General features: G+C 35.0%; 2 protein-coding genes across 3 annotated transcripts; one reads left to right on the forward strand and one right to left on the reverse strand.

Moving 5' to 3' along the window:
- The first annotated feature begins 29,717 nt into the window (after positions 1 to 29,717).
- Positions 29,718 to 158,913, forward strand: LOC145668778 (polypeptide N-acetylgalactosaminyltransferase 1-like). Of its 2 annotated transcripts, none has more exons than XM_081736942.1 (12): positions 29,718 to 29,873; positions 118,971 to 119,136; positions 133,715 to 133,824; positions 138,311 to 138,491; positions 140,862 to 141,031; positions 141,872 to 142,039; positions 143,727 to 143,937; positions 146,099 to 146,216; positions 146,732 to 146,918; positions 153,147 to 153,289; positions 154,647 to 154,913; positions 156,171 to 158,913. In XM_081736942.1, exons 2-12 carry the CDS (start codon positions 118,994 to 118,996, stop codon positions 156,309 to 156,311), a joined length of 1,839 nt encoding a protein of 612 aa, XP_081593068.1. In that variant the 5' UTR covers positions 29,718 to 29,873; positions 118,971 to 118,993; the 3' UTR covers positions 156,312 to 158,913. The 2 variants fall into 2 exon arrangements, with proteins under 2 accessions (XP_081593068.1, XP_081593069.1); XM_081736943.1 differs by lacking the exon at positions 29,718 to 29,873 and adding an exon at positions 87,064 to 87,246.
- A 4,858-nt stretch (positions 158,914 to 163,771) lies between these two features.
- On the reverse strand, positions 163,772 to 221,146 carry LOC145668780 (activating signal cointegrator 1 complex subunit 2). Its single transcript, XM_081736944.1, has 15 exons — positions 220,940 to 221,146; positions 209,848 to 209,925; positions 205,009 to 205,169; positions 202,702 to 202,888; positions 198,434 to 198,631; positions 197,166 to 197,341; positions 189,702 to 189,890; positions 186,381 to 186,533; positions 183,247 to 183,382; positions 181,917 to 182,063; positions 181,430 to 181,549; positions 178,876 to 178,985; positions 168,246 to 168,449; positions 166,182 to 166,387; positions 163,772 to 164,208 (listed from the first exon to the last, which is right to left on the reverse strand). The coding sequence occupies exons 1-15, from the start codon at positions 220,958 to 220,960 to the stop codon at positions 164,069 to 164,071; spliced, it is 2,226 nt and encodes a 741-aa protein (XP_081593070.1). The 5' UTR covers positions 220,961 to 221,146; the 3' UTR covers positions 163,772 to 164,068.
- Between the last annotated feature and the right edge of the window lie 16,412 nt (positions 221,147 to 237,558).

Raw genomic sequence — 237,558 nt, forward strand, 5'->3', positions numbered from 1 at the left:
AATACCTGAATCCTGCGTTGTCACATTTCCTTGTAAAAAGTAATATTAATGAACTATAAGAGCTAGATTAAAAACAAAAAAGTGAACATGTAGTATTGGGGTAGGTTAACATCTGGAGAAAGTTTGAACGACATAAGTCAAATAGTTTTCATAATATTTTAGAAGAAAAAGCACCATGTTATTATATAGGGACTGATGATCTCAGCTCAAAACGTTAGACACTGCCTTAATGACAATCACGTTTCGATATTGAACAACAGACTAACCAAGAAGATTATTCTTTATTGACGTTGTAATTTCGTAGCAGAAAATTAAATATGGAGTGTGGCAAATTTTATTTGCTAATTTCTTTCGGTATTTCACTATAGTGAGTTTCTTTCTTTTTTCTTTTTTTTTTAAAAAAAACAAAACACAATAATAACTGGATGACAATGAGAGTATGAAATCAAAAACATGTAATCTGTAAGAAAACAAAAGCAAACCAATAGAGAAATTAAAATGGAACGAAACGAGCAAATCAAATTCTCAACTGTGTCCAACTTGAGTGATTTTGACGACAAGCAATTGTGATTTGATTATTCATTAGCAGGGCCCGGATCTTGTTGACCTAAAACTTTCTATAATGTGACCTATAAAATGACACTAAAATTCCTGTAAAATGACCCTAAAATTCTCAAAAATTGACCTTAAAACTTGTGCTTTTTTTTAAAACGATTATTTCGTTAAACATTTATATATATTTTTCCTGATAATTTTGTTTTCATATACAGTTTGTATTTCATTTGTATTTCTTTATGTCATATAGGTCCATAAGCTTCTCATGTATTCTGGTTTGAAATTTACTCAGTTTGATTGTTAAAAAAAAAAAACAAAAAAACAATGTAAGTCCAGAATGTATGCGGGATGCTTTCATATATATATATATATATATATATATATATATATATATATATATATATATATATATATATATATATATATAATTGGATTTTAATTAACGTTTCTCACTCATATTCAAGAAGTTTTGTTTCAGTTAGTGGCAGACCGTTTATCAGTCTATTGTACGACATTGTACGTACTGAAAACGTTAATTCACTCCCGAATTGAAACTAGGAAGCACACTTGAAGAATAGATGTTTGCAAGTGTAGACTGTATACATGAGAATAATAGATGAAAACCCTGTTTAAAATCTGTGTACGCCTTTCAATCTATTTTTAGTTATTCACGTGATCACATCTTTTGTGATCAACAACCCAAAACTATCTGTTGGCCACCTACCAACCCCCACCTCTCGTTAACCAGCTTAGTTTTCATTACCTTGTTAAGAATGCAGTTTTTCCATCCAATAGTCAGGAAACAAGAAATGAGATCATTTAACTTCGTTTTTTACATTCATAAACTATTCATTTTGAAATTTCCTTATGCAGAAGAAAAAGAATAAAAAGACCATAAGTGACATAAAAGTTACCTTAAAATATTAAAAAATGACCTGAAACTTCAAAACGGCAAAATGTTACCAAAAGTTGATCCTAAAAAAATATATTTTTAAAACCTAGAATTGATAGATAACATTTTTATTTGAAGTTGCCTTGTCCTAAGCGTAACAGAAAATAGTTGACTTGTCACCAAGATCCGGGCCCTGTTCATTAGTATGCGTATTTAATGTGGACTAACAAAATCTGCCGAAACTGAAAAACATTGTTAGGAGTGAACTTTAACACCATGACACACAAAGTCACAAGATATTTCTGTATAGTGATGATTTGAATATCTGACAATTGTAACCTATGACAATTACGATTTTGTGAAGATCCGAGACAGTTGCAATCACTTGGGAGACAATTGCGAGCATGTTGTTCATCATCTTAGAAATCTGCATCAAATTTAGGATTAATTATTTGATATCGAGGATAAATACACTGTAAAAAATCGTTGTGTTATTTCAACGACATGCTTATGTGTTAACACGATTATCTTAAAATATAACACAAACAGGCGGTTAGAACAACTCACTTGTCATTTGGAGTTGTGTGACAAATGCCAGTAGTTGAAATGACACACAGCCTGTGTGTTAAATTAACACAAGTGTAGAATCTTCGGTGTTGTTTTCTGCGTGATTGCCAAATATGTTGGGCATCTAATTATAAAGGATTATGAATTGAAGCTACAGACAAACACAGTAGAAAGAAATACTTAAACAAATCCGGGTATACGCAAAATTTCAACATGCAAACCGCGCGATGTGTTTTCAATTGTTTTACATAATGTTTCTAAAGAAATGTGTCAACAGCGAGAAACAACATCGTATTACTGTGTCACTTCTACACTGCACTAGAGCTGACGAGTCAGCACCGGGAACTGTGCTTCAAAAATGGCGGAAAACAAGTAGAATCACGATTAAGAGGCAAACATGTTATAAGGATATAGGTAAGAGTTTCCTATCATTCTTGAACAAGATGATGGTGAAGGTTGTGTTTCGCATCATCAAGAAATACTTCACAATAAATGTTGGGGAGGACGACAATTTTTTAAATAAAGATTTTCTATATGAAGTGTTCTGTAGTTTACTATTCTTATTTTAAAATTAGAATATTCGGTAAGCGTAAGCATGCACACCACATGGTTTTCCAACACAAAAATGGTTACATCAACACTACACACAGAGTTATTTCAACACCGATATAGGTGACGTAGTAACACAGAAGTGGAGTCGAACTAACACCAAAAGTGGTGTTAATCTGGTGGTGTGACCTTGAATTTTAACACAGGGAGTGTTGAATTAACACCAAAACGGTGTTACTTACACGGCTTTGACCTTGAATTATGACATAGATTGTGTGTTGAAATAATAAGAAAATGATGTTGAAGTAACACAGAGACTGTGTTATATTGATACTTGACATGATGTAATATTAACACAAAATAATTAACACACTACACACTGTGATACTTTCTACATTTTGGTGCAACACCACCACAAGTAACACTCAACACTTTTCTCCACACTACCGACCCTGACATGGTGTCGAATCAACACCGAAAATACTAACACAGATCCGAATTTAACACCACTCAACACCGGTTGTGTGTTAAAGACGTAACATACCCTCTGTGTTGAACGCCAACACCGCGGGGTGTGTGTTGAACTAACACTGCATAGTGCTAGTCACGCTGGAACCACTGCTCTGTGTTAAAATTGAGTTGAATTAACATAACCATTTTTTACTGGATAGTTTTACAGGACTTGTGACTTTTATGAAGTTTGGTTCTTGATATTTCAGTTTACTATCCATTTTTCCTCGCAATTTCTGCTACTTTTGTATACTAAAAAGTTTTCAGGATGTCTCAAAACATGGAGAAAATACAGTAAATATTGGTATACATAGTGTTTAGTTTAATACATATAATTTAATAAATTAAACAAATGGGGCGTTTAACCACTCATAGTATTCTTCTCCAGGGAACTGTTTATTAAGACTACCAATCTTTCGATAAACAGGAACTCTTACTCCATTCATATGGGAACGCATTGACACAGCGGCAGAGCGCTTGGCTCTGATGCGTGGAGACCCTGGTTTGATCCCAGCTCACGCCAAGTGGACTTTGTGGTGGACAAACACCGTCATTTCCTTTAATTTTCTTCATTCCAGCAATTCATTCATTGTCAACATCGCCTGTTTCCCTTAGCTCCGATGGATAATCGTGGAACGTAAAAGCAGAAACTCACCTCTTCATGCACTTCATTTCTTGACTCTAATCACGTCAATAGATGCGTTTGCTCAACAAACTCAACAATCTAATACATGCGACGTTCACGCCAATCAATGTATAAACAGTGGAACTTGAAAAAACAAGATAACACTTGCATCATTACAAATAACTACCTACCTTACTTTTCGGACGAAGTCACCTGGTATCTTCGTGAAATTTCATAATCGTACAGACAATAACATCAATGTCTATTAATAAAGGGGAAATAAAACCGATCGCCACTTTCCAAAGCACTAAATTAGAAACAGAACAAATTCGAAACAAATTATAGCAGGCACGCACACACACACTTATATATATACACACACACACTTCTTTTTCTTTTTGAAAAATAATAAAAAAAATTGGAAGAAATGCGACGGTAGTTCTTTGACTGGTGTCCAACTCCTTAGTGAGGGGAAGTCTTCGCAGTGCAATGAGAGAGTCTACCCAGCCGTTAAAAAAGCTATATCTTGATAACAGCGACTTCCTAATGCTTGTTTGTGATCGTAAAAATGTGTTTCCCTCTCACGCTCTGATTTTCTGCCATTGTATTCGTGTCAGTATAAAGGAAACGAAAGAAAATAGAAAACCGAATAAAGTCTTCACAGGTGTATGACGTGATCAAGATTTATTTGCAGGATGAGTTAATCTGTGATTGTTCCGATGAATCGGCCTGGAAACACAGACATTGCCAACTAACACTTGTTGGTGACAGAAATGTGGGGATTATTTTTTTAAAAAAGTAAAACCTTTTTTCTTCTTTTGTTTTTAAGGTGAGTTACATAAGAGAGAATAATTTGCATCTCACAAGAGAAGATTTTGCAATTCTTTTTATCTATCCAAAAAGGATGAAGCGTTTCCTTTTGAGATGAGATTATTCCGGTCATTTGCTACCGCTTCTGCATATTTTCTTTCCAAGGAGGTTGCGAGGTACACAATAGCTCGACTAAATGTCACATTTACCACTCACAGGCAGAGAAATTCTGACTGTGTGAGCCATCTGTGAGGATAATTGGGAACTAAATACAATATTTATATTTATGAAGAGAGGTGAGGTGAGGTGACTTTAGTTTAGCGTCCCGTTCAGCAGCGAGGCTATATGAGACGTGGACCTACTGATTAACGTGGACTCCGAACTACATGAGCTCCCGCCGGGAATCGAACCCGGGTCTCCCACGCCAAAGGCGCGTACGCTAACCGCTTAGCCACGAGGGAGCTCTTTATGAAGACAGATATTTATGTAGACAGTGTTTGTTTTATTTATGCTATCCTTTTACTAACTGTCCGTGAAACATTGGCGGCTTCAGTGGGTAAAATTTTGAAAAATATATAAACGATAAAAGATACAATAAAGAGTAAATATGTTTTCCACTATTTATATTAGTGGTAGATAATTATTTGACAATAGCATCAATCACTATTGTAAAAGTAATTTCCTACTGTCATTAATCAATCAAATGTGTTTATGTAACCATAAGCGAGGGAGCGGGCCTACCCAAAATGAAAATCCTAAAGCCGCTTCTGCCGTGAAAGTTGAAATTGTTTACTAGTTGAAAGTATCTTTTTTAACAATTGTTGTTGGAATGATTTCAAATATTTTCTCCATATTCTTCTCAGAAGCGTAAATTCTGCTTATACCCAAGGCGAGGGGGACAAGATTGTCCACTGACAAGAAAGTGTGATTTTTTTTTATTAGTATACAATTATATTAAAAAGTAGATGTTTCTCAAACCCGGGGAGGGAAACTGTCTCCCTGCCCTCCCTAGATGACGATCCTGATCTTTCTGTGTTCAAGAAACTTCTGAAGAAACCTTTAGAGCATAGGCGTAACTAAAAAAAGGGGGGCAGGTGATAGACCCAAATCTTACCCCCTAGAATGCAGCTGGACCATAAAGTAAGTTGCCAGAAATAAGAGGCCATGTGTTCTAGAAAAATATGGTAGTTACCTTAATAGTTTACACCCGTGACAAATGGATTCGTACCTTGGTAACACAATAGTAAATAAAGGAACAGTACCTAATTAGTAGAATTGTTCTCTGTTATATATAATTAGAATTAAACCTGCAAATTAATATATACAAACTATAAAAAATATCAAAACTTGCCGCAATTGATAAACATCCATTTTCCACGCTCTCCCGCTCTCTTCTGCACGTACAATTTTTCTGCTCTGATATTGTCCATGACTTGTAGCCTCCTTCGCCCCGTCCCTCTCTTTCCTGCCACAATACCCCCTAACATGATACAGCTCCTTTTTAGCCAATGCCCCTATCAGTTTCTCTTCTTCCTCTTAATAATATTAAACATTGTTCTTTTTTCTCCCAGTATTTTTAACACTCTCGCATTCATTTTCCGCTCGATCCAACTATTTCCCTTCATTCTTCTCCACACCTACATTGCGAAAGCTTCCACTAGTTTTTCATATTTCTTACCTAATGTCCATGTTTCTGATCCATACAGCACAATACTGCACACGAAGCATTTTATAAGTTTTTTTCCTCAACTCTTTATTCCAGGTCCCACAAAATAGTATTTTCTTAAGGGAATGAACACTTCTGACCAGAGTATGTACATTTATTTATTAAAACTAAAATCAGGGTTTCTTTAAGAAAATAAATGTTCCAGGGAGGGACACTTCAGGAGGGTCATTTCAGATTTTGCTTGGGGGGCAAGACCCCTTGATATAAGTAAAATTTCGCGTTTTTCACTGATTTACTACTATTCTATTGATAATATCTATATACATCTCAAACTCAAGGGGGGGGGGCAAATTCCCCTCCCTGCCCCCCTAAATGACGCCCCTGGGTCACTTAGTATTCAGAGGACAACTATTCTATTTATACAGAGTGGCCCCCAAAATAGGTATACAGTAGGCCTACCTACTGATCAGCTCATTGTATTTAATATAATTTCTTACTGTTATCCATCAGGGAGATTTAGTTTCTTTACTATTTGTTCTTAATGTGTTTTTACTTATATCTTAAGCTCGGAAGAGCCGAAGCAAATAAACCCATGAACTAGGATGTTATACTTGATCAATGCAAGGATGTATACCAATTTTTGGGCCACCCTGTACTATAGACGTAAGTATTACTTTGGTATTCTCTGGGAGCACTCTGGGAGCACTCTCAGAGCTCGAGGGGGCAGTGCCCCCCAAAAAATGTCTGGAAGAAACACTGACTAAAATACAGTGTTTCAAAACTTAACATTATCTTCATCAGACACTAACTCAGACTCTCTCTTAGCCCCGGTGCATAATCATGAGAAATTGAACTAAAGTTAAAAATTACTTTAAAAAAAAATGACCACAAGAAATCCGTGAAGCCCCATAAGCGTTTCGTCGGACACACTTTCCTGCACCATTGAACTCGCTTATATTTCGATTTCTCGAAAGAAGAAAATACACAATATACTGCCTGCAGTTGATTCGAATGGTAGTATGTGTGTGTACCCGTCCGTCCGTTCGACAGACACACACACACACACACACACACAAAAAAAAAAAAACAAGAAGTTTGATGATCTCCATCTACAGGGTGGCGCACCAAATGATCCACCATTTTCTTTTTAAATGAAAACTTTATTCACAATCAGAACAGAAAGAAATGCACATCACAAGAAACAGTGTACTGTGGAGAAATGTTCTAATTCAAAACATGTTCAATGTGGTCGCCAGTGTTGATCTGAACTGCATTTAATCGAACACTGAAGTTACTCACTACTCGGCGCCACATGTTTTCATCAATTTCACTGCAAGCCTGAACAAGAAGTCGTCTGAGCTCTACCAAATTGTTGGGACGTTTCGAAATTTTTTTTTTACTTCAAACCCCCACAGAAAGTAATCGCATGTATTGAGATCAGGACTATGAGGTGGCCAAGATTGTCCAGCATGAAACCGGTCTGGAAACCGATTAGAAATAACGCGCATGTGAAAAATTTCGTGTAAGAAATACAAGACAACATTCGTAGTGTCAACATTCGTAGTGTGCAGTTTGGCTCCATCTTGCATGAACCACTGCGTGTTGATGGGCAAAGCAGTATAGCAAGCAACTGGGGGACAAAGTTATTCCGAAGCATAGTCAAGTACCGCTCACTGTTTACTGTATCTTCGAAAAAGAATGCCCCAATCAGTAAATGGCTGGAAATTGCAACCCGCACTGTAATCCTGGGAGCGTGGTCTTGTTTTTCATAAAGCAACCGTGGATTTTCATTGGTCCAAAAACGCACATTTTGTTTGTTGACCACTCCGTCCAAATGGAAATGCGCCTCGTCAGAAAACCAAACGTTATGAAGGATTCTTGCTTAACTTCTGCCCATTGCACGAACACTAATCTCTGCTGTTTGTGATTATTTGTGAGTCGTTGCACAACGGTCATCTTGTATGGATAAAAATGGAGGTCACTCTTCAGAATTCGTTGAGCCGAACATCTTGATATGCCAAGTTGCACTGCTTCCTTTCTTGTCGACTTTCCAGGACTCCTCTGCATTGCAATTCTAACAGCTTCAATATTCTGAGGCGAACACACACAGGCTTCTGTCGAGGACGCTTCGGCTCCAATATTGTTCCTTCCCTCTGAAAGTTTTCATACAGTCTGTGGATGATTTTGTTGGAGGGAGCCCATCGGGTATTAAACCTCTCTTGAAACCATCTTTGAGCAACAATAACACTTTTTGATTCATGGAACAAAAGCACGATTGTTGAGCGCTGCTCTGTGGTTAGTCTGCTCTTGTCAGCCATCTTGAAAAGTAGCCCTCTAGCGGCAGCAGGGTAAGTTAGGTGTCAATTTCTTCTTCAACTGTTTCTCCAAACTGCACTGCTACTGCTGTAAAAGTGTACATTGCGATTTCTTGTTCCCCTGAAACGACTTTTAAAAAAGTGGATAATTTCGTGGGCCAGCCTGTATTTCAGCCATAATGTAGAGAGTCTAAAGTTGGAAATCGAGTTCCTTGGTTGAGGTGATACTTAAACCGGAAGTGATAAAAAATAAACCATTTCCGGTTTTAAAAATTGATTACTATAGAACAAAAACGGTAATAGATAACGAGAAGCTGTTTCCTGCGATCTATTAAGCCTTCCAAAACTATATTTCATATTCATCTTCAACTCTCTATTAAAGCCGGAAGTGGCAGAAACATCCAAAACTTCCGGTCTCAATATTGATCTACATAGAGCAAAAACGATAAGAGAGAGCGAGGAGCGATTTCTCGGAGTAGATTTAGCGTTCTAAGAATAGGTACCATTATCTCTTTTAACTCTATATTCAGACTAGAAGTGGTAAAATCAACCACTTCCGGTTTTAACGTTGATCACTATAGAGTGAGAACAGTAATAGATAGTGAGGAACAGTTTTCTGCAATCAGTTAATCGTCCCAAGAATATATTTAATCTTCACTGTAATCTTTCTACTAAAACTTGAACCAGTTGCAATATTTAACTGAGAAAGTGTCACATCGTACTAACCAAACTCCTTCACGTGGTGAACATGAGACATTCCTACTTGTTTGCTTTACAAAACAATTTTATTTTTTTTAAAAAAATAACGCTATTTTGAAGATTATTATTTGTTTTTCTAATTTTTCCACTTTCTTTCTTGACGCATTTTTTCTTTACTTTTTTTTTTAATATTCTACTTCTTTCGTTATCATTTATAAGTTTTTGGTTCCGCTTTCATCTTTCTAAGCTACTTTTCTCTAGCTGAGCAGGTTATATTTCCGAAGTTCAAAATTGCACACTTGTCATATTCCCACATCGCAGCGGAAACACGCAAAAAAGGAAAATAAATTAAAAAAACAAAGTAAATGAATTTTGATATTATTGTGCTTTATTTACTACTGTATCAGATATCAACTCTAAATATTGGAACTGAATTTTGAATATATATCAAATTACATAAGGTTGTTTTTCACTGTGAAAGGTTTAGTCTTTATCTTCGCATAAGAGTAAAAAAGAAAAAAAAAGGAAAGAAAGGGAGACAGAAATTATGAGTTCAACTACAGTATACAGTAGTTCCGACTAGCTGGCCTGATATAGCGGAAGGTCAGGCGAAATAATATTAGCTTTTAAGAAAGCCGTATAGGCCAGGGTTTTATAACTAACTTTCTCACTTCTTGCCGCACTCATTTCATTATGCCAAAACCCGCTAGACTCAGTATTTTCTAACTTCTTATAGTACAGATCAGTGCTTTATAAAAGTTTGTTTTATATACTGTACGTTTAAAAAAATGTTTTAAAAAATGAAAGAGGAAGTTAACCCATGGACACAATATTATCCACCACAAACTTACCTGGCCGGAGATCGAACCAGGGGCCCCACGCACCAGATGTAAGCGCTCATCATTGAGCCACCGTGCCCCCACGACAATAGATAGAGATACATACGATATATCACTTGGTGGAAGAAAGTTCAAAGTTTCATTTTTATCAGTGGTGCCCACCCCCCCTCATGTCCATGACGCACCCCCCTCAATTGTCTATCCGTAGGTGTTCTTCCATGAAAAAAAAATCTTTTCGATTAATTTTTACACCCCCTCAAACATATTTATATAGATTTTTACCCCCCCAAATGTTTCAATGACGCAGTTTGCGTCATAGCCCCCCCTTGTGGGCACTCCTGTTTTTATGCATTCAACATGAATACCATTTGTTATGCGACAAACGTCGAATTGGCAGTGCTTTTTTTTTTTTTTCGAAACGACCAGCCCTTTTCCCTTTTCATACTATGCAACCATCTTCTACGAATTTGAGCTCCTTCGTGGCTAAGCAGTTAACGTACGCACCTTTCACGTGGGAGAACCGAGTTCGATTATTGGCAGGAGCACATGTGGTTCGGATTCCATGTTAATCAGTAGGTCCCGTCTCATATAGTCTCGATGCTGAAAAGGACGTTAAACTCAAAATCAACTCATCTTCTACGAAATTTCTTGTGCCAGTTGTAAACTTATTTATGAGGCAGCTCTTCGTTGAACTTACTACGAAATGAACGCTAATTACAACAATGGACTCACTTTCGCCATTTTCTCGTAAACTACAGCGTCAGTGTAGGCATTGAATGAAACTAATCGATGAGGATTTAAAACTTTGAACTTTCCTCTTGTCGCTTTGTCGATCATTAGAAATAAATATTTTAAATCTGCTACTTCTTCTTGAATAACCTAGTATTATATATAATTTTCTTTTTTATAATTTGTCCTACAAGAGTCATCTTAGCCTAGTGATGTGAGGTAGAAAATTTTCCGCGGAAAATTTTCCGTTCTAAAAAATATCAGTAATCAAGTAACAATTCCTCAGCAATCATAAAATTGGTTGAATTCATGTACAAAAATGTGAAAAAGTGAAAGATCGTTTAAAGAATCTGAAAATTTTCATGGCTTAGACAATTTTCAGTAGAATGTAGGAAAAAGTTAAACTATTTTTCATGAATCGAAGTATTTTCTCATATGGAAAAATTGAAGAACTTTTCATGAGTCGGAAAATTTTCGTCATTTTGATGCAAAAAGTAAAACAACTTCTTGTGAATCGGAAAGTTTTATTGCTCTGTAGAAACGAGTGAAAGGAATTTTTATAGATCGGAAAATTTTTATCACGATGTAGAAACAAGCGGAAAAAACTTTTCATAAGCCGGACAATTTTGGATATTATGTATAGTGATGTTAGGGGGAAAATTTTCCACTATATTTAACTGCACATTCAGCTACAAAATTGAATTTCTGTAGAAGACAGTTAATCAGCAACAAATTATAATTTTCCAATTAGGTTTCGGGAACCGGAAAATTTTCTAATATTTCAAGTTGGGAAATAAACTTTTACACAGTGTTTCTCTCTCTCTCTTCATCTGCGAGCTCCTTCGGTGCTAAGCAGTTATCATACGCGCCTTTGGCATGGAAGACCTGGCTTCGATTTCCAGCGGGACTTCATGTAGTTCGGATTTCACGTTAATCAGTTGGTCCCGTCTTATATAGTCTCGCTGCTGAAAGGGACGTTCAACTCAAAATTAACTCAATTCAACTCTTGTGTGTGTGTGTATGCAAAGTGCAGAGAACATGAGTTCGTAGAGTACAAATATCCAATTCTATTATTTAAAACTAGCAGCGTTCACCCCGCTTCGCTGCGGTCACCCCGGAACGCAATAAACTTTGTTACTTAGATAATTTTTACTTTTTCGCTTTCAAGTGATATGATAAAAACCATAGAAGATTGCATTAAACATTAACATTATATCGCCTGTCATTTATGTTAACCCGCCCCGCTTCGCTGCGGTCACCCCGGAAGTTTTCGCTTTCAAGTGATATGATAAAAACCATAGTAGATTGCAGTAAATGTTAACATTATATCGCCTGTCATTTATGTTAACCCGCCGAGTGACACGGTCATGCGGGTTGCATATAAATACGTTTATTTTTACCTATGATGAACTAACAAAGGATTTGTACGTTATGGACACTTGAATGGTCAATTATCTCAAGACACTGGTAATTAAAAATTAAAGTGATATGATAAAAACCATCTAGGGTCCAAATCCTAATAACCCCCCAAAAATAAAAGAAATTGGTTCAGCCGTATTAGCGTGATGAGGTAACAAAGGATTTGTGCGTTCTCTTTTATATATATAGATTTCAATTTATTAAAAGTCATGAATGTTTTCCGATTCATAAAAACATACTCCACTTATTCCTACATCGTTGTTTAGCCGTATAATTTATTGGTAATAAGTATTGTCTTACATAGTTTCATGAAGTGAAAATCTAACCATTCATTTCAAGAATGTTTCAAAAACTTCAATGCGTTCTTCCCTCAGAATCCACCTTTGATCTTACAATATTAGATTTCGTCAGTTTAATACGGATAAGTCGGTTTTCTCATAGCTTTACTACTTTTATAGATTTACATTCTGCAACATTTATAAATAAGTAGATATAATAAAGAGAGAGAGAGAAACACTATGTAAATTTTTACTTCACAACTTGAAATATTAGAAAATTTTCTGGTTCCCGAAATCTAATTGGAAAATTATAATTTGTTGCTGTCTAATTTTCCTCTACAGGAATCGAATTTTATAGCTGAATGTGCAGTTAAATATAGTGGAAAATTTTCTACCTAACATCACTATACATAATATCCAAAACTGTCCGGATTATGAAAAGTGTTTTTACTTGTTTCTACAACGTGATAAAAATTTTCCGATTCGTGAAAATTCCTTACATTTGTTTCTACAGAGCAATAAAACTTTCCGATTCACAAAAAGTTGTTTTACTTTTTGCTTCAAAATTATGAAAATTTTCCGACTCATAAAAAGTTCTTCAATTTTTCCATACAAGACACAAAATATTTCGATTTATGAAACATTGTTTGACTTGTTCCTACATAATACTGAAAATTGTGTGAGGCGTGAAAATTTCAGATTCTTTAAACGATCTTTCCCTTTTTAACATTTCTATACATAAATTCAATCAATTGTATGAATACTGAGGAATTGTTACTTGATCACTGATATTTGAGAACGGAAAATTTTCCGGAAAAATATGGAAGAAAATTTTTCATATCACATCGCGGCTGAACAACGATGCAGGAATAAGTGGAGTATGTTGTTTTGTATTCGAAAATTTTCCGTTTCAACATTTTCCGGAAAATTTTCATCAGTGTACAGGACAGACAATTCTTCGGTTCATGAAAAATTGTTTCACTTGTTCCTACATAGTACTGAAAATTGTCTGAGCCATGAAAATTTTCAGATTCTTTAAACGATCTTTCACTTTTTAACATTTCTATACATGATTTCAATCAATTTTATGAATACTGAAGAACTGCTACTTGATCACTGACATTTGTTAAGAACGGAAAATTTTCCGGAAAAATATAGAAGAAAATTTTCCACCTCACATCACGGCTAAACAACGATGAAGGAATAAGTGATGTTTTATGAATCGGAAAATTTTCCGTTTCAAAATTTTCCGGGAAATTGTTATCAGTGTACAGGATAGATAATTCTTCGATTCATGAAAAATTGCTTCACTTGTTCCTACATAGTACTGAAAATTGTCTGAGCCATGAACATTTTCAGATTCTTTAAACAATCTTTCACTTTTTTACATTTCTATACATGAATTTAATCAATTTATGAATACTGAGGAATTGTTACTTGATCACTGATATATGTTAAGAACGGAAAATTTACCGGAAAAGTATAGAAGAAAATTTTCCACCTCACATCACGGCTATACAACGATGTAGGAATAAGTGGAGTATATTTTTATGAATCGGAAAATTTTCCCGGAAAATTTTCATCACTGTCTTAGCCGTCTTTTTTTCTTTTTTATAATTTGTCCTACAAGAGTCATGTTAGCCGTCTTTTTTTTCTTTTTTCCATATATTTCTTCTCTTTTATCTAACGCTCCCTATCTAGTCTATTGCTATTTTTTTTTGTTAGAGTGCTTCTTGGCGGGGTGTTAATGTCCACGTTGAGAATCATTTCTATAATCGGTAGATGAGATTAAGTTGAATAAAACTGAAGATTGATAGGTGGTGCTTTAGATTAAGCTCTTATATGTAGGCAGTGGCGCATTTACACTGAGAAAAAAAGGACTAGGATTTCCGTGTGGATACATCGTATTTACGCGGGTGCGCTCCTTAAGTAATGTAATTTCATGTATAAAAGTACAGCAGGTGGAAACACCATGCCAAGTCTGGAGTTCGGCCTCGAACTAGACTCGCTGTGATTGGATAATTTCATTCACATGATTGATTTCGTGTTAAAATTTATTACTCTCGTAATGTAGGGAGTCACAGATTTAGAAAGAACCAAGAGGGGACACTCGTAGGAAGGTAGTAACAACATTACATACGTAAGTTACCACCGTCGGAATGGGTATGGCGTTAATTCTAGATTTGAAATGGTGGTCCCACAATACAAAATTTTCGTTGGACGGTGGTGTAGATCGTACTACTGACGAAACAACATTACTTAATGTGGTGACGCGCGTAATCTGGTAAAAACAGCATTTACATGCCGACTGGATTATGCATTTTTCTCCGTGTAGGATTTTGTTTCGGGGGCCCATGCACAAAACTGGGAAGCAGGGGAGGGCAATTGCCCACCTGAGCTTCAAAATTAAATATATTTTAATTTATGCATAAATTAAATATTTAATGACAAGAATTGAATATTTAATTACAGACTGGTAAATCTTATGATACAAAAAATTAACAGTAAATCTAACCTCTTATCCTATTCATAGAAGGAAAAATGAAAAAAAATAAATGAAATCTTTGAGTTTTATGTCCCACACTTATGCCGGTTAGGCTAGCGGAGACTGTGATGATGAGTAATGAATGAAATGTTGGAATGAAGAAAGTGGGAAGAAACGGGAGAACCCCGAGAAAACCCACGCACACGGCGTTTGTCCACAACAAAGTTCACTTGGCGGGGGCTGGGATCGAACCCGGGACCCCCAGCTCAAGAGGTGAACGCTCTATCACTGAGCCACTGCGGCTCCTAAGGAAAAGTAAGCACCCCCTTGCCCTACCTAATTTCCAAGGCTACTTATTCCTCTTGATTTTCTTTAATTCAAACATTTATCTTTCTTTCTAACTAAACGATGTAAATATTCCTTTGCTATAACAACTAAAGTCTCATTATGTTGATATCCGTGCAACTTGGAGTGGAATACCAGTTTCGCTTATCAGCTCCTCTTACTTAGTTTTCGCGTTACTGACGGCGGCTCACGGCCGACTTGAATCACAACTAACAACGGTCGAATGTTTGATAGGAGAAACGAAAGAAAGTAACAAAACTAAGAAAAAGAAACAAAGGAGTAGACTGGACGAAAGGAAGAAAAAACGCATTTTTACATGGAATGAAATTTGACAAATACAGTATTATTTCTGAACAAAGAGCATAAGAAAATGGAAAGTCAATTAAATTCTTACAAATGGTAAGAAAGATTATTGTTGTATCTGGAATGCGAAAAACTAACAAATTTATTTCGGGGGGGGGGGGGAATTGAGCCCGATAACTCCTTAAATACGCCACTGTGTGTAGGTTTCAAGAAAATCGAACTTTTATGGTACTTATAGTATGTACTCATAACAGTGATGCCCATACTGCTAGTAAGGGTTTTAGAATTAAGACTGTGGACCAAGTTTAAGAAAGTATTCTCCTCGTTTGCAATCTACATAAACTCTATTAAGTTTATTTTCCTTCTTTAAAAAACAATGCAATATTTATTTTTCAAGTTTAATTTAAAATCAAGGCCATATAATAAATTGCTTTAAAATCATTGTATAGACTTACGAACAAGAAACAATTTAAAAAAAAATGACTCAAGCAATTTTATAACAAAACATAAAATGTACAAAAGAGATTGTACACTTGATTCGTCTTAATTATTTTTGTTTTAAATTCTAAATTGTTTCCTTCTTTTCGCTAAGTCATAAAATTTTGTTTATATCTTTATTCCACGCTTATGTAAATACTATTATTTGAGTAGAACAATTTATACTATATAAAACAATAACAACAACTTGCCAATGTTTACTCGTACTGTAGCTAGAACTCACTTTAAGATGAGACTGGTAAAAATATAAAATAACATTTCATTAATGTAGAAAAATCGCTTTATCCGCTCGCATCCTCACATGATTAACGTTAAAAATTTTAATCAATATAAGTTCCTTAGTTATTTCTCGCCAAAGGATCTATATATTAAAATGTTAGGTTTATATGTTTGTGGTCAAGAAAAGTTTATGTGTTTGTGGCCAATCCTTTCCACAATGAGTTTGCGGAACCATAGGCTCTAGAAAGATGCCGTTTTCACTGATCGATTGCAAATTTTATGTAGGTTGTTCAGTTCTAATTGAATATTTTTTAAAATGGCCGTTACTTGTTTATTAAATTTTTTAGGGGTACACTGGAAGTGGTGACATTTAAAAAAAGTAAAGCATCATATCCTACGAGTTATACATTCCAACACCACACATTTGTATACGAGGTTAGTATATCTCTCCGGTGTTTGTTTCATGACCAAATGATAATGAAAAACGAAGGATAACCATTTCTTCAGTCTAAGATGAATCTTTATTGTTTGGAGTGTTTTTGCCCAATGAACACCATATATCACTGACATTATAATTAATTGTGTGTGTAATGTATTTGCTTATTGTTTACTGCATGCAAGAAGAAAGTAAACACTGATCATACATATATTAGAAACTCCAACTAGAAGCTGGCTCAAATCTTGCAAACGGTGCGAGATATTGAAGAAAATAATCAAAGAAAATCTTCCCTTTATGGTATCCCATGGATTTTTATCATGACGTCTTTCACTTGTGTCTGTAAAAGGACATACAGATGTTGTGAGGAATAATAAAGAGATTCATGCTCGTATGTGAATGATGCGCTGTATAGAGAGCGCAGGTTCAGCTGCTAGTCTATATTAAAATGCTAGGTTTATATGTTTGTTGTGAAGAAAAGTTTGTATATTGTGGCCAATCCTTTCGACAATGAGATTTCGAAAAACCACAAGTACAAGAAACGCCGGTTTTGCTCGCGATTCCAAATTTTGTGTACATTTGCCAGTTCTTTTTCAAATTTTTAAAAGCTCGTCTTTATTTTTCTATCCCACATTTTAGGCGTCGTTTTGATCCTATTAGTTTAACTCTTTTAGGATCTTTGGTAACTTTTGTTACTATGGCGTAGTATCGTTTCTGATCGCTTGTTTAGGTTCTATAACAAGTATTTAAGTCGGTTTTTTATTGGTCAAGTCAAGGATGGACCAAAGAAGACCCCAGATGCATTTTGGAACCGGCTGGTCAACTTGGCGGCGCCAAATAGGGCATGACTTTTTTTCTTAAGGCAAATTTCAATTTTTTTTACGCCTCCAGTTTTCAAGATATCAAATTGAAACTTCGCATACTAATTCTGTATACCTTTGGATATTTATTGCATTTTTGAAATCCCTACTCGAGGTCGGAACTGGGCCCGAGGGGCGCAAGTTTTCCGAGGAGATGATTTGTTTCAGAAAAATTTTCGGTTTCTCCCGAGTTCTCAGGTTCAGGTTTATGATACGGACAGAATGTGATACCGTTAGAAAAGGCTTGTTATACTGAAGAAAATGACGTTTGAACCATGACTCTAGGCTAAATAGTAATGTCGCAGTAAATTTTTATATTATGTATATAAGCGTGTATATATATGCATATAGGGACTTTCAACAATTCTTCTGCCCTTTGTTTTCAAGATACAAGATTAAAATTTTGCACACGTATTATGCACATAACAATGTATTATTGTGAAAAAAATCAGATCCCTACATGAACCCAGGTCTGGGCCAGAGGGGCAAAGTGTTTTGGCTTGATTTTCAAAAAAGGTTCCGGGTTTTTCTCGAATTTTTCAATTCAGGTATATTTTACGGACATGTGAGTGATACCATTGAAAAGGGCTCATTATACTGAAGAAAACGGCGTTTGAACCATGACTCTAGGTCAAATGGTAATGACGCAGTACATTTTGAAGTATCTTTATATATATGTATGTATATATGTATGAAAAAATGGATCACTTTTAGACTTTCAAAAATTTCTCCCGACCTTAGTTTTCAAGATACGAGAATGAAATTTTGCACACGTATTATGTACATAACAATGTGTTCTATCAACAAAAAACTCAGATTCTTTCGTAATCCCAGGCCTAAGCCAGAAGGGCGTAAAAATTTTGAATTTTTTTTCGAAAAATCTTCCGGTTTTATTCGATTTCCCCATTTCTGGTGTATAACACGGACAAGCGAGTGGTACCTTTGGAAAGTACCTATTTATGGTGTATCCTGAAAAAAACGAGGTATGAACCATGATACTACGATAAATAGAAGAAAGCTGTAGCTGTTTGAGTGAAATTCTAAAATTTATCTCAAAAAATGGAAATCCTAAAAGGGTTAATATTGCTTCTAGGTTGTTAACGTTGATATCCTTGTGAAAGGCAACCAGTAGAGGAGCTATGTATGGCAGGTTGATGGACATTTCAGGCGCTTTCCTTTAATCTGAATGACAAAACCTCTTGCAAGCTGGCAACTTTGAAGACATCTGGACCGACAATGAGGCGTACTCAGATATATTTTCATTTGGTATCATCTATCACTTATACAAGTTGGCCACAAACTCACCCCAACATTCTATATATTAAAATACTACATTTGAATGTTTGTCTATAGCAATTCACTCCCTTTGAGAGTCTTCTTGTTCTTTACTTGTGTCCATAAAGAGACTTGCACGGATATAGTGAGAAGTGGGAAGGAGATTCGCACTCATATTAGAACTGTGCGCTGTGTAAATAACGCAACATCAGTTTGTAATAAAGTAAAGTACAATTTCTAAAAAATACAGGAATTAAAAATTTAACATAAGAACTTCTATTTTTCGAATTGGTTAATTAATACACAGGGTGTGCATTAATTCCTTTTCAATAATTTAAGATAAATACTATGCATCTGATATGTTTGCGCAGACGACAGGATTGTGAACTAATTTTAGTAGTTATAAGTGACATCAGATATATGTCAGTGTTGTCAAAGATACAGCTTTTACGTGAAATTTCTTACGTGTGCATGAGTTTTCAAGAAAACAGAAAGGTTAAGTTAAACTTAATCTAATGTGAGAACAGTGGTATACGTACTATAGGTTATACATGTGTAATGTGTAAAATTATTTGACATCACTGGCGCAAATCCCGAAGAGAATGAAGGGAGCATGTCCACCTCAATCTTGAAATTTGGGGGACTTCCCCCCCCCCAATAGTCCGATTTGAAATGTGTTTTTTTGGGGAGAAAAGTGATGATTTGTGTCCGACTGCCACTTTATCTACATCGCCTGATATATAATATACAACAGGTTCACCTCAAATATCAGTTTCACCTTCCGTAAATATGAGTCTCATCTCCCCCCCTCCCCCAGAATAAGCCTCAAATCTGCCCACCTTCCAATGTTGAAGACAACTCTCCTCCCCAGATCATCCACAGCATTGATTTTCTACTTCATGAATATTTTGAAAATCGCTTAAAAAAAAAAAAAGGAACGGTCTTACCTCCCCCCATGTTGAAGACACATTTACTCCGCTGTTCGACATATAATCAAATATCCAAATGGCTGCTAATTTACGAGGGTCATCCCAAAAGTAATGTCCTCCAGCTTTTTAAAAAGAAATTCAAAGAAATGTTTATTTTCAATAATGCTTACATCACTTTCAAGCTTGCATATTTATCTATATTTCTATATTTCTGTCGATGCATTTTTGTAGGTGCTGCGGCAGTTTTTATATCCCCATGTTATACCAGTTCGCCGCCATGTGTTTAAGGAAGCGTTGAAACGCCTCATCGTCGTTGCTTGAGAGCGGTTCGGCTAGGCCCGTAGCTAGGCGATCCAGGAGGACTGAGCCCTTCTGTGACCATCTTCAACCCCTCTGAAACTTTCGGTCATTGTTCGTAAGTATGTATCAATGTAAAAGCAAGTTAGTTCCTCCAAAAACAGTGTCAGCCCCTCCTGTTGTAGTGTTCTGGGCGGATTTGATTCCTGTTTGCCAACTTAGGAAGCAGGCGCTAGTCATCAGTTTGCTTAACTTTCGTGACTGTTTTGTAGGAAATTGAGACTGACTTATGATCGTGCCACTATTGTTGCACAAGGTCGTAAACCACTCAGAGAAACATTCGCGAATTATCCAGCGTTGCAAAACTGTCTTCAACATCGAAATCGTTTTCTTCTTCTTCTTTTTTTTTAAAGCAATGTTCAAATATTCATGAAGTTAAAAAACAATGCTGTGGGCTATCATGGGAAAAGAGTTGTCTTCAACATTGGGAGGCGGGTAGATTTCATGTAACTTTCCTTTGTGGCAGTCGGACACAAATCATGACATTTCTCCCCAAAAAACACATTCCAAATCGGATTATTGAAGGGGACAGTCCCTCCTGGTTCCAAGATTAGAGGAGATATACCCCCCTCATCCCCCTAGGATCTGTGCCAGTGGAAGTACTTAATGAGTATTTGTGTCATCTCATGTAAATTGGGATAAATTAGTTACTAGGTGTCAGGAACACAAGTTTTAGCTGTCCCTATACTGACTCTCGTGCTGCTGATAAGCAGTTCAAGGTAGTTCAGTCATCTAAGCTATTGCGTCTAACTCCATAGTATTTATTAGTTTAAGTTCATGCGTGTATATTATATGTGATTAATGACTCCTTTAGAATTTGCATTTTGTCTTTCTATCTAGTAAAATGAAAATTCGCTATCATCAACCCTCATGCGTTTATCCATATAATCACTTCAGCGCCCCCATTTTCAATAACATGATTAGCCATACTTAGAAGAACGCTACTTCACCAATTGGAAGGAAGTCCCCAATGCAAGTAGATTTTCAGTTTTTTTTTCATAAGTAGGTTATAGTATGATTTTATTGATTAGTACATATATAAACTCAAGGGGAAGAATTTGTTCCCCTGGAATCACTCCCAACTGCATAAATGCATCACTGATCAAATGTGCTTATTGCCAATTAGATGTGTGCTAATAATGATTTCTACATCAAGAATGATACACATGTTTAAATTAGGGATGGGCAAAACCGGTTTTCATAAAAGACCAGAAACCGGTTTCTAGAAAAACCGAAATCCGAAAAACCGACATTTCGGTTTTCTCCAAAACTGGTTTGGTTTTCACCGTTCGGTGAAAAGTGTTTTGGAAAACACACAAAACTGTTTCTGTGGAAACGGAATTGGTTTCCGGAGAACAACGAAGCACTATTCTGGTCTGAAGTAGAACCAGATTTGGAAAAATTGAAACCGGTTTTGAAGGAAACCAAACCTGTTTTGGAGAAAACCGATAACCGGGTTTGGAAAAACCGAAACCGGTTTTTGTGCGAAAAACCTTTTTCTTTGAAAAATTTTCAAAAACGATTCGGTTTTTCTAAAAGCCGTGTACCGAAAAACCGGTTTTTGTACCCACCACTAGTTTAAATATATATATGTAAGGGCAGTCTTTGAGATCTATGACTTGGGTGGACTATGTCCACGAACGTAATGAAATTTCTTGTATCTAAAATGACACGAGAATGGTCATGTTGTTCATCTCATCACGAACTTAAAAAGCTACTTCTTGTCTTATTTTCGAGACAAGAATTGAGACGAGACGGGAAATTTCACTAAATTAATTTAGCAATTGAAGGATGAATGTTCCTCACATCAACTTCAACGACAGATTGATCTGAATCAAGCTAGAAATGATCTAATGAATTAAATAGATTACCACTTCATACACTGTATTTGTACATTAACAAAAAAGCAACTAAAGAAACATGTTTTTCAAGTTCTTTTTTATATTTTTATATTTTTATTTATTTATTTTATTATTCAACTGTTGCCCGCACTTGATTACAAGAAGTATTCCTCACAGCAACATTTAGTTATAAAATCCGCTTATCTTTACGTCGCTAATTAGTTCCATCTGAGAGTTGGTTTATTCAAACGTGAAACGCTACTCTTGAATAGTTTATTTTGACTTGGAAGGCGAAAAGAAATTACAGCAAACTGTGTTACGCCAGAACTGCAAATTCAAATCCAAATATTTACTAGTTTCTACATGCCGTAAGACTTTTTTAATGAGTGTTTTATGGTTAAATACAGATAAACATTTAAGAAGTTATAGTGTTTTTGGAGGAGGTTCAAAGAACTACTCATTTACTTTTTGTGTATACACATTACAAACTAAGTCATTTTTCTACATATTACGTCACCTAGGAAGAAATTTCCATTTTTCTTTCTTACTTTTATTTATATTGCTAAAGTACAATCTCGCACTGTGATCCTTTCAGTAAAATTACAAAGATCAATATTAAATTACAATGTAACGTAGAAAAATAAATTATACACGTAAATGTTTTTAAAGATGGATGTACAGACTACCATGTAAAATCAGCTTTCAGAGTACAGGCCGTTACCCACCACTACTTCATCTTCAAAACCTGGATTACAGGACCATGCCACTGGTCCTGATTTAATTTATTGAAATTTTAGTGAAAACTTGTATCTAAGCCTATTGACATAGAATCTATACACGTCAATTCTCACTACGTTTCATCAAATACACACTGTCCTTTGATTTCTCAGACCTAATAAATGTAATCATCTGATGACCTCTCAAAGTATGTGAGAGTGAAGTCGAAGTCATGAAAAAACTTGTCTACCTCAGGATATATATAAAAAAAAACAAAAAAACTGAAAATTAATATGAATTATTCTGATCGAAAGATCAGAAATTGATTGATAAAGACGAGTACACTATGCATAATGAATATAAATCATCGTAGCTTATATTCTTTTTCATCTGGATTAATATCAAACATACGATGTTATTTACAACGTTATTTTGTAAAGTACAATTTTATATGACACCTTGCTACCCTACATATTAGTAACAGCTCAATAGCCAGCAATACCACCTCTCTCCTTTCTTGTATTTCAGCAGCTGATCTTTTGGTTAATGATCGTCAGATTAAGAAGAAATATAATGTTAAGCATTTTAGAAAATTACACTATAGTTGAGGAATTACACAGTTCGGAAATAATCCTTTTTTTCAAAAATACACATGAGGATTTAGAATTTCTTGTATCATTTCGTTCAGCTTAATAAGATCTATTGGTATGCCCAGTGGCGTATTTAGGATTTTGTTTCGGGGGGCTATGCGCATTCTCTTAAGTGGGTATATATATACTGAGTCTATGTAGGTATACAGTTATTATATTCATATAATATATATAAATTTACCTATTTCGGGAGGGGCTTGAGTCCGATAGCCACCCCCTAAATACGCTACTGGGTATGCCTCATCTTTGGGTATTTTCTTTTCACGATGGTATATCCTAATAACATAGTACGCCTAGAATTTCAATCTTTTTCTTCTTTGAAACCAGAAGTTATTGTATAATAGTACCATACTAGGCTTATATTATGTCTGCGCTCTGTGAAATGCAGGTTTACATTGAGAACTAATTTAATAGGATCTATGCAAAGGAAGAAGCACTGGCATCAATTTTTGATCAGAAGACTTTCTGGTAGTTATCTGGTTCCAGTTTAACGTGGAACTAATAATGGTGTGTATTGAATAGCGCTATTTATTGACGAGTTGATGCATTGTGACATTAAATCGTCTTGCTGCCAACGGCGGAACCGAATTGTTCTACAAAATCCCTTTCAGTTTTCGTCACATACCCTTGTTCTTTGTCTTCCCTTAATGTCTCTTTAAGTAATATGTTAACCACGCAGACGCTACTGCAGATTAAAAAAAATAATCTTTAACTTTTTAAAAAAATCTTTCCATTAAATTGTCGGCTTGATCCAAGAAGGTATTTTTTTATTTCTTCTAACACGCTTCTTAAAGCCGTGAATTCAAAACAATGGTATTTTATTTTTCACTGTCCCAAGGAAAAATCATATCGTGATTCTTTGTTGTAATTTTCCTCATAGGAAATCGGCATACAATAAAGAATATTTTCACACAATAGCTTTCGGAGTCTTTATGAGTTTTTTTTTTTTTTTTTTTGCCATTTTATTTTTTAAATAGATATCTTCGTATAAAAATAAGTAGAAAGCAGCAAAATATAAATAAAATAAAGAGTTTTAGAATAAAGTGATTTAGAACTAGCCTCAGTTCCACCTGAGTACCTTTACCTATTATGTGAAGAAATTTATTTGAAGATTATTTGGGACGCCTGGCTTTCAAGTGGTCTAAGTCCAACATTGATTTACCAGGAAAGAAATTTAAAGTTCAACAGCTCATGAAAAATTCATATTTCTCCTATGTTGGTAACGAAATCCAAAATTATGTAGTTTAAGATCTAATAATGACTGTTTACAAAAATATTTACAGAAGTACCCATGTATAAAAGTGAGTCATGGCACTAGTTCATTTTTCCGTTTTCTGGACTTGGGCGACTTGGCATCAAAGGGGCCTGTTTGATATAGAAGATGATAGTAAAAATATGATTAATAAGGTTTGCTTTTAAATATACGAACTACTACACTAAGTTTGAGCAGTCATTTCTTAGAATCTTTATCAAATGTTGCTTTTGTTTCATAATCATTTTTGGTATAAAACTATTGTGCTGCCAAAATGTCTTGAGCCGTGGAAAAATGCGAACTAAAGCTCACACTCCGACACACCCACGCGTTGAGCCAATAAGGGCTCAGCAGTTGCTAAGCGAGAGAGTCTTAGCGAAAGAGAGTGGAATTCCTTCAGCCGATAGCAGCCTGAAACGGAAGACTAGATGTCAAGTCAATGTGGTGCATATATCTATAGCCTTGGTAGGATTCAATACGTACTTTCCGACATACACAGAGAAAAATCCGCTCTCCGGACAGCGGTATATTGTACAAATATACGGTATCCTCTTGCTTACTATAGAAATCAGTACGGACCGTACGTTATCCGTATGCTACATAGGCACTGTCCTTAGATATTACATCATGCCGTTGTAGGATGCCTGACATCTAACAGTTTTCCGTATATCACATGCATATACTTTTGTTACCTTCGTCAGCTATATGTTATATACGTCCATTTGTATGTGAGATCCGGACCGCCTATACGGAAAGTACGTACAGATGGAACACTTATACGGAAAGTATTATAAAACGTGTTTTCAGTTATACGGCTGCTGTACGTTAAGTCCAAAAACTACAGGAATTAAACATGTAACCTATCTTTTTAAGTACACCTCCTACAATTTTTTCTCATTGTACGCTTAGAAACTGATCTATTAATCCATTTACACAGAATGATAGGAAAGGAATTTTTGTTTTGTATTGTGATGGACAAAAATAAAGTCGATCATTTAGTTCCCATTAGGGCTGCCTATGAGACAAGAGATGAGGCTGTCGCGACTCGGAAAGTACTTCTGTTTCTGCTGGAAGGATTCTGTCTCGCTTCGTCTCAAAAGTTCTGTAAACCGTAGCTCCTACTATTCGTAAAGAACTACGGAAGAATGCTCAACGTATTCTACTTACTAACACTGAAGAGTAGAGAAAAGTTCTTACCCTTTGACAAAAAAGCTTTTCAGCATCCGGATTATTTTATTGAACTCCTAGTATTGAAACATTACTCATCCCCCTCGTAGTTACTCTCCATGGCTACCCTGATGTCCACTTGTAACTCAATTTTAGCATACATACTGATGTGGTAATATCACAAGTCAACTGAAATATGGCTTCAGGAGCATACTAGATTTGTCACATCGGGTGAATGGTCAGCTGGAAACCTCGACTTCAACCTCCTGGATTATTTTCTGTGGTCCAAGTTGCAGTCCAAAGTCAACTGTAGGTGAAACCCTGAAACGTCTCCTGGAGAAAACAGTTAAAGTTTTTTCTTTTTCTTTCTTTCTTTCTTTCTTTCTTTCTTTTTTTCTTTCTTTTTTTTTTTTGTTAATACTTTCCAGTTGCTATTGATGACTAACATTAGTGTTTTTGTTGTTGGTGGTTTGAGATTTTAACATTCCTTTCAGCACCAAGGCTAAATGAATCTACAGATTAACATAGGATCCGAACTACATGAAATCCCACCGGGAATCGAACCTGAATCCCTCGTGTCAAAAGTGCATATGCTAATCAAGGAGTTCAACTGACTATTAGCGCTTGGAGGCCTCCGTGACTGTACAAGGTAAACAATTTGAAAACTAAGTACGTTGTTCTTGATGTAGTCTGAGCCAAGTAAATGCACATTTCTATTCTCTGTCTTCTTTTTAAGGCTTGCCAACAAACATTTCCATCAGAACTTTTGTATGTACTACGAAAAATGACAAAGATTTCTCCGCCAAGACCATAGACAGTATTTAGAGTCCAATTTTCGTTAGTGTATAACCTAATTTTTGGTGTTGAAGCAATTAGAACTCTACTAGTTTTGAGAAGTACGTTTAATGGTAATTTACTATACAGTGGGCCCACAGGAACCCCAATGTCGACCGGGGCACAGCAACAGAGGATCTCATTAAAGTTTCGAAGATTAACTTTATGATATTACGATGTTAAAATGCCCTTTTCACATTTCATATTAATCCATACTTTTTTCCTCAATAGTACTCTGTAGTCTTCTAATATTATCAGATTCGTGCCTAAAAAAAGCAATTTAATTTAACGGGGAACATATACAGACTGCAATAACACACAAAAAGGATTTGACAATCTTATGTATATACAAAAATGAATGTTTATATTGTCTGTTTGTTTGAAATCTTTAAGTTTTACGTCCCACACTTATGCCGACTAGGCTAAAGAAGACGGTGATGAGAAATGAATGAAATGGTGGAATGAATAAAGTGGGTGGAAACGGGAGAACCCCGAGCAAACCCACGTACGCGTTGTTTGTCCACCACAAAGCTCACTTGGCGCGAGCTGGTATCGAACCAAGGGGCCCCACGCACTAGAGGTGAACGCTCTACCACTGAGCCACCGCGACCCCTGTCCGTTTGTTTCTCCGGTATACAAATGCACATCGTTTACTTATGGTATTTCAAAGTAACTTTAAACATTGATATATGCTCTTCATTATGTTCGTATAATTACTTCATCAATTTATAGTTTTATACTATAAGAGTAAAACAATGCTTGAGATCTAAGACTTGTGCGAATTATAGTGTTCCCTTCGAGACTCGTGAAATGTCTAGTCTCGTCTCGAATTTCAAAAGGTATTTCTCATCTCGAGTTTCGTTTGGCGCGAGATACGTAAAAAAATTATATCTGAAATAAATTCTCTATAAATTATTTTCGATATTGTCTGAAGAAGGATATGTTAGATATCCGAAACCGTTATTATATTTTATTTTTTTAAAAAAAGTGTGTTTTAAGCTTTGGTCAGTGTTTCTTTTGTTAAAAATAATCAATCCAAAGCCATGGATAGTCTTATTATACACTTTTATGTATTATCAAATTATTATTTTTTTTTTATTTTAACGACATTTCTTATATTTTTAAAACCATGGCAATGTGTTTTTCCATCTCAGTTCTTTTCACATAATGATGATAGAAATTTCAAAAGAACCACTACCGAAATATGTCTTCCGAGTAACGAAAGTACAATAAACCGGACGTCTTTTATTTTAGCCGTACAACATTTAAAAGTAATATTACCTCAGTAAATTGCCTCTCGCAATACATTAGCTATCATTTTAACTCAGACGTATAGTACTTCTGTGCCAAATGCAAAGTTTATGTGTATGTAACCCTTTATTTCTGCTATGCAAGTTTATCAATTTTTGCAGTATCAATGTGTTCAAGTGGCCTATAGTTATATTGTATTGACCATCTTCATTTGTTTTATTACATATAGTTAGGTTTTGTAGACTCTCGGAGACACCAATAATTTTTCATTTCAAGCATATCGGAATCATTTTCTTCTTGACATCAGTGAGTAATATCATAAATAAAAGATAATGTGGATAACAATTTCTGGTTTTGTTTTTTATTCTATTTTCTTTTTCTCCTTCTCCACTTAACACTTCAATATATTTCCTGAATCGAGTATTATATATATATATATATATATATATATATATATATATATATATATATATATATATATATATATATATATATATATATATATATATATATATATATTCGTAGTCATAAGAAAAGTGAAGTTGAAGAGTTCTTTAGAAATGGAAGAAAGTTCTTAACATTTACAGTAGATGGAGTTACTCGTCGACAAGGACACTTGGAATTGTTTTTTGGAAATAAGTTAAAATCTCTCATCTTGAAGGAAATTCTGGAATATTCCATGGCTTATGAGTACAATAAGGCACTTTAGCTAGTTACTGTAACAGTGGCGTCATTTAGGGGGGACAGGGAGGGGCAATTGCCCCCCCCTGAGTTTGAGATCTATATAGATTTTATCAATAGAGTAGTAGTAAATAAGTGAAAAATGCAAAATTTTACTTATATCAAGCGGTTTTGCCCTCCCCAAGCAAAATCTGAAATGACGCTCCTGTACTGTAACCATTAAGTACACTACAGCCTGCCTCACTACAAATAACACAATTTAAAATTTTTGTTTTGCTTGTTTTTCATAAGTGAAAGGTGATAATGAAACGCAACTTACCACAATCATAGATAATGTTATTCTACAACAGAAATTTGTCATCCAAAGAAATTACAGTGTTGCCAGAATAACATTTCTCCCAAAATCTAAGGTAAGGCACCGACTAGAGGAACGAACTGAATTGCATTTCATTACGTATTATATTGTCTTGGTATTCTATGCACTGTGAACTATTTTTTTAAAATTAATAGTTATATTTAGATTCTAATAAATAAAACAGTTTTAACATTGAGTTATTAAAATTAAATAATAATATTATTTAAAAAGTAGTTCACAGAATATCACATTTCATTATCTCCTTTTACTTATGAAAAACAAGCAAAAGAAAAATTGTAATTTGGTGTTCTTTTTACTTGCATCTGACATACAATGTATTCCATAGCTTCAAATTTCCTAGAATACGAGATAAATTGAGCCATCAATCCTTTTCAAAATAGAAATATATATATAATTATTCGAGAGGCCTTTGAAATAAGATGTGCATCTTGTCAAATGTACGTAAAAAATCTTTAATCTTATTTTAGGAACTGCAGTTGTTCAAGAAAGGGAACTTATTAATTAAGAATCCACGAGACCTTTTATTTTTTGACAGCTGTATGTGCATCAAAAGCCTTGGATTTACAAGGCTACAACATGATTTTTATCCATCAACATCCAGAGGTTGTACCTTGGAGATCATCAAACAAAACAGCAGGAGAACCAAAAGATTGAAGACAACGTAAGTTTGGTTGGAAGCAGCAGCGATGGAACTTGTAAAACCCACAAATCAAAAAACACTTTCTCTTTCAGCAAGTAGAGGACAATGCACTGGCAGTTGTTGATGCCGCTTCCCCCTCTGTTCATTTTTTAGCCCCTCCGTTTCCTCCTCCAGCTAATGTCCGACACACCTGAGTTGGCCGTGGAACACCAAACAGCAAAGGTGCCTCTTACCTGTGAGACACAACTCTGTGCTTTGTGATCTTTCGAAGCCATGCAACCAGCAGCGTGACACAAAAGGCCAGGTAAGTCCAGTATCAATAGTATAAACAACAGTAGTTGATCAATAACCATAGCTTCCTTGGTTACTGTAATAAATTCAGAAGGACTATAAATATTATCTTTTATTGAATGCTCTTTCTAGAGGCTTATTTGGAACCTGGTAACGCCTCTCTGTGCTTCTCTTCTTGTACAGTAGGTTCGTGCTTAGGTTATGTGACTTGTTCAAATAAAATTCTCACGCACACTTTAAATATGACGTCACTTGATGTTCATTCGTTCTCTTCCTTCTGATGGTGGATTCTTTGATCTGGAAGTGGTTCAATAACTGCAGAATTCATCTCGTGATGAATTCAAAATGAGATTGTATGGCCTTTTATACTAATATAATGAACTTAAAAAGGAAGATTACTTACTTCGTTGTGTGCTGTTACATTGGTACATGCAGAAGTGTAATATTTTTATTTATAGATAGGTAACGCCCGTTTCAGGGACTATATTTCCTTCCCAGTAGGGTTTCTTGTTTATGGCAATGTTTGATTACTGGGAGTAGAGCATGGGCGTATCCAAAGAAAGAATTTTGGAGGGGGTAGTATCCTTCAGTTCCTTCTTCGTATTATTGCTTCAACAAAAAGAAAAGTATTAAAAATAATTTTTAACATCTACTTCAGCAAAACTTAATACGATCAGTCTTTAGCAAAAACCTTTGGATAATAGAAATGCGTATTACCGTCCCGTGATTTTCTTTTACGTAATTCCAAATACATTAGCACTCAGAAGTGTTTAGTAAAGTTGATATTGACAATTTATATTGTTTCCCGCTTCCCACGTATTTTTACGTTTTAGTAAAGAACTGAAAGATAATAAAAAGTACTAAAATAAATAGGTAATAGCCCAGATAATGTCTATGAAATGTTAATTAAATTAATCACTTTTTCCAGAGATTTTATTAAATATCAGCCAACGTGAATAGACTGTTACCTAACGCAAAATTTGCGCTACTGACATTTTATCATTAATTCACAAAATCAATACGTAACACCGATTATCACAAACTGAAACGCAGATTTTACTTTGTGTTTACGCAAACCGATATGTATATGACTCATTATGCCTCTTCTTATAGAAATATGAGGACGCAGTTTAAGACGCTATTTGTCAATAGCACAAATATCAAGATTATGTGAAAAGTCTTCAAAGTAACAATAGCTTTTGCAGGTGTTAAATGGTCTGGGTCAAAAATTTGTCGTATTAATCAAAACTTTAATTTGGGAAGGAACCACGGACGCATCCACTGGGGTCCACTGTGTCTGGACCCCCCAAAAAACTTCGGAACTCTTTTTCAAATAATATGTTTCCTCTTCACCAGAGGCGCACTCACACGACATGCAGCGGTTTCAGACCTCCTCCAATCTTTCGACTTTGAAGTTCCTTAGCAAAAAAATCTGGGTGCACGCCAGGAAGGAACGAAACCCATGTTTACCTCAAGTGCTACTCCAGTGTCTATTAAAGGTTGTGAAAAGACAGTTGTAATACATATACTTCTCAATATATATAATTTGTTACACAAGCTGCTTATATCGTCTAGCTCTATAGCCTGTTATTTAGTAATTATAAAAATACTTGAGAATATTGATTGGTAACATTAGAAGCAATAATAGTAAAACCAAACTACATTATTTTCCACTTTTCGTGATCTAATGGAATATGGATGACTATATTGTTTCATGTCATACATAACTTTGTTCTATAAAAATATCTGCCATCTATAAATTATTTTGACACTAATTTAGCTTATTAAAGGTAATAAATAATCTACCATTAGCATTCGAATAACAATATCGACCATCATGTTTTGTATCCTATCCAAACTATTTAGGGTTCATACAATCATTTGCAACAAAAATTAGTTTCTATTAAAGTTATATCGACGTAAATGGACATCATAGTTTTATGTATAAATTGGTTATTATTTTTTTTTAGTTATTCGTATTAAGGGAATTATACTTACTGAAGGCAAGTAGTTTTGATCCTGCCTTTTCAAGTTTTCGAAACTTCTTTAAAATATAGAAAACAGCAGGAATACTTGAATATTGTTTGGTTCTTTATTTCAGATGTTACTGTTTGTTTATTTTTTCAACGCTCATATTGTAAAATTACTGCAGCTGGAAATGTTAACAGCAGAGGCGGATCTAGAAGGTAAAAATTGGGGAAGGGGGGCAGCCAGAACCCAGACTATGATAGGTATATTATGAATTTACAATAAACTTGTAATCAACCGAAGTCCGTGGTCCATGTTCGGGCTGTCATTTATTTGTAACCGGTCCTGAGTTCGTGGTCCTACCAATAAGTATCTTCCTGATACTTTAACTTACCTGGACAGGACGATGAAGGACCTCTCCAAGAAAAGGTTACAAACTGTTTTCAAATTGCCCGTCGGTCTCAATAATATGAGCATTAGGCGCCGAGAGGTTCGGGTGTCTCGTCTCGAAAACCTCACGGACGATCAGACGGTCATCCAGACCATAACGTACACAAACATCACTCATACAAACAACGAAAACACACTGGGTTAAATGACACTATACTTATTTATTAGAACACTATTTTGAAAAAAAAACAACGAAGAGAAATGAATACAACACTGGACACTAATAAATTTTGCCGCTGAAATTACGCTTTGCCCTTTTCGGGAAATATAGCCCTTTATATATATATGATTATAATTCAGATATCACTATAAATACTTCGCTCACACCCTTGACACACTTGGGGGGTTAGCACTGGGGGAAAGTTGTCTGGATCGTCCCACGATGAATCCAATTGTTACGCTGAACAGTCCTGCAGCGTAAAAGTGAATCTTCAGTAAAGTAACGAAAAGAAGATCTCCACAGTGGAATACTGATATTGGAGGGCGCGTATATAACTTTTTAAACGCACAAGGTCAGCGGACCTGGGATTTCACTAGTTGGGGCTAGCCGTAAGAAATCGTCCTTCACCGGCTAAATAGCTTGTGCCCTTTCACAAAACTTAACCAACGCAAAGTGCGTGGTGGCTGCGTACAACACCGGAGTCGAACTCCCTGAGCATCCAAGCTCAAGCTACGGGTTGCAATGGTCAACAGAAAAGTGTTGGCAGTTCATTTCAAAAATCACTCAGTTACTCACCTGTATGCACATACAAACAGAATATAGAAAACAATTTCTGTTAATTTTAGTCAACTGCCCATAATGCACTAGACACGGCGATAACACTGGCGTGAGAAAGTACAGATAATCGAACTACGAAAACTGTGAGGCTGGTGCCACTTTGGCTACTAGGACATCTGGTCAGCCCGTATTTCTCTAATCTATTGTAATGTTTCCATAAGCGATTGAAGAAAGCACTTAATTCAGTTCCAAATAACTGCAGAATATATACTGTGCATATAATGAGTCAGGGAGAAACACTGAAATGGTTAGTCACTAACTGAAATGTTCTCACTAAAAGCAACGTTTTAAATATATATATGAAAAAACGATGAAAGACTTCTTTGTCCAATTGTGTGGGAAATAAGCAATTCCCACCAAAGAAAGAACTTATGTGCGTTGCAGAATAAAGTATAAATCGAAAATAATAATCACAGTCTTTACGAAATATACAGAGTGTCCACAAAAAATCCTTCTATAACCTGGTAGCGGTTATAAACTTTCAAAAAATATATAAATAATAGCTGAAATTATTTTTGTCACTCGAAAAACTGGTGGGTCTAGACCCCTCCCGCCCAGGGCTAGATCCACCACTGGTTAACAAATAATTTACATGGTTGTGTTAAGAGTTTTATCCAATATATTTTGAAAATTTTTAAGGCAACAATGATTGCTTGAATATAAACCTAAGCTATTAGGATCTTTTAAAGTTGAGTCTTGCATTAATGGAATACAAATTTTGTTCTATAGAATCGAATTATCTTTGATATAGAACAGTTGATTTGTGCTCTCTTGCATCATATCCACAAAATATTTATGTCAAGACAAAATGATTAGCAAACATCGGATAAGTCCACGAAAACTTCTCAATATTTCTACAAGTAGTGCTCTCAACGGGTCGGGTCGGGTCGGGTTGAAGACCGACCCGACCCGACCCGTGACCCGAATTGACTGACCCGACCCGATGACCCGACCCGACCCGACTGACCCGAACCGTGATCCGATCTGATTGACCTGACCCGATAACCCGACCCGAGCTGACCCGGTTGACCCGACCCGACAACCCGACCCGAATAACCCGACCCGAGTTGACCCGATTGACCCGACCCGACAACCCGACCCGAATAACCCGACCCGACAACCCGACCCGAGTTGACCCGATTGACCCGACCCGACAACCCGACCCGAGCTGACCCGACTGACCCGACCCGACAACCCGACCCGAACTGACCCGGCTGACCCGACCCGACAACCCGACCCGAACTGACCCGATCCGAGTCGGGTCCGGTCGGGTCAACCCGACCCGTTTGAGAGCACTATGGTCACGACACTGGGTGAACGCCAAAATGCACTCACATTGGGAAACTAGTTTTAAAAGCATAATTTTAGAAAATAAAGCATAAAGCATAATTTAAAATATATAGCACAATTCTTGGAAAATTCTCTTTAACTGAAAGTTTAACATACTGTGTTAATATTTTTTAAAGCCGATATTTGCAATGCAAAATCATTGAGAACATGCCAATGCAACAATGAAGAGCTTATTTTCATTTCTGTAAACTTTCCGGTGCAATCCTTTGATGTGGAGAAAAGAAAAGAAGAATTTTTTCCGCCAACAATAAATAGTATGCAAGAACTCCATACTATATTGTTACAGTGACGACGCCAGCTTTAAGTTCTTAGGAGGGCAAAGGAGGGGTAGATACATTTTCGGGGGGCGGCTATTTGCCATACCAAAAATGACATGTTTATTACGTTTGACTTATTTTACATTACATTGTGTATTTCGTTGCTGTTTTTATGTTAGATCTATAAAATTATAAATTAAACTTATTTCAAATAAAATTTGTAACTAACAAATAAGTAACGTCTGCACATGAAATATTTTTCAATGAAACTTTTGAAGCCTAAACATAAATTGAATTACTTTCGCGTATGCTACAAGTAACACATTCGTCTATATGCTACGTATCTCTCGCTCTCTCCCTCTCTCTCTCTCTCTCTCTCTCTCTCTCTCTATATATATATATATATATATATATATATATATATATATATATATATATATATATATATATATATATATATATATATATGTAGAGAGAGAGAGAGCCAGAGAGAGAATTTACGAGGAACTGCTGAAAATGTCGTAGTCCAATCCAGAAGGAGTGTAGGTACTAGGTAGAAAAATGAAACCGTACTTTAGAAAAACATATCTCTGTATGTACAAATATAAATTTTCATATTAATAATGAAATTCTTATTGTTTCTCAGGCCTCTGAAGTGATTGTGTGTGCCCAAACAGATAATTTCACGAACATCCAGATCCTTACTGTTATAACATTTTTGTTCCACCAAGGAAAGTCACCGAAGTAAATTAATTAGGAAATCAGTGAAACACCGCGGGACTCTCCTCCGTTATATATAGTGTTGAAGAAGTAATTGGCTTAGTATAAACGTAGCAATTTCTCAACAAATTATGCTTTACATACAGGATGATTAAAAGCAATGGCTCTTCCTGGAATCATGGATGCAATTTGTGACATTATTCTTGAAAATTGCAGCATTTCAGCCAGTGGTGGATATAGCCCGGGGCCGGAGGGCCTAGGCCACCCCAGTTTTTGTGTGACAAAAATAATTTAAGCTATTTATATTTATTATAGTCTGAGGTCTGCACCCCACTTTCTCAGTTTTTACCTTCTCAGCAAAACTTGTGTCAGGGATTCTGGGCATTTCTTTGGAACTCGTCGGTAGCATAATTCAGAATGGCTTGGGTATGCGCAAGTTCTCGGCATAATGGATTCCCAAAATATATGTCAGAAGAATAAAAGGGTAACGGCATTAAGAGAAGTATTCTTCCAATTTGACCGTAATGCTGATCAATTTCGCTGACGAATAGTAACTATAGATGAAATATGGTTGTACCACTATGATCCTGAATCGGAACAACAGTCAATGGAGTAGTAGCACTCATTTCTCCATCGCCCCAAGAAGTTCAAGACACAGAAGTAGGTTGAGAAACTGTTTGGAACATTCTTCTGGTATAAGTATGGAGTGGCAGACTACCTCCTCAATGGTCAGATATTTAATCCAGAATCTCTACATTACTTACAAAACTGAAAGAAAAATTCAAAGTTCAACGCTGCGGAAAATGAAAAGAAAGGAATTGTGTTCCTTCAGGAGAATACACCTGTCCATCAAGCCCCTGCGAACATAACTGACATTGCATAATCTAGGATTTCAATGTCTAGATCATCATTCTTATTCCGCAGATTTAGCTCCGTCTAACTATTACGTGTACTTATTTCCCAAACTTAAATAACACTTGAAAGATGCCATTTTAGATCTGATAGGGGTAGTGCTACGAACAATGATGCGAGGAAATCTAGATTTTTTTTAACTTTTCTGCAAAAGCTGGAGCACTGTACAAGGTAGTATATTGACTCTCGGGGGAAGAGAAGAAGAAGTAAAACTTCACCAATCCACGTGCACTCCTTCTGGGTTGGGCTACGAATTTTTCAGCAGTTCCTAGTCAATATGGTAGACGTCACGTCAGTACTTTGAAACAAAATAAGTAAAGGAGCACTAGTATAAACCAATTACTAACTAAAGATCAGCACTCTGACAATACATTTTATTGGGAATCAATTTCATTCCATAATTTTATTATTATCATTTGCAGGAAGGGAAAACACAACTCTTTTTATCTCCTTCAAAAAATTAAGCCCTAGTAGTTGCAAACTAAGCTGTTATAAGCACAGCCTCTGAATATTGGAAGCCGAGAATAATGTTTCAGAAAAAAGAAGTTTTAAATAAAACAAAATATGAAACTGAAAACTTCAAACCTGGACAAATACAAACAAGTTACGTAACTGGTTTTACCTTTCTTTTGTTTCCAATCGAAGTTGATCCAATGAGAAGAAAACAAGTCGACCAACTCTACTATTGTTCGCTAGGCACAATTATTAAAAATCATAAGAAAGAAGTATAACTAAAATTTACCTCAAAAGGGGCTAAATTAGAAAACAGAAATATGCGTGCATACCCAGACGCTCAAAGAAGAAAGCTTGAGGATTAATCTGCCACATAGTAAATTCATGGAAAGTAGACTACAATTTGTCAATGAGATTGGTTATGATACTGATATATAATACTACATGAAGAATGTTTAAAGATTGTACGAGTCTGGGGGGGGGGGCAGTCTAGGCGGCAGTCAGGGGGGCAGAAGTAGCTACTAGGGGGCGCTCGCCCCCCTTGCCCCCCTCTGGCGTCATCACTGTATTGTTATGTTTACTTTTTGTACTTAAGCACTTTCTGTACTTCGGTGGCATCTTTTACTTTCCCTTTCTGCATATATGTACCTGTAAGGCGCACACAAATGATAGAAAAAATTTATTCGAGCAAAGCACATCTCTTTAAAATGAATTAAGTAGAAAGTTCATTAAATATGAGAGAAACTAGTTGCAAAAAAATATCAATAAATAGATCAAGATATTTAGAATATTTGATGTATAATAAATATACATTATACACGATTAATGTAAAATAATCATTGAAATTAACAATAAAGCATAATTTAAAAAAAGCATAATTAAACAAGAAATAAAGCATAATGTGGGTTGCTCTAACAATTAAGTTGTATGAAGACGAGAAGAAAACGAAAGCTGATTCCTTAACGAATTTCGTTGATCATCTTTGTGTCTACAAAAACGCATTCCTAGAAACCTACAAGCTAGGTATCATCTCTGTGATTATATCAGTTTCTAGTGCTACATGTGAAAGGTCATTCTCTTCTTTGAAAAGATTAAAGACTTGTATACGCAAGTCAATGACTCATGATAGGTTGAAAAACTTAGTGTTACTTTATATTGAGAAGAAAATTGCTAAATCGTTAGATCTTTAACAAGTTGTGGATATGTTTGCTGCTGCCAACACGAATAGAAAGGTCCTCTTCCAGTAGAGGCATGAACCTATAAGTTATTTTCTTTACCTGTAAAAGTGTATTTGCTTCCACTTAAGTCAACCAGCTACACATATTTTAAACGCCATGATTAAATAACTATTTACTTATATTAGAAATCAATTGCATTAATGAATCCTAGTTGTTTGAGGTACTAAATTCTTATATTTTCACTGTTTTCCAAAGAGTAAAATAATGAACAATAAAGATGGAAACATTCACCTTGAATACACACACACACACACACACACACACACACACATATATATATATATATATATATTGGAGATGTCCCCCTCAAAATCCTCTTGGGCCCTTCATTGCCCCCCCCTGAAAAAACTCTAGCTACGCTACTGGACACCATGCACCAGAGATGAATTCTCTACCACTGAGCCACCGCGGCCCTGCTTGGGCTTGATCGTCCATATCCAATCTCTCTTTTGGCGTTGCTTAAACAACTTCTAGTTTTGTTCTAAATCCAGACTCCATATTGGCGTAGATATTAATATTACAGTCAATTGGTAAAATCAATCTTCCACATTTAAAAATTAAAGTACACACAAGTAGAAAAATAAGCTTTTATCATAAAAACACTAACTGCAAGTGTTCAAAATAGATTTATGGTTTCTATAAAATCAATTGAAAATTGCTATTTTTAATTAGGCAGCTAGTGAAAAACAGCAGCTTTCGACTCCAGCCGAGTTTAAACTCAACCTAAAGTCAGTTGACCAAAGTGAACTGACCTGACTGACCCGACCCGACAACCCGACCCGATAACCCGACTGACCCGACCCGACAACCCGACCCGATAACCCGACCCGAGTGACCCGACCCGATAACCCGACCCGAGCTGACCCGATTGACCCGACCCGACAACCCGACCCGAATAACCCGACCCGACAACCCGACCCGAGTTGACCCGATTGACCCGACCCGACAACCCGACCCGAATAACCCGACCCGACAACCCGACCCGAGCTGACCCGACTGACCCGACCCGACAACCCGACCCGATTAGCCTGACCCGACAACCCGACCCGAGCTGACCCGACTGACCCGACCCGAGTTGACCTGACCCGACCCGACCCGTAACCCGACCCGAGCTGACCCGACCCGACTCGGGTCGGGTCGGGTTACGGGTCGGGTCGGGTCAACCCGACCCGTTTGAGAGCACTATCTACAAGTTATGACAGAATTATAGTGCTGCTGAAAATATATTGCTATTTTAAACAAAAATCGGGAAAAGAGAAGATAAATAACTTACTTGAACTTATAATGTGCTAATGATTGTCTGTTGATTGAAGTTTAGTGTCCCTTTTCAGTATAGAGGCTAATTGAGACGGTGGATCTATAGTTTACAAGGTAGAATCCGAAACACCGTAAACGTATTTAAGTTTTTTATTGCTCTTCCATCAGGAATCGAATCCGACACCCACCAAAGCCATCAAAAACTTGGCTAGCGACTAGACCAGGGGTGGGGAACCTGCTGCTTACAGAGTCATTAAGTGCTGCCTTCTGGGCCTGTTGTGTAAAATGCTAAATTATGTAAGAAATATGAAATATACGAAATATAAAATTCTGATCAAATTATATATTATTATAATTTAGTTTCATACATTTTATGTACATTTATCAATTTATAGTTTTCATACTATGAATCATGTATGAGATCTAAATCTTGGATCTATGTGTTTGAGATCTAATCTTGGATGGACTAGTGTTGCTCTCGAGATTGTCGAGAAATTTCTTATCTCGTGGGCAGCACGGTATAGGGGACTCAAACCCTAGTTTCATTGTTTCGACGTCGCGTGGAGACTACTAGTATACAAGTAGGATGTCCACCGTCTGTGAAAAGAATACTTTTTGCATCTAGGCATACTGACCATGAAATAAATAAATAAACTTTGTTTTGTCACCTGAAGAGTTATTTCGATATATTTTTTTTTTTTAAAAAATAAGTAATAACTTTTCTATTCTTGTAGATTTACAACACACCTGCCAGTCATCATAATATTGCGTGTTCGTTTATACATGCGAACAGAACAATCACCAAGTGAATCCGAAATATAAACTAAATTCTTTACTTGCACGTCTCACAATTGTGATCCGTAGAGTAAAATAATAATAATAATAATAATAATAATAATAATAATAATAATAATAATAATAATAATAATAATAATAATAATAATAAAATAAATAAATAAATAAATAAATAAAATGCAAGAGGATGATGATAAAAGAACTTGCAGAGTAAAAACGTGAGAGAAAACGACAAAACATACAAACAAGGTGTCGTCTCTCACACAAAACTGGCATTTACTGTACTAACGTCCAGCGAGGAAATCTTCGCACCAAACGCTCTACTAGTGACTCAATAGTCCAATCCAAATGTTCAATACAGAGTTTCTACTTTTCAACAAGCATTCTATTCCATAGTAGCAAAGCGTAAATCAGTTTTAGTTATTGCTATGGTTTAGGATTTTTAGATGCACTTGCTTCTTTTCGAACAAAAACGAACTCTCCAAAAGTACTGGATGTGTCAAATGTTACTTGCAGTTTGGAATAATAGACCCTTTATCCTCTTAATCTGCTAACCAGTTCACGTTCTCACCCGTTTCTCTTCATTTACTGCTATTTTAATAAAATTTTACTCCGAATTTCCCAGACGTCGTGAATTGAGTGTGTTGTTCCTTGTGCTAGAATTTTGGCAAAATCGAGCAATCTGTGTTCTTTGTGGATCGAAATGACGCAGGCGCAAGTTCCAAGGCTCACAAATTTCTCCAACCATAGAAAATTCATATGCAGACATGATTGTTTTGGTTTACGGCTACAAATAACGTATGTGACGCCTGCCATTTAAAACTTCAGTCAACAACTCTTAGGAAAAGAACAGGGGGGCTGAGGCAACAGCTACAATGGGTTTGTCAATGAAGAGCTCGAAGTTGATATTCAGAACAATCCGAATGTTGTCGAATATGCTCTACAGAGTTGTTATTCCGAGTGAATACGTTTGAATCACTGGCTTCTATGGATGTGGAAAGAACCTTTGGCTCTGTGGATGTGGAATGAAGCTTAAAAACATTCTGTCCCTAAATAGGAACACGTTTTCATTTTAAAACTTAGAGAAACTTAATGTTGATAAATATAATTGAAATATATGTAGTTTATACGTATAGTTTTCAATTAAATAAAAGTGTAGTTATCAAAACAGTTGAGGAAAATAGCATTTAAATAAATAAAAAAAGTTTTCGCTTTATTTTAGCACATTATCTCCTCTCTTTTTTCTATAAAATTTGCTCCTGAAAATTCTAATTCTGGTCATCAGGTCATTCAGAACAACTCTCTTTTGAAATCATGAGAAATAAATTAATAATATAGTTTTTCTTTTGTGATACTAGGTACATCATCGGCTGATTGACATAACGACGTTGTTCCTTGTCATTATCCCATGGAAGGTTAATAGGAATTCAAAAAAATAGTACAATGTATAAATATAGCGCATTTAAATAAATATTATATGCTGTATATATGTGTCAAAACTAATTTCGAATCTCCAATAAAAGTCGTACAATCGAGATATGTCACAACAATCAGCCAAATTGCCTGTTATATACATTCTGCATTTGTGGTAGGCTATTTGTGTGAATATTTTTGTTTATTTTTATATGCTTTGCGCTAAATTTGCAATCAATTTTTACACAAAATTTTACTATTTGATAAAAATAAAAATTAATGTTTCTGTTTAAAAATATAATAAGAAAAAAATCTATCAATAAGCTCTTTTAATTTTAACGTAAAAGCCGTATTTTTAAAAAAATACTGATACATGTATTTTTATTAATACTTCATCTTGAAAATAGAAGCTAGGCATAGGAGGCTACAAGAGCTTGAATTGCTTCTTAACCCAATAAATTTTGGAGACAAATTTCAGATTTGTATCTTCGACACACCAATTAGCCTCACTAGCTCTCTTCTCTGCACGTTTTCAGAGGAAAATATTACGGTTAGTACAATCAACTAACATGTTAAAACTACATTCATATACCTTTAAATGGCCTTCTATTCCCATCCATTACTGGAATGCTTTAATAAATTCAAGGACTATAAATGGTGGGAAGATATAGAGGGTAAAGGTACTACTAAGATCTGTTTACAATAAGCGGTTAGCGTACGTGCCTTAGGTGTGGTTCGATTTCCGGAGGGAGCTCATGTGATTCAGATTCCACGTTAATCAGTAGATCCCGTCTCATATAGCTTCGCTGCTTAAAGGGATGTTAAACTCAAAATTAACTCAACTCAACTCAGCTTCAAAATCAAAAAGTTATCCTGCAGATTTTGAACCGCAACATCGATACACACGACACACTTAAACGTTTCATTCAGATGCATTTGAGTGTACATACAATCCCTTGATTATATACAGTTTAACGTGTCGTAAGAAGAATGTAGTGAATTGCGTACATTGTTTCTGTGATTTCACAGCAATTTCAAAGAATGAAAATAAAGAGAGTGAAAAACGTTGAAATGAGATCGGTAAGGTCTTTTACCAACTGCATAATGCACAGACCAAAGAAGGGAGTTTATTGATTTTTGTTTACACATTCAGCCTTTTCCATAAATCTTTCATTTTCTAAATATTTCCAACGGCAGTTGAAACCAGTGTTGTTGAGTTATTTTCCCGCTGGTGTTAACGTTTTCTAAACACCTTTCCTGTTAACGATCACAGAGGGAGTTATGTAATTTTGAAGCATACATTTTTACGATCAGTTTAACGAGTGCATATATCGTTATTTTTTGCGTTTCTTTCTTTAGGGCTACAAAGTAAACACTTTTTTCTCTGGTTGACTTTTTATTGATTTCCTTGTTCGAATATTACATAGCCGTATCATTTTTATTATACTATTGACAAAAAAAAGTGGTGCAGATTCTGTTGTAACATTTCTGTATCTCCTTTTCGAAATACGCCAATTTAATATTTATTAGTTGTATAGCTTGTTAGTGTATTTTGTCTTATTTGAACACTTCATAACTCTTCTAAAATATTCTATTAATTACTCGAGCAACTATTTGCATAATTTCAAAAAAAAAAAAAAAAAAAAAAAAAGGAACAAGTAGTGTTGCTTACCAGACGAGCATTACATTCCAAATTCGAGACGAGACGAGGCATTTCCCGAGTCTTGTGAGAAACGCATCTTAGTTCTCAAACTCTGTTCAAACGTTACATGAATCATTGTTTAGAAAATATAAATTGATAAAGTGATTTCAGAACATAATGGTAAGCATTTATCAACGTTTAAGGATACTAAAGTCATTACCGGTACACAATGTACTTCAACGATAAATCTATAGGCCTATAAATAAAAACGAAAGTGACAGTGGTTATGACTTAAGAACTCTTGAACTATCTGACCGATCTCGATCAAATTTTCAACGTAGATGAGGTTCAGGCCTGGGAGTGTTTTTGTCATTTTAGTTTGAGGGTAGGGTAGGGGGAGATATATAAAAATGATCGAAAAATGACTGATATTAGTGTCAAATCCATAGTTTTCGACGTCGCTGGTATGAATAGTGACACTTCCAATCCCATTTAAGTCCAAATTCAGTCCCGCAACTTGGGGGAGGGAAAGTGGGGAGATATATATATAAATGATCGAAAACGACTTATATTAGTGCCGAATCCATAGTTTTTGAGGTCGCTGATATGAATAGTGACACTTCCAATGCCGTTTAAATCCAAGCACTTCATTGATATCAGAGAGCACTTCATTAATAGTAAAAAGTGACTGATTAACAGAACATATTAGCATTTTCTTATTTTAACTCATCGAAACGGGTAAAATTGACGCTAGTATGGTTTAAACGGTATTACATCACATCCTTTTATGGACCTCTTGTGAAGCAAAAGGACTCTGATAAATTCTGTAGATGAAATTTTAAAAAATCAGGGTACAAAAATTTTGTACGTAGATTTACAAAACAAGACAAGTAGAGGTTTCCGATACTCGAGACAAAACGAAAAAGAAATTTTCTAGAATCGAGACGAGACGAGAGTTCTGCAAACTTTTACGAGACGAGACGAGAAATCCTTATTACTCGTCTTGTACGCATTAGTAAATATAAACAACATAGTTTTGACCTAGTATTGTATGGATGTGAAAGTTAGTGCTTTACGCGTAGAGAACAGACTCAAATTTTTTATTACAAAGTTTTAAGAAATAGAAAATATATGGCGCGTAAAGATATAAATAAACTACGGAATTTAGAAAGTCATGCAAAGCTCAATTTTACAGTAGCTATGATATGAATATTATCCATGTAATGTTCGTCGAATATTACATGGATAATAAAATCAGGGCTAGTACTGTTGAAATTCGAGTAATATTTGTTTCAAATATTTGATTTTTTAAAAGAATATTGATAATTAATATTCGAATAATTGTTCGAGTATTGAAAACGAATACTGGAGTATTCGAATCATGTTCGAATATTGAATATGAATATTTGAATATTCGAATAATTGATAGAGTATTGAAAACGAATACGCGAGTATTAGAACAATTGTTCGAGTATTGAATATGGATATTTGGATATTCGAATAATTGTTCTGATATTGAAAGGGATAATTTGGATATTCGAATAATTATTCAAGTATTAGAAACGAATATTCGAGCATTTGAATAATTGTTTCAGTCTTGAAAACTAATATGCGGATATTTGAATGATTGCTCTGAGTATTGAAAACGAATAATAAGATAATTGAATAATTATTGGAGTATGGAAAACAAATATTCTGATATTAGAATAATTATTCGAGTATTGAAAACGAATATTCGGAGAATTGTTCGAGTATTGAACACGAATGTTAAGATAATCGAATAGTTGTTCAAGTATTGAAAACGAATATTAAGACAATCGAATGATTATTCGAGTATTGAAAGCGAATATTAAGATATCGAATAATTGTTCGAGTATTGAAAACAAATATTCGAATAAGTGTTCAGAGTATTAAAAACTAATATTCTAACAGTAACAGCAGAAATATATTTCAGTAATTTTAACAAGGCTAATCAAAACATCTATGATGGGCGGGATGGTCCATGAAACACATGTATAATACACACGTTAGGAAACTTAGGGGAAAATAGATCTTTAGGTAGACTAAAAAGATTTTCTAGTATTTTTTTCAGGGTGGCACGTTCGTGATGCTAGAGTAAAAGTTAGGAAAATTAGGGGAAAAGAGATCTTTAGGTAGACTACAATGATCTTTTTATTACCGGTATCTCTTTTCAGGGTGACACGTTTAAGCGCAGGAAGGGATATTATATTAGTGATGCTGCTGTGTATTGTAGAAGTGAGCGATAGTTTTTTTTTTTTTTTTCGTTAATTTTATTTTAAAATTTGTGATTTTCATCACCTTATCCTTCACCAATTTCAATCCAGGGAAACATAACTAATTATTTGCTGACTTACTCCCTTGGACATTACTGAGAAGTTTCACAAAAAATATACGCAATATTGCACAATACTTTTTGAATTCCAGTAGTGGTCATAATTGAAAAGTTTTAAAGAACATACATACTGCATTGTTTCAAAATCGAATATTTTTTTAAAATGGAACTTATCATAGAATACGTTTGTTAAAATCGGAAGAGGGGGATTATTAAAATTAATTCCTCATTTTTTACTGCTTTTAACCAAGCAATGGGAATGCTTGGGAAGCCTCAAACAAAGAACATATAGGCCTACACACACACATCAAAAGCGAATAACTTTGACGAAAATTATCGGGTAAAATTATTTTTCTTATCGTATTTAAATAAATAAATTTTGAACTTGGATATCGATACAAGAGTTATCGTGGGACACACAGAGACAAATAAACGTTGGTTGTCAAATTTACATAGTGTTTGTTAACCTGAAACTGCAAGATATCGTAAGAAATCAGGATCGGACAACCAAAATATTCGAAATAATAAAATAAAAAAAAATATTTTAGAGGGAGAAATTCACTTGTGCTATAAAATTAGCTCCCCGTTAACCTTTTTCTACGTTGGGGCGGGGGCCACTTTGAAAAATTTAATAGGATCTCCAGAAATAGTACATTAATTAAATGGAATTAGTCAAATAAATTTCCCTCTGGCTCTACCTCAAGGTCTCCCCAATTAATGAAACGCGACAGGTAACTTCAAACTTTATAAATATTTCAGAAAATAAAATTGTCTTCAAACAAGTTTCACTGTCGCTTTGCTCGCGGCACGTACCTGTATATGCAAATTGTGATCTGTGATAATTTGCTAGTCATGTTTACCTTTTCAAATGCGCTTTCATTACCTAACAAAGGATATTTTTTTCTCTGGTCATAGAAGACAATGTGTATACATTCAGTACATACATTTTCCTGTATGAATGAAAGTGTGTCTGTATGTGTATTGGGGCTTTCTCTTTCAAAGCAACACAGCAAGAGGTGCTGGAGATGATGATGTCGAGTGAAGCTAGCATAATATGTCACATGCATAGGTTTGCTTTCTCCTCATTTCAGCTTCAATGGTATAGGATTTTGTTTCTGAGAGTTTATGCTGCAATCTCTGTACATAGAAATAAAAAGCTGTTAAAAATGTACAGTTAATATGAATTTCACTTGAAATGTAATACACCACGTGTTAATTTTTTTTCTACTTAAGCAGAGTAAATTTTATTTATATGATATTGGCATCCGAATCCGAATTTTCAATCAACTATGCACAAAACACAAAATGAAACTTTGATGCACTAACGGATAGTTTTTTTTTTTTTTTTTTGTCGAGATTAGGTCATATGTTTATTTATGAAAGTCATCTTTTATTTTCAGCACCGAGGCAACATGAAACATGGACCTAGCCACCGTAATGCATTCAATGTTGTTCTACTGGGAATCGAACACAGGACTACTTGTATCAAAAGCGTACATGCTGGCTTCTAGGCCAGCGGAAAGAGCTTAGAGGTCCTTATATGCAGAAGTGTCAGCATCAAGAGATTATTACACAGATAGTGCAAAGCGATTGGGAAGTTCCTGGATAGATCCAAGAATAAGTGGATTTTGTAATAGACGAGCCAATAGGTTTATATGGAATTCTTCCACTCTCTTATTTGCAATCTCTATTCGTAAGTGAGAAGATTATGCTACTGCCCAGGAAAAAGGGTTACACTAGGGGAAATAGTTTTAAGATAGCATCCCTCATTTGTCTCGTTTGGTCAAAGTAAATTTATTACTTGTCAGTAGGAAGATTCGAACAAATACCCTTCTCAAGAGCTCCCTTGAGGCTGTAGGGTTAACTTATATGTCTTTGTCGTGGGGCTGCCATGATTGATTCCTGGTGAAAGCTCATGTAGTTTGAATCCCGTGTTAAACTGTAGATTCAGGCCTTGTTAAAAAGCGATGTTAAACACCAAATCAATCAAAATCAAACATACTCGATTCAATATCCATTGCACAGCAAACATAGGGCAATGTACTAGGTTGATATTATGATGACGGATCAATCGAAAATTTGAATCTTTATTTGAAATCATCTACGTCAATGTATTATTAAAATATTTATATCCAGAACTATTTGGATACTCGAAGTATATCTAACAATAAAAACAATAAAAAATCATTATGTAATATAAATATAATAAAGAGTGTGTGTGTGTGTGTGTTTGTGGCATGGGGACCAGACGAGTGGACCGATAGATATCAAATTTGTTTCACGCTACCTTGGTCCAGACCCCAGAACAAGACGAAGCGTTTTTTTTTTTTAATTCGAACCAGCGGGGTCTCAGGGAAGCGTTTACCAGGACCGGCTTGGGGACCAGACAAGTTGATCGAGAGTTACAAATTTTGATCACGATACCTTGATCCAGGCCCCAGACCAAGGCGAAGCGGTTTTTTTTTTTTAATTCGAACCAGGGGATCTCAGGGGGGCGTCTACCTGGACATGTAAAAGTAGTAGAAAATGACCGATATTAGTGTCGAATTCATAATTTTCGCGGTCGCTGAGATCAATGGTGAAACTCTGATCGCATTAACTTCCAAATTCACCTTATTCCGCTGCGGGCCGGAAATCACCGGGGGGATACAGAGACATGTAAAAATAGCCCAAAATGAACGATATTAGTGTCAAATCCATAGTTTTTGCGGTCGCTGAAATGAATAGTGATACTCCCACAGGTGTTGACTTTCAAATACAGTCCCCATGCGGAAAATGGGTATACTCAGCTAGTTACTAATAATACAGAAGTCCTGTTGCGATAATATTTGGTTACTGTGCATGGATTGCATATTTCAGAATTAATTCAAGTAACATTTTCACCTACTCATCTGTTACATTAACCCACATAAATATTTAATTGAATGTTAAATGGGTTGTGTCATGTCACTCCTTTCCCGGAAAATTGTTCTACCAGCTGGTATTGATTACAACTCATGAATAATTGTATGATATAATAGCACGTTGCATGTAATAAAAGGTTATAAAACATTGTGCATATTATTTCTAAGTGCAGAATCAGGAATACTAACATAACATTAGCCTCTTGTTAGAGGAGACATTTCAAGGAGAAAATATCTATTTCTTTCTTTCTTTCTTGTTTCTTTTTCATGATTGCAACCTTACAATATTAGCATCAGGATTTGCATAAGAACTCCCAAAATAAACATACTTTTTCGTAAACATTGATCACTGTACGACCGCATCCACAGGGAAGATCGACCGTGCCTTGACCCTCCAGAACTTCGTGACTCTTTTCAAGTCATACACGTGTGTTTTGCCTGCATCAGAGATGGACTCACGAAGGATCTACTTGGAATGTATTTTCGAATTTGGATCCACCACCAAAAATTTCTTGGTACGCGCATGGATCACTTATTTGTTTTTCTTTATACGCATCACTTTTAACAAATAACCTAGATTTTACTTATGTGTAACCGTATAAATATGTATTTTCTATTAAATTTTATGTATGAGAATGAAGCTTTAAAGCATATCAATGTCACTTTATGATATTTAGCATAGAACAAGTGACAGTGATATATGTTGTTTTCATTGAATACAACAAACAAACTTAAAAAAAAATTAAGTGACCATATTAATAGATCATCTGTTTCTCGTGATACAAATGAATCTTATATTCCTGTCGTAATAACTGCCACTAAACGTCAAGGTATTTAGAGTGAGAAAGTACATAAACATCAAGTGAAAAACAGATAAATAAAACAGCTGAAGTGCAGTACTACTGCACTAATTTTATTGTTCAACTTCTTATTGCTGTTTCTGATTAATCTACCTAACACAAAGAGCGTAATAAGCACTGATACGTATCATAATAATATAATAATATTTCCTACGGATTTTAATTTTTACGCAAAGTGATATCAACGAAAGGAGATAGAGCGTGGTCTAGTCTTTAGAGCCTTCGATTCATGTCCGCGGTTCGATTCCCGGCTGGTGCTTCCTCAATTTTCGGTTTCCACCTAGCGTCGTGAAGCAAACTGGGGAGTCACGTGAAAAAAGACGTGACTGCCACTAAGTGTAGAAAGCTCCCAATACACCGGTTAGCGATAGGGCTGGGCGACGTGTTCGACTCTAGGCTGGACTTAGTTTCACTAGTCGCTAACAGATGGCGTTGAACGGCTCAGGCCCACAAATCGGGCCGTTACACAAAGTGGTTTGGTTTAGATATCATTAGTGGTGGGCACAAAACCGGTTTTTCGGTTTTTAGAAAACCGAAACCGTTTTTTTTTTGAAAATTTTCTCCGAAACCGGTTATCGGTTTTCTCCGAAACCGGTTTGGTTTTTCACCTGATCCGGTTTCGGTTTTCTTCAAAACTGATTCCGTTTTTTTTTTTTTCAAAATTTGTTCTATTTCTGACCAGAATAGTGTTTCGTTGTTCTCCGGAAACCGAATCCATTTCCACAGAGATAGTTTTGTGTGTTTTCGAAAAGTTTTCACCGAAACCAGTTTCGGTGAAAACGGAACCGGTTTTGGAGAAAACCGAAATGTCGGTTTTTCGGGTTTCGGTTTTTATAGAAACCGGTTTTCGGTTTTTATAAAAACCGGTTTTGCCCTTCCCTAGATATCATAGAAGTTGTAAATGTTCTATGTATACTTTATTCGAATTTTCAGGAGACACGGTGGCTCAGTGGTAGAGCGTTCACTTGTGGTGTATGGGATCCCTGGTTCGATTCAGCTCGCACCAAGCGGGCTTTGTGGTGGACAAATACCATGTTCGTAGGTTTTCTCAGGATTCTTCCACTTTATTCATTCCACCATTGCACTCATCCTCAACGTCTCCTTTAGCCTTGCCGGCATAACCATGGGTCCTAAAACTGAAAGATTTCTTTGTTTTTTCGGATTTGTACATCTATATTTTCGGTTCATTTGCATTGGGGTGACCAAGATATTTTCCTAGTGTGTCTCTCTCTGAGAACTAAAAGGGCCATACTTGTGGTCCAACAGTATTCTGTAAGGGCAAAAATGTTCTAGGGGCTGACTCTCTTCTAGTTATGCCTATGATCATTTTTTTTACATAATGATTTATGAAATATAACTAAAATTGCAATCTGAAAATCACAATTTTCTATTTACATCCATTCATCAAAATCATAGTATATTGGTATCGCGAGGAAGTGTTTTGACGCAAATTAAAAAAAAAATCCAAAGTAGTCCTGCTAAAATTCAAATAATACATTGTTCAAATATCGAATTATGTATTCCTTGAATATTTGAACGAAATTCATAATTCGAATAATTATTCGGAACAATTATTAGGATGATACTTATTCAAACAATTATTTGGATAACGAATAATTATTCGAACAATTATTTAGATAATGAATAATTATTCGAACAAATGTTAGAATATTAGAAACAAATATTTAAATATTCTAATTAGAACATTAAAAGTATTCGAATATTTGTTCCAATAATTTTAACAGCACTATTCCAAACGCTACGACGCCGTACTGATCTCTTTCTTGTCATATCTGATTGGAGTTTAACATCTCTTTTCAGCACCGAGACTACTGCTCTGTATCATGATGCGTAGATTTAGCTTATTCTTAGCGTGGGGAACCTGCCAAACCTTTAGCTCCGAACCATGCTAAACGACATTTCATTCACACTAGTCGAAAACGCTCAATATTTCATTCACACTAGTAGCTTATTATCTTATTCTCCTTCTTACCATTAAGTCTATTGGATTCCTTATGAGATGCTTTCTTCTTAAAAAGTTCTAACCAGTTTCTTTTCCTCTAATTAATTGTCTCCATTTTCCAGTATTATTATATTTCATCCTTCTCATTCAGTTTTCGTACAGGAGTAAGCTGATATTATTTGACGTTCCGTCTTGCTTTCTCATATACAGTATATAAGGTAACTGCAGCTATATACGTCGGTGCAGCTAAATACGTCAAGTGTTCAGTGCTGGGACGTTTCGGACGAAATCCGCTAAATTGCGCCTCTAAAATGTGCTACGGTCGTGGACAAATTCGATTTGACGAATCCGTCGGGAGACAGCGCTGAAACCGCCACGCCGTGCAGTTTTGTTTGCTTCGGTAAGGTTCAGTGGAAGGATGTTGTTATTTCAATAGACGGAAGAATCCGTTATTAGTACCATGCTAACTCAGAAAATTGCCGATTGTTTACAGCAATGTACGCCTTATTTCGTGTCCGTCTAGGAACATTTCGTTTTGTAAGTGTAATTTCAGTATTTGTGATTCCATGGATACTAAATCAATACCAAGCATGGTGGAGCGAAATACGCCAGGACTTGTGCATTACTGACTGCAGAAGACAAAGATGTTTTCACTTGTTCCACATGTTCCATATGATATCGATGTACGTTTTTTTTTTTTTTTTTTTTTTTTTTTTTTTTTTTTTTTTAAGTCACAGTACAGTACCACTGTTTGTTTATCTTCTTATGGACTAAAACTTTTCAGTTTGGAACTTCATTTCAACTTTGGAGATTATTGATTTTACGTTTTATCTTTTTATCTTCATCTTGTACTTTGGTTATTCGATTTTTTTTTGTTTTAGCCATGTTGTGTAGTAATATTTGAGTTCGTATAATACAGACGATATAAGCAGTTGCAGGATTTATTATAGGTTTCTAGTAGTATCCTATACTTGGCGTAATTACCTGCATGTATTGGTAAATACGCCACTTTGTAACACTTTTTTTTTCTTTTACCTTGGTACAAAATAGAAGTGAGTCACATCATTGCCACATTTTTTTTTTCTACACGCGGAAAAGGGTACTCTGTAACGCACATGTCTTGTTCTCTGTGTTTTATGAAAATTAAGGCAAAAAAAAGTCCAACATCCTTAACATGGCGTATTTACCTTATAGCCTGAAAGTCTGAAAGCAGTTTCTAATGCTATCATCTGACCTGACGATGCTATCATCGTTTTACCTAAACAGTTATCCCATACAGTTATGATAGAAGAATGATAAGATTTGTATTCATCATTTTAGATAAAATAAGGATTCTTACTTTGCCTAATCCTCATTTCGCCTAAAACGGCGAACAATAAACAAAATCGTAAGATTGGAAGAATAGTTTTTTTTTTTTTTTGTTTTTTTGTTCAGTTTAGCTGATAAAAGTTAACATTCCCTTTAAACTGAACCTAACCGAATAGAAGTAGAAATAGCTATAAAGAAATTACAGAAACACAAATCGCCGGCTGTAGATAAAATTCCGGCTGAGTATACAAGAACTGAATAATGATTTCATTACACAGATATTCACTTAGATGTGTCAACTAATATTCTTTCGATGTTTCCTGTGAGTTCCTATAGTATAAAGAAAGCAAATGCTTAACAGTATTTTATTTGAGAAGGAAGAAAAAATAAATTATCTCTTCCCCTCTAAAAAAAAATCACTTTAAAGATTCCCTCGAACAACGTGGAAGTCAAATATAAGGATAAACAAATGTTCTTGCCATTAAAAAAATCTTACTAGCACTATAAATGTCAAGACAACGCTAAACTGAACGTAATCATTCGTAAAGGATACAGTTCACTAATTCCTGCATACTTCTGTTTGAATCGACAAGGAAGGTTGAGCTCCAGTTGGGATTAAAGTTCGTTGTCACCATTCCTTTCCAACTTGACATTTTCCAATGGATTTTTCTGTATGAGCAAATTGGCAGAAACAATAGAATCTGTATAGTTGTGGACGTTATGTTATTTACTTTCATCTTTATACGTCGACAAAATATCAAAATGGAGAAAGTAAACCTTTTTGGTTTCCAGTTATTTGTTTTTTATAATAAAAATTAGTGGTGATACACTCGCATACATATAGGGTGGCCCAAAAGTAGGTATACAGTACCGTACAGATCAGCTCATTGCATTTTATATAATTTTTTATTGTTATCCTTCAGGTAGACTTAGTTTCTTTATTATTTATTCTTAATGTGTTTTTACTTACATCTTAAGCTCGGAATAGCCGAAGCAAATAAACCCATAAGCTAGAATGTTATACTTGGTCAATGCAGGGGTGTATACTTACTTTTGGGCCAGCCTTTTATACATACACTGGGGACAGGTTGGCTCAGTGGTATAGCGTTCACTTCTGATGTATGGAGTCTCTGGTTTGATTTCAACTCGCAACAAGTGTACTTTGCGGTGGACAAACATCGTGTTCGTTGGTTTTCTCGAGGTTCTCCCGTTTCCTCTCACTTTCTTCATTCTACCATTGCATTCATTTCTCATCATCACCGGTTATCCTAGCCGCCATAACCGAGGGGCGTAAAACTTAAAGATTTCATATATATATATATATATATACAGTATATATACAGTATATATATACAGTATAGGATGGTATGTGGAAAATCTAAAACAGTATTCGAATGACGATAAATAAACAGTAGAGGTATTGCTGTGCAATCGATGTGAACAAAATGTCGAAACATGGAAAGTTTTCGATGTATCGATCAGTAAAATTTTTTGATATCGTTATTTGAAAATATCGATCGAACAATCGAAATATTGAAATATCACGCAGCATCAAATGTAGGCGCTAGGCGCTGTACATATAGGGGTATTTGAACGAACGGACGGATAGATATACAAAAAATAACTTTTTCGAAATATAGAGGGCATGAAACATACGAATCAATTTGAATTTCAAATTAGATAAAAGAACTTATGCATTTCTCATGGAGCTGCTTTCCTTTTCTCTCCTAGCTCGTGTCGCATCCTTTTCCCTAATTAATTCTTGCTTCACCATGCTTTCTTTTCTCCTATCACCGCCTTGCTCCAATATAAAAAGGGTCCAGCAAGCTAGCTCAAGTACTGTTCAAGTATTCAATCACTGAGAGACTCAACTATTGGTTCTTGTATAGTGCATCATCAAATATACACTAACTAAGTTCTTATTTTAAAAATGGAAAATATCCAAATATTTCAATTTCGACAAAATAGCTATCAGTAATTAATTCGATATCAGTAATTATTTTCGAATGTTTTAATTTTTACAACTTTTAGCTGCTAGTAGAAAAGACAGTAAAATAATTTAGACTTTTAAAAATCATTATACCCTAATTGAAGTGACCCATCTTATTATTATTATTATTATTATTATTATTATTATTATTATTATTATTATTATTATTATTATTATTATTATTATTATTATTATTATTATTATTAAATAAATATCTGAAAAAATGCCTTCCAAATTCTACGATACGCAACTGATGGTACCTTTAAATGCAAGTCGTTGTGATTTCCGAATTCTCCTTTCCATTTCCAGTTATTAATTTCCAGAGTAAATGTCACGTGCGTATATCTGGAACTCTCTCAAACGCATAAGTTATTCCGAGAGAAACAGAGTTGTAAACATTAAAAGCAAAAGGCTTGTAAATTTAATTTTAAGAGAGGGGATAACCCACTACGATGTTAAAACTAGAGTGTAACTCTAAGCTGAAGCGAGTTTCTGTATTATACGTTCTTATACAAATACGACATTAAGGTTATGAAAGAGAGGACCTAGTATTCAAAACCCCCCGGAGATTTAATCCAGTGAAGTTGGCTGATGCACACATCATCGTGTATGATCTTAAATGGTACAGCGTTGTCTTCGTATTCGGGAGGTCGTAGGTTCGATTCCAGCTGCTGACTGGGGTTTTCCTCAGACCTACCAGACAAATGCTGGGATCATACCTACTAAACAGGCCCTGGATGATACCTTCCCAAATCCTTTCCATTGTTATTGTTGTTGTTAGATATCCAGTATAAAATGGCCTCTGAGCTGTATCTGGTGATTGTTAAAATAATAATAAATAATAAAAGTATAGGCCGTTTCTCACCATGTTATCTCACCTTCAAGACTTCATGATAACGCCAGTAGTCCCGGTCACATTTTCTGTTTGTGATTCTTTCGTACATCGCAGCAATGGGAAACTCAGAGAAATGCCATACTGCTCTTTGTTTAGTTTGTGAGATTTTACTTTTTGTTTTCTAATAAATATGATAATAGCAAAAAATGTTCAGCATGGAAAAGTAGTTGTACGAGTAATTAAACTTTGGAAGCTACAGAACGTGAACATTAACATATGCTCATAAACACATGCATAGCAGGAACGTACCTATATTTTAACTTTTCTCATTTTAAGAAGTTCGAGAAAAGCATAATCGCCATATGAATAACTCACGTCTTTTCACGCTCTGTTGTCTTTTGTTTTCTCTTCTTTTTCCGTTGTTTACCGTTCTTTAGATTTCCCTTTCATTATCATCGAATTTAGTTAACATAAACAGAAGATGTGTCAGACCCGTAACCAGAATACTAAGATAGTTTTTTGGAGAGGGCGACGGCGGGGTAACTTGAGTTCACCTTACGTTCTTGATTGCTGGTTATTTTCTGAACATATACAGGGTGTTCAGAACCACATCAAAAAGAAAGAAAAAAAAAGTAAAGTGAAATCTGACATAAAAACAGGTAGATCAACATGGGTGAAGAAATACATCATTTGAAGTTATACCACTTCCGAAATTTGACATTCACATATTCTTTACTATATATATATATATATATATATATATATATATATATATATATATATATATATATATATATATATATATATATATATATATATGTGTGTGTGTGTGTGTGTGTGTGTGTGTGTGATGTAGTTAGAAAAAAATTACAAACACATTCTTTCTTTCAAATGCATAGTGAATTCATGCTGACTCTAGCCGGGTTACTAATATAGCTAGTGGGATCATTAAGTCAGTAGAGCATAGGTAGGATCCTATGGTTCATAAATAGTATGAAAAGTTGGAATTTTAGTGCCAACGGAATTGGCTTTATGTCCTCTCCCCCGCAGGACTAAAGAATAAGCCCTATTCAAATTGATTTTAATAACCTGACAATCGTCAAATTTCTTTCTCCTCCGCATCGCGGGCCTGGGGACCGTTATCGCCGCCACTGCCTTGATGAACGAGTAGAATGAGCTTTGAAGAATTAAGACAATCGTGTATACAAAAACTGATTAACTATTGCACAGATATTCATACTAATAAGACTCTCCTTATAGTATCCAGAAGCCAGTTCCTTCACAGAAGTGAACAATGGAATAAGGTTTCAGAAACAGAGGTGTAAATCCAAATGTTTTGCACATGACTGTAAGGTTTTTTATATTTTTAAACCTGTGTGCTTCCGAGGCACACTGTACATTCATGTTGTACTTCAAAGCTGTCAAGGCTGCCAAAGCAAAACATGTCTCTTAAGTTTCTATTCAAGCATAAACTGTTCCGTGTTGACGGTTTTGGAAATTTCTATTGTATTACAGAATAAATAAATTGATCGACTGTTGTAGCAAGAATTCCGTGACGTTGAACATTGTCACATAAACAATATAGTGACATTTCAACTCTCTAGGTCATTATCACATTTCCACAATGAAACGGACAATTTAAAACTTCAAAAACACTATTTCCGGAATAGGTAAAAAAAAAAGTATCTATCTTTTAATCAGGTATTATCCTTGTATTCACCTTGAAATTAAGAATTACTTTACACACAAACCGGAAGCCTACTCATGACAGTATATCCCTCGTAGTTGCATGCTATCGCTCAGTTGCACGCCCCCAGCATCCCGTTTGCCTCTAAACAAAGTATTTATTAAGTATCCAGAAGTTGGAAACGGTTTGATTTAAGGCTATTTATTGTTTGTTTCCATACTTTACCGTGTTTTTTAACAGCTTGAACAGAGTTTAAGATACGTTTTATTAAGAATACTAGAGATCTACGAAGCCGAATTATTATCATTTACTCAGGTTGGCTCACATAACGATAGCCCTGGTAATACCAGAGTTTCAGGAACACGTGTAGTGGGTCAATTGTTCTTTGAATCAACAATGAAGTTTATCGTGGCTTTTTGCAACAATTTTACAACCAACTGACGTCAGAAGCAAGATTATCCCCTAACAACATGGAGCCACATGCCACACTAAAACGAATCCCTTGCGTTGGTGCATGAACTGATTACAGAAGGGCACACAGTAAGCAATGAATTGTGGCTTCCTCGTTCCCAGGATTCATTCTGTGATTTTTATCTCCGGGGATGCTTAAAACACAAGGTGTATGGAAATAACCCCCATACCCTCTGAACTGCAGCAAAACATAACGTCAGACAATATGCCGCTACGTGCGCAGAAGTGCCTCGACATTGACGGGGACCATTTTCAGCATCTTTTGTAACATGTAGTGTTATATTTTATGCCATTTATAGTGTTATATGCCAGTGTTATATTTTCCTACACTTTCAGCCGTTATCCGTTTATTACCACGCCAGGCTGCTTTTATGTAGGGCACTATGTACTGCAGCTAATATTCGAAAATCAATTTTGACTTCAGTATTATGTCAAAGAATGGAATCTTTTCTCTGCGAATATATATATTCAGTAATCGAATATATATATAAATAATTTATCACTTTCGGACTAGGTCCTCGTTCCGTATTGGTTTGAGTCAACGCAATGCAAAATTTACGTTTTAGTTTGAGATATTCATCATAGCAGCTATAATTGTTTGTTACATTTTGTATGTTGCATTGTGATCCGGAAATTTTGTGAAGATCGATATGGAGTGAGACCACCGATCAACGGTCAGAAGTCATAACGCCCAACTGTCAAAGCGATCTGAACGCCTAATAGCAGAAGCATTCAAGCCTGAAGTTTTTTTGTGAGAAATATGACCGTTTCGAAAATTAAGCTTCTTTCAGACTGTTGGTGATCTGACTTAGACCCAACACTTCAGGTGTTTAGAATCGATCGTAAATAAAAGAGGAAATATAGAAGTCAGTAATCGAATGGAAACAGACTGAAAATTTGGAACTAAATGATAGAATTTGTTTGCAGTTAGATCTCATTAAGCTAGAGGACAAACATAAAACATGTCAAGCCGGTAGTGATGTATGGAGGAGAAAGAGTGCACCTGGATACAACAAACTTCAATACAGTAGAGTGGGAGTGACTGAGATGGTAATCTAAAAGGAATAAGTAGAGTAACCAAAGAGCATAGACTCAGCGATAGGGGCTACAGTGGAAGTAGAAGAACTGGCGGGAAAGATACAAGGTGGTTTGGTCTTCAGTACATAAAAAAGAGTGACACTAATGGAAATCAATATAGGTAAAAGCCTAAAAGAGGTGGAAGGAGGTGCTTGCCGGTAATACCAGGGCAAGAGTCTGGATATAAAACGGATGAACGAAAAACCATAAGAAAGCTCATTGCAAGTGACAAATCCATAAACAAATGTAGGAAAATCTAATAGAAGAATAAGTATTTGACCCAGCTGAAATAATGAAAAATCATACTGAAATGTAAAGTGCATAAAACTATTACATTGGGTTCTTGCCAAAATATGCAGGATTTTGAACTGTAGGTTTAAGCTACCATAAACTTTCCTGAAACTGAACGCATTAATTGAAACAAAAACCTAACATAACTCTGCTGGCTAAAAAAGTTATTTATTCCAGAAGCATAAAGGTCCGCGGCTCTGGAACGAGTCCTTTCTTCGAAGGGACTTGGTTTTAAAAGATGTATCTTCACGGAAATCTGTCTAGGTGCTGGAAAAGGCGGAAGTTAATGACAGAGAGATCTGGTATATAAGACCGACTTCGTATCGCATGTATGTAAATTCCGCATCGTCGTTTGTTCATAGCATTGTCGAGCACTTTGATTGGATTTCACTGTTAATTAATGTTGGACATAGACGTTGCAATTTTAGGGGCATTTTGTCAATTTGCTGACAGTACATCGTAATTACTATGGGTATATGTTGATCAAGGAAGCTGCAGTGGAAGAGTGAGGCTACGGATCATCTTACAATCGCCTTAAATTTTGAGCGTAACGTCGAATTTGGAGAAGTTTCAGAAGGAGAAGTACAAGAATCGCAGAATGTCACCAGTTGTCGTACAAGACCCATTTCTTGACACATATGTTAGTGTGGTCGAGAAAATTATGTTCCCTCCGTACTCTCTGAAAAGCAGTCTATAGCATAACGTTGATTTCTTTCGGGAATTCGTGTGGCATTTGCTTGCCCATCTTTCTCAGCTATTCCACTTCTTGCAAACGCTTGTTGCACAATCAAATGATGAACCATCAGTTCGTCCGGAATCTTTTGTGTCTTTTTCTGCGGACCTACTTCACTTTTTTTTTCTGTGGATCTGCGGATATATATTCACATTCGCTCAGTCTTCACTGCTTAGGCCTACTTCATTAAAGTTTAGATCTTTTTGTGCGTCTTTGTGGCTAAGAAGTAGGGTGGATTTGACGACAATGATCTCTTAGCATTATATCTTCTCAAGCCTGGAAAGAGGCAAAAGTTCAAATATATCCTCTAGTGTATATAGCCAGAAGGCGTAAACTTTCGTATGACAGGGGTATAACAAGGCCTACAGAGAACGACATTTATATAGCCATAGTTAGTTACTCGTGAAATTGAATGTACTTAAAATCCTTCATTAATTTCGCAATAACCCAATATAATAAAATGAAATATCTATTATTCTAACACTATCACTTGACACAATTCCGAATTGCGAAGAGCATCTTCTACTTGTTACATATAAAACAATTTTAGTTAATATTTTAATGAATTTTGCGTCATTGGTGTAATTAAGGGGCAGGAAATTATCTCATTAATTTTTCATCGCTGAACAAATATTAGTTATCAGATTTAAATTACGCTCTAAACATTTTCCGCCTTATGCAGAGTCGTTTTGAAGTATGTTTAGCGTCATACTAAAAGCCTGACTACTGCAGGAAACATATGTTAGTCGAACACTTTAGTATAATACTAATAACTCGTCAGAACGACTCTGCATAAGGCCCTATGCATCTAGTTAGTATAATGATTTTTCAACAAGTGTATTTTTATTAAAAAGAAATAAATGTAGTAAAGGCAGTGGTAGAAGTTTTAAGGTTCACAAGGAAAATAATAATATATAATAATGAGAAGATCTCCCCCCCACAACAGCATGCTCTTCTCTATTTACAAGTTAGTATATAGATAGTTTCTGCGGGAATATCACCATCCCTACTTTCTTGCTCGTGGGAGTCTTGTGGAGCTCGTATTTCCGCTGCTGAGGGTAAGGGAAACGGAAGATAAGTGTGTGATAAAGGAAAAATTCGCAGAATTAACATAATGGAGGATCTTGACTACTCCAAGAAAGAAAGAAAGAAAGAAAGAAAAGATACAGATCGATGTTGCTCATCACAAGTTCATATGGTTTGGGATCAAACAATAACCCTTTTATGTGGAGAGGAAAGATCTTATACTATTTTTAGTCTCGCAGCTCCTTCCCCAGATTATCGTTTTATATATTTTAAGCTTCAAATTCCTCAACAGAATTCGCGACGACAACATATTTTGAACTGAATAATAACACGAATTTCCTGCTTTTAGTCGACATTTAATTTCTTCATGATTATGGTTTTCGTCTGTTAATATTGCTCCGAGATATTTGAAAGTACCCACTTTATCAAAAATATCATTTGATATTTTAACGCGTCCATAATTTACTGTATTATGATCCCGACGAACTTCCATGTATTTAATTTTCTCTGCATTTACTTCTAAATCCATGTCCATACAAGAGTTTAATAAGACCTCTGCATTTCTTTCTATTGTTCTCCTATCATCTGCTATTAAATTTGCATCATCAGCATACACCATAACCTGGTGAATACCATTCAACTCTAGGACCTGGTTGCTATCTTTGATTTTTCTTATAGCTTACTTCAGGACAAAGTTGAATAATATCTTAATTAGTCTAATTAACTTTTTCAGTATTTCAAATTCTGTAAGAATGTTGTACAATGTTTCTCTCCTAACCGAGTCGTAAGCCTTTCTAAAATCAATACCAGGGTATTGTTGACAGAAGGAAAATTCCTCGAAAATTATTACAATCTGTTTTGTCACCTTTCTTGTGAATTGGAACATTGATTGATGTTGTATATATATATATATATATATATATATATATATATATATATATATATATATATATATATATATATATATATATATATATATATATATACATACTACTAGACCACTGAGAGGAGGACCCTGATGGAGTTGAAATAGTACGAGGATGTGTCAAAATTTAAAACAACTAGGGTAACACAGAGACATTATGTTGAATTACCATAACAATTTTTTTTTACTTGTGTATGGCCTCGGAGCTGAAAAGAAAGATTAACGTTAAATTAATCCAAAATGAAAACCTACCTCGTGTACAGAATACTGTGTTAAAACTATCGAAGACTTTTCTTTCTTAAATAAGTACCGTAATCTATCTATTAAAATGCTAGATTTATATGTTTGTCTCTAAGCAAAAGTTTTATGTTTGTCTCCAATCCTTTCGACAATAAGATCTCGAAAACCACAAGCGCTAGAAACGTGCCGTTTTCACTGGTCGATTCCAAATTTTGTGTGGATTGTCCAGTTGTAATTGAATATTTTTAAAAAGACGTGACCGTTATTTCTTTATTACATTTTTAGGGGTACACTGGAAGTGTTGAAATTAAAAAAAAACATCGTATCCTACGAGTTATACATTTTAACATCACATTGTTGTATACAGGGTTGTATACCTCTCAGGTGTTTGTTTCGTGGCCAAATGATAATAAAAAACGAAGGATAACTATTTCTCCAGTCTAAGATGAATCTTTATTGTTTGGAGTGTTTTGCCCAATGAACATCATATATCACTGACATTATAAATAATTGTGTTTGTAATGTATTTGCTTATTACATACTGAATACAAGAAGAAAGACAATACTGGTCATACATGAATTAGAAACTCCAATCGGAAGTAGGCTCAAATCTTGCAAACGGTGCGATATTGAAAAAAAAAACCGAAAAAAATCTACTCTTTATGGTACCCCTTGCCGATTTTTATCAAGATGTCTTTCACTTGTCTGTAAAGGGACATGCACAGATGTTGTGAGGAATGACAAGGAGATTCATGCTCACAGGTAAATGGTGCGCTATGTAGAGAGCGCAGGTTCATCTAGTAGGAATTAAAATAAAAAAATACTCGAAAAACATAACAAAAATGAAATAAAAATTCATTATTTAAATTAAAGAAAACTAAGATTGAACTCGTAAAGAAGAGATAAGCGAAGAATAAAATGAAATTCTTTAATACAAACATCAAAGGTAAAAGAAGACTACTTGATACAACACGAAAAGTAAAATATTTAAAAAACGTTGATGAGAATGTATGAAAACGAGTAGTAACCTTGGGTAGCCCTATTTCGTATCTGTAAATTTTAAATTCATGTCCAATATATAACTTTGAGCAGGTGGATCTCTTATAATTTTATTTGAGTAGAGGTAGTTTTTATTTTGAGTATGCAAGTTAACAAAATTAAATTAAATGAATTTTCTAGCTTTAAGACCCACGACTATGCCCTCTAGACTAAAATATATGGATAATATAAAAAGTAATTGAATTGATGAGATGAGAATGTGGAAGGAAATGGGAAAACCTCGAGAAAACACACGAGGTTGACTACGACAAACTCACATATCCTGAGAGTTGATAGATTTTATTCTCTGAATTAGATTGTTTCTTTCATTTATTTACAGTATATGAAAACTATACACAATTAACTACCAGATAGTATCTATTATTGTTTGATTTGTACTAACAGTGACACAGATACACCTAAGAGTGACACAGATACTCCTAAGAGTGATACATATACTCCTAAGAATAAGGCAGATACTCATAACAGTGACATATGCACTCCTAACAGTGACACAGATACCCCTAAAAGTGGCACAGATACTCCTAGGAGTGATACATATACTCCTAAGAATAAGGCAGATACTAATAACAGTGACATATACACTCCTAACAGTGACACAGATACCCCTAAGAGTGACACATATACTCCTAAGAATGATGCAGATACTCCTAACAGTGACACATACACTCCTAACAGTGACATTTTTTACCCCCAAGCGTGACACATACATTCCTAACAGTGACAAAGATGCTCCTAACAGTGACACAGATACTCCTAAGAGTGGCACATTTACTGCTAAGAGTGACACAGATACTCCCAACAGTGACACAAATACTCCTAACAGTGACAGACTCTTAACAGTGACCAGATACGCCTAAGAGTAACACATTTACTCCTAAGAATGGAGCAGATATTCCTAACAGTGACGTACATATTCCTAACAGTGACACAGAAACTCCTAACAGGGACACAGATACTTCTAACAGTGACGTATATACTCCTAACTGTGACACATACTCCTAAAATGACACGGATACTTATAACAGTGACACAGATACTTCTAACAGTGACGTATATGCTCCTAACTGTAACACATACTCCTAAAATGACACGGATACTTATAACAGTGACACAGAAACTCCTAACAGTGACACAGATACTCCTAACTGTGGCACACATAATCCTAAAGTGACGCATTTCCTACTTTTAAGTTCAGTTTGTATTTTGCTTCACACTTGGTGTCAAATATAACAAGCAATGTGTCAGACCTGATTATTATAAATGACTTAGAACTTGAAAAACATGTTCTATAATCTTTTGTTGAAGGAAAGTTTTTAATTATGTCAAACGCACTTACATGTGTTGAGACATGTGGGCAATTCATTTGCAGACATATCATTTAGATAATATGTACATGAGAATTCTTGTCGCAGGTGGCTGGAACAGCTGTTAAAGCTTCTGTTGTCTTGAATTGTCAGCGAGGTTTGCACTAGAGATAAATATGTCTTTAAACATAAACACTATTCGTATTTCTGATTACTTCCTGTGGCACGCGAAATTGAGAAAGGAATTTAGCAGTTGTGGTGGTTACAGAAAGGATTTTGTCGTAAATTCTGAAGACGACCATAAACGTAGCGGAAAGTTACCTTTTGTAAAAATAGAAGAAAGTTGTGTTATGTTCTGTTATGTTCTTAAGATAATAAACATGGTTGTGTGTGTGTGTGTGCACAGACAAACGATATATCGTTTGTCTGTGTGTGTGTGTGTGTTTCTAAATAATAAGCAGTGCTCTTATAGCCTACTCACGGACATTAAGTTAGATTATCTAAGGTGCAACATTCATAATTTTTAGTTTGATGTTTTTTCATGTAATACGTTGCATATTTTCTTCGAAACTTAACCTAGAAGCTCAGTTTAAATTTCCATTAACGTTTTATTTCGCAATTAGGTTGCAATAACGAAAACTTACTTTGTGAGCGAGAAATTATCGTATGTCGGTTATTGTCTCTAGGCTAAGGATATGGCTAACAAGAATGCGTTTCGGATTCCTTACCCCCCCCCCCCCCCGCAGCGAACGCGACCTAGGTGGTTACTCCGTAATTTTACTTTCGCCAGAGTTTTAAATCATACTGTGAGCCAATCATGGTTTCCACGCCTTACTTCCACACTCTTATTCTCATTCATGCCAATCACGAGAAACAACCCTATTTTGTTACATAGATTTTTCTGTGATTAGTTAATTTTTCGGAATTTCCTTGTATATTTGTGAATTTTCTTTTGTTACATACGCACATACTTTGTAATAGCAGAGTTTCAATACTCTGCACAAAGCATCGTCCAAACATCTGTCTCTTGCTGAAATCTCCTTGCCTGGCAACACCTCTATCCTTTTTTTTCTTCCTTTACACATCTTTTACTGATTCCGGAACAGCAGATGGTCTATTGTTTCGAAACGTACAAAAAATACGCTCGAGCCGACGTATTCTTCGCGTTTTTATTGCTTTCATTTTTACAGCGCATTTTGATTAGCCATCCACATTTAAATACATGGTCAGCATATTCCAAGCGTACACATGAGATATAAAAACGAGTTGCGAACGCATCGAATAGCCGTGCACTAAGGGAGTCGAATGGTGAATTATAAAGGAGAGTTTCTCAATCTGGGGGTCAGGAAATGAGATGAAAAAGATAAATGTTCTCGTAACATAAAAATATTTTTTGAAGATTATTTTGGATATCTCATTTTTATATTTATTTTTCTTTCGATACTTATTTTCAAATACAGCTAAGAATAATAAATAAAAAAAGAATTATGTGAAATATATATTTTTTTTAAAAAAAAAGAACAACTAAATAAAAGAGAAATGAAACGTAAAAAAGAACTGCATATTAAAATACAACAAACATTATATGTTGAAATACAGTTCGAAATTAAGGCTGAGCCTGTTGTGATTTTACTAAACTTCACAAGCGATAAGCAACAACAACAATAATAATAATAATAATAATAATAATAATAATAATAATAATAATAATAATAATAATAATAATAATAATAATAATAATAATAATAATAATAATAATAATAATAATAATCATTATTACAAACCGGAAATTACTTGTAGGGATAACTGGCAAGAGGATTTGATAAAAGGGTGTTGAGAAAAGATTGAGAAAACCTGTTCTAGAGAATTGCAATGAAACAAATGGTAAAATGATGGCAATGTTTAACATCAGTGACGACGCCAGAGGGAAGAAAGGGAAGTGGACGCCCACTCGTTTCTCCCGACATGTAATGTAGACCAAGTAATATAAAATTATCCTTTTTGGTATACAAAAAAATGCTGTCTCTCCATAATTTTCTCTGCTCCTCTGTTTGCTCCGTCAAGAAATTAAAGATGACGTCGTGACTGTTTAGCCGTTAATACCAAACTTCATACTGGCCAGTTAAATACAAAACTTCGGTTGTACAAGTGCTCACAACCTCAAAATCTAAATCTTCCGATTTTTACAATAAAAGTCTTTCTCTTTGTTATATCAGTAAATTGACAGAAACACGTTCTGGAACTTTCCATGTTCAGAGTATTCTTTCAACTTTACTGTACCTTTTGATAGAGTGATAATCTCAACAAAAAAATCTGTACCCAATTATATATAAGAGATCTAGTGTAAAATGATTTGCTTTCTTATGCAATGCTTTCAATAATTCTTCATTAAGTACCATTTTCAGCGTCAAGAGAGCAATTTCAAACAGCGTTTATACAGTTGTACATATTTCTTAACTATATCAGACAAGAACTGTAAGCATTGTTTCCGAACAGAGTTACTGACAGTTTGGGTACTGTTCACATAATAACACCGTTTCATTATTTGTATCTGACCTTCCATGAGAAGGTGGAATATCGCGGTGACTACTATATTAAGAATGTTTTCATTCCCACTGCAATGTCTTAACCCTTCTTTTGATTCTATCACGCAACGTGAGATGTGGTACTAACGGATTCATAATTACTTCTTTCTCAAGACATTTTTCAATAGCTCTCTGGTGAAGGGTGTTCAGTATTCCGTTATAATTGCTATACAGATGATCACATAGGGGAATGTTCCCACACTTTAACAAACAAGGTAACAATTGTGAGGCATGTTTAGAGTTTGTACCCTATCGTATACAGAGTTTGAAAAGTTTTGATTGCAGCGATGTAGCCGTATATTATTTCTACAAGTTAGGAGTAATAAACTGAATTCTAAAGAAAATAATAAACATTTCACTTGATAATAAGTACACAAGACTACACCTGAAAGGAAATAGACATGGAATTAAGGTTCTCAGCATCGAAGTTCGTCATAGCATACTAAATATTTCGTTGTTTAAATAGATATCGAGGGAACCTTGATACAAGGTAAGTGGTTTTATATCGAAATCAGGAGATTCTGAATTTAAATATGCTCTCGTAATCCTCATAGATTTTTTTTTCATGTTTCCCTCATTTCAACTAGGAATACCATAATGGTGTCTTTGAGGGTCTGGCTTGCTTCTTCCACCTTGTTTCTTATTGTTACTGGTCTTTAGTTTTTTCAGTATAGAGTTGCATGCTGTATCAGAAAGTTTATTACATAAACACACAAATACATAAATAAAAGGGTAATTCAACAGTTACAAATGTCCTGTATATAGGATATATTTCCTTTTCACCCGTAAGTTGTTCTCAGCTGTAAGTTCGGTCGTTTTCGTATCGCTCCGACTTCTTGATCGAGATTTTCATAGCCATTGGGAAGTAGAGTTTCTTTCATGAAATCCTTTGCGAAGACCCTTATTTTTTCTTAGTGTTGTCCATGAGACAGATTTGGGGCTTTCTTGTCTCGAAAAGATGTTCTGAAAGTGTAGTCTCGTCTCGAAAAGTTTATCTGTTTCTATTGGTAAAGATTTTATTCCATCTCGCATTTCGGCATGAAAATTTAGTCTCGTCTCGTCTCATCGGCAACAGTACTGTTCCTAGTAGGGTAAGGAATGATCCATGGTGAGTCGTCTGTTGTGACAGGTTTAATGTTGACCCACAATCCTCTGACCCATATTTAAAATTGACCCACTCATCTCTGCATTCCAGCATTTGCTGGTGGAACTGAGCTAAAATCTTTGAAAACTTGTCATAATAACCATCAACGGGATTCAAACCTGCTACTTCTTAACTAGCAAGCAATAACATTAAGTATTAAGTTATCCTTCTTACACCCGTTCGGTTAAATGCTTATTCATAAATAAATTATATTAAAAAATAAATTTCCAGAAGTGAAAATACAGTTCTTATTTTATAACTGTCCTTATTTTTGGATTTGAAGGAAAATAAGAATCACTTTTCCTTATGAATTTCATAAAAAAACTTCAAGAACTTTAAAATTTTGTTTCAATACTTTGAACGATGTGTCCTGTAGACTTTCTGCATGGGTGAATGAAGACGCTGAATGGATATCGAACTACTACTTTGATGCGTAGGAGATACAAAATGTTTCAAATCCATTAAAATCTCGAGTTCGATTTTTTCTTTTTTAACAATTATAAAATTGTCTTCACATGTCGTTTTCTCGAAAGTTTTTTTTGAAGAGTGATAGACATACTGAAAGAAAACCTAAATGGTTTGTAACGTTGTTTCATATAATTAGAATTGTGTACAAGATCCTTGGAATAAAAGTGAAATTATGTAGGAAGTACATTATTTCAAGGGAAAAATAAAATGAACTTCCGTTGTAAGCATCTCAACGCTTTCCTGTCTTCCTTTTTAAACAATAAGTTGTATTTCGACGTAACGCTACCTACTGCAAGGCTGTTAATTTCTTTCTCTGCAAGGAGACTCTTTTAAATCAATATAGACTATTCCAAATTTTGTGTAGATTTGCTAATTCTCATTCAAATTTTCAAAAAAAGAAAAGAAAAAGTTATTTATCTATTCAATATTTTAGGACAGTTATGAGTCCATAAAATATACATCACTACGGCGTTGCTAACTATAAGGTTGATATCTTCGTGTTAGGCAACCAGTAGAACAACTACATATAGCGGGTTGCAGAACATTGCAGGTGCTTTGCTTTTATCTAAAGTGCAAAACCTATTGCATACTGGCAACTTCAAGGACTTGTAGAGCTGCAATGAGGCGTACTTGGATATGGATTCATCCCAATATCTATATGTCTCTAGCAATTCAGACCCTTTGTGAATCCTCGTGTTCTTCACTCGTGTCTATATACCCATATTAAAACAATGCAATATGAAAACAAGGGAGGTTCAGCTAATAGCTATTAATTTTGCTTTAATTACTTATTAGACCCTATATGTTTGTACCTAGATATATAATGTTATTAAATAATGTAAATAATTTATATGGTACTACCGTATACTTTCAAATAGTAAGTAAATTACATTTTCTTTTGTCGTCTTATTGCAAGGACAAGTTATACAGAGCTGTATTTTCACTTCTCTAACCATACATACACCTGCCTACAGAGCTATTAAATTTAAAAAAGCAAATATGAATGTGCCTAGCTCATAGTTACGAAATATTCTGTACTTGAATATATACAGTCTAACACAGTTAATACATTGTATACCATATATTAAAAATGTTCCACATTAGATGAAAAGGTGTATTGGTGGTATTTGTCAAACTTAAAAATGCATCAACTTAATGGCTTGTCTAATTTATCTTTGTCAGTCATTATTTCTATTGCATTGGGAAAGAATCAGATTTACTCATTTCAAGTTTCAGTTTATCTTTTGTTCAAAAATCATAATTTTTCACAGTAATAAAGTCAACGAAGACAAATAGAATTTTTCGGCGGGAGCTCATATGGTTCGGATTCCACGTTAATCAGTAGGTCCCGTCTCATATAGCTTCGCTGCTGAAAGGGATGTTAAAATTAACTCAACTCAATAATTAAAATTTTTATATTAATATAAAAGAGTACGTGAAATGATATAGCTGTAATATACTTCAATTTTCAATTGACACACACTGTTCTTGCTGTTATTTTCTTTTGCCGTAAAACCGAATGAATCGCAAATGCTCGGTGGAATAAGGAATTAACATTTCTAAGAAAACCTATTAATATTATGTTTGCACAACTTATTGATTTTGTTCCGTCAGTATTTAATAAGTTAATTACTTACTTACCATATATTGATATTCCGTTACTCGTCAACATTCTCCCATCGTTATGACACAACACATACATACGCACACACTAAAGCACAGCCCACAAAGAGTGTTCTCTACGATCCCCGCACTGAATTCCAATTAGCACTCCGTTACAAATTATCACCTTGCATTTTTGAATAGATCGTTCCATGGTAAACAGCCCCAACCATCATTTTCTTTGTAACTCTCGTGTTCTGCTTGTCTGGAGTTAACAGTGCATATCCATTCTTGTCACACCTCCCATAACAAACGAAGGCGGTAACAACTCTTACATGGTTAGCACCTCGCCCTCGTTTCTTCATAAAACTTTTTAGTTTAGTTGAAATTAATTGGAAAAAAGAATATGAAGTGAAGTTGTAAATTCTCATGGGAAACATTGTATTATAATGTTTTCATAAACACAACGCATTATGTTTTACTTCTAGGTAATAATTTTATCCTCCTCGCTGGTAAAATGACTAGTGGGTACACTTTTGATGCGCGTGGTTTCGGGTTTGATTTCCGGTGGGGAGTATTAAAACGTAAATGCATTACGGTTGTTCGAATTTCACCTTAAACGGTAGGCCCATGTCTCATATAGCCTCGGTGCTTGAAAGGAATACTAAACCTAAACAAACAATTTCATAATTTTATACTAAAATATTTTTTTACAGAGGATTTTACAGCACAATATAGTTCATAAGTTTCAGCAAAGTATAAGTCCAAGGGTACAACATTAGGATTAGGACTAGGAATTGTATTTCTGCACTTTCGGCACCTATGATCATGTTAGTCCGTCACGTGTGAGGGATGACGTTCCATGTTGATCACACTATCCGGGGACACGGAAGGAAAAAAGGATTGGGGAAGGAAGGAAGCGACTTGGGTCCTGTATGTTAGTTACAATCCCGGCATTTGCCTAATGTGAATGGCGAAAACCCAGTAAAACCTCACTCAGAATTGCTGGCCTGAAAAAGCAGTTACACTTCTTCGACCGAGTGTTCCCACCGGGAATCGAATCTGAGACCTCTCGCACCGAAGACGAGTGCGTTAGCGACTACGCTATGCGGAGTGTACAACATTAATTTGTATATTTATTTATTTATTTGTTAACAATATTCCAAATATAGCCACAAGGACATTTTTTTTATACACGAAACATTATGAATGGAAGATCCAAATGAATTTCTTTTGGTAGGAAGGTAACACAGAACACTAAACTACCTCCGTGTTTGCTTACTGCAACAGAGAATTTATTGTCATAAGATCAGCCCCGCAACCAGAGAAGGCTAGGGGTAGCCTGGCCCCCTAAACTTTTCGTGGCTTCTCCAGACCTCAATACAAAATTCACAATTTAGGTATTTGTAAGAGAATTTTTAATTATTTGGCCCTCCTCTAACATATTCATGTTCTCCCCCCCCAAACCTCTGTGACTGGATTCGTTCCTGCGTAAGATTATAAAAGACAGGATCCCGAGCAAGCGAGATAACTCGGATAACATTATAATTCACACTGTTATATAGTATGTCAAAGTCTAAAATGAAGCCAAGTTTGATACAAATCGTATGAGTTCAGTTCATGATTTGTTTCCTTTTGTTTTTCTTTTTTCTTTTCTTTTTTTTTTTGTACTAAAAAATTACTTAAAATTTGATCGTCCATAACTCGGGAAATGAAAGCCTGGATACAACAGGATTTCATACGCTTATGTAGCATGTCAGGGCCTACTCCGTTGAGTTCGGACTATGTTTTTTAAGATCTGGAAAATTTGACTTAAAATTTGACCATTCATAGCTCGGGAACCGAAAGCCTGCAAATTATACGGGTTCACACTTTCAAGGGCGGATCCAAGGGGGGCTAAGGGGCTATAGCCCCCCTTGACGCTCAGGTTTACACTGGATAAAATGGGCTTCAATTCTGCTTTACTCTGGATAAAACGGCAAATTATGGTTTAGCCCCTCCCTTGATCATATCCTGGATCCGCCACTGTATATATATATATATATGTGTGTAATCTTTGATTTTTGAGGGAAGAATCAAATTAAGATCGGAAAGAGATACTTGATAAACCTACAGAACCTTAAATATTAAATTACCTAGGGACGTTAAACTCAAAATCAAAGTTGTCTTCAGCCCTGGAGGGGGAACATGGTGGCTCAGTGGTAGAGTGCTTACCTCTGGTGCGTGTGGTCCCTGGTTCGATCCTCGGACAACATCGTGCTTGTGAGTTCTCTCGGGGTACTCCCGTTTCCTCCCGCTTTCTCATTCCACCAATTCCTCCATTATTATTCACTTGCTTTAATCATCTCCCTTAGCCTAAAGGGTATAACCGTGGGATGTTAAAATGAAAGATTTCATTTCATTTTCATTTTCCGTAAGGAAGTAACGCAAAAATCACATTTCGAATATTATAAAATAAATAAAGAATAAGCCTACTGCAATCTTCTGTACAGCAGTCACTTTTACGTTAAACTTTAGCGGTAATAATGTGGTAAATTATTTCAAATTTATTGTGCTATAAAGAAGATAATCATGCCTGTTGTTCTGTATGGTTGTGAAACATGGTCGCTTACTCTAAGGGAAGAACATAGACTGAAAGTATTTGAGAACAAGATCCTGAGATGAATATTCGGACCCAAGAGGAACGGGAATGGGGAATGCGGAAACTTCATAACGAGGAACTACATAATTTATTCGGTTTACCAAACATTGTTAGGGCCATCAAGTCTAGGAGGCTTAGGTGGGCAGGTCATGTAGTCAGGATGGAAGAAAGTAGGAATGCTTTCAAAATCTTTAACTGAAAGACCAATCGGAAAACGACCATTAGGAAGACCTACGCGCAGATGGGAGGACAATATTAAGATGAATCTCGTAGAAATAGGAATACAAAGTAGAAACTGGATCCAGTTGGCTAAGAATAGAAGTCAGGGGAGAGCTTTTATGAACGCGGTATTGAACCTCCGGGTTCCATAGGCCTTAGAGTTAGTTAGTTAGTACTATAAAGCAAAACAGAAAATTATATTATATGTAGGCCCCTATTATTCGTTTGAGCAATGTTAAACTTAGTGATGTGTTCATTTTGTCTCTTTTTCTATCAAAAATGAAAAAAAAAAAGGATAAAGAAAAGCTGTTGCAATAATTCGAGTTTGCATTGAGAACGGAAGGAAATTTTAATGAAATTGCGGATAACCATACACGAATTTCGTCTAACGTATATAAAAACGTTATTTATTTTCTCTCTTTCTAACTTTGGAAATAGTTTGCATCATAGATTTAAAGCCAGCGTTCCTTGATTCGCTTTTCTTCCTCGCGTAGGTTGGATTCATTATGCATAAGCCACAACTTTTCGTGTGTGTGTGTGTGAATGATTGTGTGCCATACCATCCGTACGGTACGGAAATGACGCAAATAATAACAAGCGAAAGTAGATTCAAAGATATGATACGCGAAAGTCTGTTTATTTTTCCATCATTCCACGCTAAATCTGCGATATTCTTTTGTTTGACTGTGTTGGTTCCGGATGAAGAAACTACACCAGCCTGCTAAAGCGTGCGCTCAAGCAGAAATGTGAAACAGTCGATAGAGAGGCATTGTTAAAAAGAAAAAAATAGGTGGCAATATGTTTGATAATCCATCGTGATCAGTTCAAGGACTTTTAATTTTTTTTTTCAGTGAAATCCGGAAAAACTAATAATTTAACTAAAGATAAAATTTCATTCTAATCTAATTGTCTAATTATTATACAGGTGTACCAAAAAACTTTACAACTTTGAAAACTCATATTGATTTATTTATTTAGCTTAGAATTGTTTTGCTGTCAATTTGTAGCAGAATACAAGGGCGCCCATCAGGGGGGCAAGGTGGGGCGCTCGTTCCCCCTAGAGGAAATTGTATTTCAGAATATCGAAAATCCAATAGAATTTTTACATTAGTTACAGCAAAATTTGAAACTATTTTTAAAACGTCGCTTATACTTGCCCCCTTGGAAACCACAACATGGGCGCCCTTGGCAGAAAATAAATAAATATATATATATATATATATATATATATATATATATATATATATATATATATATATATATATATATATATATATATATATATATATATATATATATATAACCTTATACGTAAAAAGGTTCAATGTGGCTTCCATTGGACATCCCATCTGAAGTCTCACTTGCTCTATAACGTCTTCAGACGTACGGGGACGACTTGAAGAATTGTTGTGTCTTACCGAACATCCAGTTTCAATAAAACACGTATACCACTGATAAATATTAGGCCTACTGGGAGAATCTTTACCATACTTTGTACGAAAATTAACAGTTATCGCACACTTGGATTCTTCAAACAAAAACACACAGCTAGCATGCTCGAGACCAGTAAAGGCGGCCATCTTTGCTGCAACTGCCACTAGCGCTGGCGGTGGTTTGTTTCTGAACTAGTGTACTACATGAGTCAAAACTTGATGTATTTTGCTACAAAATGAAACCAAACCATGTCTATAAGATAAAAAGAATAAACCAATATGAGTTTTCAAAGTTGTAAGGTCATTTTTGATTCACCCTGTATTATCGGCGTATCTGCTTAAATTAAACTGAAAACCGAACACTAGGTCCGAATGAACTTTTTTTGGGAGGGGAGCAAGGGCGCCGATTTCTCTGTAAATTTGGAGGGCCTCAGGCCGGTAGCCAGCCCAAAACTGTAGGGGGGCCCGGTAGAAGTTAGACGGGGCAGTTTCAACCATATTAAAGTTTTGCAAGCCTACTGTGAAAATTTTATGAAGGCAGAAAAAATTTAGGTGGGACGGTCCCCTAAACGGCCCTGGATACGAGCCTCGGGGGCTAATCCAGGTGTAAAAGGGATATATGAGGATTTTAAGACAAATTACATTCAAATTATGCCAAATACTGTATATTCATAAATACAATGTGAGAGTCCCACATGAGCTTTGGGGGACCCGGTTCGGCCAGGATCGGTGCCCTTGGGAGGAGAGACGTAATGAAAAATTTGGAGATGCAGAAACCAATAGGACTTAAAGAATATGCAATATACAAACGAGGTTGTATTGTAGGTTGCATAAGTAATATACAACTACAATTTAACGTAAGATTCGTGCTTCTGTCAGTAGTATTCCTCCTCATGAGCTGGTAGAAATTTCCCGTCTCGGCTCTAAAACGAAAGGAGACTCGAAACTAGTAGTACAATTTCAAATTCGAGACGAGACAAACAATTCTTGAGTCTCGTGAGCAGTACTATTTCACCCAAGCTTTAGATTGCAAACACTGTCTCAGTCTTAATTGATTTACAGTATATGTATAAAAAAAGGCATAAATCTACGAAATGACCCAAACATTTTTCGAGACGAGATGAGAAGAGTTTTGTGAAAATCGAGATGAGACTAGAAATCATTCTTTGAGGATCGAGACGAGATGAGATATCTACAGAGAAATAAAATACCGGTACCCTGTCTTCGACAGCCGTAGTATTGAAAAATGATATAAACTTCCAATCGGCGAATCAACAAATTTCGTACTACTGAAAAGTACGTTTTCATAACAACTATGATAATGGCGTTGGAGCGGCTCAGGCCCATAAGAGCTGTCATGCCAGTTTTTTTTTTTTTTTTTTTAATGATGATTACGTTTACAAAACAGGGTGTTTAGCCTAAAAAAGAAAAAAGTATCAGAATCATATTTCTGCAAATTATAGGATAACTAGGATCAATATCAAAGTAATTAACTCCCAAGAATCTTTAAAATTAGACAAACAGTATTTATTTGTTTCTTTAATTGAGGCAGGTTTTTATTTTCTCACATTCTGCTACGTGTTACTTACGAGACGAGAAATAATATTAATTTCTCGTATGTTTCATAAATTTTGTATAAGTAGCGTATTAAAAAAAAACGTTCCGTCTTATAAATATATGTACAAAATTTATGCCTTGTTCTTTCTCTTAATTTCGTTTCGAAGTTATCAAAATACTCCCACGTTACGAGAAGTTGTTATATGTATGTGATATAACAACGTAACTAACTAATAATATGGCATATGGAACACAGAGCTTCGATATTGCGTTCCCAAAAGTTTTCCAGTGACTTCTGTCCTTAGCCAACTGGATCCATTTTCTATTTTCTATTCTTATTTCTGCGAAATTCATCTTAATATTATCCTCCCATCTGCGCCTGGATCTTCCTAATGGTCGTTTTCCGATTGGATTTCCAGTTAAAACTTTAAAACTGTTCCTACTTTCTTTCATTCTGGCTACATGACCTGCCTACCTGAGCCTCCTAGACTTAATGACTCTAACAATGTTAAGTAAATGGCATAAATTATGCAGTACCTCATTATGAAGGTTCCACCATTCCTAAGCATCGTCTCTCTTGGATCGGAATATTTATCAGAGGATTTTATTCTCAAATACTTGTAGTTTGCGTTTGTCCTCCAATGTAAGCGACCATATTTCAGAACCGTACAGTGCAACAGGCATAATTATCGTTCTATATGTTTAAGTTCCACATTCTTAGACAGAATTGGCGAAACAAAAAGTTTGAACTGATTAATAACACGAGTTCCTTGCTTTCAGTCGATATTTAAATTCTTCCTCTATATAGTGTTGTCCTATTTACATTGATCCTATATGTTTGAAAGTACCTACTCTGTTGAAAGTATTATTTGATATTTTAACGTTTTCATAATATACAGTTTAATGGTCATGGTGAATTTACATGTATTCAGCTTTCTCTTAGTTTACTTCCAAACCTACGTCCCTGCAGACATTTAATAAAATCTCTATATTTCCCTCTAATAATCCCATACCATCCCCTATCAGATTTACATCATCAGCGTACGCCATAACCATGTTAGTACCGTTCAGGTCTAAGCCCTGGTTGCTATCTTTAATCTTCCTTATAGTGTATTCTAGAACAAAACTGAATACTAAGCAACAACGCATCTCCTTTTTTCAAGGCATTCTTGAGTGAAATCTTAAGTGTACAAGGATTTTCTTTTCCTACTCGAGGGGGACGGTGGCTCAGTCGCAGAGCTCTTACCTGGCTCTATTCCAAGTAAGTTTCTGCTGGAGTATTGTCCGTGGGATTTCTCGAAGTACACCCGTTTCCTCCCACATTCATATTCCACCTGTTCATCCATCATCATTCACTTGACTTAATCATCCTTTTCTCTTTGCCTAATTGTGGGTCGTTAAACTGAAAGATTTCATTTCATAACAAGTTTTACCTTACATCGAATTCGGTATGAATACTGTACAATGTTTCCCTCCTCGCCGAGATGTAAGGCTTTCTGAAATTAATAAATAACTGGTATACCAGGATATTGTATTCCCATTTCTTTTCGATTATTTGACGAGTGGTAAATATCTGGTCGATAGTTAATCGATTTCGCCGCCTAAATCCACACGGATGATCTCTAATAATTTCATTTGCATATGGGGTCAATCTTGCTAACAGAATGTTTGAGAGAATTTTATTGTATGTTGAGAAAAGAGATGTGCTTCAATCAGTTTTGTTGCTTTTCTTGTAAATTGGAAGAATGATTGATCATTTCAACTCTTGTGACAATTCCTCCTTGTTCCAGATGAGCAGAATGGGTTTGTGTAACTCGTTCCGCAATTTTTCTCCTCCATCTAAAATTAACTCAGCAGAAATTTCGTTTACACCCGTAGATTTATGTTCCTTTAATTTCTTTATAACAATTTTTATGTCTGTTCAGTTAGACTCTGGAAATACGATTCTTCTGTATTCATTTCAGTTTCTCCTCGAACATTATTTATTTTGTCTTCTGTTAATCAAATTGTCGAATATTTTTTCCATTTATTCAAAATATTATCCGTATCTGTAAAATATGTTCCGTCTGCTTTCTTTAATATATAAGCACAAGGTTGATAGCCTTTCTAAAATTCGTTGATGCCCTTTGTACAAGTCCTGAATGTTTTTGTCTTGAAAGTTTAATAATTTTATCTTTCAAAAAATTTCGTTTGTTCTAAAAGTTTTGGAGGTTTGGCTTCTTATGTCAGCGAAAATTTTTGCAGCGATGTCGTTCGGATTTTATACCAACACAATTCTGCCTGTTTTCTCTTCTCTGTTAATTAAGTGCATTTCTGGTCGAATCATGGTTTATTCTATGTATTTCTGCATGCTCCGACTTTTATTTTATTGAAATTTTAATGCTATCCCTAATTTTAACACAAATGTCCTGAAGACTAGTGCATTCCGATTCTTCTAAAGCCGAGAATCTAATTGACACTTTAATCTGGAGTTCCCCTCTCGCCTAAGTCTCCTCTAATTTCTTTAATTTAAATTTCTTCGTTTTTCAGATGTTGAGTATTTCCTTTTTCTCAACAATATTCTCTTATAATCACTGCTACAGGTAGTGATTAGTGTCATACTCACGTCATCTAAACGACCGAATATCATTTATGCTAGACTGTCTTCTATCTACTAAAATGTGATTAATTTTATTATGTGTTTTTCAATCGTATGAAATCAAGTATATTGTAAGGTTCCGCGTGTCTTCACACTAGGCTGTAGCCATGTGCTTATTACACTTGTTTGCAATAAATAAATACAGCGCAGAGACAGTACCGAAGAGTCGCCCACCATCGCCAACAGTCGGCAAGACGGAGATCAACGAAGGTAGCCGACATTTTAGGATAAAAGACAGCAGCACACCTCAAGAATCATCAATCTTTCCAGGTTGATCAAACCACCAAAGACCTAAGGCGCCTGGCCATTTGGAACACGTTACCCTCTCACGACAGTTGGTCAATTGAGAGATACCTTACCTAAAAAGCCCCACGACGCCTGGTCATTGGGTTCCTTTTCTCTCTCACGACACCCTGTCACCGAGAGACACCTAATGACACAAACTCTCACTTCCTCTCACGACGCTTGGTCAAAGAGAGTAGCCTCACCTACAAAAAGCCCTACGACGCCTGGTCATTGGGTTCCTTACTTTGCCTATATATTACAGAAAACTACCTATTTTAATATACTTTTTGTACTCAAGAAGATCTTTTATAATAAAAGGTGATGGGAAAATCCAATCTCCCGTGTACGATAATTGCTCTACCCTACATAAATAAAGAGAATTTTACAATATTTATGAATGTCATGATATGAGATCTTGTGTTATTTATAAGATTTTTGGATGTAGCAAAGTTTACGAGTCTAACGCCGTTGTCCTTACTTCCTTACGCAGACGTTCGTTATAATCGGTTTGAAAATATCCTCTCGTCCTACCTTCATATTGAAATTCCCTAGTAGAATTTTCATATGATTTCGCGGAATTGGTCAAATATACATTCTATTTCTTCGTAAAAATTTCCTTTAGGTAATCATCTTTATCTTCTGTGGGATATGTGTATCTAGAAGAATAACATAGCATCACAGATCGTTAGCAACAGACCAATATAATATTTAAATAATATTTTTCATTGGAGTGTATTGTATAATGACTTAAGTATTTAAATATTGATAAATTCTCTTTATTGTGTTCATACTACCACTTTATCAAATTTATAGCTTTTATATATGAATAAAGAACACCAAAACAGCGCTTGAGATTTAAGACTCGAGTAAACTCATGTTTCAAACGAGATTCGTGAAATTTCTCGTCTGGTTTCGATTCTCGTCTCCAAAACGAGACGAGAATCTCTAATCAAATTTAAAATTCTAATGGTAGTCTCGTTTTCGAACCATTTAAATACATATACATACGCTATGTGGAAGAAAACTCAATACAATAATGTAAATAAATACATTTTCTTTAAAACTACGTTCGGGTCGCGGTGGCTCAATGGTGGAGCATTCAACTCTGGCGCATGAGGTCCTTGGTTCGATTCCAGCTCACGCCAAGTAAACTTTGTGGCGGACAAACACCGTGGGTTTTCTCGGTGTTCTCCCGTTTCCTCTCCCTTTCTTCATTCAACCATTTCATTCATTCATTTCACCAGCACCGTCTCCTTTAGCCTAGTCGGCAAAATCGTGGGACGTAAAACTTAAAAGATTTCATTTCATTTAAAACTAGGTCCTATTTATATATCGAGAACAGTGAGTCGTTGCCAATTCAGTCTCAGAGCTTGTGATACTTTCTTTCTAATTGGTGTATCTATCCTGAAAATATACTTCATGCAGAGATTTGTAATACAAAGAACATCTTATACTGAACATAAACTAACATTATGAAATCTTAGAACTCTCTTTAAAGCATTTTTCTTTAAGAATTCTATTATGATATTATTATTTTTTGTTTGTTATTTACAAAGGCAATTCAAAGAAGAGAAAAATACAAAGAAACATAATTAGTGTGAATACATTAACTAGTCATTAAATTCAGGGCATACCTAATTAAATTAGTTTTGCATTGCATAATGTCGTACTTAAATCTCTTCCATTTGAGATAACATGCTTTGTTCGGTATATTAAAAAAAAAAATCAATTGTATCTAACGACAGAGAAAAAGAGAATTTGAAATGAATACCTACTCCCGTCTTTGGCTCGGAAGGTCCAAGTGCTATTCCTGATAGAGCTCTCATGAGCTACCGTTTAGAGCTCATGTTAAGTAGTGTTAGGTACAAGTGACGTACAGCCTCCATGCCTGAAAGAGTAAAACAGAGGAATCCACAAGGGAGTACAGTGAAACTTTAGGGGCAAGTCTAAATTCTACGATATTAAAATCGTTTAACGGGGGGAGATGGGGAGATCTGAAGATGATACTTATAAGAATTGATAGAACTTGTTAACATGAACAAAATGTTATACATTAGTGTAAAAGCTCATGATTGTTTTCGAGAAAATGGATTTTCGCGAAAATGAATTTCGTTTTAAATCTAAATATTGATGATGCGCTAAATCCATGCTACTTACTTAAGATGAAACTGATATAAAAAAAAAATATATACAGAATGTTTGAAAATGAATATTGGAGGTTTAAGGCTTTGTAGTATTTATTATATTCAACGTACAATTATAAGTAATACAGCAAATGAAATAGCAACTCAAACAGTTTTTGATACAGGTATTCAATGTGACTACCATTCATTGTCACACGGCACAAACCAAGTCGGTAGACAAAAAAAGGCCCATGAATTTCCCACCGGGATATGGCACAAAACACATTCATTTTAGTCCTGCCTTGTTGTTACTGTACCATGTCATGAGGATTTGCTGACCCCTAGATGCGAACATTATGAGTGTTCACATCGCTACTTAGGTGAAATTTCGATTCATCACTGAAGCCAATAAAAAGCATTCAGACTAAGCATATTTTTTTCGCACTCGACCCTAGCCATAGGAACTAAATACTTTCTGATTGGTTGAAGTTATCTGTTAGCCCGCCAGTACACAAACTAATCACCACCCGAGTGTGACGTAATGTTACATGGTATTATCATGGTGGCAAAGGTGGAATAAAACGAGCCCTGCGAGGCTTCTAGACCCCTTCGCTCGTTGACGCTTGCTTAGCTATGTTTTGTAACGTAAGTAAATCACTTTTTTTTTTTTTTTATCAATAAAGTTGTGTGTGGAAACTGGAATAATTACCACGTGACATTACGTCACGACCGGATGGTGCAACTTCAATATAAATTTAATTTCGTCCCAAGGAAGGCAAGGATGCATATGCCTGCCTTTCCCCCCTGGTGACTCTGGCACCTTCCCCTCTAATTCCTCACTACCTCTACACACCCACGCTTCGCGAGGGCCCTACTTCATACTCTCCTGTTGGTTTATAAGGATAGTTTTAGACGGAAGCATTTATCGTAGCATTTCTCGTAGCAAAAATCGTATCATCTACATCCTATCGTGTAAAGTAGCAAATGCTATAGCATCTCCCATGCCATGGCATATCCTATAGCATTTCTTGTAGATAGAACCTGCTCTATTTCGTAGCATTTTCCCCAGCATTTCTGATCCGATTGCAGCGCCGTGGTGTGTTAAAAAGAAGCGAAATATTTTGTTTTAAATATCCATGCTCTTGTGTGGGAAATTGAATTGTAGTAAAGAAAAATGAGTTGGAGTAGGGATGCTCCTTGCCCACATACTTCTTTGTGATTTTCGTGTCTTAATATGACCGGCGAGAACTGTTGTTACAATAACTATAGCTTTAGCTACCTCACGCTTAATTTCGGAGCCATAATTGTGCTCTTCTGCAGTGATTTGTTTGCTACGTCACGACAGATGCTTATCCAAATGCTTCCGTTTAAAAACACCATATACTTTTGATGCCATAGAATATTATATGAATTTTTTGGCAGCACATCTGCTACGAGAAATGCTACGATAAATGCTTCCGTCTAAAACTAGCCTAACGTCATTGTTTATAGTGGCTATCACATGGCGAGAAACTGATAACTGCAACCAATCAGAACCATCTATTTAGCTCCTGTGGCTAGTGTTGAGCGTGATTAAAATATATGCTCAACTGACTAGTCGCTGTCTTTGCTACTAGCGCTTTCTAACGTCACACAGAGGAAATAGTGCATGCGTACATACAAAACTGTTTTGAGTTGCTCTTTCATTTGGTGTATTGCTTATAAATGTAGGTTCATTGTAATGCATACTACAAAGCCTTAAAATCCCAATATTGATTTTGAAACACGTGTACTTTGATTAAGCTCTTCATTACTTCACTAGCACGATGACAGTGTATTACACTTGAGACATAGCCTTAAATTATCATTTATCTTAAATTTTAATATCTGTTTAACTAAGATATTATATTATCCAAAAGAATGATATATATATCTGTCAATAGACCACGTAGAGCCGAATAAGATAACATGCTTTGCTAGAAAATTCTTTTGCGTACTTTTCGAGAAACTAATTTTTTGGAAGAAACTCGTTTTTGACGTGCCAAACAGAATGTTGTTGGTTCTCAATGATAATTCAAAAGTCATTTAATTTGCTACAAGAAATTATTTATGTCTTGTATATTTCGCAAAATATCCTATTAACAAACAAAAAATATATTTTATTGTTTATCTGTTTCTAAAACATACTGTTTGTGATTATCTGAAACATTTAAGGCAATCAGGAACTTAAAAAAAAAAAAAAACACTAGAATTTTAGGAATGTTCTAAAAAATGAAACAAAAGATTGTGATCTTGGGCAAGAATTTTAGGAATATATCAAGATGCAAAAAATTGCGATCTTGACCAAGAATTAGTTTTTGGATCAGGAGCCACAGAATTTTTGAGCGGGCCCTAAACCGAGCTTTCGAACTTTTCATGAAATAAGCACATCATACTTAGTTAAGTGATATTTTATGTTTGACTACACTATATGTAGTTCTCCAGGTACAAGGCCTAAGGCCTACATTTTTTTTTTTGCCTGTAATATATTGGATCTTTTGATGTAATAAGCAAAAACAAATACACGAACATTAAATGAAATATTTGTTTTGGTAAAAATTCTACCTTACTTAAGTATGTTACATTATATAAGGAGGGTTGTCGTGAGATTTTTTAGTGTGCAATTTCTGAACTTGACACTGAAAAATGATATGTGCCACTGAAAATATTCTTCCGACGTCACATGACGTTAGAAGGCATGTGAAAATAACGACATAGTTCTTCGGTAAATTCCTCTTTAATATCTGTTTTGTAATCAAGGTTTTTTAGTATTACCTGACTTAAGTTTGTCGAATGCAATTTAGCAAAACTATTAGGCTCTAGGATAACGCAATGTTCTATCACAAAAAAATAAACGTTGTAAGGAATTATTTCGATTCCATTTTTTTTTTTTTAATAAAATCAGCTAGTTTAGATAGGTGGTTATGGATGTACTTTTGAAAATATTGAGTCAATGTTAACGGCATTGAGTAGCTAAGAATGCAGTATGCACTTTTAATTTGATTTTTGGATAAAAAGATCCAATATATTTCAATCAAATATTTTCTTTTAGGCCTTATATCTGAAGAACTACATACAGTGTAGCCAAACCGACACTATCACTTGTGCTTACTCTGTAGAAAATACGAAAACTTGATTTAGGGCCCGTTCAAAAATTTTGTGGTCCTTGATCCATTTTCAATGCATTTCAATCAAAAATTTTCATGTAGACCTTCTCGATTTAGGGGCCGTTCAAAAATTTTGTGGGCCATGATTCAAAAATTAATTATTGGCCAAGATCGCAATCTTTTGATCCAGTTTTTTGATCATTCCTAAAATTTTTGTTAAAATAAAGTATGCAATTTTAATTGAAAACCGTAAAAAGGGTAAGCAAAGTATTTGTGTTTAATCATAATGAGCATTTTAAGCACTACAACTCGGTTAAAATTATTTAGCAGTGTGTATACTATGAAATACATTATTATGTATACTTTTAGAAGTGTGGAAAGAAATAAGTCATCCAAAGCTTATACATCCGGTCTTTAATGATCATTGATAGGGATATTTCAAATCTAGTAATTAAATATTATATACAAGGTAAGAAAAAGAAAAAGAAAACAAATGTGTTAAGTAAAAATCGAAGATTCATTTAGAAATAAAGATTAATCGTTATTTAATTAATATCTGTTTACATAAGGAGAAACAAATATCCGCAGGCATAGGAGGAGACGGCATTAGAGAAGAACGAAGCACTATCTGGAGTGTGAAGATTCGAACTAAATGTAATTCTGATTGTAAATGTAGTAGGCTACATTTTGCTACCGTGGCAATTCGAATTTTGGGATGGAATAATTGGATTTTTTGTATCAAATTTTAAACGGCGATAAATCGAGATTGACGATTATCTATATACCATAATAATTGGAGTGTTTCTTCCTATATTCTAATTGTATAATCCGTCTCCTTTAGCCTACCCGGCATAACCGTGGGACGTAAAACTCAAACATTTCATTTTATTTCATTTTGAATTATATAATTTAATGGCTATATCAATATTGGACGGAGATGATTGAAAGTCTGAACCATTAGCTGTGTTTTAAATTGGAGTTGTTTTTATTGGGCGGGGTCGGGGAAGAGCAGGCCGACATCCGAGAAGGTGGAGGCGCGAGGTGGAGCATTGAGTGATACACACCCTGATTGAACAAATCTAAAAGTTTTCACATAGGTAAAGGAACAAATATTTATACATATTTATCCTTTATGAAAAACTCAGTACACGTGGGCGTTTATAAAGTTCGACTAGCACGGTTATGCAATTTACCATTACGTAAAGTAGTAATCCGAGTAACGTATCAGTACTATTACTTGCAAGTTTTTAAATGCATCTCTCAATCCTTATATTTTAGTCCCTATCTTGCGAGTAAGACTCATAAAAAAATAAACAGTGACGTCAGATCCAAGAGAAGAGTGGAAGCAGACGAACATTTGTTTTTTATCACTATTTAGTGAGGTTATTTTTTTCTTTCAGGTTTTTAAAATTTACAATTAAATACAAAATTTATATACAAACAAAATTTACATACGATATATATAGAATACTAACCAAACCTTGTTAGAAGGAATTTGTTGGAGAAATTATTCCCATTTTCCCGTTGAAACTTCAATTAGGAGCATCGAGGATGCTAAAAATTCGTAAATGATGGCTGATTTGACACAGATAATGGTTTTTGGGTTTCAAAAATTTGAACTAATGATACTTTGAATATGTTTTAGTTTCTGTCATCCTGACCGAAATGAGGATTAGGAATTAGATTTCTGGGCTTTCGGCATCTATGGTCGTGTTAGCCCGTCATTTATGAGGGATGACGTTCCTCGGCAATCATATTATCCGAGGAAAGGGAAGGAAGAAAGGATTGGGGAAGGCAGGAAGCAGCCTGGGACCTGTATGTTTGGTACCATCCTGGCCTTTGCCTGTTGTTAATAAAAAATAAAAAAAAAAAACAGGAAAACCCCACTCAGGATGGCTGACGTGAAAAAGTTTTACAATTTTTCGATCGAGTGTCCCCACCGGGAATCCAACCCGTGACCTCTCGTGCCAAGAATGAGAGCGTTAGCGACTACCCTACGTGGGGCCACATCCTGACCGAAACCTTCCTAGTATTTGTATTAATTGGGAGTTAGCAAAAGGAAATTGTTAACCAGTGCTGTACACCGAATTTCATCAAGGAGGATTGGGGCGGGGGAGTTAAAGCAGCCAAACTCATATATTTTCATGACAAGAGCGATTTTGTCTTAATATGGTACATTTTTTATTTTCCGAAATATTTTATTAAAGAGGGTTAAAACCAGGAACTTTCCTTTGCATACCCTACTGTTATAATCTATTTTGTACCCCATTTTGCCCCCTAAATATACTCGTACCCAGTGATGATTTTAGGGGGTGGCCCAAGGAAAATGTCTCTTCGAGGTTGCAAAATACCCCTCCCCAACAGACCATATTCCCCATTGTGGCCAATGTGGATTATCAGTTTTGGGGGTACTACTTTTCACCCCCTATATTGAAAGTACCCCCGGGGAAAATGTAAAATCGTCACTTCTTCTACCACCAAACGAACATCATATTCTGAGCTGTGGCAAGCTAATGATTTAGAATGATGTAGACCACAAAATGTTAATTAATTTAAACTAATTAGTCAGTTACCGGTAGTCGAACCCGGAACTCAGATGTAGCTAATTTATTGCTTGCTTTTTTGATGTTCATAGCAATAAAGAAGATATTAATCCATATCTTAAACTGGTGGATAAACTCATTAAAGAACGCTGCATTTGTTCCGTAATGCGATATTTTATTTCTGGTATTTGGGCCACAGATTGAGGAATGCTTCCGTTGGTTGCCCTTAGTTTAGTACATGACCTTTAAAAAAAACTAAATACGTCATTTAGCAAATAAGTTTAAAAAAAAATATTTTTACAACTGCTTTTGTCTGAACTTTGCAAAAACCAAGTTATGTTTTAACACCACAAGTGAAAAATATCTTAACAAAGTTCCATTGTGTGACCCCTAGATGTTACATTTGCGGTTCGCTGTTTTCGTTTTTTTTTTTTTTTTTCTTCCTTTCTTTTAACTCTCCTCTGATCGCGAACGAAAACCTGCTTTGGTCGCAATTCGTCTCTTAAAGCTAAGCAAGAACGTCGACCTGGATCTTAGCCAAGTGTTTCGCGATACGATATTATCTTTAAAGAAGTTTTTCAGAAACAACAACATATGTGGAAAGTGATTTTGAACTTCAGTAATCAGTACGTTGGCATGGCGTCGACTTTTGTGAGTGTCTTTTCCTTATGACTCACGTGTGACCAAAATCCTACTACCACGCACGATATTACAAAGTGACTAGTGAAAGCGGACATAAACAGTGTAAGGATTAACTGCCTGGTAAGAAATTTCTTTCTTTCTTTTAATAACTATGTTTTAAGGAGCACGTATAGCTATTTTAAAATAAACATATTTTATATAACAGGAAGATGTGCTTGATTTCTGCAGTGTGTATTTAAACTAACTGCTTCTTATACTTCAACTTTTTAGAACTAAATAGTGATTACTATGAGACGAGACAGTCTGTCTCATCTCGAAATTTTTCGGTTCGTTTTGTAAATTTATGTACAAAATCCTTTCGCATCACCAGAGGTCTAATCAGGTTGTGATAATAACGACATTTAAACCATATTTATTAGTGGAGTATATTGTGTAATGACCTTGTATCCAGTGGTATTATTCTATTTTTTTAACAACCTGTTCTGTATATATATATATATATATATATATATATATATATATATATATATATATATATATATATATATATATATATATATAGTGGCGGATCCAGGATACGATCAAAGGAGGTGCTAAACCATAATTTGCCGCTTTATCCAGTGTAAAGCAGAATTGAAGCCCATTTTATTCAGTGTATACCTGAGCGTCAAGGGGGCGCTATAGCCCCCCTTGGATCTGCGCCTATATATATGACAAACAGGAGAACCTACACAGTATCCTAATACAAGGTGATACGACGAAATTAGGTAGCTCTGCGAATATCTTGGAAACGAATTATCCGAGATAGATGGTTTGTGAAACAGTATTGGAAAGACCTTAATCCAGCAATGGATCGACAATTGTTGATAATTGTATTATGCATTTGAAATATAAATAACCCTCACCATTACACGCATGTGATCGCAGTTCTCATTCTTGGTATCTGAGGATTTAAAGTTTAAGAAATAAACGCTTATATCTAGTTCAGTTTAATCTGTAGCTGTAAGAATTTCTGAAAACAAAGATAGTTAAACTTAACGTTACTGTTCCTTGGTATAACTGAGTAAAATTTACTGCTATGTCCAGTATAATAAACGGGCCTGCGACTCGAAATATTTTAACGACCGGTTCTAGCGAACCGGCTGAATACCACCAATTTTTGTATCTTTAAACGCTGATTTTTTTTCATTATATTTCTAAAATCACTTCATCAACTTATAGTTTTATATTATGCATTATATAACAATAAAAGAGTTGAACTAATGTAGCCCACGAGACCAGTGAAATTTCTTGTCTTGTCTCGATTTTTTCTTCTTGAAAACGAGACGAGAAAGCACTTTCATTACACCTTTCAGAGATGAGACAACAGCCCCAAATCTAGTTTCGTGGACAACGCTAATGTTTTAGAATATGGGCAAAATTGTTTGGTTATTTTTGAGTTTTATTCTCCATTGTCGTATCCTTTACGTTAAAGGTGACGGTAAGAGATTACTGATGTTAATGAAGGAAGGAATCGTGAAAGGACAAGACATAACATGATTCGAACCCACGATCAGGGGTAAAAGTGGATCTGAAAAGGTAGGGGGAAGTCATACCGTCCCCCGTGTCTATCTTTACCCATTGTAGTTTTTTTTTAAGGAAGTGGAGGGATGCCATAGATAAATTTTGGAAGTGAGGGAACAACGTCCGCCTTCTTTTCCCCACTTTTATCCCTACCTACGACATACAGGTCTTGCAACTCCCTTAAACCAAAAATGAAAATGAAAATGAAATGAAATATTTAAGTGTTACGTCCCACGATTATGCCGGCTAGGCTAAAGGAGACGGTGATGATGAGAAATGAATGAAATGGTGCAATGAAGAAAGTGAGAGGAAACGGAAGAACGCCGAGGAAATCCACGCACACGGCGTTTGTCCACTACAAAGTTCATTTGGAGCGAGCTGGAATCGAATCCAGGATCCATGACCAGAGGTGAACGCTCTACCATTACCCTTAAACCATTTGCTAAATATTAGACACTTTTTTCTTAAAATTCAACTTTTAATACGGCAATACATAAGTGTGTTGAATAAACACAAAGCTTTCTTTCCAAGCCTCACCATTATATATATATAAGAGAATAATATTCCTCACGGGTGATGGGATTTAATTAAATGACTACGTGCAAGTTAAGTTATATTTCTGTTTAATCATTTAGTCGTAAAATAAGCAATTTAAAATATTTGATTATAATAAATCTCTATTGTCTACTTTATTGCATATTTAAATTGAAGCTATAACAAACAACTTTCATTAACTGAAGAAACTTTTCTCAAAACAAACAAAACAGGAGCATTTTTAAATATCAAAAATTAGAATAGTCTTGTGAGGCAACAAGTAAAATTCTAAATATTGACCATTAAACTTTTATTTGATATATTAAGTAAGTGTGTTATTAATGAACATCTAACGTCCTCAACATTTATTTATTTATTTGTAATTTCTTGAAGAAAAATATTATTAGAAAGCATCTGCACCAAGATGAATTGTAAGAATTTCTCTGCAAATAATTATATTTTAAAAATTTCCTATATTTAGTATTTAGTTTTAGATGTCTAAACTCCGTCTTATCTGTATTTATTATAAAAATGAAATTAACATTGTTTGTTACTTCATAACGGGAAAATGGTTGAACCATTTTAAATGAATTTTTGAACAGTTAGCAGCCACCTTGATCTGGGTTTTTATAGTGCCACTCTTTTATTGAAATATGTATCCTAAAGGTGGGGAAATAGGGGTTTAATATTAAGCCTCTTATGTGAGAGACATGAAATTCCTTATTAAAAAATAAGTGTTCTCATACCCCAGCGCTTTAGACACCTTCTAAAATATGTATGTTAATTTTTCATTTTGTATTCATAAATTGTCCAGATTAAAGAAACGTTTGAATCATTTAAAATGAGGTTTCTGAATATATATTGCTCAGTCAGCACTTGGGTCGTCTTCAGATTTTATTATTTTCTTTCCATTGAAATGCCCATCATAAGTGGGGAGGCGATATAATTTTGTCAAAGAATTTGAAACCTATTGTTTTAAATGAATTGTTGAACTTAGTCAGCGCTTAAGTTGAACTGAGTTTTCTTCATTTCTCTTGAATTGAAAAATACGCATCGTAAAAGGAAGAAGAAAAAGTGGATTCAAAAATATCTTTAAAATATTTTGCATCAACTTATTCTTTCTGTGGCATAAAAACAATAAAATGCTATAAAAAGTCTGCGATAGCATTTCAACTAGTGTACGATAAAATTGTAGACAATCATACCTAAATATAGATTCGAACAAACGCCCAGCATATCTAGGGTTGACGCTTTTTGTATATGAGGAGTTTATTTTGAAAAGGGAGCATTTCCAGGATTGTTAATTTTACAGTAGAAGGAAATAAAGTTTGACTTAAAAGGGCCGTTTTGAAAAGAAAAAAAAACCGAAAGAAAGAAAGAACCTTTCGCAAATATAACATTTGCTTTGTTATGTTCCCTTTTGAATGAAAATATCGAACTAAATAAGCGAGAAGGAAACGGATAACTTTACATTGTGATTTGGGCCGCGGTGGCTCGGTGGTAGAGCGTTCACCTCTGGTGCTTGGGGTTCCGGGTTCGATACCAGCCCCCGCCAAGTGAACTTTGTGGTGGACAAACACCATGTGCGTGGGTTTTCTCGGGGTTCTCCCGTTTCCTCCCACTTTCTTCATTCCACCATTTCATTCATTACTCATCATCACCGTCTCCTTTAGCCTAACCGGCATAACCGTGGGACGTAAAACTCAAATATTTCATTTCATTTTTTTTACATTGTGATTTCTATGAAAATCATTCCCATTTGCACATACCCTGTTGCCAGGGGTAAAAGTGGATTTGAAAATGTAAGGGGACGCATGATGTCACACCGTTTCTCGTGCCAATCTTTGCCCAGTGTATTTTTTTTTTAGGAAGTGGAGGGACGCCATATATATTTTTGGAAGTGGGGAACGATGTCCTCTCACGTTCCCCCTCACTTTTGCTCCAGCCTGTTGCATAATCCAACAGAGCTCACCTTAAAGATTCAAAAACCGTTGAAAAGTTAGTTTCGCGAGGAAAGAAAATGTTCCTTAAAAAAAAAAAAAAAAAAAAAAAAAAAAGCTCTTCATATGTTAATCTAATAAAGTATGTATGTTAAGAACTAAAACAGTGGATAATCCTGTAGTTAAGCATTACAGAAACTGATCATTGAGACGATGTTACAGGTTTCATTTAAAAGCAATTGAATATAGCCGAAACTTTTTCTAAATCATAAATTTTCCTTCCCCTGTCATCCATTAAAAAGAAAGATAATTAAAAACCTCATTAGTAATTGTGAATTCGAGAGTGCTCTCACCTATTTTGCATAAACTTCATTCATTGACACCTGCTTCCGGAAGGCGGAAACCACTAAGTCTGTTGTTTTGTTCAGGGGTAAATGTGAGTTTCCTGTAAAAGGCTCCCATTTCATTTAATGCTGCTTTGTTTGGAAAATATATTCATTATCTATTCAAAAGAGACATGTATGTAAAACATCGAAATATACATTTTTTTGTTCTTAAAACAAGCTTCTATTAGTGAAATACAGTAGATCTGCGTACGATATCCACCCGGAAGTGATTACAAAAAATTCGTTTTCAAACATTGAAACATTTTTCCGATAGGTGTAGCTACGTTCAAAATATCTGCATTTTCAATTTCAGTAACACTGAGTTTTATTCAGTAAGATTGTGCTGAGTAAGGCATTATGCGAGTTTATCGCTTGAGATGTCTCACTCAAAAAAAAAAAAAAAAGTTTTTTTGAGAACAGCGTCGCTATTTTTTTTTTTTTTAAAATTTAAAATGATATAATACCCTTAGGTGCAACATATATTTTCTTCAGGGTCTGAAATTGATGTCAACATTGTCAAAAAAAAAAAAAAAAGTTAAAACTACAAAAAATTGTTCCGTCACAGTTTTTTTATTACAATTTTAAGACCGTCAATGTCAAAACTTTGAATTCGACTTCATATTTAAAAAGAGTACTTTGAAACGCTCCTTGTAGCATATTTTTGGGTACCGAACCTCTTTTTTCAATCTCCCCCCCTCAAGTTCGCCTGTTATTTATTATAATGCTGCTTTAACAAAAAAATCAATTTGAAATCTATTTTATACCCAATTGCAATTGTTTTTTTTTTCAATTCTCAATTTAGGATGCAATCGAATCATAATTTTAAGAATCACGAAATTAAAGTTTTAAAGTAGATACAAAAATAAAGCTTAAGAGTTGAAAAACAAAAACAAAAACGCATTTAACTTAAGAGAAAAACAGGACAAAACGATATTTGGATTATAGCTATATCAAGGAGTTTTCATTTTACATATTCAGGGTGTCTCAAAAGTCCCCTGACATAGGATGGCACTGTTATTATCAGAGTTACAACAAAATGTAAGAGGGGAAACCTTCTCCAAAGATGATGTTTTTAATCTAAAGTGAAGGAATTTTTTTTTAAAATCGGACGAGCCAATTGGGCTTTACACTCTTTATGCGCCCAATGTTGATTGAAAATGCAACGTTGCCATTTACCTGGGTCCACAACATAAGTGAATGAACTCACTGTTTGAAATGGGGCTGGCTATCGACACATTAACGTAAAAGACAGCAACTTCATTCACTTATGTTGTGGGTGTAGGTAAATGGCAACGTTGCATTTTCATTTAACATTGGGCGCATAGAGAGTGTCCGGTCCAAATAGCTTGTCTGATTTTAAAAATTCCTTCACTTTAAATTGAAAATATCATATTTGGAGACTGTTATCCCTCTTACATTTTGTTGTAGCTCTGATAATAACAGTTACCCTATGTCAGCGGACTTTTGAGACATCTTGTATATATTTGAGTAAACTTATTTACTATACATATTTTAACATACAAGCAATAAGGTACGTATAAATATTCTCTGATAATGAGAACAAATAAAAAAAACGAACACCATATATTGCTAATTTGCAATAATTCATTCAATCTTTGTCGGTGTCTTCGTTGATTTTAATATTTTTAACTTGGGACCTGTTTTAAATAAATTAGTGACGAAAGAGAAAGGAAAGTCGTTACTTTGGCAAAGAAATCTTCGAAGTTTTGACCTTGAGGTTTCTAAAATGGTGAAAAACTGTAAAAAAATAACTTTTTTCAGTTTTATTATTATTATTATTATTATTATTATTATTATTATTATTATTATTATTATTATTATTATTATTATTATTATTATTATTATTTTTTTGACAATGTTGCCATCACTTTCAGAGCCTGAAAAAATATATAATGTACCTTAGAACATTACAACATTTTTAACAAAAATCAGCGATGTGTCCCTCTCAAAATTTTTTCTACGATTTTTTAAAGCAGAAAAAAAAAACAGAAAATACGCATCGATTTTTTTTTAAAAAAACTTCACACTTACACCTACATTGTATCTATAATCTGTGAAACTTTCAAATTATTTGGATCACTCCACTAGAATTTTTAAAAAATATGAAATTTTGAGCATGTATGATACGGCATCTCGGTAAGGGGTGGGGGTAGGGGATCGAAACTTTTTCTGGTGGCTTTAGGTCAAAACTAATATTTTGGGTCAATAACGACCCAATTTGGATCAAGGGCTGATTTCACCATCTTACTAGGAAAGAACATTTAATAGATTTAAATTAAAGAAAAAACATCATAAAGAAAAAAAAAACGATTGATTAAATCAAATAGTGTCAGTAAAATGTAACAGTTACAATTAAAATTATTTTTTGATTAAAATTGAAATAAAAATGGCAATATTCTCTGTGATGCAATGAAAATTGTTTTGAATTGTGAAAATTAATGTGAAATTTAATGTTTAAAATTAACGCCATATAAAAATTAATTGATTATGACAAATTATTCTTTTAAAAAAACTGATAATTAATGAAAATAAGATAAAAATGTAATAAAGCTGAGAAAAAGTATGACTGAAAACAATTTATTTTTAACATATTTTTTGTGTATCTTTTAGTTCTTTGAGTAATAAAATTTCTACATTGTGTATAGACCTATACAATTTATTAAAATGTAGTAATAATAAGAGTATATCATATCAATGTCATGTCAAAACCAAACACCAGGCACATGTAGTAATCTACAACAATGATGATTTCATCGTTACAAAGGGCATGAGTCAATGATTCAGATATCAACGGAAATTGGAGCTACTTTGAGAAAAGGGATTCCCATTAATCCACTTCTGTAGTAAAATCGTCCGTTAAGTTATTGAAATAATTAAAAAAAAAAAAACTTGCAGAATATCCACTTCACACAATTCTCGAGAAAAATTGTTACTATATTTTAACAGTTCATCAATTAAAAATTAACACCTGCAAGATGTAAATGATTAAATTTAGAAAAAAAGTAACATAATTCTTAACTGATTGATATAATCCTTACTTTGTTAATGGAGTAATAACAAGCCTGCTTAGTTCAAATAACTCCTCAACGGTGCTGAGTTCACACCGAAAATTTTCTGTCTGTCACAAAAAATCAAATTCAGGACTAGAAGCACCAGAGAAGCGTACTAGAGTAAAATTATATCATTCATTAGGATTGGTTTAAAAGCTAACCAAGGTCGTCAATCCCACCGGGGACGTGTCCTCTCCAATATTTGTAAAACGCGGTTTTCGTTCCCCCAATATTTCAAGTAACTTAGGTCGACTATGACTCAAAGGAGGTTCAACCATGTAGCAGTTTGCTACGTTCACAAAACAGTGTAGACAAAGTGAATGTGAAAAAACTAGTACAAAAGTTTGTTTCCAATTGTGGGAAAAAAGGCAGAGTCAGTTTTTGGCCCTACGAAGCTGAAGATGGAGTAAACTGTAAAGTAACAAACTGTTTTTGTTTAGATAGCGCGCAGTAAAGCGAGTATAGTTTAGCTTAACAACATAATTTTCAAATAATGTTTTAACTATACACTGTTGAGTCTCATTTACATTAGTTATAGGCTTGTTGGTCTAAAATCTGTTTTCGAAACTTTATTGTTTCTGAGTACTCACTTCACACAACTTTTTATCATTATTTTATTTTTGACATACAAGGTGTCGTTTAAGTTTAACTAAAATTGTAAAACAAGGTTGAATGTTACTGTTTATTAATAAACAAACAAACTGTAAAGTGTGTGTATGATTTTTTAATACCACATTTTAAAAAATCTGTACTATCAAAGGTAAAAATACCAAAATAAATAAATAAATAAATAAATAAGTTTCTGTTTTCTTTTTAAGTCAAAAATGCTTTAAAATGCAATGTACGAAAACTTTTTTTTTTTTAAGTATTCCGAGGGAGGACCCCCGAATTCCTCGCATTCCTGGGAGATATTCCATATAGCATAGTCCCGCTGGGTAGTTTGTCCCCCCAAAACTTTATGTGCTGATGATGGCAATGAAGCTAACAGTATGTGTAAAATCCAACAGCAAGAAATAACTCAGAAACGTAACTTGTTTTATTTCTAATGGCAATTTTAAGAGAGAAATCACTTCCTTTTTCTAAGAACTACTACCTATCGATTGTATCAAGAGAAATAAAAGTTGAACATTTTTCCCGTCAGAAGAGAATAGCCTATACAAACACATAAACACCAATACTTTCTTCCTTAATACAAAGAGCTATATTTTAAAATTATCAATGTTAAAGTCAGAATAAAATTTAGAAACATAACTACTACGTTTAAATCTAAGTTCGCACATTAAACAAGGTGTTAATAGTTTGGAATATTACACATAGATAAAGAATGATAAAAGTTTTATTATGTTTCGTTCAATACTATTTTATTTGACATTCATACACATACTATACAGTTATAGCTTTTGATCGTAAGTGCGAATTCGGATAATAATAATAATGTTGCTGTTTGCTGTAAAAGTTTTTCGTTTTTATTTTTCTTATTGCATCGCAATCTTCAGATTGTTATTCGTAATACTTTGTGTTTATGTGAAATACAATTCAGAATATATACACACACAATAGGAAGTCGAAAATCCGAACTAATTGGGACCACAGGTAGTTCGGATTTTCAAACTGTTCGGATTTTCGAAAATAACCAAGAAAATGCCATTTAGGCTCTCATATACTGTACGGTATGTTCTTCTATCGATACAGTGGCTATTCAGTACATACAATAATTACAATACCGTACGTAAAGCTACTTACATTTAATGTTTCTGAAGAATCTGCTCGTACTCTAAATAACACTGATCTTGTAAGTCACACTTAAACTTATAGGCCTAAGAAAAAATAAATATAAAAATATGTATGACAAACAATTACATATGAATGAACCTTTGTAAAAACACTGATTTCACACAACGTCGACGGACACACTATTGTTTGTTTATCGCTAGCGTTAAGACAGAATGTGAAAAGCTTCTAACCATGGTTGACTGGCTTAACGGAAGCTAGTTTAAAAATCAAATCTCTTTTTGTTAAAAATATTTTTTTAAAAAAAATCAACAAGGAGAATTTGCTTACAGTTTTGAATTAAATTTGTTGTTTTTGTTTTTGTTTACTTGAAATATTGGTAAACAAATTCCTGGTGGTTTTATTAGTAAACTGTTACCAATTGTCTGTATCCAAACTACCTTTGCAGATCATATTGTAAATTAAATTAAAACCATATAGTTTTATGTCCCACCGTTATGTTCTGTAGGCTAAATGAAACGGATGACTAATGAATGTGAATGATTATGAAAAATTGCTGGAATGAGACTGTGGGAGGAAACGGAACCTCGAGAGAACACAGATAAAACGATGTTCTCCATCATAGACTCACATGACCTGTGATCGAACTAGAAACCTCTTGCACTTGAAATGAACCCTCTACCATTGTGCTCACATACACAGCAGGATAACAAGTGCATCAACGTCCTTGGTTCTTATGTGAAAATATAAAGTAAGTCTTTATCTTTATTTTCGCAGCATATTATTTGCCTTGTATAAATATCTCTGTCCGTAGCCACCAGGCGAAACTTATTTTCCAGTTTCTCTGGTAGTTGTTATTAATTTCATTAAATTATAGGCTCAGAATTCACAGCTATGGATCACTGAATACCACACAATTAATAAGATCAAAACACCTAGATTGAGAAGGATATCACTTGCATTAAGCATTAAAAGGATAATTCATCGATATTTATTTGAGCAACCTTGAAAAGAGATGTTTAGGAGCACCAAGAATAACGGGGATTGATAATATGAATATAAACCGAGTTGTTTCCAAGGTGGCGTACACAATAGACAAACAAGGGGGGTGTTTCAAGAACACTCAAATTCATATCGCTCATACTTTTAATAATAATAATAATAATAATAATAATAATAATAAACTACATTAACGTGCTGAGAACAGCTACAGGTAAAAGCAAAAATACAACATCTGGTTGTATAATTCAGTGATACGAATATAAAACTATACAATATAATAAAGTTAGAAAACGATAAAAAAAAAAAAAAAAATACTATGCCAATTAAATATGAAATGAGTGAATTAAAAAATATTTATACATTAAAGTCTGCGTCTATTGTTAAAATTCATTCTTAAGTCATGAGAAAATATAGTTTTAAGATATACAATGATTATATATATATATATATATATATATATATATATATATATATATATATATATATATATATATATATATATATATATATATATATATATATATATATATATATATATATATTTAAGAAGCCTTGAGATTAAAACATATTTCCTGCTGCTTGATTGAAATACTGTTTTAACCTTGTTCCGTATATTTGGATTTTTAACTCCATTCCTTTTTTATTTTAAATATTATTTTAATATAGCTTGAGTAACAGACCAAGTCAAGTATCTTTTCCACAAACTTCGCAATCGAGCAATTTTCTGTCTTCAAGTGATTTAAATTTAGAATAATATTCTGCAGTAGTCTAATATCTTGCAATAGTAATCTAAACCTTACTTAAAACAAAGCTTTGTAATGAAACATTTTTGTACAATGTCAATATTATTTATGGTTGTCTGTGTTAAAGTGTTCCAAATAATTAATACGTATTCCAAATAATTAATACGTAATCTAACCAACAGTTTGAATAAAAGTATATAGCATCTAGTTGACAAAAAGCAGGCCATTGATTTAACAGATAACCGATCATTTCCTTTGCTTCGTTACATAGTTATATTCGGTATCGTATGTGTGCATCAAAACATAAGAAACTATCAAACTTTACTTGTAGATCTCTTATAGTAACAACTTTTTGCAAAATTTTACCTTCGATCTCACATTGACAACAAAGTATTGACATTTATTGTTGTATATCATATACTGAGTTTTTAAACAATTGATGTTCATTCCGTTATCTTTACACTATACAACAATTTTATTTATGTCTCTATATACTAATTCTGTTTATGTCTTCTTGTAACTTATTATTATTCTGAGTATTATTTACTATTCTAAAAGCCTTGATGTCGTTAGCATAGAGTAAAATATTACAATGGTGTTTGATCCAATTTGATTTCATTTTACTTTAGCGTCTCTTTCAGCAGCGAGACTATATGAGATGTGGACCTACAATTAACGTGGGATCCAAACAATATGAGCTCCTGTCGAGAGTCAAATCCTGGTCCCCCACGGCAAAAGACGCATATGTTAACCACTTAGCCACGAGGGAACTCTACAATAGTGTCAAACTGTTGGTAAATCATTAATAAAAATTGCTAAAAATAGTGGTACCAGTGAAGAACCTTGAGGAATTCCGTTGCTAATAGTGGATGAGTCTGACAAGTCGGTTCTAATTGTAATTTGATACGTTCTACCAATCAAATAACTTTCAAGAAAAATAAATAAAAATAAAAATAATAAAACGAATAGGTACAAGGATGATACTCCCATATTTGATGGTTTCTTTAAAAGTATGGCTACCGAGTCAAAGGCTTTACTCATATCAACGTATATAATAATAATAATACTTAATATGTTGATAATATTCTCAATGCTTTCGGAAGATGTAGCTCAGGACATACTCGATTTCTGTATTCATATCTTCATATGGTAAATTTTTATTTGGTTGAGGACACGGTTGGTCAGTGCTAGAGCTCTTACCTCTGGAGTTTCTGGTTTGAGTCCCGGCTAAGTAAGTTTGTGTGAGCAACCTCATGTCCATGCGTTTTCTCGGTTTACTGCCGTTTCCTCTCACATTTCTATTCCACCAATTCTTCCATCATTATTCGCTTTCCTTAATCATTCGTTTCTCTTAGCCTAAAAGGGCTTAATCGTGGGACGTTAAACTGAAAGATTTCTAATAAAACTCCAACTGACCAAAGCAGTATTATATATATATATATATATATATATATATATATATATATATATATATATATATATATATATATATATATATATATATATATTAAGATTATATATTTGTGTTACAGTTTCGGCTATGTAACACAAATATATAATTTTAAAATATATATACTGCTTTGGTCAGTTGGAGTTTTATTAGTAATCTTGAATTTTCCAAAGCTACAATGAATAATTTACAAGATAAAAGATTTCATTTTTTACTTTGTCCAAGAAATATGGTTAAACCCATGACTCCTCCTTGTGTACTTCTCCATTAAGAACAATCGCTTCTGGATGGACTTGGCGCAGAGTAAGTTCCAATGACAAGCTTGGTTTCTGCATCAATAAACTTTCTGGCCACTTAAATCATAGTGTTGCTACTTAATTATGGGGTCACTATCAGAGGTAATGAAGTAATGTGTGGGAAAGTTTCAGTGATGCTGCCTAAAGATTCCATTAAAACGGGATTGGTAACGAGGAAAGTTCTACGCTGCTATGAAAAAGAAAAAGAAAACAAAAATATTTTTACGTAAGAAGGAACTCACTTGGTATTACAGTTTATCGCTTAAGTAACTTTATTGCTTTTGCAAATTAACAAGAAGAACTCGTTGGTGTAACGGAACTTCGGAGCATGTACTGCTTTTAGGCTGTTTATGATTCTTTTTATCTTTTATTGTCTTTGTTCCTGTTATACTTCGAGAACCAGATACAGACGTATGAAAGTTGCATCTCTATGACTAAGGTTACACCCTTTTCTGTTCTTCTGCATCATAAATGTATTAGCCGAGCAAATTCTCAAACTTGTTTTTTCTACTGAGATCACTTTTATTCGTCAGAACCGCACTACTCTTGTCTTTTTTGAAAGTATATTTAAAAAATAGTTCTCATAGACCATTATACCAGTATATTTATATTTAAGAAAGGCATTAATCCAGGGGGTCTAGGGGGGCCGCCCCCCTAAATTTTTGTTGGCCCCCTCTAAAATTTTCACGGTAGGCTTGCAAATGAAATATAATATGGTGATGAACTATAAAATTGTTGGATCGGGCCCCCCTAACTTCAGCCGGCCCCCCCCCCCTAAATTTTTGGGCTGGCTACCGGCCTGGTATTAATTAAAATTCTTTTAATTTACTTATTATAAAAGCAAAACATGTCAGTCTATGTGTAACGTTCATAGTTACTAGTCATGCTAATAGGTGTCACTACCTTTGCTGCATGTCTGATGCCAATAGAGGACACTAGCTGCAGCGACCCGAATGGTTGGGCGGGGAGACAACTATTTGGCATTAATAGAAAATAATACATATTAATTTTCTTTTTTTTCTTTCTTTTTTTTTATCAAGTGAGTTTCGTTTCACAGTGTGAAACTACGGTAGACTTCCAAAGTATGCAAATTCAATACTCAAACTTCAAGTAGTACATCTATAATAACTTGAATAGAGGAATAGCATCAAAAATAGAACCTGTTCCTCTGACGCTGAATCCCTATTAAAACAACTTACGTACTCCCTGTCTCTTGCTGATTTTGTTTTATGGACATTAATATTTAAAACCAAAGTGCCAGTTGAGGTCTTATCACCTTCAATTGCAATAGAGGAATAAAATTACATATGAAACATGTTCTTGCAGTAGTAAATCCACACACACACACACACACACACACACATATATATATATAGTTTTTGTACTTAATGTACAGCAAACGTATAACTGAAAACACATGTGTTTAATACTTTCTGTACTTATGTGTTCCATCTGTACGTATTTTCCGTATGAAACAATAATATAGCTGACGAAGATGACATACATATATGTATGTAATATAAGGAAGACTGTGAGGTATCAGACATTCTGCAACGACAGGATGTAACACCTAAAGGCAGTGCCTATGTAGCATACGGATAACGTATGCTCCGTACTGATTTCTGTAGTAAGCAAGAGGATTCCGTATCCGTATAACGGATTTTTCACAGTGTATATATATATATATATGTGTGTGTGTGTGTGTGCTATGTATTTCCATTTTGTCCATTATGTGACCAATGTTGTAACTGGAAATCGTAAATTTTCACACATTCAGCTTGAACAGTTGGATAAAAGTAGGGACAAAACTCATTCTTTCGACGCCGAATCTGTCCTATTTCGATATCTCTTACCGTTTTTTGCTGTATGAAAATCAATATTGAAATCGCAAGTACTATAAATTTCGACCATTTCTTCATTTCGTAAGGTATTATGGGTGTAATATGTTTTCTTGAGACGCTGAATAGATTTAAGAAAAAAAAAAAAAACGCTTGTCGTCATCAATTACCGGTTTTGTTCTATGCTGACCAACGTTAAAATTAGAAACAGCTGATTTTTACCACTTCAAGTTTGAAAGAGGGTTAACGATTGAAGTAGAACCTATTCTTCGAATCTTCTATCGATTACACACACACACAAAGCTTCTTGGTATCTTTTACAGTTTTTGTCCTATGGAAATCAGTATTGAAACCGGAAGTAATACGAAATTTTAACTACTTCCTGTTTTCAGAGTGTTGCGGATAGTCGTGATATGTTGTCTGGAGATGCTGAATTGTTTGAAAAACTACTCTTCTCTACCTGTTACCGTATTCGTATCGTACTATAGCGATAAATGTTAAAACCGAAAATGGTTAATTTAAACCACTTCCGGTTTGAGCAGAGAGTTAATTGAGAAGATGGAACATATTCTTTGGACTCTGATTCGACTGTAAAAATCCTTTCTTGATATGTTATACGGTTTTTCCTGTACCGGAAGTAATATTAAATTTGAACCACTTCTGTTTTTGGTAGGGTGTTGCGGATAATCATAATGTATTGTCTTGAGACGCTGAATCGTTTGCAAAAGGAAACGCTTCTCACTATCTGTTCCGTTTTCGTTCTATAGCGATAAACGTTGAAACAGGAATGACTAAACCACTTCCGGTTTGAATAGAAGGTTAACGAAGGAAATGGAAAACTACTCTTAGGACGTTGAATCGATTGAAAAAAAAAAGTTTCTTGATATCTCCGACAGCGTTAGTTCTGATACCTGTCGACAAATGAATGGACGGACATAGCCGTTTTACTCTGAATAAGATTTTCGGCATTTATGTATAACATAGTTCGAAACTCTAATAACATAAAGGTATCAAAAACATTTTATAGTACATCTATTTAAGTTTTGAGAGTTCGATAGTCTGTACCGTATTAAATTGCAAAGTCTGTTATTTATATAGTATTCGTATATATGTGTTTGAAATTCTTAGCTGTAGTGTGTAATAATAGCCATTTCAATTGAATTTTAATTTTTCCGTCAGTCTTGGACTAATATTCAATCTAAGGGAGCCATAAGAGCACGCTTTCTTCTAGATTTTTTTTCGGAGAGTCAAAATCAAAATGTGAAGGGGCTACACCGGGTCGCTTTGCTAAAGGACGCACATTACACAAGAGTGACAAATTGTCATGATTTAATTATCTTGGCTCGGAGGGGGAGCAGGATGCGGTTGGCCGCTTTCTGAGTGCAAAGCTCATTTCTTCGTTTTAATTATTTGCTACTTTTCAGTAACAAATAACTTATTATATCGTTATTGTGTTAATAAACTTAACTCCAGAGTCTTACTGTAAACGAAGAATTAACAGCCAATCAATGGACTTAAATAGGCCAGTTGGGTGAAGTCTGATGTGTTAAAATCGACTTCCATAAAAGTTTTTCTTGCTTTTTAGACAGGAATTCGCTTATAAGTTAATTATTACTTAAGTAGCGCCTTAATTAACCTTCCTTTCCGTTGTTTAGTTATGCCTATACTTTTACACCATTTAGGCTAAAAATGACGGATAATTAATGAAAGTGAATGATTGTAAAATTAAATATTTTGTGCTTTTCCACGGGAAATCGAACTCTGGTCTTAATTAACTAATGGTACTGAGTTAACATCAAAGAGTTTTGGCCTATTTATTATTCGGAATCGAACCGAGAACTACGCGTACCAGTGGCACTAGCACTAATCGTTTCTGCTGTAGAACTCGGAAGCTTTCGTAACTCTCTTGTGTCCACTTTGGCATTCTCTCTCTTTAATAATAATAATAATAATAATAATAATAATAATAATAATAATAATAATAATAATAATAATAATAATAATAATAATAATAATAATAATAAAATAAATTCCAGTGGCGACTTTTGAGGAAAGCCATATCAGTAAAAAAGTAGTTTTATGACTTGTAATTATCTAAAGGAAGAAAACATATCAAATGTATTATTTTTTTTATTTACAGCATTACAGCATTAGGTAGATTTGTCTGCTTAATTGTCGCCAAGTGAACTTTGTGGTAGACAAACACCGTGTGCGTGGGTTTTCTCGGGGCTCTCCACTTTCCTCCCACTTTCTTCATTCCACCATTTCATTCATTACTCATCATCACCGTCTCCTTTAGCCTAACCGGCATAACCATTGGACGTAAAACTCAAAAATTTCATTTCATTTCATTTTTCTCTGCTTAATTGAAAGCAATAGCACTTTTATTATTATTATTATTATTATTATTACCAGACGAGCATGGTGCTGAGTGATAGAGCGCTTACCGCTGGTGTGTGGGGTCTGTGGTTCGGTCTTCGGCCGAGTAAGTTTGTACTGGACAACATCGTGTCTGTGAGATTTCTTGGGTATTCCCGTTTTCTGCCACATTCTCATTCCACAAATTCATTCATCATCATTCATTTGCCTTAAACAACTGTCTCCCTTAGAATAAAGAGCATAATCGTGAAACGTTAAACAGAAAGATTTCATCTCATTTTTTTTACTAATATGCCTTTCCTCAAGAGCCGCCACTGGTAATAACAAAAAAAACCACTCAAAATCACATTCTAATCTAGTGGTCCCCAAACGGTGTGTCGCGACACACTTGCGATGTCGTCGGTGTTCAGTAAAGTGTTTCGGCAGCCAAAAAACATTAAGAACAACTGTTCTAATCATATATTCGTAATAAAATTTTCTGATTGTGATATGCATATACTGTATATGTAAAAAAAAAAAACTGTTAATTACTAGATTGTATCTATGATTGCTTGTCGTCTAACGATGACACACATACTTCTAATCAGGGGTAAAAGTGAATCTGAAAAAGTAGGGGGACGCATAACGTAACGCCGTCCCCCGTACCTACCTTTGCCCATTGTATTTAGAAAGTGGGGGACGCTATCGATAGTTTTGGAAGTAGGGAAAGGAGTTCGCTCGTGTCCCCCCCACTTTTACCGCTGCTCCTAATCAATATCATATTCTAATTGTACTTTTATTTTCAGCGAACTTTAAAAGTTCGTTACTGAATTCTCTATGTCTGTGTATGGGCGTGTCTGTTATTTGGGAATTTTTCAATTTTGAGCCCCCCATTCAATAGAGCATCAAAAACTATCTCAAAGAAGTGATGGAATTTTTCACGTCACTTTTACCGTTTCCGAGATATTGGCCAAAAAATAGTTCCGATTTCGAGTGATTTAAGGAGTCATATCTCGTGAACCGTAAGTCATAGAGAGATCATATTGGTGTTGATCAATACCTAAGAGGATGGTAAACATATTGGTTCCAAATAGTGACCGGTGGACACTAGTTTGGCCAGTGGCCACCAGTTACTATATGTACCGAAATGTTTACCGTCCTCTTAGGTATTGACCAACACCAATGCCATCTCTCTATGATCTACCGTTCCCGAGATATTGGACAAAATGTTCCGATTTCGGGAGATTTAAGGAGCCATATCTTGGGAAGCATAAGTCATAGAGAGATGATTTGCGAATTTTTCAATTTTGAGCCCTCCATTTTGAGCACTATAATGATTGATTTCATATTCTTTAAACAGCCGTTTTAGGCTACATGTTGATTATAAAATTCACCACCTAAATCTGTTTATATGTTAAACACGGGCAATTTAATTTTTATTTTTAAAAAATATTTTTATTACTTTTTCAATTTCAGGACCTTTGTTTGTTTTTAACGGAACACAATATGCATATCGTGAAAATTATCAATACAACATAATATGTATTAGTAATTGTTATTATTATACTTTGTAATATTTTGCATATCTTCTAAATCTGTTTGTAATGCTTGTTGTTTTCGTAAAACAACATATTGTAGAACGTTTCAACAGAACTCTTAAACAAAACATGTGAAAAAAACTTAGTACTCAAGGAAATCGTAAATGGATAGATATATTACAAGAATTCTTTAATGAGTATAATAATAAAGTATATAGAATAATTGGTATAAAGCCTGTATAAGTTATTAAGAAAAAATATTTTTTTAAAGTTCTTCTGGCAATGCTCGTGGAGCATTCTCTCTCAACTGGTTTAATTTAATGAATTTCTTTTATCTAAAATATTTATGATAAGCGCAGAATTCTAACAGAGACCTAACGTCACTTCTTCTTCTTCTTTTTTAACATTTTCAAATATATAAGCTTTCTGTCTGCTAAGCAAATGGATTCGTTTATATCCATTTTGTAGACGCCGAAAACAGTGATTCTTTTGATTTCGGAGATACAGGCAGATACCGTCTCCCAATTTTCTCTTGAGCCGCCAAGAAACCATCTTGCTACAGATGTTTCAACATACAAGCCCTGCTAATTTGGGGACAGCCGATAAATGCTATACAGGAAGCTGGAGTCGTCTCTAGACAACGGTTTCTATTGTTTCTCTTTATTATTATTTATACAACAAAATCTGATTGAAATCATCTTAATGTGAGAATGTTTTTGAGAATAATATTCGTTCATTTTCCGTTGATAATTTTCATTGGCGAACGGCAATGTAAACGAGTAGTCTTGTAAAAGTGAAACAATAATAACGGAAAATTTAACGAATCTCCGTTTCATGATTCTATATTTTCTTCCATAGATACTCTCGGTGTTATTCTTCCCTCATGAAATTAGTCAACTGCTCAACCCCTCCCTAAACAGTATATATATATATATATATATATATATATATATATATATATATATATATATATATATATATATATATAATCTTTAGCCATGACCTCAAAAATCATTTGAACACACACTCTTAGGATTCTTTATTCTCGATGAGGAAATTGAAATTTCAGTAGTTTTTTTCTTTTTCTTTTTCTTTTCTTTCTTTCTTTCTTTTTTTAAGGCAACTGGGAAAACTATCTTAGCCAAGCAAGCGATTTACTAGCACTGTTTACTTCTTGCCAAGAGAAGGGTTCATCTTCTATTCTTGCAACGACTTAGACATGTTCTCTGAATTCTTTATTTTATTTGCGTACGTACAAGTCTATATAAATAATCCACATGTGCAAGTTTTACGAAGGAAGATAGGCTTTTAATTATTATTGTTTTAATTCACTGTAGTTCCAAACAATTGCAACAAGGATTTTAATCTTCAAATGAAATCGAGACGAGAACAATATAGCATCCAGCAATATTATCTACCACATTTAACACAATATAAAATCAAATATCTCTCTCTTATATATTTATATCTCTCTTATATATATTTATTATAGAGAAATAGCAGTTTTACAATTACTGGAATGGCCTACAATATTAATGCAGGAATACTTACTAAGCGGCGTGACAAACATCTTGGCATTTGAAGACGGCGCTGCAAGTTCCCTTTAAATGCTGCTAGCAAATGAGAGGCCAGCGGTATTGCCACGTTTATTTGGTACACATCCACGTCTGTCCCCTGCCACCTGATCGCGCTGTACTTCATCTGGTTAGTCATAGCCACACCCCTTTACTACTCGGCAACGTCGCGTCAGAGCTTGCATTTTATTCGTTTAGCTGAAATGCCAAGGTGTTTGTCACAGGCTTTAGTACTTTATAGTTAGGGAGATATTTACGTTTAAACTTTGAAAAATGTATTCAAAGAGTGATCTTTTTGCCAGTTTATATGAAAATATTTCAAAGGAAACGTTGGATTTAAATGTAATAGTTTATTACACAAAATTTGCTGTCCACCCTCTTTATTTTGTCATAAAAACGAACTGTTTGGTTTCATTATGTGAAATATTATCCCCGTTGAAAGATTTCACTATGAATTTTGAGGGGTATGTAAGCTGTAGGTCCATGGCTCATATTGCCTCGCTGCTGAAAGGAACGCTGAACTCTAAATCTCCCCTCTTCTATTAGACATTATATTGTTTTAAATATTACAACATGTAAATTAAGATATCGTATCATTTTTAAAAATCTTGATCTATGACATTAAGGATCATTTTTAAAATGTACTAAAAACAGAAAATAAATTAAAAAAAAAACAGTATTAACACTCTTCAATGACAGAAATGAAAAGCAAAATAAATAAATAAATAAAAATAAAATAAAAGTTAAAAACAGATAATAATAATAATAATAATAATAATAATAATAATAATAATAATAATAATAATAATAATAATAATAATAATAATAATAATAATAATAATAATAAAGTACATAAAAGCAGAAAATAACTCATTGCTATTACCTACCTAGGTATAACATATTTTTGAAGAATATGCCAAGTCAAATTAATGCCTTATAAAATTATCACAGTAACAAATTTTATATTAAGCATGAATTTGTTTGACTTGGCACAGACTTAACAAATATTCACTGTTCAATAAATTTTGATCGAAGATATATGCAAATTCTTTAATTTTACAATTTTTACATTCATTTGAGCATGATATGACAGGATTGGATAATAAGAAAATATATATTTGTTTCTACTTTTGCAAGAATTGCCCTTGTATGTACAATAGTATATTTAGTTCTAGTTTTGTAAAAAAAAAATCATGTACAAAAATATCAGAATTTTTCCCAATATAATTAGAATGAGAAACTTGTGAAAACATTGAATCAAAATCCTTGTAGCTATTGTTAAGCTTAAGCATGGTTATGGTTAAACTTAAGTATTGTTAATCATTAAAAATAGGTTTGTGTTTCAAAACGACATACATATAATAATATAATTAATGTAAACTAGAAATAGAAAAAAGCATGGAAAAGAGGATTGCCAATCTAATTTGGTGACAGATCTACTTTTTTTTGTTTAGGTAAAGGGCCTTTACTGAAACAAAAACAAAAAAAAAAAAAAAATACCCTCCAGTACTCTGATGATTTGAACATTAGTTAATATCATTTCGATTTTAGGGTCGCGGTGGCTCAGTGCTAGAGCGTTCACCTCTGGTGCATGGGCTCCTTGGTTTGATCCCAGTTCACTCCAAGTGAACTTTGTGGTGGACAAACACACCGTGTGCGTAGGTCTTCTTCGTGTTCTCCCGTTTCGTCCTACTTTCTTCATTTCTCATATTTACATTTAGCTTAGCCGGCATATCCGAGGGACGTAAAATTTAAAAAGATTTCATTTCAGTTCAGTTCGATTTTAATCAAGTATGCGGTGAAGCTTGCCACCATTGATGATAGCTTGATTTAATGCTTTTACATAGCTAGTTGTAATAATTGTTCACCCTATTAATGTTACGAACTCCGCAAAATACATAAAATGAATATGAAAAATCATCCACCGAGCTGCCTCAGAGCGGCTGCTTGTGCCTAGTTAGCCTACGTAGACTCTGTGTTGGCCTATCCCAAATTCATGGCATACCTTTAAATACATATAAAGAATTTAAAGTTCTATCAGCTACAGAATACTGGGAGTATACTTCATGTATACTTCATGCTAAGAATTCCGAAAGTGAAACAGATTGATATGAGGAAATGTTAACTACTCGTGCGACCTTCACCCTTTGAAGTACATTATTGCTCTAGCAAAACGGGAGTACATGTTGCCAGCTAACTACTGGCAGAGTGTGAGCAAATAGGTTAATCATCTTCTATGGCCTTTATAAACAGATGAACAGACGGAAATCCTTTTCAAACAAACAAAACAAAACGAAATGAAACAAACAAACACAAAAGACAACTTGTCTGCTGCCCAGGCACAAGGTCAAAATTTTATAAAGTTCTGTGATCGAGGTAAATGAACGCGGTGTCTGTGATTCCTGCAGTGTAGCCAGCTTTCTGGAGCTATAACATTGTACGTTTTGAATACAGTGTGTTATTATCTTCTTATGCAGTGTAAGAAGCTATCAGAACATCTTGAAATTATTCCAGAGATCACCCAAAGCTCTTGTTGCAGCATCATGATGACCATTTATAAACATCATAAAAGGACTATTAAATAAAAAGGGAACGTTTGTTTGTTGACAAAATTACGGTATTACACAAAGATTACTTTGTTGATTACATTGATTTTTGGTATGATGACTGTCTGCTACTTACGACGCGTTATTATCCTAATTGTTTCCATTCGATTCCCGGCGGGAGCTCATGTGGTTCGGATTCCACGTTAATCAGTAGGTCCACGTCTCATATAGCCTCGCTGCTGAAAGGGACGCTAAACTGAAATTCAACTCAACTCCTAATTGTTTCCAGTGGTCGAAAAAAAAATCGGATAGAGAGTTTGTATAGAGAGCTAAGTGATGAGCGCAAGAGTCTTGCATGCAGACCAAGACCAAGTCCATACCTGCAAGACTAAGACCAAGACCAAGACTTTTGCGCAAGAGTCTTGCACAAGTACCGGCTCAGTAGTAGAGCGTTCACCTCTGGTGCATGGGGTTCCTAGTTCAATCCCAGCTTGCGCAATTTGGGATTCTTTGGTGGACAAACACTGTGTGTGGGGGTTTTATCGGGGTTTTAATGTTTCCTCCTACTTTCTTCGTTCCATCATTTCATTCATTTCTCATCATCACCGTCTCCCCTAGCCTCGGTGCATAATTGTGGAACGTTAAACTGGATATTTCGTTTCATTTCAGAACATATTAGTTGAGTTCTTCTTCCAAAACTAAAGAGAAATGTAAGGAACATAAGTAATTCCGTACATCATAAGTGCCGATTACGTGGATATGGACTTGGGTAGACTCAAACATCCGTTGCAAATTTTTAATGTGTGCTCATAAAATTAATATCGAAATAACATTTTCATGATATTAACAAAAACTTAGTGCATGTGACCGCAAGCTTGATTTCATGGCCGGATGCTTATACGTTGAATAATTGTTTATCAATATAACTTTTAGCCTCCTTAGCTATACGACACATGAGGATTGAGCAATATAACATTATACAACAATAAATAATCCATATTCACAAGTGAGAGTGAGTTTATAGAGTTATTTAAAATAAATTGGAGTTTGATGCCGTTATTTTGTATTTCTAATATAGACCAAAAGTTTTTATATAAGTTGAATTTACACAAAAGACATACAAAGTAGAGTCGTTTTTAGTTTACACTCAAATTATTCTAAAATATTAAGAGGTTTGATTATAATCATTATTATTTTAATTTTTTCACTCTCGTTCACTCTCGCAATATTGCTAAACATATCATCATCATCATAGCTATTCTGCTATTGGTCTTGCGTTTGCTCATCACTAATCTCAGTTTAAGGTATACAGGGGTGCCCACAAGGGGGGGCTATGACGCAAACTGCGTCATTGAAATATTTGGGGGGGGGTAAAAATCTATATAAATATGTTTGAGGGGGTGTAAAAATTAATCGAAAATATTTTTTTCATGGAAGAACACCTACGGATAGACACTTGAGGGGGGGTGGGCACCACTGAGGTATAGATCCAGTTTTTCTTAACGTCAGTGTTGAAAAAGGTGTTAACCTCAAGCAAATCAATTATAGGGTCCAACTAATTTTTGAAAATTAAATCTCTAGTAACGAAGAACGGGGCACGGAGCCTGACTGGTAGAATGCTCACCTGTAGTAAGAGGGGTCACTGGTATGGTCCCAGACTAGACTATGTGAGTTAGTGGTGGATAACATTCCGCCCCTGGATTTTCTCGAGACTCATTCGTTTTCTCCCACATTCTCAATTTGCCAGTTATTCTTATTTCATGGACATAACGGTCAATGCTAAATATTTATTTTTTTTCTGATAGGGATGGATAACAAATCTAATTACGTATTATTACTGATTTTTTTTGAAGCGCTTTCTGCGAAGGGTTCAGGTCACTTTGTCAAAAACTAAAAACTGTCACATCGTCAAAATTAACAGTCATTTCGTCAAAAGAATTGAGAGATTATCTTTGTCGAACTGAAAACGAATGAGAAGGTGCTAAAAAAAATAGTGGGGAGAAAAGAACAATTTTAGATGTAATGAGAAAGAGAGAGATAAACTGATTACGGCATTGACTGAGAAGGAACTGCATTATAAGGAACGTGCTAGATGGTACGGTGGAAGGAAAAAGAGGGAGGGCGAAAGAAACACCAGTTGATGGAAGGTATTAAAACAGCTTTTTCTTTTCTTTTTTTTTTTTTTACGAGACGAAGAGGTTAGCGTAAGACCGTGGAGCATGGAAACTTCTCAGTTGCGGCAAATGATCTGCCAATAATGGCAGATCACTTATAACGACAATGATGATGTATTGTAGTGTTATTGAGAACAAGTATGCATGCAAATTTTAAAAGATAATTACATTGGTCAAACACACATAGAGAGAAGACAAGTTAAATAAAATCGTATAGCAGGGGCGAATGTAGAAGATGAAACTGAGGAGGACAGCCAGAACCCTGACTATGATAGGTATATCATGAGTTTAACATAAACTTTCAAAAAGATATAAACAATAGCTTAAATTATTTTTGTCACTTGAAAAACTGGGGGGCCCTAGGCCGTCCAGCTCTGGACTAGATCCGCCACTGTCTGTAGACTCTTAAATATGTATTTCATCCAATATGCAAAATATTGGAAGTAGTTGGCAACACTGGAACCATGAAGAAGGCAGAAAGCGGAAGGAACGAAGGTGTAATAAAAAGCATAAATAACAACAGTGTGGGAGAATGGCGAGAATAAATACCGGAACAACGAGACGAAATGGTTTGAGAGCTCAGCGCATGGAGAGTCAAGCGATGTGTTTCTCAATTATTGTAAGTCTATGGACATAATAAGTATTTTGCGAAAGGTGTGTCTCACGTGTTGTTTTTTGTACTTCAGAGAATCTACGCAAGCTCTACACCATTATGATTCTAGCCAGCCGTGATGCTTCTCCCTACATATTTTTATTTTAAATAACAGCAACAACACAACTCTACTACGTATAATCAAGTAATAAAACGAAAACTAAGGAACAGCTGTATGTTCAGTTTCCAGAAGGATACCGTTAAAGAAAGAAATTAAGAAAATTTCATCATCTCATGCAGAATAAATGCGGTGAAACCTTTATATAACGAAACCTGCCCACGGTAACTTGTAGTGGATTTTTCGTATAATCTTAACCAATATGTGAAAGAATGCGTTTGCGTTTGTGTGTGTGTCATCGAATTTTCACATGCAAAGGAATCATCTACAGACTCAAATTTTGTAAACAGTTAAATCTTGACCAGATTTAATCGTGTACGAAAACGTTTTCCGATTTTCGACTCGAGAAGGGGATTAGTAGATTACGTGTTCTGGAGGTTTAAAAAGCAAACAATATCTCAAAAGCCCTTTAAGTTGACAACCCAAATTACTGTACTATATTTCAGGATGCTAACTATTCAGTTCGTAAGTGAAAGGTCTTTCTTTTTCTTTTCTTTTCTTCATTTTTAAATCGCCATATCGAGAAACTAGGTGATGTTCAAAAGGAAGTGCTTCAATTTCGTCTTAAAATTTCCATATCTCTATATAGCTATATATATATCTACTATACCTATATATCTATATCTATATCTATATCTATATCTATATCTATATCTATATCTATATCTATATCTATATCTATATCTATATCTATATCTGTATCTATATCTATATCTATATCTATACATATATATCTATATATAATTTAATATATATAATATACTGAATTCACATGTCGAGATGCCATGTTGAATAGATGCAGATGCATATGTTGCAGATCTTCGTATGTTAGTTTGTGAACATGTTCTCACAGATTTTTTCTCCATTATTTGTTTGTCAAGGTTCGGGTATTAGGCTATTTATTGTTATTGAAATTTCTCCCCCTTTAAGAATTATACGACTAAAAGGAATAAACAATAATTTATCTGACATTATTGTTATTACGAAAAATTACAGTGACTTAGATATATTTTGTACTAAGGTAGTCCAGAGTTTTCTATTCGGTGCACTTCTTTCAAAGCTAAATTATATGGATTTTGAGGTGAATTTTATTGAAAGTGGTTGTTTTCAATAGCATTCAATAATAATCAATAATAATAATAATAAGTGTTTCTGGTAACAGTGTAAATTAATGATTACAATTTTCGTAATATATAAATATAACATCCAAAATTTACAATATTGTGAATGTTGTCTGGAATCCTTTTCAAACATGGCGTTTACAGCATGTTCCACTTGCCATCCGTAATTATGGCTTTGTAGATTTGAAGAAAAAAAAACAAAAACGAAAAAGAAGCAAACGAAAAACAATATTTTGGAGTCGAGGAATAGCTCGAAACAACGAAAAACAAATGAGTGAAGTGGCTTTTAGAACAAGAGTTGTGTAGAAGATCTTAGCGTCAAGGAATGTTTATGTCCTGCGTTGAATGTAGCAAGAGACAAGGCTCTGGTATTAAATACAGTATCTCACAATGTTATCTTTTGGAATGGAACTATTGTTCACTTTCATCCTTTTGTTCGATTGATATTCCTTTGTTTCTTTGGAAGTAACAGTCTGTGTCCGAATTGTCGTTGCTACTAGTGGAAAAGGAGAAGCTTATTAAAGCCAATCTTTATAAAAATCGGAATTTGTTCAATCTTATTATTTTATGATCTTGATTGAAGATAAAATAGAGGAGAATGAAAGGGGGTTCGATCCCAGATAGCAGTAATAAACATTAATAAATAGAGCTTCTTGAATTGGTACAGTAAATAAATATAATATAATATAATATAATATACAATGATGGAAAACTAGAGCCTTTTTATTTAAAGTGCGCCACTGGAAAATATGTGAAACATACTTCTTCGCCATTCTCTTACAGAGGAAATCCTTCATTTGCTTACGTTAGAGGAAAGAAGTGAATAACTTTGGCTGTGTTGTCAATTTGTCCCTCAGTCGTTTGGTCTTGATGAGTAAAGATCGTAGGCTACTTAATCTGATTTTCACGATGCTTTGCACCCCTTGTAAACAATGCAGACTGCAGTGCACAAATGTTGCCAACTAATTAAACAAAAAATGTTATATGTAATTTTGTGCTAAGAAACGAACAAACTGAATGGGGAAAAACAATGAGAATAAAAATGAAATAGCATGGGCTTCTGATAGGAAAATCAGGAACCATTTTCTCTCGTTTGCAGTGGCGTACGCACTGCTCTCCTGAATCTTTGAACTACTATGTAAACGCAGACACGCACCAGGAGAAAGAAGGGCAGAACGTTAAATTCCTTCTAGCAGTGTAAATTTCAACTAAAAATTGCTATCCCCACTCCTAACGTTTCCTCTAGCTGAGAATCTACCTAAAATGTTAGGATTCAGAGCCACTATTACATGATGACTTAGTGTTCCTACTACCAGATCTATGGTTGGATGGATGGATTAAAGTTTATAGTCCCCTTCAACAACAAGGTTCTATGAGCTTTGGACTTACAACCGAACGAGTGATCCGAACTACATGAACTTCCTCCGGAAATCGAACGCGGGTCTCCCGCCCGACGACGAGTACGCGGATCATATAGCCACAAAGGAGTTAATTATCAGATCTAAAAACATGTGCAGTTGTACTCACGACTTCTATTCAAAATTGAGCTCTTGGGGAGCCGCGGTGGCTCAGTGGTAGAGCGTTCACCTCTGGCACATGGGGTTCCTGGTTTGATCCCAGTTAGCGCCAAGTGAGCCTTGTGGTAGACAAACACCGTGTGTGTGAGTTTTTTCTGGGTCCTTCAGTTTCCTCCCACTTTCTTCATTCCAACATTTTATTCATGTTTTCATCATCACCGTCTCCTTTAGCCTAGCCTGCATAATCGTGGGACGTAAAACTCGAAACATTTCATTTCATTTCATTTCAAAATTGAGCTCCTTGTACGTTTCCATTATAGGCGAGCGAGTGTTTGGATCAAGCAATTGTTCATTCTGCAAGAACTTGAAAACTACTGAGTTTACTTATTTATTGAATAGAGAGTTTATTATTTTATTTCCTTTGTTATATGTAATAAAATACCTATAAAATATATTTTGAATCCTCGTGACTTATCCTTTCATTTGATATCTGAAAAACGTCACAACTGTTTGAAAAACTGAAAAATAACTATGAGTTAGCAACATTGAAAATAAGACAAATAACAGTTTATTCTTCCATGAGCAAATAGTACACAACAAATGCAATGTATTATGGTATTTCATGTATTGTCAAGGCACAGTAAGAACATTTAGGTTTCGACTCAAAGATGTATCTATATGGGGTCGAAATCTTGAACCAAAATCGAATTTGTAAGGGAAAACTGTTACAACAAATGACAAAACACAAAAAGTGCGCGCCACAATTTAAAGATGTCGCCCAAGGAAGCTAGCAGATTACCTGCTGCTCCGAGTTATTCTGTTAAACATAAACAAGGCAAACCCGTAAGTGCAGAAGAAAAGCAAATACTTTATCAAACGATATCAATGTTGCTCAATTCACTTGAAGAAAATTAAGACCTATAATAGCTAATTTTCATGTTCCCATAGAATATTTATTTACTTGCTTTGTAGTACTGAAGTTAGTCTTTGTACATTCGCATGCTAAGAAAGCACATCAGTAAATTGAACTAAAGGGGGAAAAGTACTATCTTTTTTTCATTGATATGCTTAATGATTTAGGTAATAGATGAAAAAGAAATAATCTCCCATAATAAATATGCTTGCTGTTACATACCAGCGCCATCTCTTTATCGTTCATTTGATAATTTGACATAACTCATTGTAATTTCATCTATAATTACAATTTGGAGAAAAATAACAATGTTCAGTTGCTCTTAAAGGAGGAAAGGATTATATAGTATTGGGTATTTTGCCCTATATCACGGCAATGGAGTGAGAGTGAGACGAGTAATGCACATCGCAGTAGCAGAAATACATGCACGTGCTGCAACAGAAATATTGCGGGAAACAGACGAAACAATTTCCTCTTCACCAATCAGCAAATAGTCGTGCGCGCAGTGATACAACATCAAGTTACGCGGTTTGTTTTTGAAAGGTGCAAAGGACTGTGAAAAACGCTTTAGTGTACCATAAGTTAAAAAAATAAAATATTAAAGAAAATAAAGATCAAATTTAATTAGATTAATAACTAAAAGTAATTAGGAATTTTTACCCCAAATAAAGAGTGAAATTAAAGGAATGGTTGCAATTTCTTTTTGTCATAAATGACAATATATTATGGATGACTTAATTAGCTTACAATGGTAGTATAGTGTATAATGGATATTTTTGTAACAATATAATTATTTATTTGTGAACATTTAAGGAGTATTGAGTTTATAACCAGACATAGTATGTTAGCTTAACTGTATAACAAATAATTTTTACATTTACTCAATGCTAAGCCAACTAACTATAACAGAAATAAGCTGAGTACTTAAACATTTAGATTTTTGCCTGTTACTTTTAGAGACCTCCTAATATCATGTTACATGCAAAATAGACAGTTAAAGTTTTCTGTAGTCATACTTAACCTTAGTGTATATTTCGCTTGGTTTTGACCAAACAATGGTCTGTCTTGCGGTATGTGTAATTTCATATGGATTTTTCCATTTCGATGCTGGATGCATGCAAAATGCGGAATGATTTTTTAAATTGCAAACTTGGTCATTTTATATGGATTATTGTTTTTGTTTGCCGTAATTATTTTTCCTTTTTACTTTGCTAAAAGCCAATATAAAAATTTACAAAATCTTAGAAAAGTCCTAATTACATTTTTTAACAAAATATTGTTGTTATCTAATAATGTAAAATTATTTTTAAATTTTAATTTACCTTGAGGTTTGCTTTTTAAAATTTTTTATTCAAATATTCATTACTATTAAAAACATTGTCATTTAACTACAGGTTATTTTTAACTATTTTGCTTTTGCTTCCAACGATTTTTTAATTACAAATACTGTCCTTGTGATTTTTTAGAAATAATGTTATGCACGTATCCAACAGTTAAAATATTACAAAAAACTTTGTTCCATTTTCACCTACGAAATTGCCAATTTTATGAATAAAAATGATGATTTTTTAAATTCTTAGTTTATGGTTTCATTACATTAGAATGGCTAACAAGACAGAGTACAGCGAAGTCCGTGAAATAATTCATCGTGGCAAAGCTTCCGCATCCAACAATTGAAAGATCTCGGCCACAGCAACTCGTCCCTCGTCTTTCGAGAGAGATACAAGGAAACACACATCGACGGCAGCGCCAGCCGGGGCATACTTCAAATAGAAAGGCTCTGCCATCTTCTGTTTCAAATCATACATTATATTTCCTGGGGTTATGTGATGCTTCCAGTTTTTAAAATATTGTGACTAGGGGCGGTGCTACGAGAAACTATAAGGTAGAACTTTCCCTCCTATAAGTTTGTTTTCGTTTTTTCGGTGTTGCCTCTTCAGATTATTATATATACAATTTTTCTCAAATTAATTTTCGTTTTTTGTTTCTTACCAGATTGTGTATCTTGCCATTTAGTTGGTACTTTAAACTTATTTTTCTGGCGCTATCACTGCTTGTGGCATGCCAATGGGCAAAACTTTATACCTCTAATCTGGGTGGTCAGTAACTCGGAATCTTTGCAAATTTGAGTATATTTTTGGAAGTTATAGGGAGTTAACAGTCCCTGGCGTCAAAGAGAATTGTAAACAAGTTCCAAGCTATATTCACGTTCAATCTAATAGTTATTACGTATGACTTTAATTATGTAACTCAAGATTCGATTTCTGCCGGAGTCTCAAAAATTTCTATTTTCTGATCCAGTACTGTGAGACAAAGTTGGAGATAATTGAATTAATAGGGGGGGGGCGAATCCTGTTTTGAAAGCCAGAAATGTTGCGATTGAAATTGATGTGCTAACCATACGTCTCTTACTTAGAAAGTAACTTTCCAATCACTAAAGGTTTTAATTACAATAAAGTTTTGGTTTAAGTTCCTGGCAGTAACTGCTCTAGACTGAAGCCATATTGGTAAAAGTTTAAATTTTATTACATAATATACTAATTTTTGTATATAGCTTTCTGATGGTGTATGAAGCTTTCTTTATAGCCATAAAATTTATTTTTTTTCTTTACCGATGTGCCTTCCCTCAAAAGCCTCCACTGACTCCGAGGTATTGACGAAAGAACATGTAAGCAGTAGGCATGCAGTTTTGCAATCGACTATAAAATACCAGATTTTATTTATTAATATATAAGACATGATGCGAGAAATAATATTCGTACTTCTTTTTCTGTTCTAGGTCCCTGTTTATATGCATTCCCAATGCTCTTCCCATGCCGTCGCCTAGTGCGGCTTTGGCCAGCGCTGCTGTCCACGGGGCTCCTCTCTGTCCTCGTCCTCTGGAGAGGTCGTTCGGGGGAAGTTACTCCATCAGAAGAGGACAGGGATGACTGGATACCCGTCAGGTAAGTGCTTTAAGAATTTTTTCTATTAAGAGACTTGGCAAGTTCCATTGATGGATTCCTCTGGATTACTTGCTAAAAAATATCCTTGATATTTCAGTTTAATTCGACAATTAGAGCTTAATTGATGGCAATACGATATACAATATCTGTCCGGGAAGTACTATCACCAAGGCTACAAGTATGAAAAAAAAAGTTTTTTTACATAATAATAATAATAATAATAATAATAATAATAATAATAATAATAATAATAATAATAATAATAATAATAATAATAATAATACCTGATCAGTAAAATTCTTCAAAATATTGCCCTCCTGGGTCTATACATCTTTGCTAGCGGGATTTCCAATCAGCAAAAGCATCCTGGAAGGCCTGTTAACGAGGTGCGTTTAAAGTCATTTTACAAGCTGTTTTCATGTCGTCAATTCTTCTGTAACGATATCCTTTCAGGGAGATTTCAAACAGTGAAACAAAAAAGAAGTCTACAGGAGCCAAGTCGGGACTGTAGGGTGGGTGGGGCAGCGTTGCCACGTAGCTGATTTGGATCTGTTTGTACAAGAGACGAAACAGAGGTTTACGAAATTGCCCATCCTTCACCTCCGAGAGCTCGGAGACAACCGAGCAAGCACTCGCTCAGTAGTTGACTTACACCGCCATCGATCCCGGCGAAGAAAGCGAGTTCAATGTACAGTCGCTTCAGAATAAAATGTATGCCATTACCTTTCGGACAGACCTTGTATAGACGATATCTTAAAATGTCTTCCATGTTGCCCTTTATTAGGATTACGTTAGTAGCCCTTATAGTATAAGATGTTCTGTTAGGACATCTGTCCGTTAGTAAGTGGCTCGCCTGAGTTTGTAATGGAGTCAACCTGTTAATGTCTTCACTGACAATTCTGACTTTAGCAGTGACTGTCCATATCCCATTCATTCATGCGTGATCCTCTTTACTGCCTTTAACAGAGTTTATTTATTAAGACCTGAGTCAATTTTGTACACAAATATAATTATTCTAAGTCTTAAACAAGATAAAATGCTTCTTATCATGAAATATCATTTAATTAATTTCCCTTATTGAGCATTTTTTTGTTTGTTTTTGTAAACATGGGTCTTATGACTGATAAATCTACTTGCAGATTTCAAATAAGGTAGGTGCAGGGTGTTCTATTTTTTAATGACTTAATTTTCGTGAAACAAAGAACAAGACATGTGCGTTGCGGAGTACGCTTTTCCGCATGTATAAAAAAATGTGACAATGATGCAACTCACTTCTATTTTGTATCCAAGCTAAAAGAAATGAATGTTACAAAGTGGCGTATTTACCAGCACGTGCAGGTAATTACGCCAAGTCCAGGATACTGTTATAAACCTGTAATAAATCTTGCAACTGCTTACATCGTCTATATTATACAAACTCAAATGTTACTTCATAATATGGCTGAAGCAAAAAAATAGAATAACCAAAGTGCAAGACGAAGATAAAAAGATAAAATGTAAGAACAATAATCTCCAAAGTTGAAATGAAGTTCCAAACTGAGAAGTTTTAGTCCATAAGAAGATAAACAAACAGCGTCACTGTACTGTGAATTAAAAAAAAAAAAAAAAAAAAAACCTAGATCGATATCACATGAAACACCGTGAGACAAATGAAGACATGTTTGTCTTCTGCAGTCAGTACTGCACAAACCCTGGAGTATTTCGCTGCATTATACTGTGTATTGATTTAGTAGCCATGGAATCAGAAATACTGAAATTACACCTACAAAACAAAGTGTTCCTGGACGGACACGAAATAAGGAGTACATTGCTATAAACAATCGGCAATATTCTTGAGGCTACTAATAACGGATTCTTATCTCAATTGAAATAATAACGTCCTTCCACGGAACCTTCCCGAAGCAAACAACATTGCACAGCGTGGCGGTTTCAGCGCTGTCTCCCGGAGTATTCGTCAAATCGGACTTGTCCAAGACCGTGGTACATATTGGAGGCGCGTTTTAGCGGATTTCGTCGGAAATGTCCCAGCACTGAACACTTGGCGTATTTAGCTGCACTGGCGTATATACCTGCAGTTATCTTATTTATTTTAACATTACAACGCTTATGTCCTTCAAGCTAGAAAAGACATATTAATTGAAAATTAATGATTATGGAAGAATTGGTGGAATGAACATGTAGGAGAAACGGATGAACTTCGAAAAAATTAACGGACACAGTGTTATACTCACTTCGTCTAGGATCGCATCAAGGATCCGTCGCATCAGAAGTGATTACTCTGCCACTTAGTCAGTACGCTCTCCTATAAAGTTTAGAAAAAGTAGTTGAGAATAATTGAGCCCCATTGTAGTCCGCAAGAGGAAGCGAAAGAGAGCAGTGAATCTTCCCTGGAATTCAAATGAATAAATAATTTAATTAAAGTTTTCGGGCACAAGCAATGTATGTATTCTGAAATTTGATACTTTAATATTTTCTTTATTTCTTTATGTTTCCAACTTCTGTTGTAAAAATAATGTTATATAATAGTGTGTGGTCAGTAAAGTATAAAAGCACTTGCCATTGTGTTGAAAATGATGTTACGAATACCAGGATGATACCAAATAAAACGGTCCTTAACCGATTCCTCTTCACGTTCTTTTCCTTCCCCTATTCCGGGCTGAGTCTTTGTATGTCAATAGGCCTTTAATATTTGTATTTAAAAAGTCAAAAGACTACGAACTTCCCCTTTCTGCGAAAAATCCTGCGGACGCCCGTATTTGGGTCCTTACTTAAATAAAGGCTGATATTGTTCGCAAACTTAAGATTATTGCTCTAAAATATACATTAATACATATATTAAAAGGACTTCTACTCTAGGAAAGAGTTTGGCTGCAAAACTCATTTATTTTTAACATTTTAGTATGATATTGGTGGTCAGACAAGTACGCAGGAATTTATTTCGAGGAGTTCAAATTCAATATGATCATAAATTACATTAAAATTTATAAAACCATAAACAGTTAAGTTAAAACATAATCGACCAAAGTTAACTATCATTTGGAGGTGAAAACTAAACTGTTTAGAAATTTCAAAGTTGATTTACAGACGTGTTCAAATAATTAGACTCACGCTCGAAAAATGCAAAATTGATGTAGGAGTCCTAATTTCAGAGTTCTAGAACATTTAATTTAACGGTTAAACCACCAATATAGAATCTTTTATTTGTTTACTGTACAGCGGGGGACACTTCTAAATGGTACAGCCATATGAAGATTTACGGCTAAGGTGTACCATTTAGAAGTGTTCCTCGCTGTACAATTGAAGTGGTGATATCACCGTTGAACAGCAGATGGTATTAGTGAGGGGGAGAGGGGGGAATTCTGAAAGTGGTGTTTCAATTGTAGATAGCGATTGTGGTTCCTATCAACTAGTTACAGTCTGAAGTGTTGTGGTTGCTGTCGTAAGAAGTTAACAACATTCAAAGCGTTCAACAGTTCGAATGGGCGGGTTTAAAATGATCGTGACGTATTTCGTGTATTAATCTTTTATTCTGTATAGTCCTGTAATTGCAGCATAATGGGAAAAGCAAAAGACCTTTCTCCGAGTAAAATGGAAGTAAACAAAATACTTCTGGTGGAAATAAGATCTATACGGCAATACATTGCTAGTAGAGTTGGGATAGAACAAAAATCTGTGAGTAGAATCTCTGTTGAAATGAACAAGAGCCAAAATAGGGTTGGGAAGTGTGGGCGAAAAACAAAGCTATTGCTAAGAGGTATCAGAAAACTAAAATGATTGGCTATGGCTGAGTATGGCGCAGACATTTGGCCTGAAAGTGTTCGAAGGAATCTTTGTGCCGAGGGAATAAAAGCACACGGTCAAGAAAGAAAACAAAAATTAGAATCTACTCCAATCATGGCAAAGAAGCGCCTCGAATGGGCACGAGATCTAGAATATTGGACTGCTGACGATTGGAGAATTGTGTGTTTCATTGATAAATCATGTATTTTTGTGTCTGATGCATATTCACAATATATGCGACATTGACCTGGGAGGAATTCAAGTTGGAATGTCTTCAATAAACCGTGAAGCATCCTACTTCAGTCATGGTCTGGGCTGTGATCTCTGTCTTCGGGCCTGGAAGACTGATAGTAGAGAGGAAAATGAAGCACGACCAATACCTACAAGGTCTTCAAGAAGAACTGCTTTCCCAGACTGCACTCTGGTTTGATGACGCACAATTCATCTTTATGCATGATGGAGCCCAATGTCACCAGTCCAAAGCTGTGACAAAATTCCACTGGCGTCTCTGGCATGTAAATTTTTTTTTTTGGGGGGGGATATCAAAGAAAGTGATTTAAATGGTACTACCTAGCTCAACCTGTGTATTAAGTTTTTTATTCCATTTGTTACCTTTTTGCTTACCCTCACGGGCTCCCCAAGGTATATCAAGAACTCGATTACAATCGTTTCACAGCCTGAATATTATATTATTATTATTATTAATAATAATAATAATAATAATAATAATTATTATTATTATTATTATTATTATTATTATTATTATTATTATTATTATTATTTATATGATATTCTGTCGTTAGTTAATAAAATACTGAATATTTTGTATTTCAAAATGTTGGGGGGACGCGTCCTCCTCGCCCCCCCGCCAGAGACGCCCATGCAAAATTCTTCCAGGACAACGAAACTAGTGTTCTTCCGTGGCCAGACACTAGTCCTGATATGAAACCGATTGAAAACTTTTAGAGCTTCATGAAAGAAAAGCTAGAGAAGAAGCACATTAGAACTAAACTTTAATAGAACAAGGAGATCAACAATTTGTGGTATATCGATGTTGAATTGAAGGCAAAATGTGCTAAACTCGTACATTGGATGCCACAAAGGATAAAAAAAAACTTAATAAAGGGATTTCATAAGAAATATTAATCTTTGTGTCAGTGGTGGGAGAGTGGTTTGGTTTGGTTGGTCAGGGGGCACTGATGCGAGTTCTTGCCCCGGGCGACAACTAGTGTATTTACGTCGCTGAGTGTATGTCTTTGGTGGACGAGGCCCGGGTTCAATTCCAGGTGGGAGAGCATCAAACACATTACAGTGCTCTTTTAAAACCGTTATCTTGTCTTATATAGCGTAACCTCTAACAGAGAACGTAAATAGAAAATAAACAGGCATGGAGTGTCTTGAGACAGCAATGTAAAAGTACTTGGGCAAAGCGTTCGTAATTAAAGGTGCTTCTGCAACTATCATAATTATTTGATACATTGCATGTTTCGTGCATACTGTTAACAGTTCACAAAACAATATACCTGGCATTTGACATATACAAAATAGCAGACGTTTGCAGTCTAATGGAGATTCCATTTAGTATATTGTCGTGAAATTGGTGGTGAGTCTGTAGAAAGAGAATGGCATACAACAAAATTAATGAAAATCATAGTAAATAATACGACGTTGACTTCAGAAACTGAAAGTTGTTTTTACCATATTAAATAATATAAAAGTATTTAAAGGAGTGCTGTAGCTCAAAATAGTCTCAGTGCATTAGCTATAGTATCAATAGAGAAAACATGTAAAGATTAAACTTCAGAAGAGTTATTGACAAGTTGATTGCCCAAAACAACATCGGAACTGATTTCATATACGAGTGAAATGGATCATTTGTTTAGAATATAAATGAGTACTTCATATTATATATATATAACAATAGACATAACAATTATATATATATATATATATATATATATATATATATATATATATATATATATATATATATATATATATAATTTTCCTTATTTAGAATACTGAAAGAACTCTCGAATTATATATAATTTTCTATCGGCTGTGAATTACAAAAAAATTATGTCACGAGACGCCACTGCTATATGCGTAATGAAAATGACTTCATTCTCATATTACATAGAGGTAGAAAAGAACAGTTCGCTTCAGCCGTGATATTTTACCTTTCTTAATTTGGCAAGGACGATTTTTCCCATTTGTTTCAACCGAGCCATCGCATCGTTGCTGCCTACAAAAGTGAAGAAATTTATCTAGAGGGCACTGCATTAGTAAATCAGAGGGGGAGATGGAATTAGGATGGATTATCTTCTACTTTATATAAACATACGTGAGAATTAAATTTAAAATTCATGAATTAAAGTCACATAATCAGTAATTTTTTTCTCATTGTATAATACAATACTAACGGTATTGTGCGTGTGTTTGTGTTTATGTGTGTGTGTGTGTGTGTGCTGCAGAATATTTATCTCCTTCCGGAAGTTGCATTTATTTTACATCTTGCCGGAAGTCGCACTTGGTTGAATTGAAACTTGCTTTTTTAAAAAAAAGTCTTTTTTTCTTTCCTTCCCTTTGGCAAGGGAATATAATGCAGGGCTTTTTAGCATGCCAAATATGACCACAGTGTAGTATTGGTTCAATTGACAAAGGTCTTGCTGCAATCAGGAGCGGATCTAGAAGATAAAAACTGAGGGGGAAGTAGAACCCAGACTATGATAGGTATATTATGAGTTTACTATAAACTTTCAAAAATATATAAATATAAGCTTAAATTATGTTTGGAGTGACCTAGGCTGGTTGCAATTTAGAGTATGAATTGTTAATCGTTATTATTATTATTAATCAATATTTTAATATCAACAATATTAAGTGTCAGTCATATTGCTTTATGTTGCGCATCACTATAATTTAACAGAGAAGGAGAGACTGAATATTTATCAATAATTTGTTGTAATTTTACTGACAAATATTATGATTCAGGGCTCACTAGAATTTGGAAAGTTGAGAGTATTGCCAGATCTGAGTGTTTTCCTTAAGTTTATATCCTTCCGGCACATCTTAATTAAATCTTTTTGTTAAAGAAATTATACTCCTGGGGCCTTATTCTGTAACGATTGCATCAACGCAACTCAAAATCTGCATTTTTGTTTACGACAATAAACATAACAATTATAATTTATTTGTGTTTAATTTGCGTTGCGGTACGCTCTGCAATTTTTGTGAAGGCTGATTCGGAATAGGGCACCTCGAAATTTTTAAAATGATTGTATAAATTAGTGAAAAAAAAAGTTGTTTTGTTTCTCACTGTAGAACTACGATAAATTTCCAAACTATGAGAACTTAATATTGAAACTAGATGTAGTGACCAGTGGCGTATTTAGAGGGGGCTTCTGGGCTTAAGCCCCCCCCGAAATCTTACTTACTATAGTAAAAGTATATGAAATATCTTACAGAATTTTCACATTTTCAGGCAAAGCCCCCTCCCCGAAAATTAGCAAAGCCCCTCCCGAAACAACATCGTAAATACGCCACTGGTAGTGACCTATAACTTCCAGTTGTAATAAGGAGATACGGTCAGAAATTGAACTTATTCCTGAGACGCGGAACCGTTAAAAAAAAAAGTTTCTTAATATCTCTTACTATCTTTGCTATATGAAGGTTAATATTCAAACCGGAAGTGATAATAGATTTTCTACAACTTCCGGTTGCACTAGAGGAATAAAGTGAGAGATAAAATATATTCTTGCGGTAATGAATCCATTCAAGAACTGTTTGTTGCTATTTATTACCATTTTTCCCTTATGGCAATCAAAGTTGGAACCAGAAATTATTGATTTCTACTACTTCCGGTTTGAATTGAGGGTTAAAGGAGATGACAGAACACACATTTGGGACGAAAAAAATTGTTTTAAAAAACGTTTTTCACGATCTCTTATACTGTTTTTGCTCTACAAAAATTAATGTTGAATCAGAAGTAATAAACTTCTATTACTTCCGGTTTTAGTAGAAATAATAGGATGGAAATCAAATATACTTTTGAAACATTTAATCGATGATTGGAACTCCGAATCGATTCCAGAAAAATCGCATATCGGTATCTCGTACCATTTTCGCTCTCTGGAGATCTACAGGGTGTTTCAGAACAACACCGACAACATTTGTGAGGTGATTCCTGACACCAAAGTAAGACAAAAAGTATAGATCAACTTAGGTTCACAAATACTTTCTTTCGGAGTTATAGGCTGCCGAAAACATGAAAAAACGAATTTTAAAGGTCCAAAACTGTGGGGACCTACCGTAGTCGGGTCAAGACTTCACTTAGGAACTAATGTGTACCCTATCAAAAAATCATTGTTTCAGAAACCTAAAGTACTCGCGCAACAATTTTTATCCTTGAGTCCCATTTGGACAGGTCAAGAACAAAAGAATAAGCCCCGTCCTCGCAGGTAATCACACATGGGCTAAGCAGGTTTTCTTCCAGAAATTTGTGTTCATGTGTGTGTGGTGTGTGTGTGTGTGTGTGTCAGAGTATGAGGGCTCCACTGGGACATTATTTGCCAAAGTAAGTAATCTGGAAATAGTGATGTGTAATTGCAATTTTATAGGGATGCGTTCGAGTCGAGTCGAGACAGAATTTTCTTGACAAAATTCGAGTCGAGACACAGCTCTTCCAATAGAAAAATATATATTTTTCGAGTCGAGACGTCACTTTTATAGCACATTTTCGAGTCGAGACAGTTTCAAATCTTGTCTCGTGCGCAATTTAACTTATTTAGTTCAGGAGGGTCGGTAGGCTAACTCCTGGGATCCAAAGATTAAATGTGACACTGGGCTTTAGACACCTTACCAATTACACCACCACTACTCTAGGTAATCAAATAATTCTGCCAAAATATAGACAAATTTTCTTTTACTTGTTTATATTTATATTCGAACAATGTCTAAAATGGAAGAAGGTTGGAATTCTTTTTTTTTTTTAAATAATGTTTAAAAACTAATACAATGACTGCAACATTGGCCTAAACAAAATAATGCTTTATTCCTATTATAACATCCTAAAACACGTCGCTGCAACAAAGTTTCAAGGGGTCATGAAATAAGATGAGAGTATAAATGAAATTCATGGTTTCATTGCACATAAACATAAAGAAGAAACAATAAAATGCAATATCATCAAAATAACGACGGCAGAAGTCATTGCCAACGACAACAACGAAAAAGAATGCTGAAAACAACTACCATAATATGTTTTATAGTGATGCATCCAGAAACGAGCGCGTGCTTTCTTCTAAACAAATCATTGCATCAAGTGGAAGACACCAAAGAAGAGATTGATAAACAATTTTCTTTGAAGGTTACGAAGTTTGCTAGCAACGAATCCAATTGAGAAATCTTTAGGTCGTGTGCCTACAACATTCGTGACAAAAAGTGATAAATACTGCTTGTAGATACTACATTTGGAAGAATGTCAAAGTTAATAATAAGGAATTTATGTGCTTACGAGAATGAAAGACTGTCAGCATGTCAGTTAAAGCAGAATTCGGAATATACAGTGATTTGCATTTTGGCTGATTATCCAGAAGGACTTCTACGCGTAGACATACTACGCAGAAAAACATACTTTCAATTTAAAAGTCATTAAATAAGTAGGATATACATCTCATTGGACGAATCTCGGGAATTTCTAAAGTGACAGGATCAAGATGACCAAAACTTAAACAGCTTCAAGTAAAATGTGACAAATTGATCATCCTATACGTATCACATAAAATTGTATATCAGTTATTGCGATGTTGTATCTGTGTATGTAACATTACTATTATTATTATTTAAAGGAAAATTAGATTAAGTATAACCTTTGATAGCTTACTTAGTATCTAATAAATTATATTAGGAAACAGTTTCTTCTTTTATGAATTAATAATAAACCATTAAATGCTCAAACTCTAGACTCCAAACATACTAGGTTGCCGCGATGACTCAGTGCTAGAGTGTTCACCTCTCTTGCATGGAGTCTTTGATTCGATCCCAGCCCGTTCCAAGTGAGCTTTGTGGTGGACAAACACTGTGTTCGTGGGTTTTCTCGGGGTTCTCCCATTTCCTCCCACCTTCTTCATTCCACCATTTTCATTCATTTCTCATCATCACCGTCTCCTTTAGCCCACACAGCATAACCGTGGGACGTAAAACTTAACGATTTCATTTTTTTTAAAATATACTATTTTAATTTTTTTCCGTGTTGCGGCCATTAATGCCACCATTACGGCTTCAATCACGTTGACAGTGAGCGATTATAGGCTGGAAACCTGCCTCTTATGGCGTAGAATATGTTTTGAATATTCATCATGTTCACTGACTATCAGGGTTTGAAAGTAGCACAGTGCAGTGATTTTTCCTCTGTAAGGTGCTTTATGGCCAGTTGTGAAAAAGTTAGCCAGTAAAATTCTACTGTTAGATCTTATAATTTCTGAATTAATTGTCCAAATGTCTTCTAAAGATGTGTCATATAATTTTAAAAGAAGAGTTTTTAACTGTAATTTTGGGGAGTACCTTGGGTAATCGTCCAACTAAAATAGATTTTATTTTTAAAAGAAGAAGAAGAAAGAGGACAAATAATCTTCATTTTATAGATAAAATGAAGTAATGAGCTTTGTAATTTGTAGTGCCTGGCAACTATGGATTCAATTTGTACTCACACTAACAGGTCGATTCGATTCATTTCCGTTTTCTTCTTCCTTTTCTGTGATTAATTTCGTTGTTCTGCATAGAGAACAAGCGTAACTGCCTACAAGCCCTAATCGTTATCATGATTTTGTAATAAAGAATAAAGAATGAGCACTTCCGATTGCTTTTTTCCTGATCAATCACTTACACAATGCAAGACTGATCAGATACATGGTGCATGGACAATAAGCAACGCTATTGCGGTCATTGGAAGAAATGAAAAGATACAAATTGCACTCAATCAGGTGAACAGAGCTGGAATGTGGATGGCGTTCGTATGGAACACGCTCTCCACAATGGCAATGCATTCACAAAGTATTTAATACGTAAACATTGATACAGGGTTAGCAATTAGTGATCTGTGGCAGTGATGAATTTATAATGTATTGCGGGGCCAGGATAAAATAAGAACTATGTTTGGGGGGGGCCATTTTCCATGCTTCTCCCTTCCTGAAGCAATGAATGTGCATAAATCATGCATTTTGTGAATCATTGTTCTATTCCGTGTATCCTGATACTTATTTCATCTGTCTAGGACATTAAGGATCTGAGCTGCAAATATTTAATATGAAATCTCCAGTTTTCTAAAAATTGATGCTGCACCAACAGATTTACTTCGTAGAATGGGCTTGGTAATCAATAAATTGAAGAATATATATATATATATATATATATATATATATATATATATATATATATATATATATATATATATATATATATATATATATATATATATATGTATTGTTTAAAGTCAAGTGGATGGAACACCGTATTCTAATGGTTAGAACGTTGGACTCATGTCCCGTGGTTCCAGGTTCGATTCCTGGCCGACGCTTCCTAATTTTCGGCTTATACCTAACGTCGTGAGGCAAACTGGGAAGTCACGTGAATGAAAGACGTGACAGCTACTAGGTCTAGAAAGCTTCCGATACGCCGGTTAGCGATAGAGTGACGCAGCGTGCTGACCACGCGTTCGTCGCTAGGTTGGACGTAGTTCTACCAATCGCTAACAGATGGCGTTGAAGCAGCTTAGGTCCTCAAATGGGTTGTTACGCCAAGTGGTTTGGCTTGATTTGTTTAAAATCAAGTCTTTATCGGATACACGATTAAGTATCAAATTAAGTATGATAACCAGCTAAACTTGGCTACACACACACGGATTTTTCATTTTTATTTGTGGGCGAAATGAAACATTCGCGGGAAGCAATTTGGCCATCATTTGATGTAAAGTATATTCTCTTTACAAGAAATGAGTTGATTTTGAGTTTAACGTCCCGTTCAGCATCGAGGCTATATGAGACGTGGACCTACTGATTAACGTGGAATCCGAACCACATGAGCTCCCACCGGGAATCGAACTTTACAAGAAATGCTTGCCCCTGATATTATATTAAGTCGTTAATGAGGACACCATTGTCTCCGACTTCTAAGGAGATAAGTGTCCACCACATTTATCAGATAAATCTAATATTTATCCTAATTCCTACATTATTGACCATAGAGCAAGCATAACTTTCCTTGATCCCGCCCATTTTCGATAGAACTGTGTCTTAAGGTGGATCACTAGGTGTTCTCGGTGCTATGCTAAACGCTGCTTGAAGAGTCCAGCGTTGTCAGATAGTGTCGAGTGTTTACTGATGCCAAATAATAAAGGAAGTAATCATGGAATACTGCTTGGGTACTTACTGGAGAAATTAGTTTTCGACTCTTACCGCAATTCACAGTTAAGTTCCGCTCTACAACGCTAGAATTCAGGAATTTTCTTATTGTGACTACCACAGTAAACGTACAAATTTGGCAACAACGCATTATGGCGTTCTGCGCAAGTTTCTTCTTAAAATCTATTTCCTTAAATATAGATTAACATTCAAATAAAATGTGAAACATAACATGAAAAATGGTCAAACAATATATCTCTTTCATAATGAGAACGTTATTTTAAAATATTTTACACATACAAATAAACATTTCATAAAACTGAGCACTTCTTATAAGATCTAAAAGCAAGTGCCATCTTGTGTGCTCATTGTAAAACAAATATTTTCTTTTATTCGTCACCTTTTTTCGATATCAGAAGACACAACCAAATGAATCAGTGTCTTGTGTTCTAGCTGAAACATAACTCTATCTTATAATACAATATTTATAATATGTAACGTTTCATTAACCAGTAATTAAGGGAATGAGTTAAAAATAAGTATTGACTTCCGGGTGGTGATCCGGGAGAAGAACGTAAGGGAACCATAATAATGGTATTTCCATAGCAGAACAAACATTAGACTAGTTTTTGATTGAATGATACAGCAGAATAGACATTAGGCTTCCTTACTTTTTCTTCTTCTTCTTCTAAACTTTTCCCCCAGTTACCCGGGATTGGCTTTTTGGATCGCTGTCCTCCATCTCTTTCTATCTTGTGTCGTATCGACTGTAACACCACACTGCAGCACATCGCTTTTTACAAATCTCCTCTTCTTTGGTCGGCCTTGCGCTCATTTCCTATTCAATTATATAGGATCCACTCTCTAAATTACATATTCCGAAGGTTTTCTTACATGTCCAAACCATCGACGTCTACTTTCTTACAGTTTTTTTTTAACTACTAATCTCGGATTACTTCAATCTTAATTTTGTCCTGCGTCCTCCACACATCCAACGCAACATCTTCATTTACGCAAGATGCAACTTCTTCCTCTCTTCTTCGTCGTCCAACATTCTGCTCCGTATAATATAGCAAGTCTCACTTCTGTTTTGCAATATTTTCCTTTAAGGCGTGAGCTCCCTCGTGGCTAAGTGGTAAGCGTACGCACTTTTGACGTGGGAGACTCAAGTTCGATTCCCAGAATGAGCTCGTGTGTTCGGATCCCATGTTAAGCTGCAGGTTCACGTCTCATATAAATCGTCCAGTTCCAAGATGGTTCTTGTCCATTTACAGCAAATCGCATAAAACTTAGGAAAAATGTAAGATCTGCATATTTAGTAGAACTGGGAATACTTCAGTGTGTTCATGTGAAAAACTTGAACATCCTCAAATATTTCCAGTTCTACAAAACAAATCGATCCTACAGTTTGTCTCGGTTTTCTGGGATTTGATGTAAATGGACAAGAAGCGTTTTGGAATTGGACGACTCATATAGCCTCGCTGCTGAAAAGGACGCTAAACCCAAAATCAATCAAAAATGAAATCTTTAAGTTTTACGTCCCACGGTTATGCCGGTTAGGCTAAAGGAGACGGTGATGATGAGTAATGAATGAAATGGTGGAATGAAGAAAGTGGGAGGAAACGGGAGAACCCCGAGAAAACCCACGCACACGGTGTTTGTCCACCACAAAGTTCACTTGGCGGGGGCTGGGATCGAACCCGGGACCCCAAGCACCAGAGGTGAACGCTCTACCACTGAGCCACCGCGGCCCCCAAAATCAATCAAATAGGATTTAATTGGTTGACTATTGCCAATATTAAGACGTATTGGTTGTCTACGATTTTACAGCATTCCTGCCAGTTCTCTCCATTTTGTCCAACCCTTGCTAATTATGCTGCTTATATATTCTATTTCTGCATTTTCCTGTAGTATTAATTCCAAGTACTTGAATTTCTTTATCATTAGCACCTCTTCTTCGTCCAGTTGTTTTCTTGTATTTTCTATTGTATTTTTGTTACATAAGCTATGTAAATATTCTGTCTTGTTTTTACTAATTCCAAGTCCTTTGCTCTCCAGTGCTCCTCTCCAGGCAGGCAAAAATGAGTCGGAACTGATTAGCATCCTTAGGCCAGCTACACATTGATTAGAGGATAGGAAACCTCCAGTCGAGGTCCTGTGAGCAATTCAACAAAACCTCATCCGCATATTCGCTCGATCAGTGCTCCAGTCAATCCACTCGGGGCTCGGTCTCCGTATCCACTCTTTCCTTCCTCTGCTGCGGCCTAGCTGTCCTGCCTCTGGTCAATATATGGCCAACCTTAAAGAACTAAACGCAGTTCTTTTGGAACTAACGAATTCTACTACTATATAGGTCTACATATAATTAATACTTTCCTGTATTATTCATGTCTTTGCAGGCTTCTGAAGGACCAGAGAGAGTACATCGACAGACGAGGAGTGCATGTAGTTGTTGGGCATTACATGGGAGAGGACAATCAACAAACTAGCTCAGTTAATCTAACGAATGGTAAGTTACTACTGTTAATTTACCATATCAACCTGGAAAAAGCGTACCCCCTTAGATTGTATTCAAAATCGGCCATAATTTCATTAAATCGCTTGTTGATTAATTGATTTGGATTTTAGCATCTCGTTCAGCACCGAATAGTGTCTACTGTGAGCAATGCAACAAAATCTACAGCTCAACGTGAGATGCAAAGCAAATGAACTCCCACTCTTCTGCGCCGGAAATCGCTTATGTCAGACTCGTCATGTACAGTGGATTTGTACAAGTGAATGATGTGTATAGTGTAAATGAATATGAACCTAAATTTTTGTATGTACCATAAATAACATGAAGTAATTGAAGAACTGCCTCAAAGAACGCTGTATGACACATTTTAGTGACGAGAAAATGAAAACTGTAATATGCTTGCATATGCAACAATGCTCCGCGTAGAGTTTGCCATTATACTAGAACCATATTTTGGGAAATACAGAAACGAGTCGTTTTTGCTCGGCACAGCACGGCAAGAACCTGTGCTAAGATCGAGAAATGTTCGTGCGAGAAAATTCCGCACCAAACATTTTCGCCAGTTTTTTCACGAACAGACTGTTGTCATTTTCACAGTCTGCAAAACTACCTTTGTTGAAAAACACTCCAAGATGAGGATGATTTGCAAAGAACGGTGACCCAATTCTTTGCCTCAAAAACCGGTTACTTCTTTTAGCGGGGGATTCAATAGGCGGAGGCGGGTGGAAGAGTATTGTGGAATCCGATGTTAGACTATTTTCCTGACTAAACGTAGTGTCCCAGGTAAGTTATCATTCTTTTCCTCACGGTATAAGAATGGACGTCACTTTTGGGATGACCCTGAATATTCTACTGTACCGTTTGGGCTGTACACTCTTTATGCGCCCAATGTTAAATGAAAATGCAACGTTGTCATTTACCTGGACCCACAACATAAAGTGAATGGGGGCATGTTTGAAATGGGGGCTGGCCATCGACACGTTAGCGTAAAAGACAGTGACTTCATTCATTTATGTTGTGGGTTCAGGTAAATGGCAACGTTGTATTTTCATTTAACATTGGGCGCATGAAGAGTGTACAGCCCAAACGGCTCGTGAGATTAAAAAAAAAAAAAATCCTTCACTTTAGATTAAAAACATCATATTTGGAGCCGATTTCCCCTCTTACATTTTGTTGTAACTCTGATAATAACAGAGTTACCCTATATCAGGGGTCTTTTGAGACACCCTGTATTTTGTTATGTATTTCAAAGAACCGAATACCTTTCGAAAATCCACGGGCAATTGCTCCCCTCTTTCCCGCACTGCGGACGTCCATGTCTTCACGTGATCAGTTTTGAGAACACTGGAACATATTTATTATAACATATCTACTACTTTTTATATGCAAGGTAGAGAAAACTGTTTCCTGATTTTTTGATAATTGAAAAAGTTATATATCATTAATGTTTATAGGCCATTGATCTCTGTAACTGTTCATTCACTTCCCCATTCTATTTGTTCAGGTAGGAAGTTCAAAATGTCAGTACGTGTGCGTATGTTGATAAATGTGAATTGTATCTCGTACACAGGATGAAACAATTTACCCTTACATTGATACCAGTTTGTGCGTAAGCTTGCGTGAGTTTGTATAATGTTTGTGTGAATGTAAATACTACTTTGAATTAGAATATCTAACTTACTCAACCGTTTAAGAGACAAAGAAAATCCGCTGGATGCATCTCAATGAGTCTTTTAGAAAATCATGGTAACTTCGCACTAATAGGTTATACGTCCTATATTGTTAACAACTCTTACCGAAAGAAAAACCAAATTTTAGCATGAGTTGAACTATTCTCAATAATTTACTTTAATTTAATTAATATTTAAAGTGCTAAGAATTACATTTTATGGATAGTGCAAGGATTGCATGATTGCAACATAATTGCGGAAGTGTGTCCAGAAAAAGCTAATGTATTTAAAATCATTAGTTTGTCAGCAAACACTGTGACTCGAAGAGTATATGATATTGCAGAAAACATATTAACTGTCTGATAAAAATCGACACTTAGAGTGGTTTTCTTTGGCCGTGGATGAGTAAACAGGTCTCTCAGATACTCCTCAGGTGTTACTTTTTATTCGAGGGATAGATGAAATTTATAAAGTATATATGAAGAGCTTCTTGATCTTCATAGCTTTCCGTGCACGACCACTGGAGAAGATATTTTTACAGGGGTTGAAAATGCTTTCAGAAAAAAATCTTCAATGGAAAAAATTAAAGCGTATCACTAATGGTGGTGCAAAAACATAGGTGGTAAAAATAAAGATATCGTTGATCTCGTATCAAAGGCCATAGAAAATGATGGTGGTTCAAAAACATTAATCGTGCATTGCATCATTCTTAAACAACATTTGTGCAGAAAATGCTTGGATGTATCAGAAGTTTTAGAGCCAGTCATGTTAACTGTTAATTATATCAGATCACATGCGTTGAATTAGCGTCGATTCCGCGAGTTTATTGAAGAGATTAGAGAAAATTACTTACCATATGTATTATACTGTAGTATGTTGGCTTTAATTGCGAAAAAGTTCTACGCGATTTTTTTAAAGCTCCGAACAACAATCAAAATTCGCTTGCACGAAAAGAATCATCCTTTGGCCAAGCTACACAACAACAAGTGGTTTTGGAAGTTAGCATTTTATACTGATTTAACTAAACATATGAATGACCCTAATTTAAAACTGCAAGGAAAAAAACAGCTTCTGCGTGATTTACACTTAACATTAAGTCCTTTTGACAAAAAAATTCAATCCCAATTTTTTAAAAAAATGTTTAACGCATTTTAATAGAAGCCAAACATTCAATGAGCAAACTAAGACTCCATCAGGGGCGGATCCAGGACGGACTTATGGGGGGGGGGGTTGTAATGCTACTACTTACAGCTACTTTTAAGAGCTCCAAACTCTGGGATTAGTTTTTTATTTATATATAAAATAAGAAAGTTTCCCCTTCTGGGATATATACAAAAGAAAAAACATCTAAATTTGTCATTACTAGAATTTTACAAGACTCTTCTAGTCACAAGTTTAATCAGTTGCATAAAATTTCTCGTGATATTCTTTCCAGTTTCGGAACTACTTATTTCTGTGAAAAATCATTTTCCAAAATGAAATATACAAAAATGCTTACAGGTCAAAGTTAACTGGTGAGTATTTGAAGTCGCTGCTGGTGATTTCCACTAGTAGATTTGATGTAAAACTGCAAACAATTGTCAGTGGGAAGTTACAACTACATAAATCTCGTTAATCATAACTATAATGTTTAATTTAATTGTGAATTAGTTATGTATATCACTTATTGTAGGTTTTTTCAGTAAATCTCATATCTTTAAAATTATAGTTAAAATGTACGATTTCATTATGTATGTCGGATAGTGTGTTCGTTAATTGGTCTTATGAAAACATACGATTATTATTTTGAATGACTTACTTAGTAAATCTTACAATTTAATCAAAATAAACTAGTTTGAAGACCCCTGTTTAACGTATCCATAATTTGCAGTATTACGTTCGCGGTAAATTTCCGTGCATTTAATTTTCTCTGCATTTATTTTTAAACTCATGTTCGTGTAAGCATTTAATAACATCTGCATTTCTTTCTGTTGTCCTCATATCATGCGCGCCGACTACGTGGGTGCTCCGGGGCTCCGGCACCTATACAAATAATCTTGTGGGTGCGTTAACCTGTTTCTCTTGCGTTTGTCAGCCGTGGACAGGCCTAACTTATCCTTATAGTACCAGTATATTTTACTTTATCACAGCACAGCCCTTTATGACAGTGTTCATTAAAGATTTTAACTAAAATTAAGTCAATCAAATATCAAGACTTTCCTGAAAACATAGGCTAACACGTCCCGCCATTGATATGCACCCATATAAATTTTGGAAAGCCGGCGCCGTTGTCTATATTATTTCCTATCAATTGATACCCTCAACATAACATCAGCATGTATGCACTGTATATGTAAAAGTGACACTGTTAATAAGCAGATCATTGCTACCTATTGTTTCTTTGTCAGTTCCTAACGGTGACACGCAGACACCTGTTTACACACATACTACTTGTAATTTAGAGCTAAAACACATTCAGGTTATTTAGTACAATTGGTATGTTATTATAAAATCTTTCATCATTCTTTAAAAATAATTTACCATGATATTAGTACTCTAACACTTTCTTTTATTATAGCCACAGTAATTGCAATTGTATTTTTTTATCGATCCAACAATTTTGATACTTTTCTTTATGTTTTACTGCAATACATGTAATTGCGGTAAGTTTTCTCAATAGTGCAATAATCCACTGTATTCTTTTGGTTATATATATATATATATATATATATATATATATATATATATATATATATATATATATATATATATATATATATATATATATATATATATATATATATATATAGTTTCGCGATTTTTATTTTCAGAAATATTAAACACCAACGCTTACGATCCAAACCCTAGTGCAGGGAAAGATGGCCAACCAGTGGTTATCCCTCCTCATGAACTACGCAAAATGCAACAACTGTACCAAATCAACAGGTTTAATTTACTTGCGAGTGATCGAATTCCTCTCAACAGATCTCTTCCAGATGTTCGAAAGAAAAGGTAAGATGACATTTATTTTAAGATGCTTTCTGAGGCAGCTTGTTTCTTAAAAATAATATTTACAGAGAACATTATAATTTTATGTTACTCGGATTTGCCGAACACTCCTGGTTTCCCTAGCTACCCGGTGTCCAAAGTGTATTTTTCGGGACATCTAAATGTTTTAATTTTAAAACTTTTATATTACGTAACCAGACGTTTAGTTCTATATTATATATTAATATTTGGGTGGGTTAGTTATTTTTTAGACGGTGGAGGGGACGGTGGCTCAATGATAGAGCGCCTGGGGTCTCTGGTTCGATCCCCGGCCAAGGAAGTTTGTGGTGGACAATATCGTGTCCTTGGGGTACTCCCGTTTCTTCCCCCATTCTTATTCAATCAATCCTCCCATCATCATCATCGTTCACTTACCTTAATTATCCGTCTCCCTTAACCTAAAGGGCATAACTAGTTTCTCTTCTTCTTAATAATAATTTATAAAATTGTTATTTTCTCCCCTACCATTTATAACACCCTCTCATTCGTTTTCCGTTCGACCCAGCCAATACTCTTCATTCTTCTTCACACCCACATTTCGAAAGCTTCTATTCGTTTTTCATCACTTTTGCATATTGTCCATGTTTCTTTCTTATACAGTACAACACTCCACATGAAACATATTATTAGTCTTTTTCTCAATTCTTTATTCACCGTGTTCGTGGGCGGGAGTTCTTCTGTTACCTCCCACTTTCTTCATTCCACCATTTCACTCATCTCTCATCATCACCGTCTCCTTTAGCCCAACCGGCATAACCGTGGGACGTAAAACTTAAAGATTTCATTTCATTTTTTACAATTCTTTATTCAAGGTCCCACAAAATAGAATGTTCTTTCTCCTAAAGGGTTCTTTTCCCATTCCTTTCCTTGTTTTTATTTCACGTTTGCAATTCATATAATCACTAATAATACTACCAGATATCGAAAACTAGTCACCTGTTGTATTTTATCTTTGTAATATTTAATTTCATCCCATATTCTTCACAGCCCTTCCTTAGCTTTTCTAATATCTTATTGATTTTCTTTCTACATCGTGCAACACGCGCCATATCATCTGCAAACCGTATACTTATAATCATTCTTCCTTCTACCTAAATAACGTCTTCTTTATGTAGGCTCTTTTTCACTATCTCTTCTAGATAGATATTAAATAATATTGTCGAGATATACAACATTCCTGTCGAACTTCACTTCCTTTCCAATTGCACTCTCCTATGTCGTTTATTTTCATATTCTAACATTTATTTGTTGGTTCATATGTAAGAATCTTATGAGTCTTCGATCCTTCCATTACAACCCAACATTCTTTAGAACTCCCAACACTAATTCTCAGTTCAAGTGGTCAAAAGTATTTTCTAGATCAATAAATTCAAAATACACCTCTTTCTCTCTTTCTATAAACTTTTCACGATTATCCTTAATAATCCAATTGCATCTTTTGTGCCCTTACCTCTCCTAAACTTGAACTGTTCTTCCATAAAACCTTCTCTTCAGTATTCGAAGCATAGTTTTTGCTGCATGCAACATGAGACTAATAGTTCTATAGTCCTCATATCTCTCTGCGTTCTTAGCCAACGGTATCATGATCATCTTCAGGAAATTTTTTGGCCACTCTCCTGTTTTATATATTTCATTGCAGAGTCGGAACAATTCTTTCTTGTCCTTATCTCCCATATTCTTAATGATTTCGATTGGTATATTATCTACCCTGGTATGGGTCGGATTAAGGGGGGCTGTAGCCCCAGACCTCAAGGTGGACAGGGGCTTCCACTCTGATCAAAATCTCAACTGGCTACCTAAAAATAATCATAAAGATATAACCTCATCATAAAACAAAATATGGCCAAAAATATTAACCATATTCCCTTAACTTTCCCGCTGTACTTTCACAGAAATGTATTAGGCGAAGTCAGCAGGGGCCACATATTTTTTCTATCCTCAGGTCTCCAGATGGATTAATCCGGCCCTGACCTAGGTTGCCTTTCTATTCCTAATATTGGATATAGTTTATTCAAAATCTACTCGAAGAATATTAAACCGTTTATCATCCTTGTATACTTAATTTTCTACTTCAACGTCCATCCCTACTCTCATACAAGTCCTCAACATATCCCTTCTATCTTCCTAAGACTTCACTCCTCTCGCTGACTACCTTCCAATTCTTATTTTGCAGAGAACTTGAAAACAAGGTTGGTCCGACTAACCCTAAAGAAGAATGACACACGAACTTTGCTAGTTTGTAGTTCTCTGTTCTTTAAATAGGAGATAAAAACAATGGGGATTTTTCTCTTGATGTAATTCTTCCAGAATTACCTCGTATTCTATTCTTTGTAGGTGTGTAAGCAAGTACAAGAATTTAGAAGGCTTACCAACCACCAGCATTATTATTGTATTTCACAATGAAGCATGGTCCACCCTTCTAAGGACAGTTTACAGCGTGATCAATAGGTCACCGAGACAACTGTTGGAGGAAATTCTTCTCGTAGACGACGCCAGTGAGAGAGGTACGTGCAAAATTTAAACAATATGTTATAAAATTTATAGATACTCCTTGATCACATCCACACTTTACTTACGTTGGTTTCAAATACTTAAGAAACAGAAAGAAACAGTTTCTAGAAAGTTTATTATTACTTTCAAAATATTATTTAGTAGATATACCAAAATATCATTTGGTTATTGTTTTTAATGATCGTTCTACTCGGAAATCAAACATGATTACTAGTGGCTTTAAGGAATTGTGATAGCTCAAAGATAGTGTTAACTTCTGGCGCATATGGGGGGGGGGGGGGAGCGGTAACTTAATGATACAGTCCTCATCTCTGGTGCGAAGGGTCCTTGGTTTTATCCCAGGTTATGTATGTTTGTGGCGAATAATTTCGTGTCCGTGGGTTTTCTCGAGATTTTTCCGTTGCCTGCTACACATTCATCCCACTAATTCATTCATATCGTTCACTTTCATTGATTATCCATCTTATTTAGTTTTAAAAAATCTCCTTTAGGTAAAGCTATCAAATTTGCACTGACATGTAAATTTTCTAGATAGGGTGGTGCAGGTATAGTTACTACAAGATTTAATTTAAGTATGTGTACTTGAAATATTTCGGTAAATCATTCCTTTCTGGACATGCGAATTATGTCCTATAATCGTATATTTTATGTTCTTAATACTAGTAAGTCCAATGGTTTCCAATGTGAAGAATAAGAATACAATGAATTATAGCTTAGAATGCTTTTAGTTTTCATTGTAATTGGCATACTGTAACGTAGCTACTGTGTTGATAACTGTAAAATATGGCAATAGAACTGATTTTTTTTATTGTTGTTTTCTGCTTTAAATACAGAATTTTTGAAGAAACTTCTTGACGACTATGTCGCCCAACTGCCAGTTCCTACTCGAGTATTACGTTCTCCAGAAAGAATAGGACTAGTCAAAGCACGTCTTCTTGGAGCCAAGGAGGCAAAAGGGAAAGTTCTTACTTTTCTTGATGCACATTGCGAATGCACAATAGGTAAGATAATAATAAAATAATCTACACTGTGATATTCTTTCACGTACTTGGTTCACTTTCGAACAGAAGGTGGATTTAGGGTTGTCAGACGTCCCTTATATACAAAATTGTCCTGTATTTTAAAATCTAATTTTCTATCCTGCATTAAGATTGTACAAGATTCACATTTGTCTTGTATTTGCTTACTAGTACCTGGTGTTCAAATGTTTTAAGACATAACTATACGTTACAAAAGGAGCAGTTGCTGAGAAACTCCAAATCTGCAGTTAAATAGGCTTATGAAGACCGTTTTTAAATATCAATTGGTATTAGGAAGGGCCTTATGAAGTTCATGAAGTACTTATTAATCAAAACAGTCAAGTAATTAAATGAATGACACCAGACAAGAAACAAAAAGAGACTTGTTGAAAATTTCCTTCCCCAAATTACTGTAGTTGATTCTTACTAATTGTGAGATAATAAAAACGAATTGGACCTCACAAATCTTTTGTTAGCTACTACTTTTTTTGAGAAACAAGTATTATGATGTAGCATTGAATGTCAGTACTTTGTATTATATATTTCCTTGGTACATTTCTCCAGTGCAGCAATAGAATTCTACTACTAAATGATTGTATTGCAGTAAAAACTTACCTAACTATTACAAATGCACATGTCATGACTATAAACTGAAAAAAAAGTACATGAAAGTACTATGGAGCAAAAGCGTTGAGTTTAATTCACGTGAGAGTCTTCCCTTGGACTTCTTCAGTGTGGAAACAGAATACTACCAAACGTTTGTATAGCACTAAATACATTACGAAATAAAGGATGGCATACCTAACTATTACAAATGTACGTTTTATGAATATAAAATGAAAAATATTTGCATAAGAAAAATCTGTAATATGATTATCTTTTCTTCTAATTTTTGTAGCTAGTCCGTATTTATCTACTTCATTGTCTTCCTCTATTTTTTCCCCATCATTGAAGCCTTCCAATATAATTCTCCTGCCTCTGTTTTCTCACTTACTATCAGTTATTTCTATTTTATCATAATTGTTTTTACTTCAGTTGTTTACATTGTGTTCAGTGCTCATGTCTATGTCAGAAGCATATTATTCTCTTTTCCCATACCATCACAACCCTGTCACTGATAAACTCTACTTTAGTTGCCTTCAGGTACTTATTCAGAAATAATCCCACACAACTACGACGTCTTTATTATTGAATAACTAAAACATCCTTATTCCACTTCAAAATTTCCTATCATCTTTTCAAGCAAGTTCACAAATTTCTATCAGTTCTAGGTTAGTTTTCTCGTCTTTTCTTTTGATATATTTCAAAATTTCTTCCTATATTAAAAAGTAGGGAGAATATTTCATTCAATTTCAATAATATTTTATGTAACATTTCATCTTCGCACAGCGGAAAATATATCTTCTAATTTGTAAACTTTAAGTGATTTTTCTAATGTTTTCAACAATGCTATCTGACAACAGTTCTGAAGAAAAACCATGTAATCATCGAATTGAAACTAAGCAACATTTCTCGAATTTTCAGTGCATTATACATCTCTTATATGTTTTTTCCAGATTGTGTTAATGGTAATAACAGATTGAAATATATTATATCTCGAATTGCTATTTGAGATTATAGTTGTTAACGAGAAAACGAGATAAAGTAGACAGTTTTGGTTTTCTTACAGGTTGGCTGGAGGGCCTTCTGACGCGTATAGCTGAAGACAGAACAAAGGTTGTGTGTCCAGTAATTGATATTATTAGTGATGATACATTTGCATATATTAGAAGCTTCGAACTTCACTGGGGTGCTTTCAATTGGGAACTACATTTTAGATGGTATACACTTGGGAGTACGGAGATGAAGAGAAGAAAACAGGATATTACGGAACCCTTTAGGTATATTTTCTTTAATTCAGAATAACAAATCATGATTTGGTTGTGAGTTTCTGCTTGAAAATCATCTTGAACTATTTCATAAATTTCTTTTCAATATTCCTCTTTCTTTACGATAAATAGGAATGGGAACAAAGAGCAACGAGTCTACAGTTGCTTTAAAATTATGTATGTACTTCGGTATCTATACAAAGGGCGCCCAAAAGGTTTTGCACGATAGGCCATGACTTTTTAAATAATAGCACTAGGACCATGAAATTTTGTATGCATGTTTTTGTGTTCTTTGTGTACATACCCATTTATTCAATTTATCTTCCATCTGTTGTGACACATTTAGACTGCCGTTCTTTCCATGCCATAAATGCATTTCGGTAAAACCCCGAACGCTGACTATTACACCTGTTTCACATACGCAATGAGTTCTTAGTCACTGGCAAACTGCCTACCGCAAAGATAGGCCTACAGATGACCAAACAGAGAGAAATTAGATGGGGCCAGGCCCGAACTATATAGGGATTGTGGGACCACTTCCCATTTCATACTTCTGATTTTCTGTTGTGAGATTGGCGGAGTGAGTTTGCTTCCTGTTCACTTGTGAGCAGTTGTGACACTCAGCGGGCACAAAATGTTCTGTAAGACTGTATTAATGTTAGAATTACCCACAGATAACCCAGTCGCTTCAACAATCGGACGTGTCTTTACACATTTGCCATTCCTTGTGAGTTGATTAATGTGATCACTGAACTTGATGGGCCGGACCGTGGTTGGTCCAGTAGACTGACATCAGCACTATGAAACCTTTGTACCCATCGATGGATTTTGCTGTGATCCAATGTCTCATTTTCATACACAGGAAACAATTTGCGTCCAATACTACTAAGTGAATGTGGCTACGTAATCGCTGGTCTTGTACAGGAATTCAGTAACCAAACGTTGGCGAGAGCGACTGTTTACCTCCTTCTTCTTTGTGGGCACATAAGGATGAAAATTTGTTATACAGCTTCAGCATAAAGAATACAAGGACATGCACAAAAAAATTATAGTGCTATAGGGGAGCCAGCAAGAGAAGGTCTCTGACAGCTCGCAGTGACGTTGCCACTACTCACGTGTCAATGCTTTTTACGGTGCATCTATCATGGCAATTTAATTAATGGTGTAAGACAGAGTGACCGTGATTGGTAACACTAGTACCAAAGTAGAGCCTGCATTGTCCGTCGCGTGTGGTAAGGAATGTCAGAGACCATCTCTTGTTGGCTATGCTATAGTGCTAATCATTAAAAAAAAAAGTTATGTCTCATTGTGCAAAACTATTTGAGCGCTCTGTATGTACGTATATATATACTAAAGTCAGGTTCTATCACAATTTGACAGAGCCTTGTAAGTTGGAAAATGTATTCACAACTTAATTTTGTAACTTGTTACTACTTTTGTTAACATTGTAACAATGATGCAAACTTAACTTCCTAAGGTGGTAACTTGTTTAAGATTAAACTTTATTATTTTTAATTTTTATTATTTTTATGGAATGTTAAGATGCATGTAGGATGTTACTTTAATTAGTGAGCTTTTGTAGAAATTGTTATGTATGAAAGCAATAATACGAACATAGTTTGCATGAGTATTGAAATGAAATGAAATATTGCAGTTTAATATCCCACGATTATGCCTATTAAGCTCAGGGAGATGATAATTAAGGCAAGTGAATGATGACGGAAGAATTCATGGAATGAGAATGCAGAAGGAAATGGGAGTACTCCGACAAAACTCACGGACACTATGTTGTCCACCACAACTTACGTGGCCGTGGATCGAACCAGAGACTCTACGCACCAAAGCTAAGCGCTCTACCACTGAGCAACCGTGGCCCCTATTTTCATGACTATTGTATAAAGAAAATACATTATGCATATAAACACATAAGTATATGATATATGTAGGTAGAGAGATCCATCGTAGAGGCACTGTAAAACTTTACAATCAGTATATAGTAGATAGATAGATCAAATAATTTAGAGAATAGATTCTATAGAGTGTCGATAAAATATATTTAATGTGCAAATACAAAACAAACAAGTAGTAGGACAATTTATTTTCGTTAAATGCAGTTTGTACTTTGTTCTTTGTTCTATACTGTGTGCAATAAATTAACTGTTATCCCTTGCAGGACCCCTGTCATGGCTGGAGGATTATTTTCCATCGATAAAGATTACTTCTACGAACTTGGGAGTTACGATGAACAAATGGACATCTGGGGTGGCGAAAATTTAGAAATTTCGTTTAGGGTGAGTAGTATCATGAAAAAAGATCCCTGTTCCAACACGGGTTTGTTTTATTGCGAATCCAATAATGCAAATGTTACTGTTCAATTGGTTTAAGTCTATATGCCAAGGCATACGCATTGAAAATCTTTTAAAAACACTACAAAATAGACTAAAAATTAGACAAAACGGTTCTTACCTATTAAAATGTTATTTATATTAGTGTGTTGTTACAGTGAATATGACACAACATAAGGACAGCAATAAAAAAACTGATCCCAGCTAACGATTAACGAAGGAAACGGCTTGAGAGAAGAAGAAAAAGCTATTTTACAAAAGGACTACATCAGTTTCGCTCACTGAATACGACAAAATTTACATCCAAACATTCAATGCTTTTAATGTAGGATAAACATTTTTTTCTTCAGTAAAACATTACTTCCGTAAATATATTTCATAATACGTGTAAATATGCATTTTTTTAAACAAGCCAGTTGAATATCCTATGTACTTGTATATTTTTTTCTCTTACATTGAAGGTTTGGCAATGTGGAGGCAGCATTGAGATTGTACCTTGTTCACATGTAGGACATCTGTTCCGCAAATCTTCACCATACTCGTTTCCTCGACCAGGTGGAGTAGGAGAAGTGCTGTACGCTAATCTTGCACGAGTTGCTCTTACGTGGATGGATGACTGGAAAGAATTCTTCTTCAAATTTAATCCTGGTCAGTTACGAGTTGTTTTGCATTTAATATAACGTAATCTGTATTTAACTATATGTAATAATCATTATATTAATAATAAGTTACCATGAATATGTGAAATATTAAAAGCTTACACTTCTTTTATTTCAAAAGATGACTACTGGAAACCATCACATCACAAATATATGTCAAATATATTTCTTCGTGACATCAACTATATATCTTCACGACAACCACCCTTATGAATAATAATCTTTTTTCTTGACAACCTAATCAACAAACTTTTTCTTTTTCAATATACATATTTCTGCTCAATTATTGCGCTTCTGATCATATTCATAAAACAGGTACAGATTGATAATATTATTACATCATTATGATCGTATATCGTTATACAGTATTGGCTCTTTTCTACTTTCCCGTGCCATTACCTCTGTACGGATATTCATATTATGTCAATATTGTATGTTTTATGTACAAAAGTGTGATTGCAATAAAAGTGAGGGAAGGAGTTTAGGTTTTAGTATACATGAATTAGCACGAGATAATGAACTAGGATGGTCTGAATGGAGATCATGAATTGGCATGAGATAATGAACTAGGATGGCCTGAATGGAGATCATGAATTGGCATGAGATAATGAACTAGGATGATCTGAATGGAGACCATGAATTAGCATGAGATAATGAACTAGGATGATCTGAATGGAGACCATGAATTAGCATTAGATAATGAACTAGGATGATCTGAATGGAGACCATGAATTAGCATGACATAATGAACTAGGATGATCCGAATGGAGATCACTCATAATAGATATGTGTAGACTGTATTCAGCGTTCTTTTGATTTAAATAAGAATAATTAACTTTTATTTGTTAGTATTATATACAAATAAAATATGTGATGTGCTGAATACGAGTAGGGTAAATGCGTCATAGTCATTCATCTCCCAGTAGTCTGTCATTTAGCACTTAGAAGTATATAAAGCAAGCAAATCGTATCTTCTCAAGAATTGCTGACAAAAAACTAAAATCGAGTTCCTTTAGTCATCTTCAGAAGTTCTGTTTTGATATACCTAAATACCTATATGTACTATCTGGTGGAATAAGAATGTATTTTCGCGAATGAGACTTGTATTACATCAGTGTAAAGTGCATAAGTTTTAACTACTAGCTCTAATAAACTGCTTTTTCTAGTTCACGTATATATATATATATATATATATATATATATATATATATATATATTATATATATATATATATATATATATATATATATATATATATATATATATATATATATATATATATATATATAGGTATACACTAGATAAAATGGGCTTCAATCCTGCTTTACACTGGATAAAACGGCAAAATATGGTTTATCCCCTCCCTTGATCATATCCTGGATCTGCCCCTATATATATATATATATATATATATATATATATATATATATATTTGGTCTAGGAATTAATTCGTGCGGTTGGTACGCACACATTGAAGCTGTAGTACAAACACAAAATACATAAATACCTTAAGAAAAATATTGTCCATCGCTAGCCACCACTTTTGCCCATCTGTCAGGCAATGTACGGATTCCGTGGCGAAAGAAGTCCTCATCCTTGGAAGCGATCCAGTCAGAGACCCATGTTTCGATATCTTCGGAAGAAGTAAACCGCTGTCCAATCAAATCGTTGTTCATGCAATCGAACAAGTAATAGTCCGAAGGAGCAACGTCTGGTGAATACGGCGGGTGGGGTAAAACTTCCCATCCGACATTTTCTAAATAGGTTTTGACCGGTTTTGCGACATGTGGGCGAGCGTTATCATGTTGAACAATAAGTTTATCATGTCTGTTCTCCCATTCTGGTCGTGTTCTGGCCAGAGCTTGCTTCAAACGCATTAATTGTCGTCGATAACGTTCTCCATTCATAGTTTCACCCGGTTGCAGCAGCTCATAGTACACCACACCTTTCATATCCCACCATATGCACAGCATAACCTTTGCACAGTGAATATCTCGTTTTGGTTGTGATGGACCTGGTTCACCTGGTTTCACCCAGGCCTTTTTTTCGTTTAGGGTTCTCGTAATGGATCCACTTCTCATCACCCGTAATAATTCGATGCAGAAACCCCTTTGTGCTCTGTCGTTGAAGCAGCAATTCGCAAATGGTTTTTCGTCTTTCAACGTCTCTGTCTTTCAATTCATGTGGAACCCAATGTGACATCTTTTGAATCATTCCCATGGCTTTCAAGCGTTTGGAGACTGTTGTTTGATCAACGTTTAATGCTGCTGCAAGTTGTTCCTGCGTTTGACACGAATCCTGCTCGAGCAATGCTGTCAATTCTTCGTCTTGAAATTTTTTTGGCTGTCCAGCTCGCTCTTGGTCTGCCAAGCCGAAATCACCACTTCTAAACCGTGCAAACCACTTCTGACACGTTCGCTCAGCTAGAGCATGGTCACCATACACTTCCACCAAAATACGATGACTTTCAGTCGCACTTTTCTGCATGTTAAAGTAATGCAGCAGTACACCCCGCAAAAACACTTTATCAGGCACAAATTGCGCCATGTTCACTTAACTACAAACTGGTGTTGTTGACGCTTTAATCCACTGCCCTATACTACGAACGATACGCGATGACAAGGGTTTGCAACACATGTGTGGATACACGGAACTGTGGGACGCTCCGTTCGTTGCGCCATCTCTTGTCCACCCGCACGAATTAATTCCTAGACCAAATATATATATATATATATATATATATATATATATATATATATATATATATATATAGGTATACACTAGATAAAATGGGCTTCAATCCTGCTTTACACTGGATAAAACGGCAAAATATGGTTTATCCCCTCCCTTGATCATATCCTGGATCTGCCCCTATATATATATATATATGTATATATATATATGTATGTATATATATACGTAACGGCATTCCATTAATATATATAAGTTATTGTTAAATGTACATGACATAATATATTACTAAGCAATAAGGGACTCCGACTACTGGGTTTGTACCTTTTCGTAATGGTGAAATATTCTTCATGAGTGAGTGAATAACTAAATCTCGCAGCTAGAGATGTTACATAGTTACATTAGAATTTTTCTTCCTTCTAAATACACACTGTAATTAGATGTTATATATATATTAACTTTATAATAAATAAATAAATAAATAGCTTGCTACTGGCGCATTTACGTTATCATTACTTATTCAATTTTTTTTATTACTATATTTAATGTGTAGTATATAGGTAACTTTAAAAAATACATCGTAAAAAGTATAATTTTTATACAAAATGTATGCATATAATTCAAAGAACCAGCATCTTCATAAACGCAAAAGAATCATAACTTAGGAAAATCAGCTTGAGTAATTCATTAATTGATAGAATTATCAGTCTGAATGATCAAAAATTATTAATTTTTCTTATTTTAACGTTTGCATGTAATTTTATTTAATTTTAACACTATATATATCGAAAATATATTTATATAAGTAATAATGAACGTTTGTCAGTCAATTCCTCATAAACCATTACATCGAGTTTGTTGATTTTTGATACATAAGTGCACCATGGCTTAACTTAGGACTTTATAATAATAGTCTTCCTCAAGGAAGGAAACGCACCTAGCAACGACATTCCAATTGTAACATATGGGATAAAATTTAACGACAATGGGTTCATTTTGTTTATTTGAATAGCATAGCAACCAGTTTTCTTTTAATTTTTAAACACATTTAAACTTTATTTCTAAAATCTTAACGCCACTGATTATAACTGTCTGCAATGATGATTCTTTTATATACGCAACTACAAGAAAAAGTAAGAAAGTAATAGTGTTGGGAGTTTGTACTGGCGAGTTCAAGCGGAAAGTGCTGTAAAATTATTACTAATAAGAGTTTATACTGGCGAGTTCAAGCGGAAAGTACTGTAAAAATATTACTAATAAGAGTTTGTACTGGCGAGTTCAAGCGGAAAGTGCTGTAAAAATATTACTAATAAGAGTTTGTACTGGCGAGTTCAAGTGGAAAGTGCTGTAAAAATGGCAAGAGAACAATCATTGAAATACGTACCCTAGGTGGGAAATGAAGTTCAAATATTGTGCACAAGTCAATGTTTTCTTTCTTTCTTTCTTTTCTTTTCTTTTTTCTTTTTTTTTTTTTTTTTGATCAATTAAGTAAGACTCATACCTTTATAAGATATCTTGCATGGATTTTCTGTTTATTTCTGCTAAAATCGTCGAAATTTCGCATTTGAATTAAACTGCGGTTACCTGTTGTACGTTTTTCCTATATTCTTTTCTTTCTCAAACACACCCTTCTTTCTCTACTTCTTCTTCCCTCGAACTCTTATTAGTAATATTTTACAGAGAATCTTTTTCTCTTTACTTTATGCCCCTCTTCATTGAGAGAGTTCTAATTACCAGAAATTTATGGAAACACTGTCGTCCTGGGTGTCTACACTGGTGGTAGTTGACTGAGCTATAGCGCTTTTTGCCACGTTTTACTACCAAGATTGGTCAACAAGAAACAAACAAGCCACAGTAGCTCGGTAATGGTACGCACTAGAGAAATAACATTCCATAGATTCCTTTGATCCTTTGGAAATGTCACTCATATGATCGACTTACTTCCCTGCACTGCAGCCATTTTTGTTTCCGTGACTCATAGCCTTCCGTGAATCTACGTTTGTAAAACTTTTGAGTGTGGTCATCGTATCACTTTTTCACACATGCAATAAGCTCGTTGCCGTCTCAAAACTGTTTTCCATGCAGACGAGTCTTAAGTTGTCCAAACAGATAGAAATCCGATAGTGCTAGGTCGGGGCTGTATGGAGGTTGTGGCACTAATATCCATCGCAGTTTGACAATCTTCTGAGCACATTCTTCCTGATTTGCATCATCTCCTTGGACAGAAGCTGTGAAACCAAGTGATTAATTTTTTTCTGTATCCCAATCGTTGAATTAGTGCTAATACAAACTCTTTTTCGATATCTGCGTGCTCTGTAGTATGTCTCGTGGTGATACATTTGTCTTTGGATGGGTTCCTCAATGACTGGTGCATTTTCATCGGTGGTGACGGTTGACGCTGTACTTGATCGTGGCTAGTTCTGACTTCTGCAATCACAGCGCCGAAACCTTTGAAGCCATCAACACACACATTGCAACTTCGAATCATTGCATTTTTCCTCCACAGCTTACCGTGAATCGATGTTGCTGAGTTATGCCCAGATTTATAGAGGAATCCCATCATCGGATGTTGGCGTAGTAGGGTGCCATATTTCATTCATGGTGTCTTATCTGCAAGAACATGAACTAAAAATTAGGATGCTTCTACCTACAAATTTTCATTTCTCTAGTGATTACCATTATCGAGCTACGGTGGATTGTGTTACTTTTTTAACCAACCTTCGTAATTATTTTGTTACGGAAGTGGATTCACACAAGTGAAATTACAGGTTATTACATTATTCTTCATAAGTAATATTTGCAACTAGTTGCTGGTGGCTAAACTAGTTTTTATTTTTATTATTATTATTATTATTATTATTATTATTATTGAACAGATTTTGTATCATGTTCTAGTACTCGTATTTTTTAAAAAGTCCTTTCTTTCACGTAAGAATATTTTTAAAAATAAATATATTAAGGTTGGTGTAAAGGGACAAGTTTCGCCGATAGATGTCACTACGGTCTTCGTATCTCTCTTATGTATTTTTTACCTTTCACGAAAATTCACGATTTCTCTTACAAATTTCAAGCAAGAGACATCAGATTTGTAGAGAAGGAACTTTATAACCTATCGAAGGCAACAATCCGTGCCGACTTTTTTTTTTTATTTAGAACTTTCTTCATTGTTGAAACAGGTCCACTGTTAAAGGTTTAGATATCCATTTCAATAATCAATCTATTTTAACAATGAAGAAAAATCTAAATAAAAAATCGGCACAGATTTTTGCCTTTGATAGGTTACGAAGTTCCTCCTCTAAAAATTTGATGTCTCTTGGTTGAAATTTGTAAGAGAAATCGTGAATTGTCGTGAAAGGTAAAAAATACATAAGAGAGGTACGAAGACTGTAGTGAAATCTATCGACAAAACTTGTCCCTTTAAACGAACCTTAATTCAAAATTATTCATGAAAATGGTTAACAATAGGTTTAATATTTTAATTTATACTGAAATGTATAAATTGTATTTCCTGCTTTTCTATTAACAGAAGCTGCTAGATTACGGGACAAACAAGCAATACGTTCTCGATTAGAGTTGAGACAAAGGCTACAATGTAAATCATTTGAATGGTACTTGGATAATATATGGCCTGAACATTTCCTACCCAAGGATGATAGATTCTTCGGACGGGTAATTATTATATTTTCATTGATAGGAACTTGTCATCAATGGAACTAGTTTAAGGAAAGTAAACTGATAATTGTAAACGTCATTACTATAAATATATTTTGTTTGGATTTTTGATGTGTGCATAGTGAAGGGCAAGCTTAACAAATATATTTTTAATCATATATCAAATTTATATATGTAACCTAAATATTATATTAGTGTAATTACAATGTATTTAATTCGTATAGTTATTTTTTAAACATTAGATATCAAGTTAATTATTCTGATATTGTTATATTTCAATTTTGTGAAATTTTAGTTGCAAAACTGAATACTGCTTCATTTTAGGTATATTTTCTTGCAATCTGGTATAAGATTTTAGACACTTGAGTGAAGATAAAGGTTAGTGACCTACAGCATCAAAGATTGCCATCGTATAATATCTAGGAAGTACTATAAACAAGATATTTCCAGTGCATTGTAGATATTCTAGCAATAGATTCTAAGAGTAAGAAAATAAATATTAAGAATGAACCGACAGAAAGTCGCTGAGTAAACTTTTGTTTAACTCTCACACTTCGATACGAAATTTAAGATATAATAAGTGTGAAATGTTTCCTTCGATCAGGATTTTCACACTTCTACAGGAACCGTTACCTCTATATTGTGTGTGGTCCAACGACTTAAGCTGGCTAGTCTGGCACAGTATTATCCAATACTATCAGGGAATATTTCAGTAGAGTTGTTCAGTATAGTTTTATATGAGAAGGTGCCAACCTGAAGGGTACGTGTCACCAAAAGTTTCAACTTGAGATTTCACTTGGAGATTATTTTTAGTTTGGATATCTATCGAAAAAATACACAGTTTTAATCCGAAAAATACTTATTCCTGTATTTTACGGTGTGAAAAATTGTAGTTTGTATATAATCCTATCATGGACATAGATATTTTCTTCGTGAATGTCGTTCATCTTAGTTTTGGATCTGATTGCCTTACATAAAAGTACAATTTAACGAAAGTAAATCACTTTTAATGAGTAACAATGAGACAATTTCGACAATGGCCGAAACTGTTATATTATTATTCATTAAAAATGATTTGCTTTGGCCAAGATTTTACTTTTATTTTTTTCGTATATTGCCAGAAACTCTCTTGAACGCAGCTCCTCATATGTAATAGTAATTTTCCTTCTTTATTTGCTCTTGCAATTTTGTTGATATTTCATTATGTACAATGTCAAAATTTAGACCTCGTAAACTGAAAGACATGTCTCCTCATACAACCTCAAAAAGTATATGAGTTTGAATAAAAAATGACAAATTCTACTCATCATACGTAACCAATCTCTAATATAGTAAATGCTTTATTTATTTTTAGGTTAAAAATAAGAAATCTGGGAAATGTCTCCAAAAACCAGGAGGCAAAGGTAGCTTGAACCAACCAATGGGTCCTGCTTCGTTGTCCGGTTGCACGTTTGAGCCAATACTTGCTCAAATGTTTGTGCACACTCCTAAAGGGTACCTGATGACAGACGAGTCAGTCTGTTTAGACGCACCAGAAAATGACGTCACTTCTAAACAACCGAAAGTTCGAATTATGGCATGCCATGACATTGACAGACAGCGATGGGTTTATAATAATCAGGTAACAAACCTAGTCTTTAAATATTCGCAATATAAATCAATATGATAGGAAATAATCAGGTTGTTCAAACACAAATTTGTTTTAAATTCATCTCATTTTGTTTTGTTGAAAAGATAACAATAGTTTTATAGAGCTTCATGAGAGTATTTTTTATTTTTTCGTTTTCTAACATTAATTTGTCTTATATTTTCTTGAATGATCAAGTTTTCCGTTGATTTACAAATGTCATAATGAAAGAGTGGATTGTAATTTTTATTTAAATTTCTGAAAGAAGAAACCTTAAATGAGAAACGAATGGAACGAAATAATCACGTAAGGAAACAGATCTGCATTAAATGTGGAATCTATTTTGGCTTATATAGATTTAAAGTTAGTAGTAGACATGCATTTGAGACCTTAAGTAGAGATTTTGAAACCTCACTTTTCTTGATAAGGGAAGCTGTGAAATTATCTAACTCATCAATTAAAACAATATGGCCAATCAATTTACGACCACGTATGGGTGTAATATTGATATTCCTTATATCCAATTATCGTTCTAATGTTGTTGCAATTAACGTTCGGAACATCCACTCTATGCCTATAAACATTATGGACTTAAATCGGACATCCCTGGATATCCACCGAAAGTTTTGTCCTGTGAGAATATTATATATTTCAATTAATAGTATTGGTAATAAACCCGTCAAGAATATCTGCTATTTTAATTTTTCATGTGTGGATTTATTTAAATTTTTATTGCGTACTGGAATAAATTGTACGAAACCAATTAAAAATTATTGTAGATATAACACATGATAGATGATGACTTCTCCTTAAGTGCGTACCAATAAGTTTTTAAAGAAAGAACATATGGTAGCAAAGTCAATATGAAAAAAAGTTGTTAGGCTATATCGTCCTCCTCGTGACCAAAAAGCGTATCTCAAAAATTACCAAACGTGAGAAGACAGACAGACATATCTCAAAATATACCCCTTTGTTGCAAGACAATTTAGTTATTCCTGAAACACGCCCATCACTAAATAAGCTATATCTCAGCTAATAAACTTTCCTGAGTCACGTAGCACGTTATAGCGATGATCTTATCTCACTTTTAGTAATTTTTGAGATATTTCGCTTTGTCGCGAAAGAGACATATTAAGAAAACCAAATAAAGCGTTACTATTAGTATTATTAAATTCAGATATTTATATGTGGCAAATTAATTTTATTCAGCTAAATTCTTATTATTACTATCTATTTTCTATGCTACTTCAGACGAAGACTTTAGTGCACTTTTCAACTGGTATGTGCCTTGACCTCCCGCAAAGTTCTTCCGATTCGGAGGGTCTGGTAATAAGTTCATGTTCCGGAAACCCAAGCCAACAATGGGATATGGATCGTATTCCTTGGAAGTGAGCTGTAAATTATTCTACAGGGTGAAAAGAAAATCGTCTATATTTTGTAGGTTTGAGAAGTGCCAATACGCAGCGAGCTGGTCTCAGCATTTGATGTAAGACTACCGGTAATTTGTGATGATGCGCGCGGTTTCAAATATGTTTACAAATTCCTGTGAATTAAAGACATTGTATATTGATTGCTGTGATAATATACGGTTAAGACAAGATGTACAAATTTACATGTTATTTTTAATTAAAAAAACGTGGTTTACAATAACTAATAACGAGCTTGCAGTTTTATTGTGTATATATATAAAACGCTCTTACATTTTATACTGAAACCAAGATAGGATAAAGTTGAAAACACTTTTAAACTGATTCAACAGAAGAGTCCAAGGAAAGAACGTATTAAGTTTAATTTTTCATATTTTGAAGTATAAAATGCTAATTATACATGTATGAGAATGTAATTTTACGTTTTTTTTTAAATATAATTATAAACGAAAAATGTTAATACGGTAATCATAAAAAAGTTGGATCAAGAAAAACATACAGTGCAGAACATGTCAAGCGCTAATTTTACATGGAAGTATTGTTATCTTTAAGTAAAAATAAAATTTATATATCAGCATTTAAGTTGTGCAATGTTTAAGAAGATATTACTATGACTAAGTCTACTTAATATATCAAGAAGAGTATTTGATAATTTTGTTCTTTTTCATTTAATAGAATCTTTATAGCATTGATAATAATTTGTTAAATCTATAGTAATCATCATTGCAAACAATGCCGACAGAAAGTCGAATATTTTGTAGCACGGTATTAAAGTATTTATTTAATAAACATGTCAGTCATATAATTTCTTTTCTAGTACTTTTACGTACAAAGTGCAATAGTACTACAAGATATACGTATGAGAACGCTTAAATGAGGAGAACTGACTATGATTTTCATTTTCTAGTGATGAAAGGACTGAAAGAAATCTTGCATCGTTAAAAAAATCGAATTTGAAATTTTCATGATTTTATACATTCCATAATTCCTATATGCCAAAACAATTTTTGGATGTCTCGTCATATATTTGTCCGTCCTTATATGCTGAACTGTAGAGGCTCTACCGTTCAATATATCGAGACTAAATTTCAAACTTATTTAGTACAGGATACGAAGTGAAAGTTGATTTTTATTAGAAAGCGACATTAATGATTTTATTCATATTTCATAAATAAATATTTGATTAGTACGTTTACACAATGAATGCATCATGATTCAATTAAACAAAAATGGGAGAAAAAAGTGCGATGGTCCGCACTTTTTATTGCTAAGCATGCATTTGCAATCTACGGAGAATATGTTTACAACAACTATAACACAAGAAATTATTGTTTTTATTTTCAATCAGATTTTAACATTTGAATAGCAAACTTGGAGACAGTTGTAACTATTTCTGTAAGTCATGACTTGTTTTTCTTGATATTGAAATCTCACATCGAATAACGCTGTAACTGTCAAAACTAAACTATAATAATTTCTAGAAAGGAACAATTAGCATAGCTTTGTTACTACAATAAAAAGACATATTATAAGGATAATATCAAACTTTTAATATTGTTGTATTCATTATTTAAATTAATACGCGAAAAACATGTCTCTATAATTCCTTCAAAGTTACAAATTTCATAAAATATCAACTAGCTAGTAAGAGATTTTTTTTTTCGATCGAATATGATTTTAGCAAATATTTAAAGGAATATAACGGAAACAAACCCAACTTTTTGTTGTGAATTGTGTGTTCACTCTTTCCTGACTATATGGAGTAGGAAGGAGCAATTGGTCATAAAGACAAGAGGTTTTTACTTTTCTATGCTTTGTAGAATTTATTTTCTATATATCAATTGCCTAATGAAGTGATTTTCTTTAGGAAAGTGTGAAAGATAAGACCGTACAATACTGTATGAATTATGCAATTGTAGCATAAAATCGAAGTATCAATGCTGAAGAGGTACTTACGTTTAAAATGTGTACGTCATCGAAAAATATCATTGATAACGCTATATTTAAAATCTGGCCTATCTTTTTAAATAGTGAATAAGTCCTGATAGCTCTTTAAAAAACCGTGAGCTAAGATTCTAGCGTATGTTTGCTTAATGATTCAAGTTTTGAAGAATGTGTTTGATTTTGTTAATTTGCTTCAAAAGTGTATTTTAGGTGAAATATTTAAAGCATTTATTGTAGTAAAAAGGATTATGATCAATTATGTGAAGCCTTGCTTTTTTTTATCAGGCTATTCCCAAGATGGGTCCTACTACCGTCCTTTTCTTCACGGTATTGAAATGTTCGTATATTTCTGATTTACATGAAGTGTTTACATTTAGGCTCTGTTTCAGACAATGATGCAGATGTTATAAATAATTAAAACATATATGGGCCATCAAAAGAGAAGTAGTAGTGCATTTTAGTAAGATTATGGAAAAAGAAATGGTATTAGATTCAGAAAGGTTTGGTGCTATTACTGTTTGTGTATAGAAAAAAAAATCATTTTTAGTAACTGTGAAGCCGATTTAAAAAGTGTTATTTGTAATTTTTATTTAGAAATAAACCATTTGTCTTTTTCAACGATATTTCTTTTTTTCAGTTTTTGTATTACGTAACATATTTATGTAATATCCCCTCGTACTATTCCAGCATAAAGGGATTATGTTAATGTGAACAGTGTACTTAAGATTAACAAAGGAAATTGTTAGTTACCAATATATCCTCCCGTGGGAAAATTAAATATTCTCCAAACGTATCGGAACAAGCTAGTACCGTCTTCAGTAACAAGATAACAAGATTAAAAATGGATGAGAGAAATTGGTATGGGAAAAGGAATACCAAAATAAATATAACATAAGAGATGGGTACTAGGAATGATGAGCACTGCACAGTGAACGAAGGAAAAAAAAAAAAAAGAGTTGGAAGATGCGCGATGTCTATGCTACGTCACTGTTGGCAGATCCAAAGTAAACATCAAAGGTAGATAACCAGATTTTATCAATGTTGCCAGAATTCAGATTTAAAGCCTGTTTATATTTATGAATAATGAATGCTTCTTTAATTTCCCGATGTTTTTCTGAACTATCACAACCTGTTTTATATTATGTGTATGTTGTTTTAGGTGAAGTGACAATCCCGACATACCCTCCTCTTGTGACTTTTTTATTGTCTAATATGTACTCTAATTTGGGTGCTAATATTGCTTTTGGTGACCTATATATGAAGAGTCACATTCACACTGAGCACGATGAATACTTGACTGACTTAATGGATCAACAAAATAACTTTTGAAGCCGATGAGACGTTTCTCTAAACTTCTCGGGGGGATATTAGAAGCAGATATGTTATGCTTGGCAAGAATACGTTGAATTTTTGTCGTTAATTGTTGAAAGTAAGGAATTCCTACTCAAGTTTTTGTTTCTTTGGTAATAACTTCTTTTGGGGGTTTGCACCGATCTACATGTTCGATTAAACCATTTTTGTAAGGTACACAACTTATAACCATTCTTTTGTCCTATCTGATATAAAAACTGTATTTCATCATTGAGATCACTTGGACAATCACAAATTAATAAGGCCGTACAAACGAAATTCTTCCGAATATTGGCCTTGTACAGTGGTGGATGGGCTGACCGTTGATGTATGTTAAGTAGTATTGACTGCAGTGGGTTTTCGGTATACTTTTGTTATAAATTTATTGTTCGATCAGGTAAATTAGATTCACGCTCGAGAGTGAACTTGACCTAAGATGCTGATTATTGAACTGTTCAAATATTTGTAAAAGAACATTTTCATCACGTACTAATAGTAAAATGTCATCGGCATAACGATAATATCTAATATACTTAAATGTATCCTCTTTTAAAATAGACGTTTCTCTCTGATTTAAAACTATGTTGGACAGTATTGTAGATAGTGTTTTCCCCATTGCTAGACCGTCATTCTGGGAAAAGTTATGGGTTTCAAATTGAAATATTGGTTATTAAACAGATCTGAAGCAGTTGTAATAGAAAATGAGTTTCGTAGGTAGGTGTACCAGTTTGCAATAACCAAGATCGTGTGCTATTGATAGTAAGTTCCAACGGTATGGGCGGATCCTTTACAGCGTCTATGGATGCAAGCAAAATATCATTAGCATTTACAAGTGATGATAACTGATGTTAACATCAAGACAATTTTTTACAACATATTTGAAACCACTGTTGTACTGATGAAAGTTTTTTGTGTAGCCATTTGGATAGTAAGCTGCATGGCTGAAACCTGATATGATCGGACGAAGGCTAATGTCAGGCTTTGCACTTTTGGAAGGGCATAAATAATGAGGCAAGGTGCATGTATTTTTATCTTTTTTTTCAGAGTCAGTCAACAGTCAATTATCGACTGGACCGTTTTTATAAACCTGTAGCAATGGACTGCGCGAATGTGGAACAAAATTACATTTCTCAGCTATTTTTAAAATGCCGAAGCGTATCTCTGTTTTGACATAATTACATGTTGGGTTCCTTCGTCAGCCTTTAGACACCAAATTTCATGTTTGTTAAGAAATTTTCTAAATTCTATAATAAGCCCTTGTACATAACCTGATTTTTAATATGGACCTATTTTTCTGTGTGAATATAAGAATGAGTTGATATTCGTTAACATTCATTTCTAATAGACTACACAGAATTAATATCGGGTACAAGGTCAACAGCTTTTTCAACGGAACAGATTATCTTTTCTAATGGAATGGAAAGCAGAAGATAGCTGAATTTTAAGCCTAATCTAAAAATCTGATAAAATTTCTTCGGAATGTCAATATCAGTAAGATTAACGAACTGGATTTAGGATTTAGATTTCTGGGCTTTCGGCATCTATGGCTATTTATCCCGTCACGTTTGAGGGATGACGTCCCTCGACGAGTACACTATCCAGGGAAAGGGAAGGAAGGAAGTGGCCTGGGACCTATGAGTTAGGTTCCACCCTGGAAAACCTCATTCCGGGTAGCTGTCTGAAAAAAGCGTTTTACAGTTTTTCGACCTAGTGCCCCCACCGGGAATCGAACCCGGGACCGCTCGCACCGAAAGCGAGAGAGTTAGCGACTACGCTACACGGGGCCACTGGGATTAACAAACAATTCTACGGGAAGGCCTGAGTCTGGTTTTGTCGGTTTGCGTTTATTAGTAACAAGAACACCACCCAAATGAGTGATTTTTCTTTCCAGGTGTGCAAATTTAATTTTGTACTTCATTCGTAACGAAGAATGCAGTCTGTTTTGTAAAATCTATACGTATAACGGATCAGTATGAAAGGTTAAGGACAACCACATCTGATAGCACTATTAAGCCTGTTTACTAAAAAATATTTTAATCTAATTATCTGATTTAGTGTTGTACTCTAAATTTAAGGTTATCGGAATTAAATTATTTACCCATCTTTTGCTGGTGAATATGTTTAGCAAGTTCCTTTTTAGAAAGCTTAGAACAAACATTTGAACTGATTTCGACATTAAGGAAATTTACTCCTCAGCTAAACTTCGTCCAAAATCTAATTTATCTCTTGGATGTTTTGCGGGAGACGCATTTTAGGTAAAAAGTCTTCAAATTCTAAATTTTACGATCCTAAGTCATGTTTTCGAAGTTCTCGTGTCATATTTTTTCTCACACTCGACTCTAGCCATAGGAACTAAATACGCGGTTCTGATTGGTTGAAGTTATACGTTTCTCGCCACGTAGCATACATATAGCAGAAATCAAACGTGCTGCTGTCGGTTCTCGTGGCCTAGTATTCTAGCACAACGGATTAGTGATAATAATCGCTTTTGGCGTGGGTTCAAACTCCGCCCAAGGAAAGTTATTTTTTTTTTTTTTTTTTTTTTAATTTTCATTAAAATAAGATGAAAATAATAATCAAAAAAGTGAATTAGTTACGTTATGCGTGCAGTTTTGCTATACGAATCTGTAGTAGTAGTAATGGGAACGGGTTAGAAGCCCCGCAGGACTCGTTTTGTTCCACCTTGACCCCCATGATATAAATTTAGAAGCTTAAAACAGATTGTATTTTCTATTTTCCATTCTTCTAAATTGTAAATCCAGAGAGATTACGTTAGAACTGAACTCATCGCAAATCATTTCGATCCAGTTAGAACAACCAAATTGCTGTTTAGTGGCTATTGCGGAATCATCATCAGATATAACTGAAGAGTCTCTATATTGCCCTTCAGCTACGAAGGAGGAAATTCAGGACTTTGTCTTGAAAACGACGGATCTTAATTTGGACTGGCAGAATAAATTATTTTCTTCATTAGTGAAGTATCGTTCTCTCTTCACAGAAAATTCAAGAGTCATGGAAGTTCCTCTGTAGTCTGTCTCTGTTATTCCACCATACGTCTATTGGGGCATGTTACTCCACCAACTGAATAACTACACCACGCTGATTACCAGTACCACTATACGGGTTACATTTGCAAGAAAAGATGGTGATTATTTATTACTAAATTTACTTTCACTGATTACTTTGTTGTAAAAACTGTATCTTATTTCAACTATCAAATGCCGGAATTTATTCAAATAAAACCATACTTACTCTTAGAAACTTGATTTAAGCATTTCAAGAGAAAATATCCCGGCTTACTCTGTTTACTCTTAGTTGGATGATTCTGAAAAGCAATTGCTTTATAATGGAGTTTAATACCTATCATTTTATAGCTCATCAGAAATCGAATTTGGAATCGTGCACGCCAATGCTAAACGTGTGTACCAATCAGCTACACCGAAAGCACATCTTAACATGAATACATTTTGCAAATAATAATAATAATAATAATAATAATAATAATAATAATAATAATAATAATAATAATAATAATAATAATAATAATAATAATAATAATAATAATACACTCCAAGTAATTGCTTTTAACTTTCTAAGTCGTGACTTCCCACACACACACTTTTAAAATTCCAAAAAGATATGATTCGGCAACACTCAGTTTGCAGTGTTTGTAGACATCAACGTCATACATCCCTGGGGCAGCTTGTTATTTTATACAGCTTCACCAACAGATTTGAGTATATGGTTTTCGAAGAGGAAGATATATATCAAATTTTCTTAAACAAAAATGTAAGCCTGTAAACAGAGATTATGCTCAAATTTTGAAAATTTTTATATTTTTAATTTTTTTTTTTCAAATACTGAAAGAAGTGATTTCAGCGTTTTATAACTATTTTCATCAAATACACTTTCACTTTTATTTATTTAATAAGAAGTTTGTTAGAGCTGAACTCTATGTTGTGAGAACAAAATAATAAGACAGTTTAGCTCGTATTTTTACAAAGTATAATAAAAAAATTTAGCAAAATATGATTTATTTCCATTTTCCTAACAAAGAAGCTAGCAAAACTTAAAAACAATATATATGTATGTACGTCTACAAGGTAATAATGCTTCATTCAAATTACACACTTTCTAATAAACGTAAATAATTTATTTTCTTTCTTTCCTCACAAAATAAACATTTCGCAGGTTTCTTCCGTTTCTCTCATTGTATACTTCGTTATATCAAATGCAGAACGTATAATATATATTTGTTTCACCAAGTACAGCCGTCTTTTCGCAAAATACACGGCACTTTTCGATTTAGTCAGTCTCTTTAACACAGGCTATACGAACGTTTACCGTTCCCCATCCTTTTCCACTTCTATCTGTGGACGTATTTCTTGAGTATACTTCCCTTCACTTTCAGTTCGGTGTGATCTTTCGCTACGATGGTATCATTCCTTGCGCTCGCTTTCTATTGTAAAATGTTTTGCGACCGTGGTTGGCTCGTGAAGACTTCTGGGCTTCTTTCCGTTGTCGGTTGATCTGTACATTCTTCTCTTGGCCCTGGCCTTTTGGTTTTCCTGTTGGAAGATACAAAACTGTCATAAGAATTGATCAGGCATAATTAAATTCCACACTTATTTTTATACTATGGCTCACCTTACATTAGGCTGTTTGATTGCCTCAAAATGACTGGCCAAAAATAGCAGAGATAATGTAACCTACATTGCATTACAGAGCAAAAAAATTTGTTATGAAGATCATTTCAAAATCGTTTGCAAGTTTACATGCAATAGATGTCAGTAACTTGTATACTTTTATCTTCATGGTTATTCCCATGTGAACAACCATCTTGAAAATTTCTTCAAAAATTGGCTGGAGTTAACCTAATCTAGTCACGCGTTTTTCACGTTCAAGAAACTAGGTGTTTCTATGAACTGGATGCGCAATGATAGATGTTAGATACAGAGGAAACCAAGATCTACGATAATGCTACAGACCTGAGTTTGATCCCTTAGATCATTAGAGAAATTCTAACAAATTTCGACACACTGAATGCAACTAATTAATTTTACCATCCTTCTATATAGACTTGATATTTTTCAGTTAATATTCACAAATATCTTATTCTCGACCTCCCGCTCTTTCTTTCATACTGAAAATGAAATTTCCAGTTCTAAGATAATACCCTGTAGGCTAAAGAAGACTGTAATAATGATGGTGGAATACGGATATTAGAGGAAACTCTGAATGTCCCCTAACTCCTCCAGAATGGCGTTGTTCATATTATATGGGAATTAATCAGTGATTCTTTTACCACCGATCTCTGTGATTTTCTCCTTTTTTATAATTACTGTGTATTACATTATATATATATATATATATATATATATATATATATATATATATATATATATATATATATATATATATAAAATTCGCCTGCTTATTTCAAGAGTGGCATAACTCAAAAATCGCCCTTATTCACTTATGGGCAGAAAATGAAAGCTAATCTTGATGTATATCTCTGGTAAAAATTTCACAGATGTGCTTCCAAAACTGGGCGCTAGAGAGCACTTTGTGTCGTTTTTGCGTCCATTTGTTTTCATTGCGTTTCGAAACTTCCAAACGCTTCTTCTGAAAAGTTAGGAATTTTGAGTTATGTCACTCTTATAATAAAAAGGTGATATATATGCAAACATTGTGCACTGTTTTCTTAAAGAATGCATACATATATAAACACTATGAAGAGTGTGGGTTTCTTGAAGTCTATAAATTCTCATCAAATACGAAAAGTAAATGTAATAATAATAATAATAATAATAATAATAATAATAATAATAATAATAATAATAATAATAATAATAATAATAATAATAATAATAATAATAATAAAGGAGCTTCTATCCTATCGCAACTCTCCTCTTTCCCTGAAAACAACTAAAAAATATTTGGGATTTGTTTTGTGGCTGCTTTTATGCATATTACCTCATAGATACACTTTACGTATCATATTGCTTTGACAGTCACTGTAAACTTTAAAAGTCAAGGTAAGTTATCTGATACATCATTAAAAAGATCACGGGAAAAACAAAACTTGTGCGGCATCGTTTACGAAATGCCTATCATTTAACTATGTAGTGCTTGCATAATCAGATAAAACGTTCAATATTATAAGTCATTAACGGGCGGGCATAAAAAGAATGAAATGAGATAGGAAAATGTCACAAAATGTATCGAATAGAGCGTTCTCCTTGCCACACAGCCAATCAAGGGCTTCTGGGAGGTCACTTGAAAATTTAATTGAAAAGTATGCAACCTGACACATCACTGAAAAGATAAAAAGATAATGGAGAATAAACCAGTTCTGCAGGAAAAACAATAATAATAATTATTTAAAACCCGACATAAATAAATCTCGAATAATGCAGTTTTGCTTAGCGCAGAAGCATTTTCGAACCAACTAACCGTATTACGCTATATATATATATATATATGTCTAGCAGTTCATATAGGTACTCAAGAAACTGAAAAAGCTATCACATTAACTTACCAGCAACATCTTTCGGTGGGAAATTGGGTCTCCGTCTGTTTTGTGACTCCCACTTCTGTTGCCTTCTTTGTTCCGCTCTTTCGCGAAGAACGGCTGGGTTTTGTACAAATTCATCTTTCGGCTTCGAGTCTTCCGTTCTCTCTTCTTCTTCCTCTTCGTCTTCAGCACTCTCCTCCTCTTTTTCCGCAACATCACGTTCTTTGTTCCTGCAATATCAGACATAAAACTAGTAAAACCAGACAGAACGGTTCAGGAATTCTCTCTCAATATACGGTACTGCATTAACTGATTTCTTTATTTTGCTGTACTGTCTTACAAATGAATTTAATATAATGTCTAAGTCAATTCCGTAAATTACTGAACAATTTACATATAAAAAATCATCAATCGAATTTACAGTGTGTTTGAAAACAACACCGACAATGTTTGGGAGGTAATTCCTAACACCAAAATAAGACAAAAGGTATAGACAAACCTGAGTGTAGAAATGTTTCCTATCGGCGCAATGACCAGCCGAAAATTTGTTTCGAAAAAATGTAAAACCAGCCATAACTCGAGAAGAAAATGTCTGGTTAAAGGGAATGTATGTAATTTTTAGTCATAGATTCCATTAATGCACAAATTGGATATGGTGCAGGAACGGCGCAAGAGTGACCCGAAAGAAACTATAGAATTCCTTGGGTATTTTATCAAAAATTGATCAAGGAAAATAAGTGACATTCAAGTACAATGTTTTAATGAGCAATATCATTGTATAGGATGGACACAAAGTCCCGTCATTCCCTTAAGTATAAAATAAACTATTTAAACTGTAATTATATAAACTGTGAACGGAATTATAGTGTATTTCTTTCATATTTCAGGTATAAACAACGACTGATACAAGTGACTATCCACTGAAGAACGCATCGTCACAAGCACTTTGGTTCACGAGAGGACCAGAACAAGGAAAACGTTGGAGCAGGTGCGTATGGATTTCCAGATAAAATTGGACGAGAGCCATTTCTAAAGAGAACACTTCTGCATTGGGAATAGAAATTGTTTTCTACCGGTTAAGGATAAACCACAAAGTGGCAGACCATCAACAAGAGAGGAACAATGCAAAAAAACTCGCAAGTTAGTGGAAAGGTCACCAACTCGCAAACGGTCCCGGAACTTGGTATACCCTGGTCAACTCTACGCAAACCTATGAAACATGACTCAATTATAACCATATCGACCGAAATTTCAAGAATTGGCTGAAAATCATTTAAACGAAGGAAGGAAATATGTAACGCACTCTGCAGGTGTCTGACACGTGGAACGTGGAAAAGATATTTTCAGTGATGAATGTGCCACATACCAAAGTTTCCGAGCAAGAAATGTTGTCTTCTGGTCACAGGTAAACCATTATTTCTATGAGGAGACTTAGAAGAACTCTCCCCATGTCACAATATGGACTGGTGTGGACAGCAAATTTAAGGTTCAGATTTTTTTGATGAACCTGTTAATCAACACCGATATCTTGACATGCTAAGAAGCTGGTTCATTTCCCTTCTGGAAAGCCAAGGGGACATGTTGGTTTCAACAAGATGAAGCACCTCTTCATTTTGCCACTCGAGAATATTTCAATGAGGTGTTTTCACGACACTGGATTGGCCACGAATTGCCTTCATTATCTGCTTCACTTGACCGAACCTCTCGAAGTCCAGATTCACGACCTGTGACAATTCACTCTGGAGATTCATCAAGAATATTGTTGAAGCACAGTGTTATGCTACCATACATAAATTGAAAGAAACTGTGAGACTTGCTTTCAGACTAGTTACTCCAGCAATGCTGAGAAGAATGTCCTACAGAACCTGGCAACGTATTATTTTGTGTTCAGAGCACGATGGAACCAAACTGATCTGTTAGACATTTAGACATTAAAGCAACAGGTATTTGTCACACATAAAACTCAATCAATAACGTGAACATCTATAGTAATAATTAAGGTTTGCATAGTTCGAATATTTAATACTTCAAAGGGGGTGAGGAATCTTATCCCGAAACTTACTGTCTCGCTTCGTTATTGCATCTTACCTGCGGAAGAGCTGTTCTTCGCTAGGTTCCGTAACACATACGCCAATATCTTCATATGTGTCATCGAGTTCATCATCATATTCCCATTTATCATACATGCTGCCATCAGTATCTATGATGCCAAACCGTGAATACATATCCCTAAACTCTTCTAATCCTGACTTGTCATTTAACAAATCCGTCATTGTTTTATGCTTCGGTTTCCTAGAATGAAAAATTATTTCACTGCAATGCAACCAGAAATATCACTGAAATACAATATATATTCAGAACCATTTCAGCTATTATATATGAAGGACTGATTTGGATAAGGGACTTCGTACCATTTTCTTAAAAATTCATTTTTTTCCCATTTATTTGTATAGTGAATAATGACTATGATGAATTCACATTTAGATACAGCTTATCACAGAATACAACATGATGATATAAACTTATATTCACATAAACCAATCACGTGGTTCGGATTCCACGTTAATCAGTAGGTCCATGTCTCATATAGCCTCGCTGCTGAACGGGTCGTTAAACTCAAAATGAACTCAACTCACATAGACCTAGTAAGAACAAAATCTGTAAAAGATGGAACAAAAACTAAAGAAATTGATTATTTTAATAAAACTCTCCTATAATATTTCAAATTTTTCATATGAGTCCTTATTAAAATCAACCCTTCACATACCCTTATTGATTCATTGATTGCGGTTTCACAACTCATTTCAACACTATGACTATGTAAAACGTGTAGATCCAATTTAATAAGGGATCCGAATTACTGAAATCGAATCCGTGACTCCAATATTAAATGGGAGAATATTAACCATTTAGCCATGACATACTGAAATAATTAGTGGATAGACTAAAGACAGTTTTCTTGGAAGTTCATGAATCAGAAAACTGTTTCGAAGGAGATCGGCTAATCTAGTTAAGTAACTATCACTAGTAAATTAAGAAGCAAACCTTCCTGAAATTACACAAGAAAATATAATGGAGTTTAGATAATCACTCCTTTTTAGAGACTAAGGTTAAATACTGCGCTAACGCCAAAATGCTATACACCATAAAACTCGAAGATAACGAGAAATATTGGTGCAACGAAGAGACAGGGACTCGCAAATACCTTATACATTCAATGTAAATTATTTAATAGAAAACGTCTGGAACTTCTAAAACCATCAACTTTTGGTTGATTTTTATTTTAGCGCCCCTTTCAGCAGCGAGGCTATATGTGACATGAACCTACAGCTTAACGTGGAATCTGAACGATGAGCTCCCGCCGGGAATCAAATCCGGGTCTCCCACGCCAAAGGCGCGTACGTTAAAGGCTTGGCCACGAGAGAGTTTTGCATCAATTTTTGAATATGGAACATATAGCATGAAAAAAATTCTAGCCTCTAATAAATGGGAAATTGTACATCTGACATTTTTAAAAATGAATGGCTTGTATTCCACTAGAAAGAAAGAGACGAGTATTTTTATTAACATTATCCTTAAACGTTATATCTAATGTTAAAATAATCCAATTTAATTGATTTCAATTTTATCCTTTTCAAAAATGTTTATTTTAGTAAAGAAATATTTTGGTTCATCACAAAGGTTTTTATCATAGTCGATTATACGAAACCCGTAAGTTTACAAGGAAAAACATGAAGGACAATACTAGAACATAGGCGAATTAGATTATTAAGTCTAAACTTATAAATAATTAAAGTATCTATTGAAGCTTTTTTGGCGACTTATTGTGAACAGTACAACGAGATACTTTGTATAAATTGATAATTACTTGTATTTTTGGGCAGAAAGTGCTTCTACATAAGCACTATACCAGATATAATGTTAATTTAATAATAACAAAAGAAGAATGTTTTTAATATATGTAAGAAACATACATTATAGTATAATTAGTTGCTATGTTGTTGTTGATAGATACCTAACAAACATGTACGATTGCAATACAGTCTATGTACATATTCGTTCAAAGAGAATCAACGAATAAAATTGTTTAAAACGTATCATCGTTTTGTAATTTCAATATAAAAGGTGAGAATACTAGTAAATGTAATCACGGAAGATATTTTAATGTGTAAACAAATACTACCACTCAAGATCTACTTATATTATTAGCCGAACCAGGTTGATGACTACCTTTGGTGAGTCGTTGTAAAAATTTTGGTTTACCTCACCCGGGACCTCTTGTAAATTCATATCCCGAAGTAAAGTAAGGGTGAATTTACTTCTGTACTAAGGTTAATGACTACAAACTTGACAAGACTTAGAAGTGGTAGAATAATCACAAGAAAAATGAACGGTGAGGCAATGGAGAAAGGAACCAGTGATAGTGATAACGGTGAACGAAGTGTAGTACCAGGAATGACATTAGAAGATCGAATTTTATTAGTCTTACAGCGGCAAGAACAAAGCCGAAAAGACGATATGGAAGCCATGAAGCAGGAATTAAAACAGACGATGGAGCAGAAGTCCGAGGAATCCAACAGACAATATGAAGAATTAAAGCAGACGATGGAGCAGAAGTCCGAGGAATCCAACAAACAATATGAGGAATTAAGTAGACGAATGGAGCAGAAGTCAGAAGAGACGAAACAATTTATTATTCAGGCAATGAATGACATCACCTCGCAGTTTGATGAAAAGTTAAAAAGAATATCTGAGGATTGCCAGGATAATCAAAACCATCTAATCCAAGAAGTCAGTGGTGTAAAAAGGGATTTGGAAGTAATAGAATCTTCTGTACAGCAACAAAAGATACAGGTCACGGATAACTCCAACCAGATACGTGTGAATACACAGTTGATAGCTACCTTACAAGAGAAAATCAGGACACTACAGATTAAGGACAACACATACCACAACAACATGGATAATGATCGTGTAGAATTCCCTTGTTCACAAGAGATGACTTCGCCTTCACCCGTAACTGATGAGGACATTATTTTGGAAGAAATTCATCCGAGGAGTACAGACGGGCGGAAAAAAGATGGTGCAACTACACATCACGCCATAGGTAGGAATTGTCACTCAACAAGAACACGGAATGATAAAAGGAAGGTAAAGTTAAGCGTAAAGATGAGTGAAATACGTGCTATGAGTAAGTTCAGTGGTAAATGTAATGAGAATGCTACTTCTTTCCTAGAAAAATTTCAGGACGAGTGCAATATAATGTGTATAGATAGATCACAATATATGAAACTAATCCCTCATTTATTACTCCCACCATGTTCTTTATGGTTTAAAGCAGTACGAGATCACGTTAGTACGTATGAGGAATTCAAAGCAGCGCTAATCGCAAATTACGAAAATGACTTTTTGCTTGCAAATAGAGATGCCACGATTAGAAACCAACATTTCAATCCTCGTTTGCACAAATCTATTGTCGAGTTTGTTGTAAATACATACAACGAATTAAAAGTCGTAAATCCATTGCAATCGGAATCTAGAATCATAGCATCAATTCGAAATTTGTTACCGTTTAAGTTACAACAGATCCTGTTTTCTACCCAGTGTATGAGTTTTAACCATTTATTAATGCTTGTTCAATGTTATGAAACTCAATACCATGCTCTGAATCAACAAGCAGGAATAGGCAAAAGTAAAAATAATTCAGATCATTTTGTACCTGTTCGGAATCTAAATATCCGTAGTGTGAACGATACGGAACACAACCTAAACCGAGTAAATTCAAGCAATCAGAACGAGCAAAATAGGCAGAGCTATGTAGGGAATCCGCCTAACCTAATTAGTCGTGGCAATCCTTATGTAAGACCATATACCCAAAATAGGTTCAGAAATAGACGAAATACATGGCGAAATTCCAGGAATACAGTAAACTACGTGGATAGACGTAATCGGGGGTTAAGAGATGGCACTTCGCATCAAAATCCAGATATTGATGCAATTCCTGTACAGAACAGTAATACGGGACATAATCATGATTGTGATGTACAATGTACTTTATTGGAACCATACACGAGTATGAATTTAAACTAATTGCAGCTGATGTGGTAGGGGTTAAACCCATATCAGCTATAGATTCTCATGAACATTTATCTTCAAATTTATGCGATAACGTCAAACTCATGTCAGCTATTGATTCTTATGAACATTTATCTTCCAACTTACATGTTCATGTTAATGATGAAAACGACCTTTTACATGACGTATCTGTAAATAATTATTCGGAAATAGCAGTTAATAGATGTCAGTACCAATTTATGCCTGTAGTAAATCGTTATTGGTCCAAAGATGATACTGTCAATGATGGTTTTGATGTTGAAGAAAATTTTGTATTTTTAAAATCATACAGTACAGCTAAAATACCTGTCAAAATCAATGGGTTAAACACAGAAGCTTTACTTGACACAGGAGCAAACGCCTCTTTATTATCATATTCGCTATGGAAAGCAATTACTAGCAATTATTCGAATCCTAAGTTACAAAAGGCTGAGAATCTTATTATAGTTGATTTTACCGGTAAACATAAAAAGAGAGTAGCTGGAATTACTCGTGTGACAATAGCTATTCAAGGTTTTGAAATATCAATCCCTATTCTAGTAATAAAGGAACTGAATGAAAAATTAATTATGGGTTTAGATTTATTATCTCAATTGCGTGTCATGCTCGATTTTAGAAACCAAACGTTGACTATACCTGGCATACCTCAGGAAATCGTTCAGAAACTGCTTCCAAAATTAGATGATATTGCTTGTCAATATAATAATGTTCCTTATGTATTGAATAATGTTTCTGTTAGTTCAGAAAGTGGTAAATTAAATGATCAACGAACGAAAGACACACAAAATTTGATGGATTCAAAAGACGATGTATTGTTTTCTGAGCGTGTTAAGTCACTCGAAAGTAGTCTTGATTTTACAGATAATACAGTAAAAGCTGACTTTAAGGATATCCTATACAAACATAAAAATGTCTTTTCAGAACGTCCTGGGCGTTGCAAGGATTTTGTTTATTCTTTTAAGGTTAAAACAGACAAACCCATTGTAACCAAGCCTTATATAATTCCATATAGATACAGGGAAAATGTACATAACGGTTCTGATTTGATTTTCCCTGTGGAACGACATTTTGATGTCAAGTTAGAAGATTCAACAATCGTAGATTCTTCCAATTTAGTGAATATGGTAAAAATCCGAAGACATAACAAATTTTTGAAACGTAATTCTCAAGTAGAGTCTTTGCAAGAAGGAAAATATCGGATCAAGGTCAATGACTTAGTTTTTGTTAAACAACATCCACAAAGTAATATGTTGTTAAAGAAGATTTACAAATTTTGTGACATTTTCTCAGGTCCTTATTTATGTTTTAAGGAAATAAACCCTAAAGTTTTTGAATTGTTGAACGCTAAAACGGGTACGTCAATTGGACTTCGTAATATAGATGAGTTGAAGGTTTGGAAACCTACCCAGTATACAAAAGAAAAATGGATGCGTCTAGTGAAAAAGTTAGTCGCGCCTGACATTCTTGCTCAAATACATAAGAATGAAGGAGACTAAGAAAAAAAAATAAAAAATAAAAGGGTATCTTCTGTTTGTGTAGAAATAGATTTATTTTCTTCCTTTTGTTCGCTCGAACGTAGGTTGCGTTTAATTCTTGATTTTTATTCAATTTAATTTTCTTTGATTTTCATTAACCAACGATAATTTTCCAATGATTTTAATTCTTTCTTATTAATGTGAAGGATTATAATTTAATTCATGATTGATTAAACACAAAAATTGTTTACATTATATTAATTTGTGTTGAAACTTTATTGTCAAAAATAAGTGTTAATGGAATAAAAGATTTAGTATAAATGTATTCATGTAAAGGAAACTAAATAATGTTATATATACATACGAGGGTCGATCAAAATGTATAGGACATAATTAATGGAATATTGTTCTTATGAAGGGACCAGTGGTTCTTAAATATAAAAACCAAGCTCCCTTGTAACTTTTATATTCAGTCCCATCGTCGGGCGACATTTTTATACAACGAGATACTTTGTATAAATTGATAATTACTTGCATTTTTGGGCAGAAAGTGCTTCTACATAAGCACTATACCAGATATAATGTTAATTTAATAATAACAAAAGAAGAATGTTTTTAATATATGTAAGAAACATACATTATAGTATAATTAGTTGCTATGTTGTTGTTGATAGATACCTAACAAACATGTACGATTGCAATACAGTCTATGTACATATTCGTTCAAAGAGAATCAACGAATAAAATTGTTTAAAACGTATCATCGTTTTGTAATTTCAATATAAAAGGTGAGAATACTAGTAAATGTAATCACGGAAGATATTTTAATGTGTAAACAAATACTACCACTCAAGATCTACTTATATTATTAGCCGAACCAGGTTGATGACTACCTTTGGTGAGTCGTTGTAACAGGTCTTCTCGGGCTAGCAGCCAGGTAAATACTGTTATATCTTGCGACGTTTCGAGGGCTGACATCGTCCTCATCTTCAGGCGAATATGATGGTGCAATAGAGTGTATGGAATATATATATACTTTATGTATGTGTGATTGGACTCTTCTGATTGGTGGTTGAAATGGCGGGATATGATTGGTGTCCATGTTTGACTCAGTTGGAATCCTGTTTCTGTTAAGGTTTGTTTTTCTTGTGTGATTGCAACAGCTTCTTTTATCCTTCTGTCCCAAACTCTTCAGCATTTTGGTATTATTTTGGTATCTGTGAATAAAATCTTGTGTTTGTTGCTATGTTCAGCCAGTCCGGATTTTTCTGGTTGGTTTAGTCTGATGTAACTGCTGTGTTCTTTGCATCTGGCTTCAATGGTTCGTCCCATTTGTTCAATATATAACTTACCACATTGCGGTAAGCTCCAGGAGTTCGGGGGCCCAGGTCGTCTTTGGTTGGTCGTATTCAGTTTTTTTTTTTTTTTTTTTAAATTTTTGCTGGAGGTTTGTGTATTGTCCTGATGTTGTACCTGGCGAATAGTCTGCTGAGCTTTCCAGAAGTGTTCCCGGTGTATGAGAGGCAGATTGTGTTCTTCCGTTCTTCATTCATAGTTCCTTCTGTACTTTTGTCCTTGTTGTTAGTGTCCTTCGTTCTGGTTCTTTTCAGGGCCATATTTATATCTCTCAATGAGTATGCATTCTGAAACATGGTGGTGCGAAGGTGATTAAGTTCCTCTGTTAAACAATCCTTGTCGGAGATGGAGAATGCTCCAAGGTGTTGAGAACTCCAAGCCGTTGAGCTTTGTGATGGAAACTGTTTGCGTTCAGATACAAATCTCTACGTGTTGGTTTCCTGTATACCCTATGGCCTAGGCTGCCATCCGGTCGTCTGTATATCATGATGTCAAGAAATAGTAGACGTCCTTCTTGTTCAACTTCCATCGTGAATTTAATATTCGGATGCTGGTTATTGAGATGTTGCAGGAATTCCTGTAAGGAGTTGCGCCCATGTGGCCAGATGGTGAAGGTGTCATCAACATATCTATAGAAATATGTGGGTGCAAGTGGTGCTTTCTTCAGTGTTTCATGTTTAAAGTGCTCTATATAAAAATTGGCTACTGCAGGTAAGAGTGGAGAACCCATGAAGGTTCTCATTATAAATATTTACTTCTCAATGAGGTATTGAAGAATATAATTTATAATTTTCTTCAACTTAAGGTGATAGCTATTACTATAAAAAAAATCAACAGACTCATCATCACAAAAAGCGAAATCTAGTCACTGAATTTTATCCATCCAACTCAACACTGTTTGATTTCCCACTATTACCCACTTCTTTACATTTATTATCTTGGTGTACCATACCGTCCCACTCTGAACGTTTTCCCCATTAGAACTCTCGTGTAAAGAACTATCATTTCACGTATTTTTTTTTTATTATTCTCTCGAAATACTGACCATATTATGAATAGTTTTTTTTTTTCTACTTTGGAAATACGATCAAAAATACTATTTTTGAGATGATCCTCATTACTAAGTAATATCTCTGCATGTTAATTCTCACGTTACAAAATTTGAGAATATTGTTTAATAATGTTCAACAACACAGACTATTTTAGGCACTAGGATATATTTAAATTCTATATACAGGGTGGCCCATTTTAATCTTTCCACGAAGATATCTCGAGAACGTTTGAACGTAAATGAACCAAACAAAAACTCAAAGAGAAAATGTTATGGGGCACATCGAACGATGTTATCGTAGTGCCCACAGGACCGCCCTTCATTGGGGCCCACTTTAAAATTTTAAATGGAAACATGGGGCAAGTGATACATCGTTCGATAAATCTTTAAAAACTTAACAGCGTTGTGGTAAAAGATTTTTCATATGGGCTACCGTATTCAAAATGGCCGCCAAGACATGTGCATGTATCAGATAAAACGTTCAGTACCATTAATATGAAAACAGTTGAAAATAAATGAACCAAACAAAAACTCAAATAGGAAATGTTATGGGGCACATCGAATGATGATATTGTGGTTCCCCCCAGGGCCGCCCTTCATGAGGGCCCAGGGTCCAACTTTAAAATTTTAAATAGAAACATGGGGCGATTGATATCTCGTTTGATAGATTTTTAAAAACTAAACAGTGTTGTGGCAAAAGATTTTTCATATGGGTCACCATATTCAAAATGGCTACCAAGACATGGTGCTTGTACCAGATAAAGCGTCCAGTAACTACTAATATGAAAACGGTTGAACATAAATGAACCGAACAAAAACTGAAATAAGAAATGCCATGAGATACATTGAGTGATATTGTCACGATGTCCCCCAGGGCCGACCTTCATGGGGGCTCAAAGCTCAACTTCAAAATTTTAAATGGAAATATGGGGCGAGTGATACCTGCATCATTCTCGAGTTATGGAATGGTAAATACCCTCTATGATTTCCTATACAAGTTTTATTCTGTTCATTTATCTCCAACCGTTTTCATATTAGTGGTACTGGACGTTTTATCTGATACAAGCACAACGTCTTGGCGGCTATTTTCAATATGGTGACCCATATGAAAAATATTTTACAACAACGCTGTTTAGTTTTGAAAGATCTATCGAACGAGGTATCACACGCCCCATGTTTCCATTTAAAATTTTAAAGTTGGGCTCTGGGTTCCCATGAAGGGCGACCCTGGGAGGCACCACAACAACACCATTCGATGTGCTCCGTGGCATTTCCTATTAGAGTTTTTGTTTGGTTCATTTATGTTCAACCGTTTCTGAGATATTTCCGTGAAAAGATTACAATGGGTCACTCTGTATATATATTAAAGCTCTCTGAAAAATTGGACTTACATATACATTATAATGAAAACAACTTTAAGAACAGTTCTATGAAAAAAAAATACAAAATATCCAAACACCGTAACAAGTAATAAAAAATCATATTGAGACGTCCTCGAAATACTGAGGAAGCTGCGCCACACAGAAAATATACGGAAGATTCAAAGGTTCCGACGCGTACGGCGGAGAAGAACCGCACCCCTAATCATAACTTCGTTTGTTGTGTTTACATCTTTCTTTAGTATTTTGCTAATGTGTGAGAAATTACCTACCATAATTTAAAGGTTGTTTAGTCAATACTGTATGCGTATTCAACATATGGTTAAGTACCACAGCTTCATGAAAAAGAGTATTACAGGACAAGTAACCATGAAAAGGATTGGAACATTAGGACACTTCGTGCTTCCCTGAATGAAGAGTTTCCAAATCACTACACGAGTTGTTGTACTTCAACATTCTATCCTCATGTCTCTCAGGATGTCAAGACCTTATTACACTCGTCAATTATCTGTCGGGAAATATCAAACAGACAAAAATGTTTCGTTCCACGTTACCGAAAGGAATGGAGACATTTTGCTTATAAGGAATACGATAATACATATGTACTCTTAGACGAATCACTGGACCAATGACTGTCAGGAATACAGTGACTTATATCCTATCTCGTATCTTTAATGCTTGCACTTATATATTGGGTGTTCTAAAAATGGCGTCCACGGACCACAGAACACGGCCAAAATAAAGCGAAAATGTAATATGATGGTTTGCCCTGCAGGGTCTCCTTCAGCCGCTATGAAGAATAAAAATTTCACAATGTGGCAACTTTGCAGATTAACTTGAAGCCATTAACATTACTCTACGGATACAACAAGTAGTTAAATCGATTGCTATGCTAGAAAGTGATACTAGTGTCAATCAATATTGACTTTAGCTGCCATCTGGAAAGAATTGATGTAACTATTTGATAGATTGGTAGATCTCATCTGTGGTTTTTTTTATTTGCCACATAGTGCAATTTGAGTCTCCAGACGAGGACTCGTAAGGTATGCAAAAATATCTATTTTTTGCTTTATTTTGACTTGTAGAATAATGTTCTGTGGTCCGTGGGCACCATTTTTAGAACATGCGATATATGTTAACAAACAACATCCAAAAAAGCATTTTAAAGCATCTACCAATTCTTTTCAAACGCTCTTCTTCATTCACTCATATCCACAGAATAAAACTTACATCCTACCTTTGAGTCTTCTGAATGTATCAATATCATCGCAACCCACGATATTAAAACCCTTTACACATTCACTCACAGAACATTTACTTACACTGGCAGAACATTTACTTACTTCTTTCCTTTGTGTATTCTGGATGTATCAATATCATCGCGACTCATGATATCAAATTCATCACCATCGAACACGTTCAGTCTTGGTGGAATGTATCCATTTTCTAGTTCCTAAAATCACAGAAAAAATATTTTGAAGTGTGACTATTTTACATATACAGATCCTAACCAATTTAATGGAAATATCTGCAAAAAGTACAATCTACTACATGAATATGGCATTAAACTACTTATTGCCCTCAGAATAATTCTGATAATGAGACGTAGAATGAAGTCATAGAGGTCGCAAATGGTAGAAAGTGGAATACTATTCTAATTCGCGTGCAGTGTAACATTACTCAGTTCCATGAGAGAGGATGGGGGCGGAAACCCAAGAGGGATTCGTGTTTCCAAAACTGATCACAGATGTTTAATTATGGTCAGGTTTGGGGATTAGGACGCCAGGGCAGGTGTTTAACTTTATCTCAACGTTCCTCAAACCACGCTGCAAGAGCTCCAGTTGTGAATGGGTGCATTATCACCCTGAAATACAGCATCTCTCTTCGGAACAAATATCAGGACCTTACGTTCCCCTAAAATGGCGACCTAACCACGGGCAGTGACGCGATCGGTAAGATCAAGCACGAGACTCACTGAAAACTAGGATATTGTGTCCCTCAAGGCAACAAAGCAGTTGCCAAGTTTCACAGTTGGGCGAAAATATTGCGGATCTGTGGGTTTGCAATAAGGTGAATAATGACTCATCCGACCATATCACACGTTTCCAGTTATCGGAAGTCCATGCTGCACATTCGCGGCACCATTGGCATCGTGCTAAAGCGTGATATTACATCAGCAGTTTCATCTGCACAATCCAACCTTGTATATGTATGTCATGTAACTCGCGGAGGATTGTGATTGTCGGCACAGGTTGTTCCAGTTCCTCTGTCACTTGCACCTCAAATGTACAACAGTTCTAAGTGACAATTCCCTTTAAGGCTCGGCAGGTCCTGTCAATGAGGGTTTTTATTCTAAGAATTAACCCCTTGCGTTCCAGTAAGATCCATGTGGATATCATGAAAATGTATCCTTTTATTAAAGGTCGTATTAATCCTGGAGATGATGAAATATTTTAGTGGATGCAAGGCACGAGTTAATTCTACTATTTCTTCTTAGGTGACAGCACTCTACTGACAGAAAAGAAAAAATGTTTTGTTTCAGTAGATGGCAGACCTAAGGGAGCCATTATTATTATTATTATTATTATTATTATTATTATTATTATTTGACGATAAACAATTGGCAACTTCGATATCGTATTTTAAGATCGGAAAAAAGAAACAAACAAAAAAAAAAAAAAAAAAAAAAAACTTTGTCTTTGATCTCCGATCAGAGGTCAACCTGAAGCAGCATAAAATCCCTTCAGAATCAAAATTTCAATTTTTCAGTCCAAATGTTCCACAATGCTTTTTTTTTTTTTTAAATCAGTAATGTGAATGCCATCCTCGCGCTTGCACAATAACTATGTCCTATATAACGGTCCAGACTGTCTTTTAACAGTAAATAAACCTGGTATTACAGCACGCACATAGGAAAATGACAACTGGAATGCAAGGGGTTAAGAATAAATTGATTTTAAAACCTTTATTATTATTATTTATAATACTTTTCTGTTCTTCACCGAGGCCATCATCACCTTCCACACCGTCCCTTGTGAGACACCCAACACACTTGCAACTTTCGTCACGCTTGCACTATAAAATGGAGGGCTAGCAATTTTTCCCCTTTTAAATCAGAGAGGTCAACTATTTTACACTCAGTTCACTGCACACTGCCGTTCAAATGCTCCTCAAGTAGACGTAGTTTGCTCTAACACACCACTACCAATACCCTAGCGCTTCGGTCGCCGTCTAACTGTTGTCTACCCAGACATTTGACGTGTTCCCATTAAATTATTATTTAATTAAAGTATTCATACATCACATTACCAATAGAATAACAGAACTTATTATAGGATGCGGAAATTAATTATACTTATTTGTTTTGTTCTGTGAAGATAAAAACGTAGAACTTTGTTATTACCTTCAAATGTTTTTATTGACTTAAGCATTTTAGAATAAAGAAACGATATTCGAAAACAGAAGAAAATCAGAAGAAATCATATTCCATTTACATTTTTACTTTCTAATTTTGACTTATTTTTGAAGTTTTCTTAATTTCGTCTACACCCTGAGGATGCGCCGCTTTTCTGTTTGAGAAGCTTCGATGAAACAAGAATACTTTTACGGAACAAAACAGATTAGTGTCATTATAAAGATCAAATTTGCCTATTGAAGTAAAGCGTACACAATGAGAGTAACTTACAAATTTAAAATTAAGCTAACACAGTATAATCTTTCTTACTCTCGACTTTAATATTCGTTCATTTTTCTTCCGCTTTAAATCCAATCACTACTACCAAGTACTCTAATTTTCTTATTTTAAAGTAAAAATTTCAATTCAATTTATTACACAAGCACGTCAGTAGTGTCTTAAAAGTGGTGTCTTAAAATTGATAAACTAAGTACAGTTATTACCTTTTCCTTTTTGGTCCTCGGCATGTTTCTGTCCAATGAATTTAACTTTTCTGGTAGTGTACTTTCCAAAATGGCGTTTATTACGCTCTCTCCTTGATAATTATAGTATTCTAAGCATTGCTATAAAAGAGAACAAATAAGGACGATTCAAAACACAAATATTAAGTCTGTTACACAATGATACAACTAAATATGGCTAAATCAAAATCCTGTCTCCAATTTCTGTTAAGGCTGTATCCCGCCTCACGTTCTATTCTATTGTTATTTTTTCTTTTAAGAAAAAGGGCATATAAAAGACTTCTTAAAAACAAGAGCACCTCTTTCTTTCTGTGTAGCCATCTTAATGGTGTTTTCTTTATGTCAGCACGAAATAAGACACTTTGCTGGATTAAGTAAAGCAAAAATAAACACACTATACATGTCATCTACAAGTAATGTTAACAACTGTTAATATTTCATTTTAAATATGGAACTGTTAATTTAGTACCTCTATAAAGCCATCTCCCAACTCCGGAAATATATCCTTCACTTCCGTGATAAGAGATTCCAAATGGATTCCAGTAACTTTGGCACTTGCGGCGGCTCCTTCGGTATCATATTCATCTTCAGGTTGCGGCTTCGAAGAGTTTGTATTCTGTTTCGAAATAAAAATATTTAAGATGAAAGGAATGCACTCGAACGATCTATGTACAAACTTGGTTACTTTTGTTTTAATTGTTTTATATTTTTGTTTCTATATAGTTTTTCATTAAATATGGGGGATACTGTTTACCATTTTCAAAATGAACAATTTAAGTATTTATTTTAACATCCTGAGATTAAACAAACAAATTAACCGAATGAAACAGTTAACACCAAAATTATCGGAATAATAAACAACCCTACAAGTTTTACCTTCTCGCTATTATCTATAAAATATTGTCAATCACAATCTAGTACATCAACATTCTACTCTTACAAGTAAGTTTCGCCCGTATTAAAAGACTACGTAACTTCACACTACCAGAGCACTTGACTTTAGGCGTTTTGGAACTCAATAATGCCACGTTCTATGACAAAAATCTCTCCAACGTTTGTCGAATATCCCTCATATTGAAAGAAATATATATATATATATATATATATATATATATATATATATATATATATATATATATATATCCGTGTGTTCAGTGTAAAGGGGAAAAAATGACATCATATTTAATACTGGTGATGACTTTAGGAGGAGGCCAGGAGTCATATTCCCGATTGTGCTCAATGTGGATTACTAGTATTTTTGCAGTACTACTTTTACCTCCCTTGTATTTAAAGTCTTCCTTGGTTGTGGACTAAAATACTTTCTACCAATATGCAACCAAAAAATTGGAATTCAGGTATCTTTGCTGGCGTGGAGAAAAACAGAGACAGACAGAAGAAGTTGAGGTGGCGATTTCTCTTTTCGAAGTGATTGATGATATGTTAAACACTACTTTGACTCCTTTACACTGATTCCTTCAAATTCTGCTACACAAGACTAGGTACTTCTAAGAAATTCTGCGTAATATGTGAAATTCCCCTAAAATATGACCAAACATGTGCTTTTATATCACTTTGGGCCCAAATATAATCTGCAACTAAAATATGGCTCGAATATGCATTCATGTGACAAATAAAACCCACATTTTCGTGTTGATAATGTCGCAAATGTGTTTATATTTAATTAGACGTGTATCAAAAATGTCATGTCATGAAAATCTACTTATAACAAATACGAAAAAAAAAAAAAAAAAAAAAAGCAGCAACCTGCTCAATCATTTTAAAAATATTTATAATCTTACCTTAAGCTGTAGTGCTTCTATGCTTGAGGAACTGGGTTTATTTTGCTTTCTATGGATCTTTGGTTTATGCGTATCATTTAAATCATTATAATATGACAATACTGCTTGAAGGATGAACTCACATTTTTCGGTGTATCTAACGAGGATTAAGGAAAACATTAGTGAAAGGTTACTTCCGAAGAAAATGGTCACAGGTGTCACATGATATACAAGTCATATTACAAAATCGGGCAAAAAAGCCACTGGACACACACGCCACTGGTTACAGGCCAAGACCAATAGTACAGACACTGGGGGCACATTTGCGCAGTGGCAACACACATACCGTACCTATTAGTTTTTAAGTCTTTCTAATCATTGGGAAGTATTCTGTGATTGAGGTTTTATTATTAGACTAGTAAAAGTGAAGGGGAGGGACCAGTTTACATTAGCATTTCCACTTGGTGTCGTTCCGCTGCATAAAGAAATGCATTTGTATTAGCTGGTCACTTAACGACAGAACGAAACTGGAGGGCAAGCACTATAGTGCGGGAGTGCATCAATAAAAGAAGCCGCATTGGCCACAATTGGTATTTGCAATGTGTCTGCGTAGGAATACGATTTAGCAATACTAATTTAAACGTGGCTCAATGTAGGAAGTTGCTAACAAGCTTTTATGACATTTTTAGATTTCTATAGAACAGTGAGTTGTTGTTATACGGAGGCACCCGAATTCTATATTTATACAGCACTGTAGGAGTAAACATGATGAGTCGCTAATAGAATAAATCTTTCTACGGTATTAGATTATTTCTGCAAAGAAACAATAGCACTCTGGCAATACTGAATATATGTGTCTCCCCTTTTCGTCTATGACTGCAGCGCCAATGGCTAGTGGCTTATCTGACCAACTTAGAACTCTATTGCGTGATGTGGCAGCTATACGCGTAACCGAGCGTGGATCTAGCTTCCGACTTCTTGTGATAGGTGTGGCTGCAGCAGTGACCGATGATGCCTATGACCAATGGCTTTTATGACCGATTTTGTGATGTGGCGCCTGTGACCTAGACTCATTTCTGAATGTCTTTTTGGTTTGTGTTATTTTGTACAAATAACGATGAATGAGCATGATTCTCATGAGTGTAAATTCTGTCCATAGGTATTCTGACTTTTCCAGATTATTATTCACAAATTCCTCCCTCTCTCTGTTTTGGCATTAAATTATTATATCTACTTGCACACTGAAACTGACAAATCCTTTTAAATACTATGATCCTTAACTAATGGTAAAAGTCCACATTTAACAACTGCTTAAAATTACCATGTTCCAATTTACTATTACAGGACTTTGACATATATACGTACAATCATAACAAAGCCTAGAGTAATTTCAATTTTATATACCCAACTTTTAAACTTCTGATTTTATTTTTTATTTATTTTTACACAAATGCTCTAAAGTATTTTCTAAGTCGTAATAAAATTAACTTTAACACTAGAAATACATAAGTGAACAATTTCATGGATTTTCTTAGTGCAAAAATAGACCTATAATATATAGGGTGGTCCAAAAGTAGGTATTAAGTACTGTACTGATCAGCTCATTGCATTTTATATAATTTCTTATTTTTATCCATCAGATAGACTTAGTTTCTTTATTATTTGTTCTTAATGTGTTTTTACTTATATCTTAAGCTCGGAAGAGCTGAAGCAAATAAATCATAAACTAGAATGTTATGCTTGATCAATGCAGGGGTGTATTCCTACTTTTGAGTGACCCTGTATTTTCTGAGTAGATATTTCAAATATTCAAGTTGCAAGATTCGTCACTTCTTTTATAAACATTTATTAAAAAGCAATGTTTGCTGTAAGAAAACAAAGTAACTAAATAAATAAAAGCTACATCTTTGGGTACGGATGAAACTACACCGTCACTTTTGCAGTTTATTAATTTTTCATGTAATTTCCTAACTGTAGATATTCCAAGATTGTAGAAATTATTGGCATTAGTATATATGTATGATTTTAGTATGTAAGGTACGTAAGATTTCGCCTAACAAAAGAACAATAGCAAAGTTAAAAAAAAATAGCAAAGTTACAGCGTAGAGAGGGGAGGAATTATTCGGCAGCACATGTTAATGCTTGTCACATCAAGCCATGTCAACTATCTTCAAATATTATGTGCTCACGTGAGGACAAGCCAGTGGACAATGTTTCTATTATGTTCGAAAATTTTATTTCATGCACTAATAAAACTATTGCTGGAATCTAGAAAGTGGTCCTGTACTCCAGTCTTTTGGAGGCAAGATGGAACAACTTGCATGGTGGTCTAGGCATCCACTAACTGCACTGGATTCAAAAGCTGGCGCCGTCATTTGTTCTTTAGTACAAATCATAATCGTAATTTTCTGACTCGAGCACTCGCCCTTGTTCAAAAAGTTGCATTGTTGCTTTCCTTACAAGATTAACGCCCTCTTTCACAACCGAGGCTAAATAAGCTGTAGGTTTATAGCTTAATATGCGATGTGAAACAAGGCAATTACTGGAATCAAACCTGAATCTTCAGTAAAAAAAAAAGTCGGAAATACTTATAGTTTAGCTTTTGTTATGAAAAGTACGTTGTGCACAACTTTATTAAACTACATACTGAATTTCACAAGTTTCCATACGTTGCCGATATTCAATCAGTTCGCAAAAAGAAGAGGAGCCAACAAACTATCGAACCTACAGGAATGATTCAGTGTTTTCAAGAATTGTGTTCAGGGACTCCTGAAAACTTCCTACCATATATTTTTTTAAAATATCATAATGTTATGCTCCAAGGATAGGGATCCATCACAAAGCCACTTGACGCGAGCTGACATAGAATCAGGAACCCACACACTAAAGGAGGGTGGATCCGGCTCTGACCACCAATAATAATAATAATAATAATTAGTGAACAATCGCGGCTCTGACTTCCAATCATTAGTTTTCAATTTTAAGAGATTTATAACTAGAGTAAATATACCTGTACGTAACAAGGAATTATTATTATTATTATTATTATTATTATTATTATTATTAATACCAATACCCCTAGATGCTATATTTGAATTCTGCACACTCAATATTACTTTTGTTTTCCTTACTTTGTTGTTAAGATCAAAGGATACAAATCAGAATATAGTTGACTGATCAAGTCAAAATCCACTTCTACAGGATATTTGGAATGATAATCACAGATAAAAGTCTTCTCCGATAAACAATCACCAAGCAGCGTCAAATAATCATCCACTTCTTTGCTGTGGCCTTCCGAGCTTTCATTTCTGAGAAACAAAATGGGAAATAAACAATTCTTAAGACTACACTATCACTTAAACTTTTATATAACTTTGTATATAAATAAATAAATTAATAATAATAAAACTTGGGGAAACAATAACCAAGAATATTTATACACATTGTTTAATTTGGTTATCTATGCTAATTACAAAAAAAAGTAACTTACTGAGTATGGCTTAGACTAAGCTACCGAAATAAAATTTAAACCTGGAACTTAAGAGCTACTCATCTTGCTTTTCTGTATACTGTCAAGGCTTAGTTCATAAAGTCATATTAAACGTTGCATTCTCGCTGACTGGGGAGAGCACTTTCAAGACTGATACGAAAAATGGATTTTAATGGGAATAGAATGGATGGAAATTTATTACATAGGAAATAATTAAAAGCCAAACATATTTATATTGTTATCTACCGCGTGCTTATGTATACAAACAATACCGTGTACTCTTGTTTGTAAACATTACCACATGGGATTACCACGAGCAGCAGACAACGGACCACCGGCACCTCCTACGAAGCACATAATGACAGAACAGCAGCAGCTCCACCGCCGCTCTGGACGCCTATAAATTCGGAAGCAACCACTGGACAAGTACCATTCACTGGTGTCCCTCCTACTGCATGCCTTGGAGCGTTAGGAGTATCCTACTCCCAAGGCCTCTAGTTTGCTTCGGGACTCTTGGTTATTCCTTTCCTCCTGGCGTAACCTGCTTCGGGACTCTGTTGGGATTCCTGCCTCAGTTGCTTAGCCTGCTTTGGGGCTCTGACTTCTCCCTCACTGCTTGCTTCGGAGCACTGGGGTTTCCTATGCTACTTTGCTTAGCCTGCTTCGAGGCTCTGTGGAGATCCTGTTCTCGGCCACACGGTCAATTACTACCTAATTTCAACCTGATAAATTAGAGGAAGGTACTTTTGTAGTATTTTCTGTAAATACTGTTATATAGTGAATTTTTATAAATAAACCGGTAGTGGGCGTCGATTCCGAACCTTGCTTTTATTACCTAGCTACAATATTAATAAACAGTATAATTTCTTGTAGTTTTACAAAGTGCGACACTTAAGGATGTAAGAAACAAAGATTTAAGAAATGTATACGCTGAAGCCTCAAAGAACTTAAGTGTTTAAAAGTGTACATATATTAATGTTTCCAGTTATTACCAATGTTAATTAATTTCCATCCATCCTTTTTCCTCTAAAACAACTTTTCTTAATTAGTTACTTAGTTTCTGAACTTAGTTCTTCAATTTTTGTTGAAAATGCTTGCCCCATACAGCGAAAATGTGATGTTTAGTATTATTATTTTTAAAAAAGAATTCCGTAACAGGATAGAGAAGATACGAGTACAATACTAATATTAACATTCATTCTGTTAAAAGCTGGACTTTTTATGATTTTAATTTGAACTAGCCGATGTGCCCGTTCCTTGCCCGGTAAAAATGAAATGACATCTTTAAGTTTTACGTCCCACGGATACGCCGGTTAGACTAAGGGAGACGGTGATGATGAGAGATGAGTGAAATGATGGAATGAAGAAAGTGAGAGGAAACGGGAGAACCCCAAGAAAACCCACGAGCACGGTGTTTGTCCATCACAAAGTCCACACGGCATGAGAGGGGATCGAACCAGGGACTCCAAGCACCGGAGGTGAACGCTCTATCACTGAACCACCGCACCCCCCTTGCCCGGTAAAGTTTAATTCAAAACATAATATTACCGTTAGTTTCGGGCACCACTCGGAACACTTTACTTGTTCCATTCACTCACTATTCCATTTGAATACAGCAATGGAAGAAAACCCCTTTAGGCTAAGGGAGACTATGATTAAAGCATGGGAAAGATGATGGTAGAATTGGTGGAATGAGATGTGGGAGGAAACGAGAGTATTCCGAGAAAACCCACGGCCACGATATTGTCCGCCACAAACTTACTTGGCTGGGGATTGAACCAGGGACCCCAGGTACCAGAGGTAAGCGCTCTACCACTGAGTCACCGTGTCTCCTCAATTTATTTTGTGACAGTAACAGCTTTCAAGACAAAGTATTGGGTGAGTACGTTATGTTTTAAAATGACCTGCAACAGATAAAGTGAAATATACATATCCGTCGGGTCCACGAAACTCAAACTCGAGTTCGAATCCACTACAGTTCCTTGACCCCCTCTTCCCAAGTCGCCTCTATATGATGATTACCAACGTTGAGATCTAGCTAATTCGCTTTCTCGTATCTAAAAACAGGAGATTTATCCCTATTTTACGGAAAGCATTAGGAACTTAAAAGAATAAAACGAAAATAAATAAATTATTTGCCAGCCAAAATTGACACAAATTCAATATTCAATTCCTAAAAATTTGCACAGAGGATGGATAAGGAGAGAAATTCACGTATCATTATGTAACAGCAAGTTCTCTGTTGCTGCGCCGAGGATGGGAGTAGGAATGCTCCGAAACTGTACGCAAAAGTTTATCTTTATCAGATGTTTCAAGTAGGGGAATTCTTTTATTACTTTAAATGTATTTGTATGTAAAATTTTTAAGGTCAACGTATCATAATCACTACGCTAAAACTGAGGTATTAAATTACAAACTTGGTATGTAGATATCATTCAATAAAATAAAAACCAAGTCAAATCCAAGCTGATGTTGGAAGCTATGTAGGCAGTTGATAAATTTTGCCAATTTCTATCAATATATTTAAACAACCTTGACTTCTTTATAAAACAACAGGCATTCATTCAAGTAGAAATATATAATTTGTTTTCATTTCGTATGTTTAGGCTTAACATCCTTATGAATTACCAAGGTTATCACGGAGAAGACTTTCGCTTGGAGGGGCACCTCGAATCGCTACTTGGTTTACACTTGAAAGATGGGTTGTGGTTAGACCGAGAACTGAACCCGGGACCCCTTGATTAAAAGGTGAAAAGTAGATAAACGTAATGCGGAAGGTTTGATATGTAGAAACGACACTATGAAGTTCACACGATTTAAAGCTTTTTTTTTTTTTTTGTTTAAACCAGTCAACCCTGAGTTAAACTAAGAAACAACTGCAATTCTAAACAAATACTTGGTTAGTGTGAAATTTTTGTCCGAAACTCTATAAAGAAAAACACTTTCACTGCACAAATTATTATTATTATTATAGAAATTTACTTACCGTTTTTCGACTATGCAATTAATACTGCTAGACAAAATTAGTCGGAAAGTCTTGATAAAAAACGACCGTGCTTTATTTAATTTGTACGTGAGCTCCTCTTGCTTTGAAGATTCAGTCTCTCCTTTCTTTTTCAAATGTTCTATATGTTTATACAACTCTGGCACAACATTTTCATAAAATGTGGCTATCCTAAAAAACAAATATGGAATATAATTATTTAAGTTAATTGAGGATATAAATGGAACATAAAAACCAGTAAGAGCAAAATAACGATGAAATGATACAGAAAAATATCTTCACAGAACTAGCGGAAACTCGAATTACAGTCGTTCGCCTGCCGGACGGTGTTCTAGTTCAACTCCTACTTACCTATCTATCTGCTGACAATATGTAGAAATAATCTTACAATAGTGGATATTTTAATTAGACAATCACGTTGGCCGCCATGTGCATAATTCTGATGCACAAATAGTGGGGTGCAAAATACCCCCAAAATTTGGCTTGGCGGCTAACGTGTTAACATATTGTATATACAATTACAAAATACAGGGTGATTCAAAACAGGGAAATTTTGAAAATTACATAATTTTATGAAAATTAAAAAAAAAAAATATTTATCTCATTTAATAGTAAAAATAATGCGCTTTTTTATGGATACCGGTTACTATTTGTACCAAAATGTTCACCACCCTATCATCTCGCTACGACGTACTGCTCTCGAAATATAGCTCCTTAAATCTCCCGTAATCGGAACTTTTTGAGCCAATAGTATCACGAAAGAATGCAAGCAAGATAGACAGACACACTCAGAGAGAGCGAGCGAGCGAGCAATAAATTGTACTGTATGCATTCTAAAATGGCATTATTTAAATTTTGAGTCACTCTGTAGTATGTGGGTCCCTGTTAGAAGAAATCAAACCATAATAGATATCGTCTGCTAGTTAACAGGGTATTTCTTTCATATATACAATAAATAAATAAATAAAATAAATAAACTGTTCGAACACAATAAAAATAATCAATTGTATTATTGGCAACAAACTATATATATATATTTTCTACGCCACAAAAATTGGTTTTCTCGAAAACTAAGCATTAGAATTAACTCTCAATCGCATCAATACATTTAGCTCGAAGTGATCTGTCGATTGGTATGCCTTATCTCCGGACAATATTATAGTTAAAACATTTTTTTTTTTTTTAATTTTTAGGAGGTTATATCTCATTAACCAAATTGTGCAGTATCGTCTTGCTACAGTCACAATCAGAAGCTTGATGGATGTATACTTCAGTACCACTTTCATTTTAATAGATGACCTGTTTATCGTACAGCACCAATTTTCAGATTTAGAAAAAAATATTCTTAACTATATATAAAACTACAGAGCTGACAAATTATTGAGCACTTCCTGTAGGGCTACAATGATTAAATTTGGCATGATTGTAGCTTTCCTGAACTAACCCATAGGAAAGTTGCCAAAAGTCAATATATTTAATTTTTAGGGGGTCTAAAGAGGAGATGAAAGAAATCCCCATGTTATTTAAATGGGCCTTTTTTTAGACATATAATCTCATGTTTTAGGTACTTAGAATTGGAATAAAAACTTGAAATTCGGAATGCTTGTATGTTTCCATTAGCATTACTTAAGTAAATCAGTAAAAATTAAAAAATCCAACTTTAGAGTAGTTTTATGGAGAACTGAAAAATCTTTCTCATGTTATTTATATGGAACACCTTTTACACCCCCAAATTATTGAGCACTTCCTGTAGGGCTACAATGATTAAATTTGGCATGATTGTAGCTTTCCGGGACAACCACAGGAAAATTGCCAAAAAAAGAATGTTTAACTTCTAGGGGGTCTATCTAAAAAGAGGATGAAGAATTTCTCCATGTTATTTAAAAGGGCCTTTTTTGGACCTATAATCTCATGTTTTTGATACTTAGAATTGGAATAAAAACTTGAAATTCGGTATGCTTGTACGTTTTCGTTAGCGTTACCTAAGTGAATCATCAGAAATGAAAATTTCCAACCGTAGAGTGGTTTTATGGAAAACTGAAAAATCTTTCCCATGTTATTTATATGGGACGTCTTCTACACCCCAAAATGTTGTAGGCACTTCCGGCAGGATTAGAATGATGAAATTTGGCATGATTGTAGCCTTCCAGGACTAACCGACAGGAATATTGCCAAAAGTGAATATTTTTAATTTTTAAGGAGTATAAAGGGGGATGAAGAAATTCCCATGCTATTTAAATGGGCATTTTCTTGGAATACAAAATCTTATCTTAAGCTTAAAAAGGAAAAGAAACGAAAGAATCGTGGGTTGAAGGGGTGCGAGGCCGTAGGCGGGCAAAGACAGTGTGTGGGGGCGAAGCAGATTTAGAAAATGTGAAGAGCAAGTTCACGAAATTCACTGTTGATGCAATAGTCGATAGATAAGAAATGCGAGGCCGTAGGCCGGACAGACTCGGGGGTCTGGGGGCGGAACCCCCAGCTAGTCAAAGCCTAGTCTATATATTAAAATGCTAGGTTTATATGTTTGTCTCCAATTCTTTCGACAATGAGATCTCGAAAACCACAAGTGCTACAAACGTGCTGTTTTCGCTGGTCGATACCAAATTTTGTGTAGACTGTCCACTTCTAATTGAATACTTTTCTTAAAAAGTGGCTGTTATTTCTTTATTACATTTTTAGGGGTACACTAGAAGTGTTGAAATATTAAACAAAGTAAAGCATCATATCCTATGAGTTATACATTCGAACACATAACTGTATATGGAGGTTGTATATCTCTCAGGCGATTGTTTCATGGCCAAGTGATAATGAAAACTGAAGAATAACTATTTCTCCAGTCTACGAGTAAGATGAATCTTTATTGTTTGGAGTGTCTTGTCCAATAAACACCATATATCACTGACATTATATTTAATGGTGTATGAAATGTATTTGCTTATTACATGCTGCATACAAGAAGAAAGAAAACACTGATCATACATGAATTGAGGAACTCCAATCGGAAGTAGGCTCAATGTTGCAAACGGTACGGGATATTGAAAAATTATAGAAAAGTCTCCCCTTTATAGTATCCTTGCCGATTTTTATCAAGACGTCTTTCACTTGTGTCTGTAAAGGGACATGTACAGATGTTGTAAAGAATGACAAGGAGATTCATGCTCATATGTGAATGATGCGCTGTGTAGAGAGCGCAGGTTTAGCTAATTTTCTCAAAAGACTACTCGTGAGAATTTACACTCACTGTTATCATTTTGTCAACCTCAATTAAACATATCGATTGGAATACGAGGAGGTATCGTAAAGTTTTAATTATCACCAGTAAGTTATTAAGATAGGATGATGAAATTTTGTCAGTGTTATGTTTGATTTTTATGCGCATGATCTTAAGGAAATTACCTCCTAATGATTGTTATTTTTTTACAGGGTGTGCCAAAAGTGACCAAAGTATAAGATGGATAAGATTAAGGCTCGCAGTGTGATCTTTCTGATCAGATGTTAATGCTGTTAAAAGAGGATTTTTTCGATTGTCTGGTAATCATGGATGAAACGTGGATATATCAGTATGATCCGGAGACCAAAACCATAGGCATGCACTGGAAGCATGCCGATTTCTCCCTCCCAAAAAGTCAAAGGTGAAAAGGTCAGGCGGGAAGGTTATGCTGTCCGTTTTTTGGGATTCTCGTGGGGTAATCCTCACAGATTATCTTGCAAAAAGACAAACCGTCACTGGGAAGTACACAGCAATCTCCTGGACAAATTGTGCGATGCTCTGAAAACGAAACGCCGCGGCATGCTTTCGAAAGGCATTCTTCTCCTAGCTGACAATGCACCAGCTCATTCATCTCAAGTTGCTGTTGACAAAGCAAGGGCGTTTTAACTTCCAGGTATTGCAGCATCCGCCTTATTCTCCCGACCTCCATCCAGTGCCTTTTTCTTGCTTCCTCAAATGAATCCGTTGCGTGGTCGCCATTTTGACAACACAGATGACGTCATTCATAAGGTGGAATACTGGTTTAAAGCACAATCTGCAGATTTCTACAATGACGATAGTCGTGAAGTGACTGAACGCTGCGAAATGTGTAAATCTGGGTGACGATTACACAGAGAGAGGTTAACAACTACAAATCACAACAATCCCTGTATCTTGATTTTTTTCACTATGATAATTAAAACTTTAAGATACCGCCTCGTATGTCTCATCTTTGGACATCTTCCCGATAAACGTTAATAATGCTGCAGAATTAAAACTATTGCAATCTAACTGCATTTAGTGCGGGTTCAAATAATTTAAATAATACTGTATTTCCAAAAGGTTGAAAGATCCCTTAGGAGCTGCATTTTCATACACTACCAACAGACGACTGGTCAATATCAGTCTAAGAAAGGAAATGTCACAACGCATTAAAATTGGTCTCACTGTTTTAGTTTTTGTGTTTAATAGATCAGCTCCCCGGCATATGGGAAGTAAGAGTTTGAATAACCGCTATCCTAGCTCTACGACTTTTGTGCTCTTGTGAGCCGGAATATCACTGCAATGAATTTTGTTGTCTTGTTCCTTGTTCTATTATAGGAAACACTCACTATGTCAATTCAACATTTGTAAGATTTGTATCAAATCACTTTCTTAAGAGTGTCACGGCTGCTTCTTTTTTCTTTTTGTGTGTTTTAACATATAAATTCAATATCAGTCACCACTCATTTTTCTGTAAAATAAAGTAGTTCGATGGTAACAGTTATTTTCTTATGAATTGTGATATATATACATATACACTTTCTCTTGTCAACTTACATTGGATTTTACTTCAATTCTCTGCCGACTTCTATATTTTGTTCACAATTAATTTTTCTTTTAGTACACATCTTCCCTAACAGTAAGATTTTACACTGGCCGTAAAGATTAATGTTGCCACGTTAATTGCAGGGTTGTGAGACTCTTGTGACATATCAATTACTAGCTTCCAGGCCTGTACGAGAGTTTCAAGTTCTGAAAATAAATATAAGTTTAAATTAATGTGTATTTTTCATTCCTCTAAATATTACGTTATCTCATCGGTGATCTAAGTTCCCCTTGTTTAAATTGAGTTTCAGATTTATAGTTCTGGTGAAGAATGATTCGAAAAACATTCCTTTCCGTGTTTTTCGAGCACAGACATAGAACTTTTACCCGGTCAACTTTGTGACCTATTTCTTGTAGGTGTCTAGACAGGTCTGATGGGAAGTCACCTCTTGCGTCTCTAATGTGTTCTTTAATCCTTGTCTTGATATTCCATTTTGTCATTCCTATGTTATGTTCATCGCAAATGCAATTCTCGGCGTAAATTCCTGTTGAAGACAACTCTTTTCTGTAGTCATTTTAGTATACTGAAAGAGAATTTTCAAAACTTGTTCCTGGTTTAACTGAAAATTAAATAGCAAAATCGTTGCCTATTTTTCTTATTTTTTCTGATATACACGGGCAAAGAGATATACACTTATTTTCCATTTTAATTTTGTTAATCGGTTTTCTATAGTATTTCCATGCTGCTTTTTTTTACCATTCTATAATTCTCTAAGAAAGTGATTCGATATAGAACTTACAAGAGTTGAATGGAGATAGTGAATGTTTCGGAATACTCGAGACTATTTTCCCCTTTTACAGGACTAGGAATAAAAAATGTAACAGTGATATTCCAGCTCATATTTTAGAGGCACGAGTACATAGCCACAGACAGGGCCTAAATATTAAGAAAGACGAATTCTTAAATAGGAGCACCGTTTCGGGGTACAATGTAAGATTTCAATTAATCTGTGTACAGTTTATCAATTCTCAGAAGAGGATAATAAGCGCAATAATCTACTTAATTTAGACTCCAAGTGTTGAAGTTATTCTTTCTCCCAAATATAACAAGAAAAATATGAATTAAACACCGGTTCAAGAATCCAGAGAACAGGTCTACATGAATGAACAAACAGGTTTCTGAAATATAGCAGCAAAATAATACTACCCGACGCACCACAGATAATAATAGTTGCTCTTTTATATAAATTACCACGTTAAAATGTATATACTAATGCCCCAAAGTAGAACGCTTTTAAACTTTCTGCCACGACTTATGAAAAATCCAAAAACTTTCTGTAAGCATTTTAGTAATGGCGTAGTAAAATTATAAGATAAAACTTTGAAGCGGATAAAAGCAAAGATGATTTTGCAATTCTATTTTTTTAAAGTTTCTTTTTACTTAGACGTTCTTTATTTATGGAGAAATATACAGGAAGCTTATAGGACTGTATAATAACTGAATAAGTAAATAACCAAGAAATCCCACTTATATTTATTCAAAAAGATTTATAGGCACTTACTTTGAGTTATTATTATTATTTTACATCTTAAAACACGGCGATGAATCATTTAAGTCTAATTGAATCCTTCTTACAACTTTGAATGTCACCTCTTTAGACTAATTTGTCACCAGAAAAAGGCTTGAAATGGTTGTGGTATTGACTACCATATTCCTGACATAAAGTCACTTTCAAAAATTTCCTGTTTACCTTGTAACCAGCAGGTGATCCATTTATTTGGATGTAAGCCAACATATCAGTTGTGCCAATCTCTTCAAACGAAAAATTACTGGCTGCAGGACGGTAAGTCATAATATTGCGAATTAGAGACCCACTCCCCCCCCCCCCGTTTTCACAAATTGTCCTGAGGTAGCCATTTGCTAAGTATCACAATCAGGTTATAACCACGTCGGCAGAGCTACCAAGCAATGAGCAATGGCTCAGCAAGCACCCTACCAACGGACAGGACAGCTGTCTGCTAGGGTCACAAATCGGCTGCATCCACTATAGCGTTCCTATTGCCCACTGTACGTATATCTTTCTCTTCTCTTTAACGTCTCTCAAGTTTACTGCTATATTATCACGACTATCAAACATTGAACTGTTCTGAATCGAGGCAGTTTTATTTACAGAGAAGAAAATCTTTCTGCAATCATAATTTTTATTTACAGAGTAGACAATCTTTCTGAGGCAATAATTTTCGTCTAGAGGTTAGTCCATTTTTCTGCTGCCCGCATTTTCTTGCTACGACATTGTCACACTGTCATCTTTTGTTGTGCTTTGGGGTATTGATGCATCATCACAATGGAAATTGTAAGTGAATTTACCTTCTAAACTTACACTTCCGCACACAGAAATTTAGATAATTAAATATAATTTTTTACAGAATAAGTATTATAGTGTTTTTTTTTTTTTTTTTAAGTCATGACTCCAATTATTTTAACCAAATAAAATTAGTGACACTGCTGTAAAAAATTCGGTTATCTCTGCTATTATTATTATTTCTTATGTACTGCAAATGTATAATTTAACGAACTAGTGCATTTATACTGACTTGCTTTACCCAGATGCACTAAAATGATTCCATATAGTCTACTATATAATAGATATAACAGAAAATCTACTCACTTTAGTTCAAAACACTGTTTATGGAAGATCTCTGCTGCAGGGTTATAGACGTCTAAGAAAGCACTTAATGAACAAGATATATCCAAGATATATGATGTAATATCCTTTAGTGCAATCGCCGAGATATCAGATTGAGCTTTAAAAGATTCTATTCGTTCCTCCACCGATTGCAATGCCTAGAAAATAACGAAAAAATAAATATAAATAAAACATAGATTTTTTAAATATTTGTTTCTTTTGCATGATTTCAAATTCATCAAAATAGTTTAAATATACAAAAATAAATTTACATTATGAAATACAACCATTCTGCTTTGACAAAACTCCTATCATAAGAGAATTCTTACTTAAATTGCTCTATTGATGTTCCAGAATTTTTGTCATGTGGTGGTACTATCAGGTTATCTAAAAAATATTGAACTTTTGAGGTCAAAATTAAGAGTACATTTATTGTGATTTGAAAATAAAATTATGAAACCACATATTCACCACTTTGTTTAATAACCTTCTGCCATTTTCCGGAAACACCATAACCCCATCCCTATAGAACTTCTAAGCTTTCTGGTCAAAAAAATTGACACATAGTTTTCACAAGTCTTTTCTGAAACTAACTTAACATCACTCAAAGAGTTCTGTAATGCAATTCCGAAACTAATGAAACGATTCAGGCTATATACTGGATGCACTAAAACTTTCCAGCCAAATTCTTGAATTTCTGATGTTTCATTAAAGATATAAGGGGTCTAACGTTGCCAGCATGGTATATGCCTTCTTTTGACATCTTAAAGCCATATCATTTAGTAGTTACGAAATTAATAAGCGGTTTATTTGTTGTGGTTTCTGAGATTGATGTTAGATAAGTGAAATCTAACAGATGAATGGTGCTTGGTTATGTCTTACAGATTAAAGGACAATAAATGACAAAATAAATCAGAGCAGATAGCAATAAACACTAGTGGAATAATTCTAAAATGAAAGATATAAGAGGTTACCTTCGGATAAACTGGCAACCAGTACAAACTCACACGGAGTAAGATCTATAAACAAGAAACTGCTTGCGCAAGAGACATATCACTATGTTCCGTATGAATAGACAAACTCAGTCCTGAATATCACAGCAACAGATCTTAAATTATGAGCCTTCCTCACCAGCACATGCATTACCTTAATATATTGCACAATATCGATATGATCTCCATGTTACATGTCAGTTACGAAGAAATAATTTTCGAATATGTTTATTTAGGATTGAAAAGTTTCCAACCTACCTTGGGAAGATATGAAACCATCGCCTCGGTATCATCTATGTACTTCGGTTGTTCTCTGAATACATGCGCTATCATCTTGCTAAGAAGTGATCTGTTTTCATTGCCATATAGTACACACAGATCCATTAACGACGGAATATCGAGCAGGAAATTATCATAAATAAATTCCGCATGAGTTGTTGGAGTGATGAAATCAGTCTGTAAATAAAAAGTCAAGCAAACAAATTATTGCATCATGCATAAACGGATCTAGTAAAGTAAAACATATTCTTTCAAAGAATCTGGTACAATAAAACCTATTCCTTACAAGGATCTCGTACGGTGTGTATCAGTAAAAGAACACAATGCCATTCTTAACTTTCGGATTACCGTCTGAGGAAGGTGCGAGAACTCATTGAATGTAATCGGAAATTAGTTTCTCTTTGCAGTAGAAACGTGACTGGCAAGTTCTGATTTACTATTCTATTAAAATAGGTAATTGAAAAACTGTCAAATTTTCGTTAAACTCCGTGACTGACAGCTTATTCCTCAAACAAAGTGCTAATAGCGGAAGGTTAATGAAAATTAAGTGAAACAATCATTTATGGATACCAATTGATGCACGTTTATAATAATGTATAAACGTAATGTTTTATTTCCTGTATCTAATATATAATGTTATTAATTGTACTGTTTCGGTGCTTCCTAACATCTTTCTCAGCAGATCTGGGCAACTCACATGAACTCATCTCACTTCTTGGAATTTTACGAGGGTAGTTTAATAAGTAACTTGGTTTGATATTAAAAAGAACAATTTGAGATTTTTAACACACTTTATTTTTCGACAGTCCCCTCGACGTCAACGTACTTGTTTCAACGTTTCTCGAACTTCGCCATTTCTTCACGAATTTACTTCTTGTATGACCCATTCAATTGATTCAAAATATCGCCCTACCTGGAAAGTTTGGAGTTTCAGAAATAGATGGTAGCCCAAGGGAGCTATGTCTGATAAATAAACAGGGTGTGCAAGCAATTCAAATGCAGCTCTTTCAATTTTTGCTCAGCAACATGGCTTTTTCTACGTTCCATGTTCTAGAGTGACTAAACGCGGCACTCATCTTGCGCAAGTTTTTAAAGTGTAATTCATTGTACAACATGAAGGGAACCTTCTCAGTTGGGATGCTTGCAGCTTCTGCTGACTTACGCACTTTCATTGTGTGTCGGCTGAAACCAAACCACGAACAGTGATTTCAGGTGTCATACCTGATTTCGGAGCTAAAGGAAGGAGTGCATCTTTCATTCATTTATCCAAAGTCGAACAACTTCACAGAAAGGACAGGTAAAAATCCTTTCATGAATTTCCTTCACTGTTTCCGCTAAAAAAAACACGAATTCCAATTTATCCTCTTCTCATTGTTACTCGAAATACTTCTGTTGAACCACCTGTCAAACAAAGAATTACTATTAGAATTACTTGAGAACTCAGCTTACTTATTCATAGAAAGGAAATTTTATGGCTACAGACACATGACGTTAGTGCCACCTATTAGAATGTGAACCAAGTTACTCATCAAACTGCCCTCGTATTTTGCATTAGTTCGTGTGCCCGGTAAACAATGATACGGTTTAAAAAAATGTAATATGAGAATATATTTCTTGCATTAGAATCCTCTTCTTTTGCAAGTCCCAGTACTGTAAAAGAAAGTTAGGTGAAGGCTTTTATGAAAACTTAAATCTGCCCTAGTTTGTGGAAATTTTGATCACTTTCTAATGACAACTCACTGAAGATGCTATTAATATAATGTTAAACTTCGAGTGTTACTGGGCACAGTCGTGGAAATGAGTTACCCAGATCTGTTAAAAAGGTGTCCAGAAACACTGAAACACAGCAGCAAAAGCACATTAAAATATTATATGAAATCCTGTCTAGAAAGCCAGAAATACTAGCTATGGGAATCGCTATGCTTATTACATATCACCCAATTAAGGACAGTCTGTTAGGTCGTACGGTTCATGAGCTGTGACACGAGGAATTAATTTTATTACTTTTATACCATAAATCCCCACTTGAAACTCGAACATAGACTATTGCGTTTTTTGCTTTATTTCATTTGTTCCTTTTTTCTTACTTATCGATATTATTTATTTCCTGACTGTTCTATTATGCACAAACACACACACATACTATAGTCCACGTCACCCGAATTGGCGTGTGGCATCAGCCAATAATATGATTATATTATTAAGTTTAGGAACAAAAATATTAATTTTTCAATTATAATGCGGATGTGTCACTGTTCTAGCAATTTTGCAATCTATACAGGGATTACGCATAATAGGGATTGGCAACTCTGCACCATGATAACGAGCAGAAACTGGAGAATGTTAATCCTGAGCACTTGGTTAAATACACACCATAATTATGGTTAATTTTAATACTGTATATACTGGAATTTTATAGTTGAATGAAGTGAAATGAAATCTCGGGATTCTAACGTCCCACGGTTATGCTAAAGGTTAAAGGAGATGGTGATGATGAGAAATCAATGAAATGATAGAATGAAGAAAGTTGGAGGAAATGGGAGAACCCCGAGAAAACTCAAGCGCACAGTGTTTGTTCATCCCAAAGTTCACTTGGCCTGAGCGGGGATCGAACCAGGGACCCCATGTACCAGAGATGAATGCTCTATCATTGAGCCACCGCGGCTCCAAATTTTATAGTTATAGGTCAAGAACAGAACTTATCAGTGCTTTAGCAGGAGTTAAGATTATAGTCTAAATATGTGGAAGAGAGAAGAAATAGGAAATGTAAATCCATACAAACTTCATTAGCATTTTCTAAGTTAGTGTGTGTTCAGATAAAGACATCAGAAAGTGGTGATGTCCAAATTACCCACACAAAATTACAAATAATACACATGAGAGAGGTAAATTTATCTTATATATATATATATATATATATCAAAGCGCGTACAAGGATATAAGGTAAGAAAAGCTTAACCAATAAAAAATAATTAGGCTTTTTCCCCTTCCATCAGAAAAGAAGAAATAGCGACCGTCACAGAATACCGCATTTGGGCGAATGTAGGCCGCACTTAAACTTTTGACACAAGATTATAGAAAAAAGTAAATCTCGAATATAGGCAGCGGTACTAAATTTAATAGGCAGCGGTTCAATTAAACAGTACTTTGAGATGCGACTCTCTCCCTTCCCTTCTTTAACTCTCGCATAACTAAGGGTGACTCATTAAGGTGACCTTCTTTGTGATAGTGACTGAGCAACATTCTCGATCTACTAGTGAGGGTGAAGAATCAGACGCTTATGATGCTGAAATGCTGGGAAGTGATTGTGCGTGATTTGGGTGGATATAAACAGACACAGTTTTGCGAAACAAAGTCGTTTTTCTTATTTCAAGAACAGCTACTGTATATAAATATTCCGTATATATTATATACTGTATAACAAAGATACGTATTCCTGTTAATAAAACTATTAAGTATACAAGTGATTTTTGTGCCAGTATAAGGTGTTGCCGGTACCCAATGAAGGAGGCATTTTTTGCATACAAGGTATGTTTTTTTGCTATTTTCTTTTAAAGTCTTTGATGGTTTACAAACGTAATTGCAGTAACTTGTAATAGCATTAATTTCAACCCACAACATAGATGTACACTCATGTCCAAAATTATTGTCGCATGTCTATAAATATGTTGTTGTAGGAATATAATTTGATAACGATTTCGCTAGGTATTTCTTATAATGTTAGTATGTGTGTAATCGGCAAAGACATGTATGTGGCAAATTTCATGTCAAAAGGGCAGTAAATAAGAACAATAAAACGAAAATAAAATTTTCCTGTCCATTTAGCAACATTTTATGTTATTCATTATAATTTTCGTATTTATAATTCTTTTCCTATGAAATTTATCACAAATATACATTTCCCGATTACACACACAGTATCAGTATTAAAAGTACCCTGCAAAATCATTATCTAATTATACTCTTACAAGAAGACAGTTATAGATATGCGACAAAAATTTTGGACATGAGTGTACATGTCATTTTGGAATTTACGATTTACGATCCGAGCAGATAAATCTCGATTATAGGCCGCACCATGATTTTTCAAGCTAAAATTTAGGGTAAAAGTGCGACCTATATTCGCGAAAATACGGTATTCACGAGGTAGCAACAGGGTAACACGTGCTCCTCCAAACATCAGTTCTTTTTTTTTTTTTTTATTTTGCTCCCAGTATAATGTTTATATTCATTTCAAACACTGTTACCTTCGACTCTTTAGGCGTAGCCAGACGTAAATATACCAAGAATACCAAATGGTGGACTTTTTCAAGACTTTGTTGCATCTCCTCATCCTCCGGGAACTCGTCCTCATTGAAGGCACGAGGGGCTTCTTGTAAATATGATGTAAGGAAGGTGATTACACGGGTTTCGAACAGAAACTGTGACCAAAATCTACAATACACACACATTATAAGTAATTATTCATTAAAAGATCAAAAACACTAAAAAATACCCTTAGAATATATTCAACTTCTAACAGGAAACTTCTGTTAGTAACTATAGCTTGGGAAAAGTTTTATATTAACTTGAAACAATATGATACACGAAAACGTTCTTACTTTGTATCCGAGGAGCTTTTTTTAAAAAAGTAAACTTTTCAAATCATTTTCATGTTTGCTGAGATCTCTAACAGTGTCTCCTATTTGCTGCTATACTATTGATATGCTACATTGACTTGATCCCTAGTCTTCCGTTGCAAGCGCTGCTATCGGCTGAAGGAAATCCACTCGCTTTCTCTCGCTTAGCAACAGCTGAACCCTTATTGGCTCAACGCGTGGGTGTGTGAGGGTGTGAGCGTTAGTTCGCATTTTTGCCACGGCTCAAGACATTTGGCAGCACAATAGTGACATTGGAAAGACTTCTGTCTATCTGTAGACATTTTTATGAAAGATAAAGTATATGAAATCTTCACTTCACAAAACGTACTGAACCCTGTGTAGTTCTTGCAATATTTGAAGGTTGTTATATACTTTACTTGTTCGTAAGAAAGTTAGTGTAGCGTTCTTAATAACGTTGATCTATTTGTGTGTCTGTTGACGTGCAAATGATGAATGTAAACTCAGAAATTCTGTAAACACGTTAAAGCTAAAGCGAAATTGTCTTCTGAAGTTTATCAATGAGCTGGTTAGCAATGGAAAAAAAAAAAGAACTATGTGCGAGAATTTAGCTTTTATCCGGGCCCGACTAGTAGTTTCTTGAACTTGAGGGGACTGATAATGCCGCAGAAAATGAAAGGTAAGAACGCTTTTATATCTAAGTTATTCAATATGCAACCTATAGCTACAATTAGTAATTACAATACGGTATAATTTACAGCAGACAATTTTACAGTACAACTGTTAAAATTATTGATATTTAAACCTTAGAAATATATTAGAAAGTATTATATCTCGTAACAACTTTACACACTTACACCTATTCTGGTGAATATCATCTTGTTTCACACGTTAACGTGAGTTACTTGGGTGAACTAAAATTACTACACATGCAATACAATTTAACACACAAAACTATTTCAAATATAGGCTGCAGTAAAAAGAACATTCTCAGCACACATTTCTTTTCAATTTACTTTATTTATTTTCTACTAACTTTTATTCCTGGGATATAAATCATTTCTATACTCTCACGATAAAATTTCTACGTAAGTTGTCCACAAATTTATAATTCACGAGAAAAATTTTAGCGAATAAAAATTAGCTCCAATGATTTTTGCTTTTGTAATTGCCCTCGAACATATGAAAACGCATGCAATTTTTTCCAAAGAGAATTTTTCAGTTTTGTTCGAGTTTAAAGGCGATTTTTATCTCTAATGCTATATTAAATATAGACTTACTCTGTAACCTGCGACCCAAACTACAGTAACTTCTTATTGATAATCTAACTAGTCTCTCGCACCACAGGTTAGGACACTATATTATTTACCTACAAGGAATTCTCACTAAAAAAGAAATTTTTTGGTATAGTACATTCATCATGTTTCTTTCAACCTACTTTTAGTACTTTCTTCATGAAAAAAGACTCATTTCTGGAAATCAACAAAGACATCAATCCTAAAGTTTTTCTCTTTCTTTTCTTTCTTATATATATCTATATTTTTATATCAAAACCAAACGAAATTAACCTCAATATTGCATGATATTTTCTGCAGTGTCTTCTCGTGGCTGAGTGACTAATGCGCACGTTTCTGGATCCATTTCTCTGTGAAGGCATTTGACCCAGATTTAAAATACTGCTCAGAAACGTTGCGTTTTCACTTAACATTGTGGGCATAAAGTATATACATCCCAAATGGCTCGTACGATCTAAAAAAAAATTCCTGCACTTTAGATGGAAAACATTATATGTGGAGACGGTTTCCTCTCTTACATTTTATTGTAACTCTGATAATAACAGTTACCGTATGTCAGGGGACTTTTGAGACACCCTATACAAATCTAAAATATCAATATTTCCTGATATATACTGAACATCTAATACTACACTAAATCTTTCAATCTATCTTGCTTTACTTGTATTGGGGTAAACGAAGCAGCCAGTTTAAGTCATCTTGGATGAATTCCATTCTCTGCAGCCAGTCTTCCTTGGCTCCTAACTCGAAACTACCATCCTTCTGTGGAACTGGTGGTGGAATGTAGCATACATACATCCTTTCTTCCAGGAACCCAATATGCTAAGAATATACAGAACGTTAATTAATGCAGTTTGCCATTATCACATGATAAACATTTACATATAAGCCTTTCTGTCTCACTCATACACGCTAAAAAAAAGCAGCATATTTAAGGAGAAAATCGATTACGAGGCATGATTACTTTTTACATTTTCCTAATATTGTCAAAAATTGACGGCGTTTATGATATTACGCTGGAAAAGAGTGGGAGAGCGTATCATATACAGAGGGAAGAAAAATATTAAAACAAGTAAACAAAATTTGAAGCATTTGGACTACAATATAGAAAAGAATAAATACCATGGCTGCCCAAGTAGTCAGAATACACTAACAAACTTCTCGAAGGGAAAGAATAGGTAATATGAGGAAAGAACTACTAGCAATACATCACCTACGTGGCACTTCGAGACAAAACGTTTCAACCTTAAAGATATGGATAAAAATTATTCATTCTTATGTAAAATGTACAAATGTGAACACCGTGTGTGCACATAGGTTTTTTTTTTTATTTTTTTATTTTTTTTTTTAAATACACACTTCTAAACTTACTTTGTCCCCCGACCAAGTTAAAAGATTGTAAGCCAAGACCCATCTTGTCGGAAACATTCCGTGTTCCACCGTGATTAGTTTAATTATGATAAATCTATAATTGTTATTTCGATTCTGTACCGATTGATACCGATCCTAGACTTGAATCCTTAATAATTAAAAAGTGCACACATGTAAATCGATAAAGACAATTCTGTATCTATAATCAGACATATTCCTAACGTTGAAACTATTTCCAGTACCACTACAACTATAACAAACATTTACTTAATGACAGTAGATAAATTAAACAAAAATTTACAAAAAACAAACAACAAGAAATACCCGACGTTAACATAAAATGGTGAAACAAAATGCAAAAAGAGAAACTGAGTCTCTTTCTTTCTTTGCAGTTTACTGAATATGCATATGATATAATCGACAGTCGGCTCCCAAGCTCAAACTTCTTTTTTCTTTTCTTTTAAACAAACAATCAAAAATCCATTGATCATACACAATGAAACTGAATTATTAATATCTCGCGTTTACAGAAGAAAAATTGATACATTCAAAATAACAATGACATAACAAATAGCGCTGAGAATTGGAAGCAAGGAATATTCTGAGAAAACTCACGCATATAGTATTTGTGTATGTGTGTATATGAAGTGACTGGAATACAATTCGCACGCATGTGCTCGAACGTAATCGTTCTAATAGAAGCCAAACCTTTGCGTTCACCAAATGTGTAAATACGACCGAGAAATAACTAACGTTAATAACTTTTAATTGATATTTGTTTCACACATTTCAAAGAAATTAAGATTCTAACTTCTATATATCATGTCATTCCTTACCGAAAGAGCTTTTTACGATTCAAGTTAATAGTTTCTATTGTATACACTCTAAATACACTTATCGAAATTTTGGTTTGGATTGGTACCTTTCAGTCCGGCTGTCTAAGAAATGCGTTAACCTACTTAAATACGAATCAGATTATCCCTCCTCTGCTTGTCTAGTGGCTAGCGCACGCACCTTCGATGAACCGGGTCCCAGGTTGAATTCTATTTTGGAGAGCTTGATATTTGAGTACATTCCGGTGGTTTATATTTCACCTTAAACTGTAAGTAAATGTCTCATATAGCCTTGGTGGTAAAAAAGAGAGACCTAACGTCAACCAAAGAATCAAATAAACTTTGTGGTTAACCGTACAGCCAATAGAAAGTCTGGAAACACTCCGGTGTCAAGTCACACATGAATAATGCTGAACTCCATAGGCCGATTAGTACTGATAGATTACACGCAAAACACTGGTGAAAATTAGTCACGCCAATTATTACATACTACTCTTTGATTCTAGCATGTACAATAAGCAGTGAAAGGGCAACAAGTCTAGTGTGGCAAAGATTAGGGCAACATCATAAAACTGCCGCGCTCGACATTAGCAATGGATAGTGTCAGCACTGTCAAATTGATGGGAAAAAAAAGCTACTTTCATGGGGAAATTGCTTAGAGAATGTATTCATAGGGAACACTTTCATAGGCAAGTTCCCGTTCTGTTAAGACTGAGAAAAAGACCTAGGAACACAGTAAAAAGACACCCAGATTTTGCGGGACAATCATACATTTTACGACAATGTCTCTCCTCCAGTGCTTTGAAAATAAAAATTGATATATTAATACTATATCAGATAACTTATGTGAAAACTCAATATATATGTTGAGTATTTATCTATTTAACACATTCTTCTTAACAGTGAGCGACATCGCGTGCAATTATTGTATATACACTGAGTTTCACAACATCGGCATAAGGTATGCATCAATGCAACAATTTTGTACTAGTAGAGTGTTTCTCTATCATATTTGCGAGGTAATTCTACTCATTAAAATAAAGTTGAAAAGTTTATATCAAGAAAAATCGGAATCGATATCACTCTTGAGCTATGGATTTCATACTATGTGGAAAAATAATCTTTAGAATACAGCTTGAAGGAAGGAAGAAAATAACTTATTTTCTTCTATCATGTGTATCGTAAACCTCCGAAGTTCCAGCATATATCAAAACAAAATTGAGGTCATGTGTTATATCTCTCTTACACACACTTGCTGAGTTACCTAAGAAATGGTATGACTTTTCTGATAAATAACCTTGTTAGTATTTCCAGCTACTTTTTAAAGAAGTGTATTAACATTCAGGTAAGCTATGAACTAAATTAATATGTAAACTGAAAATTAACCAAAAAATCAATTTAGATTACATCTTTTTACCAACAGCATTTGTTGCCACAAAGTTATCTCGGAGATGAATGTTACGAGTATGTCTGTTTCAGTTTTTAGGAATCTCATGTACTTAACTTTTGGTCGTGGTGAAATCAAGTTGCAATGTATTTGTAAAAAATAATGTTTCCGTATACGAATTTCGAATGGACTAATGTGATGTGAAATATATTGCTATGTGAAATTAATCCAAGGTAAATTATTCGTGTCCGTAGGTATGTTAAGTGACATTTTTTTAAAAATGTGAAAACAAGCAGTGACATGCTGCAACCAGTTTTACGAAATTTTAATGGAGAGAGGTCGAAAATAGGCCGAAAAGGCTGTTACATTTAAGGGTCTTCACTACAGCGAAATTAAACTACCGCTAATTTTAGTTTTTTTCTGTAATATCTTCAAAACAAATAAAAATATTCGAAAAGCAGAAACGTAGTGAACTAGACAGTACGATTTTGCATGTGATACCTTTACCACAATTCACCTATCTGCTTTTGGTATGCCGCTATTTACAGAACCCGCAAAAAATGCTAAATCTATCTGCGGTTGCAAATCGAAAGCAGATAGAGTTGTGATAACGGTATCACATGCAAAATAGTATTATCTAGTTCACTACGTTTCTGCTTTTCGAATATTTTTATTTGTTTTGAAGATATTACAGAAAAACTCTAAAATTAGCGGTAGTTTAATTTCGCTGTAGTGAAGACCCTTAAGTCTCCAATTGAAATCCTTTACAGGGCTGCTTTCCACTTTTGCTATATTTTTGAATTCAACGTCCATTTCGGTACAGATTATATGAGGCATCATCTTTTCAATTGGTGATCAAGATAAGAGGTAAGTAAGAAAATGGTATTCAGATGCTGCAAATATCAATTTTTGAGTCTGAAGGAAGTAAGTACAATTGTAAAGATCATTTCCAAAAGAAAGGCTTCTCCACATATTTTATCTCGTTTCAGATAGCAGAAACTGCGGGAAAAAAAAAAAAAAAACTAAACTTGGAACAAGGCTATGTCAATTTTTGCTCGAAATGGACTTGGCAGGTTTCGGAAATGACCCTCACACTTATGTAGCTACGTCACACTGAGGTTGTATATTATTATAATTGGTACGACGCAATTAATTTATCTTGCTCAAAACTTCAGAATGCATGGTAGGCAACTTGCACACACTACTGAAGCTGATCGACTTACTTCGAAATTATAAGCAAAGATGTAGAAGAGTTAGTAAATACTGGTCAGGGAAATTTACTAGCAGGGGTACTTCCAAGCTTGTTTTCCGCATATTAACTTGAGTAATTATGCAATCCTACCTTAAAACATTACCAGGAGATTGGGAATGTGGTCGTCCACGGTCATCTGCACGTGCACGGAATTGTGATGTCACACTCCTTGTTCGAGGGGGGCAGGGAAAAAAGGAAGAAGCGACAGACATATGTGTGACCGACAAAGCATCCGTTGTAGAGACACTAGCCAACACAGGATGGGATAGAATGGACCAGGGGAGCATTGATAGGGTCTTCTCGAATATACCACAAATGTGAAGGATTTCTACGTTTGTAGTAGACTAAGAAGGTACTGTACAGCAGCTCCTGTACAGCAGCTGGACATTTGTTTTTTATTTTCCTCCTCTATCTCCAGAATGGTACGTTTGTGTTTGTATGTTGCATTTTCACCGGTCGAGGCGTTACAATGCACACAGTATTGTATCTTTTTACTTATACTTTTTTTCTTTGTTTTGGCAACACACCTAGAAGCGTGAGTTTTACCACACTGTTTGCTGTATTATTGTGCTTAATTTCACAAAGAATAATTTGGTTCAAATACATTATAAAAATATCTTGACAAACAAAATCTTTAAATTTAATTTATTTACTTACCAAAGCTGCAACATTTTTCTTGATACCATCCTTCTCTACACTAATTTTCCTCCTCTCCAAAGGGACAGGTTCAGTGTTCTGTAAAGAACGAATTTTATATATATATATATATATATATATATATATATATATATATATATATATATATATATATATATATATACTGTTTGAACTGTATACACATACACACATATGCGTTCAAATATATGTATTATTATTTTGAGTTTAATGTCCCACGATTATGCATCGTGGCTAAGGGATATGGTGATAATGAGATGAATAATAATGGTGGAATGAAGAGTGGGAGAAAATGGCAGAACTCCGAGAAAACTCATGCACACACGGTGTTTGTTCATCACCTGGGAACTGGTATCGAACCACGTACCCTACGCACCAGAGGTGAGCGCGCGGCCACCGCGCCACACGGATTAAGACATTAGTTTGTTCATGTATAATGAATATAGTCTTATGATCAACTTGAATTAGGTGAAGTATTCTTCCATTAATGATGCTGATTATGTGATTATTTTGATAGGTGTTGTTGTGAAGAACATTTTGCATTCAAATTTGGCACCAGTGGCACATTTAATATGCAATATATTACATATTATGGCTGCGTATTTTTATTAATATATACCAGGCTGCGACAATTTCGATACCTTTAATAAGACTCTGATGTCTTCATCGAAGCACATGTCACCTAGAAATCAAATATCAAGTTCACTATGTACATTTCAGTTATTCGATTCTTATTCCAATTATAGAATGAAATCACTTACTTCACGTTGCAAGAATATTTTTTTTTATTTTATGTGGGTAAGTGATTAACTTAAGTATCAGTAATAAATCCAATGTTAGTGTTTGGATATTCTTGCAGTGTGCCATTATGTAATTCGATTCTATATCTGGAAAAGGAACCCAATAACTGAAATATAGGTGATCAACTTGAATTTGAATTCTAGAAGATGTGTGCTTAAAGACATCTGAGGTTTATTAAAGGTGTCGAAATTATCGCAGCCTGCCACGTAAACAAGAAAAATACGCAAGGTATGTTGATTTTATTTCTTTTATTACGAGAAAATCTTGATTTTATTTTGAACTAACGATGAACTTTAATGTTACCAGCTGCTACGATGGAATAAACAGACAGAAATGTTTACATTTTTCAAATCAATTAACTGAACAGTTAAAATGAAATTTCAACTTGTTGCGTTGATGTATCGATTGTTTTCTTTGCACAAACACAAAATGAGATAAAGAAAACCTCAAGAGGGTGCATTGGTTACAGCTAGTATATCAGGTACTCTTGACTTTTGCGCTCAAGATGGTGTTAGTGTCCCAAATCTCACGATATATATATATACACATTGCAGCGGGTCAGGTCTAACATCATTCAAAACCTGACAGCTGATGTTAGCAGATCTGCAAAAGTGCTGGAATTCTTATAATAAGACGTAAAGTGTTGTGTCGTGAAGATGAGTAAACTTTCCGGAAAACTGAGTTACATTTTACGATTTTATTTCGATAAAGACGCAAATGCTGCGCAGGCCAGTGAAGAAATTTGTGCTGTTTATAGGCAAGATACGTTATCAAAAGTAAGAGCCGAAAGATGGATCAGTTGCTTTCATTGTGGATACTTCAACGTCCATGATGCTCCTCTCAGTTGGTGGCCAATCACAGCAAAAATGGATGATATTCTGGCAAAAGCTGACACAGACAGACATGTAAGCAGTCCTAAACATCCATTACTAGAGGTCAACTCATTTGGAGAAAGCTGGCTTGGCTTCAGAAAGAAGTTCGATATTTGTGTATAACATGATCTGACTCAAAAACATTAACTAGATCTAAATTATATCTGCGAATTTCTACTGAAACATAATTAACTCAATCTATTTCTGAAGCGGTTGATTTCAAGTGATGAAAAATGGATAATCCACAACAACAATGTGCGAAAAACGATCGTGCTCGAAGCGAGAAGCTCCACAGTCTGTAGCACAGCCTACACTGATGCCCAGGAAGGTAGTGCTATGCGTTTGATGGAAGTGGAAGGGTATCGTACATCACGAACTGCTGCCCTTGGGCAGAATGATAGAGTACGCTGACAACGCAAAACAGCATACATTTAACTGTCAGTCAGAAATTGAGATAATCTGGATGGGAGTTTTTAATGCTTCGATCATACAGCCCGGACTTGACACAATCAGACTATCACTTGTTTTGTTCTGCAGACCTTATTGAATGGTATTCAGTTAGTTTCAAAAGAGGCCTTTGAAAATCATGTCCCAATTTTTTGACCAAAAACCACAGAAGTTTTATACTGACGGGATTATAATGTTGCTAGAAAATTTGCAGGTCATGGAACAACATGGTGCATATGTGGCTTTATAATGTTATCTTCACCAATTTTGACCTCCAACTGATAGATTAAAAGCTTTGAATTAATATAAGAGGGAGATTGGCAAGATGTGTTAAGATGGTTAATATTGGCGATATGAAAACAGATTAAAAGAAGAAAGAATTGCATTCACTGTGCATGTTATGTTCGTTGATATGACTTTTACAGGAGTATACTAAGTATTTGTTTGTTTTACCTAAATTTTATGTATATGTTTATATTGATGGCATTTTGAGCGAAAATCATATTTGGTATTAAAGTACAAGCCCAGTGGTACATTTTGATAATGATTTATTTGCAGAATTGATTTATAATTTATATAAGAGAATGTTTATATGTAGTTAGGCCTATTTAGTAAGCCTAACACTATATGGAAAGTTCTCGTTCAAACATCTATTACAGCACGCATAAGAAATTTTGTACATATTAACATTGGGGCAGTCGTACCTGAAACAGACTAGTTACGTTTTCAAAAAAAATATGATTCGGCTCATTACAATTGATGTGGTGGCGCAAGTTTATTTAAGGCGCACAAACTTAAATTCAGTCAAGGCGAAAAAATAATGGTCAAGTGCATAAGTAAAGTTATAGATGGAAATAGAATGTGGTAGAAAAAGCATGTGCAGAGATCGGAGATTATGCGCAGATGGAATTGTGAGCTAAGTGATCAAAATGGAGCTTTGTGCTCATGTGAAAGAGAAGTTTAATGCTCAGAAGTTTAAAGGGAGATGTGTGCTCAAGGAGCTTAGTGCTCAGAAGTTTAACGGAGCTGTGTGCTCAGAAGCTTTAAGGGAGCTGTATGCTCAGGGAGCTTAGTGCTCAGAATTTTATATGGAGCTGTATGCTCAAGGAGCTTAGTGCTCATAAGCTTAAAGGGAGCTGTGAGCTGAGGGAGCTTAGTGCTCAGAGGTTTATATGGAGCTGTGCGCTGAGGGATCTTGGTGCTCAACAGGAGCTGTGTGCTCAGGGAACTTAGTGCTCACAATTGGTATGGAAAGGTGAATAACCAAGAAGGAAGGCAGTGAAGAGGTCCAAGGAAGAACGAAGGAAAGAGGTACAAAACATTCTTTTGCGGAAACCGGGGGAAGATGTTGGGAGATTGGCAAGATGTGTTAAGTGGGTTAGTATTGGCGACACGAAAACAGATTAAAAGAAGAAAGAATTGCATTCACTGTGCATGTTATGTTCGTTGATATGACTTTTACAGGAGTATACTAAGTATTTGTTTGTTTTACCTAAATTTTATGTATATGTTTATATTGATGGCATTTTGAACGAAAATCATATTTGGTATTAAAGTACAAGCCCAGTGGCACATTTTGATAATGATTTATTTGCAGAATTGATTTATAATTTATATAAGAGAATGTTTATATGTAGTTAGGCCTATTTAGTAAGCCTAACACTATATGGAAAGTTCTCGTTCAAACATCTATTACAGCACGCACAAGAAATTTTGTACATATAACAATTAATAATCAAAAACTTCACAAGGATATAGATTATTAATACAACAAATTAAAACCTCAATACGCCCATAAAACTTTCATCAGTAAAGCTGCTTTAACAATCTGTTTTTACATTGAACTATCGTGTCATTATTTTAAAAAAGATCATATATGTATATTAGGGTGGTCCTTAATTTTCGATTTCCGAATTTCTTTGATCCCAACTCCTAAATTGGTTCCATGTCGGACCAAATTAATCTTTATAATAAAAAAAAAAAAAAAAAAAAAAAAAAAAAAAAAAAAAGCTCAATCGAAGAATATTTAACCGACCCCCAAGCGACCTGAACAATGCATTTACAATATATATTATATGGCAAAAGTTTGTAATAAACTCTTGTAACTTAAAAATGGCTGAGGGAAAGGAATCATATCTTGGATAGAGGTTGTATAAGTAGATCCATACCTGATACTGAGTAGTGACCGAGATGAGGCATATCTTTACGTCCACCATCTTGGATTCGGGAACAAAATTTTAAATAGAAATGATCTCGTATGATATATCATTTTGAGGTAGCTTTTGACGACAAACAGAGATCTACCTTTATTTTCCACTTATCTTTGAACATGTAATAATTATCAACTATGGAAAATAAAGCTCCGAAGTAATAAAACTTAATATTCTGTGAGTTTATATCTCTGTACGGGCTGCAGTTATAAGATTGTTGAATAGTTTCCCTTATTTGAATTAAACCATAAAGTAAAGAAAGAAATGCACATGCCAATCTACTTGGAAAGAAGATGTGAACTTTCAACGTGGGTTGAATATATTGAAAAACATTGTGGTGGTGAATTATGTTGCAGAGAAGTGTAAAACTGATACAAGAATACGGGACCATTTTAACAAAGGACGAAAAAGGAAAACAATACATATTGCAGATAGTCAGTGAACACAGAAAAAAGTATCCAGATGCTACAAAAATTGGCTTAATGATGCAGTAGAAGTTGGCTAGTTATCCACAGCCTTCAGCTTTCTTTTATTATCATTTTAAACATTCATCATATTATTTATGTAATTTCATTTCATATAAATAATTTCAATATAGGCTGGCGTGTATTTCGACGGAATGTAATTATATAACAACATATATAATTATTTCCTTGTTACATGTATGTAATAGTTTATTAATATTTCAGTAACCTATAAAGAAAAAAAACAATATTGAAAGATAATAAACTATTATTTCAAAGATAAAAAGAATTAAATGACCAGAGATAAGTTGAAAATATAGGAAGATATGTTTTTATAATGAAAGGTTACCCAAAAACGGTCACAAAACATCATTTCCATTGAAAATTTTGAGTCCGAATACAAAATTGTGGACTTCAAAATGGGCGCCATCATGCCATTTCTCAGGGTCAGATGTGGATTACTTCCAATCCCTGTATCCAAGACTTGGTCCCTTTCCCATCAGCTGCTTTAAAGTAAGAAGGGTTTATTCCAGACTTTTCCTATATATTAACATATTGGATATGCATTCAAACTTTAGGTCGCTTGGGGGTCAGTTAAATATTCTTCGATTGAGCCCATTTTTTTTTTTCATGGATAAATTGGGTCCGACATGGAACCAATTTAGGGGTTGGGAGCAAAGAAATTTGGAAAAAAACAATTTCGCCATGTAATTAAGGACCACCCTAATGTATTATAATAAAAAATTCTCATGAACTATGTTAAATCGCAGCGATTTGTCCAAATTAGCCATATCTACACTTGCACCCTTACGAAGCTGATTTACAAATAATATGAGAAATCTATATTTTCCCTTACTGATAGCTTTCCTGAAATTTAAGACTGGTGTGCAGGATACTAAATCCACTAGTTGAAATATACACTACATATCGTAAGTTATTTACGGAATAGTCTTTACATAGGCTACTTGATTTTGTATTTCAACTTATAGGCTATATCTGTTTGTCAATTTAGCTGTCCTGTTCACGTTCCCTATGTCAAGAGCAAGAGCAGACTCGAAAGAAGCACAAAACCTAAACATTTATCTATTTGGAAGACTATTTGTACTTCGAGGACAGGATGAAGTGAGATGTTCTGTGAAATCAGTCTACAAAGTGATCACAAAAGTGCCGTAAGCAAGACATGTGTTTTTACGAAGTGATTTTTCACTGTCCTCGTTCGTGCTTATTGCACCATTGCTGACGCGCCCTCTTCCTACGGACGCAGTCGTGCCCCACCCCTTGCTGCACTCTACGCTGACTCGGTTAAATAACACTCGTGCTTCGTGTACTGTAGATTTTATGCCAAGATACATATCTTCCCTCAGAGTGATAAAGTAGGGATTCCACCAGGGTTTGCCCAAGTGGGCACAGCCCGAAAAACCCCACCGGATTTTTTCGGGTTGGACCCACCTGAAAAAGCCCACCTTAAAACCCATCTGGGTATTTGAGCTTTTTGTTAGTTTATTGTTGGTACAACTTAGGTGATTACATTGAAAGTGATTTTTATCATATTTTGAACTTTCCTGGGCGAATTAGATGCTTTCACGTTAAGTTATACAACAACCTAAGACTTTTATAAACTTCTGAATGCACTGAATGAATTAAATAAATAATTTAAAAGAAAACTTAGCTTGAAGTAATTATAGAACAAATTAATGTATAGATTATGCTTATAGCCTGTTTGAAATAAGATATGCAATTTTATATTTCAGAAAATACTCTCCGTGAAAAGTGTGCCCACTGACTCGGCAACGCCGAGGTACGTTATTCCTCATCGGGTTTAAGGCCATAGGTACCGGTACTACCAGTAAATATGTAGTGCATTAGTAAAACTATTAGTATTATTGTTTTATTACCTTTGATGGTAACAAGTATTCTTTAGTAAATGTTAGGGCTGAATCTGCTATAGTTTTGGTGCACATGTCTTCTTTTAAAGAAGAGAAAGAAGTAGAATGTTGAAACATTCTAGAAGTTTGTGGAACATAGTTTGTAATAGAAGATGTGATCTTGAAATTAGTTTTATACTGATATGTTTTTGTGACACTGATTAATATTTAAATACATAGTAAAAAAGTGGAATGCTGTATTCAGTAGACGTTATATAATTAATTTTTAGCATTGCGGTAGTTTAATATTTGGCGCAGTCGGTAGGATAGTTAAATTACTTTTGTATCTAAAAAGAGCAAAGTACTACTTCAACTAGAGCTAACCAATGAATGCCGATACTATTCTTTCCACAGCCAACCTTTATTTGGTTTATACTTCAATCACAAGCCGATAAACTTCCTGTATTCCACAAATATTCTAATAACGTAAGCCACCTTGGCATTACATTAAACCTAAAACATAAATCGTCCCTCCAGGCTCATCTACCTAAATATAATTATCTTAAGCCACTTATGGCTCCAATCAAACACATAAACAACTACAGCCACTTATGGCTCTTATTCCACATATAAATAACTTCAGCCACTTATGGCTCAATTTGTGACATCAATTCAATTACACATATAAACAATCACATAGTTACGCTCTTCATTTTTTAAAGCATCTTTCTAATCTTAATTACGTTCTTCTTTTGTTTATACAATCTATCCAGAAACTTTTAACACTTTTGACTCCCAACAGTAAACAATTTTTTATATTTTTTTGGTTTGTCTCGTTTTTGTAATTTTTCTCTTTTTTTGGTCTCTTTTCCTTCCCCATCCTTTCCCTCCCAAATTTTCCTATTTTTTTTCTTTTTTCACTTATGGAAATAAAGAAAAAAACAAAACTTCCATAGAAATCATTCGCAATGATGATAACTCGTCGGTTTTCGAATGCTCTAGGTAACCGACTAAGAGTAACGCGACTGAGCGAATGTAATAATAAATAATAAAAAAAAAATAGTAAAATTTGGTTTTCCAATAACAACAGTTTAGTTCAGTTATTTGTTGCTACTCTTCAAATAAGCATTCTGCAGAATCAACACCAGCAATAGCATAAAAATTCTTGTCAAATTTAAGAAGCTTAATGCTCGGAGTTCCGAAGATTACGTAACTCTTGCTATTTCAAACGCTGAATACAAACTTCCTTACTAGTGGACCGAGAAAAAGCTGCATTTTCGAGAAAAAAAAAAAAAAAGTCGCAAAAGAAGTGCTCGGGAAATTCCCGCAATTCAACGCACAAAGCGTCGCAACTGAATAATTCAACAATAACACTATTTATTTTACGCTGAAAGATATTGAATTTCATTTAAGACATTATGAAACATTTACTTTATAAAATATCAATTATGTCTGTGCTAATTGTTTTAAATTAATATTCTGGAAAGAGCCATCTTGCAACAAGTGCTCGGGAAATTCTAGTAATTGAACGCACAAGTATCGGAAGTGAACTCCAATCAGTGGCGGCGGTTGGACTTAAATGGGAAGGGGGGGGGGGGGGGAGCCAAGACATGATCTGAATATTTGATATCAATGTTAGTTTTCCTGGTTGCTTGTAACACTTTGTTTGACGAAAGGTTGTATAACTATTAGGATACTGTCTTTTTCAGTTATATCTTGTTTCATATTTCATTAAGTAAATTGACAAGAGCAACGCAAGTAGATACTAGCCCTTTGTACTCTTAAACAACGAAGGTGTAAGAAGAAATTTGATTCCTTATTCATGAATATGTGTCTGGAAAATTGTGTGATCAGATTAGGGGCCTATTTAATAACAAATTTGCAAAACAAATAAACAGAAATAATAATATTAATCAAATAATTATAGTAATGAATAATGAGGCATGCTTTGCAAAAGTTATATTGAAACTGGAAATTAATGAACAACTTATATTTTCAATTCCACGAATGCTATTATATGTGTTATTACTCTTACAATGACAGTGAATACTACAAGCATATGCTACGACATTTAAAGAAATACTTTTGCAGCTTCCCGAAACATGTTCGCTGCCATTAAGTACAGTTTTCACTTTCTTGGAATACATTAAAACTCAACAATACTTAGAGTCACTCCACATTCCAGTTATACAAAATAATCCTAAAACCTAGAATTATGCTGAATCCACTAAATGTAATTGTATATACAAAACTATATATGTACACCCCTAAACTCGTATATTACACTGCAAAATTAATACTCCTTACTGAGCTCCTTCGTGGCTAAGGAGTACGTGCCTTTGAGGTGGGAGACCCCGGGATCGATTCACGGGGGAACTCACGTGGTTCGGACTAAACGTTGATCATTAAGTCCACGTCTCATATAACTTCGCTGCTGAACAGGATGTTAAACTGAAAAAAATAAAATCAAAATATTCATTATTATTAGAAAGAAGAAAATACGTTTTAGGAACTGTCGATTTTTGTGCAATTAAAGAATAACTTCTGAAGGACTTATTTTCTTGCGAAATGTTATCTCAATTAGTTCCAGAGCGGCTGACTAAAATATCGAGCCCTTGCAAAAAGAAATGAAAGTACGCTTGAATTGTGGCGCTCCAATAGGTTAATTTTTGGTCCATTTTTAGTGGCAGTTCAAACGCAATTCCTGTAGCTTTCACAATTCCACGGGAAGACAACCAATATGTACCCATAGAACGACAAATATTTTAAGGCACCATTTTTATTCTATGAAGCAATAATACCTACAAAACTTTATATTTCCAAATGAAACTATATACATTAATGGGTAATTTCAAAAAAGTGTGTGGGGGGCAACTGCCCCTTTGGCCACCTAATCCCCGCCCATGACTCCAACAATAAAACTATTTATTTTACACTGGAAAATATTTATGTCGTATGACATTTTGAAACATTTATTTTATAAAACATGAATTATATCTTTGTTTTAAATTAATATATTTGATGTTCATATTTGGCGAACGTCACTGAGGCTCCCGGGATGATTTGATCTACATTTGTTCGTTCATCTGCCTATACCACACATACTATAGGCACACTATAGATCACTTTCAGTCTTTTAAGTTTAAATTTTCAGGGTACAAGCACGAGACACACTAAATTTCCTGTATAGATTTTGGCGGCATACCAACGTAAAATTTCAAAATGGCGGCCATTCTTTTTTCAAAATAGCGGATATCCACGCTACAAAGTGCAATTTTTGGTCTTTTAGGTTAACATGTTCAGAGTAGAAGCACGAGACACTCTAAATTAGCTGTATATACTTTGGCAGCGATCCAAAGTAAAATTTCAAAATGGCGTCCATTTTTTCAAAACTGCAGTGAATAGAAAATTGTTGTGACAATTGTGGCAAGTTATGACAATAATAATCTTGAAATATAAATCACATTTTAGCAATTTGAAACATTGAAATATTTCGAAAAAAAAAAAAAAACAAAAAAAAAACAATTAAAACGGAAAAAGGGTGTGACATATTATGTGTTATAAAGAGCTATATATAAAAAAAAGGGCAGTTAGGAAACTGTTGCACCCAATTTTCTGCTTGAAATTGCAAAAATTTACAAGCCAGCCCCAGTTTTGAAGGGAAGTAATTTTTAACTCAACGGCAATGTATATCTGCACAGTGTACAGAAGCTGTTTACAAGTAAAACGTTACAAGTATGAAGCCATAACAATTGCAAGTGAAACCTCCATGATTGCCAAAACCCACATGTTTTCACTATCCTCGCTTACGCGTATACCAACCGTCGTTGACGCGCCCGCTCCCTTGGGGCACACCAGCTTCACCTTGCCTTCACTCGACTAGATAGCATTCATGGTTTTTAGTGCCAACCTAGCACAAGTTCGTTTGTCCATTTGCAGTGCTTTTATACACCTAACCGAATGTAACTTAACTTACTTTATTCCAACCAAATTTAACCGAATGGAGAACATTGTGGTACTTTTTCTTGGTTTTCAAACTGGTCAGGCGATACAGCACTAATGCCCATTTCTGTGGTGAAGGGGCAAAGTGCCTTTTTTAAATTTACAAATCTGCCAACCTCATACTCCACTGTCTGTTCCCTCGTTTAAACACACCAGGTATTGGACAGTCGTTAACAGAATAAACTTATCTAAACTTTAACTAACCAAAGTTAGAGGACATCATCTGTAAAAGTGCTAAATTAATTATTTCAGTGAGCCCTCTCAAGTTTATCTGCAATAAGTGCGATATTGTGGCAGCAATGAATAGTTTACTAATTTTGCGTGATTGACCCTTTACAATTGCCGTCATTTTATTGAGGTGTTAATAAACAACAAACCTATAGAGTTATAACACGAAGTTCATACATAAATACCTGATTATTGTGTTGTGCCATAATTAAAACAATTAAGCGCTTTCTTCTGTCATGCCCTTCTCTTCTAGCAGATACGAATTTTATCTCCACCACACCACTGCCACCACAACAGACAATCTAAACCAGAATCAACTGCTCATAATATTTTTCTTCTTCATCTTTTACAATCAGAAATGAACAACACGATGCAAAGTATTACCAAAGGCTTGGTATAAGACTTACTGCTATTTACACGTAAGTGGGACATTAAAGAAATGTTTAATTCCAGTTTTTCTGACCTCAACTTGGCTTGAAATTCAAAGTATTCTTCCCAGAGGTTTGTAAACCGCAAAAATAACAATTACCGCAAAATAAATCGCAAATTGTTTGTCGGCTAGATCCATGTTGTTACGGAATGTGCCAGACTTTAAGTTGCGATTAACTTAAATGCTACGCAAAACATGAGTTTAAGTTTGCTTTAATCGGTAGAGCAGATATAATTCTGCATTCTTCTGGTTGCATGGCGATCCGCAACTTTTGCTTAGATGATTCCACACAAGCATTCGCTAAACGTCTGGACTGGAGTGTATCTCAAAGCATTAGTTGCAATTTTCAATATAATAGCTATATCTATTTTCACGGACGGAAACGAAGATTTGGCATTGTTTTGTGTCGACTTATACCGTTAATAATACGGTCTTTATACGGAGTGCCTCGTAAACCTTCTCTATTTCATCAACGCATTGCAAACTTTGCAATAAATAGAATAGTAGTTATAATTATATCATTTTGCATTTTACATACAGAATAATTTCGATTATCTGCTATCGCAAACTTTTGACGCACAGTGGTACGGAACGAGGCATCATAAGTCCATATGGTCTTTTTGGGAAGACATTTCTTTGTATTAATTTTTTTTTAAATAAATAAATATAGGAATTTATTAGTGAACAGAACGATACAGAGTATTTTTTTAAACTTCTTAACAGGTGAGATTACCTTCTTTCGGTTTTGTTATTTATACACATGAGTTTAAAGATCTGTTCAAAAGTTACACACAGTAGGACACTTTACCCATAATCGACATCCTTTGAAAACCTCCAGATTACAAATATTCTTTTAGATGCTCTGTTGTACAAGCATGTCCTAGATGTGTGTACAAAATGTGCAAAACAGCAAATTCTGAACAGTTAGTTATAAAAGGAAAACTTCTTCTAATAATTTGCCAGGAGGTAATGTACCTAAAAGGGAAGCCACATTTCCTCGCTGAACTGAGAGGCTGATACGTTGTATCAGAAAAGTAGTATAGTGGGGTAGGGTAACCGAAGAATCTTGCAAATCGTGATACAAACATGCCATTTGGTGATGTGGTAGACCAATACCTAAGGATAAAATTTAGATGTAGACCCCAAACATCAAACCCTTTATTTGCCCCTGTGACGTCATCATACAACATGGCGCCCGGATATTACAGAAACACCGTTTCTCAGAGTAAAGGCTCATAAAACGGTGATTACAAATGATTCACATCAAATTTTGAATTCCTATTACTCATATTTGCTAATAAAAGGTACATTTTTTGTCACTGAATGCTATAATTAGTATTATACAGGGTGAAACAAAAGTCCGTTGAAGTCAGCCAACTCCGTTATTATTGCAGAAATAAAGAAATGTAAAGAGAGCAAAATTGTTCGAAATATGTCTTCAATTTAATATGTTGCAACTTTTAAAACTGGGCGGACTTTGTGTTGTACAGTCACCCACATAAGTACCTGGACCTCAAGTAATGGAATTATAATAGTTAAAAGTACAGGTACATATCTGGGCGACCGTACCATGTTATGAACCCCAATGTTAAATGTAAATGTAATTGCGATTACCCATTACAACGGACATTTGTTGCACCAATATACGTGACATAATATGTATTTGTTTAGTTTATTGCCTGTTCACTATGTACCAATACACCTTATTCTAAAATAATGGTTTCCTTTGTTTTACAGGTTTAGAAGACTTAAACTAGTTTCTTGAAGTCATCCCATTATCAATCATCACCATGTCCAAGAAGAGGAAATGTGAAATCATAAATGTTACGGATGATTTCCGTACTGGTGTTAACGCGTCTCGTGATATAGACTGGGCATTGTGCGTACTATGTCAGCAAAATTCCAGTGAAACTTTGGTGTGTCCTGCGAGAAGCACTCGTGCAGACAAAGGAACAGGATATAAATCCTTGTGCAGAGATCTGAACAAATTTCAAGAAGAGGTTGGACTTCCAACAAAAGTTCAAATTCATCTTTTTGATGATGGTTCAGGAATGGAAGAGACCCTTCGTAACAAAGAAGCGAAGTTCCATAAAACATGCCGTAATAAATATGATAAAACCAAACTGGCCAGAGCTAGTGCTGTTAAACGTAAACACCAGGGGGAAAATGAGCAAGGAGGTCCCTCTACTCGCTCATCATTGCATGTTGGTGACGTGAAAGATAAGTGTTTCTTTTGTGACAGTGTATCAGCTGATGAAGATTTAAGTAATGCTCGCACTTTACAAGTGAGCAATAGTGTTCGTGAAGCAGCTGTGACGCTTTGCGACACAAAGCTATTGGCAAAGTTGAGCAGTGGTGATATGGTGGCAACGGAAGCAAAATATCACCGGAAGTGCTTGGTCCAATTATATAATCGGGTGCGCCAAGCAAAAGCGAAAATGAAGTGTCCAGAAGATAGTAATTCTAAACTTACTTATGGTGTTGTGTTATCCGAAGTGATTACATTCATTCAAGAAACTTTGCAGTGCAGTGAATCTTCGCCAGTATTTAAGCTGTCAGAGCTTGTTCGTCTTGTAACTCGACGTATGACAGAATTAGGAGTTAGAGATGCTGATAAAATGGTTCACAGCTCCAGATTGAAGGAAACTATTCTAGCCTACGTACCTGAACTGACTGCACAAAAGCGAGGGAGGGATGTGTTTTTAGTGAGTGAGGGAGATGTTGCAGAATTGATTTATGGTGCTTGCTTACAGAATACAGAAGATGATGGAATGTGTTTGGCTAGGGCTGCATCCATCGTGCGGAAGCATATGTTTAAAGCTTTCCCACAATTCAATGGGCATTTTACCACAGCTTGCCAGGAGCAATCAGTTCCACAATCACTAGTAACACTTGTACGGATGATTCTTGAAGGTCCTAATATTGCAAATGAAGAAACTGTTGATGTAAGCCGTGCTGCGCTCTCAGTGTCTCAGTTACTCCGGTTTAACGCAGTTAGACGAGAAAGAAAGCAAGGACAGGGAAATGTACGCCATCCACTATCTAGCGAGACTCCCCTGCCCCTGTACATTGGATTAATGATCCATTCAAAAACGCGGAACAGAGGGATCATAGATCGACTGAATAAAGTAGGTGTAAGTGTATCATATGATCGAGTTCGGGAGGTATCGGCCACCATGACCAATGCACTGTGTGAACAATTTGAAACTGAGAAGAGAGTACATCAAGATAACCTTCAAGCAGGCGTTTTTACTTGTGCTGCCATAGACAATATCGATCACAACCCGTCGTCAGCAACCTCTACGCAAGCATTTCACGGTACAGGGATATCTATAATTCAGCCATCTTATCCTCGCAGCGATACTGGGGTTATAATTAACAAGTGGTCCCGCAAATGCAAACGTGACTTGCCTGCATGGTTCACAAATGTTCCTCAGATGTCAATGCTGAAATCATATGTGCCTCTTTCTACCGTTAATAGTGTTGAATTACCGCTACAGAAAGATGTTCTATCAAATATGTGGTTGAAAGCAATCGAGATTATTGACACAGAGAACGGCAGTATTTCCGAAGAACATATTACCTGGGCAGCTTTCCATTCCCAGCAACTTCGTGGTAAGATTCAACCTACAAGTCGGTGTGTTCTACTACCCTTGTTGCCAGACTCTATAAACTCGCCTGCCATGATTCGTCATTGCTTTGACATAATCATTCAGACTGTGTCATCACTTAATCCTTCCCAAGTCCCCGTGGTTACCTGTGATCAACCCGTTTTTGCTATAGCGAAGCAAGTCCAGTGGTCCCAGCCTCTTCAGTATGGGGAAAACAAGATGGTAGTTATGATGGGTCCACTTCATATTGAAATGGCAACCTTAGAAATGTTGGGTAACTGGTTGACTGAGAGTGGGTGGACTAATCTTCTAGTGGAAGCAGGCGTAACCACTGCTGGAAAAGCAGATAATTGCTTACATGGATTCCACGTGAAGCGAGCGAGATATGCTCACAGTAGTAATGGCGTGACTTGGCCTAACTTTGGACTTTGACCCCGACCTTTGTGACGTCATAGGTCAAAGGTCAATGACCTTGGCCCAGGGTCAATGACCTAGGGGTACCTAGGACCACCCCCTCTAAATTTTGGCAGGGGTACCATGGCCCACCCCCAAAATTTTGGCAGGGGTACATAGGACCACCCCCCTTAAATTTTGGAAATTGCCAAATCTAAAAATTGGGTATGGTAGCCTAGGACCATAGTATGTGCCTCTATCAGTATTGGATGTCTATGTCGTTCCCTTTCATGGGTAAAAAATTGCCAAAAATTCAAATTTCGGGGGTTTTTGACCTAATTTATCCCCTTTGATGAGGTATTATTACCCTATATGGTTATATGGGCGTATACAGGGGTTCATTACCTTTCATAACATATGGGTATATTAATGCACCCCTTGAAAAATTTGGGAGGGGTACCTTGGCCCACCCCTTAAATTTTGGAAATTGCCCAATTTAAACATTGGGTATAATAGTACAGGACCCTAATATGCATTATGATAAATTTGGGTGGTCTACCTCATTCCCTTCTAGGGGTACAAAATTGCCAAAACTATAAACGTAAGCAATACGTTGTACCACGTGTTTGGTTTTGACCTAATTTATCTCCTTGGATGAGGTCCTATTACCTTATATGATTATATGGTCATGTATAGGGGTCCATTACCTATCATAAGACATAGGTACATTTGTGCACCCCTTTAAATTTTTGGGAGGGGTACCTTGGCCCACCCCTTTAATTTTGGAAATTGCCCAATTTAAACATTTGGTATTATAGTATAGGACACTAATATAGATCACTATAAATTTGGGTGGTCCACCTCGTTCCCTTTTAGGGGTACAAAATTGCCAAAATTTTAGTACAACCACGTGTTTGGTATTTGGTACATTTTATCCCCCTTTGATGAGGTTCTATTACCTTATATGGTTATATGGTCATGTATAGGGGTTCATTATCTATCATAAGACATAGGTACATTGGTGCACCCCTTAAATTTTGGAAATTGCCGAATTTAAACATTTGGTATTATAGTACAGGTCCTCAATATGTATCATGATAAATTTGGATGGTCTACATCGTTCCCTTTTAGAGGTACAAAAATTGCCAAAATATAAACGTTGTACCACGTGTTTGTTTTTTTGGTCCATTTTATCCCCTTTGATGAGATCCTATGATTACAAGGGGTCCATATCCTATCATAAGACATGGGTATATTGTTGCACCCTTCTTAAATTTTGGCAATGGGGGTCCACTGAAATTGTCCAATTTAAGCATAGTACAGGACCTCAATATGTTTTGGTGGTCCTATTTTCAAATTTTTTAAGTACAACCATGTGTTCGGTTACTGACTCAATGTATCCTCTTTGATAAGGTATGGACGGTATCTCCTTTCAATTTGGTAGTACCCTTCGGGTGTAGTACGGTCACGTGATCAATGATTTGGTTTTGATGCGCGACGAGGTCCCTGGTCAATGTTCTTTAGGAATTAGGTGGAAACTTTGTCCAGGGTTCTCGTCTTATATCACACAGTTCTTTAGGAGAATCTGATAACGTTGTATATGGAATGGACAATAAAAACACATAAATAAGTATAAATTGTATTTTATTCATTTTTCTGGTTTCTTCTTTTTCTTTCTTATTGACAATGTTTGTATATTGAGCTGGGTTTCTTCATTAGACCGCCTCCTCTTCTTGATTGTAATGATTTGTTTCCATGTTTTGCAGCATAGCACCCGTTTGCAAAGCTTCGTATTGTGAATTCTGTAAAAAAGAACGAGGAAAAAGATGATTAGTATAGAAATAGATGATGATTAAACAATACATTTGCAATGATAAATATGATAAAATTACCTGGAACGTATATTGCAGCAGTCTACGATCATTAACCGTGGGTACTGTTGTGAACAAGTATTGAATTTCACGCAGAGATTTTCCTTGGGCTTTACAGCACAAATAAAAATAAGCATAATAGCCACATACGGATGAACCAAGACTTTGCATTTGGCTATTATTATATTTATAGTACATACAATGAAGTTTTAAGAATGCAACATGTTGTGGTACATAAGGAGGAAGGCCATAGCTGTCAAAATATTCTCCAACACCGCGATGATCAATATAAATTGCAATCCAATGACTTCCTAGTTTTGTAGATGGATCTGTATTTACAATCATTGCCAGAGGAAGAGAAATCCGTGAGGGCAACTCATCGCTTGCAAATACCCCGGTAAAATGATTTCTGAATAATGGACTACCGTGTAAAGCACTAGCTAATTGTAATGTATTCAACATCGTGAATGGAAATGATACATAACGTATACGTACCTTGTAATTTAAAAGTCCAGGATAATGTTGCGCTGGTGGTCGATCTCTAGGAGTGAGGAAAACTCTCCATACACAATACAGTTTGCAGGTGCTGCTAATTTCTCTTGGAAATGAACTTCCAATCGGATGGCGCCATGTCGTTGTAAATTCCAATAGTGACAATCTCCAGCAGAAGAATCGGGAGTTAGGTCAAATACAAACAGTGTATATCCATTCTTGTAGTCGGCTCTTGAAATTGTATTTCCAGTATTGGTAAAATGTATGCCAGAGCCTGAGAACAATGTGTGGTACGATGAAATGTAGAGATTTTCTTCAAAGTTGGGTTGCAATGGTTTTGAAGGTACAGCTTTTCCATCCACGTACAATGTAAAGAAATTAATGTTTAGATGTTGAAATTCAAATGGATTGCTTGTAATAGTTCCACTGGATGCTTCATTCGATGTAAATCCTACAATAATACGATTTGGCAATGTTCCCATAAACAGGTTATCAATAGTTTTGGATTGTATATCCTTCGGGATGGTAAATGATTTCATTTGAACCCTTGTCAGAGGATACTTTGCCGGTGTAGATTGTAAAATTTTATTGTGTGCCAATTTGACACTAGGGCTGATGTTGACTTTTTTCACCTGCAACGATGCATCTAGAATATTGATTTTTGCACTGACACCACTTTCACCGGCCATGAGACAAAAGTTTGGTTTTGCAGGAATAAGTTTCACACGTAATTCCACTCCATGAATTAAAAATTTATCTTGATTAAAAATGTCACAATGAAGATGTCCAATCATATCGAATTTCATACTTTGTTTTGTCAGTTCATAGCGTTGTTGAAATCCTTTGTTCTCACTTGTAGTTGCGTTCATATGACCAGCCGTATCTTGAAACCACATTGCTGTTTGTAAATGTGTATTTTTAGCTCCATCACTATAATTGAGCAGTTTTTCCAGGTACGAACGATATGGATGATTATGTGACGGAAATGAAATCAGTTTATTGTTCAAGTAGATTTGTACTTCACTAAACATAGCATTTAGAAAATCATTGACAGGTGCAATTGCTTTATCCGTATTGGTGAAGGAGGAACCATCTGGTTTCACAATTTGTGCTTGGATGTACAATAAGGTTTGTGGCAAATCAATATATTCATCACTGCTACCACTCACTACAAATTCTATTGGTGAATTTTCAGCTATTGAACTAATTGGTTTGTAGCCTATAATACGATTGTCCAGAACACTGGTTTGCGTGGGCAACGTTGAAAAAATGTCCAATTCACTTTTTACACATTCACAGGATTGATGATGTAAGAAAGCCATCGTTGAATTAATCAAAAATATCTGGTGACGATGCCAATGATTTCTTCTTCTTCTTATGTGATAATTTACGTCTCTTTGTAGGATTGATGGTGTTGTTGATCGTTGGAAGGTCAACCTCAAACTGAGAGCAGTCATCCCATTTTCGTTTATGATATCCACTTCCCAGCATAGTTTTCAACTTATTTTTAGCTTTTTCTTGTAAATTTGATTTTGCCTCTTGCATACGTTGATGAAACGATTCTTCCAGCGGTTGATTCGAGATCACAACATCATTAATCATATTGGCACCTGATTTTAATAATTCTTTTCCCACAGTTTTAGCACCTTGCTTCACAAGTGGTAACACTGAACGAAATAAGCCACCAAGGAAACTTCCAATGCCATGTCCTGCTTGATAGGGACTTCCCACATAGACGTTGCCGATACCGGACAACGCTTGTTTTTGGTAGTATTGCAAGTACGGATCAGTCATGACGACGACGACGGAAATGTAGTTTTGTACACACCGTTCCAAAGGTGAATGGCATACGATGACCTGTGCTATCCCTTATATCGATTTGTATTTGCTCAAAATTCATTTTTTCCACCGGAACATAATGTGCAGGATTAAAGATTTGTACTGCATGACTTCCAAAAGTATGATTCACAGGATCCATGTTGACAATTCGTAGCAAGGGTACCATTGTATCTCCAACAATGACAGATTCAATAATGTCACAATAGACGTACATTTGTGATGGTAAGCCTAATCGTACATCCGGTGTATATTGTCCCTTTTCCATATCTTTTAAATCACTTTTCGGTTCAAATCCAAGCATTAAACTAACACTTGGTGAGATTTGTACAGAAGTATGGATTTCCTTTTTGGGATGTCTTATGAGGCATATATTATTAGTTGCGTCATGAGATATAAATAAATTGGTTTCTTTATGATGTATATTAATTGCATGAATAAGATCCCGTATATTGTTATAATAGCGTACAGGGATCGTTACAACCTTCCACGGTTCTTGATCATTACTACTTGATGATTTGTAATATATTTTATTGTTTTTACTGTTAATGTTCAGCAAAGAATGTGGATAATGAATCTCTACAATTGCCACATCCCATTTCTGGCGAAACTCTACACGTAGTTGTAATTTCGTAATATATGAAGTCAATGTATTTTCTGGAAAATAATCCATGGAACTATTACTGGGAAGTGTAACGTAAAAATCTTGATCAGGTTCCATTCTTCTTCTTCTTCAATGAAGTTGCAGGGATCCACGAATTGAATGAGGAAGGATATCCTTTCCACTGGACGAGATACTCCTTTCTGCGACCTTTTGTTCTTGTACGTAATATTTTATCGATGAGGAACGTCGAAGGGAGCGGTACTGGTTGTAATTCTTCTCTGTAGAAAACACCATCGATGAGTTGATGATTTAAATCCTCTAGTCGATACACTGGTGGGTTTCTTGGTACAATGGCTTTTACTCTGAATATTTCCCAAGTCCAGTTCTCGAGGTAACCCTTGTCAAAGATACGTTTTGTTTTACTTATACGAACAGTATCACCAACAGACAAATCCGTATCTTGTTTTGAACGTTGCAGCTTTTTGTCGTATAAGTTATGCCACACCTCCAGTAAATTGTCCTGAGAAACGTTTGCAGGTGCCATTTTAATACTGGAATGCCGACTTTCATTGTATGCTTTTACAAGTAAAGGCAATACTTTGATGTAATTGTATGTTTGATATTTGGTAAAGTATTTCCACATACGATGTTTCAATGTCTGATTAAATCTTTCTGCGATGCTGGCTTTAATATCTGGATCCTTTGTTGTAACATGTTGCACGTTATGTTTCCTGAAAAACTTTTGTACTGTCTTGTTGGTAAATTCAGTTCCTTGATCACTACGTAGTACAATTGGTTTCCTCTCCTGGAAAATCATTTCAAATGCATTCACTATATCCTCGGCACTTTTTGATTTTAGTGGTACAGCCCACCCGTACCGACTAAACACATCAATCACTGTAAGAATATAGCGGTAATTGTCATTATAGTTTTGAAGTGATTGTAAATCATTTAAATCACATTCCCATTGATCATCAATATTGTTGACAAGATAAAAATCTCTACGGAAACGACGACGTACAGGACGGTGTAACGTGGTTGTTTGTTTAACCAAAGTTTTATTTTGGCTAGAGGTATAGATTTTCCTGTGGCTTGCCATAATTTCTTTGCAGTAGAAAACGATGCAGGATGTGCTGGATTGTAATAAATGGATTTCAACTTTTTGTTCATGGTTTGTACGTTGACCATTGTGGAATGATACGTTTTCTTTTTGGTCGGACTTCTAAAACATCATCGTCTTCTTCTTCTTCTTCTTCTTCTTCTTCTCCGGAAGAAAATAATTCAGGTGCCGGTTTTGGTGGTGCAGATCCTTCAGATGCTGTTGTACTATTATGCTTGACAATATAGTTTAATCTTCGTGGATTACCAATCAATTCTTGAGGTGTGTTTGACGATGCAAGGTAGTTGCAAAACAATTCCCAGCCTTGAGGATTAGAATGTTTCCTCGGTCGAGTCACATCGCACATTAAATCTACAATATTGGATCCATGTAGTTTATTATCGTTGATGTACACTGTTCCTTTATGATCCCACGTAATTGCGTCATCTTGTTTTAAACGACGGAATAGTAGTTCGGCTTTCTTACGATACATTTGTGGTATTGCGGCTAAAATTTCTTGTTTCGTGCTATCGTCAACATTCGGGACGTCACCATCAGGTTTCATTGATGTAATTGTAAGTGGTATTGGTTCTTCTTGTTTACGTATCACATAAAGATATTTCTGTAATATTCTATTGTACTGATTCCATTTTTCTTCATCACTTGGATACGATGTATTCAATATAGATTGCATTTCACGATCGAGATTAGATTCTCGATTTTCACTCACACGGGATGATGATGCATGCATTCGTTGAAGCATTTCTGGTGGCACTAAAACCATCTTCTTGCTATGTTCCATGAAGTTTATTGTTTAAACAAAATACTGGATAACACACTTCCTACAATATGTGCAAGTAATGCAGGTAAGAATCCTCCTTGTTGTACGGCTAAATGTTTCTTCTTTTTATCCAATGATTTTGTATTGTCTACGAGATAGCGGAGCGTGTTCTTGTAACGCTTTAATCTTGACTTCTGCGCACTTGTCAGTGGAACATTGCCTTTTAAGACATTATAACAACATTCACAAATACTATGAATTAATGAAGCGTCTGCATTGGCAATAATAGCTTTACGCAATCTTGGTTTAGCTTTGTGCAGAGCACGTAGCAGATCAGCGTGTTTCACTGTAGGAGACATCGTGACAGACTAAGTCATTCTTTTCACATGCACAATAATTTAAACATGTTTTGTTGGTACGTAAACATAATGATGCAAATCGTCGGGAAAAATATTTGTACGAAATCGCATTTCATCGGGTGTATCTTGTTTAAGATCCATCAGTAAATAACCATGTGGATTTCTTGTTGCGTCTGCATAACTTTCTTGTAGAAACAGTGGATGCTCAGGCATGATTTGATAACTCATATGCTTGATTTGTGACTTGTCACGTGGATTTTTAAACAACACCAAATACGAACAATTTAAACTCATATTTCTATTTGCTTTACTTTGATGAAATACATTTTGTGTTATAAAAATCACACTAATATTTCGATGATGCGATCCTTTCGTGAACATATCAACAATATCACTATTCACTTCTCGCATATGGTCATCAATAATAATCAAATGTGGTCCATCTTGAGGTTGAAAATCTTTCATTCGTGGAAGTCCTTCGTGAAATTCTACTGGAACCGGCATTGTTGCATACACGTCTTGCCATTCTGCATAATACCAGTATATCTTACGAAATTTTGCATTGATCATGGTTGGGAGATGTGACAGTAATCGCTTCACAAAATACGTTTTTCCACACCCACTAGGTCCTGCGAGAATACAGGTAAATGGATGTTTCCACTGTGTATCCATGATGAACACTAACACCTTGTTTCAAAAATGATGCGTATTTAAAGCGAGTACAAAAATTCTTGCACTCACTGGTGTGAAAAGGAAAAAACCGTTCATCTCTTTATCGAATAATTGAAAACCGTTTATTTGTTAATCGAATAGTTGAAAACCGTTTATTTGTTATTCGAATAGTTAAAAACCGGATAAAGTTTAACGGTTAACCGTAAAAGCTGATCACTGATTTAAATTCTATTTGAAAAAATTTTTCTTTTGAAATTTGTTTTGAAATTTTTGTTTCAAAAATTTTGTTTGAAAATTTTTTGTTTCAAAATTTTGGTTACAATTATTTTTTGTTTGAAATTTTTTTGTTTCAAAATTTTGGTTACAATTATTTTTTGTTTGAAATTTTTGTTTGTAAATTTATTTTTCAAAATTTGTTCTTTGAAAATTTTTCATTTCAAATTTTTTTGGTGAAAATTTTTTCGTTTCAAAATTTTTGTTTGAATTTTTTTGTTTCAAAATTTTTGTTTGAAAATTTTTTAATTTCAAGATTTTTGTTTAAATGTTTTCGTTTCAATTTTTGTTTTAAAAACTTTCGTTTGATTTTTTAGTTTGAAAGAGAGAACATTGACCAGGGACCTCGTCGCGCATCAAAATCAAATCATTGATCACGTGACTGTACTACACCCGAAGGGTCCTACCAAATTGAAAGGGGATACCCGTTCATACCTTATCAAATAGGATAAATTGAGTCAGTAACCGAACACGTGGTTGTACTTAAAAATTTAACAATAGGACCACCGAAACATATTGAGGTCCTGTACTATGCTTCAATTTCATTGGACCCCCATTGCCAAAATTTAAGAAGGGTGCAGCAATATACCCATGTCTTATGATAGGAAATGGACCTCTGTAATCATAGAATCACATCAAAGGGATAAAATGGACCAAAAACCAAACACGTGGTACAACGTTTATATTTGGCAATTTTGTACCCCTAAAAGGGAACGATATGGACCATCCAAATTTATCATGATACATATTGAGGTCCTGTACTATAATACCAAATGTTTAAATTGGGCAATTTCCAAAATTTAAGGGGTGGGCCAAGGTACCCCTCCCGGGGTGCACCAATGTACCCATGTCTTATGATAGATAATGGACCCCTATACATAACCATATAACCATATAAGGTAATAGGACCTCATCAAAGGGGGGTAAAATGTACCAAATACCAAACACGTGGTTGTACTAAAATTTTGGCAATTTTGTACCCCTAAAAGGGAACGAGGTGGACCACCCAAATTTATAGTGATCTATATTAGTGTCCTATACTATAATACCCAATGTTTAAATTGGGCAATTTCCAAAATTAAAGGGGTGGGCCAAGGTACCCCTCCCAATTTTTTAAAGGGGTGCACAAATGTACCTATGTCTTATGATAGGTAATGGACCCCTATACATGACCATATAATCATATAAGGTAATAGGACCTCATCCAAGGAGATAAATTAGGTCGAAAACCAAACACGTGGTACAACGTATTGCTTACGTTTATAGTTTTGGCAATTTTGTACCCCTAGAAGGGAATGAGGTGGACCACCCAAATTTATCATAATAGATATTAGGGTCCTGTACTATAATACCCAATGTTGAAATTTGTCAATTTCCAAAATTTAAGGGGTGGGCCAAGGTACCCCTCCCAAATTTTTCAAGGGGTGCATTAATATACCCATATGTTATGAAAGGTAATGAACCCCTGTATACGCCCATATAACCATATAGGGTAATAATACCTCATCAAAGAGGATAAATTAGGTCAAAAACCCCCGAAATTTGAATTTTTGGCAATTTTTTACCCATAAAAGGGAACGACATAGACACCCAATACTGATAGAGGTACATACTATGGTCCTAGGCTACCATACCAAATTTTTAAATTTGGCAATTTCCAAAATTTAAGGGGGGTGGTCCTATGTACCCCTGCCAAAATTTTGGGGGTGGGCCATGGTACCCCTGCCAAAATTTAGAGGGGGTGGTCCTAGGTACCCCTCGGTCATTGACCCCGGGCTAAGGTCATTGACCTTTGACCTGTGACGTCACAAATGTCGGGGTCAAAGTCCAAAGTTAGGCCAAGTCACGCCATTACTACTCTCACGAAGTGACATCTGCAGCCCTGTACATAATGCTAAAGAAAGCATACTCAGAGAGTGCATCGCCTGAATGTCCCCAAAGAATTGAAGAGTGGGTTAAAATTAGACAGAATGAATCCGCTCAGTTTAAATACTGGTACACAGTATTGGAACTTGAAATGCTTCTCTTTAGGCTCTTGCACAGCTTGCGTTCTGCAGATTTTGAACTCTACATCAGTTCCCTATCAGATTTGTGTCCCTGGATGTTCGCCTTGGACCACACGCACTACGCACGTTGGATGCCAATATTTGTTAAGTCATTACAGGAGCTCAGTTGCAGACATCCTACCATTTATGAAGAATTTGTGCGAGGAGGTTTCGTTGGTACTAAGACAAGTCGTCCTCATTCTTGTATGGGTCATGATCAAATGCATGAACAATGCAACAAAGTCGTCAAGTCTGAAGGTGGAGCAGTTGGAATAATTGACAATCCTTCAGCGCTCTTGAAGTGGATGGTGTCTGGTCCAGTTATTGCCAATCTCATTTCCAATTTTGAAGAAGAATATAGATTGTTACTTGATGAAGGTGATTGTCAGACTCATCACGAAGACACTGTGGCTGCCAATAAACGATTTGTAAAAGACGTCTCAAGACTAGTGTGTACATTTTCAGAAGACGACAGAAATCCTTTCACGCAAGACGGCACTGACCTTGTAAGCATAGTGTCTGACGTCATTATGAGCGAAGAAGCAGTTGCATCAGTGTACAATGCTGAAAAGCTCGGCAGAGACCAGTACGACAGCTTTAGAAAAGAACGCTTAATGCAGTGCAGCAAATCAATTTTTGAACCAATTCATCGAAATAATCTAGCTCTCCACCGCAAACAAATCACAAAGACCACTGCCGCACACCGCAAGGTTAATATCATGAAAAATGATTGTTCTCTTTTCAGCCGAATGTTTATTGCTTGTCAGAGCCGACAAGGCGATCTTTCTGACTTCTTCGCTCATGAAAATTTGGAGTATCCTCCATCACTTTCTGACGATGGTTTCATTCGCAAGGGAACTAAGTCAGATGTTATTGCGTGTCTCGAAAAGTTGGGAGATTCCCAGCATAATGCTCCCCAGGCCACATGTGTGATACTTGATGGTTCTGCTGTCATACACATGTTGAAACCATCTCCTACAGAAACCTTTCGAGATTACTTTGATATGAAAGTGAAACCATATATATTATCAATCCTCACGGACAAAACTAGAGTGGATTTTGTTTTTGACCGCTATCTACCAGGCAGCCTGAAAAGTGAAGAGCGTCGAAAACGTGGGATTTCGCCACGAGTACGAGTTGGGGACTCTACTCGGATTCCTAAAAATTGGACCATGTTTCTACATAATGAAGACAACAAACAAGGGTTATTCCAACTCATTGCAGACTTCTTGTCAAATATTGAGATACCAGAAGGCAAGACTGTGGTCTGCACTAAAGACACTGGCATATGGAGCACGCCCAATGTTGATGTTTCCAAACTCGCACCCTGTACACATGAAGAAGCCGATACGCGACTACTTCTGCATACCAAACAGGCCAGTGATTCTGGTCACAAATCGATTATCATCAGAACAGTTGATTCTGATGTGGTGGTGCTAGCTTTACATGCCTTTCCCGACCTAACCCTGTCTCATCTATGGATTGATTACGAAGTTGGAAGGAATCGAAGATACCTTCCTGTCCATGAGTATGCAAAAAAGCTTGGAACCAAGATTTGCAAAGCAATTCCATTCTGGCACGCATTCACCGGCTGCGATACGGTATCAGCCTTTGCAGGACGTGGGAAGAAAACAGCCTGGGAAGCTTGGCAAGCAAACTTATATGTCACTGATGCATTTGTGGAGCTTTCACAGTGTCCTTCGGAAATTGCCGACAGTTCTTTTAGAGAAGTGTAGCGCTTTACTGTGTACTTGTATGATCGCAGCAGCAACGCAGAGTGTGTTAACGAATGTCGAAAAATGCTCGTCACCAAGAAAGGTCGTTCACTGGAAAGTGTGCCTCCAACTGAGGGAGCACTTCTTCAGCATGTGAAACGAGCAGTGTTTCAAGGTGGACATATTTGGTCTCAGTGGCATAAGTTAAAACCTAATATACCCGATCCTCAGCAATGGGGCTGGAAGAAAGCTGGTGCTTCATACTCACCTTTATGGTCTTTACTGAAACAAATGTCTGAACACTGCCAAGAGCTTGTTCACTGTGGGTGTAAATCACTGTGTTCGCGTGCATGTAAATGTGCTAAATTATCTCTTCCCTGCACACCATTGTGTGTGTGCGATGGTCAGTGTCAAACAAATATTTCCAATGGAAATTAGTGATCTGTGAGTGACGGAGGTATGTTAATGTTAGAGGAAAGAAATATCGTGTAATCTGCACACTCTTGATAATCTTGATACCAGAGGCGGCTTGTGAGGGAAGTTTCACCGGTAAAATTAACGTTTTTTTCTGTTCAAATTAAGTAAAGAAAAGTTAATTAATATAATAATTGTTATATATAACA

The sequence above is a fragment of the Thermobia domestica genome, chromosome 13, assembly GCF_964235325.1.
Source record: "Thermobia domestica chromosome 13, izTheDome1.hap1.1, whole genome shotgun sequence".
Classification (NCBI taxonomy): domain Eukaryota; kingdom Metazoa; phylum Arthropoda; class Insecta; order Zygentoma; family Lepismatidae; genus Thermobia; species Thermobia domestica.

Bases quoted from the DNA above. Each gene is read 5' to 3' on its own strand.
- LOC145668778 (XM_081736942.1), top strand. From the start codon at position 118,994: ATGCTCTTCCCATGCCGTCGCCTAGTGCGGCTTTGGCCAGCGCTGCTG. The intron at 119,137-133,714 runs GTAAGTGCTTTA...ATGTCTTTGCAG, and splicing joins GATGACTGGATACCCGTCAG to GCTTCTGAAGGACCAGAGAG. The intron at 138,492-140,861 runs GTAAGATGACAT...TATTCTTTGTAG, and splicing joins CCAGATGTTCGAAAGAAAAG to GTGTGTAAGCAAGTACAAGA.
- LOC145668780 (XM_081736944.1), bottom strand. From the start codon at position 220,960: ATGGCACAACACAATAATCAG. The intron at 202,889-205,008 runs GTAAAGCAAGAT...TGTGTATTGTAG, and splicing joins CTTCGTTTACCCCAATACAA to ATTTTGGTCACAGTTTCTGT. The intron at 183,383-186,380 runs GTATCCTTTGAT...AATCCTCGTTAG, and splicing joins AGTCAACTATATTCTGATTT to ATACACCGAAAAATGTGAGT.